Genomic DNA, 288,358 nt, shown 5'->3' with positions numbered 1-288,358 from the left:
GATTATTTTGAGTTGATTGTTTTGCAATTTATTCACATAGTTGTTTTGAGTTTAGGACAAGATCACCAAATTCCTTTTCATTTTTCTTCTCCAAAATGGGAGCCTACTTCCATTCATTTAGCCCCTCTGGAATAACAAGAAAAGTAATAATAATGAATAACATTTCATAGATTTCATAGACATTAGAGGCTGGAAGGGACCTCAAGAGAGCATTGGGTCCAGCCCCCCACCACCATATACAGGAAGTCACATAGTCATAACTGCCTCTCCAAAGTTAGTTGGATTTCCTAAACATTCAATCTTTTCATAAACTGTAACTCTGTACCCACAAATGCTTGTGCATTGAACACTCTAGCTGATGTCACTGTAATGCCTGGATTGGACTTCTGTTTTAATTGTCAGTATTATGTACCCCTTTCTTTAAGTCCTCCCTGACATTTCCCCTGAACAGAACTGAACATATTCACTGGTTTCTGCAATTCAATGGAAGTGAGGAGGACAGGTGGAGCTGGGGGTGGTGAAGGGGAGGCAATAACCAGTCTGAGTTGCTGTTAAAAGGGAGAGCCAGAAATAAATGCTATTATAGTATTGTTTCTTAACAAACACCAAGTGACCTGCCAGCCCAGGATTATTTTCATCACACTGAAGTCACCTGAGAAGACCTGCATGGAGTGAGTCCATAGTGAAGAGCAGGGAAAAAAGCAGGCAGGTGCACCACAATAAAGCAGAGAACCCCGTGGGCCACTTCAGGCACCCACCTACGATCTCAAACACACAGAGAGGGCTGTTATGCCTCTATACCCTTCCCACCTCCCTATTAGATTCGAGGGACACCAAAGAGTTAAATCTCTCTGGAAATTGGCCTACTGCCCGGCCCCGACCAGAGGTGAAAATACCAAGCAAACCCCACACGAATGTAAAGTTTAACAAGTGTATTAAGACAAGAACCAACAAACCCAAACACAACAGTACACAGACGCAGTATACAGAACTATAAACAGTTAAACTAGGGAACAGCTAAAGAACCCGAGGGCAGTCCGTCGCCTGAGGCGGCCGACTATCACCCTCGAGAGCTGACAGGCAGGGCAGGCCTGCTCTGCAGCCTCACACCCCTCAGGATTTCTATGCTGTTCCCCCACATGCAGGTGGGTACTAAGTACCTCAGAAAAGGGGTAGGTGATACTTTACCCTACTGGTGTGATGTGCAGAAGCAGTTGAGTGGCTGGGAAGTGCTCAGGTGCTCGGGACCCTCCTGTCATTGCTCCTGAACACTGTCCCACACACGCTGTTCTCACTCGCTCCACAGTCAATAAACGATGGGTTCCACAAACACAAGGACTCGAATGCTAAATCAGTTGCACACACACACACCCCTGGCAAAAGAGGGAGAGAGCGCGAGACAGAGCAGGTGTCAGCGAGCTCTAACTCCGATGACAATGACCCCCAAAAGGCACGCTGGCCCCTACCCTCGACAGGCTTTATAACATCCGAACTACGCCACCTGTCAATCACATGCAAATCCAATCATTACTCTCTCAGTCAATGCCCATCAAAGTCAATCACAGCCAGGACCATACAAATCAAACTATCCCAACAACCTATAATAACTCATTAAAATAATGGTCCTAATTGCCGCAGCTCCCCTGGTTACCAGACAAACAACTAGGCACTGGTCAGACAACTTAGTGCATGTGCTCAACTTTCAGAAGTGGGTCATGACATCTTTAAGGTTAGGAGTTCAAATGTTCTAGAATACTCCAACCTTGAGTCATCCTACGCAGGCATAACAACGCCAGGACTCCACTGTCTACCACAGGACGTAGGCAGAATTCCTAAGTCCCTAAAATAGCGGACTGTCAGAGCATACAAATCTCTTTGAGGGTTTCAAGGATGTCATATAAAATGATCTGTAACATGATGACCTGAGTCTGACTGATAGTGATTGTACCTAGGCTCTGGAGAAATTTATACTTCTTTTTAGAGAAGGTTGGAGGGGAAAGGGTGGCTTTTCATTTCTACCTGTAATTTGTAAGGGTATATTCAATTTCTAAACTGATCAGTAATACCTGAGTCACTGCCAGCCTTGGAATGAACATGTCTGTACACTCCAGCTACTGCGCAGGTTCCTTGAGCTATGGAAACAGATCACTGCTTAGTGAAAAATGGGCAGTAGTTAGAGAAACAGATATATAGCTATGAGCAGATCATCAAATGGCTTATAATCCATGTACTTTTCTCAGTGAAAAGTCTTTTGCATCCACACCATAAAAACTGTATTTTCTTACCTAGGTACAATGTACAGCAAGGTAGTAAGCCATTTTACTCTGAAGTTAGGCAGAAGGCAGGGCAGGGTGGAACATTATAGATTAACTTGTCCAGAGCTGGATGAGCTTTCATAGGCTACAGTTTATTTCATGAGATGCTATGAATAGATTTGTAGAGAACAGGACTACTATATAGAATGAAATAAGGGCATTTAAATACAAGGAATAGGGAAAGTGGGAGGAAAAGCAGGGACACTGCTGAGACAGGCAAAGGTGAGTTGAAAAGTTCAAAGCAGTTAACCCACTGAGGGACATAGGGGCTATAAAAGCAACTTCAGGTAATGAGATAAGAATGCTGAGACTCTGTTGAGACCATACCTGTTGATGATTTATTGCTCCACAGTTTCACGTTCAAATCAGCTTTTAAAGTTTTGTTAAGAACAGCTACTCTAAGGTCACTGATGGCATGTCCAGGGAGGTTAAAGTATTCTGCAACAACCTTTTGTCTTTCTGGATTTGATATTAGACCTTTGCCCATTCTTTCACAACGTGCAATGTAGATAGCAGAAGGGCTCTGTAAGCAGCTGACTGCATACATGACGTTGGTTAGAGAAGCATGTAATAAATGCTGTATATTATAATAGCTATTGTTTGTCTAGTGATGGTGCAATCTGCATCAATGAAGAGGCATGGCTGCTATCTGGGTCCATTGCAAGGCCTGGTGCCTTGGTGAGAATAGGATTTAGGTAATCTGTTGCTGGCGAGTTATCATTTGAAATTGAGGGGTTGACTGTAAGCCAGAAGAGGCTTGTCTCCCTAGGCTGCCATGAAATAGTCATCATTTTCCAGAAGGGGTTGAGATCATTAATGATGTGTCCAAAGCATTCAAGCTGGAGGCTGTCAGGTACAACAAGAGGGATTCTGTTGTCCTTGTTACAGAGTTGGTATTGTAGAAGGTCAGAGTGGGGTCTGTCTCTGGCTCTTTTGAGTAGCTACAGTTTTGGGGTTTTATTATAGTGTAGAAATCTGTACTCTGGATTAATCCCAGATCAATATGGGGCAGGGATTCCAACACTTACAATATAATGCTGAAACTATAGCGTGCCTAGAAAACTGGACCATCTGCCTAGGTACAATGTGTGAAAGTCAGTTTCTCCTGTAGTAGATTGCTGATCCATATCCAACATGTTACTGGCTGTCAAGGACACAGTCAAAGTTTTATGTGTTCTTGTTGGAAAAACTTTAGGTAGTGATCCAAGGACAATTAATGACAGAATTATACAGAAATGTTATGTTTTTAAATTACTACCTGTAATAGTCTATCCATTTAAGAGGGAGCAGGCAGCCCTGTTGAGAAAGCACAGCTGCAGAGCATTTGGATAGAGAGAGCTATGAAAAGCTCTCAGAAGGGGAAGCAGGAGGAAGCAAATGTTGAGTTTAGGTACTGCCAGAAAGAACCAGGCCCCTATGCTGGGAGCCAGAGTCAAAAGTTCCTCCTCAAGTGCCAGGGATGAATGGGTTTGGCTTTGTTTATTTGTTTGCTTGTGTGTAACTTAAGAAATGCATTGTCTGGTGGATTGGCTGAAGAGCTTCTCAGGATACAAGGCCACCTGCAAAGTCAGCAGGCTAGAATACCCTTTTATACTACCCTACCATACTGTGGTGAAAATGAATAAAGACAATTAAGTAGAATATCAATAACCTTGTTGCGGCCTTTACAAACTATGATTTTTGCATTTCCCAAGAAATGCACATAGCATATAATGTGTGGCTATGCATACAACTTTGTTTGCAATGAGCTGGATAATTGCAACAAGATGCAAAGTAAATTACCTGTGGAATTGTTTTGCACATATAAGTAGGCACCTACTTAATTTGAAGTTTCTCAGCTTTCATGGAAACCAAGAAATCCAGGATTTTCCGTGAAATCAGCAAAAATCAACAACAACAACAACAACAAAAACCTTAGTAAAAATAAAATGGTGGCTTCCCCTGGGAGCCAGCAGTCATTACTGCCAGGAGGGGAAGGTGCCAGCTGCTGGAGTAGCATGGAGAGCAACAGACAAGATGCCTGCCTTCCCCTCATCCCTCTTCCCCTCCCAGGACATCTCCACCAATCAGCACAGAGAGACAGGTCCTCTCTGCCTATCAGTGCCAAGGGGCGGGGCCACCGTGAAATGACCACAAAATAAGAACTTTAGATCATGATCAACCTGTGAAAATTGGTATGTCCCCCACAATTTAGGTAGACCTCTACATATAACAGATGAAAAGCATTTTGGCAGTAACTTCAGATGCTAGCTAACAGATCTGTTTCCATGAGTTTCATGCATTGATACGTGCCTTTCGTTTATTCCACAGTTCATTAGCACATTACTTATACTAAAGAAGTATAATAAATGTTTTATACAACGTTGTTATACCTGTAAAAATTGAAGTCACTTAACATCTTCCACTTACATAATATCGAAATCTTAAAGCAGATAGCTCAGTTTTACTCCATAATTTGCTCAGTGCAGTTAGAAGCCTGGTCATTAATTTTATATCTACAGATGTTGTCTTCAGAATTTTAGCAGGCTGAGAATACCTGGGAAATCATAAAACATTGACTATTGGAAATCTTCATATAGCAAAATTATTCACATGCTTTCTAGCCTGTTTTAGTGTAGCTCACCATTAAAAAGAATTCTGCAGCATGCTTGGAAAATGCAATGCTATCCTCAGACATAATACTGTTAATAAGATTGATTTCGATATACAATTTATACTGTTAACCTATTTCATTCCATCCATAAGTAGCATAATTCCCATGACTAGCTTGTATATCCATATCTTGGAATCAAAATGTTAATGTGACACTCCCCTATTGTTGTCATGAATCAGAAGGAAACTATTCAAATACAACATCATGTTGGCCATTAGGATTTGACTACAAATCATGTTGTGCAAATAACATGCATGACTACTTATTTCAACAAAGACTTTTAATGCATTTGGTCTCTGCAAAACAAACGATGAAATCTGCTTCTTGAGCAAGGATTTCTCCAAATAAACAAAAAAGTTCAACTAAACACTAGTAGCCTCAGTAAAAATTATATGAAAAAGTCTACATCATTATGACTGGTGGCATGATGTACATGAATATCATATATTGTTGTATATGTATTTAGATCATGCCAAAATGAGAATATTATTCCACTGAAGAGCAGAGAAGAAGTACTATTTGATTCTTCTAGATTCTCCAATTTGGATATAGAGTTTTATCTGAATATTTTCCTGATTTCATTCTGTTCCTCCTCATTTATTTCCCATTTATTAAATGTGTTTATAACTATTAATGTTGGATACATCCAGAGTTCACTCATCTGTCCACAGACTGACACCTAGTCAGCCAACAGATGCAGTACAAAAACTTTTAGTTTCCACCTAAATGTTTTCCTAGGGTACTTAATGTGTTTTCCTGATGCAGGTTCTGTTCCCTATAGCTACATGAGCTAGAAAGAAGAAGGACCCAGCCAGCTTGCAGGGCTCCCTATAGTGCGTACCCTAGGGCACGTTTGAAGGATGACACTCAAGAGCACCCTTTGGCACTGCCTTTTGGTGGTTACATAAGTAGAAACAGGGGAGTTTCTAGTATTTCTTATTATATCTCATTTCAGTTGAATAATGGGCTTGTTGGGGGACAGAGGCAGATGAGTGGGATTTGGGAAAAGCTGCTGAGAGAGAGGGAGGCCTGAGCTTGGGGAGGCATTAGGGTTTGGAGAAGAAGGCTCCCCTGAAAGAAAGGGAGGAGACTGAGAATGATTGGGAATGAATGGGAGAGAGTATGAGAAGAAACATGAACTACGCATACCCCAGAGGCTGGGGGGTGGGGCATGGTGACCGCCCACAGGCGATGGCGGTGGTGGTAGCAGTGGGGACATGGCAGCAGCAAGCGGGGAGCTCCCACAGGTGCCACAGTGGTGACGGCGGTGGGGGGGTGGAGAGGTGGTGAGCACCCACCAACAGTCAGCGACCACCCTCAGATGCCGCTGGCTGTGGTGGCAGTGATCAGCGACCACCCACAGATGCCACCGGCAGTGTCAGTGGTGAGCAGGGGGGTGACGAGCAGAGACTGCCTGCAGGCACCACTGGCGGCATCAACAGTGCTTCTCTCAGGGGGTGCACCCCCAATCTCAGCGGGTGTACATGCACCTATGTGCACCCCCTATGCATTGCCAATGATAAGAAAATTCTTTATTTAATGGAGGACATGAAAGGAGTTGAGAAGTGAGGTTGGGCTGGACAAGGAAATGGAGGACACTGTCCTATGTGAGAAGCAAGTGAGTGGGAGTGGGTGGTATAAGTGGCACTTCTAAGTTTTGGGGTATTATTTGGGGAGGAGTTTCTGGTGTTATGTTATTTTAATATTTTTCTATTTTTAAAAGGTATTTTGTCTTCTACTGTAAGCTACCCTGAGCCTTTTGGAGGAGGGCAGCATATCAATCTAATAAGATATATAATAAGTAAACAGCCCTAACCCTAAACAAATGTAATCTGTGTCTACCAGTCAACAGACAGAGATTAGTAAAAAGAACAGTATAAGTAAAATCAAATGAGCATAGACGTTATCAAAGTTGTACTTGGGCTCAAAGCAAATGTTAATGTTACTCAATAATTATCTCATTCAGATAAGAAATTCTGTGAAAAAAAGTCCGCTCTGGGAAATTTGTATATGTCCTTGCCAAGAAAAGAATTGGTGGCTATGACATCAGCACACATTTTTTTAAAACATACTTCTTAGTTTTTCTTAAGCTCTAAAATCTCTGTCATTAAACCACCCCACAATTGATTTTAAAAATATGGTCCCCTTGGCCAGAAATGGCTTCATGGCTCTTCTCTACATCCCTGAGGTAAAATCTTGGCCACACTGGAGGCATCTACATGAGACGCTTTACTGTGAAGTTGACTAATTAATTCCACAGTAAAGCATCACCATCTACACATGTGGCATTATTAGGCCAGATTAAACTAATTAATTCTGCTGTAGCATAGTACCTATTTACTCCACCACAGTGCATATATAGATGGTGACCAAGGCTGACTGGGGCATGAAGGTGCTACAGGGCAGGGGCTACCTGCCAGCTAGCCCCACGCTGCAGCACCCTCTTGCCCCAGCCAGCCCCTCCACAGTACATTGGGCATTTTTACATGTGCTCTGGGAGTGGCGGGGTGCTTTAATTAGATTGGCTCCAAGAGTCACTTTAATTAAAGCACCTGTAGTGTTGAACAAACTTTAATTAAAGCGCCCCCGCCACCATTTTTCAGTGCAGGGACACTGATACACGAGACACTGGAGTTCACTGAAGCATAGTAATTACTACACTCCAGCAGACTCGATGAATTGAGTCTGCTCTGATGCACTGTAATTACAGCATGTCAGAGCAGCCTTGCTGCTCATGTATAGGCACCCATTAAGCCAGCTCCAGTCTGGCAGGCTGACGCAGTGGGCTCCCTGCCAGCCAGGGCTGCACCACCTCACTCAACATGCTGTGGTCCACATGTAAATGGCCCAGAAAAAATAAACTCCATTGTGACGTGCACCAGAGTTCATTCAGCCAGGCTAACTGCATGCGTCGATGTTCCTGCTTACTATTGTCATTGATTTCGGTGGGACTGGGCTTTCCTTCCAAACTTTGTAGACTGGCCCTCACCATGAGCTGAACAATGAAAGCAGAGGCTCATCTCTGCCTATGACAGTGTTTCCTAAACTTTTTTTACCGGGGCACATCTTTTTTCTAGATTAAAATTAGTGGCACACTTCACTCTTACCCCCCCCCCCAAAAAGGTACATGTACATTTTTTTTTCTAAACATATAACATATTCTATTTCCCTGCCAGTGCTGAGATGTACTGTTAAAAAATAACTTCATAGCATTTTCTGCATTTCAAAGCACCCCAGTTGAAAATCACTGAGCTAAGATATAGAGGGGGGCCTTGAGGCTGAAAAGTTGAGAATCACTGATCTAGCTGGTTTCACCTAAGCCTGGCAGAAATACGATCTCACTTGCTGTGCCCTGATCTTTTCACTGTCTGCCCCTTCCTAACATCTGCTCCATACTTCAGGGGGCAAGGGAAGCCCCTGCTGCTGAGGCTGCTCCTGCAGGGTCTTGAATGCCAGTGACCACCTCTATAATCTCTTCTGCCGGCCACAGGAGTGTGGGAGTAGTAGAGCGGATGAGCCAGGCTGCAAAGTGCAGCTCTGTCTGTGCATCCATCCACCCACCTGCCCTGCTTGCAGGACAGCATGCTGCTGAGAGTGTGGTGGAGCTGGCACAGAGGCTGCCTGGAGGTGGGTAAGGCAGGGAGACAGCAGCAGTCCCCAAGGTCCCCAGCTGCCAGTGCTCCTGGAATAGCTTGGGCAAGTGCTCGGTGCTGGATAAGGAAGGACAGCATCTCCATCCTCACATGGGGGGATCCCAGGGAACACTTCCAGTGTTCTTGTGGCATACTAGTATCCCACAACACACCCTTTTGGGAATGACTGGCCTATGAATATAAAAGAGCAGAGTTTAACCCTGCAAATACAACTGGGCACACTACTTGGCACTATGCACAATCAAATCCTACTTTAAACATGAAGAGCAATGACCTTCAGGAGGAGCAGGATGGTATTAGAAAGGAGGATAAGGCCTATAATAAATGCAAAAGGAGACATACTCAGATTAAAGGAATGGCCCTACCTCTACCAGCTTATTTGCTGTCGTCAAATAGTTACAAAAAGCAAATGTAGACAATGATTAGCAGGTTTATTTGAGGTAAATAAAAAACCTAAATTAAGTTGTTAGGTTTTACAGACTCATAAATGTCAAGACTGCTTTGGCTCCCAGGTGTAAAAATGTATTATGTTATTAGTGGTGTGGCACAGTTGAACATTTCCCTTATCAGATATGTACCAGGCTATTTTGTTTCATTTACAAAAATGTTAAAGTGAACAAGACGTAATCTTGGTTGGTTCCATTATTTTGTTAAGAAAATGAAGCAAGCCAATTAGGAAATATAATAAATAGGAATGAAAGTTGTTTGACAAGTAAACAGCCAGTAGAGCAATAATAGAAGTAATTTATTTGATGTCATGCCAACCATCAAATTAGACAATAGATCTTCTATTACTGTAATTCCAGCTCTTAACCTAACCCATAATATATTTCTTCATTTAATTTGTAAAAGGTGCTTTTAGAAAATTATAGCAAACATTTACCCTGCAGGGTGACTAACAGCAGATATATCATAATTATTAATTCTGAATCTAAGCTATTAGAGAGCCTCTCTCATCTTTGCTCTCTACTACCCACTGTTTCAATAATTTAAATGTCTAATTGAGAAAAAAATAAATCCTCTAACCTTAATGGAGGTTACCACAGCACTCATTTGGTGGTGACAAAATACAGGCAGTCCTACAATAAAAGTGGGTAGGGGGTAAACATGAAGTCTCTATGATAGTTGGAGAAGACCTTCTGCAGAGGGCTTTTACAACTGTCCCATCAATTCATTTGAGGTCTCCAATCTAATTATAGTCTACTTCTAACCATGAAGCAAATGCACCACCAACAGGAATGTGAGGTAAGGAGGAGAAGATGAAGTAAAAGTAGAGGAGACATTGGGGATGTAATCAAGCTGCTGCTCTAGAATGTTTTTCTGCTCATATTTCAGAAGCTGCTCCTCTCATGACCAACAGGGAAGAACACTGGAGCCCACTCACCTGTGGCTGGCACAAGTAAACCTCCAGACTAGCATTTGTTTTCTAGTCTGAAGCATATTTTTCTAGTAATGTTCAAGATCAGTGGTGCTCAACCTCCAACTTTCAGGTCAGAACCAGCCCATGAAACCACATCATCCAGCCTTCAGTGCTCTCCATGGGTCAAGAAATCTGGCAGCAGGAGGGTGGTGGCAGTGCTAATTGTCATTCCCCTGCTGCCAGATTTCTGGACCCTGGGGAGCCCCATGAGCTATATGATGTGGCCCTAAGCATTAAATTGTGCCAACATGCAGTGGGGATGATGCATGAGCTCAGTCCATAGTCAGATCAGATACATAGAGTCAGGCTGGTATGCAGCCAGATCCAGTGCACAGCATTAGGCTCGTGCACACCTGGATCCAGTGTCCAGAGCCAGATCCAGCACACCAAATCACAACCAGGAACTAAGCTTGCACACCAACCCCAAGCTGGACCAGGTCCATTGATTAACCCCATACATGGGATCTGGCCCACAGATCCATCCCACAGGGCGGGAAGGTTAAACACCATTGATCAAGATAGTTTAGTGGCTTTACTTGCATTTACATTATTATGTTATGATAGACTAACAAGAACCCTATAATTCTATCGTTGGTTTTAAGGTTCATCACTTAAAGCATTTTTCTAATGCTTTTTCAGGAAACTATTATCCAAAAGCTTTTCAAGGTACAGATAAAGGTCTTTCCAATGCCAGAATGAACAAAGTCTCCATTCCTACAGCTTTCATCTGTTGCGCTCATCCTTATTTGGGATACCCCTTTCATTTATTTGATCATTCCTTACAATTAAGTGAGTTCTTTATCATATTGCCAGAGTGCCTTCAGCTTGTTTATCCTAATCACAACATTGGTCATTTTATTTTAGGATTACTCAACTAGTCTCCAAATGGTTTTTATGCTCTGGATGGAGGATTAGGATATGAAACAGAGTAACAGACAGAATACTGTTAAATCATTCTCCAGGGGATTCTTATCAAAAAGACAGTAAAACTATTGTTTAGGTATTTTCTCCCAGTGTGCTGCTAGCAATTCCAAAACTTAACTATATCCAAATAAATTCAAATTAGAATTCAAAGGAAAATATGAAGTGTCTAAAGCCTATTGAAATCAAATGTCAGTATATTAATGTAAGAACAGGCTCTATTTCCTGCAGTGCTTCAGATGCCAGCTAAATTTATTATTTCGGATCTTCCAAGTCATCATTCTCTATTATGCAGAACAACAAGCTTTCATGAAAAAACAAAAACCCCCCGAAAAAAACAAAAAACCTCTTCTCCAGTGTTTAACCTTTTATTTGAAATAAACATTCCTTGTTCCTTCAGGACAATTTCCAAAGTAGGGAAAGAAAAAATTCTATGCTAACAAATAAAGCACTTTTCAATGACAGACAAGAAGCAGAATCTTAAACTTTTTTAGACTCCCTGTTAGTGTTTATAGGCAAGAGCTGCTTTTCTTTTTCCTCATCCAAGGTAGATTAAAATAAAAATGAAAACTTGGAAGGGAAAAGTTCCTGTTATGGTTTTGTTTGCACTTGTTTAGGTATTAAGATACAAGATTCTGTTCCACTTATCACAGTGTCAAGCCAGAACAATTCCATGAAATTAAATGGAGTCATTCTCAATTTATACAAGGGCAAAAAACCATAAGTTGAGGGCTTCTGCATTCTACATATATAAAGAGCTCAGTTCGTCTGTGTATGTGTCTGTCTGCGTGTCTGTCTGTCTGTCTATCCATAATGCTCTTGGGGGGCATGGCTCCTGATGAGACATGGCTTCAGCCAGTGCGGGGGTGGGGAGGTGGAGTGGAGTCAGACGTGGAGTAGGGAGGGAGATAGCAGCAAAGATAGAGGGGACAGAGCAGGAGAGTGAGTCCAGCACTGCTGGCCTTGCCATCCCCCACCAGCCCTGCTCCTCGGTGGCAGTTGCAGCACGGGGTGATGGCAGTGTGGCGCTGGCCTCACTCCCTCACCCCCCGTCCACACCGTCATAGCAGTGCTCCATCCCTGCTGTCACTCTTAACGGGCAATTCACTAGTGTTGGAATATTAAGCCTCCTGTTTCTACTATTATATTCTACTAAGTTTCTTATATCATTCTGGTCTACATTAGGCAACTTAACTATCATTTGTCATTATGATTCTCTTTTCTGCCTTCTTTCTCCCCAAGCTTAAAATTTATGAGTCTTATTATTTCCCCCTGTAAATTGAAACCTAAATTAGAAGACAACAGGACCATTTTTGCTTCATACAAATTTTTTTCAATTTACAAGGTGAAAGGCATTTCTCAGGTATATGAATGTATGTCTAGTCAAAAATAAAGTTACTGGATTTTCAGCTACTCTGGAATCTAACACTGATGTATTGAGTAAAATTTGCCCTTTTAATTCAGTCAGACTTTTTACGATTTCTGCAACTACTCTGTGACAAGTCAAAGAAGGTTGATATAAACATTGATAAAATAACCAGTGGTCCTGTTCTTGATTACTGAAAAGTGTTTATTACTTTATAACCTTTCAAGTTAAGAAGTTAAAAACTAAAATCAACTAACATGACTATTTCTCAGTTTGTCAAACACAGACCCAATGGAGAGACACAAACTTTATGGTTTTCTTATAAATATGCTCTTGATTTTTACAACCCTGATGGACAGGAAAAGTAACATTTTAAATTACAAGCTATAGTTACGATTACTGTCTAGAAATTACCACAGCAAAGCAATACCCTACTGAGAAACAACTAATAACTGTACATAATAATCATCATCATTGCTGCTCATATCATAGAGTAACAGTCTTATTCAGAAAACAAAATTATAGTTGAGAGTTTTCTGTCAACATACACAGAAAATTTTCCCATGACTAATATCTACTGCAGCAATGAGAACACAAAATTCATATAAATAACTTTTTTATGCTTGCTTCAAAGCATTAAGGAGGTGATTCTAAACCAGGCTGGCGTGGCATCCTAGGGTGCCATAAGATCCTTCTGTGGGTGCTATGGGATGCTGTGCAAAATAAGCAGTGTTAGGTATGAAAATGTCTACACAGGATTCACAAGATAAACCCAGAAATTTCAAATAGGAATCCATAGTGTGAAATTGTTCTGACCTGTTTTGGTCTGCCTGAGTTCTTTGCAATAGAATTGTTCTACTATTTTTCTGTAGTCAAGAAATGAGTGAAAGCACTAGAACCCTGACTAATATATAGGCTTCCTATATATTACACAGATAAAGTTAAGTACTTCAAAGTTGGGGAAAAAACAACTTGCATATTGAGTGACTAGATCCAGCCAATAGGGAAATGCTGAGAACAGAAGTAGATGTTTTACTCCACTTGGGATTAACAGCCTGCAGTCCTCTTCTGAAGATAAGTATCTAAGCTCTTTGGCTGTTTATATACATGCTCCGGGACTGAGCGGGGAGAGGGGGTGCTGCTTTAATTAGAGCAACTCCAAGAGTGCTTTAATTAGAGCAGCTCAGTTAAAGCACCCCTGCTGCCATTTTTCAGTACAGAGACACTGATACACATGACACTGGAGTCTGCTGGGGCACAGTAATCACTATGCTCCAGCAGACTCAATTAATCAAGGCTGCTCCATCATGCTGTAATTGCAGCACATCAGAGCAGCCTCACTGCAAGTATATAGGTGCCCTTCACTTCCAAAACTGCACAGTTGTCACTTTTCTAGGCTTTTAGGCAAACTAAAGTAAGAACAGGATGCACACTGATGGAAATATGACTTGGACTTTGCATTGATTCCTATTCTGTACCCAATCATCATCATTCCCTGACTAGTTACTAGGCCAATCTTGAAGTTGCTTTGTCTGTGGAGACCCAAATTACAAGCCCCCCAAGCAGCCAATTTGTGTGATATCCAATTCTTTCTTAGTCATTTAAGTGGCCATTTTTGGATGTCTGAAGTGCATTGGTGGTATTTGCTTATCCAGAGGTATTTTATTCCTGGACACAGAGCCCTATGCATGTGGACAACTAGGTATTACTATGTAGTCATGCCAAATGAGCCTGCACAGTAGCAGTCCTAGCCTTTATGAATGTTCCTTTTGGATATGTATTGGGCTTAGTTTTATCTGAAAATAGAGTTATCTAGAACATGTAGACTACTGACTTAGCCTTAAGAAGCAAAAAAGAGGTGAGTGGGCTTCTCTCTTTTGCTCCACATAACTCATTGACGAGGGCATTCACTTGGGATGCTGGAGGTCCTGGGTTCTGGGCCACACTCAGGCAGAGGTCTGAAACAAGGTCCTCTAAAATTTTCCAGCACAGCACAGGAAGTTCTCCACCACAGGTCCAGCATTACTCACAGCTTCCTCCAGCACTCCTTTTGACATGGATGGAAGACAGTGTCAGGGGGGAAGAGTCCTTCCTCCCTGGGAGCAAGACCGCAGCCAGAACCCAGGACCCCCCCTCCCATCCAGGCCAGCAGCCACATCACTTAGCTATAAACTAGCTTGCTTGCTGCCTTACTTATGGCTCTGTAAATCTCCAATAGAACTCCCTCTATCCCAGGGAAAATCCTGGAAAAGTTCATCAAAGAATCTACGTGCAACATGCTTGCAGAAGGTAAGATACTGAACGACAGCTAGAATGGCTTTGTCACAGATACGTCTTGTCTTATCAATCTCATCTCCTTCTACAACCAGGTCTCACCACCTGGACATGAGAGACAAGGTAGACATTATATACCTAGACTTCCAAAAGGCTTTTGATCTAGTATCCTATGATATCCTTGTGGGAAAACTAGAAGATTGTGGGCTCAGCTGCTTGATGGTTCAGTGGGTGGAAAATTGGCTACAGGGTAGGACCCAGTGAGTTTTCATGAATGGATTTGTGTCATCCTGGCATGAAGTGGCCAGTGGTGTCCCCTCAGGAGTCCGTGCTTGGACCGGTGCTTTTCAACATCTTTATAAATGATTTGGATGGGGGAGTGAAAAGCTCTTTGGTCAAGTTCACAGGCAACACCAAGTTATGGGGCAGTGTGGCTACACCAGAAGAAGTTGCAGATACAGGCAGACCTGGACAGGCTCAGGAGTTGGGCAGACCAGAACCAGATGAAGTTTAACACTTCCAAGTGTAAGGTGCTCCATCTGGGGGCAAATAACCCTCAACATACATACAGGCTCAGAGATGACAGCCTGACTTGCACCACAGCTAAAAGGGACCTAGAGGTAATGATTGACCATCACATGAACATGAGCCATCAATGTGAGGTGGTGGTCAGCATCTCATGTAAAACTAAGGAAATGATACTCCCACTGTACTCAGCACTGGTGAGACCACTGCATCCAGTTCTGGGTGCCACACTTCAATAAGGACGTGGGAGAGGGTCCAGAAAAGAGCCACCCGTATGATCAGGGACTTGCAAGGTAAGCCATATGAGGAAAGGCTGAGGGACCTGGGCCTCTTTAGCCTAGAGAAGTTTAAGATGGGACTTGATAGCAGCTTACTGCTATATCAGAGGAGTGCATCAGGAGCTCAGTGAACAACTGTTCACTAGGGCACTCCTGGGGAAGACCAGGACTAATGACTACAAACTCCAAGAAGGCTGCTTCAGGTTTAATACCAGGAAAAACTCCTTCACAGTCAGGGTGTCCAGACTGTGGAATAAACTCCCTCCAGAGGTGGTGCAGTCACCTACTCTAGAGGTTTTCAAGAGGAAACTAGACAGTCACTTCGCTGGGGTCATGTAACCACAGTTGTCTTCCTGCCTAGAGCAGTGGGCCTGTACCCAATGATCTGCAAGGTCCTGTCCAACCCCTAACGATCTCTGAATCTATGAATCCCTCTCATGACTGCCCAGGGGGCAAGTTTCAAAAGGAGTTCCAGAGAAGAGGAGAGATAATGTCTAAACTTGTGCTGTGGTGGTTAGAATCCTGTGCTGAGAATTTATTTAGATCCATGTCTCGAAGTAGGGGATACCAAGGATCTCCAGATTTCCAGGTGAGTCACCTAGTCAATCAGTGCTTGGAGGTGAGGGAGAAATGGAAGGTGTCTCTCTCATTCTTTTTCTGCCAATCTGGGCTCATACATAGTTATCCACATGCAAAGGGCTACAGTGCATTGGAGCAGACTCGATTACTGGAGTCTGCTGGAGTGTGGTAATTACCCCCCACTTAAAAATGGCAGTGGGGGCACTTTAAAGCATGTTCAATAAACTTTAGTTAAAGCACCCCCACCATCATTTAAACACAGGGACACTGATACACAAGACACTCCGGGTGCTTTAATTAGAGCAGCTTTTGGAGCCACTCTAATTAAAGAGCTCTCCTCTTCCCCCCACTCCCAGAGCACATGTATAAATACACATTGGCTAGGTACAGACATTCAAAAACTCTAACGCAGAATCAATCTAAGTTACACAGTTTTCTGTAAACAACATAATTTAGATCAGTACAGGTTTCCCTCGCTTTATGAGGGTTCTGTATGTGCAAAATCGCTCTTGTGTGATGACCCTTTTTATACCAAAAATTCATTATATGCGAGGTAAATTCACTCTTACGCAATCAGTGTGTTGGAAGCCTGCTTTTAGCTGCTTTGTGTGGTGCATTGTGGGAGGGATGTGCACCAAAATATAGTCCCCTGTGTGGGTTTGTGCTCTTTGCTCATTGTCTGTGACCCATGTTTCTGTAGTTGCCATCTCCACCAATTTAACATTCACCACCCTGTGCTTGTGTATACTGTCTGCTGTTGGTGAGTACCAAAACTGTCTTGTAAAAGTGGTGGAAATGGGTCTGGGGGTCAGTTCAGCCGAGGTCTTGGAGCATATCTCTATTTGTTGCATTGTGAAGTGGGGTCCTTTACGTGAATTCAAGTTATGTGCCATTTTCCAGGAACATATGTACAACATAAAGTGAAGGAAACCTGTAGTGAACAGAACATGCATTTGTCCTTTGTGAGGGGCAAATCTTAGACCACGTTGTGCCATTTATAAACCAATCTATGGGTGCCAAACTTCTGTTCTGTTATGGGTATAGACCAGTTTCCAATCACTTATACTGGTAAAAGTGTAATGTCTGTACCTAGCCATAAGTACCAAAAATACTCTGAACACTATGGAAAAATGGCACTTAGACAACCAGGAAAGAACAGAATGCCACCCTTGGCTGTTTGTATGTAAGGCAGCCCTGATAAATCTTTACTTGGCATCAGCACAGTATGTTATAATAAAACCATTCATACTTTTGCTTTGTAGCCTTTGTGCCATGTAGAGAAAAATGCTGAGAGCTGAAGGGTTCTGCCTGTTTCAGCACTACCGAAGGAAGCTGTCAGTCTTGAGGGTTGACCAGAGTTGCTGAAATGATGCCAATTGCTTGGTTAGCAACCAGTAATTCTTCAATGCTTTCTCTCAAGAAATAGGAAATTATTTAAAGAGGCCAAGTAATCTACTCCATTACACAGTTCAGACTCTATCAGTTCCAATCTATAAGTAAATCATTTAGGGAAATGCTCTTAGCAATTACATACAATGAAAACATTTAAATCTGTTGTGTCACTCTTACCAGCGGCTCTCCTGGGCTATAAGGATTATGAGAAAAGTTTTGTTTGTGTTGATCAGAGACAGAAGAGTGTATTTATGGGTCTAAATGTAACATTAAACAGGAACGAAACTACATAACTGATAGTTTGTCAACAGATTAGCATAATGCACAAAAGATAACGGCAGAGGCAAGCAACAATTATAAGGCTTTCATTCCACTACAGATCAACTCACAGGTATCTTTCTGAACACACACACCTACTTCTTCGGCACTCCCTCACAGTTTAGGATGATTGTCTTCTATTATCATCTTATCTGTATGTCCAAAGATGACTGAGAGGCCTATCTAGGATTGAAAAACTCTACTGTAGCTTGAACATGTGTTTCCATGCAGGGTGGGTGGCATTGGATTCTTGATTTGATCTGTGACACTGTTACTGCCACTCCTGCTTTTCCATCTCCGGTTGTTGTCCTGACATTACAAAGTACTGAGATCCCTGCAGCAGATTCTTCCTCCATTTGGGGGGTGGTCCTGAGCAATAGTTTCCCATGAGTTGACATCAACGTTGCATTTTTAAGTTGGTCTTAAGGAAATAATCAAAGCATCCCTGAAGCACTTTCTCTGCCCTCCTCTTAAGCGTACACCTTGGCTGATCTAGCAGAATAAAACTTGCTTTGGGAATCTAGAGTCAGACTTCTGTGTGATATAGCCGGCCCAACAAAGTTCATAGATTCATAGATGTTAGGGTCGGAAGGGACCTCAATAGATCATCGAGTCCAACATTGCATAGGCAGGAAAGAGTGCTGGGTTTAGATGACCCCAGCTAGATGCCTATCTAACCTCCTCTTGAAGACCCCCAGGGTAGGGGAGAGCACCACCTCCCTTGGGAGCCCGTTCCAGACCTTGACCACTCTAACTGTGAAGAAGTTCTTCCTAATGTCCAGTCTAAATCTGCTGCTCTGGAAGCTCTGCTAGCTTGTGGCCATTATTTCTTGTAACCCCCAGGGGCGCCTTGGTGAGTAAAGCCTCACCAATTCCCTTCTGTGCCCCCGTGACGAACTTATAGGCAGCCACAAGGTCGCCTCTCAACCTTCTCTTGCGGAGGCTGAAGAGGTCCAGGTGCCCTAGTCTCTCCCCATAGGGCTTGGCCTGCAAGCCCTTAACCATAAGAGTGGCCCTTCTCTGGACCCTCTCCAGGTTATCCACATCCCTCTTGAAGTGCAGCGCCCAAAATTGCACGCAGTATTCCAACTGCAGTCTGCCCAGCGCCCGATAGAGGGGAAGTATCACCTCCTTGGTTCTGTTCGTCATGCATCTGCAGATGCACGATAAAGTGCCATTAGCTTTTCTGATGACTTCGTCACACTGCCAACTCATGTTCATCTTGGAGTCCACTAGGACTCCAAGATCCCTTTCCGCTTCCATGCCTCCAAGCAGGTCATTTCCTAGGCAGTAGGTATGCTGGACATTTTTCCTCCCTAGGTGCAGCACTTTGCATTTCTCCTTGTTGAATTGCATTCTGCTGTTTTCCGCCCATATGTCCAACCTGTCCAGGTCTGCTTGCAGCTGTTCCCTGCCCTCCGGTGTGTCCACCTCTCCCCACAGTTTTGTGTCATCTGCAAACTTGGACAGAGTACACTTCACTCCCTCGTCCAAGTCGCTGATGAAGACATTGAAGAGTATCAGTCCAAGGACCGAGCCCTGTGGAACCCCACTGCCCACACCCTTCCAGGTCGAGACCGACCCATCCACTATGACTCTCTGGGTATGACCCTCTAGCCAATTCGCCACCCACCGGACTGCGTAGTCATCCAAGTCACAGCCTCTTAACTTGTTCACCAGTATGGGGTGAGATACCATATCGAAGGCCTTCCTGAAGTCTAAGTAAACAACGTCAACCCCTACTCCTGCGTCCAGGTGTTTTGTAACCTGGTCATAAAAAGAGACTAGATTAGTCAGGCATGATCTACCTGCTACGAACCTGTGCTGGTTTCCCCTCAGCATAATTTTTCCTGCCGGGCTCTCGCAAATGTGAGCCTTGATAATTTTTTCAAAGACTTTGCCTAGGATGGAGGTGAGACTTACTGGCCTATAGTTGCCTGGATCCTCCTTCCTCCCCTTCTTGAAAATGGGGACCACATTGGCCCTTTTCCAGTCCTCCAGGACCTGGCCCGTGTGCCATGAGCGTTCAAATATTCCCACCAGTGGCTGCGCAATGACGTCAGCCAGTGCCTTCAGTACCCTTGGATGGAGCTCATCCAGGCCTGCCAACTTAAACGCATTCAGTTCCTCCAAGTGCCTCTGCACCATCTCAGGGTCTACGCTTGGTAGTCTGGCGTCCTGCTGCTGCCTCTCTACAATCCCAGTGAGAGCCTTGTCTTGCCCCTCACTTAGGAACACTGAGGCAAAGAACTCATTGAGGAGTTCAGCCTTGTCCCCCCTGTCCGTCACCAGTTGCTTCTGCCCATTTAGTAGAGGTCCTATTCGACCCTGGACCTTCCTTTTACTCCCTATATATCTAAAGAACAATTTTTTGTTATCCTTAACTTGGGATGCCATCCTCAGCTCCATGGTAGCTTTGGTCTGTCTAACTGCCTCCCTACAAGTGCGAGCAGAGGAGGTATACTCCTCTTTAGTAATCTCTCCCCGTTTCCACTTTTTATATGCCCCCTTTTTAGCCCGTAGACTGCTCTGGATTTCTCTGGTCAGCCAAGGAAGCCTCTTGGCCCCTTTCCCCCTTTTTCCCCGCATCGGGGTCATCTTCCTCTGTGCCCGAAGGATCATTTCCTTAAGGCACAGCCACCCTTCCTGGGCTCCCATCTCTTCAAAACTCTCACTCTGCAGTGCGTCCTTGACTAATCGCCTGAGTTCATTAAAATCAGCTTTCCTAAAGTCTAGCACTTTCACCCTACTAGTTACCTTACCCACTCAATGTCTTATGATGAATTCTATTATTTGGTGATCACTGTCCCCCAGGTGACCACCGATCTGTAGGTCCCCTACCATGTCATCCCCTGTTGCCAATACCAGCTCCAGTAAGGCATTCCCCCTAGTGGGACCATGTACCTCCTGCATCAGGTGGAAGTCCTGTACACAGGATAGGAATCCATGTGAATGGTGGGACTTTGCTGTCTGCGTCTCCCAGTTGATGTCAGATGATTATTGCCTCAGTTCTCATGGTGTTTGCTTGCAGAATATCACTAACATTGGTGCATCTGTCTTCCCGCTGAATTCAGAGGATCTTCCTCAGGCAGCATTGATGGTACTTCTCCAACAACTTTAGATGTCTCTTGTATGTTGTTCATGTCTCAGCTCCATACAGCAAGGTGAGGATCACAACTGCTTGATAAGCCAAGAGCTTGGTTTCAGATCTGATGTCATTCATTATGTCTGGACACCTCTTTCTTCAGGTGTCCAAAGGCTGCACTTGCACATTTGAGGTGATGTTGGATTTCTTTGTTGATGTCAGCCTTCTGCAAGACATGGTTTCCAAGGTACAGGAAATACTCAGTGTTCTCCAGAGTCTCACCATGGATCTGGATTATTGGATCTGGGGACTGTCCATTAGGAGCTTGTTGGTGGAGGACCTTAGCCTTCTGAATGTTAAGCATCAGTCCCATTTTCTTCTATTCCTCTTTCTAAAGATGTTGAGGATTGCCTGCAGGTCTGCTTCTGAGTGAGCACACTCTATAGCATCATCAGCATACCGGAGCTCAATGATTGAAGTCGGGGTGGTCTTGGTTTTGGTTCAGTCAGCTGAGGTTGAAAGCTTATCATCCATTTCATAGTTTAGCTCCACTCCGGCTGGAAGCTTGTTGGTGGTCAGATGTAGAATTGCGGCAAGGAATATTGAGAAGAGTGTTGGAGAGATGATACAGCCTTGTTTAACTCCTGTTTTAACCTCAAAGGGATTGTGATAGATTCATTACTAAGAACCACCACTCACATACCATCATTGAGTAGGCAAAGAATTGTGACACATTTTGGTGTGCTTCCATACTTCAGAAGGATCCTCACAATGCTTCTCAGCTGACAAAGTCAAAAGCTTTCATGAGGTCAAAAAAGGCCATGTAGAGAGGCTTATGTTGTTCCCAACATTTCTCCTGAAGCTGGCAAGCTGTGAATATCATGTCAGTTGTGCCTCTTGATGCCCTAAACACACATTGAAATTCTGGGTGGAGCTCTTCTGCAAGTGGAAGGAGACAGTTCAGGTGGGTTTTTGCAGTGATCTTTCCTGTAGTAGATAGCAAGGCAATCCTTCTGTAGTTTCCACAGTTGGACTTGTCTCCTTTCTTGATGAATGTCACAATCATGGCATCCCTGAGGACCTCTGGTATTTCCTCATCATTCCAGATCCTTAAGATAAGGGCATGAAGCTGTGATGTGAATTCCTCTCCCTCCTGTTTGAATATTTCAGTGTGGATTCCATCTACTCCTAATGCCTTGTTCTTCGTCTGCTTCATGACTTTCCTCACCTCATCAAGGGTTGGAGGGATTCCAAGATCATCTCTGACTGGGTGTTGTGGGATGGAGTTGAAAACACTTTTGTCAATAGCAGTTTCGATTGAAAAGGTCTTCAAAATGATCCTTCCAAAAGGTCACTGATGGCTCCCCTTTCCTTGATCAGGTCTCCTCCATCCTCAGGTCTCAAGAGGCTTAGTCCCTGAGTGCTCAGACCATAGATGACTTTGGTCAAGAAACCACACATAACATAAATTAAGTGAAATGAGTTCTTAAGGTATCCAAATCCAACTCATTTGCTCTCAGACTTTTAGACTCAAGGAACCCCTCCATGACTTTTTTCTTAATTTAGCACTACTCTTTGCAAATGTGGATAGAGGGAAGCTCTCTTTTTCCTCACAAAAGGGAGACATGGTCCCTTATCTATGCAGGGTCATGGGTGGCAATTACTGTACCCTTTCTGTGGAGGTGACATTAGTGGTCTGCGTTCTCAGGAAGGTCAGAGCTGCCTTATGGTGGCCCTTCCCATCAGGCTTAACTGCAGTGTGATGCCCCCTCCTTCCACACTGGTTTCCCAGTTTGGCTCTGCATGTGCTTTCTGAAAACAAAGTATACAGGGCAGTTTCAGCTGACTCTGGTGGCAGCAGCCATAGTGGAATTTCAACAGCCTTGAAAGGCTCTCAGAGGACCACAGGACCACAGTGAAGAACCACTGATCAAGCTTAATATATTGTGGGGAGGTGGAAGGGATTCTTAGTACTTGCCAGAAAAATTCAAACTCCTCCTTTTTTCAAACAAATTAGTTCTTAAATGAGGACTGGGGGGGGGGGGTTAAGCTATTTATAAATTATTTTATGACAAGGCATTTCGTAATTCCACTGTGGGAATACCCCAAGCAACGCTTGGGGCCAGATTCTACTGACCTTGCCTCATCCAAATGGTAGTTTTCCATCCATGTAAGTGGCATTTTTTGCACTTACAGTTTGCAAGTGTCAAAAGCTGGGAAGTGCACTGTTTTGTCATTGGAATTTGAGGGACAGAATACTAACATCTTGAGATTTCTTTTTTTTAAGTAATAATGTAGTCAGTACTAATCAGTACTAGTACTGACTTTCTCATGAGTCTAAGACTTGGTAAAAACCACATTTACCTCAACTGTAGGCAAGTTGGGACACTGCTGAATGATTTTGAAAATCTCACCCTAAAAACATTTTTCAGGCAGCAGGCCACACTCCCATCTAACCATGCCCTCAATTTCTAGTAGCCCACCTCCAACCCAGGAGGCTGGATGGAATGGTTCCAGGGACTAGATCTGACCTGCAGGCCATTTGACACTGAGGCATTTGGTGGACAAAGCCAACATAAATTGGTCCAAGGAAACATGTCCACTACTGTATTATTAGGGGAAACATAACATGCTGGAATGAACAAGATTTGCAAGTGCTCAGAGCCATTTAGGAAAGACTTATAGAATTTAAGAATGATTCATAGATTCATAGATTGTAAGGCTGGAAGGGACCTTGGAAGATCATCGGGTCCAGCCCCCTCCACCAAGCAGGAAAGATAACAGGAGGTCAGGTGACCCCAGCAATGTGACTGTCTAGTCTCCTCTTTAAAATAGGGATGATGGAAAATAGGGATGGAAGGGATCTTTTATAAATTGATGCAGTAAGAACTGAAGTAAAGTCTAGTAAATACAGTGTATCCAGGGCTGGATTTTTTCCAGGGAGATGTTATAACTTTTGTCCTGTGCTCTTTTTAAAAGAGGCCTTGTTTTGCTTTTTATTTATAAGCATAATGAACATTTACAAGCCTCTCCTTTTTGGATCACTTGATTTTCCTTATTCCTCTGACTATCACACTTCACTCCTTTATTAAAACAGTAATCCTATGTAATAAAAATCTGTCTTGTACTGTGCCCAAGTCCAAAGTCCAAAAACCAGCCTACCACTTCTGAAAACTTTTAAGCTGCTCCAGTCCAACCATGTAGTATGACATCAACAGAAAGTCTAAGATATTATTATTAGATAATAACTCATGCCAAATTTTGAAGGGCTACTAATCTATTTAGCATGCAAGTTTCTAGTGCTCATCTGAAACAACAATCAATAAATGTCTTATGTGAGTGAATATGATAGTGGAAACCACTTTTGCATTGGATTCTCATTAAGATCCTCCTATGCTAACAGCCAGCTAAGGCCACTAGCAGAAGAATTCCTTTAAGCTTTTTCATTTTTTATTCACTCAGACAGGAAACAAAAACCTTTTCTGTGTTAATTAGTGAAGATCAAGACCTTGATTTTTCATTTTGCCCAAGACCAGCTCAAGAGCAGGAGGGCAGCTGCCATAGGAAGTAGTATATCTGCCTTCAAATGTTTTCTGCCAGTGAGAGTTCCTCGACTCAGGCAAATGACTCTATTGGCTATTTCAGGACAGTGGCACAGTCCTTATTTGGTGCAAAAGTCCTTTGTTAGGTTTGAGAAGGTGGCCTCAATACTTTAAATATTATCAGCATCAATGCCCAGCTAAGCCCCTCCTTTTGCTTTATACCTTACTCTCTTTATTTTGTTCTGTGCCACATGGGAAGCCCTGGTATTTTATTTATACAAAAGGTGCTATTGATAGGATTGGCTGACCCTCAGGAAGGTCAAGTTTAGCTTGATTAAGCATCCAAAAGTTGAAAAGAAATTGGATGAGCATCTGCATGTCTGGATGGTCCAAACTGCTTTCAAGCGTGAAATTCGAATGGAAAACTCCCAGGAATATTCTCTGTCATAAAGTGGGTTTTCTTTCACATTTTTTGGTCTCTGGTTAGGAATTAGAAATAAAAAGCCCTCAGCAGAGTTTTCAGAACTTTAAAATCTGTTTAAAGCCAGAGCTGTGTGTGTAATATTCTTAAGGAAGCACGTGAAATAGGGCCCTCAGGAGATTATCCGGCATAACTCCCTTTTATGGCAGAATCATCCCTACCTAAATGTTTGACTACCCTGCACTCAAAACCTTGAAATGACAGATATTTGAAAACCTTTCTAGGTAACTTGTCCCATTACTTAACTGCCCTATTAGGAAGTTCTTCCTAATATCTAACTTAAATTTCTTTTTTTGCCATTTAAATCCATTACTTTCTGTCCTGTCTGATATGGATGCACAGAGCAATTGATTGTCATCCTTTTTTGCAACACCCCTACTTATACTAATCAAATCTTTCCTCAGTCTTCTCTTCCCTGTCATGTTTACTGGACCTTTAAGCAATTGTGTTGCTTTCCTCTGTATTCTTTGCAACTTATCCACATTGTTCTTGAACTGCAGTACCCCAAACTGGACACAATACTCTATTTAGCAGTGCTGAATGCAGTGAAAGAATCATTGCGACTTGAATTCAATACTCCTGTTATTAGCTAGGTATTGCTAAATCCTACGATATCAGTTGTCGTTGGAACAACGTTATACTGTTGACTCGTATCCATTATAAACCACAGATCCTTTTCTGCAGTACAGGAGCACAGCCATTTTCTATTTGTGCATTTGATTGTTCCTTCCTAAGTGTAGAACTTTGCATTTCTCTTTATTGAATTTCATCTGACATGTGTGTTTCAGATCATTTGTCCATTTATCAAGGCAACTATGAATCCTAAACCTGTCCTTCACAATGTCTGCTACAATACCTAGGGAAATATCACCAGCAAATTTACTAAGAATGTGCTCATTTCCATCTTCCAAGTTATTGATGAAGATAGTAAACCATAGAGGATCCAAGGCAGAACCCAGGAAACTCTACTTGATGCTTCCTCTCAGCTTGACACTGAGCAGTTGATGACTACTCTTTAGATAAGTTTATTCAACCAGCTATACATCCAACTTATTGTGGTTCCATCTAGACCCTAACATACTTACAAGAATGCTGTAGAAGTTGTGTCAAACAGCCTATTTAATGCAAGTTACAGCATATCCAGTGCTATCTTCCTCTTCAAAACCTGTAATCTTTTCAACAAAAGGAATCGAACTGGTTAGGCATGGCTAGCTCTAGATAATCCATGTTGGCTGTTATGTATCACCTTGGCTGCATGTACCTACTCAAATAACCTGGGAGAATTCTCCCACATTTGTACTCTTAGTAAAAAAAAATACCTAAAGTTGCCTAAACAGACATTAAAATACTGAGCCCTTGAAGAGAAGAGAGCTTGCAGTCTTTCAGGGTGGGGTTGCAGGGGAAGGGGGGGACTGCACCATAGTGCATCGCTATAATGACTTAGCATCTCATGTAAACGTGCCCTGTGGCTTCTCTCATAAGAGAACATTTGCAGGTATTCTCCCTCCCAGGAGAGACTGAATGTCTGCACATCGCTCTTGTTATCCACTAAAATCTTAGAAATGGATTGTTTGAAGATATGCTCTAGTATCTTTCCAAATATTAAAGTTAGACTAATTGATCTGGAATTCACTGGGTCCTCCTTGATCCCTTTAAAAGTTGGGCAGTATATTTGCCATTTCCTGTCTTCTGGGACCTTAACTGACTGCCATAAGTTTTCAAAAGCAATAGACAGTGGCTCTGGAATTACCCCTGTCAATTCATAAAGTACTCTAAGATGAATCTCCCCTGGACCTGATAATTTGAAAGCATGCAGCTTACCTAAGTAATCCCTACCATGTTCCTTCCCTATGCTATTACTTTATATTTGCTGCCAGCAGTGATTCTTGACCTTTTATAAAGACTGAAGTAACAAAGGCCTTCTCCACATTGTCCCTTATTAACTTCCCCATCCCCTTTCTTAATCTTCCTCTTACTTCTATAATTGCATCAGAAGTAAAAGGCTTTCTGTTACCTTTTATGGGTGCCTGTACACGACTGTGGAGGCTGCTCTGACATGCTGTAATTACAGTACGTTGGAGCAGACTTGATTAATCAAATCCGCTGGAGTGTGGCAATTAATGTGCTCCAGCTAGCCTCTGCATTTTGTGCATCAGTATCCCTGTTCTTCAAAATGGCGGTGGGGGTGCTTAAACTAAAGCTCATTTTTCAACACAGGGATGCAGGGATACATGAGACACTGTGGCAGTTTAATTAGAGCACTTCTCAGAGCTATTCTAATGAAAGTGCCACCCCCCACTCCCAGAGCATGTGTAAAAGTGCCCTATGTCCCTTATTAGCTGAACCTGAGTTTATGCCTTAACCTTCCTGATTTCATCCTTACGTGTTCATACTCTATAGAAAACCAGACTCTTCCCTTCCAAAATGAGTTCCCTAACAATTAGCCTACAAAGGTTAGACTTGGAAGGTTTTGGTTTTGGTTTTATTTGGTTCAGTTTTTCTTTATTTTTCTGAATAATTTTGTTCATCTTTAGCGACAGGAATGCTATTTTAGTATCTTTTAGACAGATAGGTAGAAGTAACAGACATAACAATTACTAATGCTCTACTAGAGACAGTCAAAGAATCCCTCTGACCTGGAAAAAAAAATATTTTATATCTAAAGGGGATAAGTCTTGCCACATAAAGACGAGGACAATATCATTTTCAGTGACGCACATTATATAGGTCTTTATTCAAGCTGATATTTTTGTACCTGACTTTATGCACATATAGTCGGTCATGTGTTTAAGCAATTATACACTAGATCATAGCCTTAATGCTATACTCAGAAGAACTTGAATTCTGTATGAGTTCACAAAAAAATAAAGTATGAATTTTGTGAAAGATAGATTTTTGTTCTGAGTTATAAGTGAAAATAAGGATGAATCACAAAACAAAGTACAAAGAACATTTTAGAAGGGGCCTAACACTAGACTTTGAACTTATTGCAAATCATTTTGTTTATTTTTTTTAATTGTGTTGTTTATGTCAAAAAGGATTGCCTAACTGATGATATTCTTGTTGCTATAAAACTATCAAATCTTGCAATGAATGTCTTGAGATGTGCATTTGTAGATCATGAGTTGAGTACAGTTTATGGAAAAATATTATTTTCAAGCAATCCAGGCTTTTGACAGATATGACACTTACTTTGTGATGATGCCTGAAATGTGCTCATTTCCTTTGACAAGCTTCTATATTTAAATTTTACAATACTTTTTTATTATTTTAAAATAGTGTTACATAATTTTAATTGAAGACAGCAGCCTGTAATCATTAAAGTGGATATATTTATTCCAGCCATCAATCCCTTATTCATTAATATGCTGCTTTTCAGCCTCCTGCTGGCACCTATTGCTTTTCAGTGTATGGTAAAATATAATTAAGTAATTTATTACCACTGTAAAACTTGTCAAACAGCTATATCAGCACTATAACTTGGTATTGCTTGTGTCTATTTAAAAGTTTTGGATGGGCTATCACATTTTGATAGCAAACATCATGAGATGACTTTTTACTACCAATGTCCTTACACTAAATCACTAATATCAGCCCATATGCAAAAATAATAAATACCAGTGTTTGAGTACTATTGTGCCATTGAAATGATGCATTTTGTCAGTCATCAAATGATGCAAATGCATTACTGTCTTTTCCTATATACATGTACATTGTCTCTCCAAATCACCCCACAAATTGGTATGTGTGTTTTAAGTGGAGAAGCTGTTTTCTTTGCTGGAAAAGAAGTAAGCCTGGAGGTACTGCAAAAGATGGCTACCAAGTTGGTGGGATCCTATGTTAACCCTGTCATAACCATAGTTTTTAGTTGAGCACTGTAGATTGTACCTAAAGCAGCAAGTAAACTGCTGGCAGTATCTTGATGAGGCTTGTGATGTGGGAAAAAACAATTTATTTACATTGACTGATATAAAACACCACTTACAGTAACAAACTAACAGCCTTGCTACTGCCCTTGCAAATATTTGGGGCCTAATCCTGTGTGATATAGGTCTCTTCTACATGTTATACTTAAGATGTGACTAACCAATTAATCACACCTTAAGTGGCCACATGGCCATGTGTTCAAACAATTAATGGTGTGATAAAAAGAAGAAGAAGCTACAAAGTTATTCCACAAAATATGTGAAATAAATTTGTAGCTGCTTCCTATCATGCCATAAATTAAACATGTGTCCAGGGCCCCCTGTGGCTGGAAACCACATCAGCTGATCTGAACCCCCAGCTGTGGTGGCCCACATACACCCCCAAGCCTGGGACTCCCAGCTGCTGTGATCTCCAAGCTTTGGGGCACACCATGCACCCCCGTGCTGAGAGACCACAGTTGCTACAATCTCCCAGTCATGGGGTGCCCCACTCACACCTACAGCTAGAAGATTGCAGTTATGATCTCCTAGCTGTTGGGGTACACGAGGCACCCCACAGCTGGGAGATTCATTCACAGATTCATAGACTGTTAGGGGCTGGAAGGGACCTTGTAGATCATCTGTTCCAGTCCCCCTGCACTAGGCAGGAAAAGACAACTAGTCTCCTTGCCATGGGGCCCCCTTGGGTGCCCCCACAGATGCAAGCGTGGGTCAGCTGATAGGACTCCCAGCCACAGAGCACATGGTGCACGCCATGACTGGAAGCCCTGCCAGCTGACCCAGGCTCCTAGCCAGGGAAGCTTGCTTCTTGCCAGTGCCCGAGGAACCAGGGATTGGGCTCCCCCTGCACCAGCAATAAAGCACAATGGGATGTAATGTGCAAGTCACATAACTGAGCCTCCTGCCATGGATGTGTGACACAGCAGGAGGTGTGATTGTGTGGATCACCCATTAGATCCCATGGTGTTTTTACCTGCACAAGTAGAGGGGCACATAGAGTAAGTCCACCTGGGAAAAGGAAGCATGGCATCCCAGGAAATAGTCTAACAGCAGGGACTTCCTGGTGCCACACTCCCTGGATATTTTATGTTCCCAGAAGCATTTATTCTGTGTCACTCGGTTGACCATGATTCTGGAAAAAACTTTTCTTCTACATTCTGAATTCCATAAAACCATGATACATGTTTTATTTGAGGATGTGTTATGTGCAAGAAAATATGTATTAAAAACATTCTTAGCAAAAGTTAAACTAGTAATCCCACATGACACATTTGGAATATATTACTGGGAACTATTCAGCAACATGCATTAGTTACCATCACCTCTTGCTGTGAGACTTGAGAGCCATAAAAAAAAATGAAAGCTGCTGTATCCCACACTAATAATTAAAATAACTGCTTTCAAACAATTAGCAACACTCATCCACTTGAAAACCAAAGGTTTCAATCATAAGAAATTTAAGTTATTTTGTTACTTTTATTAAATACATCTCAAAGCATATCCACATTCTTGCCCGAAATAAACACAGAACAAGAATAAAACCTGTGGCAGACTAATTAATGAATGCAGTCAAATGCAAAAAGAATATATTATTCTTTAATTTTTAGGCCCACAAAAGTCAATAGCATTTTGTAGTAGATAGGGATCTACATAAAACACACTACTGGGCCTGATCCAATAGATCTGAGATTTTTTTCATTCTCCAGATCATCAGAAATATTGCAATAGAGACTTTTGAGGGGATAGCTAGGCTACTTCTGTGTGCTTAGCCAACATCAATGGTCAAGAGGCAGTCTGAGTGGGAATGACTATCAAGCTCGTACGGTTAAGGCACACAAGAGAGTGATGTCACTGGCTTCACATCAAGGCACTTTGACTATCCACCCAGATGACCAGGGACCCTTTTATATTGGTGTCACTGTGAATCCAAAAAAAAAAAGGCTCCAATTTACACCTCTGGATCTATACCTCACATGATCTTCCACCATGTTCCTTCTTACCTAACATATTCTCTGCCATTTCTCTGACCACATTATTCATTCTTATCAACACCCCACCAAAGAAAATACAGTTTTAATACTGCTGTCTGAAACAAGTCATCACAGGTGATAAATAACCCTTTTAGTGAGCAATTAATTCACTTTGTCTGGTACTTCACCATACATATGTGCATAAGCCATTCTCTTCCACTTGTGTTAAGCAACCTAAAACCTGCTACAGAAAGTGTTAGGAAACAGAAATTGGAAATAGGATGCAGCCATTTTTAAAAGGAATGGGATGTTTTCAGAAACTACAATGATGAAGGCCATAGAAATATTTAGATAAATTCAACTATTTTATTGAACTGTAATACAGCATTGGTGGCTCCATAATCATAGAAGCAAGCCATATTTTGTTGGATGTCAAATAGTGAGCCATTAGAAAAAGAAAAGGATAGGGATCATCCAAATGAACGTGCTGTTTTACTTATAATTATTTACAACAAAATAGTTAAATTAATCTAAATATTTTTATGGCCTTTGTCATTGTAGTTTCTGAAACAGCCCAATTCCTTTAAAAATGGCTACATCCTATCTCAAATTTCTCCTTCCTTACACTCTAGACATAAGCCTAGGCCTTGGAAAGGGGTCAGAACATGCATTTTGGTTTTAGTTTTTGTTTTGTTTTTGTTGGTGGTGCTACTGCTGCTCTTGTTTTGCTTTGTTTTGTTTCTAATAAATAGATAAATGTATGAGAATGAGGTTACCAGTTTGGCAAAAAGGTGCATTTTGCACTTGGTTCTCAATGTAGTTAGATTAGAGGGGCCATGTCTACTTGAGACGCTGACTGTAGTAGCCCATGACTACTGTATAGTAGTGTTGCATGGCAGGAAGCATGATGCGATGCAATGCTACTGTGCAGCAGTCATGAGCTACTGCACAATCAGCATCACGAAAAAGCCATTCCTTGGCACAACTCTGCAGTAACTCCAGTTATTGACTGCGCAGTCAGTGTCTCATGTAGCTGTGACCGGGTTTTCTTTATTTCTTCAAGCAATGAGAGTTATATTAAAAATATCAGTGAGTTAGATGGAATTTCTGTGCATACATACTGCATACACCCTAGGTTCATTTAGTCCATGTTATTCACAGATGTAGGATTCATGGGAATCATGGTCAAGTACTGTGAAGGTTATGTCTCTTGTGGTCATAAGCCTTTCCTTGCCAGTCAACAGTACTGAAGTTCTACTAAGACTTAGCTTGTCACTAAGGGCATTTTTACATGTGATCCTGATGTAGCCCCAGGCATTTTTAATTAGCAAGTAAGTCACACTAATTAAAAGCGCCTGCGTGTCATGTGTATCAGCAGCGCAGCATGCCTCCACGCTGAGAAAATGGCAGCAGTGCCCTTTGAATTAAAGTACATTGAACGTGTTTTAGTTCAAAGTGCACAGCCACCATTTTCTTAGTGCAGAGGTGCACTATGCCACTGATACATGAGATGCGCAAAGTCTCCAGAGCATGTCAATTTACATGCTCCCGCAGATGTGATTAATCGAGACTACTTTGATGCACTGGATTTCTGGCACATCAGAGCAGGCTCCCCACGTGTGTGTAAGTGCCCCAAAAGGCTGGGATCAGAAAGAGATGTGGAACATACCTAAATATGTATACATTACATGCGACCTTTCCAATAAGTGATAGCTCTGTCAGCAAGTAAGTTACTGTAGAAAGAATAAACCAGGTCTGGAATTATTTTATGTTTATGGAATCATCTATCAGCTTCACACATGCAGCTCATTTTTTGTGACTACAATGTTCTCCAAAAACTGTAATAGTTCAGTCAGCATAGACTATGATAAACATCTTTTGTACAACTTTACCTACACTTTTTCAGTGCCTTGGATTTCATAATGTTAGTCTTTCAGTGGTTAATTAAAGTTTCTTGCTTGATAGCTATCAGTACTGAAAGTATCCTGACAACTTATCTAGAGAAATAGCAACACTCTCAAATCTCATCTTTTAAAATTGACTGAGGAATGACAGTTACAAGGAACAAAGTCATATGAATTTTTCAAGCATCTGCTAATATTCAAACATAGCTATTCCTGCTACTTTAATATAATTTCCCCACAGACTATATAGGTCAGTCCTGAGCTGTAACTAATTAGGAAAGATCAAAAGATTTCCAAGAATGCATGAGCACAGTCCCTTTCACTGCAGTCTGCACTGCACCCTGGCACACTAACTGCACAAAAATATGAAGCAAGTAAGAAAGCAGAGCACAGCCCTGACATCAGGCCAGAAGACAATTATGAAAGGGTCTTTTCGGCATGCACTTGCCTCTCTAAAACCAAAAATACATACCACAGAATCAGTGTTGTCAGTATATTGTTTCTATTATGCAAGTTATTACAGGTGGCATTCTCAGAATAAATAACATCCAGAAACAATTTTTTTAATAGGTGGCTAGGGTTTTGTATAACAGATCACACTTGTTGTAATGAGACTCTGTGCATGTGTGGCTCCATACCACACTTCAGATTGTATCTGCTAGCATTATCCAGCATGTAAATGCATGTAGTGGCACATGAAATCGTACAGTATCAGATTTTGAATATCCTTTGAAAAATGTGTAACTGACTTTGGAGAGTTCGTGAAACTACAAAGCATTTATGGAAGTCCTCTTCACAGAGACAGTAAAGTTATACAACACATAATGAAACATTACCTGATTCCAAACAAAGAACTTTAAGTCTAAGGTCTTCATTGCTTACTTAGCTCCGACAATTTGTGGTGGTACCCAACTTACAAGTGTCTGCCTTACCTGTCCCTTACTGAATAGCACTGAAATGAAAAGGCAGCACAGTTGAATGATTTGAGCAGAGGACTGAGACTCAGGCAGCCTAAATTTCAATTGTAGCTCATTTTGTGACCTTAGGCATCATTCTGCACCGTCTTATATGTTTCCCCATCTGTGAAATTGGAAAAAAAAACCCTAACGTCCTCACAGCTTTATTCATGTTTATAAAGTGTTTTGGGAACCTCAGAAGAAAACTGATACAAAAATGAAATGTACTGATGAAGTTACATGCCTAAAATTATTCTCTATCCATTAATTTCTTCTACCTTCTTACCATAAGCTCCATCAACAACGTGAAATGTTTTGCTCTGTCTCTGGTGCACATGTACACACCAAGGAAGTAGGAGTTCTTAGGTCAGCTGCTGTAGTGCCTGCTAAATGCATCTGTGAGGTTGTGAGCCTATCATGGGTGAGCCACTCCCAAATATACCATATTAGATATTTGAATATATTGAATAAATATGAAAAGCAAACAACTTTCAGTCTGCAAATTACTGTCTGGTATCCAAGATTATTCTGTATTTCAGTTAGAAATATCACCTATCGTATATAATAAGAAACTTCCAATAAAAATCAGCAAAACTTTGTTTGGTAGCCACTTCAATAGCTGCAAAATTTTGAAAGTCTGACTTCATAATTAACAGTAAAATAAATCTGAGCTCTTTATTCATTAATCTATTTTTGATTCCACATTTGTCATTACTGTAATCTGACCCAGGTAGTCTTGCTTCCCTTAAATGAGACTAAGCCACTGCACAAATCCCATATGTATTTTATAGCACCGTAGAAAGAATGTCCATTGTTATTACACTTAATCCAAGTACAACAGCATGAGATCTATGAGCAAGTTTATGTAGGGAGAATTGTTTTAAAATCATCCAGTGCACTGTGGTGTTCTTAGAATAAACTATTATTTTAATACAAAATACCATGAAAAGAGAGATTAATTCAACTACTGCAAATTGCAAACATTAAGGTTTTAATGGTACTCACAATATATGGATAACATAGTAAAATGGTTCACATACGATTGTACCACCAATACTGTAAAGCGAAAAACTCCTCTTAAGCACAACATAGAATAAGTCCTTTTAAATATCTTTTAGCTTTCCTTATCTTGAAAAGCATTTTTATCTATAAAACTGACAGAAAGATGGGGGAGAAGTACAAAAATATCTTCTCTGAGTTTTATAGATTGTGTCAATCCACTTCAAAATATTTGCTATAGAAATCCTTGTTTTATGGGATTCAGTGTGTTTTATCTCTTTTATAAAACAGGACTGTAGTTTAAGTCAAATAGAAAAATCATTTTTAGAAATACCTGGAGAAAGACTGAACTTTTTTTCTTAAATGACAGCAAGAAAAAACAAATTCAGCCAAAACGTGGATTAGCGTTTGTCAAACTCTTTGATGCAGATGTCTCACTCTGTAGAACAGACTATTTATGCTTCTTGAGAAATTTGCCTGGGGAAGAATTCACTGATTCAGCAGTGTACTATTTCTTTCCATAGATGGAAGGCACAGTCATGAGGCTCTGAAACATGTACATTTTGTTTTTGAAAGTGCAGACAAATTTCTTCTTAGGTTTCATCACGTTGCCTTTTCCCAGCATGGGTGGTATAACCATCCCAACCCTCCTGTAACATTCAGAGGACAATCTGTTCAAAGCTAAGGGGACATCTAGATATTGGCCCGCTGAGGCAACCACAAGGGCACCTTGCCAGGAAACTGATTCCTGCATTAAATTTGCAGAAAAAAGATTGCTGAAGCCAACCTGACTTCCATATTAAAAATGATACTGACATGTATTCAGTGTCCTGTTCAACAAGCTTTAGTTAAAGTATCCCCACCACCATTTTGAAGCACAGGGACAATGAATACACAACACACCAAGGCTGCTGGAGTGTGCTAGTAACTATGCTCCAGCAGACTCGATTAATAGAGCGCATTTACAGAGCATCGGAGCGTAATTACAGAGCATCAGAGCAGACGTCCCACACATCTATAGGTACCCTAAACTACACCATATGGCTTACAGAATACTATGTGACTTAACAGCCTACAACACCAATTGACTACCCCTGCTTTTTTAAGTTCAACATTTTTTTGAGTCCCATAGTCAAAGGAACAATAATTCATCAACAGAGTTGTCCATTGCATTGCTGAAATCTATTGCAGTTTATTCTATTGCATTCCATGCTGCAGAACTAGCAGAAGCACTCCTCAAGATATAACAATGTGAAAATACTGATCACCTTTAATGGAATGAACTTTTTCTTTCCTATGTGATTTCTGCTTTGCTTCTTAGATAACCGAACCCTCTAGTAACATTTATGTTTGGAACATGCAATGAAAGAATTTCTCAGGCTTGTGAAGACTTAGATTTTTTAGTCACATTAATATTTCTGCTGAAAGAGACTAACATTTAAATGAAGCGATCTAACTGGATTTATAGCATCTGTACATACACAAAATTAAGGGGAAATGATGGAAATTCAACCTACAGAAACTCGAAAGCATCTTAATTACTGAGGCCATGTTATAATTGACACTATCAGGACATAAAGATTACTTAAACTTTCAAACTATCATTTTGCCAGGATAGCAAAATGGCAAGCTATCAGTAAAATGGCGCTATCTGCATCTGACTGACTCCAGCACTACTCCAATGTGCTGTGTACCTGGATAAAAGTAATAATCAGTCAGATCATTTACACCTATTTATCTGTACTCTTCAATGATTCAAACCCCTTATTTGCTGCTACACATTGTTAAAATGCATTAATATGGAATATAAAGTTCATATATAAACATCTGTTCCATACAACTTGAGATTGGCTGCTGCCGGTAGCTGTGGGCAGTTGACACCCCCCACTCCCTGCTGCCACCGTGGCTGCCGGTGGCTGCAAGCATCCCCCATTCGCTGCTTGCCACCACCAACAGCATGCATGGACAGTGGCTGCAGGCAGTCCCCACTCACCACCCACCACTTGCCACCCGCACTCACTGCCAACACCTCTGCGGCTGCCAGTGGGTGGTCCCCACTCAGCCCACCCTGGCTGCCAACATCACTGCGGTAGCCCACAGGCAGTCCCCGCTTGCCATCACCACGCCCCCACTGCCAACACCACCTGCGGGCAGTCGCTGTGCCCTCCCAGCCTCAAGGAGCATGCATCGTTTATGTACACCTCCATTGTCTATCCTATTAGTAAAACTATGCAGTCAACACTGACACAAGCACAAGACATAACATAAGCTGCCACAGTCAAAGCAGGGGAACCACAGTGGCCAATATCCTGCCACTGTAAAGATTGGTAAAATACACTCAGGAGATCCAAGGAAAAAGGTCACCCCTCTCTCCACAATAAGCCCCATAGTCTGTACCAATTTGACCATTCGGTAAAATTGCTTTCCGACCCCAAATATGGCCGTCATTCTGATCCTGATCAACCATGAATTGTAACATCATGTCTGAAATAGATGAATCACATAAATCACAGAATCATAGAAAATGTGGGTTGGACGGGACCTCTGAAGGTCATCTAGTCCAACCCCCTGCTCAAAGCAGGAGCAGCCCCAACTAGATCATCCCTGCCAAGGCTTTATCTAGTCAGGTCTTAAAAACCTCCAAGGATTAAGCTTCTACCACCTCTCTGGGTAACCTGTTCCAGTGCTTTACTACCCTCCTAGTGACAAAATTCTTCTTAATATCTAACCTTAACTTCCCATGCTGCAACTTGAGACCATTGCTCCTTGTCATCTGCCCCCACTGAGAACAGTTCATCTCAGGGGTAGGCAATTATTTTGGCTGTAGGGATGCTTAATGAGTTTTGGTGAGCTGTCAAGGGCCACAAAGGTAGACCCACCCCTTGACAGCTGCCATTTTAGGACCAGAAGTCCTGCCCCTACCCTGCTATCCTTTGCAACCAGAAGTCCCTCCCTTTGCCTCGGAGGTACTCCTTTTGGGCAGAAAGGGTTGCTCTCTTGGTCTCTGTCCCACACCTGCTGAGCCCACACATTGGTCCTGCTGCTGCTCCCACCCCAAATTCCTGTCCTGCACCTGCCTGGCAGGGCTGAAGTCAAGCTCACCCTGGCTCCTGCTGCTGCTCCGGCCCCACCTGTCTGTCCCATTCCTGCCCAGTGGGACTACAGCCAAGCCCACACTGGCTCCTGCTGGAGCTGCTCCCACCCCACTTATCTGTCCTGCTCCTTCCCAGCAGCACTTTGGGAGCAGCTGAGCTCCTTCACTTTCCCCTCTCCCCCATCCGTGCACTCCCCTGCCCAGCCATGCATGACCAGGACCAAAGTGAGCTTCAGGCAGAGCCTGTCCCCTACCCTACTCCCCTCCATGATGTTGCTTCCCCTCCTTACCTGCTGCAGGGACAGGAGGAGATGTTGCTGGAGGCTAGAGGAGCCGAGCAGTTCCCCAGACAGCTGCAGCAGTGGCAGCAGCGGCCGTGCCCAGAAGCTGTGCCCACTGGCCGGGGCTGGAGCCCCCTGGTGGGGGAGGCTGGGAGACAAGATTCCAGCTCTATACAGTCATTTCTGACCACAGAAAAAATGCTGAGTGCCGTTTCCCAATTCTGTTTTGGTTTGACTTTGTTAGAGTCTCTTTATAGTTCTGACCCACTGAACAGCTTTTTTGGTCATTTAGTTAAACGTGCAATGCTATTTATGTGCTTACTTAAGTCTAGCCATATTTAGATCTATTGTGGACATCCTATAAGATGAGTACAGGAAAAGTTTGTTTTGCTTTGATTATATGGTACTTCCAGGTCATATTCAGATCAGTCCAGACATTTTTAGTACTAGTTTTAGTTTCTTCATTGGCCAGAAGAAAACACCATCAGTAATTTTTGACATAATAGAACCCAGGGAGGATAATCCATAATAATTTCATTTATAAAATAGGTATTTACTCCTGGATTAGACTGAAGGAGACAAAAGACTGTATGGGGACAATTTTTCCACTGACAGAGCAGCCTGGAGTCCTGCATTCTTCTGTCCCATTCCATCCCCACCCTCTTTGGTCAAGTCTTGGTCATGAGCAAAGTTTTGCAGCCCTGCCTACCCTGAGTGTTGTGGAGTCCTGTAAATTTTCCTTACCTGATCATTTATTTGATTAGTTTTGTAGTGCACAGCAGCTCAAACTGGCAGTCTGGCAAAGTAAGATGGGAAGACATTCCAAAGCCCTGTCTCACAAGAAGACTCACCAAACCCCACTGCTATACTTTAAGCAAGCCCTGATGCTCCTGGCGAGCTGTCTTCTACCCTGGAAGCAATGTGGTCATGCCTATGCATGGTCTGGCTTGGGAATGGGCTAACTGGGGCACAGACACAGCTTCACCACCTCCAGGTTAGGAAGCAGTCAGTGCAGGGCAACACAGTAGCCTTAAGGGTGCCAATAGCAGGCATGGTAGGTTTACTGTAGGTTTACCATGTTGATATGTCCTAAACATTGTATTCATCTTAAGCTTACATAAAAAGGGTGCTAGTGGCTGTGACAGAAAAGGGAGAAAATGGAAAAATAATTAAGAAATAACCTCACTTCTGACAGAAAACATGTATTCAATAACTGAAATTTAACTCAGGAGTGTCACCTAGTGATCACATATTAAAGGAAGTTTGTTTTTTACTTTCAGGGTGTGGGGGTTAATGTACCTATAGTGTATAGCCAGAACTTCCTTGCTATATTTTTATGTCCCCACCCAACCTCTCAATATCTTGCGTTATATTCTTGGTAGCAACCCTTATCTAAATGTATGTCCCACAGGTGTCATTCCTCTAGCACAATTTACAATAGGAGATTAAGATAAAAATGAGGAAACCAGAACAATTTCATAGCATGTCAGAAACATTTCTCTTTGGTATTGTGGGACTTATAGATTCATAGATGTTAGGGTCAGAAGGGACCTCAATAGATCATCAAGTCCGACCCGCTGCATAAGCAGGAAAGAGTGCTGGGTCTAAATGACCCCAGCTAGATACTCGTCTAACTTCTTGCACAAGCCATTTGAACATGTACTGGTTTATCTTGAGAGTAACCGGGAAACTGGCAAAAAATCAAGAATAGATTCCTAAATCAAAAGGAAACTCCCAGATTATGTTGTTCTTTCATGTTAAGAGTAACCCTCTTTTCTTTAATCTTTGGCCGCTTTAAACTAGCAAAAAAGGTCAGTAGCATGGGGGAACATTTAATAGAAAGTCTGTAAAAAAATCCTATCTTGTGCATGAGGGCAGCACTGCAATAGCTGTGTAATGCAATTTTTCTGCTTGCTTATCTGTGCAAGTCAATTTTGTTGATGCTCGCTTGACAAGATTTTTATCTACTAATACATAAGAACTTAACATGTCAGAAATGGCTAATGGCAACACTATTATTATTTGTTTCAGCTCTTATTGGGGGTAGAGAAGGGAGCTACATAAAGCAGAATCGTCCTTTCTAAATGAGGGTGAGGCATCCTGCTAGAGAAGCTTGCCCTATTATTTTGTCTCCAAGCAGGTCAGGATTGGATATTTCATAACCAATCTAGTCCCCTTGATGTCATTAGCAAAATTCCCATTGGGGCCACTGTAAATGCATGTTGTGATATCCCTTAGGACTACAAATAAACAAGACTTCAGTATAGTAAATACAAAAGGCAATTCTTCATTTTGGGCAAAGAATACACACAGTATCAGCAGCTCCTTGGCTCTGACTTGCAGACTCAGGCATACAGATTGTGCTGAGTTGCCAAACAGTTTCTAAATCACGACTCAGAGTGAGCGGTCATAGAGTGGATGGCTCACTGTGCTACACCCACCAAAATGGGGGGTGAGGAAGGGAAACACTTCTTTTTATTCACTGTGCTAGGCCGAGTATATCTAGGAAATTCACTGTGCAAATAAGCAGTTATTATATTGTAGGGAGTCACCTGGTTTCTCGCTCACTTTTAGTAACTGTTTGGGATTAATTTACTTTAACTTTAGACATCCAAAGCTGAGGAATGTTGGCTGTAGTGCTCTGAAAGTGACAAATGAATAGGCACTGATTAAGGCTACGCAAAGTACAAACAGATCCTGTTCAAGCCTCCCCATACTCCTCTAACAATGCAATGCAATTGTCACTAAAATCCTTGGGCTGTTAAAATTGATCCAATACATCTGTTATTTGTATATAAATTAAACTAATTTCTTTCTGGAACCTTATTATAATTTGAGTAACATCTCCATCAATCTTATCTAGGAATAAATAAGAATATGGAGTATCCAATAACATCAAGTTTATATTAAATATGCTTAATATCAGAACATCCCGTTGAATATGAAGCCCAAACTATAAATGCTATCAAGATTTAGATGCCATAAGGCTAGCTCCCTACTGGCCAGGCAAATGCTGTTTAGCACACAGACAAGCCTCTGTCATTCCTTTTATAGCCTTGGCTACTCTTTGCAGACCTACTGTGTTGTTAAATCCCCTTAGATTATCCTTTCTGAGAATAATTTAACAAAGGGATTGTTTCAGTCAGCTCCCCCACTTGCCTAATGGCATGTCTGCCAGAGCAGATTCTCTGGCTTCATTTTTAACATATTGTGGATATTTCCATCTTCTTCCTTGAATAACTTCAGAGCTAACAAGTTGCTGAACCCTGATAAATTCCAGGATTTGTTTTAAATTCATTGCATTTAATGCCTAGTATTTTTCTAAACCATTTGCGTTCAAAGGTGTATAGACATCTATCTATACTTTTGATAGATTTCCAGATTGTACATCCATATGTTAAACTAGAAATAACATCTGAATCAAAGATTCATAGTGTTCTTTAAATTGTAGATTTTCAGTGACCAATTCTTGCTTAAGCTGGTGAATTCAGCTTACTGCCTTGCCAATTCATGACATGATTTGATTTCCTTCTGGATATCCACATTGGCATATACATTATTGCTGACATATATGAATAGAGTCACCTCTTGTATTTCTTATTCTTCTAACATACTGCTTGAGCTGGGAGTTGAAACTATTTGCATAAGTATTAACCCCACTTAAACATGAAGCCAGAGGCTTTCAAGGGGAAATGGCCATGGAGAGGAGGCCTGCGCGAGTAGGCAGGTATTCTATCCGGCTTCAGATCCAGCTGCTTCAGATGTCAGCGATCCGATCCAGAGCTCCAGATCGGTTTGCCACTTTGATCTGGTTTTCCCTTTTTTTGCTGGAGGCTTTTCCCATTCTCATATTTTGTTGAAGAATTTGGCAGACAAGGTTCTTTGGATAAATCCAGTATCTTTTATTAGACCAACTCAAATAGTTGGAAAAATTCTTCTTTGCAAACTTTCGGATATAATTACCCTTCATGAGGCAGAGGATGACTCTTTTCATAATTTTATTAGTAATTTGGTTATTTTACCAGTAGTTACCAGTAAATCATCTGTTACCAGGTAACATGTCCCTGGTGTCTTTGTCTTCTCCTTCACTTTTCTCAGACTTTCACAGTTCCCACCCCCCATCCTTTACTTCTTTGTGATGTGAAAAGTTGCAGTGCCATGATTTTAATTTCTTTGTACAAGAGAATAGTTTCTTGTGGTATTAGTCTATTTATCACCTTTCAGACTGGTCTGCCCATTGTATTCACTTGTCTTTTCTGTTTTTAACACCTTTTTTAAATCTTTAACAGCTTCTCTGGTTGGTGTAAACTTGACAATAAGAACCTACGTAAGTTGATGACATGTTTTACTTTCAACAGCCCTTTCAGTTTCTTTAGCAATGCTATCCATGCATTTCATCCTGTTTCTTCTCATGCTGCTTTCTCCTTTGTTTTATGAAGATATTTACCTGCTGCTTATTCTGGAGGTGCTTTTGTGGAGTGGATGTTTGCTTTGACCCGCTTCCTTTCTTCACACAGTTCTATGTATCCTTTTGGTTTGCTTCCCTGGAGACAGCTACTTTTATTGCAGAACCCAAAGGAACTTCTTATGGTGATCATACCATTTTGCTATATTACAGGTCCCACCCCACCTACCACCACCCATGGTGTCATGTCTGCCCTCTGGGAATCCACCCCCTCTGGGTTTTCACCATTCCTAAACAAGCAGAGCAAATGCAAAAGGAAAATTGCCTGAGTCACTTCTTGGCTAAATCCAGAACTTTCTGCTCAGGATCTTTGTTTCAGTGATAGTCCCTCTTCAACCCTACCTTTCCTCAGGGAGTCTGTGACTATAACAGTGAGAATGAGTGTTCCCACACAGCCCCAGTTAACCCCATCATGGAAGGGTCGAGATAATACACTTCATTACAGTATTTGTCACATAACAGACAATGTTGATTTTTTTTCCTGTCAGTCTTGCAGCACCTGAGATCTGTTCTTAGTCCAGTTGCTTCTTTCAGCTGAAATTGCTGATGAAATGTGTTGTCTGTTATCTTTCAGCTGCTTTTTTTTTTCTTAATGCTTTTTACGGTTTTATTTTCCTTAAATTTCATTTTTAGTCTTGCTACACAAAAACTGCAGTCTCTTCCAATATGAGTTCCTCTATGTGCTCTGACATCCTACACAGTTGATCTAAATGTCTTCCCAATCAATAAGTGGTAAGCCTGGTTCCTGGAGATGACATTTGGTTAATTACAAGTTATTTTATGTTTGTTGGTTGTAGCTGTGTTGGTCTAAGGACATAGGTGGATAAGGTTCTTTATGTAAACATGATATCTTTTATTAGACCAACTCAAATAGTTTGAAAATTTGTTCTTAGTCCATGATTTTTTGTCTCCAGTAGATTTATGAAGTGAAGTTCATAGGCTCATTCTACAAAAGGTGTTTTGTAAATTCCCTTCGAGAATGAGAACTGAGACATTGGAAAGAGAGTGGTTGTCTTTTGAAAAATGTGCGCCCACAGGTAGTTGTGTTTTTGTCTTTGAGAGATTTTCGGTATGCATTCATCCTGGTACGCATTTGTTGTTTAGTTTCTACTACATATTGTTCATCCAGGCATTTAGTGCACTGGATGAGATATATAACATTTCTGGAGGTGCAGGTGTAAGATTCAGGGATGGTGATGGTTCTGTTGTGGGGTGTAGTCATTGTGAGGGTGGTGGAGATGTGTTGGCAGGTTTTACATTTTTTGTCCTGGCATGATCTGGATCCATTTGGTGTGCTTTGGGCCATAGGAAGTTTGCTTCTGGTGAAGAGGTTGGCAAGGTTCAGTGCTTGTTTAGAGGCTAGGATGGGTGGTTCTGGAAAGATCTTTTTAAGATTTGGGTCTTCTTCTAGTATGCGTTGAAATTCTTTGAGTATTTTCCATATAGGTTCCAAGGACAGATGGTATGTCATAACTTGTTAGTTATGACATACCCTCCTAGCCTTCAAGCAAGCACCACACGTTGCCAACCTCTTCACCAGAAGCAAACTTCCTATGGCCCAATGCACAGCGAATGGATCCAGGCCATGCCGGGATAAAAAATGTAAAACTGGCCAACACATGTCCACCACCCCCACAATGGCTTAATAAACAACTTCCTGTGGGCCCACGCTTCTCACAAGACAACCACTCTCTTTCCAATCTCTCAGTTCTAATTCTCAAGGGGCATTTACAAAACACCTTTCATAGATGAGCCTATGACCTTCATTTCATAAATCTACTGGATACAAAAAATCATGGACTAAGAACAATTTTTCAAACTATTTGAAAAAAAGATCAAAGATGTGGCCTGTGCTGTCAGATCCATAGTAGCTATCACTCATCCTGATGCCAAATTTCCAGCCCAATGAGCAGTCCTGTGAGCCAGATGACACATCTCTGTACTCCAGATCCAGCCTGCAGAGCTGAATGTGAGTAATACCTCTAGTATAACTGGGTGTGTCTCCACATGCTATTACGGTGCATGAATAAACTGTGGAGCTTATTGTTCTGGAGATTATTGCTCCCAGGTGCTTCATTTGAACATGTGCCTGGAGCAATTAACTCTGGAGCAATAAGCTCTGCAGTTTATTCATGCACAGTATATGGAGCTGGGTCAGAGCAGCCCAGCTGGCAGGCTGGCCCCAGAGGCCGGTCTGCCAGCCCAGGACTGCTCCCCACCACAGCTCAGTATGCTGTAGAGGGGCTGGCTGGGGCACAATGGAACTTCAGTACAAGGCTAGCTAGGAGGCAGCCCCCTCACTGAAGCACATTTGTGCCCCAACCAGCCATTCCAGCACCTACACCTGCTGCTGTGGAGTCTTTTATTCCATAGCAGGATAGTACTTGTATCAGTGTATTTACAAATCCTACCTTGCTGTAGAGTAAATTAGTTTATTCCAGCATAATAGAGAAGCACATGTAGATGCTGAGACATTTACTGTGCAGCTAATTACTCAACTGTACAGTAAACAGCTCGTGTAGATACACCCACTGATCTTTAAACTCTTCATTGAAGTTGCTTGTAGCTGTGTGACACTGCATACTCAACTTTTTCATGTGTCATGTTTGAAACCCAATATGGTTGAACCTAATAGTCAATGTTAGGTCCTAATCTGTAAGTAATTTTCCTGCTTTGGAAGTCATAATTAATACCACAGATGTTAACTGTTTTGCCTCCTCTGATATATTAAACTTTATTTCCATATTTAAATTGCTTTTTATTGAATCCTGACCATCAGCATACATTCACTACAAGGATTTCAAGATGATATTTGTCCATGTCTTTCAACACCTGCATGGTTTGTTGTGTTGGTGCAGTCATTGTTCTGTTGTTCTAACAATGTACCTTCACAGTCTGTTTTAACCTTGGTAAAGAATTTTCACCAAACCTTGACATTCCTTCCACAACAAAATCCATTACTTTGACAAGCTGCTTGGAGGAAAGACTACTGGTTTCTATAATTTTTTTTAATAGGGATAGGTTATCATCCTATTGTCTTATCACCATCCTGAAGGACCATGGGCTCCTTTATATCTGCCCTACCTGTAGCTAAAACTCTCACCTACATAGTTTTTAGGAGTATTAGAATGCCTAAGCCTTCCCCCTATGTCAGGGTGCTGTACCAAGGGAAGAGGACATCACAATGGGCATATCTACATATGCTATTAATGCACTTTAAGCTTACTGTGCAGTAAGATAAGATGCAGTAAGCTTTCCTCAGGAGCATGTCTACACATGAACCTGACAGGAGCAAATTTACTCCTGACAGAAGCAGTTCACTTCAGGACTACTCCAGCCTTGTCCTGCCCACCTACAGACGCCAGGCAGAGCTCCAGGTTCCACCAGGTGTAGTCCCAGGCCAGCCATGGACACTGGGGTGAGGCCTGGGCTCCAAGGGGTGGAGAGAGATGTCCTGCCTCTGGGGCAGCTGCCTCTCAGCACGGCACCCCAATCGGCAGGGGCGGGAAAACAGTCACCTGCCTTGGACAGCTGCCTGCCCCTCAGCCCCCGGTCTGATCAGCAGATTGGAATGGGGTCTGGGAAGCAGGCAGCTGCTCAGGGCAGGGGACAGTATCCCAGCCCCTGCTCTCCTCTGCCAATTGAAGCAGGGTCTGTGAGGCAGCGGCCTGGGGGAGGGAACAGTTCACCACCCACTGTTACCTGGGCTGACTGGGAATAATTTGCTCCCAGTCAGCTGTCTACACATGTGGTTCTTCATAGTAGCTACTGTGTGGTAAATCTACCTGTGTCTACAGGTAGTAGCCAACTATGCAGTAGATTAATTTAGTGCCCAGTAAATGCTGTGCATGTGCAGACAGTGATGCTTTATGGAGCAGTAGATTACTTCGCAGTAAAGCATCTCATGTAGAAGCACCCAATATGTTGTAAAAGCAATAGGCAAAATTGGGTTAAATCGATGGCATATATATTACCTTATTCCCTTAGGAAAATGAATAATCAACCTAGTATTGAGAAAAATGTGAAGGTACTATAATTATAAAGGAGATTAAAGGTCATGTTTCCAATTCCCAATCCCAGAGCCAGGCCTGTGAAAAAATGATTTAGATGGCAACAACACATTTTTGGCCAAAGGAAGAGCCCAGTATACTTGTCAGAGTTTAATCCCAGATGATTCTAAATGCAGAGACTAACCCTGCTGGCTGGTTAAAAGGAAATTTGGCTTCCAGATGTAACACTGACTACTAAAGCCAAAACTGCTATAAGGATCCAAATCACTGAGGCCTGATCCCATAGGCATATGGAGTTAAAGCTTTCTGGTGACCCTCTCAGTTAGTGGTCATTCAATAGCATTAGGACACAGATGTACAATAAGGTTTTATTCCCTTGTTTCAACTGCTGGATTGTTGCAATGCTGTGTCTCAAGGACTGGGAAATATATACATCAGCAACAGCCAAGGAAATGTTCCTGGACCAGCTAAACAACATACAATCCTTTCCTGTGGGCTTACAACTCATATGAACTGCTGTAATTATAGGAACAATGCCAGATGGGGAGACCCCCAAGAACAAATTAAATGATGGCAGCTTTCAAGTGGCTGCACCAGCCTTTTACATTTTCCAACATATAAATAACAGGAGAAGCCCAGAGGTGTCACATTGTATCTTCCAGTGGACATGTGTGTTAAGTTTTGATGGGCAGCTTTATTCAATTTTGTTTGATCTCTCCTGTCTGGAAAACAGAACACCTGTGAGACAGATCCTATGCTCAATGCAAAACCCATAAATGAAAGACAAATGTAGCTGGAATTAATGCTCACAAGTTAGAACATGTGTTGAGCTAGTGCTTCCTCTGAGCCTTGCTGCAAACTTCTTTAAGCACCATCTTAGAGCTGTGTGTCTAAGGCTTCTTGCATTTCATTACTAAAAAATTTCTTGGCACTGAATTACAGTTGGCACAGAGAAGCTCAGTTTATTAACTGGCTCGAGGTGTATGGTCTGCCTGTTTACAACTCTCTTGTGTGAAAGCCAATTCTTTTGGCTACAGAGAAGCAGGTTAATGTGCATTGAAGAGTCACAGAAGCATACTGGGTGAAGGTGGGACTCATAATCCCTTGTGCTCCTCTGGTTATCAGTTTGCCTCATAGATATAAATCACTCCTCTGTCGTTTCTACCTATCTCCCACATACTTCACTAGCATGAAGAATGACCACACATCTGACATATGTTAGGATCAAAAATATATTCCATCTGGAATTAAAGATATTAAATTTATGGATTTTCTCTAGAGTTCACTGTAGGGCAAGCTAAGGTCCAAGTTTTTTTTTGGCTTGTTGTTTGGTTGGTTTTATGTTGTTTTGTTATTGCTGCTGCTGCTGGTTTGATTTTTTCTGCACAAATTCTGTTCCTTCGTTTTTGCTTTTACAAAATTAATTGTTAGTTCAAATCTGAGTACCTTCATCTCTAGTCTCTGGTTCAAGCTTATTGACCATCAAGAATATGCCTGTTTGTTTAAGTATGAAAAGCTGAGGCTGTTCTTGTAATAGGTTATGTGCCTATGGGGAAGGAAGTCTAGATCAAAAAAAAACCCATTAAACTTCCAATTCAGCAAGTGAACACATAAATAGTGAAATTACATAACGTTAGGTGCCCAAATAATTTATTCCGTGATGTTCAATTCTCTGCATTTGTCCTTCAGCACAGGCATTGCTGCAGACATACAGGTGAAAGAACAAAGGAGTAAACTGAAAAACAACAAGCCATGCAAAGAGTATATTGACAATTACAAACATAAGGCTAACATTCCTGATGATGTAAGCACCAGCAACTACACGAAAAGCAATGAGGTTTATATGCAAAATGTAAGAATTTAGCCCCAAGTGTAATCATTGGCAAGAATATAATTTTCCATGCAAGTTTCCCTCCAATGGCTTTGCTTTATGTGCTCCTATATTTGCTAGGAGCACTTACATGTCAAGTAAAACCAAACAGGAACGTGAAAATCCTGAAATATTTTCTCTCCGTGGTCTTGTTCATAGAATAATCCATTGTTCTAGAACTGTTTTCAAAAAGAATAACATTTCATTCTAAGTCAAATCAGAGAACAATGTTTAAATGGTATATCTCTGCTAACTAAGCACCTAAGTGAACAGAGCTTTCTCTGTATGATTAGCGAATCAATAATATCATGAACTGCTTTTTTGTAAAAATTCTCTTGTATTAAGACTTTGCTTAAAAATTTGTAATTATCTGGTGAGTTAAAGGTCAGTCTGGGGTTAGATGTGGTAGTGGAAAAAAATATCTGGCTGGCAGGTCCAATGGAATGTGTTGTAATCATTTTGAAAAATGCTGGAAATCTAAAGCTAAGGAATTTTATAGAAATTTAGGACTTACTGGCAGGCTCTGTGACTTCAGACAGCTCAGTGGAAATATCCTCATCCTGGAAAACTCCTCATGAAATTTCTGGATTTTCTTTTTTCATTCTATGGCAATATGCTGACATCTAGTGGACATGATACTCTTGGGGGAAATATTTTCAACATGCCTGAAAATATACTGTTTAAACTTGTTTTTAAGGAAATTTAAAGTTTTTTAACCTAAACATTTTTATATAAAAAAGCAGACTGAAATATTTTCAGTTTGGAGGCAATTTTTTCTGTTTCTGTTTTTTCAGTGAAAAGTTAAACCTCCTGGCTTGGTTTTGTTATGGAAATTTTCCATATGCTATATTTGCAACTTCCATACCACGCTGATTTCTGTTACTTCTTTTCTTGTGTAAACTGCTCTCATTAGTGTGATGCCTTAGCTCACCATAAGTAACCTATGCTCTGGACAGAGACTGCATTATAATACATGATAGGATATTATGGTTTGTCTGTTCTCACACTGATAGATGAACTGTGGTTAGCATCAAGTCAACTTAACTCAGTCACTGAAATTATGTATTTTCCAATGTGGAAAAGTACTTTGTTTCAGATTTCCCATCTGCAATGTGAGGACAGCAGCAAGCTTGTGGAATTACATGCAGTGGTGAATGGATGTGAGACATTATTAGCCATGACATGGGTAGCAGCACCCAGCTTGAAGTAGCCATTGTACACTGGTGGGTTACATAAAGGCAGGAGACACAAATGTCTCCTTTTTCACAGGTTATGGAGCAGTTCCAATGCTGCTCCATAACTACTATTGCAATTGCACCTCCCGCTCCACCCCACCCATTCCCCTTCCAGCGATCTTCATAGGCTATCTAGCCTCATCCTCATCATCCCATCATTCTCATCATCCCTTGGAGGTTTGAAGACCCGGCTAGACAAAGCCTTGGTTGGGATGATATAGCTGGAGATGGTCCTGGTTTGAGCAGGGGGTTAGATTAGATGACCTCCTGGGCTAGCGACAGAAGTTATACATAAACCAGTTTAAGTCATCTGAAACTGGTTTAAACCTGTAACAGAACAGAAGTTCAGTGCACATAAGCTAGTTTCAAAATAGCTGAAACTGGATGTGGCAGTGCACCCTTGGGTGCCTGCCACTTGAAGGGCTGGAGGCAGGCAGCTGCCAGGTGCTTGATTAGGGTGGCTATTTTAGGACCCAGCACATACAGGCTGCATCAGCAGTCCACTGCTAGCAGCTGAGGGAGTAACATCAGCTGGCTGAGCTACTGCTCCTAAAACAACTTAGAGGTAAGGGCAGGAGCTATGGGGATAGCAGGAGGCTGCTGGTCCTGTGCATAACCTAAACCTGCACCCTGCCAGGAAGAGGGGTCTGGTGAGACTGTCTGTGGTGGGACAGCCCCTAAGAAATACCAGACCAGGTACCCCCACAGTGAAAGGCGTGTATAGGGGTGCCTTAACCCTGGCCCCAATCATCTGGTGGGTACTGCCAGGCACACTTATAAGGAAGCACTTGAGCCCAGCAGGGGTGTAGGACCTCGAAGTCTCCAAAGGGGGTAGCTTGTTGTGCGTGCTCATGCAGAGTAGGGTGTAATTGGGGCACCTGAAGGACTGTGCCAGTGGCGTGCAGAGTAGGGCTGTAGAGGGGTGCTTGAAGGGCTGCACCAGGGGGCATACCGAGTAGGGCTGCAGGAGGGGCTTGGAGGGCAGTACATGGGCCAACCCCAAGTGTGTGAGTAAAAACTAGCTTCCCAGTGAGTGGCTTGGGGTAGAAGCAGCCCAGCTTAGGCACAAAGTGATGTCACATAAAATAAATGAACTTGCAGGATCCAAAGTTTCTGCATGGTAATGCCAGATTGTGAGTAGTAAAGCCTCAAAGGGAGCTAGGGCAATAGAGAATGGTCCAGTATTGGGCAGTATGCAAGAGGCCTCTTTGAGAGGGAGGCAGCATGAGTGAGCATGGGTGAATGAGGCCAACAAAGGACTGAGTTTGCTCTGGCCTCAGACTGGGGAGCAATAATAATCTGGATGCCATATGCGAGGCATGGGCCACGGTATAGGGAAGTTATGGAGCTGTGGATAGTGTCCCCTGGCATCGGGGCAAAGAATGGGAAGCCTCCCACTTAATATATTATCATAACATTCAAGTCATGGCAGCCAAGTCAGGGCAGACTGTCCTAGGCAGGTAGATGTGCTAACCTGAGATCTAGCCCCAGAAAGGCCCCCTGCCCCACTGGTTTAAGATAAACCTAGTTGATTGTAGTATTAGACTTAATTGATTTTGACCAAACTGGTTTATGAAACTTCTGTCCCAGACCCCTTCCTGGTTCAAGTTAAATCAGAGTCCCCCAGCATGCTCTGCAGACCTGTGCTGTGCTGTGCTGTCTGCTCTAGCAGAGAAAGGTTGAAGGGGGAAGAGAGGCAGGGACTGCCCCTCCCAGGCAAAACCCAGCTGGGGGCTGGGGCCAGGGATGGGGGTTAAGCTCCCCTTGTCCTGGTTAAACCCCCCTTTTCCCCCAAGTACAGAGCTGCCTTGCTGCTAAACTTACTGAAAGTTACTACTGGCTGTAACTGTGGACTAAAAATCCCAGATACACCTGGAAGCAGGAAGAAAAAGTGATTAGCAACCCTGCAAAGTCCATCTTCTGGCCTGAGCCACTGCAGGCATGTGTCTGCATTTCCTGAATCAAAGGTAAATGTGTGTCCAGTTGTTTCTCAGTTTAATCTTTGAAGTTTAGACTAACCTGCAAAGACTGAATCGATTCAGCCTTGGACTTTTTGACTCTCTGTACTTAGCCCTGAGGTCCCTTCCAACCCTCATTTTATATGATTCTATGATTCTGTTGTGAGGCTCAATCTTTACAGTGTTGCACCCTCAAACAACAATGCATTTGCTTCCAATAGTGCTAAATATTGCTAAGGGAAATCTTCCATTTCCTTTTTACTCTCCCTTCCTACTCTGATCCCTATTTTAAGATACAAGAAAAACATATTTCAAATTATAATTCCTATTGCCCACCTCTTCACAGCTGCATGTTTCCTTCCTAAGCACTGTGTCCCCCTTTGAGACAAAATTTAGTAAATGTATTTACAGCCAGAGTCATCTTTTCCCTTTTCTCTCCCCTCCTGAAGTGCATGCTCCCATCGGTAGATGTGATTAATACATTTGCTTTACAAAGTGCTATTTTCTCCTTTCTGTATACTCTTCTCCCAGCTGCAGTTTCCCACCAGTGATTTCCCTAGTCACTGAAAAGTTTAGATGGAAAAATCCATCCCCTCCCTCTCTTGCTTCTAAGCCAAATGCCACTCTCTGGGCTTATTTTAACTAGACAAGTTGAAAGCTGGACCACCTCAGAGATCTCAGTGATGATGTCAGCAGTCTCTTTCTTTCCCACCTGGCTATAATAATAATAATCTATGAGTGAGGGAGCAAAGCAAGCTGGATATGAGCCTAATGTGCACAATGAGGGATAAACCATCATTTTTCATATGAGACTATAATGGCGTTATGAACTAGTATGCTCACATTTCTTGAAAACAGTTCACAAAATCATAGAAAATTAGGGTTGGAAGGGATCTCAGGAGGTCATCTAGTCTCCTGCTCAAATCAGGCCCATCCCCAACTAGATCATCCCAGCCAAAGCTTTGTGTAACCAGGTCTTAAAAACCTCCAGTTCATTGCAACAACATTTGGAGACAGACATAAATGCTGAATTCCACCAACCTACAAGGGAATCCTAAAAAAAATTTAGGGCAAATCCAGATAAGCGCAGACTTGCTATACGCAACACCACAGATCCATCTGTGACACCGCACACCACACACACTGGACATGCTAGCATTCCCCACTCTGCTAATTTGCAGCATGGAGTGGGGGGGGGGGAGGGAGGTTTGACCCCAGAAGATCCCGGGGTCAAAAAAAAATGCCAAAAAAAAAAACCGAGGCAGTATACATGGCAACAGTGCATGCCAACCAAAACCAGAGTCTGGCCAAAGCCACACTCCAGCTGCTGGCCAGGCTCCCTGCTGTAGGATCACCACAACTGCAGCTCCTGGAGGCCCCCAGGACCCCAGGTAAGGCTAATGGGGCCAGCCCAGTTGCTGGCCCCAGCCTTCCCTTCCCCACTTGAGGCAATGTACCACATGCATGGCACCAGCGTTCCCCAGGGATAAATAGCAGTGGTACACATTGTGCCACTGCTGTTTGTCCTCAGGGAAATGCATGTTCCTGCTAGTGGGTATGCACCCTTAGAGTGCATACAGGTTTCCCTTGCTTTATGCGGTACATGCATTCCTGGAAAACAGCGCATAACTCAAATTCGCATAAAGGGAACTCACTTTATAATGTAACAAATAGAGATAGGTTCCAATACCTTGACTGTAATGACCCCCAGACCCATTTCTGCCACTTTTACAAGACAATTTTGGTACTCACCAACAGCAGACAGTTGGAGATAAGCTAGTAGGATGCTTAAAGCCATAATAGGGATGGCAACTACAGAAACGTGTGTCGCAGACAACAAGCAAGGAGCACAGATCCACACAAGATACTACATTTTAGTACACATCACTCCCACAATGCACCACACAAAGCAGCTGTCTATAGGCTTCCACCACACCAATCACATAAGAGTGAATTTACCTTGAATATAACGAATTTTTGGTATAAAAAGGGTCATCGCATAAGAGAGAATTTGCACATACAGAACCTGCATAAAGCAAGGGCAACCTGTAGTTATAGTATGCAATCAAAGCTTCGCTTACATGGGGATTGTAAGAGCCATGCTAAGGATAGTCATCTTTAAAAAGATTTTTCTTGATGGATTCTGGCCTAGTTTCCATGATATCCACACAGGAATGATCTTTGTCTTACAAATATCACCATATTAACCACATGCAACAGTAGATAAAAAAGGGAAAGTAGGGTTTATAGTGCTTTAGGGCCAGGAAAGAGACTCAAAGAATAATGGTTCTATAACTGGCTCCTCCCAAAGTCATTTTATGTACCTCAATAAAATGGGGATAATAGTAGAAGCACACTTTCTCACAGCTGCCCTGTATTTTGTTCTAAATCATTATGTTGGTACAGTACAAGTTGCCAATGCATTCTCTGGTAACGTAGGCACTCATTTAAATTGTGGCACAAGCCACAATGTGGCACAAGCCATTTGTCAAATTCCATTGATTTCAGTATTAGAGTCACCATTTAAACCAGGTAGTCATGCTGAAACAACACAACTCAGTCATTCACATGTCATTAATCTTATTAATGTATTACTTAATGAGATGTGCTCAGTGTTGTGCAGTACTGTCATGCCTGCATCTGTGCTGTGCAGATTGCTCTCAGAGAGTGCACCTACACGTTCACTTTACTGCGGAGTTGACTAATTAGCTCCAGTAAAGTGTCACCGTCTACACATCCATCTCTATTAGGGCACAATAAATTAACTAACTCCACTGTAGGATAGTACTGTCCAGGACAAGTAGTGGAGTAGTTACATGCACTAAACCACACATGTAGATGGTGACCACAGCTGGCTGGGACATGGGTGTCTTACAGGGTGGGGGCTGTGGCAGCACAATAGGGGGCGCCATTATGCAGAGCCATGCACCTCACTGTACCAGGCCCAAAACCATGCTTCAGGAGTCTCCCTGGAGGAGTCTATGGGAGGCCATCCCCCTTCCTGGAGGACACCTGCGAGCCTGGGGTAATGCTGCCATCACCCAGGCACTGGTCTCTGTTAGGGCTCTGTGAAGCCTGGGTACACAGACCCTGCAAGCCTTGGGGGTGCTTTGCCCACTGGTGATATTTCAGGCTGCTTTTTTCAGCTTGAAGCATCCAAAGATAGCCACGCTCAATGTAGCCGGCCCAGCAAAGGAAACAAAAAGGCCTCTCTGACCCCTCTCCCCACAGGAATTCACAGCTAGTCATGCTATAACCTGATGCCTTTATTGATCAAGGGACTAAGGGAAAACACTTTGAACAAAGCAAAATAAGTTGAGTCTTACAGTTATGGGCACAAGGACCCTTTTAATACGTAACTAAATTACTTAGTCCTAACTTGCTAGCTGTTTTTGGGATGTTTATTTATAGGTTCATCCAGAGATTCTCTGGAGCCTCATGGCTTCTGTGTTCCAAAATGCTACCAGAGGAGAAGAACCCAGGACTCGCCCTCCCTTGGGAATTTATCTAGCCCAGTCCCCTAGGTGACCATGTTGAACCAAATAACAGGCAGGTGAAAAAGAGAGAGAGAGGGGTAGCTGAACTGACCTAAGCAGGGGCAGACAGATATGGATTTCTTCACAGGGGCTGCCTGCTGGCTAGCCCCCACACTGTATCACCCTCGTGCCCCAGCCAGGCCCCCCATGGCACATTGAGCTGGGTTGGAGCAGCTTTAGCTGACAAGCGGTCTGGGGGGTCAGCCTGCCAGCCCAGGACTGCTCTGCACTGGCTGAATGTGCTGCAGTCCCAGCGCATGTGTAAACACTGCACTCAGGAGCAATAAACTCCAGCGCAAACTGCACCTGAGTATATTCAGCTGTATTATCATGTGTAGATATACCCAGAGAGAATCAGATCTACTGGACAGCCCCAGTTCACCACATATCTTATTTCCCATTGTGATTTTCAATGTTATAAACATTTATTTTTTACTAAACTTTGATTTGCTACATCCTTCATTTTAAATAAGTAACATAATTATGATTAGGATTATAGAAAGACCACACATCCCACTTACTCTTCTATTCAGTAGAGCTAAGCAATAAAGGTGCATTTAGATATTATGATAATAGGCAGAAGTATAAAACCCAGAGTACATATTTTGTAACTTAATTCATGAATTAAACCTAAGATTGCGAAACATCTGAATGGCTTTTTCATGGTTTCCTCAATGTTTTAATTCTTTACATTTATTCAGCTATCTAGTGTGATTTCAGGTTGTGCTGCTTAATAGAGGTTGGCTAGATTAATTAGCTAGCAGTGTTTTGGAAACAAATAAATGAACATTTACCCCAACACAAGTTGGTATTTAAAATGTTATTGAAGAGTAAATTTGTGCTTATTAATTGCTGAATTGAATTTTCTTATAGGTTGAATGCACACAGAAACTACTGCGGACTATTTGCTCTTGATTCTTGCTCTTGGGGAATAAACAGGAGGAACTTGTCCTCCTGCTTAACGCAAATAATCACAATGTCATAGGGATAACAGAGACCTTGTGGGACTCCACCCATGAATGGACCATGGGTATAAACGGCTATACCCTGTACAGGAGAGATCAAGTAGACAAAAGTGTCAGGGGCATAGTTCTCTATGTCAAGGAGAGCTACGCATCCCTACTAGCTGATATTGGCAACCAAGGTGGACATCTGGAGACCCTCTGAGTTAAAATCTGTGGGGAGCATGGCACAGGGGACATGATGGTGGGAGTCTACTATAGACCTCCCACCCAAAGTCAAGAGCTTGACTAGGAGTTCACCAGGGAATTGGCTGAAGCCGCATTCTCCAGGTCCATGGTTGTCATGGGAGACTTCAACTACCCAGACATCTTGTAGGAAGAGCGCTCAGCTAAATCCGAGTGGTCACAAAGCTTCCTCTCATGCATGGATGACCTCTATCTAACTCAAGAGGTCTACGGGCCAATGAGAGGTAAAGCGCTGCTCAGCCTGGTACTGGCAACCAGGGACAACCTAATCAGTGACCTAATGATCGGAGGGAAGCTGGGTGACAGTGACCACAAGCTGATCACCTTCACCATCTGTCGTAAAGTTGGCAAGTCAGTCAGCAATACAGAAGTCCTCGACTTCAGGAAAGCTGACTTTGACAAGCTCAGGAGGCTTGTCAGTGAGGCCCTAAGGGACCATGACCCCAGGGGGAGGGGAGTTCAGGAAGAGTGGTTGCTCCTCAAAGGAGCGATCCTCAATGCACAAGCTAATGCTATTCAATCTCGGAGGAAAGGCAGAAAAAGGGCACAGCAGCCCCCTTGGCTCACCAGGGAACTAGCAGACCTCCTGTGGCTAAAAAGAAAGGCCTACAAAGGATGGAGGATGGGATCCACCTCCAAGGAGGAATATTCCGCACTGGTCCAGACCTGCAGGGAGCGAACCAGGAAAGCCAAGGCTGCAACAGAACTCCAAATAGCTACAAGTATCAAGGACAATAAAAAGTCCTTTTTTAGATATGTGGGGAGCTGGAGGAAAAGCAAGGGTGACATTGGACCCCTGCTAAACCAGATGGGACAACTGACAACCGACACCAGGGAAAAAGCCAACCTATTAAATGGGTACTTTGCATCTGTTTTTCATCTGTCCCACGGGATGCCCCTACCCACTATGGGACAGGGAAGCCTGGGTGAGGGAGATTTCCTGCCCTCCATCAATGCTGACCTCAGGAAGGAACACCTTGAGAGGCTGGACACCTTCAAGTCAGCTGGCCCTGACAATCTACACCCCAGGGTACTCCAGTAGCTGAGTAGCATCATAGATCCATGCCAAAGGCTGGTCTTCGAGAACTCCTGGTGCTCTGTTGAAGTGCCTGAAGATTGGAAGAAGGCTTTTTGCCAAGAGGCAAACTGGCCAACTGCAGCCTCGGGTCCACCACAATCTGCTAGCTGGAGAATTGGCTCTGTGGTCGGACCTAGAGGATGGTGGTTGATGGAAGTCGATCGTCATGGTGTCCTGTGACCAGTGGAGTCCCCCAAGGCTCTGTCCTTGGACCTATATTGTTCAACATCTTCATTAATGATGTGGACATTGGAGTCAGAAGTGGACTGGCCAAGTTTGCTGATGATACCAAACTCTGGGGTAAAGCATCCACACCTGAGGACAGGAGTGCGATCCAGGCTGATATTGGCAGACTCAGGAAATGGATGGATGAGAACCTGATGGTGTTTAACACCGAAAAATGCAAGGTTCTCCACCTTGGGAGGAAAAACCTGCAGCATCCTTATAGGCTTGGCAGTGCTACGCTGGTTAGCACTATGGATGAAAGGGACTTAGGGGTCATGATTGACCACAAGATGAATATGAGCCTTCAATGTGATGCTGCAGCTAGTAAAGCAAGCAAAATGCTGGCTTGCATCCATAGATGCTTCTCAAGCAAATCCCAGGACATCATTCTCCCATTGTACTCAGCCTTGGTGAAGCCGCAGCTGGAGTACTGCATCCAGGTTTGGGCCCCACAATTCAAAAAGGATGTGGAGAAGCTTGAGAGAGTCCAGAGAAGAGCCGCGCACATGATCAGAGGTCAGGAAAACAGTCCTTACAACGACAGTATGAGAGCTATGGGACTCTTTAACCTGGAAAAATGCAGGCTCAGGGGTGATCTGATGGCCACCTATAAGTTTATCAGGGGTGACCACCAGTGTCTGGGGGAACATTTGTTCATCAGAGCGCCGCAAAGGATGACAAGGTTGAAGGGTTATAAACTCCTGCAAGAACATTTCAGGCTGGACATAAGGAAGAATTTCTTTACTGTCTAAGCCCCCAAGGTCTGGAATAGCCTGCCATCAGAGGTGGTTCAAGCACCTACATTGAACGCCTTCAAGAGAAATTTGGATGCTTATCTTGCTGGGATCCTATGACCCGAGCTGACTTCCTGCCCCTCAGGCAGAAGCTTGGACTTGATGATCTTCCGAGGTCCCTTCCAGCCCTAATGTCTATGAAATCTATGAAATCTATGATTCCAATACTTGATACATCATTAAATATTTTCAGTGTCTTGTTTTGATGCATTTGTTGCTCAGCTTACTTGAATGACTGAGTACCATGTTCTCAGCACAGCCAGAGGATTTGGCCCTGAGTGCAAAGCTGCTCAACTCAATGCAGCATTAGCAAGAGTTAAGCAAAAGGACCAACAGAGGTCTAGTCTCCATTCATGGCAGTTTTAATACCTTTTTCCACAAGAAGGAAGGCAAAAGAGATTGAGATCTTGCTTCATAAATTATATGGTAATATAGGTAAAAAAAATCATTTTCTTGTTTTTCATTACATTTTTCACTTGTTGGTCATGTTCAAGATAGATAAACATACCAATTACAATTTGTTCTTTTCATTATTATTGTTGTGATTAACAATAAATAAGGCATCATTAAAAATATTAGAAAGCCAAAACTTGCTCAAAAATATTCTTAAACTATACCAGATTTAGCTGTCCTAGATAAGGACAGTGTCTCTTGAAGTGATCTGTATAGACTGGAAAGTTCTCCAGTCTTCTAGGTTATGCACTGAATCAGACATTCCATTAGCACTTGAATTTGTCATCTTTGGAATTTCCCCATAGTCTTCAGAGAGGAAACTTGCATTTGACTGCATTAAAAGACAAATTGGTTTTGTTGTTTGGCTCCAGTCCCTACAACAGTACTCTAATTGTTTCTGCAGGTCTACAGCAACAACATTTTGTCATCATGATAGGCCTAACACCAGCTAGTGAGTAGTGAAATAAAGCTACTCTCTATGATGTTTTCCTCTTTCACAGGGGGAAGCTTGAACAGTTGTGGCCTCATTTGCAAAGAATGCTCGGTGTAGAAGTGACCTATGCAGAGCTACAGACTAGAGCCTTAGGCTGAATGAATACCACCCACTACTTGAGTTGTCTGCTTGTTATTCCTTAGACCTATGTAGAGAAGTATGTAAGAAGTGCCATACTGGGTCATGTTAATAGTCCATATAGCCCAGTATCCTGTCTCTGAAAGTGGCAGAAGTGGATGGTTTGGAAGGACAATATTTGAATAGTGTGTGTGATATAGAATGATCCCAGTCACACCATCCCAGGAACCCAGCACTATGAACATATCATTGAGGTTATTTTTCTCCAGGTATATTACCTTGCACTTGTTGACACTAAAATTCATCTGCCTTTTTTTTGCTCACTCACTCATATTTGGTGAGATCTTTCTGCAGCTCTTGTCCATCAGATTAGGGTTTGATTACCTAGAATAATTTAGTATTATCTGCAAACCTGGAAATGTCATTGTGTATCCTCATTTCCAGATTATTGATGAAAATGCTGGACAAAACAGCCCAGAGATCTGAAGAATCCCACTTTTGACCTCCCTCCATTCTGAAAAGTGACCCCACTTATCCCAGGGGTGGGCCATTATTTTGGCTGGTGGGCTACTTAACAAGTTTTGCTGAGCTGCTGAGGGATGCACAAATAAAATCTTTCAGAAGATGTCATTCTAACAAATTATAGATAAAAAACAAATCATATACTAAAAGTCAAACATCTACTATAACGTATTTTATTTCAAAAAATATTTTTTGTCCTGATTTACGTGATTTTGAGCAGTCTTTAAAAAGACAATTGCATAATAGTTCAGAATAAAGTCTTATTCTTGTATATATTGGAGGGGGTGCACATGCGTGGGGGGAGCTACCCACATGCTAGGTCCCAGGAGCTGTCTGCAGGTGCAGGGGTGGGGAAGGTGGAGGCACCTGCACCAGAGCTTGTCCCAGCAGTCTGGTGCAGGTGCGGTCCACCCCACCATCCAGCCTACAGCTGCCCACACAGCACTCCACATGGGGCTGAGCCCCACCCACTCCCACCTGGGACAGCCTGCACCATCATCTGCCAACAGCCTTGGCCCTGCCCCTGGCCCCAGCCAGTATGCATAGCTTCCTAGCAGGACTGCTCCTGCTGCAGTTGCAGTCTTCCGGTGCTGCTTGGCTCCCCCTCCTCCAGTGGTTTCTCCTCCTCCTCCTGCCCCTGCTCCAGGTGGCAGGGAAACAACAGCAGCCATGAGGATGTATGCCACTCAACAAGGAAGGCAGGCAGAGTGGGTGGATGGCAGCTGGGAGCTGGAGCCCTGCATGCTGGGGCAGGAGATGCCCAGCTGCAGCTTCCCCACTGTTTGGCTGGGCATGTGGTGTCCAGCACATACCCACATGGCTGCCATCACTTCCCCACACTACCTGCTACATGAACCAGTGTAGCAGGGGCAGGAGGAGGAGCTGCTGGAGGTAGGGGGAACTGAGCAGTACCCAAGTGGCTGCAGTCACACCAGGAGCAGCCGTACTGGGAAGCTATGTATATTGGCTGGGGCTGAGGAGGGCTGGGGCAGTCAGCAGGTGCGGTCAGGAGTGCAGCATGGGCTACTCCTGGAGAGAGCAGGCAGAGTTTGGCCCCATGTGGAGTCCTGCAGGGGTAGCAGTGGGATGGATACAATCAACTGGTAGGCACCCACCTGGTCCATGGACCATATTTTGCCCACCCCTGATTTAGCCCTACCCTTTGTTTCCTGTCTTTTAATCAGCTCTCAATCCATAAAAGAACCTTCCTCCAATCCCATGGCAACTCAGTTTTTTTTAAAGCCTTTGATGAGAGACCTTATTGAAAGCTTCATGAAAATCCAAATGTATTATGTCAACTGGATCGCCCTTGGCCATATGCTTGTTAACACCCCCAAAGAAATCCAGCAGATTGGTGAGGCAGGTTTTCCCTTTACAATACCATGCTGATTCTTCCCCAGCAGATCCTATTTGTTCATGTGACTACTAATTTCATTCCTTATAATAGATTCTACCAACTTGCCACAGATGGAAATGAGACTCATTGGTCTGTAGTTCCAGGATCACCTTTAGAGCCCTTTCTGAAGGCAGGTATTATTTTGGCAACCTTCAGGTTCTCTGGTACAAAGACTGTTTGAAATGATAGGCTACATACTATTCCCAACATTTCTGCAATTTCACTTTGAGTTCCTTTAGAATTCTCGGGTGAATGTTATCCAGTCCTGGTGACTTATTAGCATATAACTTATTAGTTTATTAATTAGTCTTGTTCTAACTAGTTTCCTCATTTTTGTGTAATTTCCCTTCCTAAATATCACAGTGGAAATGTGTTTGTTTGTTCATTTGTTTGTTTTTTTGCCTACTCCTTATTGCTAGGAGGTTGCACATGATTATGTTAAGGTCACTATTACAGAGTAGTTCACCTGTCTTTTTGAAGTGGGGCCAGTGTGTTACTCTAGATTAGGTCCAAAATTGCTTCTCCTTTTGTGGGTTCCAAGACAAGTTTTATTACATCTAGAAATGTTATCTCCACATCTCACTGTGATGACTAGGGCTGTGCAAAACTTCGGCAGCCGTTTCATTTCTGACATGTTTTGGCACCCAGAACACTGAATCTGAAATGAAATGGAAGGCTCAGAAACATCTCCAAAACTAAACAAAACCATCTGAAACATTTCAGAAAATTTTGGAGTTTTGGAGCCAGGCTTGCAGGGAAACAGAAACTAAAAATAGGGAGGTGGAAGATAGGGTGAAGGACTGCTCTGATATTGACATCTGTAGCTAGCCAGTGTCTGTGATCTGTCCCCAAGGTACCTTCCAATCCCATTGCTCTGGGGGAGGGACGGCAGCCTGCTGTCATCCCGTGCACACATCCAGGGGCCTGTGCCCCCCGGGAAGAGTCTGGCACAGCCCCGCAGCCCTTCCATGGGGCATGGGCCCCTAGATCTGCATGCGGAATGACAGCATGCTGCCACTTCCAGCTGGGGCCCGTGCCAGCACCCAAGTCTGCTCGGTGCAGCCTGCACCAAGCGCTGGAAAGAAACCAGTGCAGCCGCTGGCCCCAGCCAGCAGCAGCAGTCAGCTGTCATCCCTCATGCAGATCCAGGGGCCCGCACCCCCCGGAAGGAATCTGGCACAGCCCTGCAGCCCTCCCAGGGGCCCCTAGATGTGCACGTAAGATGATAGCATGCTGCTGCTGTTATTAGTTGGGGCCAGCGGCAGCACCAGTCTTCCCAACGCTCAGTGCAGGCTTCACCGAGTGCTGGTCGCAGCCAGCAACGGCAGCCTGCTGGCATCCTGTGAGGAGATCCAGCAGCCTGCACCCCCTGGGAGGACATCTCCACTTCTATGGACATCAGCCCTTGCCAGTGAAAAGAAGTCATCTGCTGATTAAAATACCCAGCAAAGCGATATGTCTTATCTTAAATGCTGTAAAACTCTGGCTTCAGCCACACCTTTAAACCGGTTCCAAAAGTGAAAGGCCTCTGCCAAGAATAGCACCCAATACCTGGTGTTCAGTCCTGAGGACAGACAGCAAAAGAATGTCAGCCAAATGCAACTGCTACAGAAGGGAGAGGCAGAAAGTTTCAGGGTCTGCCAAGACCCACCCTACTGTGGCCTTCACAGACTATGATTATAATCCTGAATCACTTCAGGATTATCTAGGGCTTTGTGAAAGCAAAGCCCAGGAGAGCCTGGAGCAATAGGTCTATATGCCGATTCATCAACCAGACTTGATACTATGGAATTACTTTGCAATGCCTTCGACCAGGCAGTATCATTGTTACCCATTTGTAGAAAGATTTCAGACAGAACTGCCTGAAGTCAGTGATTTCTTATAACTAGCCAGAACAGGCTAATGTTACTTTTGGTAAGTAGGTTTACAATTTGGGTGTCTGGTTTGACTCCCAACTTCCACTGGAAGGTTAGGCAGCAGCTCTAGTCAAGATTTTTCAGCAGACAGATGGGTAGGAAACTGAGGCCATTTCTTTTCTATTTGACCCTTGCAACTGTCTTTTGGGCCTGTGTCTCCTACAGATTAGACTATGCCAATACATACATAGCACTGCACTTTAGATCAGTGCAAACTTCAGCATCCCGATTGTTCAGTGGGGTTTTCTCTATCAGCTTTTTCCATTATGTGGTCTATAATCTGCATGGGTTTTAAGACGTTCGCTTCTATCTGTAAAGCTCAAGTGGGTTGGGACTTGACAGATCTCATACCTTCCCATGGAATACTATTAAAATTGCCAGTGTCTGCACTGAAGCCCCGTTAGTATACGAGAAGAGAGGCAGCTGGCAGTTTTCTTAGGACCCTGGACTTTTGGAACTCATTTTTTCCTAGGTCTGTAACAGCCACACGCCCTTATCTGTCTCCAAAATATACTGCAAGGCTCAACTTCATTCCTTGCCTGAGTGTTGGATAGGGCTGCACCAGAGAACCTTGAGGATCCTATGCTTGTAAATTAATTTCAGTTATATTTCATAGATTTCATAGACGTTAGGGGTGGAAGGGACCTCGAAGACCATCAAGTCCATCCCCCTGCTCCAGGAGCAGAAAGTCAGCTGGGGTCAAAGGATCCCAGCAAGATAAGCATACAAACGTTTCCTGAATGAGTCCAGAGTAGGTACCTGTACCACTTCTGGAGGGAGTCTATTCTAGGTCTTGGGGGCTTGGATAGTAAAGAAATTTTTCCTTATGTCCAGCCTAAAATGGTCTTGGAGAAGTTTATGACTGTTGGTCCTTGTTTTTCCTTGGGGCACTCTGGTGAACAGATGTTCCCCCATATCCTGATGCACACCCCTTACGTACTTATAAGCAGCCACCAGGTCCCCCCTGAGCCTGCACTTTTCCAGGCTGAAGAGTCCCATGGCTCTCAGCTTCTCTTCATAATGCCTATTCTCTTGGCCTCTCATCAGGCACATGACTCTCCTCTGGACTATCTCAAGCTTCTCCACACCCTTCTTGAATTGTGGAGCCCAGACATGGATGCAATACTCCAGCTGTGGCCTCACCAAGGCCGAGTACAGTGGGAAGATGACATCCTGAGATTTACTTGAGAAGCATCTATGGATGCAAGCCAGAGTTTGGTTATCTTTACCAGTGACGACATTGCATTGGTGACTCATGTTTATCCTGTGGTCAATCATGACCCTCAAGTCTCTTTCACCAGAAGTGCTAGCAAGCGTAGCACTGCCAAGCCTATAAGCATGCTGCGGGTTTTTTTTCCCCTGAGGTGGAGTACCCTACATTTATCGGTATTGATCATCATCAGGTTTGTATCCGCCCACTTACTAAGTTTATCCAAGTCAGACTGGATCACTAACCTGTCCTCAGGTGTGGAAGCTATGCCCCAAAGTTTAGTGCCATCGGCAAACTTAGCCAGTGCACTTCTGACACCAATGTCCACATCGTTGATAAAGATGTTAAAAAGAACAGGTCCAAGGTCAGAGCCTTGGGGGACACCACTGGTCATGGAGCACCATGGTGATTCGCTACCATCAACCACTACTCTCTGGGTCTGACCTCAGAGCCAATGACCCTGCCATCAGACTGTGGTGAAGCCAAGGCCACAGTTGGACAATTTTTCCATGAGGAGGCCATGGGACACCAGATCAAAAGCTTTTTTAAAGTCCAGATATATGACATCAATCTCTTCTCCCTTGTCCAGGTGATACGTCAGCTGGTCATAGAAGGAGATGAGATTGGTCAGGCAAGACCTACCCATGACAAACCCGTGCTGGCTGTCTCTAAGGATGTTACCCTCAGCCAGCTTATCCAGAAAGGTCTCCTTGATAATTTTCTCCAGAATCTTACCGGGGATTGAGGTCAAGCTGATTAGCCTGTAATTCCTGGGATCTACTTTCCGCCCTTTCTTGAAGATGGGTACCACATTGGCCTTCTTCCAGTCTTCTGGTACTTCACCTGAGCACCACTAGTTTTCGAATATTTTTGCCAATGGTTGGGCTATGACACCTGCCAGCTCCTTGACTACTCTAGGGTGTAACCTGTCAGGACCAGCTGACTTGAAGGTGTCCAGCCTCTCAAGGTGATCGTTTACTAGATCAACACCGATGCTGGGTACAAATACACCCTCACCCTGGCTGTCCCATGTCTTGCTAGGCAGGGCAGTCCAATTGGACTGATGAAAGACCAACGCAGAGTACCCATTAAGCAGATTGGTCTTTTCCTTGGTGTCAGTTATCAGCTGTCCTGTTTGATTCAGCAGGGGTCCAATGTTACCCTTGCTTACTTTCTGACTCCCTACATATCTGAAAAAGAACTTTTTGTTATCCTTGATATGTGAAGCCAGATGGAGCTTGGTTGCAGCCTTGGCTTTCCTGATCTGCTTCCTGCAGGTACAGACCAGTGCTGAGTACTCCTCCTTGGTGGTAATTCCAGCCTTCCATCCTTTATAAGTCTCTCTTTTGAGGTATAGGAGGTCCTCAAATTCCCTGCTGAGTCAAGGGAGTTGCTGTGCCCTTTTGCTACCCTTCCTCTGAGATGGGATGTCCATCCCTTGTGCTGTCAGGATAGCTCCCTTGAGGAGCAACCACTCCTCTTGGACTCCTCTTCCTGTTGAGTCATAGTCCCTCAGGGCCTCAACAACAAGCCTCCTGAGCTTGTCAAAGTCAGCTTTCCTGAAGTCGAGGACTTCTGTTTTGCTGACTGACTTGCCAGCTTTGCAATGAATAGTAAAGGCAATCAGCTCATGATCACTATCACCCAGCTTTCTATCAATTCTTAGGTCACTAAGTCATCCCCTTTGGCCAGTACCAGGTCCAGCAACGCTTTACCTCTCATTGGCCCATAGACTTCTTGGGTCAGGTAGAGCTCATCCATGCATGTGAAGAATCTTTGCAACCGATCAGATTTGGCTGAGCGCTCTTCCCATGAGATGTCCAGGTAGTTAAAGTCTCCCATGACAACCATGCACTGAGAGCATGCAGCCTCAGCCAGTTCCCTGGCAAATTCCCAGTCCAGCTCTTGTTTCTGGTTAGAAGGTCTGTAATAGACTCCTACCATGATGTCCCCTGTGCCACATTCCCCACGTATTTTAACCCAGAGAGACTCCAGTTGTCCTTTCTGGTTGTCAATGTCAATTTTCAGGGACATGTAGCTGTCCTTCACATAGACAGCTACACTTCCACCCGTTTTATCTCCACAATCACACCTGTACAGGATATAGCCGTCTATACCTGTGGCCCATATGTATGTCCATGCAGCCAGCCACAATGCACCAAAGGGTACTGAGGGAGTTGGCTGATGTGATAACAGAGCTGCTGGCCATTATCTTTGAAAGCTCATGGCAACTGGACCCTGGATCACTGGAAAAGTGCAAATATATTGCATGTCTTTAACAAGGGGAAGAAGGAGGATCCAAGCAGACCGGTCAGCCTCACCACAGTACCTGGAAAAAATCATGCAACAGTCAAGGAATCCATTTCTAAGCAATTGGAGGATAAGAAAGTGATTAGGAACAGTCAGCATGGATTCAGCAAGGGCAAGTCATGCCTGGCCAACCTGATTGCCTTCTGTGACAAAATGACTGGCTCTGTGGCTGTCAGGGAGGCAGTAGATATGATCTATCTTGACTTTAGCAAAGCTTTTGGTGTGGTCTCCCACAATATTCTCAGAAGCAACTTAAGGAAGTACACACTGGATGAATGGACAGCCAGGTTGATAGAAAACTAATTGGAGTGGACTGAATGTCTAATTGGCAGCTGGTATCAAGTGTAGTGTCCTAGGGGTCAGTCCTAGAGCCAGTTTTGTTCCATATCTTCATCAACAATCTGGAAGATGGGATGATATGCACCTTGGCAAGTTTGTAGATGACACCAAATTGGGTGGACTAGTAGATACAGTGGAGGGTAGGGACAAGATTCAGAGGGAGCATCTACACATGTGTTTCAATTCTCATTAGTCTATTTTAATGTGCATTAAAGCATCACACAAAAACTGCTCTTTCACTAATGTGTATTTGTCTAGTACTTCACAGACTTAATGGTACTAGATTTTATGGGCAGTACCTAAAGCACATTAATGAACATATAGATGTACCCAGACAGACCTAAACACATTGGAGGATTGGACCAAAAGAAATCTCATGAAGTTCAATAAAGACAAGTGCAAAGTCCTGCACTTAGGATGTAACAGCCCTATGCATGGGTACAGTCTGCGGACCAACTGGCTAAGCATCAGCTCTGCAGAAAAGGACCTTGGGGTTAAAGTGGACTGAATATGAGCAAACAGTGGTCTTGTTGCCAAGAAGGCTAATGACATAGTGGGCTGCTTCAGTAGGAACGTTGCCAGCAGATCAAGTAAAGTGATTATTTCCCTCTATTCAGCACTGGTGAGGCCACATCTGGAGTACTGTGTCCAGTTTCAGCCCCCAATTTACAGAAAGGATGTGGACAAATTGGAGAGAGTACAGTGGAGGGCAACAAAAATGATTAGGGGGCTGGGGCATGTGGCTTCTGAGGAAAGGCTGAGGGAATTGGGCTTATTTAGTCTGAAAAAGAGAATACTGAGAGGGGATTTAATAGCAGCCTTCAACTACCTGAAGGGAGGTTCCAAAGAGGATGAAGCTACAGTGTTCTCAGTGGTGGCAGATGACGGAACAAGGAGCAAAGGCCTCAAGTGGCAGCAAGGGAAGTGTAGGTTGGCTATTAGGAAAAACTGTCTCACTAGGAGGGTAGTGAAGCACTGGAACAGTTTACCCAGAGAGGTGGTGGAATCTTCATGCTTAGAGGTTTGTAAAATCCAGGTGGACAAAGCCATAGTCTGGATGATATAGTAGGGGGTGGTCCTGCTTTGAGCAGGGGGTTGGACTAGATGACCTCCTGAAATCCCTTCCAACCCTAATTTTCTATGATTCTATGATATGGGGCACTGATAAGTTTGTCTGTTTTAATATATCCTTAAGCCTGTCAGGGATGTCAAAGCATTGCAAGGACTCTCTCTCCTTCTTGCTTCTATAAAATGAAATAAATAGTCTTCTACATTTTTCTTCTATGGTATTGTTAAAAATTACTTCCTCACAGTGGGCCCACTATGTTCTAATAAGTGCAATTCCCATTTGCTCCACTGAAATTACTTGGACGATTGAAAATCAGAAATTTAAAAGCAGTAAAAGTATAACAAACATCCAGGCTGGTATCTCTTGCAGATTTCAAAGGGAAAGGTTTAACCTCAGAATTTGCATATACTTATATAAGAGACTTTTTTGTATATAATTTGTGTATACTTATATAAAAGACCAAACAACAACTGTGCACCAGAATGAATGCACACCGGAAATCTATCAAAGACAGAAATACCCAATTACTTGTGGGGGCACATTTCTTACAAGAAAACCACTCTCTCTCCAATCTCTCAGTCCTGATCCTCAAAGGAAACTTACAAAACACTTCCCAGAGATGAGCCTATGAACTCCACTTCATCAACCTCCTGGATACTAAAAATCATGGACTAAATATAGACATTGGATTTATGACACATTATAACCTGCCTGACATCTGACTCCCCAGGTATCTCTCCGCTTTCATCCCCCTTCTCTCTCTTCCCACCCCCACCCCCCCTGCCTCTCTCTCACCCATTGACTCCTCAATCTACATTTTCACTGACTACCTGCCTTGTATGCATACCAGCCCAGCCTCTGGCTTCTTTACTTTTCATTCCATCCAGGAAGAGCACACACCAACTGCAGAAACTTCCTTAGCCTGACGAAGGGTTTTTGAACCCGAAAGCTTGCTTAATAATTATTTTCCAACTATTTGGGTTGGTCTAATAAAAGATATCAGATTCACCCAAGGAACCTTGTCTGCCTATGTCCTTAAACCAACACAGCTACAACCTACACCCCTATATACTTATAAGAAAGACATGCAAACAGGAAGACATTTTGGCAAAATAAAAAAATTAGAGGGAGGTGTCATTTCATTGAATGCATTGATGGCTTATCTGTCACATTAAATAAACCTCAGTGCTAAGTCTTAAGCCAAAAATTAAATTCATTTTTTAATTATGACTTTGTCAAATAAAGGCACAACAGATAAAATGGTTAAATTTAAAATATCAGAATAATTAAATATAATAGCATAAAGAATTGTACGCAATTTGATAGTCTGAGCTGGATGGTCCTTACTCATTCTTGAAAAACGTCTTATGTTTTTAATTTGTTGAATATCTTTATTAACAATCATATTTATTAAAAACATCTTTAAAAACATAAAACACAACTGCAGTGGAAAAAGCTGCTAGAGTTGTGTCGGAATCTTCCCATCTATGAAAACCACACTGGCCTGGGAGACGGGAAAATAAGTCAAAACGTAAGGTAAGTAAAAAAAATTAAAAGAAATAAAATAGAACATCATAACTCTTGTTCCCAGTCTACTGCAGTGTACTTGAATGCATTGTAGCACAGCTTGAAGTTTAACAAATACAGATTAGCTTGGACTAAGGAAGGAGTTGCACAGTCAATAGCCCTTCAAAGAATATGCCCTTTCTCCCTTTTCCTTCCCCTTTAAATATAACATGTTCCATCTCAAATGTCTTCTTTGATTACAAATTCTGAGATGAAATCCTTACTTAGTATGGCACAATACCGAGATTTAGGGTATATTCACACTATTTCCATGCCACACCACTGCCTTGAAGCACTCTACACATTTTCCTGCTCCAGATTCAATGCATTGTAGCTACCTTAGAGCAGCACTGAGCATGCACTAATTAGCACCCTCAGGACAGGGAGCCAAAGTGTTGTGCTTGCACATACTTAACATTGCTCTAAAGCAGGCTTACCCCCGGAGAGAGAGATAACGGGCTGGCAGTTCGTGAGGCGGGCTCTGGGACGGGGAGGAGGCGACCCAGCCTGCATGGCTCACACAGGCAGCACCGGGGAAAGCTTTAAGCCTCCTGCGGGAGGCAAAGCAGGAGCACCCACACACACCCTGAAAGAAGCCGACATTGAGGAGGCAGGGGAGCTCCCTGCTTACAGTAGGAGAGAGGAGGCATCTGAGATCCCTTGAGGGGGCTGGGATAAGGGAGGCAGCCCTACAGCCCCCTCCTATTCAGAGGAATATTTTCTTTGAAGTAAAAACGACCCCAAGAGGGCAGAAAGAGTGACTGGAACCCAGTAGACAGGCCCTCGGCCACCCTACAGGGCCAGAAACCATCATATCATTAACGCATCATCAACCGGTTGGCGAGTGGACGGGGTGTAGGGGAGGCGGAGCCCCATGGAACATCACATCCGACGATCGTAAGTACCACCGTCCATCAGGAAGGCCCATCTGGGAAAGATCTCCACTGAAGACCCCTCTTATAGTAAGTTTGGCATCAAAGTCCTGGCAGGGAGGTGAGGGGAGGGCCACACCCCGATAAGCCGGGCGGCCAGAAGGGCACAAGCCGCCACATCAGCATATAAATGAACATAGGAAGAAGTTAAAGGAATCCCCTTGCTTATAAAATATGCACATGGACAACCACAATATGCAATTAATCTAAAAAGATCCACAATAATATCCACTCTGGCCCCTTCTGCACTTCACAGCCACACAAATCCCCTTGCTCCCCATGACAAACTCTAGCGTTTTTAGTTTAAAAGAACCAAAGTCTTACACTGCTAGAGGAGGACAGCAGGAGAGACAAGGATGCCACCAATGTCCCAGGACTCTGTAATGGCAGGTAATTTGTTATTAATATATGCCCATAACAGAGTCATTCATGCTATGGGATGGGGAAGAAAACGAGAAGCATCATGATGATTCTTCCCCAAATCCGTAAGAGATGCATCTGCACAGGGAAGTCAGCCCTGAGGTATTTTAGTTGCAGGAGGGGAGAAGAGAAGTATTTTACAAGCTCCCTATAAATGTCATCTCTGCCTGTATGTCATGAATGAAGAAATTACAACATGAAGAAGACCAAAGAAGGGAGAAAGTGCATTCAAATGAACCTAGATAAAATGATAACAGAGGTCAACTGGTAGGTTGTGACTACTGAGTGTTTTTACTTTGCACAATCTTTCACATTCACTGTATCTCAAAATAATTTAAGGAACTAAACAGCTGCTCCAAGGGAAGATATGTTTTCAGATTACACTTTAAAGTAGATGTAGAGAATCCACGTAATGGAACTGAAAGGAGAGAGAGAGAGAGAGAGAGAGAAGAAAAGAACATACAAAATACTGGGACTTGGCCAGAATATTAGTCATTTCTTGTGTCTGCCCTAAAAGGTTAGTGTTATTTTTAAGAACAAATTCCTTTAAGGAAAAGAATAATTTCCTAACAGTCAGGTTTGTTGGACTGTAGCAGACTCTCTCTAGGGAAGTGGAAGCCCCAATGCTTAAGTCATTAAAAGCTAAACAAACCAAAACATTGGGGAATAAAGGAAAGAAGAATGCTGTATTGGCATCATCAGGCTAAAACCAAACATTGGTTGCTACTGAAAAGGATTAGAGATGTTGAAAAGACTGGCAAAGAATAACTACCGGGTAGATAATGGTCTTGAAGGAACATTAAGTGTCCTTCCTATCCTACTTATAAGGAAAGATTATGGAAATGAATATTCTGGAGCAACAGTGCCCAAGTACATACATGCAAAAAGAAACAGGATTAAATCATTCTCATTAAAATAACATTCATTTAACTCTAGCAATCTGACTTTCTGGTGATGAAGAATAAAAGGACTGGAGTGTTGCAACCCACCCTCAGCCCACAGCATATTGCTGCTGGTTTTCATTTCTGAAATTCACAAAACATGATAACCAGTCCCAACCCAGTGCCCCTCATTCCTGACTCGCTGCATCCCACCCCCAGGCCCCAGTCCTCATTTGGAAGATGCATACATAGCCACTAGACCTGATATTTGGTGTACCAGAACCAGCAGATAAACTATGACATTTTTATTGCTAGATGTCCTTTAAAGCAAAGAAAATTCAAAAGGTGTGGTGGGTGGAGTTTCTAGGCAGCAAAGACATTCCATTTGGAGGGTAGTGAAGAAATTCCAGAGGCAGAAGCTATGGCTTCAAATGAAAGAAAGAAAAGAGGGTGTGTGGCTGGAGTAATTTAGAAGCATTCACTTAGAGGTTTAGTTTGCTACCAAAAAGCTAGAAACCAGCTGCATGCTCAGTGGGTGCATCTACATGTACATTAATGTGCTGTTATGGCACATTAAAATTTAGGACCTGTAATAACAGGTACTAACACAATGCATAGTAACCAGCATTACTGTACAGTAGCACCAACATATGCCTTTTTAGTGACACTAATGCACAAGAGACTAATTCTACTGTGCATTAGCATGGCTTTTGCCATGCCGTGCTAATGCACAGTAGAATTGATCTACTGAGCATTTAGCATCTCATGTAGATGCATCCAATATGTATACAGTTGTCTGAAATACAATCCATGTCATTCAGCATGATATTTTCTGCCTTTGTACTACCTAGGTTTGATTACATCATGGCTGCCTTGACAAAAAGCAGAGTTAGTTGCTTTTTATTTAAAGACTAGTATTTTCCCCCTGAGCTTCCGATACATCCCCATCTCCCTGAGGTATGTCTTTTAGTCTATAAATACCTCAGGGCCGTTTTATAGTGTCACAAACAACATTGACTATATTGTCAGCACTTAATGCTTATTGCCATTTGTTAATGATGTAGGAAGAAGAAAGCTACATTTCAAAATGGATGTAATACTCCAGACAAGAAGCTCATTGGCATGTGTCTAGTGCTGCTCTAAAGCAGTTGCATCTATTTTTGGATGTAGCGCACACAGAGCAGGTAGATTGTGATACTGCTCTCTAACAATCCTTCAAAAGTATAGACTTGTTTATAGACTAGGGACAGAAGTTACACACAAACTGGTATAAGTGACTGGAAACTGGTTCAAATCTGTAACACAACAGAAGTTCAACACACACAAACTGCTTTTAAATGGCCAAAACCAGTTTAAGATAAAGCTGGATGGATGTAGTATCAGGCTGAACTGATTTAGTTTAAATCAGTTTATTGGATTTCTGTCCTAGATCCCCTCCAGATTCAAGTTAACTCACAGTTCTCCAACATACCAGGATGCTTTGCACCTCCCCTGCAAACCCCCTACACAGAGTAGGCAAGCTATCCTTGGCCCAAGCTGTCTGCTCCAGCCAAGCAGGGAGCTATACTCTAGCACCACTTGGTTTCTGGCCTGAACCACTGCAGGCATGTGGCTGCATTTCTAGAATCAAAAAAGAATGTCTGTTCACTTGCTTATAGGTTCAATCTACACATCTTAGACTAACCTGCAAAGATTGAATTATTTCAGCCTCAGGATGTTTGACTATCTATACTTAGCCATAGAGACAAGTAAAAGGTCCATGGTGCAACAGAGTGAAATGCCAGCATAGACCATATACAATGCAATCATAAGGTTTCCATTTTGCAAGAGGCATCTCTCCCCTATATTTGGAAGGTGAGACATGACTTTATATGGTACTGAGACAGCAAAGGCCTTAGATTATGTGGTTAACTTAAACTTTATGAGTCATCTGATTAGCATTAATGAAGTGAATGGGTCTACATTCATGCACTTAAAGCTAATTATATGTTTTCAGTTTTTAATTTCTGGAAGAGATCAGGGGCTGGAGACAGACCACAAAGCAGAAATAACTCAATGTTTTGTGCTTGGAATGTAAGAAACCCAGGGTCAAGATGCTGCTTTGCCTGATTAGGACTAGGAACTTAAATACCAGCCTCCCACATTGCAAAACAGTTTATGGGACCGTATGCACACAGAGAAAGAGACAGTTCCTGCCTCTGTGGGGGTCGTAGCAGTCTCAATACACACTGTCTTCTCTTAGAAATAGAAGAGAGGTTGAGAGGAGCTGAAGCCCCCACTAATGGCCTGAATTTCCTAAAGATGCTTTGAAACCTGAACCAATATTGGATCTAACTCAGGCCAGGGAAATCACTTAGTAAAAACAATTACAACTCAGGTGATTCTGGAAAATTTGAATCAAATCTCAAACTGAACTTTATTACAATTTTCAAGTTTCTGCTAGGTAAGTTAGAGATTTTTTGTTGTTCTACAATTCCCACAATGTTTAATTATATTTTCCTTCAGGTTAGAGGAATTTACAACTTTTACAGAATGAAATCATTGCCATAAAGCACTGTTCAATGACACAACAAAAAAAACCTGTAACACTCCCAGGAAGCCACTCTCAGAATAGGACCCTCTTAAAACTTTCGGTTTTGAAAGTTCAGATTTAGCATCAAAAGGGAAAAGGAAAAAAGTATGAATCCTGAAGCTGACAAAAATTTCCTTAGTACACTTGTTGCACTTCATGAATACCATCCCTACCACCACTTGTGCTATACTACCCCAGCATTAGTTGCTTTCAGTCCAGAATAACAGGCATTTTTCCAATCTTGTAACCACTCCACTTGTTGTACCATAGTGCATAATAAGCTTGTGCCTAAGTTTCATAAAGCATGCATATTATGTATGCATAGCAGGCAATTCCATGCACATCCTTTATTTTCCCATTTTATTGTTGTTTACCCACTGCAAGCAAGTGCTCTGTTAAGGTCCAGGTTTTGAAAATGTAATCTATGCAATAATTTTACATAATACATGAAAAACTGAAATGTACATAAAATTCATACTTGCTAGCACCAGATATCAGGGCATACAGTATTCTGAAAAATAAAGCATCAGTATTATGCATATCTTTCTTACCTATAATAGAATGTATGGCATCCTTCATCCAGATCCAAACATTTCCCAGTATAGTTGGCTAACATAAAGATTTTCCCAATTCTAAAACACTTTGTTTCCCAAGCCCCTGTAATAAGGTCAATCTCTTGGAGGTATAAAAGCTTCTGGCAAGAGTACAGGACTCAGCAGCTTGTGTGTCTGAGTTGCAGGAGCTCCTTGGAACTGACTTTGAATGGAGCTGCTTTATCATCCCTCCCCAGGCTGTGAAAAATCAAGTATTAAACCACTGGAGGAATTGTACAACACTGATATTTCCAAATTTCAGGACAGAAACTCGGAAACTTTAATGAAGTTCAGGTTTGATTCAGATGTTCCAATGTTATTAAATCTGGAATCCTCTCTCATTTTGTTCCCTAAATAGTTTTACTGGCCCACATCTCTTTTTGAATTACCTTCTGCATGGCAGACAGAGGCCAAAGTGCATTCTATTTATGAACAGCACACATAGGATTTGCTGAAGAGGACAAGGAGCCAACCATTTGAGGGTGTTTTTAATTTCTTTCATTTCTTTGCTTCGTGTCTTACTTTTCCACTTGGCAGTTCTTTTTGCAGAAGGTGAAACAGCCGTCATCTGAAAAGTGAGAACTCTATGGATGACTTGCGGTTTTATTTAATTAATTTATTAGGAGGCACAACAAATACATCTGCAGGTCTCTAGCATTTTATTAAATTAAAGGTCTATTATTTTCCTTAGAGAAAACTGACTAAGACAAAGAAACTTCACTCATAGGCAACATTCCTTTTAACATATTCTTAATTGTATTTCCAGAATTGCAATATTGTTACACAGACAAGTAATACAACAAAGAATGAAAATAACTTCAGAAATTTCAAACAAACTGCCAGAGTATAATCCAAACAGCATCATTTACAAATTCAGAAAATATTTAAATCCAAGTCTGATTCCCTCTAAGCCTTTTCAAATTGATCCTGAGATCTTCTAAGGAACCCATTTGAGTCAATCTAGCAATCCTTTCATGCTCTTGTTAATACTGAGGGCCAACGAGCGCTCCTGTTACTTTTCACTGCTCCAGCATTGCAAAGCAGCCCTGAAACTGGTTTAAGGAGGCAATTCAAGCAGGTTTATGACAACTTTACTTCTCTACATTGATTCAAAACAATAGATCATACCAAAAAATCTGGACTGGAAATATTACATATATATACTGGAGCTTCTGATAGACACATACTATAAATTAAAACTCCATAAATGAAGTACTTGCCTTATTCTACTTTTCTCACTATTCCCTTATACTCCTGGATACTTGTATCCATCTTATATTGTGCTTAGTTGGTAAGCACTTTAGGTTCAAGACTATTTGGTGTTTGTACAGCCCTTAGCATAATTGGATCTTAATATTTGATGAGAGATCCCAAACAGTATGGTACTAAAAATAACAAAAGAGAGACTAGAACCTTAGATGTGCTGGGTCCCTACAACTGGCATTTGTCCCTCATTCCTCATTTGTCCCAGACTTGTATGTGTGATGGGCTAGGTGGTGGTGATTTGGCCCAGGGGTTTTGAAAGGGTAAAAGATGATTGTAGGACTTGGGATTCCCTTTTGTCACCAAGCAGGCCCCAGAGACTCACCCTTCATGTCCCCTGATTGGCCCCTTGGGTCACCCTGAGGGGGATAAAAGGGACAGCGCAGCTGACTCAGGGGATACCAGCGAGGGACCACAAGGAAGGAGTTTCAAAAATCTGGCAAGAGCTGAGCCAGCGGGGCGGGAGCAGTTGCCCCAGAAGACCCTGAAGGAGTGGGACCTGCAGGCAGCAGTTGGACCCTCAGCAGCATGGCGTGCGGCCGGCAGGAGAGGCTCCCCACTGGGCTCCATGATCCCGTATGAGAGGCTGTGGCCAGCAGGAGAGGCTACCCGGCTCTAGCAAGAAGCTGAGCAGTGACCCGAGAGATTCCCAGCTCTGCTTCCAGCTCCTCCAGCAAGAGGCTGGGAAGCTCGACATGAGGCCGGGGCTCCTAGAAGGTCAAAACCCCTAGCAGCTTCAAGTAGCCCCAGCACCAGTGGCAGTGTGGTAGAGTTTCTGCCTGTGGAAGATCCAAGTTCAGATCCCAGATGGGATGAATTGGGGTGAGTGAAGTGACATGAAGAAGTTCTTGTTGCAGGGGAAGGGGGTCATTGTGTTTTCCCTTCTTCCCCTCTCCAGTTACCTAGGCCCTATATTTCTTGTTGTTTGACATTTTGTATTTTGTGCATTTTATATCTCACCAACTGGTATTGTTTGTTCTGCTGTTTGTGTTTTACGTTTTGTTAAACCTATCTTTTGGCAACTGGATGAATGTGTCTATGATTGTAAGTGCCTAACCTTTATTGAATCCTGCCCCCTCAGGGAGTTGTAGCATCCCCTATGCCCCCTGGTTTATACATGCAATGTTCCCACTACCGTTTTTCTCATTAAAGGTATATGGTTAAGTCCCCATTGGTGATCTGGCTCTGATCTATAGGGGAAGAAGGGTCCCTACACCTCCCACAGCACTTGTGCACCTGCTCTGATCCCTTCAGTTGGAGAGGGGATACATCTGGGAGTACCACCCGGGTTACATGTGTTAATATGCATATTCACAAAAGGTTTGCACAAAGAAAGTGTGAGATCAGGTCCCAAGTGAATGCATGTGAGGCATTGGTTTAATATACAAGACATTTTGGCGTTTTGTGGGAACTTACAAATTACATCACATACAAATGATTCTGGGCATTACCGTTTCATAGGTCCAGCTGCAGGAGAATTGTTTTGTAAAGCCTAAAAATGGGTAATCCACAGCTTTTGGAGATGAACTAAGAAGACTGAGCTGAAGTAGAGATCAATAAAAAAAAAAAAGTGGGAGGGAGTATGAAATACCCAAATGGAAACTTGCTGCTCATTGACTTGCAATGACAGTTAAGCTTCAAACTACTCCCTGTACCTTTGAAAATATCCTCCTTGCCTTCAATACCCTTCAGTGGATTTTACTGAAATACTGGGGCAGTGACTAATGTTCCTCTGCAGTAACAGCTGTAAGCTGCATCTATGCCTGAACTTTAAAAAACAAAAACAAAAACAAAAAAAAAACCCTCTATAGTACAATCCTGTCAGAGGCTTTTCTGCGCCATAGAGGTATCTTTTCATTCATTTCACCTTGTTATCATTTGTCTACAGTCTAATCCAGGAGCAGGCAATTATTTGGGCAGAGAGCCACTTACCCAGTTTTGGCAGGCTGTGGAGGACCGCATGAGTAGCCCCATCCCTTGACAGGTGTCCCACCCCCTGGTCACCATCTTGGGACCAATGTCCCAGGCCCAGCACCAGTGGAACCCAAAGCAGAGCACAGGCTGACAGGGGTCTGTGGAGCCAGGCTGGGCTGCACCAGCAGGGAGAGGGGGAGCTGGCCCGGCTCCATAGAGCCCCTGCTGGCTGGGACCCTGCGCCTCTGCCACCCTGCTCTGGGCCCCACCAGCACTGGCCCCAGGGCACCAGTGCGAGCCCCATGCTCCCACTGGCTCCCTGCCCACTCACACCCAGTGCCCCCAGCACCATGGTACAGGCAGGGGGCAGCGCACAGCCCTGACCTCCTGCTGGCCAGCAGGGAAGAAGCTGGTGCTGAGCATGGGGAAAAGTGGCCCCTCACCCACCCCATGGTCAGCACTCCCTGCTGAAGCCACTCGCAGCCCACGCAGGGCTGTCTGGAGCAGGCACAGGCAGCCCCGTGAGGTCTGTGAGTGGCTGCAGTGTGGGACACTGGCCACATGGTGAGCGAGGGGCCGCTTTTCCCTGCACTCAGCACCAGCTTGTAACCTGGCCCCGCTGCCAGCCTGGCCAGTGGGGCCAGGTTACAAGGTGGTGCTGAGCATGGGGCGGGGGGGGAAAAAGCAGCCCCCCGCCTGCCCCATGCCTGGTGCCCCACGCTGCAGCTGCTTACAGCCCATGTGGAGCTGCCTGTGCCTGCTCCAGACAGCCCCGTGTGGGCTGCGAGCAGCTGCAGCAGGGAGTACTGGCCACAGGGCAAGTGAGGGGACACTCCCCCCCCAGCACTCCTTCCCTGCCCAGGGTCCTCCCTGCCTTTCTCCCCCCCCACTTACCTGCTGTTCTGGCATGGGGCAGCCACATGCTCCCAGGCCAGAAGCTCCGGCAGGGGCTTCCAGCTGGGGGGCAGGGCCAGGAGGGGCCCACTGTTGTTGGAGCCCGCTGGGCTTCCCCTGGGTCCTGTCTTTTTTCCTGTAAAAAAAAAAAAAGAGGAGCAGAGAAATATTAAATTTTGTACATTTTTTAGGGGCCCTGCAGGCCAGATAAAATGGCCTCACAGGCCGAATCCAGCCTGCAGGCCATATTTTGCCCACCCCTGGTCTAATCACTGAAATGCTGATAGATCAGCTGGTAAATTTCAGTTTTGAAATTGCATGGCTGGATGGACTTGGGATCCAGGAAAGAAAGATATCATGAGTCACCATGTAAGTTCTATGTATCTAAGAGAGTTTTTACATCAAAGCTAGGCAGAAAAATACATTACACATCTGCTTGACCATCTCTACTATTCACACATTAGAGCATATCATCTGAAAGTCATAAAAGGGAAATCCATCATCATACTTATAAATAAGTGAAACCTTCTGCCTCCTTTATCTTCTCCACTTAAATTCCCATATGTTAAAGCTCAAACAAAACACAGTCATTCTAACAACGCTAACATAATGGCCAGAAAAAAATCAAGAACAGTTCTCTGTGGCTTAACATTCAAGTTAGATTGTGCTGTTTTCTGGAATAAGAGGGAAGCTAACAATTTTTTTTTAATCCGGTTGCCAGATTATTAAAAGTGCCCTTAATTCTGGCCAATTAATATCAGGAAGTCATGTAATTCTTGTAGGGTTGTTCTATAAATCACATTTTTTTAAAAACTTGGCAACCAAAGTTAGGCTTCTCCATTCATGTTTATGCCAATAAATAGCAGTGGGCTAAATTTGAAACAGCAGGGGCATTACAGTTCTTATTAACTCCAGGATTTTCAGAAGTAGACACCTGGGCTAGAATAGACATTACACATAAACTAGTTTAAGTGATCAGAAACTGGTTTAAACCTGTAACACAACACATGTTCAATGCATATAAAGCAGTCTGAAAATGGCTGAAACCAGTTAGAGATAAACCTGGTTGAATGTAGTATCGCACTTCGTAGATTTGGGTCAAACCGGTTTATGCAATGTCTGTCCCAGACCCCTTCCTGATTTAACTTAAACCAGTGTCCCCCAGCATCCCAGATGCTTTGCAGCCCTGGGTGGGGCTCTCTGTTCCAGAGCAGGGCTGGCCCCACCCCTCTGCTCCCTAGCTGGTGCTCCTGCAGAGACTGCAGGTACAGCAGGGTCTGGATTCCCTGTGCCCCCTGCCATCTCCCACCACTCACTGCTTAAGCAGGGATTCCCCTCCTCCCCTCTCCCAGAGCACAGATCATAGCCAGCATAGGTATGCTAGCTAATGCTGAAAGGTGTCTATATAAGGTGGACAGAACAAAGGCAGACAGGACAGTGTTCACTTAGGGCTTTTTAGAGCTAACCAACAGGTCAGCTGGTAATGTCCCTCTGTTTCTTCCTTGGAAAAAGTTGTTTAAGAAGAGCTTGAACTAATAAGAGAGGCTTTCGTTTTCTTGATGGGGTGCTAAATGCTGTGTTACTCCCCGAGTAACTCCCTGCTGTGTAACTAAATGCTGGGCAACTCCCTGCTGGCTCCCTCACTGGTCAGAAGTAGCAAGTCGGGGGGGACCCCTCCCTAATCAGAGCATCCTGCTGGGGCCTGGCCACACCCCCCTCAACTCAGTGCTTTGTAAGGGAAGGGAAGGGGGGCTCTAGTGCCCCCTGGTTACTAGCCTGAGCTGCTGCAAGCATGTGCCTGCATTTCTTCAGTCCAGAGAGAATGTATGTGCAGTTACAAACCAGTTCACCCTAGCCAAGTTAGACTAACCTGTGAAGATTGAATCAATTCAGGCTCAGGCTTTTTGAAGGTGTCCCTAGCCCTGAAGTTCAATGGGATCTGACTCATTTCTGAAACATCTGCCTAGTTGCCTGAAGACAGGCACCTAACCAAAAGAGATACTCACCCAGGTGCTTAGCATTACACACCTACATTTGAAGAAGTTAATCTTTGTGCCTCCATTAAAAAAAAACAAAAAAACAACTCAGACCTACCAAAGAAATCCTAAGACTGGCCCTATGAATACTGCAGTACTTACAATTTTCAATAATACCTCAGTTACTATTTTCCACTTTTCACATGGCTAAAATAGTTCATATCTGTGGCATCTTTCACAGGCATCTGCTGCCCAGAAGAGTAAAAGAACAGAAAGTAATTAAGCTTTCACACCTCATTAAAGCTAATTTGGAGATGAAGGTAGAATGGTAGCCAAAACGCAGAATCTTCAACAATCTGTGGTTTCATTTCACCAGCATGGGCTTGGAATAATTCAAGTGTACAATGTTTGTACATGCAGCTGCAAACTGTAGAACACAAAATAACAAACTGCTGTGCCAAAAAGTAAGCCCCACAGAATTGTGTATGCATAACTGTCATTTCCAGAGGTGAAACAGTTTTCACTTTATCTTTGTATGTGTATTGGTTATTGGTACACTTAGATCTGCTCATGCCACCCAAAGAATATTCTCAATTGTATACATCATCTATTATTTCCATAGTTTGAAAATGTTGGCTAAAAGGAGTTCAGTATACTTAACCTCCAAAAACTGCTGATTATTTTGACTTCCCATTTAGAATTACAACAAGACATTTCAAGAAACTCAGAGCACTGTGGGAACCTAAAGGTTTTAAGTGGAGGTGTAAGAACAAGAACTACAACCTGGCTCTGTCTCTTTCTTGGTTTTGCTTTATAGAGTTGGTGTACATTCTTGGCGAGTACATAAATTGCTTGCAGTGAACAGTCATTGAATGAGTGGTCACACAATAGGTTCTGGAACATCCAGATGCCATTAGATTCCTGAACCCTTGTCAGCCTGGCTTTCACCCTGGATGTAATATGGAGAGTGCACTTATGGCCTTGGTTAACAATGTTTACTTAGAGATAAGCAAAGGAAACTGTAACCTGCTGACCTTACTAGACCTTTCAGGAGCTTTAGGGCCTTGTTACACAGTAATTTTGAGCAGCTCCTGGATCTCTTACCCCCTCAGCTGTCTGCACATTAACACCTTACAGTGGTTTTAAGCATTTGTTGTGAGGCTTAAAGTTTCGCCACTCCAGGACACAATTATTTCTGATCTGTTACTACCTAGGTCCTGTTCCCTTAAGGTGTGGCCACTCCCCACAGATATACACCCAAATTGAAGTCCTCCAGTATCCCAGGACCTCTCACACCCCCACACATAGAACTGGGATAGAAGCCTGTCCTGGCTCACCAGCCTTGTAGTGGCAACTCACAGCTATAGCTCCTAGTCCTGCCTTTGTTCACTAGACCTCTAGTGGCAAGTCACAGCTGTACAGGTGGGGGATAGTCAGAGAAGGTTTCTAGACTTAGGATATGACTGCTCCAAACTCCAAGCTAGCACAAACACCAATCAACATTTGTTCAGCTCACAGAGTAAGGTGTAACAAGGCCCTTAGTTACAGTTGACTGTGAGATGCTGATAAAGTATTATCCTAACCTGCTGGGTATTCACAGGACTGCTCTTAATTGGTTCTCTTCTTTCCTAGAAGGAAGGTCCCAGTGGATAGGGATGGGCATCTGCTCATCACCCCTTGGGACCTTTTCTGTGAAGTCTCCCAAGGCTCAATTGTTTTGCCCCTCAGGTTTAACAAATATATGAGGCCTCTGGGCAACTTCATGCAGAGATTCCATGTGAAGTGCCATCAGTATGCTGAAGACATGCAGCTCTGTCCCTCTTTTTCATCTGACCTGGGCCCCATAGTCTCAGTCCTTTCCCAGTGCCTGTATGCACTATGAAACTAATTCAACTGATTGTTTTGCCTGTATTCAGCTTCAGAGATGTTGGAAGGTAGCAGATCATTTGATTGGGGAGGTGGAGAATTGGGACATCTATCATTGATGGGGTTCAGTCTCCCTTTGCCACACAGATTTTAGTTGGAGTTACTCCTGTATCCTCTGCACCTAAATCTTCAGGTGGCAGCAGTAACCAGGAGTGCCTTTCACCAACTGCATCTAGTGAGAAGCCTGCAACCCTTTCTTTCTATTGTTTTATAAGTTATTTTGTTCTCTTATTGTAACCTGCCCTGAGCCTTTCTTGGGAAGTGTGGCATACAAATCTAATAAATCAATAAATAAAAATAATTTGGGCCCCTGTAAATTGGTGCAAAAGCCCCCATGGCTCACCAAAAACCATACGGGAATGTCTCCTAGCTAAAAAGGAGGCATACACCCAATGGAAGGGAGGGGCCATCACCAGGGAGAACTATACCTCGATTGCTCCAGGCTGTAGGGGGGCGGTCAGGAAGGCCAAGGCGGAGATGGAAGTAGGACTAGCTACCCAGATCAAGGACAACAAGAAGTCATTTTTTAAATACATAGGGGGTAAAAAGAAGGTAGCAGGTAACATGGGGCCTCTGCAGGACATGCTAGGAAATCTGGTCATCACACCAGACAGCAAAGCAAACCTATTTAACAATTTCTTTGCCTCCATTTTTCTGAGCAGGGATCGGGTCACCCCCCCCCCCAACACCAGGACCCCTGTAGGTCCCAGAGGAGGCACACCCAGACTTAGGGTCACTTGAGGGACTCGACATATTTAAATCTGCAGGTCCTGATGGTCTCTACCCCAGAGTGTTGAGGGAATTAACAAAGGTCATAGCAGGACCCCTGGCACAGCTTTACGAGCACTCATGGTGCTCTGATGTGGTGCCAGAGGACTGGAAAAAGGCCAATGTGGTTCACATTTTCAAAAAAGGGAGGAAGGAGGACCCAGGAAACTATAGGCCAGTCAGTCTTACCTCAGTCCTGGGTAAGCTTTTTGAGAGAGTTATCCTGGCGCATGTCTGTGAGGGGCCAGCAGGGGAGATTATGCTTAGAGGCAACCAAGACAGATTCATTAGAGGCAGGTCCTGTCAGACCAACCTGGTGGCCTTCTATGACCAGGTCACAAAATTCTTAGATGCGGGTGTAGAAGTGGCCGTAGTCTTTCTGGACTTTAGGAAGGCCTTCAACACGGTCTCTCACCCCATTCTCATTAAAAAACTAGGGGACTGTGGCATCAACACCTACACAGTCAAATGGGTCACTAGTTGGCTGGAGGGCTGGACCCAGAGAGTGGTGGTGGATGGGGCATTTTTGACCTGGAGGGATGTGGGCAGTGAGGTTCCGCAGGGCTCAGTCCTTGGGCCCGCACTGTTCAACATCTTCATCAGTGACTTGGACGAGGGGGTAAAAAGCACCCTGTTCAAATTCACAGACAACACTAAGATGTGGCTACAGGGGAGGGCGGATGAGAACAGGATGGGTTTCAACACTGACAAGTGCAAGGTGCTGCACCTGGGGAGGAAGAACCATCAGTATACCTACAGGTTGGGGAACTCCCTTCTTGTCAGTGCAGAGGCAGAAAAGGATCTTGGAGTCATTATTGAAGCCAAAATGAACATGGGCCAACAGTGTGGGGAAGCGGTCTGGAAGGCCAACTGTACCTTGTCATGCATCCACAGATGCATCTCAAGCAGGTCCAAGGAGGTGATCTTCCCCCTCTATGCAACACTGGTCAGGCCACAGTGGGAGTACTGCATCCAGTTCTGGATGCCGCACTTCAGGAGAGATGTGGACAGCATGGAGAGGGTCCAGAGGAGGTCCACCCGCATGATCAGGAGTCAGCAGGGCAGGCCCTACAAGGAGAGGCTACAGGACCTGAACCTGTTCAGCCTCCACAAGAGAAGGCTGAGGGGGGAATCTAGTGACCGTTTACAAACTTGTCAGGGTGGACCAGCAGGCATTGGGAGAGTCCCTGTTCCCCCGAGCACTACCAGGAGTGACAAGAAGTAATGGTCACAAGCTGGCAGAGGGTAGATTTAGGCTAGATAATCAGGAGGTGCTACTTCACTGTCAGGGCAGCTAGGATCTGGAACCAACTTCCAAGAGAAGTGGTGCTGGCTCCTACCCTTGGGGGTCTTTAAGAGGAGGCTGGATGAACACCTTGCCGGGGTCATTTGACCCCAGTACTCTTTCCTGCCACGGCAGGGGGTCGGACTTGATGGTCTGGCTCAGGTCCCTTCTGACCCTACCAACTATGAAACTATGACATTTTAATTGCTCCTGATAATTGCATTAGATCTTCTAACAAATATTTCAGGGGATGTAAAAAATAGATTAACCATTTGATTGCAAAAAACTTCAGCATAGTTTTACTCTTCACTTATTTTCTGTTGCAAATGCTTCTGCTTTGGACAATTTGGCCCATGGATTATTATCTGTCTAGGCACATAATAGCCAAGGTAGAAAAAATAAATGCTCCTTACCTCTGCTACAGAATAAGAAAATACTTTACCAGTTATTGCGGAACTCTACCAGGAGTACAAGACTACCAATGGTGTTGCTCTCAGGGTCATTGGTACACACAAGCCTCTCTACCCTATCAAGGTCCTTGGCATCCCTAGGCCCCATGGAGATGGACAGGTCAAAGGGGAGGTATCAGACAAAAAGCAGTCCAGCACAAAGACCTCAACAGCGCAGCAGGTGGATGCAGAAGGCATACTTCTCAACAGCTGTGAAGGCAGATGAAGGCTGCAGTGAAAGAGTAACCCCAGTTGTCTTAAATCCCCTTACCACTGGACACAAGTTTCTCCTCCGCCAAGATCCATGCTGTTGTTGATGAGCAACAGCTTCCTCACATAAAACAAGTCATGTACAGGCTTCTCCCACTGGTGCAGCATCTACTATAGTAACCAATACCCATAACTTCTACAAAGTCCTGTGGCAATAGATGAGTGGCAATGGGGACAGATAAAATGATCACCAGGAGTCTCTAGCCATGGATCCACATGAAGGTGACAGTTGTACGATGGTCACTTCACCCTTGATATGGGACAGGAAGGTGATCCAACAGCTGCAGTCACAACTGAGAAGTCTTTTCTAGAATCCCTTCTGCTCAAGCCACATGGGGAGGGGACTAGAAGAGATGCCCCAAACATAGGCTGCCCCACTTTACCTTACCCAACTGGATAGCCACTTCCAGGGGGACCACTCTAATTGTAGTTGAAGCACAAAAATGGTCTTTTGCATCTTGGAACATACACACCCTACTAGATTACACAGTGACAGACCTGAATGCTGGTCTATCACTGTTGTCAATAAGGTACCATTCGTTTGAGTGCCCAAGAACAAGAGTCACAAGACTTGCCCAAGAATTCTTGTGATACAACATTGATCTCTCTGCTCTCAGTGAGACTAGATCTGCAGATGAAGGGCAACTGAGGCAGGAGTGCAGGTGGCTATACATTCTTCTGGAAAGGGAAGCTTGCAAAGACAGGTGAATACATAGCATTGGTTTCACCATTAAGAACCAGATTGTCAGCTGAAAGACAATTCCCTGTTGACATTAATGAATGCCTCATGACTCTCTGCCTCCAACTGACCAACAATTTGTCTGCTACAGTCATCATTGCATATGGCCCAACACTCAATGCTGAGGAAGAACAGGGAGAACAGTTTTATGTTGACCTTGATGAAAGCCTGAATACCATTCTGAAAGAGAACAAGATCATCCTCCTTGGAAACTTCAGTGTGAGAGTTGGCTAGGAATTTAACATGTGGAGGGGCACCATTGGGTAGAAAGGAGTGGGCAAGGCCAATTCCAATGGCATCCTTTTACTCAGTAAATGTGCAGAGCATTACCTTGTCATTACAACACTATCTTCAGGCAGTGAAACAGGTACAAAACAACATGGCAACACCCCCGCTCAAAACAATGGCACCTTCTCGACTACATCATCATAAAAGCTCATGAGCTAAAAGACATCCATATCATGCATGTCATGAGAGGACCTGATGACTGCTGGACCAATCATCATTTAGTGAGATCAGTCATGTTCATCAGGATTGCATTGAAACATTTTAAGCAACCCAAATCAGTCTGAAGATAGGCACAACATCAAATGCTTTCTGACCCCTAGACACCACGAAGGCCTCCAAACACTTCTCAATAACAAACTTGCCAATCTTAAGATTGAAAATAATAACACTTGTGTTGAGGAAGATTGGCAAGCTCTAAAAGAGACCATCCATGAGGCTTGCATGGAATCAACTGGCTTTAATCACCCAATGCCATCAGGACTGATTTGATGAAAACAACTCTGAGATCAAAGCCATTAAAATCGATTGGAAGAGAAAAGCCTTCTGTGACTGGCAAAACCAACCATCTAGTCAGAAGCAGGGAACTTTGAGGGCTTCAAGCTGAAGCCCACAGATTTGAGAAATGAAGAACAAATGGTGGAAAGAGAAGGCAAAAGAAATCCAATAATTTGTTTATAATCATGACCTGCAGAGCTTCTTCACTGTATGGATCAAGCTCTTGCAGACTCACCCTACTTAGATCTGAAGATGGAAATACATGCCTCAAAGACAATGAGTCCATCAAAAACTGCTGGAAGGAGTGCTACCAAAAGCTCCTGAACCAAGAATCAACTATGACTGATGAAACCATCCATCCATCCTGCAGTATCCAGTAAGGGAAATACTTGCCAGCCCACCAACCTCTAAAGAAGTCCACCAGGCTATAGACTTGTGTGAATAGGGAACTACTCAATTCAGATTCAGCAGATTCAGATGTCAGAGATCCGAATCATTTTTCCAATTTGATTCAGCCAAATCGCTTCGGAAGATTCAGAGCCAATTTGGAGAGTCAACCATAGAGTATAATGGGGAAATCAATGAAATATCTATAATCTTGTTGTCTTTTGACTGATTTGGATGAAACTTGCAGGCATGGTAGCCTCTTCTGGAAACATAACATGTACCATGTTTCAATGTGATAGATGCAGGTGTTCCTGGGAAACTGCACCTCAAAGTTGTGAAAGCAAAACTAAGAACTGGATGCCTTTAAGTCGGCAGGCCCGGATGAGCTCCATCCGAGGGTACTGAAGGCACTGGCTGACGTCATTGCACAGCCACTGGCAGGAATATTTGAACGCTTGTGGCACATGGGCCAAGTCCCGGAGGACTGGAAAAGGGCCATTGTGGTCCCCATTTTCAAGAAGGGGAGGAAGGAGGACCCGAGCAACTATAGGCCAGTCAGTCTCACCTCCATCCTTGGCAAAGTCTTTGAGAAAATTATCAAGGCTCACATTTGCGAGAGCCCGGCAGGACAAATTATGCTGAGGGGAAACCAGCACGGGTTCGTAGCAGGCAGATCATGCCTGACTAATCTAGTATCTTTTTATGACCAGGTTACGAAACGCCTGGACACGGGAGTAGGGGTGGATGTTGTATACTTAGACTTCAGGAAGGCCTTCGATACAGTATCCCACCCCATACTGGTGAACAAGTTAAGAGGCTGTGACTTGGATGACTACACAGTCCAGTGGGTGGTGAATTGGCTAGAGGGTCGTACCCAGAGAGTTGTGGTGGAATGGTCGGTTTCGACCTGGAAGGGTGTGGGCAGTGGGGTCCCGCAGGGCTCGGTCCTTGGACTGATACTCTTTAATGTCTTCATCAGCGACTTGGACGAGGGAGTGAAGTGTACTCTGTCCAAGTTTGCGGATGACACAAAGCTATGGGGAGAAGTGAATATGCTGGAGGGCAGGGAACAGCTGCAAGCAGACCTGGACAGGTTGGACAAGTGGGTAGAAAACAACAGAATGCAATTCAACAAGGAGAAATGCAAAGTGCTGCACCTAGGGAGGAAAAATGTCCAGCACACCTACTGCCTAGGAAATGACCTGCTGGGTGGCATGGAAGTGGAAAGGGATCTTGGAGTCCTAGTGGACTCCAAGATGAACATGAGTCAGCAGTGTGACGAAGCCATCAGAAAAGCCAATGGCACTTTATCATGCATCAGCAGATACATGACGAATAGATCCAAGGAGGTGATACTTCCCCTCTATCGGGCACTGGTCAGACCGCAGTTGGAATGCTGCGTGCGATTCTGGGCGCCGCACTTCAAGAGGGATACGGATAACCTGGAGAGGGTCCAGAGAAGGGCCACTCATATGGTTAAGGGCCTGCAAACCAAGCCCTACGAGGAGAGACTAGAGAACCTGGACCTTTTCAACCTCCGCAAGAAAAGGTTGAGAGGCAACCTTGTGGCTGCCTATAAATTCATCATGAGGGCACAGAAGGGAATTGGTGAGGTTTTATTCACCAAGGCGCCCCTGGGGGTTACAAGAAATAATGGCCACAAGCTAGCAGAGAGCAGATTTAGACTGGACATTAGGAAGAACTTCTTCACAGTTAGAGTAGCCAAGGTCTGGAACAGGCTCCCAAGGAGGTGGTGCTCTCCCCTACCCTGGGGGTCTTCAAGAGGAGGTTAGATAGGCATCTAGCTGGGGTCATCTAGACCCAATACTCTTTCCTGCCTATGCAGGGGGTCGGACTCGGTGATCTATTGAGGTCCCTTCCAACCCTAATACCTATGAATCTATGACATAGGTGACGCTGTTTCATAGTTGGTATGGTCAGAAGGGACCTGAGCAGATCATCAAGTCCAAGCCCCTGCTGTGGCAGGAAATAGTACTGGGGTCAAATGACCCCAGCAAGGTTTTCATCCAGCCTCCTCTTAAAGACCCCCAGGGTCGGAGCCAGCACCACTTCTCTTGGAAGTTGGTTCCAGATCCTAGCCACCCTGACAGTGAAGTACTGCCTTCTGATGTCTAGCCTAAATCTACCCTCTGCCAGCTTGTGACCATTATTTCTTGTCACTCCTGGTAGTGCTCGGGGGAACAGGGACTCCCCCAATGCCTGCTGGTCCACCCTGACCAGTTTGTAAATGGCCACTAGATTCCCCCCTCAGCCTTCTCTTGTGGAGGCTGAACAGGTTCAGGTCCCGTAGCCTCTCCTCGTAGGGCCTGGCCTGCTGGCTCCTGTTCACGTGGGTGGACCTCTTCTGGACCCTCTCCATGATGTCCACATCTCTCCTGAAGTGCAGCGCCCAGAACTGGATGCAGTACTCCAACTGCAGCCTAACCAGTGTCGCATAGAGGGGGAGGACCACCTCCTTGGACCTGCTTCAGATGCATCTGTGGATGCATGACAAGGTATGGTTGGCCTTCCTGACCGTGTCCCCACACTGTCGGCCCATGTTCATATTGGCCTCAGTAATGACTCCTAGATCCTTCTCTGCCTCTGCACTGCCAAGTTTCAAGGAGATAGGTGAAGTGGTTTCAGGGAAACTCTACCTCAAGCTGCGGACAAGCCAAACTCATGACAGGGGTTATACTGTGTTTGTTAAGGCACAGCAGGGTGAAAGCTGCAGGCTTGCTAGCCCCTCCTGAGGCCATGAAGTCTACCAGCTTTCAAAGAGATAGGTGCAGGGGTTTCTGGGACCCTGCACCTCTAGCTGCAGACAGGCAAAACTCGTGTCCTGGGTGCTTGTGCAACTGTGCCCATCTTGGGGTTATCCTCACTACCTACTGTGCATTGAGCTGGTCCCTGAGTGAATCATGATTGATTGATAACACAGTAGCCAGTGAGGATAATGAGTTAATAAGCAAGGATTAACACCTAGGAAACCACAGACTAAGGAGTGGAAAGAATCAATATAGAGCTGGGAACTGCTTCTGCCCCAAGATAGAGACAGTCATTTGCACAAGCACCCATGTCACGAGGTTTGTCTGTCAGCAGCTAAGGGTGCAGGACCCCAGAACCCCCCTGCACCTATCTTCTTAACAGCTGGCAGGCTTTGAGGCCACAGCAGGGCCTAGCAGCCAAGCCTGCAGTAGTTTCCCCCACCCCTCACCCCCAGTGCCCCAAGACAGACAGTTGCACAAGCACTCATGACACAAGTTTTGCCTGTCAGCAGCTAGAGGTGCAGGGCCCCAGAACCCAGAAGCCCCTGCACCTATGTCCTTGAAACTTGGCACACTCTATGCTCTCAGTAGAGGCTACCATCACTTCAAGTTTCAGCCAAATCAGCCAAAAGACAACAAAGTTATAGATATTTCATTGATTCCCCATTATTCTCTATGGCCAAATCGATTCAGAAAGCCTAAAGCTTAGATTGCATAGATTTTAGGGTCGGAAGGGACCTATTAGATCATTGAGTCCAGCCCCCTCCCCTGGGCAGAAAGGAGTGCTGGGGTCAGATGACCCCAGTCAGGTGTTTGTCCAATCTCCTCTTAAATACCTCCAAGGAAGAGGACAGCACCACCTCCCTTGGAAGCATATTCCGTATTTTGACAACCCTCACTGCAAAGAACTGTTTCCTGATGTCCAGTCTGAATTTGCTCTCCTTCAGTTTGATTCGGTTTGGATTCATAAATTCAGCCTCCAAATCATCTGAATCATCTCTGAATCTGAATCGTGATCCAAAGCTTTGGACAGCCCTACTAGGCAATAAAACAGATGAAGAACAACAACGCTGCTAGCCCTGATGGCATACCAGCTGAGATCTTCAAAGTTGGTGGGGAAACTATGACCAACAAGCTCCACACACTGTTTCTTAAAATCTGGAACAATTAGGACATTTTTCCTGACCTAAGGAATGCCAATCATGTCACCATTTGTAAATAGGGAGGTAAGTCTGACTGTGGAAGCTATCAAGTTTTTGCCCTCCTCTCCATCTCTGGAAAGAGCCTCACTCAAATCCTGCTGAACTAATAGTTCCCTCTTGCCGAGGAAATACTTGGAGTCTCAGTGTGGCTTCAGACCATTGAGAGGCACCATGGAAGTGATTTTTTGTGGCCTGGAAGATCCGGGAAAAATGCCAAGAACACCACCAGGATATGGCCTTTATTGACTTGACCAAAACCTTCAACTCTGTTAACCATGAGGCTCTATGAAAGATCTTATGGAAGTTTGGATGTGCAGGGAAATCTATTACCGTCTAAGACTCCTTCATGACCAGATGCTGCCTCCATCCTAGACAGTGGCTCTACTACAGAGCCCTTTGTCATTCAAACTGGCACCAACAGTGCTGTATGATCATGCTAATTCTGCTTTCCATCTTTTTTGCTGTGATCAAAATGCTTATCTGTAATCACCTGCCACATGGCATTGAGTACAGAATGGACAGAAACCTTTTCAGTCTCCTGTCTCCATGCCAAAACCAAAGGGCATCTATACATGTGTTCCAGGGTGGAAGGAGGGGTCACTTTAGTTAGAGTGGCTCTAAGTGCCACTCTAATTAAAGCGCCCACAGCATCACATGTATTCAGCATCCCGTACTTCAAAATGGAAGCTCTAGTTAAAGCACCCCTGCTGCCATTTTGAAGCATGGGGATGCTGAATACACATTACACAAAGGCTGCTGGAGCATGCCAATTAGCACACTCCAGTAGAATCATGGCAGACCTGATTAACTGTGCTAATTAACATGTGCCAATTAGTACACAAAGCAGAGGTCCGTCACATGTATATATGTCCAAAGTTACTTCAGCCTCAACTGTGGAACTTCAGTATGCCAATGATTGTGCTGTCATTGCACATACTGAGGAGAACCTACAAATAGCCCCTAGCTATTTCTCTCAAGCATACCAGTGCCTGGGACTGACCCTTAAAATTGGAAAAGCAAAAGATGCTTCACAGTTCTTTACTTGACCCATAGGAATGACCATCCTTGTCTGTGAGGAGGCACTAACAAGGAGCCACATAATATGAGCCATGATTTAGCCCTAAGAACACTGTGCCATCTCAAATATGTACTTGTAGTAGCAGCTATCCTTTGATATAACTGTTAGGGTAACGATTGTTGGGGTCTAACAACAACCTCTACATTTACTTGATATACCTAAAGCCACTAGCCCTTGCACTGTACTTTATAGCACATCAGATAATATTGTAGGCATCATCGTCCCTTTAAGCTCTCAAGTAGGTCCATCCTCAAAAGTGCTGAATATATAGCAACTTCCACTGATGTTCTCAATCATTGTAAAAACTAGATCATTTAGAGTTCCTCAAAATAGAGTTAGGGAACTTCATATTAAACTTTTTATTTTTAATCTTAGCCCTAAGTGCTAAGAGGATCACAGACAAGCACTTCTGCTGATGCCTGTAGCCGACTTTCCACTGCTGCAGTGGAATTTTGCTTTTCTGAGTTTCTCTGCATAATGAAATCCGCCTGTCTCCTGTTCATGGAAGCAATTTTTTGCAGGTTGGGTTTCCAGTCTCATGAAAGAGAGTTTCCCCTTTTCTTAGTTTTCCCTCAAAATATCCTTTCTAATCTTCTTAACTTTAGAAGATGTGTGAAGGCCATGTGCAAGCTGCAGCTAGTCCTTTGAAGAAAATCCCTCACAAACAAAAAAGTATTTCATCCTTTGACACCAAAGGACATGAGTGACTGGTGCCTCCGGTATCTGGGGGGGGAGGCACCCACAGAAGCCACCAATGGTGGTGGCCCTGTCAGGGGAGACACCAACCCTACTGACAGCATCAGTGTCGGCCATTGTGGGGGCACCGGCCCCATCACGGGGGCACATGGACCCCCATGCAACCCTTACCAGTTGCCTATGTCAACGGATTAAACAATCTAGCCATTAAGTTATGATGATAGCTATTTTGACCTTTTCAGTTTATATGAATGGAGAGTGGATCCAAGGGAACTATGTCTTCATTTACAAGTAAGTATCTGATTTTACTGCTTATCTCAATAAATGGGATATAAAGGGTTCATCTACATGTGCACATTTACTGTGCAGTAACCAAAATTACTGCACAATACAGGAATGTATCTATTTGTGCATGCCCATACTGTGCAATAAATATGGTGACTTATGCTGACTTGAGCATAAATTTGATACCTGTATGACCCCCAATTAGTTACCACACAGTAATGCACATGTAGACGCCTTATTGCACAGTAACACTACGTGTGGACTGACTTGGGACTAACTTTAGTCCCAAGCCAGTCCAAACAGTGCTAATGCGCTTTAAATGCCTGCAAGTGTAGATGTTAGCCTATTCCTGCTTACTGCACAGTAACTTCTTACTGCACAGTAAATTTAAGCCAGTGTAAATGCACATGTGGAGATGCGCAAAGAGAAGGAATTGCCTGAAGTGGAGAATACACTCTGTGGGGTGACTTCTGTGCTAGCTCTTACCAATAGTGATCCCAATATTGTCACCCTCAAGCACTCAAAATTCAGAAGCCAGGCCTCAAAAGAATTATAATATTGACATAAAATAATGAGAGTTTTAAACTAATAAATTTGAGATTCTCTTTATTTACTCCCTCCTTTTGACCCTTCAGTACAGAGCTGGGGGAAGGAGCCATGTCTTGACTCTCCAAAAAAAATGTGTGATTTGAATTTTTTTCCTGTTCTCTATTTGGATGGAACCAAGACTTTAAGTTGTTCTGCCTGAAAAGAGAGAGAAAAAGCCACCAGAGAAGGGTCCATAGAATCTTACCACTTGTCCACTAGTTGAGTAGTAAGATAGGAAACCCAGGATCTTTAGTTTTCTTGGTCTCTTGGATTCAAGCTGCCAAAATGATTTTGTTCTCCTGTGTTCCTCAGTATTGGCCCTTCTTAACAAAACTGTTTGCAGGTTAACAGTTCTGGCATTGACTCTTAACAACTCTAAAGTGTTTGCTGAAGGACTGTGTACCTAGAGTCATTCTTTTCTCTTCTTGTTTGTTTTTCTTTACAGCAGCCTATTAAGTAGTCCTTGCTCATGAGATAATCATCTGGTAATTATCCATTTCTTGAGTAATCATTAATTCAGCATGGCTTTGTGCAGTGTTATATAAATCTTAGAAATTAATGTCAATCTGAACTCGTGTCAAAACCAATTTTCAATGGAAATTTTTTCAGTTAAATTATTTTATCCAAAACTACTTCCCAAGAAAATAAGGACTCTCTCCATTAGAAAAAAGTATATGCAAGAAAACAAAAAAGTATGTGGTGTAAGCTGAAGACTGAAAAATGTTGGCCAAGGACTGACTGAAACGTATTGATTTGAAAATGTCAGCAGAGAACTTCATTGGAAGCCCTTCAGGGCTTGTCCAATATTAATTTGGCTTCATTGTGCATATCCATTATGAAACAGTCTTTGATTACCTGTTTTTCTGCAGGATTCCAGCCTCATTCAGTTCATAGGATGGGCAGTGCTCCATTTATGATCTGCAATTAAATATTTTTTATTATCCTAATTTTTCAATGTATGGACTAACAGGGGGCCGTCTCGTGGCCAGTCTATATGTTGGTCTGCCCACCTATATAGAGCAGTCTGCCCACCTGACTCACTTGTCACACCTTTAATGTCTTTCTGAAGTAGTTGTTTATAAAGCAGCAGGCTGTCCATTTAATAACCAATGCTAAGGGTGTAATACACAGCTTCATTCTGCCCCTACACCATGTCTCATGCCTCACAGCTGGCAACACTATCTGGGGCTCCAGCCTCACAATGGGCCCCATTACATTCCAGTCTGACCTGTTGGACCCTGACCCAGATCCCTCCTATTCAGGCAGCCTAACCTCTGCCATCATACAGGGCTGCAAACTCCCTAGAGTACTTTCCCTCTCAACAGTGGCCCCCTCTGGGATCTTTGGCTTCGTAGGCCCTGGACTTACCTCTAGGCCAGATGGAACTCCAGGCTCCTGCCTCTGGCCATCCCTTATAGTGGGTGTCCTTGCCCTTTGACTGCTCTGGTCCTGGCCCCAGCATTAACCAGTCAAGGGTTTCCTTGAGTAGCTAGCCCTCTTCCTCTCATACAGGTCTGCCTTCTCAGGTCTCTCCAAAACACAGCTCACTCAATCTCTAAGGCCGGCCTATGCCCAGTCCTTCAGGCCAGCCATGCAGACCCTACTGTACACAGCCTTCTCATTTGCACCTATTGCTTGCTCACCTGCCCTCTCACTGGGCCCACTACTTCACTTTGGCCTTATTTCCCTTGGGTCTCAGGCCTGATGACATGCCTGCCCTGCACCCCTTGCCTGTCCCTTTTACAGGGTAACCCACCAAGTCATGGGGGCCAAGGCTATATGGCACCCCATACTCACCTTTCACTTGGGAGGCACTGGTGAGACATTTCCTGAACCACCCCACTACAGACAGCCACACCACACCACAGCATCCAACCCTACCAGGGTGTAGTTTTAGGTCATTCCTCAGGACCAGGAACCTCCTGTATTCCCATAGTTCCTACCTTTAACCTCCAGGTGTTCTGGAAGCAGCAGCTTCAGTTGGGCAATGTTATCCCGCTGGCTCCCTGCAGAAACTGCCTGCTCAGCTCTGAGGGCCTGGGTTTATACTGAGGCTGCTCAGCCCCATCCTCCAATCCAGGAGCCCTCTTGTGGTCATGTGACCACCTCATTAGGCACCTACCAACTGCTTCACAGCCTGCTTAAGCCTCTTCAAGTGGCAGGCCCCAAAGGTGCCCTGCCAGAAGACCAAGGCCTTATTTACTAGACACTATTATAATCCTGCTCTAAAAAGAAAATTATCAGTTTCATCCTGGGCACTTATCAATGTAGGACACTTATTGTAGTAACTGAGTTCCATGAATATTAACTAATCTTCAAAATACCGCTGTTGGGTATGGGAATGCCATTATCCACACTTAATACATGGGGAGCTAAATAATGCTAACCATGCTGAAAAATCATAGCCACTGCTCCCCCACTGACAAATTTCTGAACCTCTGTGGACCCCAATGGTCCGAATAACATGGTTTTACAGGCTGGATTTTGCTGGTGTGCAGTGTCACACTGCAGCTTGATCCAGCACACAGGATTATCCCAGCATGCTAGATACCACCCATGGACAAGCCTTGCATGTGGGACCTGGCCCACAGACCAGCCCTGTGATGCTCATGCAGCCTATGGGGCCAGATAGGTTGAGTACCACTGCTCTATACTACCATATTACAGGCTTTGCTGAACTTAATGAGATAAGTTAATGGTAGTGCATCAGATGAAATGTTAAATGATCTATTTGCAAAACATTAGAATACCATCCAGGACAAGTAAGAATTTGCTCTTGCTTCCTGGAAATTTGCAACTTCAAAAAGTCCTGTTATTATCTTTATTATTACCATCTTGTATGTGTTCTGTATATTCTGTATTATTTTTTCTCTTCTGTCTCCTCAAATGCCCTGAGATCTTATCCTGGACAAATTTAAAAAACCTTCAAATTATGGTGGAATAGGAAAAAGCAATGGGAATGTAGAATACCATACTAATGACAAAATTTGGCTTGTAGTTGAAAGCCACTAATGAGCACACTTATTGTGTAGCCTATTTATATTGTGAGCAGCCAGCTTCATAGACTGTAGTCTCAGCCCATTTGTAACCAGCATGTTCACAAGAGCATATTTTACCTTGTTTACAAAGGCAAGATAAGGAACTGAACTTTGAAACAGTATATGATATGATTTGGCCCAAGCAGTAGTCTAAGAAATTGGCATCTAATATATGTTTATATAGTTCAGAACAAAGTGTTAATGGAAATTGCATGCACATACTCATTAGAAACGGATGCACCTTTAACGATTCAGAAATTCAGATTACCTCACAGCATTCCCACAGACTGACTTTTTGCTAAGATTTCTAATACTCTCTAGTCAGTTTTTTTCCAGTGACCGCTGTATCATTCTTCAAATTGTGTGAGACTCATTACTCAGTGTTTGGAAATCTGGTAACCATGTAGTCCAGTCATGACCTAAATCATCTTGGGTGCAGACAGAAGTGCAGCTCCTGGGTTGAACCTGTGGCGATTCATAGAAAGCAGCATGAGTTAAAACCCCTCCTCCCGACCCAACAGACATTAGCTGTTGGATCAGGAGGGTGGAGGATCAGCTCCAATTTGAAGCCGATCCAGAGAGAAAGGCTGCATCCCTACAGCCTCTTCCCCTAGCTCCACCCCCACCCCCCCCATCCCCCTTGCAGCTTCACTGCTGTCTCTGGATGGAAGGGATAAGAAAGCAGAGGAAGGAGGTCCATTCTGGGGTTTTCCCAGCCATGCTAGAGGTGGGAAGGTAGATACATTGGAGCCCCTCCCCATCCCTAGAGGTGAGGGGTTTGAATCCACTGCCCCCCTCTCAACTCCAACGTGGCAGAAAAAACCACAAAATGGACCTCCCTCCCTGTCCTCTCCCCTTCCCATCCAAAGACAGCAGCCAAGATGGGCAGCAGCACAGTGCCTGAAGCAGACAGAAATTAATGAAGATGCTCCACTTTTGACTGTCTTCATTTGAACCCTCATATAATGACAGATCATTTGTCATGTGATCAGAGCACTCTGCAGCCATGCTCTTCTGTTTGGGCACAGCCTCTTGGGACTCCTGGGCCTGTTTCTCTCCTCTGTACCAGTTTAACATTGGTAAAATTCTATCAACTTGAGGGGAGTCACGTAACACATTAAGGCAAATAGGAGATCAGTTACGGTTGTATTTCTCAGTACAGCTCTTTCAATACAGCAGCAAAAATAACTTCTCTCTGGACACATCTACATGAGACACTGACTACTCAATAGCCCAAGACTACTTCACAGTAACATCACATGGCAGAAACTGTGACTCAATGCTACTGCCCAGTAGTCTCAGTCTACTACACAGTGTGACAAAAAAGCTGTTCTTTGGTGCTACTGCACAGTAACGTGGGTTACTGTGCAATCATTTAGTACTTATTTACACAAGTATCCTTGTTACACTTGTTTATGCAAGAATTAAATGACTGCATAGTAATGACTGCACAGCCAGCATCTCATGTAGATGTGGCTTAGTCATTTTCCAAATAGCTCAATCTTCCGATATATGATGCAGGCCATCAAAGAGTGTTAATCAAATAGAAGCATAATTAAACACCCAGTAAAATAATATGAATTTAAAATGTATACAATTAAGATTATTAATGTTATTAATGTTTATTAATTATTACATTTTGTGTTGATTTTATCATTACCAAGTACAATGCTTTCAATAATGACAAACACATCAGGTATGCATAGGACCAAGGAAAAGATCAGTCTAAACAAAAGGACCAGTAAAGAGGGACACATGGCTTTTATTCACAGCTTTCATATAGATCTGTAAGTTTATGGGCAAATCACTCAGCTTTTTTGTACCTTAATTTCATCATCTCAAAATGGAGGAAATATTGAATCATAGAAAATTAGAGTTGGAAGGGACCTCAGGAGGTCATCTAGTCTAACTCTCTGCTCAAAGCAGAGCCATCCTTAACTAAATCATCCCAGCCAAAGCTTTGTCTAGCTGGGTCTTAAAAACCTCCAAGGATGCAGATTTCACCATCTCTCTGGGTTAACCTGTTCCAATGTTTTACTACCTTCCTAGTGATAACGTTTTTCCTAATATCTAACCTAAACTTCCTTTGCTGCAACTTGAGCACAGTACTAACTTTTAGAAAGCCCTTCTTCCAACTCTTACCAGGAAAATATATTGCCTACTAGCCAAAGTACCCAGCTTCCCATGGGTTGCAGTAATCAAATTTGAATGTTTTATAAATAAAATATTTTCATTCTATCTTATTTCCCTCTACTAATAAGCTGTGTGTATGTGTTTAGTTTTGTACCCTATTTTACTTGTGTGATACAGCTTGACACTGTGAGCTTTTGGTCATATCAAAAACCTATAAAAGTTGAACATTTAAATGTATTAAACAACTGAATTGTGAGGTAGAATTATTTATTTACTTTGTAAGACTTTAGCTGAGGATTTCACATCACATTTTTCTATCCCAGTTTATGACAGTGTTTGACACTTTTTTATCCATGTAGTGCTTCAGGATAGACAGTGTTGCATGTTTTGCCATCTGGTGCCAAGATGAAAAGGTTTTTTCCATTGCCAACTCTGGAACAACCAACAAAGAGTTGGCCATGAGAAAAGCATGGGCTTCGCAGGTTGAGGCCAACAACTTTGAGTGATTGTCCCTGTGCCTTGTTGATGTTCATGGCAAAACTGAGGTGGATCAGGAACTGGAGCTCTTTAAATTGAATTGGCAGGTCAGAGGGAATGATTGGAATGCATGGAATGAAGATATCCTGTCCTTCTGTATGGCCAGTCATGATGGTGGCTTCAATGACATGTGGCATTAGCTTCTTGACAGCCAATCGTGTTCCATTGCAGAGTGCTGGTGGGTCCAGAATCCTGAGAAGAATGATGGGTGCATCAATCTTGAACTTCAGATTGTGTGAAGGCACACTTGGTGGTTCGAGAGAGTTGAGAAATTCTATTGGATAGCTGATTACCTCATTGGTGTCTTGGATAGTGTCCACTGACTTGTATTTTTTGCACAGTGCCAGGCAATTGAGAAAGAAAGTCTTTGTTTATGGTATCGACCGCATCAATTTTTGGTGCCAGGATGGCTCTTTGGCATAGCCACTTGTGGTCATGAAAGTGATGTGCAACATTTGAAAAAACTGCCTCTTTCAGTTCTTGAAGTGTTGCAACTGTTTTCCCAATGTTGCTCTTTGAGATGGTTCCATCTTGATTCTCAGATACCAAGGCCCCATTTCCCAGTTTGAGCAGGCTTTCAGCAGTCTCCAGCAGAAGCATCACCTGTTAGATGCACTCACATGTTGGTCATGAGGCTGAGTCGCTGAATGTTTTTCCAAGTGTATGAAGCTCTGAGGCAGGCCTGCAGTTCATCAGCTTTGGTTTCATGTGGAATGACTGGCAGTGTCTGTCAAAAATCCCTAGCCAACACCAGAGTCACTCCTCCCCATTGCTGGGTTTGTTTGTCGCAGTTCAAAATGGTAGCCATCATCACCCTGCCAGAAAATTGGTGGATACTGAAGTGCATCATATGATCAGTGTGTCTCAGCAATTCTCTGGAGGGCACAATGTCTTGACTGCCATGTTATTCACCAGCCAGAATAACAGCCACTTCTGATGTTGTGGGTGCATTGAAGCGCTGCTCATGCTCACCAGCTGGAGTTTTGTCTGCATGAATGACAACATTGTAGTCTGGAGTCATCTTGAAACTGTGAACATAGTTGTTTTCTTTGTGGAGCACGTCTTGGAACTGCAACACCACCTGCAGGTTGGTTTGAATGACATTGTTGCAACGCTGTTCAGTCTGTTTATATTGTCACCCATGAAGTAGATCTGCAGGAATTTGGGCTCTTCATTTGGGAGTGGCATCAGACTGCCAATCCGATGATAACCCTGGCCCTGCACTTTAAATGTAGGCATGTAGCCAGATTCTCTGACGCCTTTTGTAGTGCCAAAAGATGTCATTTGGAAGCATGAGTTGTATCTTCTAATGTTGCTTTGGAAATGATGTGCATCTGGAGTGTGTCTGTCAACAATGTATCAAGGGGCTCAGGAGGATCATTCATTTGGGGCAGTTGAACCTTGCCACTGTTGCAGCATATCACTGGAGCTTCTCCTTTCTATCTCATTGCAAGGCGATGGCTGCAAGAAGTCGCCGTTGAGCCAATTGCAACTAATGGATCAAACTATAATCCAAGGTTGGATCGTAGAAGAATGCAGAGCTTTCTTTTTCCCTCCAGGGCTGGTTCCTGGCTGCAGCCATTACTGTTCTGTTTGCAATTTGCTGTGCAGGAGTCTCAGCTGTTCTGGATGAAGCCATTGCTGCTCTGTTTGTTTGTTGTCTTGCAAGTTGCTGCTCTGGAGTCTCAACTGCTCTGGCTGCAGCTTTTGCAAGTTGATTTTTCGCAAATTTGCTTCTTCCTTACAGGGAATGCCTCTCACAACCCCCTAATCAGTCCGTGAGAAGGCCCAGTACGGTTTTCTCCCTGGACCTTCCTTAAGCCCTCACTCCACCTGCAGGTGCTCCCAGGTCCTGTTAACCAGTCCCAACCACAGCCCTCAGGGGAATACTCCTAAATGCGGAGCCTTCTCAGGCTCTACCGGTTGACCTTGGCCAGGAGCTTTGAGCTTTGCTAAAGAATGTTTTGCACGTGCAAATTTATTCTGCTTCCTTGGGCTGACCTGTCACAGGGGGTTATGCAGTATAGATCAAAAAAGTTGGTGAAATTTTTTTGAGCCAAATCAAAAAAATCGCACCTAGGTGCATACCCCCAGGGTCCCCTTAGTATGCATGCAAAGTTTCAGGTCTCTAGGTATCATGGTCTTGGAGCTATGGCACTGACACACACATACACAGGCCCTTTTATTAATATAGATTTTAAGAATATTGGAAAATTTCTCCTAAATTTGGAGAATTTAAAGTTTAAACATATGTACAGTTTTTTATTTTTCCAAGTTTAACTAAAATCCCTTTATAAGCAAAATGGAAGAATCAAATCATCTTAGGCTGGATGTGATCAGCTGACCAAAGGAAATAATAGGACTGGTACAATTCACGCACAGGAACAGGACATGTTAATCATAGCGTCTCTCATCTAAAACCCAGCCAGCACATTCATCTCTCAGTAATGACTTTTACGATGTATTCTAACTCAAACCTGAAATCAAATTATGAAATACGATTTAAAATGTTAAGGTACATCAAGTGTAAGAAGTGTTATACTGAAGCTGAGATTATAATACACGGTGAAATCTATGCCCTAATTACTAGTCCACAGAGCTAGAGTTGGCTGTCATCTTTTTTTCTCCATGTGAAACCACAGATATTTTTCAGTAATTGCTTCCGCATATGCAGATGTTATTATCTATCCTTTCTTCTTTAAACAGAATTATTATGAGCCTTAAAAAAAAAGAAAAAAATAGATGTCTGTCTGCTTGCATAAAGTGGTGCCAAGCAGACCACTTAGATCGATTCTCCCTCTACAACACTGTAAAACAGAAATACCCGCCACCAGCAAAGTTTAGCCCAACCTTTGCCCACCCTCCCCTCACATCAGGATTCTGCCAGGAGAATAAAACCTGCTAATTATACCTTGGGTTAGAGCATCAATGCCAGAGTATTTCAGCACTAGCTCATTACAGGAAGCACTCTCCCTAGTCTGGTGGTCTTAGCAAGGAGCAGCAATTAGAAGACCCAGAAAAAAATGCATAGGCTGGATTATTCAGATGGAGTACTTTGCTCAAAATAGCAATTGAACTGTGATGCCAAGATGTAGTGGTACATGCCACAAAGGTGGCCAGGTAACTTGATAGACTGCATGGACAGTCATAGGTCCCTTGATAGAGTTTTATTTTCATATACATTTACAAAACAAATATAAATCAATAATGATAACTTATGTAGATGTCATAATACACTCATAATTTTCTTTTTCTTTGGCTGCAGGCAATGTAAAGGATTTTAGTGCAGATGGATGTCAGAGCAAAATTTGGCCCATTATATTTAAAGAGGACTGGCAGCTTTTTCATGAAGTTGGTTCCATGTACTTTGTGGAATGTGTCCCCCATCCACTCTTCCTAGCTTCATGGACCATCTCACCTCCAGTTTGCCATCATGCAATGTCTGTAGCTTACAAGGAAAATAGTTTTATCTTTTCTTCTGACATCAGTGCCCCATTTTGAAGCCAGTGCGATACTTTTGGTGAGAGTTATTAGATGTCCAAGGCTTTCCAGTTGTTTTACTAAGGAGAAGTTGGTGTTACTAGGTTTGCATATATTCTTGTTGTACCTTGTTTTTCAGGTACACACACACACACACACCCCCCAGTCCTGCAATAAGACAGTCAAAACAGCACACAGGCAGTAAAAATTTCCCATTGACATATCTGCCAAGCACTAAAGAGCATGCCCCCAATGATAAACTTGGCCTCAAGAACCATCTAATCAGATAGCAGTCTCTCCTGTTGCTCTCACAATTCTCTCACTCCCTAAGTTGTCTCCAGATATAAACCTTGCATAATCAGAAGCAAACAGTAAAACAGCACATCTTTCTGTGATTCCAAATTTGCTCATAGGCTATAAAATATAACTTGAAAGGGTCTATGTAAGAGCACCACCTGGTAATGTGTTATATAGCATTATGAAAATGAAATTATTTATATATTCCAATTTAGCAGTTGGAAGTGAATGGAAGAAGCCAGCACCATGCCACCAGACAACTGTTTAAAGAACACCATTTCTCCAGCCATAAATTCTTTGACATCACTTTTTTCCATGAATGCAAATCTCTGCAAAATTTTAAATGGAAGTAACTCCAAAATATGTCACCAAAGGTGGGGGGAGGGGGAAGACATCTAAGCACCACACCAGGACTTCCTTCCTGTATACAAACATTAATGATGTACCGTAATGGCAAGTTTTCCTTTTTAACTGCATAAGAAGGCTTTAAGCATTTGAAATATTTGTACTTTGCACATTTTTCCAAGTTAAGAATGAAACTTAGGCAATAGGCACCCTTCAGCTCAGCCCTCTCTTCCAGCCAAGCAATATGGTATCATTAACACAGATAGGGCATTAATGAAGGTCAGTTAAACCTCTACTTTGCTACTGAACAATTCTACTTTGCCGCTGACCCCATCCTCAACTGTGGGCTTTGCTGATCACCTGATTGTGTGCCTCAATTGCTCTGATGGCTGGTTTAAATCCCAGAAACCCTTCTTTACACTCATGGCCTCAGACATAAGGTCTTTGGCAGAAAGCTCCCACAACTGCTGTTGCTGCTCTCAAAAGTGAATTCAGTAAACCAAATGATGCACTCAGTGTCAGCAACGACTTCTGATATGTACCTGCTGCTGACTTCCAGCCTTGTTCCCTAGAATAGCCTTTTTTCTGTTCGTTTTGCATAGCACAAGGGAAATAAATGACGTGTTGTGACAGGGCTCAGGACATAACACACATGATGGAGGTGGCCTTTGTGCTCTACAAGGGGCAGGGTAGATGGAGAGAGGGCAAATCTACAGTCACACAGGACTGAAGGGTACACCTGAGTGTGCTTAATGGTAGATAGAGGCATACGCAAAATACAAATGCTGTTCTCACTAAAGCCAATGCGTGGGCTCAGGCCTACAGTTTGAAACAATCTAGTTGGAAAATTGTTTACCATGGTTTCTAAGGAGGGGACCCTCAGTACTATTGCTCATGGTAGAGATTTGAACTAGTTCTGGTAGGAATGTAATTAATTGACAATTATGCAATTTTTACAGGAAACACATAATCAGGCATTCCCCATGAAAATCACCAGCAGGCTCTGGGGGGAAAAAAAGGGGGGCAAAGGCTTTGGAGAGAAGAAAGAGGCTTTGCAAACAAGCAAAGCCTTAATTTGGGGGGGGGGGAGGGGGGGGAGTGATTGTCCTTTCCTGGAGGGCTTTAAGTGGGCAGTGAGGGTGCACATTAGGAGGTGATTACTTGAATTGCAAAGAAAGTGAACATCTGGCAGTTAGTAGAAGCCAGTGTTAATTACATGCTTCCCCGTCTCACTGCTGTCTCCCATGAGGTGGGTTTCCCACCTGCTTCACCTGGCGGAGGGGGGAAAGGGCGACTGTCAGAATCTACCTAGAGACACTGTTAATATGCCTTGTAAATACATTATAAATACATAAATACATGCAGGGTTTACTGTGCTTCTGTGTAAATGTGCTTTGAAAGTGTTTTTTAAAAGCCTCATTCTGGTTTACTTTTAAAATTACAATTTTTGTGCTTTGTGTTTCTTAAATACATTTTTGCTGGTTCTCAGTGTGTGTTCTTGTGTCCCTTTCACAGCTGTAGGCAGGGATTTTTCAAATTTCCCTGGGTTTTTTTAGCCCTGCAATGTTTCCCGCAGTTGGGCCTTTAATTGAGCAATTACACTGAACAGTAGGAGGTAATTACTTTAATTGAAAAGGGAGTTAGCACCAGCTTAGTTGAAGCTGCTGTTAATTACATGCTTCCTGGTCTGAGGCTGTCTGTCTCTCAACAAGGGGTGGGTTTCCCAGCCCACACAGCCAATCAGAGGCATGGGGAGGGTAGCTGTGTTGAAGCCATGAAAAAATCAACCTGGGCCTGTGAAGATGCTAGGAGAAAAGCAGCTAGCCTTGTGAATCGAGTACTTCCTTATGTACTGAATTCCCCAGCAATCCCCTTGCTGAATCATTATGCAAGCAAAGTCATTGCAACTTGAAAGCAATCATGCTTTGTGGTACTGTGATTGGGTTTTCTGTGGATTTTTAGCTACAAAAGTGCAGCGACATTCTAACTTAAAGCATAAGCAAGAGCAGACTAGTGACATGCTGGTAACATAAAATTGCATTTTCATGTAAAGTAATAAAGGTCTTAATGCAAATATGGAAACAGTGGTGTAAAATAATTTTGGGTACATACAGATGCTCAGGGAGGTTAGGAGGAAGTTAAATTACATTAAAAAGAGCCACCTGATCTAACTTAGTTCGCCAGGTGCAGACCTTCTACTTAGATCCCTAGCTAGGTCAATCTAAGTGTGAATTGTTTGGAAGTTCCGGGAAGGTTAGATCGGTCTAAAATGGGCAACCCGATCTAAGTTAAACCTACCTCCAAGGTAAACTAACTTAGATCAGGTTGGCCATTTTTAGACTGATCTAACTGCCCCGAACTTCTGTACAATTGCCAGCATAGTCCCAGGGCTGAGAAAGGCCAGCCACTGGCCCAAGCCCCAGGGCTGTGCTTTTCCCATCTGCCCCCATGGCACCGGGCTATTTTTAGCTCCCTTCTTCCCTGGTTCCTCACCCCACTCCTAGATAGACAGGCTCACCCCAACCCGCTATGTACTGGCCAGCTTCTTCCCCAAGGCCACCAAACCCACCATCCGACAAGCTGCTCCTGGTGCCAGTTTGATCAGCATTTGCCAGTGCCAGAAGCCAAGGTAGTAAGTCCCAGTCATGGGAGGGAAGGAGAGATGGAGAGGGAGATTTGCTGCGAGGGGGTTAGGGCCTAACCAGCCCCTGTTCTAGTGGGGTGGGGAAGAAAAAAATCCATCCCCTCAAGCCTCCACAGATCCCATGAGTCCCCCTAATCCCACCAAACCCTCCTGGACTTCACCAATCCTCCATGGACCCTGCCTGCCCCCCAATCCACCCTGCAGACCCTGCTTAGGCCCCCAATCTCTCCCTTTGGATGCCACCTGCCACCCAGAAACCCTAACAATGCGGCCTGCCTTTCCAATCCCACACCCCACCACAAAACCTGCTAGTCCCCCAGTCAACCTCATCCCCATATGAACCTTACCTGCCTCCAGATCCCCCTGCAGACCCCCATTTCCCCCCTGAGCCTGCTTGCCCTCTCAACCCCCCTAACTCCCTAACTCCCCCCGATAGCTCCCCCATCCCAACTCACTTTCGATCAGGTGGCCATTTTTAACTCAATCTAACCTCCCCAAATATCTGTACCCAGCCTCTTTATAGTTATCACTCAATAGCAGCTAATTTCATTCTACCTATTCTGATATTCAAGTTCCTATATGAGTTATAAGCAAAATTTAATAATAATATATCATATTTATATAATAACACTAATATCAGAGGATCTCTCACACAAAGAAACTCACAACGACCCAGAGGAACACACATCCACCTTCAGCTTCCTCTGTGTAAAATGAAGTTTATTTTCTACCTATGGGGACTTTTAACATCTTTTATTTTCCCTCAGCCTTAAAAACGATGTATGTGCCTGAAAGCTTGCAAAGAAAGAATTTTTTTTGTGATTTCTTAGTTGGTCTAATAAAAGGTATCATCTCTGAACCAAGAGTTCTAGGGTTTTCCATTTCTTTTTGTCTCAGACCAGCACAGCCACCAAACACATCCCTGAAATATTGCAACAGAACATTTGGATTGTTCTTATTGACCCAAAAACTATTTTTCCTGCATTTTGTTTCATGGGAAATTTTGATGGTCTTTATTTTTGTGCTAATTAGAACAAGATATGTTTTGAAAACAAATAATTTGCTGTCAAATAGGATTTCCAGCTCTCACCAAGCTCCAATCCAAATACATTCTCAAGTGAGCTCGCTTATCCACATGGTCCTGATCACTCTGTAGAACTGATATATTATTATTTACCACTTCACCAGTTTTTGTGCCAGCTATAAATTTATTCAAGTATTTTATATGTTCTTCCAGATCTCTGATAAATGTATTCACTAAGAACAAGTGAATACAAGTTTCTCAAAAAGGGGAGGAAGGAGGATCCAGGCAACTATAGGCCAGTCAGTCTCACCTCCATCCTTGGCAATGTCTTTGAAAAGATTATTAAGGCTCATATTTATGAGAGCCCAGCAGGAAAAATTATGCTGAGGGAAAACCAGCACGGGTTCGTAGCGGGTAGATCATGCCTAACTAATCTAGTCTCTTTTTATGACCAGGTTACAAAACACCTGGACGCAGGAGTAGGGGTAGATATCGTTTACTTAGACTTCAGGAAGGCCTTCGATACGGTATCCCACCCCATACTGGTGAACAAGTTAAGAGGCTGTGACTCGGATGATTACACAGATCAGTGTATGGCAAATTGGCTAAGGGGTCATACCCAGAGAGTGGTGGTGGACAGGTCAGTATCCATCTGGAAGGACGTGGGCAGTGGGGTCCCACAGGGCTTGGTCCTTGGACCGATACTCTTCAATGTCTTCATCAGTGACTTGGACAAGGGAGTGACGTATACTCTGTCCAAGTTTGAGGATGACACAAAACTGTGGGGAGAAGTGGACACACCGGAGGGCAGGGAACAACTACAGGCAGACCTGGAAAGGTTGGACAAATGGGCAGAAAACAATAGAATGCAATTTAACAAGGAGAAATGCAAAGTGCCACACCTTTGGAGGAAAAATGTCCAGCACACCTACTGCCTAGGAAATGACCTAGGTAGCACGGAAGCGGAAAGAGATCTTGGAGTCCTAGTGGACTCCAAGATGAACATGAGTCATCAGTGTGACAAAGTCATCAAAAAAGCTAACTGCACTTTATCGTGCATCCACAGATGCATGACAAACAGAACCAAGGAGGTGAAACTTCCCCTCTATCGGGCACTGGTCAGACTACAGTTGGAATGCTGCGTGCAGTTTTGGGCGCCGCACTTTAAGAGGGATGTGGATAACCTGGAGAGGGCCACTCGTATGGTTAAGGGCTTGCAGGCCAAGCCCTATGAGGAGAGACTAGGGCACCTGGACCTCTTCAGCCTCCGCAAGAGAAGGTTGAGAGGCAACCTTGTGGCTGCCTATAAATTCATCATGGGGGCACAGAAGGGAATTGGTGAGGCTTTACTCACCAAGGCGCCCCTGGGGGTTACAAGAAATAATGGCCACAAGCTAGCAGAGAGCAGATTTAGACTGGACATTAGGAAGAACTTCTTCACAGTTAGAGTGGCCAAAATCTGGAATGGGCTCCCAAGGGAGGTGGTGCTCTCCCCTACCCTGGAGGTCTTCAAGAGGAGGTTGGATAGGCATTTGGCTGGGGTCATCTGAACCCAGCACTCTTTCCTGCCTACGCAGGGGGTCGGACTTGATGATCTATTGAGGTCCCTTCCGACCCTAACATCTATGAATCTATAAGTCTCTGCTGAACCCTGTTTTCTTACATGCTTTAGTCAAGTGAATGGTGAAACAATAGTAAAGTATCCTTACTGATATCTGAGGGTTCCTGTACATGAGCTGGGAAGCTGCTCCAATGTGCTGTAATTACAGAGCGTTTTAATTAGAGTGCTCCAACCAGCCTCTGCATCTCGTGTATCAGCATCCCCAGGCTTCAAACTGGTGGCAGGGGTGCTTTAACTAAAGCTCATTTGACATGCTTTACATAAAGCAACCCCACCACCATTTTGAAACGTGGGGACGCTGATACATGAGACACTTCAGATGCTTTAATTAGAGTGGCTCTCACAGCTGCTCTAATTAGACCACCCCTGCCCAACCCCCGGAACACATGTAAAAATGCTCTGAGTTAATACCCATGACATCAATATGGCCAATTCAGATGCCAAACCCATTGCTTCATGCTTTCTGCAAGCTCTAGTGGACATCACTTGTCAGTGACAATCTGGTCATTTTTGAAGCATTTCTCTGCATCAGGAATATACATAATTTACACATAATAATATACATAAAATATACATAATTTGTATATATGAAAATAGAAATTCTGAAGACAGGAAATCTGCTCTACAGACTAGCTCTTCTTTAACACATACTGCTTAGGGAAACAATATTAGACAAGTTATTTAAGACTACTGGAGCAATTGCACTACAATCCAGCTTTATAGGAAACCTGACCAAAATCTGCTACATAGGCTGCATGCCTTTCCAAAATGTCATCCCACAATATTTTAATAAATTGGACTCAACATAGCAGTTTCAAAGTGAAATGATTTAGTATATATTCCTATAGCACTCCTGAATTAGTCTGAATATATCACTTTCAAATAAGCCTACTATTCTCAACAATAGTAAGACAAATTATGGCATAAAAGTTATATATTGATATGGTAGGTATCTTAATCCAGTATTATAGCTGTAGAATATTTCTAAGAGAGAGTATATAAAGCAACATGTGGCTATCAAATACCTTTCTCTGGCATGAGTGCCATGTATGTCCTCTAATATTTGATCTTCTTCAATGAAAAAATGAAACATTTGATCTTCTTCTTCCAGGAAAAAATGAGACCTGACACTTGACAAAGATTTATGTTTTGTAAGTTTCCCACTATGAATATTTAGTGTGACACTTTATAGAATTTACATGATTAAAGTACTTCATAAAATACTCCATCATGGCTCTAAGATCACAATAAATTAAGGCTGTGAGTTACTTTACCCATCTTCCAAAGCAGGCTGTCAAATCCAAAGAAAATAGTACATAGTGCTACAGAGAAACTGCTAGTCACCTAGTGATGAGCAGGGATCCTATTTTTCTCTGATTTTAAAAAAATCTCCAATTTTCAGTAAAAAGTAACCCCAAATCCACAGTTTTTCATGACTAAAATGAAACACTACCATATATACATCTATATATTAGTGGTGTTTCATTTATATCATGGGAAAATGTGGATCTGGGGTTACTTTTTTTTAACTGAAAATTGGGCATTTTTTGAAATCAAAGAAAAACCAGGATCCCTGGTGATGAGTAAAACACATTTCCCAACTCAGAAAGAAAAGATGCAGAAAGAAATGTTTGCTGTGTAAAATGTAAATTAAGTAACCATCTTCTTAATAAGTATCTTCAGTACCAAAAATATAGTCCCTCAAAAACATCAGCATTTGATCTAGTACAGTATAAAGCCCCAACACAAAGACAGCATTTAAGCACATGCTTAATTTTAATAGAATACACAGGGCAGCTGGAAGAGTGTGGGAATGTATATATATCAATGTGATAAAAACATATTTCTCAAACAAAAAGTATACTTTTCCATTTTGGAAGAGGAAAAAAAATTGAATTCCGTTCCATTAGATTTTTCTCAGTTGGAAAGTACATTAATAAAAGAAACCAGAAAAACACTGAGATGGGTTTGAAAACTGAAAGAGTAATTTATTATTGAATTAGAAAAATATAAACAGGGTTAGTCACCCTGAACCTTTCACAGATGCCAGCTTGTTTACACATTCAGAGTGCTGGTTGAAAATATATTAAAAATGGCTGCAGACAATTGGCTGAGTAAAATGGTGCTTTTATGTTGGATCTTGCTGCAGTCACAGGCATGTATTTTAAACCACAACCTTGTCAACAAAAATAAAACAGAAGGGTATGACTAGAAGGCCTAAAACTTAAACACTGAAGTAATTTAGAGTTTCTGGGAAACATTATTTAATGGCACCTTCCCAATATCCATATCTGTGCATCTTATGGTACTCTGTATAGAGTCTGCTTCTCTGTTTCATCCCCTCTTGTTTCTGTAGTTCTGTTCTGACAGATATGAACATGTCTGAACTGTTTTGCTTCTTAAGTCTAAGAGTAAAATCCTTGTCTCTGTTCCAGCAAGGATTCCCCTCGGGGTCGGCACTGTGAAGGATAGCTGTGAGCTGCCTCCTTAGATCCTTCTTGTAAGCTGCTAGGAGGGACATGCCGGACACAGAGATAGGACTTCTAGGGCTGTATCAGGGCCAAGTCCAAGCCCATACATAGGTCAGCCAGGGAGGCTGCTATAACTTAGGTCTCCAAGATTAAGTGATGCCAATGAATATAGACAGCTCCCAAACAATCCAGGAGCTGGAAGGTACACTGGCAGCCAGTTTACTTTTTTCTCATTTATAGGCACAGCACCTATCTCATGAGCTGCTGGGGTTCATGAAGCCTGCTCCATTTAAATTCACATGCTATCTCAATCAGGGGCAGACCCAGAGGGGGTGCACTGGTACACTTGCACCCCTTTGATTCCTGCTCCACCCAAAGTTTAAAGCCAACTGCCTGGCAGTGTCAGCAGCATTTCTAGTCAGACAGTGCTGAGGAAGCCACTTGACTTCATGACCCATTATAATCTCTCTGACCCCTTCTAAACTCTTCATTTGACATGTGTTAATGGCCCTCTTCTTTTTAATGGCCTCGATGTTCCACCAGTCAAGCTAGCCTTTGTTCTGCAATTCTGCTGCCTGTTATTGGTTCCTGGAAACAAAGCTCCTATTTCATAGCCCTGCAGATGGTTTTTAACTCATTCTGATGAAGTTGTGTTTCTATTTGCTTCAATCTTAAACTGAAAAATATACCCTAGGCCCCTGGCATATTAGTAAAGCTTTTTGTTGTTTTATTTAAATGCATGTTGTTTTATATGTGAGGATGCACGTCACCATCTGCACCCACCTTTTCAAAATTCTAGATATGACCATGTGCTCACAACATTTTTGATTACAAGGTGATCAAATGCAGTATTCAAAAAAAGGGAAACACTTCTGAATATAGTCTTTGGCTTTGACTAGAATGGGACCAAATTGAAATCCATAGTTTTAATGGCATAAGGTCATTAGTTGCTTTTGTTTACATACTTTCATCTTCCTTTGCCTGTAAACTGTAACTGGCCAATTAGGCTCTTGTCTCGCACATTGCAGTGGTCATGATGTTACTCTGTTTGTACTAGGATCAAAGCAGCATAATGTAGACAAAGAACAAAATAAAATTGAAGGGCTCTAAATGAAAACAGGAAAGGGATGGTTTGCAGAAAATGCTTTTTAAAATACAAAACATCATCTCCTGTTTTATATTATTAGAAAATGAACATTCTTGGGAATCACCGTCTGCTGAAGTTCCAATTGACCTTAAAGATTACCACTGTTTACTCCCCTGGGCGTTAGTTAGGAGGAGAAAAGAGGCAGAAGGGGAGTGAGATCAAATGGCACATTTGGCATTAGATATATATAGAAAAATACTCTAAAGACAAATGTTCTTTTGAGTTTGGAAAAAATAAATTATTTTTAGAAAACAGAAAACCATGAAACCATATCCCACTCTAAAAGATGTTTTTATTTCTTTCATAAGAAACAAAATTATAGGCATAAGTTATGTGTTAAGAACAAGAACACATAACTAAAAAAACCCACATGGCAATAGGTTTAGCAGAATATTTTAATTACTTTATTATCTTCTCATATTGGGAAAAATATCTTCAACCCTGTGACAGTTACAAATGGAGAGTAAAAGAAGAAATACTATTGAAATATGCAATTTCTTTAATCACTTGCTGCCATCTGGTGGTAGATATGTTTTCTAAGAAGGTCATAGAATGAAGTTACACATTACATTTAGACTACACTAAAGGCACTTAAAACATGAGCATCCATATGTTATAGCTCATTAACTTGTGCTAAGTGCCCTCTAAACATCACAAACCTATGTCACTTTAGGCGAGGGCTAACTCTGCAATTTGCAGTCCTCCAGCATTGCAGGATGCACCGCTCCCAGCCCCACCCCCACCCCCCTCCCTTCCCCTCCACTACTCAGAACAGGGATAGAATCCAGCTGTCCTGGATCATATCCATGCTCTGCTCACCAGCCTCTAGTGGCAAGTCAGAGCTGTGCAGGCAAGAAAGAGTAGCAATTCTAAACATGAAACCACTCACAGCATGCTCTAACTTTAACATCATTTAATGTTCCCCCAGATTTAGTAAGGACAAATATAACGTGTAACTTCACCCTTAGGGATTATAGGTAGAATAACAGTTCTTTTCAAATAGAGCCCTGAATTTTTGCAATACTAGAACTGATCTGATGATACCATTTTATTTCTGACATTTTAGCACTAACAAAGAAGATGTTTTAACTTCCTTCAAAAGAATGTATTGCTTCCAAATATTGTATATTATCAAGTTTAAGGAACAGTAAGGCTATACCAGTCAGCATGGCAGGTGGTGGTTGTTTCTACAGACTGGCAGTCTTAAGTTTTATCAAGGGTTTGTTATTTTTGTATGTAAAAGTCTGGTTTAAGGATGGAGTTGAAGGAGGATATTGAGGTGGTATTGCAAATGCTTGATCCCTCATAGGCATGAAGAACTGAGCATCTTCAACAGGTGCCCCCTAGTACAAGTTCCAGAATATTAGAACTAGGGACCACCACCAACACTTCTTCCACGATTGGAGACAAGATTTTTGGTAAGATGGACCACTGATCTGACCCAGTATGGCATTTATGTTCTTATGTTTTGTTAAGGAGTAGCATGGAAGAAAGAAGAAAAGTATTTGTTTGAAAATTTAAGTGGGCAATGAAGACTAGCCTCATGGGCCAACTGAAGTGGCATCACACTTCCAGCCCCTAACAATTATAAAACTATGAAACTGCTTTCACAGGATCATAGAATCAAAGAAAAGTAGGGCTAGAAGAGACCTCAGAGGTCATCTAGTCCAAACCCCTACCTGAGGCAGGATCATCCCTATCCAGACCATACTGTAACAGGGGCTTGGGCAGAAGCCCCGTTACTAGGATAGCCTCAGAGGCGAGAAATCATGCACACTACACAGGAGAAGGGACTTCGCACACCTAGGGAAGATCAGAGTAATTAAACCCGCCACTGTGTACATAAGCCTGCCTGCTAGGGACTATACTTTGCCCTCAGGCACTGGAAGAGGAGATAATGGATGAGGAGAGAGAGGAAGAGGAGGCAGCACAAGAACCCAAACGGAGCCAGGGACCACTGACGGGAATAGCCACAATCCACCAGTAAGGAGTGGGGGTACCAACTCAAGGCCCATAAATGGCACGGGCAACTTAGGGAGGACCCCGCAGAGCTAAGCAGGAAAAGGAACACTGAGGCAGAGGACCTCGGGGCAGTACATGGAAGGGAGAGCCTTGCAAAGCCATTCGCCCCACCAGGCAACCAGGGCGTGCAGCAGGCATGGAGGGATCACAGCAGAGACACCTCTCCGTCAGAGAGCTGGTTGAGACAGCTGAGACACACCTCCGTCAACGAGGTAATTGGCAGTGAGAAAGCTGTGCAAGCCAAAATTGACTAGAGCAGCTGGGAGACTCACTGGCTTTGGTGTTAATTAGAACGGCCATACCACTCCCTCTGCTAATGAGGCAATTACCAGGGAGGAAACAACAATGTAACACTGATACCAATAAAGTTTCCACCGGGATGTTAACCATCTGGGTGGTCTGTGGTGTGTTCTCACCCTCAGGGATAAACACTGAACATCTTTTCCTTTCAATCAAAGTCATGGCAGGAAGGCTCTGAAGGGAAACTGGGAAGGACACAGCCACCCTCCTACAGAAACTACTAAGTATAGAGAACAAAGGACCAACTTCTCAAACCTTCCAAGACATGCTGGGTTCAAGTGATGATAGAGATTTCCATCCTAAACTTGGGCCCCAGATGGACGTTACATTTATGGCACAATTAATACCATAAATGGCCAAAAATTGCATGTCCTCCTATGCATGTCTGATATACAATAGCAAGATGCATTATGAAGAGGATCCAAAATCAGATCTCATTAAACTGACATCTGTCAAGACCCTTCAAGATAGTTCTGATCCAACATGGGCACTAAGCCAAGTCAAAGGATTGCTGGTGATACCCTTTCCTGTAACAGAGCCCTGTGTTTCAAGAGACTCAGATTATGGTGGGAGTAGCAGTAAATATGGAGGAGACTCTGTGGTTATCCGAGGATTATGCAGCAGCCAAAGGAGAGGGGGATAGCCCTGGGAAGGAATGCCCAGGGGGAACTGGAATGGGACCCTATCCGGCAGGACCCAGTCAAGGGAGGAGTGGAGAAAGCTCCTGAGCCCCGACACATGAACCCCAGGCCTGAGACTCCAGAGGAACAATATGCTACAGGTGCAGGGAGAGAGGGCATGTGTCTTGATTTTGCCCACGAAGGTCCCAAGTAGAGGCTCCAATGGACAGCCCCTGTGATGAAAAGATGGACTGGAGTTTCAGCCAGCACAAGGGGCCAGGGCATCAGAATAAGCTGGTGGTCGAAGTCAAGGTTGGGGATACCATCATCCCCACTGTTATTGACATGGGCTTCTCGCAGCCCACAATATGGACAGACCTGATACCCTTATACCTGGGAAGCCCTGAGAGCTCCGTGAGCATGGTTTGCATCCATGGGGCCTCATATACCTACTGTGGAAGAAATCAAACTTCACGTTGTGGTTGTATTAGAATTGGCAGAGCCATCTAGGTTTATTTAAACCTATACAAGTGATCACAGGGAGAGTTCTCAAAGGAACTCTGACCTCTACAAGTTTACAAGCGTATTTATACTTTAGACAGCGAGAAAAGATGCAGGGTTCAGACAAAGCAACCTCGAGAGAAACAGAAAGATGTTGATCATTTGTTTGTCACACGTAAGCAGTTTACTTATTCAGGAAAGAAAACACTATGTTTTGGGAACAGTTATCAGCTTCTAGTTCGAAGGAGAGGAGGAGGTTAAAATCTGCACACAAAGCTTAATATATCAAGACAAAACAAGGCATGAAGATTTTTTCTTATCATAGAACATTTTGAAACACATAGCATCAGCATCTTTTTCTCTTCGTCTCTCCTCTTAGTCAAGTAAGAGGCCTGGTTAAACTTATTTCCACATTCCCCCCTTTTGGGCCTTTTGGGCCCAACATATTAGATATTTATAGCCATGAGCCTTTTAACTTCTAATTTTTCTTTTTTTTTTTTCACTATTTTAACATACATATCACAAAAGTCGGTCCAATTAAGGGACAAAGCAATTATGGGCACCCCTGTCATTGTACTAGGAGGCAAGTGGGGACATACCCAACATTTAGAAACATTTAAATCCTTTGCATATTGATAAGACAGTTGAAGAAAAGCGTTTTGGTGAGCATGCCAGTGTGGGAGTGATCTTTTTTACCTGTTTTGAAGTCTAGTCTGATTTACAAAGTTTCTTTTAGCTGCTGAGTCTTTAAGTTCATATAAGATGATCCAAAAGGAAAGACTGAGAAGTACCCAAGTCACAACTAACCAACCCCACCTCGGGAACCAGGAACTAGGTAGAGGCCTTTTTCCTTTCCCGAAGGGCATAGTGGTGTCGTTAGGGTACATTTTTTCCGTTCTGTAGTGGCAAATCCTCTTCGCCAGTAGGCGCTTGGCTCACTACTGGTCTTGAGCTCTCCTGTTGGCAGGCACTAGGCTCACTACCAGTCTGTGGAGGCTGATTACAAGGTTGATAGGGAGGAGACTCTAAGTCTAACAGGGCTGATGTTTTCTTAGTGTGTGAAGCATGGATCTACGGTTGGAGACCTTGACACTTTATTGCAGTGTTGGTTGTCAGGAGTACCTGGAATGGGCCTTTCCAGCGGGGTTCCAGCAATGACTTCCGTTGATGGACTTTTACATGAACCCAGTCACTAGGCAGGATGGAATGGCATGGCTCATCTGGTTCTTTGGGGAGAGTTGCCTGTACCTGTGAATGAAAAACCTTAACACACTTCATTAGTGCCATACAGTAGTCTAGAATAGTATCATCAAGTAAATGTATATCGCAAAAGTGGGAGGCAACAGGTGGTGAGGCAGGGAGCCTCATGGGTCTTCCCATCACGATTTCATGTGGGCTAAGTCTGGTCTTTCGATTGACAGTAGATCTCATACTCATAAGGGCTATGGGAAGTGCATCTGGCCATTTCAAGTGAGTTTCAGCACAAATTTTGGCCAGTTTGTTTTTTAAAATGCCATTTTGGCGTTCCACTTGGCCTGAGGCTTGTGCATGGTACAGGCAATGAAAGTTCTGCTGGATTTGCAGGACTTTGCAGACTTCTTTCATTATCTGCCCAGTAAAATGAGTTCCTCTATCAGAGTTTATGGATAAAGGAATACCAAACCTTGGAATAAAGTCTCTGAGCAACTTTTTGCTCACAGTGGTGGTATCAGCTTTTGCACATGGGTAGGCTTCTACCCATCCAGAAAACATACATACAATAACAAGAACATATTCATAAGAGCAACATTTCTGCATTTGAATAAAATCTATTTGTAAATTTACAAACGGCCCCCAAGGTGGGGGATGTGCTGCTTTTTTTGTTTTTACAGGTTTTCTCACATTATGGGCTTGACAAATAGGGCAGGTATAACAGTATTGTTGAGCCACAGATGAAAAAGTTGGAGCAAACCAATTAAGCTTAACAGCTTCTATCATCCCCCCTTTGCTCACGTGTGCTATGCCGTGGTGTATGCGAGCAAGATAGGGAAGAAGGACCGTTGGGGCAACCAGACAGCCATCCGGGGAGCACCACAAATGGTCAGGGTGTAACAAACACCCAGCCAGTCTCCACGTATATTTTTCTGGTTCTGGACCCTGATCTTGGAGGAGGGCAACGTCATGAAGACTTGCCAATGGAGACTGGTTAGTCGAGATAGACAGAAACACAGGTGTAGCCTGGGGAGTGGAAATAGCCACAGCTTTGGCAGTGGAGTCTGCCAGAGCATTCTCATGTGTAACATCATCATAAGGTTTCTGGTGAGCTTGGCATTTAATAATAGCAACAGCAGAAGGTAACTGTAAAGCATTTAACAAGGCATTTACATATGGACTATTACTAATTTTGGCACCTCCTGTTGTGAGGAAGCCTCTTTGCTTCCAAAGCTGACCATAATCGTGTACAATACCAAAGGCATAGCGAGAATCAGTGTAAATATTAACAGAGGTACCAGAGGCTAGGGTGCAAGCCCTGGTAAGGGCCACAAGCTCAGTAACTTGAGCTGAATACACATTGGGCAAGTGATGGCTTTCTATAACATCTTATTGGGAACATACTGCATATCCTGCAACAAGAGAACCTTTTGAGTTTCTTTGACATGATCCATCAACATAAAATACTAGATTTGGGTTTTGCAAGGGGGTGTCCTTTAGATCAGTGTGGGGCATTGTTAGGTGGGCAGTAACAGCAATACAATCGTGGGGTTCACCATCTGAAGGAGTAGGCAACAGGGAGGCAGGGATTAAAACAGGGCATCTAGTTAAAATAATATTTCCAGCAGAAAGAAGCAAATTTTCATACTTAGTCAATATAGCATTTGAAAGGTGTTGAGTTTTAGTTTTTAGTAAAAGGGCTGCTACAGCATGTGGGACAGCAACAGTAAGGGGAGAACCTAATACAAGGGTACAGGACAGCTCAACAGTAATAGCAGCTGCAGCTACAGCACGAAGACATGGAGGAAGTCCGGCTGCAACTGGGTCAAGAACAGAAATATAATAAGCAATGGGACGGTGCTTGTCTCCATGTGCTTGAGTGAGCACAGCAAGTGCAAATCCATCTTTTTCATGACAAAAAAGAATAACGGGTTTAGTATAATCAGGAAGGCCTAGGGCAGGAGCTTGCGACAGAGATTGTTTAATAGAGGCAAAAGCAGCTTCGGCTTCTGAAGTCCAGAGCAAAGGCTTAGGGGTATTAACAAGAGTCAGGTTTTACAGGGGCTTGACTATAGAGGCATAACTAAGTATCCACTGGCGGCAGTAGCCAGCCATGCCTAAGAAAGTACGCATTTGGGACACAGTATTTGGTCTAAGGATTTTAAGAATAGCTTCTATCCTGGAAGAAGAAAGCAGTCATTCTCCAGCAGAAATATCATGACCCAAATAGTGGACATGAGGGAGACAAAGTTGTAGCTTTTCTTTAGATGCCTAATGGCCTTTTAGGGCAAGAGAGGTGAGAAGAGTTAAAGAATCAGCTTTACAGGCTTTAAGGGAGGTAGATGCTAAGAGCAGATCATCAACGTACTGCACAAGCACAGAATTTTCTTTAAATATTATGTCATCTAAACCGTTCTTCAGAATTTGAGGAAAAAGAGAAGGGGATTCAGTATGGCCTTGGAGCAATCAAGTTCAGGTATACTGAAGTCCCCGATAGGTAAATGCGAAGAGAAACCGGCTATCAGGGTGTATAGGGATAGAGAAAAATGCAGAACACAAGTCAACAACAGTAAAATAACAGGCATTAGGAAGAATACAGGACAAGATAGTGGCTGGATTTGGTACAACAGGAAAAGTAGGTAAAACTGCAGAATTTACTGCATGGAGGTCTTGTACAAAGTGATAGGTTTCCAGGTTTCTTTACAGGAAGAATAGGTGTATTACAAGGACTCTTAGTCAGGACAATGATACCTTGCTTCAAAAGAGCTGTTATAACAGGACGTATCCCTTCTTCAGCTTCTGGGCGTAAAGGATATTGAGCAACTTTAGGTAATGGCTTAGCTGGGTTTAATCTAATTTTTACAGAGAAACGGAGGGAGAGCTTTTATGATTTCCTCTTGTAACACAGAAAGATTAGGGGACTCAGGCTCAGGAGGTGAGCTAGCAAGGGTAGCAAGTACAGCCATTTCATTAACGCAGGGAACATCCAAATAAACACCATTAGGAGAATAAATAGTACAGTCGAGTTTACAAAGCAAATCTCTGCCTAATAAATTAACAGGAGAACAAAGGACTGAGGAGAAAAGCATGTTGATCAGAAACAGGGCCGAGAGAAACATGTAAGGGTTGGGAAACAGGTTGAGGAACTATCTGATTTGAAATTCCTACAGCGTTTACAACAGAAGAGGAGAGGGGGGTTGTAGAAAATTCTTCAGCTCGGAGAGTAGAGTGACTTGCGCCGGTGTCTACTAAACATTTTCTAGGAGTACCACTTATTAAACAGGAAACAAAGAGATCCTCTTGATTAAGTGAGAGAAGCCGGGTTCTGATGAAGTTATCATTCCTCAGGCTGGCCTAAGAGGAGGCTTCTTGGTTCGGGATGGAAAATTGAGTGAGGAGGTGGTGGCTGGTTAAATGTCATCCCCGGCTGGCCAGGCCAGTGAGGACATTGAGCCTTCCAGTGTCCTGGTTGGCCACAATAATAACAACTGTCATTATTTTGGGACTGAAATTCTCCTCATCCCATGCCACGACCACATCCCCTGCCTCTGAATTGTCCTCGATAGAAACCTCAGCTTCTACCTCTGCCTAAAGTTTGTATTTGTAAAGACATTAGCTTAGTTTCCGTGGATTCCTTTTTCTTTTCTTGGCAGGCTGTACAGTGATTACCAATGGTGACTAATTCTGTAAGCGTCTTAGTTTGCCAACCTACAGCAATTACACGCAGCTGTTCCTGGACTTTAGAAAGAAGTCCTTGGACAAAAGCAGCAACTGCTTCTGGGGCAGTTTCAGCTGCATCTTCAATGCCAGAATGTCTTTTAATTATAAGTTTTAACCGATCCATGTAGTCTGCTGGGGATTCTCCTTTGTTTTGCTTACAGTTATATATTTTGGCCCAGTCAATTTTCCTGGGGCAGATTTTAAGCACGGCCTCAAGAAGGCGTTCTCAGGCACCTACTAAGCGACCTCCCATTCTGGGGTCTTGACGAGGCCAATTAGCCTGTGAGATGAGGTGGTTACGGACTTCGGAGGGCAGAACACTTCTCATTAATTGGTTTAAATCTGCCCATGTTGGCTTATAACAATTGATTACAGTTTCCAATTCCTCTCTAAATTTCTGGGGTTCTTCCCTAATATTGGGGAATTGCTTAACAAGGTTTAGGAGATCTCCTGGGACTGGTATGGGGGTGGCACACTAAAAACAATCAATTATGTCTTACTTCGGATTCATTCTCAGTCAATTGTGGATAAAGTTGTATTGGTGCTGATAATGTTTTTGATGGAAGATCCCCTTTTGGTGCATTTTTCTGTTTTAATTCTTTTATCTGAGATTTTAGTTTTTCTTGGGAGTCCTTAAGGCTCTGAACTTGAGATTCTTGACGTCTTTTGGAAGCTTCTGCATACTAATCAAAAAATGTGTCCCACTGAGTCTGTGGTGTTTTACTGCCTCTTGACTCAAGGGCTCCGTGGAGATGAAGGATTTTACTTAAATCAAATGTTCCCTCCAGGGGAAACTGCAAGCTAGAATCATCTCTGGTATACCAATTCCATTTGCCTAGAAACTTACAACTCTTATGGCCATAGTGTGTGTACATATAAAATGCTGGAGTCCCTTCTGGCAGAGCCAGTACGTCTTTAGACCCTCCGCTCCCCATGTCTTTAACGTCAATTCATACAGGTCTTTCACACAGGAGAGGCTTATTTAGGATGTCTGGGCTGCTCAGTGCCTTGACCCGTGGTTTTTCACCACCCAGACAAAAGGCTTCTGACCTGACACCGGCTCATACATGAGAGTGGGGGTAGGGAAAATTCATCACACAACCCTGATCTCCTTCAGTCTAAGAGTTTCCACCTTGCACCCTTGCTTTCAAAGAGCACCCAGTCTGGCATCCTCAGGGCGGCTGCACAAGGTTTCCACTCCTAGCTTCAGAAAGACCTCATAGTTCTTTGCAGAACTTAACTCAATTCACACAGGGAAATACATTCACTGACAACAGCAACACAGTTTCTTTACTATTTTCTTTAACCTTAATTCACAGTTCCTACTTACATAGTGGGTCTGACAATTCTGGCAGCAAAAGGGTCAGATAGGGTAAGCCTCAAGCAGCGAACAGAAAGACACACAAGCAGTCTCTCACTGAAAAGCCTCAATAGAGATTTCAAAAGGTCTCTTACCTTAGTTTGGCTAGCCGGGGCATCAGTGAGGAGACGGTCTGTATCTCAACCGATCACTCCAGGAGTCTCTATCCAAGTCACGGCACCAAATTGTGGAAGAAATCAAACTTCACGTTGTGGTTGTATTAGAATTGGCAGAGCCATCTAGGTTTATTTAAACCTATACAAGTGATCACAGGGAGAGTTCTCAAAGGAACTCTGACCTCTAAAGTTTACAAGTATATTTATACTTTAGACAGCGAGAAAGGATGCAGGGTTCAGACAAAGCAACCTCGAGAGAAACAGGAAGATGTTGATCATTTGTTTGTCACACGTAAGCAGTTTACTTATTCAGGAAAGAAAACACTAAGTTTTGGGAACAGTTATCAGCTTCTAGTTCGAAGGACAGGAGGTTAAAATCTGCACACAAAGCTTAATATATCAAGAAAAAACAAGGCATGAAGGTTTTTTCTTATCTTAGAACATTTTGAAACACACAGCATCAGCATCTTTTTCTCTTCTCTTTCTCTCTCTTTGTCTCTTCTCTTAGTCAAGTAAGAGGCCTGGTTAAACTTATTTCCACACTATGAACACTGACGGATGTGGCTTACAATACTGGGGCGCATGGAGGAGATAGTAGTAGGATTGGCCAAGACCCTCTCCTGCCTCATGCTCCTAGGGGTTGATTGGCTCCACCTGGAGGAGGTAGTCACTAAGATCCTAACAAAAAAAGGGGGGAAATGAAAGAAGGACCCAGGAGTGGGTCCTTCTTCAGAACCCCTGAGGAGGAAGAGGTTGAAGACCTCAACATGAAGCAGCTCATCAGAGACGGGTAGTTCTGAGAGGAGCAGAAACAGGAACCACTTTTGTAGAACATCTGGCAATTCCAGTTAGCCAAACATAAGGATGAGGTGAGGGACCCCTGGAAGGCAAGACAGAGCCCTCAGTTTGAGGTAAGGGAGGGCATCCTGTACCAGGTGGAGGATAAGGAAGATGGGGAGGAAAGACAGCAGATCCTGGTCCCCTGAAGGTATTGGGAGTACTTACTATGGGTAGCACATACACTTCCCATGGTGGGGCACCTGAGACAGAATAAGACAGAAGTCTGCCTAAAGCAACAAGTTTTCTGGCCCAGTCTCTATAAGATGGTGGAAAAGTATTGTGCAGAGTGCCCCGAGTGCCAGAAAACTGGGTGGACAAAGTCCACAAAAGTCTCATTAGTGCTCCTGTCCCTAGCGGGGTGGCCTTTTAACAGGACCACCCTAGACATTGCAAGGCCCTTCCCCTGCAGCTTGTTGGGGTATCAATTTGTCCTCGTTATCACTGATTACACCACTCGCTTCCCCGAGGCAGTACTCCTTCAGTTGGTGACAGCCACAACAATAGCTGGGGCCCTCATGGGTTGCACGGGTCAGGATCCCCCGAGAAATTCCCACCAATCAGAGGAAGAATTTCATATCCAAGATCCTGAGGGGGGATATGTAACACCTTAAAGATCAAGCAGCTCCGAACCTCCATCTACCACCCCCAGACAGATGGCCTGGTGGAGCGCTTTAACTGGACCCTGAAGGGGATGATCCAGGCCTGCATACAGGGAGACCAATGGGCATAGGATGCAATGATATCCACCTTGCTCTTCTCCATCAGGGAGATCCTCCAGGCCTCCACAGGGTACCCCCCCATTCAAGCTGATCTACGGCCATCACCCACAGGGACTGCTGGATATAATATGTGAAGGATGGGAAACAGGGCGAGAGGGCACAGTTCAGCCCCAAGCTGTGACTGACTTCCAAGAGAGACTGAAGCAGGCCCAAGGGATAGTACAGAAGAACATGGAACATAGCCAAGAGAGACAGAAGCAACATTATGACACACGGGCCACCAAGAGAGAACTCCAGGTAGGATATTGGATACTCGTGCTGCTGCCCAATAATTCCCACAAGCTGCTATCCTGGTGGCAGGGACCTTTCCAGGTTACTTGGTGCACGGGGCCAGATAACTTACAAAGTCCTCCATACTGAGCCTACCCACAGGAAGCAGATTTACCACATCAATCTGTTACAAAGATGGCACCAACAGGAAGGCTGGATAATGAAGGAGCTAGGTGAAATAGAAGGAGAAGAAATGAGGGTGCTCCAAGAAATGAAGGGGTCCCCTACTAAACCAGAGGTTAACAACCAGCTTAGCCCTAGACAGCAAGAGGACTTAAGGGTCCTGATTCATAGATTCATAGATTCATAGATGTTAGTTGTCTGATAACAGAGTTTGGGGATGTTTTCAAGGAATTACCAGAAGCCCAGGGCATAGAACATCGTATCCAGACCCCACTAGGATGTACTGTATGCAACCACTGGAGGAGGTTAGCTCAACATCTGTGGCCCACAGTCAGGCAGGAAGTCGACCAGATGAGAAGACTAGGAATCATCGAAGAGTTCAGGAGCCCCTGGAGGAGCCCGATGGTAGTGGTTCCAAAGACAGATGGCTTGATACAACTGTGCATTGACTACCATAAGGTGAATGAGATCACGATGTTCAACGCTTTCCCGATGCCACAAGTGGATGACATACTAGAGAAAGTTGGCCAGGCCCGGTACATCTCTACCCTGGACCTGACCAAAGGCTATTGGCAGATCCTGATGGCTGCAGTGGATAAAGAAAAGATGGCCTTTGGTACACCCTGGGGCCTATTCCAATTCAAATGACTGCTGCTTGGATTGTATGGGGCAGCCGCCTCTTTCCAATGGCTGATGGAAAAGTTGCTAGCCCCACATCAGGAGTACGCTGCCGCGTATATCAATGACATCATCATTTTCTCCTGAGATTGGGAAACCCATTGCCAACATCTGCAAAAATCCTAGAAGAGCTCTGACGCGCCGGACTGACAGCAAACCCCAGAAATGTGCACTAGGTAAAAGGGAAATGCAATACCTAGGCTTTATGGTGGGACAAGGTAGTATAAGGCCCGTGGCCAACAAAGTGGTGGCCATCTGACAACACTCCCATGGACACGAAAGCAACTGCGATCATTCCTTGGCTTCGCCAACTACTACCAATGTTGCATCCAGAATTTCTCAGAAAAAGTGGCACCCCTGACAGAACTGACCAAAGGTTGAAGGAACCTGATCCAGTGGAACACCCTCACCCTCCAAGTCTTCAAGCCAGTAAAAGAGCCCCTATGTCAACACCCGGTCCTGTGCACCCAAGACTTTAAGAAAACCTTTCTGCAAACATGCGTCAGGCACAGCCCTGGGGGCAATTCTCTTCCAGGAAGAAGGTGGGGAGGAAAGGCCTATAGCCTCCACCAGCAAAAAATTTGACACCAGCGGAGACACGATTCTCCACGATCAAGCAGGAGTGCCTACCCATTCTACCCCCCACCTACCCATATTGGGTAGGTGGGGGGTAGAACTTTTTTGTTATTACTTAATTGGGTGCGAGTTTCTACTAATTACAGACCATGCACCCCTATGCTGGCTATGGACAGTCAAACTAGATAATGCCAGACTAATGAGGTGGTCCCTTGCCTTACAACCCTTTTATTTTACAGTGAGACATTGGGCAGGAACCAAGAATGGGAATGTCAACTTCCTTTCCCATACGGAAGAAGGATAAGACACCCTTGACAGAGTGACAAGCAGAAGCTGGACAGAGCTGACAAGCTCAAAGATTTTCATTTGAGGGGGTTGTTTGAACTAAGGGGGAAGGTGTGTAACAGGGGCTTGGGCAGAAGCCCCGTTAGTAGGATAGCCTCAGGGACGGGAAACCATGTGGAGCACGCTACACAGGTGAAAGGACTTCGCACATCTAGAGAAGATCAGAGTAATTAAACCTGCCGCCACCTACATAAGCCCAGCTGCTAGGAACCGTACTTCACCCTCAGGCACTGGAGGATGAGGAGATGACGGATGAGGAGAGAGAGGAAGAGGAGGAAGCATGAGACCCCAAAGGGAGCCAGGGACCACTGACAGGAATAGCCACAATCCACCGGTAAGGAGCGGGGTACCAATTCAAGGCCCATAGACGCCACAGACAACTAAGGGAGGATCCAGGGGACCCCGCAGAGCCAAGCGGGAAGCAGAATGCTGAGGCAGAGGACCCCAGAGGACCCCAGGGTCTCTCCCCCTTAGGGAGAGACTTGCACAGCCATTTGCCCCACCAGGCAGCCAGGGTGTGCGGTGGGTACGGAGGGATCACGGCACAGATGCCTCTCCGCCGGAGAGCTGATTGAGACAGCTGAGACGCGCCTCTGTCAATGAGATAACTGACAGTGAGAAAGCTGTGCAAGCTGAAATTGACTAGAGCAGCCGGGAGACTCACCGGCTTTGGTGTTAATTAGAACAGCCATACCACTCCCTCTGCTAATGAGGCAATTACCAGGGAGGAAACAACAATGTAACACTGTTACCAATACAGTTAGCTCTGGGATGTTAACCATCTGGGTGGTCTGTGGTGTGTTTTCACCCTCAGGGATAAACACTGAACATCTTTTCCTTTCAATCAAAGTCATGGCAGGCAGGCGCTGAGGGGGAAGGACACAGCAACCCTCCTACACATACCAAAAATTCTTTAGCTAACCTATTACTAATACTACACAGGCAAGCCCGCCACACAACCACAAAGCATAGGTCCACAAAGCATAGGTAAAACAAGAGGGATAATAGTGGCCAATGTCCTGCTGTTGCAAGGGTTGTTAAAATATGCTTGAGAGATTCAAGGAAAAGGGCCACACTCCCTACTACAGAGAAAGGCAAAAAAAAACCCCCATAGTCTGGTTAATCTGACCCTGGGTTAAAATTCCTTCCTGATCCAAAATGTGGCTAATCAGTCTGACCCTGAATAGGGAGGTAAGATCATCTACCCAGGAACCTCCTCGTTTTAGTCCCAGCAGGAGCACTGGCACATACCCAGGAACCTCCTCGTTTTAGTCCCAGCAGGAGCACTGGCACACCCCAATCAACATACCCAGCTTTGGCTGCAGCCAATACCCAATGATTCTGAGGAAGACAGAAAAAAACCCTGACACTTGAAGCAATAAGAAGCCAGAACTTTTTTTCCCCATCCCCAGGTTGCAACCAGCAAATTCCAGATGAATGAGAAATACCCACTGTAATACCCATAGGTATAGCTACTCCTAGATCAGTGGTTTTCCAATTGTATTCTGTGGAATCCTGAGGCTCTGCAATTGGTCATCAGGGTTACCACAGTGAGACTGTAGGCAGTGCTGGAGCAGGCTCGGGGGCAGTGTTTTCATTGTTAGGCTGTGTTGCCTGGCTCCACATCAGTCTTTAGGGTAGGGATTGGGGTTCGGGTCCCCTTCCTCAGCTTGTCCCCTTCTTTATCCAAATAATCTTTGTTAGCTCTCTGGTTGCAGCCTAACTTTTTTTATGAAGACTAAGGGAAAGTAGCTGCTGAGTACCTCCTCCTTTGCATCTATTTCAAGAGTTCAGTCTGGCTATTTATCAGTGTACCCACAGCTTCCTTGGTCATTCTTTTCTAACCAGCATACTCACAGAATCTTTTGTTAACCTTCTTCACTGGGTGCAGCTAACTTTTTTACCTTTGTCTTCCTGATTTTGTCCCTTTGAGTTCTTGTTATTTCCTGGTAGGCTTCCTTGGTGCATTGCCCATTTTCCATTGTCTGTACGCTTTCCTTTTGCATTTGAGGCACTCTGGAAGCTTCTTGTGTAACCACATGGGTCTCTCAGCATTTTTTTTGTTTTGTTTTTTGTGTTTCCATCATGTCAGAACAGTTTCTTGTGCTTCCAAAACTGTGCCCTTTAGAAGCTTCCAGCCTTTCTGGGCACCTCTAACATTCTGTCTGTCTTCCCAGGGCACCATGCTTATCAACTGCTCAAGTCAGGTGAAATACAGTATCTTAATTCCGCCAACTTCATGCTTTACCAGTGTCAGGATAATAAATATTATTGTATCATAATCAATTCCTCTGTAATTACCCATCACCTTCATGTCCTCCACCAGTTCTTCCCTATTGGTCAGTACAAGATCCAAAATAGATGATTCCCTAATTGTATCTTCAACTTTCTGGAACAGAAAGTTGTCCTCTACACAAGTTAAGATCCTGCTTGACATTTATGTTGGCTTGTATGATTCTTCCAGGCGATATCTGGAAAAATGAAGTTTCCCATCTGTACCATAACTCATAACTTCTGGATAATTTCGTCACCTCATTGAAGAGTGCCTCTTCCTCCTCTTCTTCCAGACTTGGTGGTCTATAATAAAATCCCCACTGTTTATTTTGGTGCTGTATCTGTCATCTTTTCTCTTCCATTCTAATCTTCACAAACACCCCCTCACACAAGTACCAGGTACAATATCTGAAAATATCAAAAACACCCTAGTTTGTCCCATGTAAAGCAGGAGGATTAGGGCATTGTTAGTGTCCTGCAAGTGCACAAACAGGAAGTTGTTACATATGCTCAAGAGATCCAAGAAACAGGGCCATGGCCTCTGCTGCAGAGGGAGGCAAAAATCTCCACAGTCCAAGCCAATCTAAACTGTGAGGTAAATGATCTCAAATGTGGATCTCAAATATGGTAGTTAGTTTCACCCGGAGCAGAGCAAGAAGACTGCTAGCCAAGAACCTCTAGTTTTTTTAAGTCCCAGCAGCAAAATTAAGAAAAAAACTGACATCTGACCCACAATTGAAAAAAAACATTCCTTCCCAATCCCATGAGGCAACCAGTGGGTGCATCTACACGTGCCTCTACAGCACCATTGCAGTCTTCTCCAATTTCCACCTTATCTGGGCTGCAGAGCTCTTCTCATGATCCATTTGCCTATTTGGTTATCTCCTGGACCTCCAACTATTGCTCTTCACAGCACTCTAGGTATCACTACTTCCAGGATCATTCCAATACTTATCCAACTTTTTCTTCAACACCTCCAGTGATGGAGATTCCACAACTTCCCTAGGGACTCTATTCCACAGCTTGTTTTAACAGTGAAGTTTTCCCTGATACCTAATCTAAACCAACTTGGCTGCAATTTCAAGCCATTACTACATGTCCTATCCTCTGCAGCAAGAGAGAACAGTTGTCATTCCTTTTCTTAATGGCATCCCTCAGATACTTGAAAATGCTATCATCTGCCCTTTAATTCACCTTTTCTGTAAACTGATAAAGGTATGTGGTGGGTCAGGGGAAGGAGAAGATTAAGACCCCTCTTTTAGCCATCTGGAGCTTGAGCTGATCTCCAGGAGGAGATGCCAGCAAGAAAGCCAAGATTCTAGGTTGGACTAAATGAGACAGGTCTGGGAAATATTCACATATGGGTGGCTCCTGAATTTGCATTTTCAATCGTCAGATGAAATTACCTTGGGACAAGGTGGAGATGGAAAAGAGATCAGTAACAGTTTCTGTGGGATTTAATGCTAAGTTGGAAAGGAATGAGGAAGATCCTCTGAGGGACACAGTGAAGGATTAATTTAAAGCAAGACAAAAAGAACTAAGAGAGAAATTAGGTCATAGAACCCAGTTTGTAAAGCATGGGAACTTAGGTAAAACCAACTGAATTTGTGAAAGAAATAGCTAAGCATTAGGGGTGTGCAAAGCAGGCCATATTCAATTCGGATTTCCCTCAAATCAGGGACAGTGATTAGATTTGTTGATTCAGATCACTGTCCTGACTCAATTCAGCTGAATCTGAATCTGAAGATTCAATGCTGATTCAGAGAATCAGTGATTAGGCCATAGACACAGCTTTAAATGTTTTTTCTACATACCTCAAGGTAACAGGCACAGCTCATGAATGCTCTGATGCTGGGGCGAATGGAGCATCCTACAGGAGAGTAAGGGGGCCCCCGCACACTTGGTGGCAGACCTAGAAGTGGACCAGAAGTACGTCCAGTCCGCTTCCGGGTCCACCACTGAGTGCATGGGGGACCTCTCCCCACACACACCTCCTTGGCTCAGTGATCAGCTGCAGGAAGACCCTGGGTGTCCCCCCAGACCCAGGAGGCACCAGTCACCAAACTGAGGGGTTGGGAGAGGGTCCCCCGTGTGCTACCTGGTGGACCCAGAAGTGGACTGGAAGTGCTTCTGGTCCACTTCTGGGTCTACTGCCAAGAGCACTGGGGACTCCTCCTTGCTCCCATGGGACGCTCCATCTGCCACAGCATCTCAGCATTCACAAGCCACCTGGTGGTACCTTGAGGTGTGTAGAAAAAACATTTAAAGCTGTGACTATGTCCAAATCATCGAATCTTTCTGAATCTCTCCAAATTGATTCGGAGGGTTCCAATTCGATTTGGAGAGATTGAAGGGTCCCCTGATTTGATTCAGATTCAGAGATCTGACCACCGAATCAGGCCAAATCAAATCAGAGACCAAAGCTTCGCACAGCCCTACTAAGCATATATACAACTAGAAATAGAGTAAAATCAATTACAATCACAATTTAAAATCTTTCTCTTCTTAAATATTGTCACCCATGACTTTCCTACAGAGGTGTAGCAGTACAGCTCTGCACCCAGGCAGCCACACCACAAGGGACAGCACACACTGCTGCTGTGCTTACAGCAGCAGTGTAATTAGCTGGCACTGAGGCAGTGCCTTTTTTTGGATCCCCCCACTACAAAGGGAGTACCCAGGGCAGCAGCCTGGGTGCCCTCCCCTTATTTATGCTGCTGCTTTGTTATGATTAGAAAAACTAAGCAAAAACCTTTTTAAAAAGTTAATAGAAGTCATCTTTAATAGAACTTCAAAGGACCACCACAGTGTTTATCTGAAAAAGAATAAGAAATTGTATCTGTTATACTATCTGAAAAAAGAGGAAAACATTATAAATTTAGCACATCAGAATGCACTGCAGCCTTTGTGGAATAAAAAAGTAGCGTGATTTTTTTATAAAGCTATGATTTGATGAGAAGTAGAAATAAACATTAAGTTTTGAGACTAGGTCAAAATATCTATTGGTATTTACACTGATTATCTAATATCAACATTGATGTACCTAATTCGCCTGAAAGAATAAATATTCAGTATGTATATACTGATATACAGTGGCAAAGTTGTACGGAAAATTATGACACATCTGTTTCTACTATGTTTTTCTTTAGCCGGTAATTTCATACTTCCTTACTTACAGTAGAAACAACATTCACCTCAAATATTAATAAAAACCACAATAAAAACTGATGCATAATACAATATAATATGATCTGAGCATTGTAAATTAAAATGTTGCATAAACCATATGAAATACAGAAGCAAAATGCATGATACAAGTTAAAAAGGAATCCCCATATTCTATTTCTGGCTATATATATGCATGTCTGTACAATACATATACAAATTAATATTCTAAAACATCAATATCAAACACCTACAACTAGAAAATAATAATAATTGTTGAATGCTCTCCTATATTAATTTATCAAACTTTATAACATAAAACAACATTAAAACAATGATATTACAAACTAGCATACAAAAATATCATTAATCTTCTCAAAGAAATTAAGACAAGCTTTGGATCCTAACAATTTTGCATGACAGCTAAATTCTCTTATTTCATGCTCTTACCATCTCATTGTTAAATTACTGGGGACATAATTCCTTAAAAGACATGAAGCCACAAACGTAAGTATAAATGTCACCCTTGTGGAGTGCTGCAGAATTTAGTATAGATTACACTGATAGGCTTTTATTGAAAACACAAATTGATAAAACTGAATGAATAGCAAGCAATACCAATTCCTTTCTTTTTCTTTTGGCTCATCCTATATAAATTCTAAAGCAGAGATATAATTTGCCTTAAGTCTATATTTCAACATATGCATAGAAAACTGCATTTTGGAATCTCGAGGGAGCATAAAAAAGAAACAGTCCTCTGCATAAAGATTTAATATCAATAGAAAACATAAGGACTATTAAAGAATGATTCACCAACACAATGCACAAATTAAAGTATTATGTGGACAGACTTGACCTCACCTCACTGCCTAGAGCTTGAGAAGAAAACAGAAGCAACCCAGGCATCAGTGGCCTTGCTGACTTTAGTCTTTAAGACTAGGTACAAACTTTACATTTAACGTGCTTTAAACACACAGGAAGTGCTTTACAGCCATAACAGAACAGATGTTCACGGCACATAAAACTCTATAAAAATGGCAGATCCTGTCCTAAGGTAACCCTGGATGGATGTGTACTAACCTAAAGTGCTTTCTGTTAGTGTGCTTTATCAAACATCCATGACAGATCCCATTGAGGGCTAACTTACGGCGCAATCACTACCATCCTAGGTGGTGTTTCACAGGGCTGCTGTAGCCTCAAGCAGAGCTCATTTCCTCTAAGCAGCTTGGCTGGCCCTGCCCCCTCGAGTATCACTGACCCAAGTCAGTGATAGCCTCTAATCCCAGGTCCACGTGCAGCCTGGCTGGGGGCGGAGGAGAAAATGGGGGGGTTCTGTCGCTGCAGCTGCCCAGCCTAGTGATGCACCACAGCCCAGCTGGGAGGGTAGGGAGGATACTGTGGGGGAAGGAGTCCAGGGTCTCTCGCTTGGCAGCCACTGCTAAAGCAACCCATCTCTGCCCCCTGACCAGCTGTCATTCATCAGCAGCAGCTGTGGGAGTAAAGGGCAGGAAGGGAGCCCTCTCCACCATGGGGACCTGGCCCAACCCCGCTAAGGACTCCAGCTAGTAAGCTGTGGGGAGTCCTCATGGAGAGAGGGCTCTCCCCCCCACAGCTGCAGCCAGCCATAGCATTGCGAGTTCCCTACACTGCTTTTCACCACACCTGGAATTCTGGTTGGCGGGGGTTGAAAAGGAGCCCCCTTGCTGGGCAGCTCCCCTCAGCTTGCTGGGTGGAGTCTTGGGGGGCTGAGCTGGGCCACCCCCCCCATGGCAGGGAGGTCCTTTCCCCCAGCTGAAGCTAGCACTGGCAGCACAAGTTCCCTGTTCCCCTTTTTGCTGTGCTGGGAACTCTGGGGGGTGAAGGGGATGGAAAAGGAGCCCCATGGGCCTAGCTCTGTCCCCACCAAGACCCAAGCCAGGAAGCTGGGGTGTAGGGCTGCCTAGCAGGGGAGGCTCCTTTTCCACCTCTCCCAGTGACAAAAAGCAAATCAGGGAATTTGTGCTGTCACTTCTGGCTACAACTGGAGGAAGGGAGACCCCCTGTCATAAGCCCCCTTCCCCCAGCAGCTTGCTGCCTGGGGTCAGGGGCAGAGCAGGCCAGGTCTGTGTAGCTGCAGGGCTCCCTTCCACCCCTCCGACCCCCAGCCACTGCTGACATTCCCTAGCTGGCAGTGGGGGTGGGCCTGGGAAGCCTGTAGGAGAGCCCCTTGCCTGCTGACCTTGACCAATGCAGGCAGGCACCAAGCCCCCCTCCACGGAACAGTGCACATGTTCCATTGGAATGTCCTCTAACTTATAGCACTTTAAGTAAAGTGTGATAGTTAAAGCACTTCCTGCCAGAGGTTTTTTGAACACCGTGCTTAGTGAAATTTGTCAGTTCTCATCAAGCTCAGTACTCTTTTTATGTAATCTGTAACTCTGGGGTGTGATTTTTCCTTTTACCTGGTGATTTCTTAAAAAATCTATATTGCACATTCTTAATAAACTTTGTCATACATGTGCGCGCCGGGTCTGACCCCGGGTCGCTTACGTCACTCTGTGGCCAGCAGCCCGGGTAGGCTGAGTCGGAGAGGGCGGGCGCCGAGCTAGAATTAGGCACAGACACGTAACAGTTGATTTTAAGATTATTTTACTTACACCGAGATGGTCGTGGTGTAGGCTGAGAACTTGCTTGAGTTGCGGTTACAACAAAAAACACGAACACACGTGGAGGTCGCAAGGCTCCACGCAGACAGAACACGACAAACTCCGGATGTCCAGGACAAGCGCGCATTAAACTCGTCGTTACGTCCTATAGTAGGCTCCGTTTGAGGACGGGAAGAGGTGGGCGGTGGACCAGGCCACCAAACTCCTCTGAGCAACACACAGGGTTTCTATTACCCTGCCGCGCACACCCAGAGTCCCCACGAGATGGATGCGGAGTCCTCTTTGGCTTGGGCGGAAACTGCTCAAGCCTCTTATACGGCTAGCAGGCCAATCGCTAGCCGCCACGTGTGAATAATTTAGCACTAGCCAATTGCAGGGCACGAATTTGCATACGACGAGCAGGAAACCTTTGCACCGTGCATTTCTGTGCTGCAAAGGAAATGCACCCTGCAAAGATCCCTGCAAAGTGGCGGGAAAACTTCTTTGCACGCGGGTTCTCTGCGCAGCAGAACGCCTCCGTACAACGAAGTTGTATACCCACGGAGATAATTCTTAGTGCCGAAGCACACACACAAAAAAAATCAGACCTTTGGGTCATGACATCCCCCCTTGCTGAAGGCACAATAGAATTATACTTCAAACCTATCATCCGGGTTATTCATAGCTCTGTCAATGGTTCGCGAAACTAAACGAGCAAAAACAAAATCAATCAACAATAAAAGTTCGTCCTCAAGGGATCGAATCAAATAATAGCCGGCACACACACATATACATAAAATCACATTCATAACAAAAAACTGAATGATCATGACTTCGGTGGGCGTCATGGTAGAATCGCGCGTCAGGCCTTCGTTTCTCTCGGTGATGTTGTCCCTCTCGGGGCCTCTCTCCACCACACACTCCGAATCCCAGATCTGTAAAAGAACTCTTTTAAAATGGTTATTCAATACTATCTATAAAATCACACAGGACCGCACGATAATGCAGTCGATTAAACTTATCAGTACTATTAAATACAAATACAAAAACACGATTTTATACTGGACAGCTCTCTTTCTTTTCCGTCTCAGCAACTCGACGAAATCGTCGATGAGTCATCGTCACCTTCTTCTAGATAATGAAAACCTAACTCGTAGGCTAGCTGCCATTGTCCCACGTCTCCTAAAATCCGAAGCTGTCTCTTATTAAGTCCAGAACGCTGCAGGAGGAATCCAAACATGTATCTCTCCTCCTGTGTTCTCTGGCGTAATACTGGACGCTCGGATTCGCGGTGTTTCGTGTTCTGAGCCTCAGTTGGGCGTTGACACTCCCGATCACTGGATAGTCTTGGCTCCATTAGGATGCGCAGTCTTGACAACTGACGAAGGAGACTACTCACAGGATGATCGACCAGTGGGTTCAGCACAATTCGCAGAACCACGATGTTTCTCTGCCCGTAAACTTTAAGGCAACTATCTATACTGTCGAGGGTCACTGGAACGGTTCCAGGGTCTCGCAGATGACGATGAGGCCACGGTCGCATTCGTTGGAGCGGTGTTAATCCCAACGTGCATTCTCTTGGGTTCCAGGCGCAGTATGAAACTCCGATGATCGCCAGTACAAGTTGTTCTGCACCGGTGTGCTCTGGTCGGCCGTCGTGCCATGCGTGGGCCTTCTGTTCAATCACTCCTGCCACAAGCGCTGGAATTGGAATAGGCCAATGGACGCTAAACGCCACCATGTCGATGTCGGTGACATGTCCCCTACTCCATGAAGCTTGTCTCACCAAGAAGCTTGCTTCTTCCTGGTCCAGGAGGTCGGACCCAAGTTCCACGACCAGACGTCCCAACCACACAGCCAGAGTTTCGTCAGATCGGATCCTGGATTCCCTACACAAATTCTGCAGTTCGGCTCTGGAACGAGCGTAGTAGGTGGTAGCTTGAACTGCACTCTGCGGACCGATGACTGGGCTGCTTTGTACTGCAGGCTGATCAATCTCCTCATGATTTGTCGTTGCTGTTGCTGTTTCTGTCGGAGCTGCAGTCATTGTTACAGTGGGAGTCGTTGCTGTCTCAGGCGGGAGGGGCGGATGCACTCCTCCGCTCGACTCCCCCTCCCTTCGGCAAAGGGGTGTGGTCGACGGAACCAACGCTGCGTCGCTGGGCGGAGTTACCGGCCGAACCCTCACGGGCTCTCTCGAAGCTCCATCCCTCACTTCCGGCTCCTCCACGCGGTCTTCCCTCTGCTCGGCGCCATCTTGTTGGGGCTTTTCAAGATCCCCTTTCTCAGCCGCCTCTCCGACCGCTCGAACGGCCATATGCAGCTGGGTCTTTAAACTTAAAGTTTCAGTCATTAAATCAGCCATAGTTTGAAAAGCTGTGTTCATTTTTCCCCCCTTGTCGTACCGTAGGACCACTCTCTCATCTATGGCACGGTCCTCCGTCTCCGGGTCTTCGCGGAGCTCAGACGGACGCTCACGACCCCTCAGTCTAGGCACCACCATACAAGGGGAAAACCAGCCGATTGGCATCGTCTCTCCCATCTCTCAGGCACACCGTGAGCAACAGACACACTCCCGGGTGGGGGTCGGGCTTACTGCGCTCGCCGGGTCGACTTCGGCAAGGGTCACAGCTTCGAGGGGCCTATACAGGACCCGCTCGTCGCCCATGATACACCCGAACGCCACGGGGTGAAGATTTATCTCTTTCCCTTCCAGGGCTCCGACTTCTGGAGTTCCCTCTTCTCCCCTTAACGAAAGGTGTCCACAGACACATCTCCAGCCCGTTCCGCCCGCCTGGTGGTACGCGAGGTGCGCCTCCAGTTCTCCGACGCTTGCTACGCTGCGTCTCCCACTTCTCCAAGGGCAGTTCTCAACTAATTCTAACTCTAGCGAGCCCTCTCCTGAGCTCATCCTCGTCGCCATGTGCGTGGCGAGGATTTCGCCAGATCCCATGATGGGTCGCGGAGATCCCGATCCCATCATGGGTCGCGGAGATCCCGATCCCATCCTCGTCGCCATGTGCGTACCGGGTCTGACCCCGGGTCGCTTACGTCGCTCTGCACGCGGACTGTGGCTAGCAGCCCAGGCAGGCCGAGTCGGAGAGGGAGGGCGCCGAGCTAGAATTAGGCACAGACACGTAACGGTTGATTTTAAGATTATTTTACTTACACCGAGATGGTCGTGGTGTAGGCTGAGAACTTGCTTGAGTTGCGGTTACAACAAAAAATACGAACACACGTGGAGGTTGCAAGGCTCCACGCAGACAGAACACGACAAACTCCGGATGTCCAGGACAAACGCGCATTAAACTCGTCATTACGTCCTATAGTAGGCTCCGTTCGAGGATGGGAAGAGGTGGGCGGTGGATCAGGCCGCCAAACTCCTCTGAGCGACACACAGGGTTCTATTACCCTGCCGCGCACACCCAGAGTCCCCACGAGATGGATGCGGAGTCCTCTTCGGCTTGGGCAGAAACTGCTCTTATACGGCTAGCAGGCCAATTGCTAGCCGCCACGTGTGAATAATTTAGCACTAGCCAATTGCGGGGCACGAATTTGCATACGATGAGCGGGAAACCTTTGCACCGTGCATTTCTGTGCTGCAAAGGAAATGCACCCTGCAAAGATCCCTGCAAAGTGGAGGGAAAACTTCTTTGCACGCGGGTTCTCTGCGCAGCAGAACTCCTCCGTACAACGAAGTTGTATACCCACGGGGATAATTCTTAGTGCCGAAGCACACACAAAAAAAAATCAGACCTTTGGGTCATGACGATACACTGTTTCGAAATCCAGTCTACATAACAAATGTGCTTATGCACATGCTCCAGAACATGTGGACCTGATTAAATCTGACGGAAGTCAATAGAAGGAGTCACATTTATTTCACTGGTTTTGGAAAACACTTTTATAAGGAAAACTTTGAAAACTGCCTAACATGCCATTAGGAGCCTACATCCAATTTTCACAAGTGAAAGGTGCTGTGATTTAGGCTCCTAAGTTACTTTAGAGCCTTTTTGGAATTTTATCTTTTCACCTAATTTCTCTTCGTGGTGTTATGTGTATGCATGGCTGCAAAGCCTGCAGCAGCAGGGAACCTAGCTGGGAACTCTGGCAGAACTTGAATTGGCCCTCCCTGAAAACTCTAGATGTATATACATTGTATAGTATGCACAGCTAATGACAAACATTCCCCCATGATAAACTCTTATGCATACAAGCTTCTATATTATATACATACAGAATATGTATGACTGTTTTGAACAAAAGGGGACTTATTCTGCCTTTGGCTACATACATCTAATTTTCAGTGACTGAATGGATGAAAAACAGCAGCATTTGAATATGTTCAAAATACACAGTACTTTAGCTTTAACTTTAAGCAAAGGGAGATTTCTTCCTAGCTAGATTATATAATAGTGACATTGTGGACTGAGCACCAGTGTTTGTTCAGGAGGGTGGTAGAAGCATGAAAAAGTATTGAAGTTTCAAATAAGCAGCAACAACAGAATCATCTCCCCCAGACAATGCACAATATGACTCAATCTTACAATAAATTTACAATAGTGCTCTTTGAGGACTTGATGCTATTCCAGTTGAAAGGTATGTCCAATCTAGGGGTAAGCAACATTTTTGGGCAGAGTGACAAAAACACTTGCAACTTCAACTTGTAAGTTGTTGGTATGCCAGAAGCAGGTGCTGGAGGAGCCAGAAGGGACCTGATCCTTGTTGTGGCAGCACAGCCCTGGCTCCTTCCCCAAGACTAGTGCCAAGCAAAATGCTTTTGCGTGACATGCTCTCACATACATGCCAGGGGTTGCCTACCCCGATCTAATCTCCTCTACTGACTTTAATGGGACTCCTATCCCAGGAAAAGAGATTTCCTGGACCAATAGAAAAATATTTATACTAAACAATTTTATACAGGTTCTGACATACAATAAGAGAATTAAAACAGCCCACTATCACGCATTATACTCCCTCAACTCAGACTGAACCATGGTAAATATATTTTAGAAAATCTAAACATTTAGAGAACTATCCTGTGAACCTCATATGAAATGAAAGGCATTCACTGATTTAAAAATAATTTGGTTATGTTACTTATAGCAGCAAGGTGGGCTTGTCAAAGCAGTTTGGTTTGAACATTCTATTCCAGGCACCAAGCTATGTTATGCATGTTCATTCTCACTTCGATCTGGTTTAGTGTAGAGACAGATATGATTTTTTTTAATAAGTGTCCTGTTGTACATAAAAATCCCTGTCTACATCCTGACTGTGACACTTTCCATGACATGATGCATCATGACTGATGCTTCTAAGTGTGGCTAACAGCCAAGAAATCTTCAGAAACATGTGTTCATTTGTGAAAAACAAATGAAAGGTAGCACTAATAAAAGATCCACTGCAAAAAGAGTTGGCCTGAATGATCTGATCCTTCATTTCTGGAGGGCATTTGGAAAGTAGCATCAGCAACAAAAAATATGGGGGGGTAGGGTTCCACTACCTGTGGCATGAAAGCAAAAGTTCATCCTCAGTACATTTTACAATGGAAAACAAGCCTCTTTGTCATAATAGCAACCACGTGACAATTTTCCTCTTGATGGCTTTATATACAAAAGAAGCCAAAGTATGCATGCTCTATGTTCCTAAAATTTTGACTAAATTGAAGAAAACTGACATGAAGCCACGATCAGCTGTCACTCCCAGCTACAGAGGTGCATCAGAGACCTTGGCTCTGATACTTCTGCTCAGCTGGAAGCAGCGACAGATCCGGGCTCCCAGCCTTTGGGGTGCAGCTGGAGTCAAGGGCTCCACTGTGCGCCACTGGCTGGGAGCTCTGATTACCTGAGTAAAAGTAAGAGAATAAGACCCAAAAGTTAAAAAATATTCTAAAAATTTGTTTTATATATGTACCCTTAGAACAGGTCTTTAAAATCCCTAGACTATATCTTGACTACAAGGAAACTCTCAGGATTAAACAAAAACCAAGGCAGAAATCCTTGTATTCCTTCACACAGTGTTGCTGTGAATTAATTACCTGTTTAACCAAAAGTATAGATAAGCATATAAGCCATATGTTTAAGTGAAAAAGCAGAGCTTGGATGAAAATATACAATACTCCAAAAAAAAAAATCACACTGACTACCAAATAATTACACACATTCAAAACACAAAACATACAGCTATGTGAATGAAGGCTATGTGGTAGACTTAAAATTTCTGTCTCTGTTAGGTTCTATCACAGCTACAATTGCAGTATATTTTTAACAAATGAAAATCTCAGCATTTTGGTTGCTTTAAAAAAAGAGAGAGACATAATAGCAAATATTAAATAATCTTCTTCAGCAATCCCTCACAGTCAAGGATGATTGCCTTCCATGATTGGCTTATCTGTGGGTCCGAAGATGGCTAACCATGCCGGCCCTGGAATGACAAACTCTGTTGCAACTCAGGCATCTGTTTCCATGTGGGGTAAGTGTAGTATTCAAAAGCACCTTACAGTGTAAAAAGTATGGAAAATTCCTTAAACCTTTCAACAGCTTATTTTTAAACATATCCAGTTCGCAAAAAGTTACTTAATTTGTAATTATAAAAAAATATAAAAGTGTTCTGGACTACTCAGCTACTTATGAGTACACATTACCCCCTAGCTCTCAAAACCACTTTGCAGCCAGCTCCACTTATTGCTCCTATTATTCACTCAGGAACATGGACAATGGAGATTAGTGTTATGTTAAGTGACTTTTGTTTGCAGAAATAGTCCACCACACTTTTGCTTACTAACAGCCTAACTGAGAAGTTGAGGAATAGGTGGTTTTTCAGCACAGCTCTATAAAATAAACATAATTTTCTTTATTTTTAAACATAAAACCATAACAGTAAGCAAATCAAAAAACTAGGCTGAGAAGAAAGAAGGAACAGTTAGAAAATATAAACTTAGCCATAACTGTTTGCTCAATAAATCTTATTCTGCGTTTCTTTAGAAAATAACTTCAAAATGAAACTAACATTTAAAAAGGCACATTAATATTTTCCAATAGAAATATTAAGAACATTTTCTGGCACAGCCAGGAGCTTAAAGTATGGGTCCAATCCTGCTCTTGCTGTACACAGCAGGAGTTTTGTCACTGACATCACTGGAAAAGGATTAGCCCCTTGGAATATAAAACTTTCTTTGGGTAATTTATGCAAACCTCAGAAGTGCAATATAAGTAGTATCCTCTTACACCACCCAGCTTTACAGCAAGTTTACAAGGATTGTGAGCAATATGCAGAAAAGGAAAGTCCCTGAGTGCAGGAGCAATCCTTGAGCACCATCAGTGGATTTTTTTTCACAAAGATTGCAGTCACTTTCACAGAAGACACAAGATGACAACTTCTGCATCACTTCAGAATTATAGCTTCTCACTGCTTTTCTTCCTGTTCAGAAAAGTTAATAAGCATTAGCTTATGATCATAATGAAAATTGTCCAACAAATATTTAGTCTGTATTTTCATACAAGCTTGATATATACTCTACATCTCTTTCTTAAACCAAGTAGGTGTGATGAACTGAACCTCTGAAACATGACATGACTACTATCTGACAAATCCAATCCTCAGAAAGAAAACTATGTTCTTTATATAAATCCATCATCAGAACCTGGACAATGCTTAACAAAAAAACCCCAACACCTTACAAATGTATATGGCAAAAAGAGGAAGATCTTAAACATATTTAACGTCACGGGGAAAGTATCTTTAACTGGATACACTTAAGGTCAAATGCCAACCAGTACAAAGACAAATGTATTTTAGATTTTAAAATTAATCTTTGTCCCATTTTTGTGTTTTCTTTCTATCAGCATAGAAATATACTAACTAACACTTATAAGAATTTGAATTCATAATGATAAAACTAGATCTAGTCAGGCACTTGTTTTTGGTTGAATTTACCTAATTTGTAGAAACGGATATCCCGTAGGAATGTGTTTCCTTCCTGCTTGTCTGTTTATCCTATCTCCCTACACCCCACACAACCTGTCTGCTGAGCTATCTGGGAACCCCGGAGAGCTGTTCACATGATGCATCTGGGGCTTCCAGGCTCCCACTTCCTGAGAAGCTCACCTGGCATGCTGCCTCACAGCCAGGCAGCCTGGGAACTCAGGAAGTAGATTTTGGTTCAGAAACATCAAAGCATTCCCAATGTAAAAACATTCTGGTATCTTCAAAACAAACTCTACTGCAAATTTGTATAAAATATCCTAAATCATTTCATATTATCAAAAAATTCTAAAGGTTTGGATTTTTATTCCAACTTGGAATAAAATATTTTCCAAAAGCATGACATTTCTTGTTGAACTGAAATTCAGTTTCCTAGACATCTATAAATAAAACATTCCTTGACACAACCATGGAACAAGGACTCCCCAGACTCCTCAAAGCCCTGGTATAGAAGCAATGAAGCAAGTTAGTGAAGGATCTGATCAGACTATTCCTAACTTATATACACATACACCTATCTTCTGTAAGCAACTGTGGTGATAGAAAATTTTAGAGCACGTATGTCAAATACTAAGGAATTTCTCTAAAACACATTCCCTTCTTAAGAAAAAATTTGGAAATATTTTTGAATATATATCTTTTTACATAACTGTTGAAAACATACTACTGACACCCTCTCCACTACAGGACTCTTAATTTAAATATGAAACAGGTGAAACAGCTACTTGAAAGATGATCATTAAATAGGAACCACAATAGAGCTCATGCCTCATTTTGGTAATTTTGGAAACATTCTGGGCCAGGTTCTCAGCTGGTATATATTGGCATTAATGAAGTTATGACAATTTACACCTGAGGAACCAACCCACTAAGACAAAAATAATGTAGAGGAGATAATGCCATTTTTCATTATATAACTCTCAAGATGTTTTCAGGTTACTATCCAATAAACTTTCTGTGCCACTGAAAAAGTATTGAGTGACTTCTCAGTGCAATGTGGCTTTTTCTTTATTAAAAATCTTTGTTGCTTACTTTCAGAAATACATTAATTCCCTTTTTTAGCTTGTGAATCACCATGATCTATTAAGAATGAATGACACTTACTTGGTTCATAGTAATCCACTATAATCACTGAGGCACCTTGAGTATTTGCTACTTTGAAGTCTCTCACAGCAGGAATATCCACACAAACCTGTGTTTCATTTAGCTAGGAAAATACAAGAAAAAGCTGTGAGAAATCTAGATATAGTGAGGCCAAGGGCTGGAATGGAAATTAAATGAGCTGCTAGTGTATCACATTAAATACCAGGGTCTGGATTTAGGTAGTTAACCTGATCTCAATGGAAATTTTGACAAATCACAGACCACTTAAAATTATGCATAAATTGGCAGACTATTTATGAAGTGCTCATCCATCAAATGCTTATTAACATAAATAGACTTTACCTATACAAACAACCTAACGGTTGACAAAAGTATGATCACATTTTGTGAGTACTGAATGTTAATACAGACTCCTTAGAGCAGTGGTGAGCAATTATTTTGGCTAGGGGGATGCCTAATGAATTTTGGTGAGCTGCCGAGGGCCGCGTGGGTAGCCCCAACCCTTGACAGGTGTCCTGCTCCCTGTCACCATCTTGGGGAAGTCCCACCCCCTAAACCCAGGAGGGGGGGGCATCTTTCAACCAGAAAAAAGAACAAATTATACACTAAAAGTCAAACACCTACTATAACATATTTTAATTTTATTACAAAAATATTTTTGTCGGGAGTTGTGCTTGTGTCATGTATATAGAAGTGATTGCATAATAGTTTAGAAATAAAGTCTTACTCCTGTAAATTGTGTGTGGGGAAGTGTGTCATTGGGGAGTGGCGGTGTGTGTGGTGGGGGTTGTGAGAGGGTGTGGCTGTGTGTGTGTGTGTAGAGGGGCAAAGGGTACGTTGTGGGATGTATGTATGTGCAGGGGGGTTGTGGAGGCAGGATGAGAGTGTGTGGGGTTTGTGGGGTGAGGGAGGATGGGGGGGATGTAGGGATCCCCCACACACACTCCCCCCTCATGGCGCACAGCCCCCACTGTCGGCAGCAGGTGGGCACTCATGACCTACAGCGGTACATGACTCTGGCCAGAGCTGCATGTGACAGCAAGGAACACAGCCAGGCTGGGTTGCCTCGATCGCATGGAGCTGCCTGTGGTGCATATGCAGCTCCTGGCACTTGCATGCCACTGTGGGGAAGCCCCGCACACTGGGGCTGGCTGCTTTCCCTGCTCTCACAGAAGCAGGGCTCCCTGCCACTTCCAGTGGAGTCCTGGCAGCTGCATGTGGCCGCAGGGAGTGGGGAAGGCAGCCAGCTCCAGTACATGGGGCCTTCCCCCCGATGGTGTGCAAGTGCTGGGAGCTGCATATGCGCTGCGAGGAGCCCCACATGATAAAAGCAGGCCAGCCTGGCTGCACTCCTTGCCACCACATGCAGCTGTGGCTGGAGCCACATGCTGCCGGGCAGCAGCACCTGCATGGGCCACAACCACCCCAGGGCCCCCCCCACCTCCTGCTGTCACCACTGGCAGCAGGCACTGTGCACCATGGGGGGGGGAGTACATGAGGGGACTGTGTGGGGGTTTCCCACCCTCCCTCACACCCACATCCTGCCCACCTGAGTTCCACACACCACTTACCCCGGCTAGGCATGGGCTGCTTGCTCCCATCAGTCGCAGCCCCATGCTCCCTGCCTCTGCCCGTATGCAACTCCCCCCCACCCCAGTCCCTGCCACTTCCCCACCTGCAAGCGCTACAGCAGGGAGATGAGAGGGAGCCACTGGAAGCCAGGGAAGCTGAGCAGGTCCCCTGGCAACTGCAGCAGTGGCAGGAGCAGCCCCGCCCAGAAGCTTTGTGGCTGGGCCAGGGTCCTTTCGCGCATGAGGGTGAGAGTGAGGTGTGTGGGCTGGGCAGGGTATAATTAATTGGTGGATGCCCACAGGCAGGATTAAATTACCTGGTGGGCTTCACCTGGCCTGCAGGCAGTATTTTGCCTACTCCTGCTTTAGAGGATGTAATTACAATTTGCATAAAAGGTACTAACTTGAAATTGAACAGCTACTGTGAATTTAATTTAATATGTGTCATTACAAATGCATTTTCTTGTTTGTCCAACTTACAGAATCTAAGTATAGGCTGACTTTCCCATTGTCCTTTTCTACCTTCTTAATTGGATCATGTAATGAAATGAAATCTGGTAATGCAGAGAAGCCACTAAGCATGCCAACTTCCATGAGGGCCATACCACTTTTGGGAGATGCACTGGACCCCAAATACCTTAAAATTAGACACAAGAAAATGTTAACAGAAAACCAATATCGTTCCATTAAAATAAAATACACTATCTGTTAAAACTCCATATTATTATATAGAAGGAATAATATTTGGGAAATTAATAAAAAACACAGTCATGCCTTTCTAAATTATGTGTACCTGCTGGGTTTCGTGCAGCCATTCTTGACTGGCTCAGGATTCGTTGTTCTTATCCCGCCTCTGATTTCCCTCAGGCACCTTCGCTGATTGCATGTCGCCTCCCCAGAGAGACCCCTGGTACTCGCCCACCACATCTTGTTTTATTCAGGAGTGGGAGGCTCCCACGAAGTTGGGAGTTTCTGGGAAGTATCATCAGCAGATGTTCCTGGGGCTCCACCTCCCCTATAGCCCTTCCATGTGCCAACTAGCTGGATTCAGTCTTGTGTTGGTCAACCTGGACACTTCGGATGCCGAGCCTAGTGGCGAGACCCTGATCTGGGCCTCAAGTATAAAGGCCTGAATGCGGCATTCTGTCTACAAGCCACCTACCTGACAACAGTCCTTTGTTTTTGTACAATTGACACAGGCCTGGGTTATACCCATCAGTCTCATCCCTCACCTGGGACCGTGTGCCTACTGGCCCCTGGGCAGCCTTATCAGCTTTCTGGGTCTCTAAGGACCCCTGGTTCCTCAGCCCCAGGAGTGAAGGGTCCAGCTGTCCTCCAGGCCATGGGGCAATCAAAATGAAGAAGAAAAAAAGAATAGCTTAAAGTGTCAGGGAGTCATGACTCTGACTCCCTACTCATGAGTCCTGTGTATTACAGGAGTTGGTCCCTCGGCGTCCTTCCCGATCCAGGTGCCAATTGCTGCTCTGACTATGAAGCAGAACTCTCTTCAGGACCCCATCCTGGTTCCCACCCTGAAGGTAGTTCTGGTCATGCCGGAGGAAGCACCCATCTGCCTCCTGGCTATTGCTCACCAGCTTTTATCTGAGCCGGCCGGCATTCCCCGGTGATATCATCACCTTGTGCCGGCTCCAGCTGCATAAACAGGCAGCTGGTGAACCACATGGGCGGTTTGCTCAGCTGGGGTCAGCTCCCAGCCATGGCTGCCATGGCTAAGTTTTTCGCCATTACGATTCTACCCTGCATGTTCCCCCAGGACCGTGGGGTTTCCCTGCTGCAATTCTGGCCCCAGAGAAGGGGTTTCCATCCTTTTTCTCTTGGAGCCCTGTTACACATCCCCCACCTTAAGTTGCCTTGGAGTGTGTGTGAGGTATACCTGAGGTTGCTACCTGTGGGAGTCTCATTCTTCTTAGGATCATCATCGGTCCCTGGAGGCTGAGTCTCACTTCCATACCTAGACAGGAAATCTGCCACTGTGCTAGCTTTCCGCGGATGGTGTATTATCTGAAACTTAAAGGGCTGTAGGGCAAGGGCCCATTTCATTGTCCTGGTGTTGCCCGTCTTGGCCCAGCTCAGCCACTGGAAGGGGACATGGTCTGTGACCAGTTTAAACTCCTAACCCATGAGGTAGTAGGGGAAGTGGTCTACGGCTCAGTGAATTGCCAGACATTCTCGCTCTATGGTGGTGAACTATGTCTCTGCCAGAAGGAGTTTACGGCTGGCGTATGCCACCAGTCTTTCAATGCCTGCATTATCTTGGGTTAGTACTGCCCTGATCACTGACTGTAGCATCCACCTGTAAAATAAAAGGTTTATAAAAATCTAGAGCGTGTGTTAATACAAAGTTACAGAGCCTCCTTAAGAAGGTTGAAATTACAAGTCATCTCAGTGGTTCACTTAATCGGTCCCGTCTGTCCTTTAACACTCCCATTAGCAGGGCCACCAATTCTGAAAAGTGGGGTACATGGTGCCGGTAATAGTTGGTTAGTCATAGGAAGGACCAAAGTTGTCTGTAATTATGTGGCATCTGAAACTTCTTGATGGCCTCCACTTTGTCTGCTAAAGGTCTAATGATGCCACATCCAACCAAGAATCCTAGGTATTTCATCTCCTTTTTAGTGAGTGCATATTTTGGGGGGGTTGGCCATCATCCCCGCCTTTCTTAGCTCCATCAGTACAACTTGCAATGCCCACTTATGCTGGTCCCAGGTTCATGTAAAACGGATGATGTCATCGATGTAGGCTGCCGCATATTGAACATGGGGCACCAATAGCCAGTCTATGAAGTACTGGAAGGTGGCAGCTGCTCCATGGAGCCCAAAGGACATCCATACGAACTCATAGAGGCCCCAAGGAGTTCCAAACGTGGTTTTAGCATGATCCTGGTGGGCCACTGATATTTGTCAATACCCCTTTAATAGGTTAAGCATGGTGATGTAATGTGTTTCCAATGTGTTCCACTAGCTCAGCCACATGGGGCATCAGAAAGGCATCAAAGACCACTATTTCCTTTAGCCTCCTATGTTCTATACGTAATCTTACAGTGCCATCAGGTTTTGGGATGGGAACCAAAGGGCTTCGCCACAGACTTCAGGAAGGCCATATTATCCCTTGGTCCAACATACTCCCCAATCTCCCTGCAGACTTCCTTGTGGAGGTGATGGGGCACGCGACGCCATCTCTTCCTCACCATGGCTCCTGTGGGCGTATGGATCATGTGCTGAGCACCCCAGACCCAGCCCAGCTCATCCTAGAAGATGTCTTTAAAGTCCCTCACTAAGGCCATCTCAGCCTTTTGGAGTGGTGACAGCTCTGCACCAACTTGGACAGGGTCTTCCACCCAGACCTTGGGCTCTCCCCAAGCACAACTCTGGGGCTCCAAATCCTCCACCTCACTTTCAGTAAACATGGCCCATATCCTTTGGGTTCCTTTAAGAAGTTTTACATGATAAATCTGTCTTTCCCATCTGTGTCCTGGTTGGTGGACTTCATAATCCATGGGTTGGTTCCACCCTGCAGATTATTTCAAAAGGCCCCTGCCACTGGGTAAGGAGTTTACTAGTGGAGGTTAGTAGCAAGACCAGTACCTTTTGTCCCTCCCTGAACTCCCAAATTTTGGCTCTTTGACACTGCTGCACTTCTTCAAGGTTTTCATGGACTAGATTTCATGCCTTCTGTAAGCATCACCCGAATTTCTGGCGGTAGGTGTCTGTGATCCCCACCTCATCTTTCGGCTGTTCCCACTCATCCCTCAAGGCCTGGAGGGGTCACCGAGGGCTATGGCCCAACACCAGCTCAAAGGGAGAATATTTCAAGGAATGCTGTGATGAATCTTGAACTGCGAACAATAATAGGGGTAGGAGGAGGTCCCACTTGCATGGATCCTTCTGTATACTACAGTGTAACACTCATTTTAGCATGCTGTTTAGGGACTCTACAAGACCATTTGTCTGTGGGTGGTACATGGAAGTTTTTAGCTGTTCTATGCCCAACATCTGGCACACAGCCCATAGCACCCCGGACATGACCTCCCCTGGTCCATTAGGAATCCCCAAGGAGATGCTATCTGTGATATCTTTTTTATTAGTTCTTCAGCCACCTGCAGTGCTGTCACTGTGTGGAGGGGAACAGCCTTTGGGTACCACGTGGCATAGCTGATGAACACCAGGATATATTGGTGTCCTGCAGTGCTCTTCAGGAGCAGGCCTATGACATCCATGGTGATTCTAGAGAAGGGTGCATCCATGACAAGCAATGGCTGCAACAGGGCCCGCACCGGGCAGTCATCCCTCGTTTTCTGGCATGCAGAGCAGGACATGTACATGCAAGAGACTTCCTCTATCAGCCCAGGCCAGAAGAACCATCGGGTCACTCAGGCAATCATCTTATTGCATCCTAAATGCCTGCCCATGGGTGTGGCGTGGGCCAGCTGCCAGACCAGCCGCTGGAATGGGGTGGGGATGACCAACTGAGCCCCTTCCTGCCCGACCTCCCAGCCCACCCTGACCCAGTACAGTAATCAGTATTTTACCTTGTATCGGTGGGTTTCAGATGAGGGCCCCAACCAAGTGTCCTCCTGCATAGCTAATCTCTCATGGATCGGGCAGAGTTCCTCGTCTTCTTGGGTGCTCTGGAACTGCGCTCCACTTACTGCATCACACAGGTCAATCCCTTCCATGTTGTTAAGACTTTTCACCTTCTTCTAACTCCCCTATTCACCCTTCGCTACTCCTGTGGTGCCATTGCCCAGTCTCCACATCCTGTCCCGGTCCAGGATGTCACATATGGGGGTCCAGTTGTGCCCGAGCAGCATCTCACATCCAAGTCGGGGCAGCTATTCTGATCTGATGCTTACCCTGGTGTTCCATAACCTGTAGGTGGACCCAACGACACTCCAACTGCTTGGCTTCACCGACATCGTCATCGAGAAGAACTGACAAGTTGCTCACAAGGGGACTAGATCTCCTCAGGCCAAGGACTGGGTGCACCCGGAGTCCAAAACTGCTTGCATCGGACAGCCTTCCACCCATGCAATGACAAACAGGCAACTCCACACAGCGTTTTCCCCTCTGACTGCATACCTGTAGTCTATCGCTTCCATTGGCTGAGATTCCATCCTGTTGTCCCCAAGGCCCCGAAGTAGAACTTTGGGTCTCTACCGTTCTACTGACCCACCCTGGCAGTCCTTAGAGAAATGGCCCATCTTACAACACCAAAAGTAAACAGTTTCTCTTGGCCTCACCTTGCTGAGAGGCCAACTTTTGTCCCCCTCTCGTGAGCTGCTGCTTCCTGGCCTCGAGGTAGGCCACTCCTGGCCGTATTCCCCTTCTGAGATGGCAAAGGCCTTAGCCAGCCTCAATGCCTCCTTGCAATTCTGTGGCAAGTGCCACCAGACCCAATGCTGGATACAGTCCTCTAAGTCACCCAGGAACTGCTCTAGGAGAATTTGGTCTGCGAGCGCATCCTGATCATACACGGAGGGCCTCACCCACTTGTTCATGATATCTCTAAGGAGCTGTAACAGGATTTGCGGACATCATTCATCACGGCTTTTCTTGGCCCAGAATAGCCGCCTGTAATATTGGGGGGTAATCTCCAGGCTGTATAACATGGCCGTCTTAACTCACTCATAGTTGTGAGCTTTGCCTCGAGGCATGGCCCTGTATGCAGCCTGTGCCTTACCCACGACTAAGGTCCTGAGTTGGCTTGGCCAGTATACCGTGTCCAGCCTGGCCTGTATCACACTGTGCTTGAATGCTTCAATATAAGCCTATGGGTCATCTTCCTGGGTCATTTTAAAAAAGGCAAGGTTATGTTGCAGCCAGTCCTGCTGTAAGGCCACCTGCTGCTGCTGAACATCGAGAATCTGAGTTAGCGCCTGCAGGGTCTGCCCTAACAGATCTGGGTTTGTCATCATTGCCAGATGCATTGCGAAAGAGTCACTTCTGGCCAGGTCCTTTTCAGGGTTCCCGACCAATACACCACTTTGTACCTGCTGGGCTTCATGCAGCCGCTCCCAAGTGGCTCAGGATCAGTTGTTCTTATTCCACCTCTGATTTCCCCTCAGGCACTTTCACTGATTGCACATCACCTCCCCAGAGAGACCCTTGGTACTCGCTCACCATGTCTTCTTGTTTTATTCAGAAGTGGGCGGCTCCCACAAAGTTGCAGCAGTCCATCCCTTAGTGTTCATCCTGGTTGTCACAACCCAAAATTGTGATTTGTTGTTTGTGTGTGCTTTGGCACTGCTAAATTATTATTCCCGCTAAATTGCAGCTTCTTTGCACGGTAGAGTTCTCTGCTGCAGAGGGGAGCTCTGGTGCAACGAAATATTTCCTGCCAGATTTGTAGCTTTCTTTGCATGGTGCATTTCTTTTTGCATTTGAGAAGTGCTCGGTGCAAAGAGTTCCCGCCATTTGTATTCAGATTTGCGCCACATTATTGGCCGATTCTGAGTAAAGACACACGTGGCGGCTAGCTATTGGCTTGCTAGCCGTACAAAAGGCTTGGGTGGTTTCCGCCCAAGTTGGAGAGAGAGGAAAACTGGAGAGAGAGACAGAACTCGCCAGGAGGAGGAGACTTTGTGCTGTGTGAAGATCTCTAAGCGATGTGGACCCTTACGGACCCAACGCGCCTCTCTTAAGAAGGCAACAGAGGTCTAAATAGCCTTTGGCCTCTCCCCGTCACCGAGTGCAATCCTAGACGTATCCCTTTCCTATAAACCCAAGCCGGATCCACGGAGCCTTAACAACTCCGTGGTAGAGGGAACCGAACCAAGCCCGCGGAGCTTTAATAACTCCGGGGAAGATTAGTACCGTACGAACCCACGGAGATTCAGCCACTCCGGAGGGAACCGAACCCACGGAGTCTTAACAACTCCGGGGGAACTGAATCCATGGAGCCTCGACAACTCTGGAGAAAAGAGCTGACTTGTCGTGATCCTCCAACGGGGATTCAAGCGGAGCTGTGCCTGGAAAGCTGTCCAGCCTACACCACTACCATCTTTTGGTGTAAGTAAACAATCTTTTAATCAACCACTACGCGTCCGTAATCAATTCTAGTTCGCGCGGTCTTCTCCGGCCCCGCGTGCCCGGGCTGCTGGCCACAGCCCGCGTGCGCAAAGACGGGCCCCGGCTCGCCCCCGGTCGGCCCGCACACTGGTCTCGGTGCCAATCGCCGCTCTGGCTGTGGAGCAGACCCCTCTTCAGGACCCCGTCCTGGGTCCCATCCTGAAGGTAGCTCTGGTCACACCGACAGGAGCACCCAGCTGCCTCCTGGCTATTGCTCGCCAGTGTTCCTTCTGCCACCAGCTTTTACCTGAGCCAGCCTGCGTTCCCCAGTAACATCATCACCTTGCACTGGCTCCAGCCACTAAAACAGGCAGATGGTGAACCCCACAGGTGGTGTGCTCAGCTAGGGTCAGCCCCTGGCTGGTGTGCCTGCCGTGGATAAGTTTTTCCCCATTACAGGGCTGCCCTGAGTGTTCCCTTGGAACTGTAGGGTTTCCCCACCATGGTTCCAGCCCCAGAGAAGGGGCTTCCACCCTTTTTATCTTGTTACATTATGCTAACTTGAAGATTGAAAAAAACAAACAAACAAATTTCTCTCTCCGTTCCCCCTAACAATGTCAACCACACTAGCAAGGATTGGGCTTACCTCTGTGCAAATCACAATATTGTTACTATTGGTAATATACAGTAATCTTAACCCCAGTGAAGTCAATGGAAACGTTGCTAGTATAATTAGGTGAAAACACTATAATTGGGTGAAAGTCATTCAGAAATCGAAATTATACGTTACTAGAATTCTAAGACTATATCTTGTGATATTTCCTTTCTTGTGTTTTTTTGTTTAAAAGTATAAACTGTGCCCTAAGCGCAGGTTTGTCCCAGCCTAGATGATAACCACCCCCATTGCCTAACCCCTTTGCAAGGAAGTAAGTACTGTAATATATAGTTTTTTAAATTGGATTCTACTCAATTCATGATAGATATGGACAGGTCCCTCAAGTTCAAAAAAGTCTACGAAAAACTGTTATAGACTAGTCATTGTTTTTATATTTCTCAAACAAGGGTCCATCATTCATTTAAGGGGGTCCCTATTAGACTGCTTCCCCAAACTCCAATTTGAAAATTTATAAGTCATCTTATGCATCCCAGTTTAGAAAATGTAATAAATTGAATTCTGCCATTTTTCCTGAAAATGCATATTATAGCCTATTATAGCCTCTTCTGCCAATGTCAGACTCATATGCTGCAACAGAAAGCTTACTCTATAGTGGTTCTAACTTACCATGGTACACAATGGGACTATACTAAATATATTTACAGCTTTCTGTCTTGCATGAAACACTTACAGGTCCTGCAAAAACTGTGTTTCTTTATATCAAATAGATGGCAAAGGCTCTTTCAGTGGCACGGGGTAAGCCACCACTGTTACTCTGGAACAGAACATTTCTCCAGTCTGCATTTTGAATGCCTGACAGTAGTTGAAAGTAAACTATTTCTTTGTAGATTTGGATGGTTTAGAAAAGGGGAAGAGTTGCTTTTCAAAGCAAAGCTATTAAGCCTGGCAGTATGGTTGATTGAATGCAGATATCACTCTGAAAGAAATACAACACAATTGCGGACTGGCTGGCTCATGAAATTAGAAATAAATGAAACCATCTGCTGGCTGATGCACTCAGCCGAAGTAGCTGCTATTGAAAACAAGGAACTGATTTGGACCTGGATATAATTATCTGTGTGTTATAATTACCAATAAGAAGACGGAAATATCCAAGCCGTCTAGAGAATCTAGGTGCCACCAAAAAACACGAATGGGTAACCTAAATCAAGCAAAACGTGTTTACTCCCAGAAGTTACATACTCCAAGCTCCCACAACCCCCTACCAAAAAAAGAAAGACTGTTTCCTTTTTCATAGGACAGGATGACTGTCTAGGAGAATGATTAAAACATGTGAGAATTAGACTGAAGAATTAAAACATGTCTCTTAATTGGGCTGAGGAAACCTTGGGCTGTAATTCTGTGTTCTGAGTCCACTATTTCAGTGGTTTGAGATCTGTGTAGTCTCTTCTAGCCTAAAAAATATTGCAGTGGAAAGCAAATAAGTGCAGACACCAAACAAATGTAGCCAGTAGACTCAGAAGAGAGCACTTCTGGACAGAACCAGTCAAATATGGTCTCCTGTCCTGGAAATGGCAGAAATCCTATCAGAGCAGGGAGGAGTTTTTGTTCGTCCTTCTATACTACTGTTGCAGGTTTTGTAACCCCATATCTCTCCAGATTTAGTCAAACATCACAGGCTTAAATGTCAATAGTATGAAGACAGCACATAGCAACCCAGTTAATTACCATTTATTCAAGACCAGTTAATGGATAAAGAAAAGCTAGTTGAAGCAAGTAAGAATTTTTTCTGGTTCAGAGTCCTGAGGTTAACAATTCTAAACTAACAATGTCTTGCCTTCATTTTTAGATTGGGTTGAATGTCATTTTTCAATCTTTTTGTATGCATTTTTAAGATTCAGGCAGTTATCACATGTGACACATACCGAGTTTGTATAATGCAGAGCAAGCTCTGGTTCTGCTAAGGGCAGAAACCTATTTCACTTTGTGGACAACCAAAGTGTAGGCTGAGACTAAGTTACCCAGCTAAAGTGTAGGAATGATTCTATTACCCACTATTGGAACATAGCTGCCCCTATATTATAGGGATATGGAGGCAGCTGCATATCTCAAAGCATGCTACTTTTCCTCTAATGGTGGCATTTATGTGTCCAGAAGAGGTAACAGAATCACTCGTACATTTTAGTTGGGTTAACTCAGACTAAGGCTCTAGCTGCTCTTTAGTCATCCACAATGAAGTACAATTCTTCCCCATCTGTGCTTCAGCAAAAGGCCATCACCATTCATGTGAGGTTTTGCAATTGATGGACTTTGATGTTAGTGGTTATGTACCTTTCTGAAGTAGCTATGGAAGTCCATCAAACTAAAAGAGGTGACAGTGCCTCTCAGCACCCCAGAGGAGGGGGAAGAGGCAGATTCTTTCCTGGGTGTATCCCTGGCTCTGAATCAAGGGAACTCTTCAGGGGAAAACAAATCCTGACATCCAGTCAAAAGATACTTCCTAAGCTACTGATGTAGATGAGCCAAAAACGTATCCTTTATGTATATCTTAAATTTGTGCTAGAATTTAAAGAGCTCTTGACATTCCAAGGAAAAATCTATCAAAAAGGCATTCTGTTTAAGGGCATGTTGCATCCTTGTCCACTGCCTATCTCACTAGATTTCTTACTAGAATTGTATACATAAACAATACTTTGGCTTTAAAGATCGTGTAAATCCTTCATGGCTTTTCCCCAACTGAAATCATAATCTCCTACATACTGCCATTGCATTTGGCTGTATAACTATCACACAAACACCCCAAACCTGGCTTAAGGCCCATTGTGCTAAGCACTGTACAGTAAGACAGTCCTTGCCCCTAAGAGTTTACAATGTTAATAGACAACAATTAAGCATACTGGGAGAAGGGATTTAGCAGCAAGCAGGATGAACAATGATGGTTTGGCAAAGGTCATGTTTGGAGGGAAATGATTACAATGTCACAGGGCAAAGACTGAAATTTCAAGAGAGGAAATATGAAATAGGAATAGATCAGAACTTAAAAACAAAGATTGTTTTCATCCCAGTAACCTTGGTTGTAAAACATCAAAGGTGGAGAAAATGTAAATAAGTGATATATAAGCACAATGCCCTTTGAATTATCCAGTTTTCTTTAACTATAACAGGATGCATCTAATAAGGAAACTGATAAAATATCTATCTTGAAATGCTTCCCTTAAAGAGCATGTATATTCAATTTCATGCCAAACAGCAAAAGAAGCCAGCAAAGTAATTAAGAAAACAATTTAATTTTGTAACTCAATGACTAAAAATAAACTAATAGGATATGGAGGCTTTATGTCACCTGTTCACTGATGGCCTCAATACAACAACTGTTAATATTTAATGGCTGTTCGGTGGTCTATGAGAAGCAAGTTAAGCAAGCTCAGTTCAGTTCCCGGTATGCACCTAGTCATAGCACAAGAAAAGCTCACAACTAGTACCCTTGGGTACTCAGCAGGCAAGGACTGAATAGACCTGGAGACTCATCATCCCTTTCAACTCTAGAATGGTCCCTCCAGAGCAGAGTTTACCGAGTTATTGGGAGTCACTCGATGGTGCACTCAGCAACAGTGTTAAACTGTTTATTGTCAAGTTGTGCTGAGGGTTTGCAAGCAGATTTCCTTGTCTACTGGTTTCTGTACATGGGTTTTGCTCCCTGAAGAACATAAACACAGACTTTTAAACTGGAGGTGGCCAACCTGTGGCACACATGCCACAAGTGACATGGGCAGCCTTTGTGTGGCACGCAGTAGACCAGGGAGGGGACAGGCAGGACAGTTGCAGATAGAACAGTAAGCAAAAGCAGAGCAATAGATTGGGCAGGGAGTACAAGGCAAGGGACAGAAAGCATAGCAGTAAATTGGGCAGAGTAGGGATTAAAGTGACACTCAGGGAGGGTGCAGGACTAATTTGGGGCATACCTGCCAAAAAGGTTGCCCCCCACCCCTCTTACAAACAAAGAAACCAAGCAAAACAAAATCCTACAATCCTACTATTCTGTCCTGGACACTGGGAAGGAAATCCTTTTTGCTTTGACCCCAACATACACCAAGCAGTTCAATTCACAATTTGCTTTCTCCGCCTTGCAAACTGCTCCCTCAAAGCTTGCTACTCATCTGCTCTCTCTTCTAGGGTTTTAAGCTCCCAGTGGGACACTCTATCATTATCCAAATGCCCCACAATGGAGATTCCTCAACAGGATTGACAAATCCCTCTTAAAGGGACAGACTGCTCTGTTACAGGATTCCTTTCCCTTCTTGAATGCCTCTGATGAAAAATCATGTCTAGGTGTTACTACTGCCTACAAGTTGTACCCTCAAAAAACAAACCAACAACCACCTTGGTAGGACAATTATTAGAGTAGGAACAGATTATTAAGGTAATGTTCTTCCCTATTGCACCAAAGAGAAAGATGCATGCAGTCAGAGATACTGAAATATTATTATATGATGGTATTTAACTTGCACCAAATGTTATAAAAGAATACCTGTCCAATATGCTGACAATACTTAAAATTACGCTAAATAAATATTTTTAAATCTGTAATATATAAAATTACAAAAATATATAGATAAGTGAATAAATGAGAAGTTTAAATGTTATTTAAGCATTCCGAATTAATATTAATGTTTTACAGAGATTGTTTTCCACCACAAGAGATTCTTGATAATTGTTCCAAGTGGATTTTATTAATAAAGCTGACTGGAGGGTGACAATTTCATTTTTCTGGCAATTTTAGAAGTTCTGAAATTCCTTTTCTATTCTGCATTGGAATACATATGAAATCTTTCATATGATATTGTGTTGAAATGCCCATTTTTGGATCAAAATCTGAGAATTTCCATTCAGGAAAGGTAGAAATGATTGAGCATCATGGTCACTCTATAGCCTTAGATACTGGCTTGGGATATGGAAAATGCACGTTCAAGTCCCTTCTCAACGTCATTCAGAGGCTGGGAATAAACTGAACCAAGACTAGTCATATCTAATGCCAGTGATCTAATCTCCCAGTTATACTATGCAAGAGTGTTTTCAGTGAGACTTTTATTGAAATCAATATGGCTCTGCAAAATATTTTAATTTCTGATAAAAAAAAGCATTCTACAATAAAAATTAATTTTGCCAAAAATGTCATTGGCTTTACTTGGTAGTAGTAGTAGTAATAATAATAATACCACCTATGTCATATACAGTAACTTTCATCATTTGATCTCAAAGTGTTTTATTCCCATTTTACAGTCACCTAGCAGGCTAGTTGCATAACCAGGAACTGAATATGGGTATTCTAAGTACCAAGTCACTTCGCTTTGATCAAAAAACTGCTCTCAGATGTAACTTACTGACTGTAGCTAGTAGAGCAACAGCTGTTACAAGTCATACTTCAATCAGATTTCAGTCATATTTCATATGACTGTCTCTATAGAATTCCAACCTTTAGAAAACCACAATGACTAAGGTATTACAACTAAAAATATGACATGACAAATGATATTTATTTCTTGATAATTAATCTCTTCAGTTCTATTAAGATGAAGGTGATTTAACCATTTGCTACTGAGTTTAATAACTGATCCTCTGTATGACATCATTCATTTATTTTACGTAAACTTATTATGGGTCCATATTATGGGTAGCAATACATTCATACAGCTATGTAACACTTAGCACCTCCTAAATATTACAGTGTAATATATGACACTGTACGGATCCAGAGAAGTAGTAGATGAGTTACTTACCTTGTACACACATTTAGGGTCAAATGATTTATATCATTTTTCTCATCATTTACAACAACATCTAAGTCAAAGGCTTCTGGACTTTGGGCAGATCTGCGCCTTCTATGAGTGACTGAATGCTTCATGTTGTAAATAATGTTGAGCTGTGAAATACAAATACAAACACAGATGACCTCTGTGCAGCAAAAATGAATGAGCCAAATAAATTAGCTAGATTTCAAAGTGTTACACAAATTGCCAACTGCCACATTAGTTCAGTTCATGCTACAAAAGCAAGGACAGTAGTACACTGTTTCGTCTCAGGATTCTGTTCCTTATCCCACTCCAGTGACAAAGGCCTGCAAAGTAAGTAAAGGCACATATAGCTACAACATAAAAGGTATGCAGGACCAGCAAGCTGCTTGCCACAGCTTTTATTTCAAACGGTGCCACTTTTCCAATCAGCTGCTTGAAGCAGCTGTAGAAGAGCTAATGTCTTCAGGGAGGTCTGAATAGTCAGAGGATGATCTGCTAATAGAATCATAGAAAGTTAGGGTTGGAAGGGACCTCAGCAGGTCTTCCAGTCCAAACCCTGCTCAAAGCAGGACCATCCCCAACTAGATCATCACATCCAAAGCTTTGTCTAGCCAGGTCTTGAAAACCTCCAAGGATGGAGATTCCACCACCTCTCTGGGTAACCTGTACCAGTGTTTCACTACCCTCCTAGTAAGGAAATTCTTCCTAATATCTAACCTAAACTTCTTTTGCTGCAACTTGACTGTTGCTCCTTGTTCTGTCATCTGCCACTACTGAGAACAGTCTAGCTCCATCCTCTTTCAAACCCTACTTCAAATAGTTGAAGGCTGCTATTAAGACCCCTCTCAGTCTCCTCTTCTGTAAACTAAATAAGCTCAGTTCCCTCAATCTTTCCTTGCAAGTTATGTCCCCCAGCCCCTTCACCATTTTTGCTGCCCTCCGCTGGACTCTCTCCAATTTCTCCACATCCCTTCTGTAGTGGGGGCCCCAAAACTGAACACAGTACTCCAGATGTGGACTCACTAGTGCTAAATAGAAGGGAATAATCACTTCCCTTGACTTACTGGCAACGCACCTACCAATGCAGCCCAGGATGCCATTAGCCTTCTTGGTAACAAAGGCACACTGCTGGCTCATATTCAGCTTATTGTCCACTGTAACCCCCCCCATGTCCTTTTCTGCAGAGCTGCTGCCCAGCAAGTCAACCCCCAAGCCTGTATTGGTGGATGGGATTGTTCCGCCCTAAGTGCAGGACTTTGCACTTGTACTTGTTACACCTCGTGAGATTCTTTTTGGCCCAATCCTGCAATTGTCTAAGTCACTCTGAATCTTGGCCCTACCTAAGGTACTCCACCTGGGAAGGAGGAACCCTCAGCACACCTATAGGTTGGGGAATGTCTTTCTCAGCAGCTTGGAGGCAGAGACGGAACTTAAAGTCATAATTGACTCCAAGATGAACATGAGCCAGCAGTGTAATGAGGCCATCAACAAGGCCAATCACACTTTCTCATGCATTAGCAGGTGCATGACTAACTGAACAAAGGAGGTGATACTCCCTGTCTATGCGGCACTGGTCAGGCCACAGTTGGAGTACTGTGTCCAGTTTTGGGCGCCACACTTCAAGAGGGACGTGGAGAATCTGGAGAGGGTCCAGAGGAGGGCCACTCGCATGATTAGTGGCCTTCGTGATAGACCCTACAGGGGAAGGTTGAGAGATCTGAATCTCTTAAGCCTTCACAAGAGACAGCTGAGGGGAGAGCTTGTGGCTGCCTATAAATTTATTAGCAGAGGTCAACAGGGAATAGGGGAAGTGCTGTTTTCCAAGGCGCCTCAGGGAGTAACTAGGAATAACGGGTGTAAACTAGTTGAGAGTGGATTTAGGTTAGATATTAGGAAGAAATTTTTCACAGTAAGGGTGGCCAGGATCTGGAATGGGCTTCCAAGCGAGGTGGTGCTATCACCTAGCTTGGAGGTCTTCAAGAGGAGGCTAGATAGTCACCTGGCTGGGGTCATCTGACCTCGGTCCTCTTTCCTGCCAGGGCCAGGGGGTCGGACACAATGATCCATTGTGGTCCCTTCCAACTCTACAATCTATGAATCTTCCAGAGTATCTACTGCTCCCCCCAGCATGGTGTCATCTGTAAACTTGCTGAGGGTGTACTCTATGCCATCTTCCAAATTGTTGATGAAGACATTGAACAAAACCGGCCCCAGGACTGACCCCTGGGGTACTCCACTTGATACCACCTGCCAACTAGACATCAAGCCACTGATTGCTCCTCTCTGAGCCTGATACTCCAACCAGTTTTCTATCTACTTTACAGTCCATTCATCAAGCCCATACTTCCTTAGCTTGCCTCAGAAAATGTTGTCGGAGAAATCAATGTACACCACATCCACCCATCTCCCTGCATCCACAGAGCCAGTCACCTCTTCACAGAAGGCAATCAGGTTAGTCAGATATGACTTGCCCCTGGTGAATCCATGCTAACTGTTCCTAATCTCCTTTTTCTCCTCCAAGCGCTTAGAATTCCTTGAAGATCTGCTCCATGATTTTTCCAGGGACTGAGGTGAGGCTGACTGGTCTGTAGATCCCTGGATCCTCCTTTTTCCCTTTCTTAAATGTGGGCACTATGTTTGCCCTTTTCTGGGATCATTTAAACTGATCATTTCACCTGCTCAGGAAAGTATGAATGGGAGCAGCCAAACCAGAGACAGTGGAGTCAGGATTAAGCAATCATGGGCTAGCTATGTTGTGTGAACAGTCTTGACAAAATATTAATTCAACAAAGGAAATTAAATAGCCTGGGTGGCCTAGAGCCCCAAACCAGCCGGCACAAAGCAAACAGAAGATTCAGAGATACAGATACTGTTAGACGTCTTAGACTGATACACTTCTTGTGTGATGTTCACTCCTAATAGCAGTATCTTATTGCTGAAACTTGATACAATGTTATCAGAGCCAGAGACAAGAGAAAGAGTATATAACTGAACAACTCAGTGGAAAGAACACTAACAACAATGAAAAGCTCAACTTGAATATTATCAAAGTGATAAAAACAAATGCAAGATGTCGATAAAGGATGCACCGTTAAGTGCTAATAAATATTTGGCAGACTTACAATTATAACCAACACATATAAAAATGTTTATAGCCTTACATATATAAATAGCTTTTATATAAAAATAACTATTAATTTTTCCCTGATTTACTATTTAGCTACATCTCTCAGAAGTCAAAGAAAAAATTATTCTCATCTTACTAACAGAAATTAATCAGAGTTGTTCATCATTTGGGGAGTCAAGAAGATTATCCAGGAAATTGGACTTATCTGTCATACAGCTATGTAGAACAGTTCCCAGAAGCAACAAGAAAAGTTATTGGCCCAAATTTAAAGGGGCTATAACATGTGGTGCAAGACACATGACAGTAAGTCAGTGCACACAGAGGTACCTTCAAGTTTCTGCGAGTTGACTGTCCTGCTCTCTCTCTAGTTTCTGCTCCCTTGATACGTAAGATACATTGCTTTATTTTCATTTACACATGTGAAACACAACATTCTACATAGCACCTCTGGTTTTACACTCTGTAGTTAAGTATAAAAGGAGTGTAAAAGCAGAGAGGTTAGGGCATCTTGCTGTGGTCCTAGAGATGCAAGTTTAAGCCTAGCTCTGGACTTGTGCTAAAGAATGTCCTCTGTTTATCCAACTGTAACAGGTATCTGGTCATCTAAGCTGGGGAGTCAAAGGCAACTAGACATAATGCTACCATATCACTCTCTTACATGCCATTGACTATGGAAATGGATGTACCTTAACCCCATCAGTCAGGGGAATCACTGACCATGACATAAATGTGTACTCAGCATAGTTGACAAAACAGCAGTGGTTCTGAAACAAAAAAATATCCTGACCCACAGTTAGTCCTGAGGAGATGAAACAAGTTAATGAATGACACCAAGAATAAAGCAAATCCAGTGGTCTGCAAATTAGAGGAGAGTTGAAAGCTTGGTAAAGTGGGAAACAACTCAGCAATTTGTCATAACGGGAACGATATTGTTTTAGCTCTTGCCAGAAAAAGCAAATGAACAAAAATATACCACCACCACAGAACATCTGAAGCAACATAGTGAACAGGCCAATTAGCAAGTGCTTTGTTGGAACAAGTTGCTGCTAAGTCTGACTTAACTTTCCTCTTTTTTCAGAAATCAGGGGAAAATAACATAAGGATAAAAGCTGTTCTTACAACACAAAGAGACTAACTAAAGTTGCCTTCACTGGCCATGTTGGCTCAAGGATGGGAAGAATCAGAATGTTACTATGGTGTGTGGAAATCAGCATTAAATTAGCATTGCAACAAACGTGTTTGGCTGACAGCATTAATTGAAAGGAATATTTTCAGCAGATTTCCTCTCTCCAATTAATGTTTTCCTTCCTTCTAATCACTTATTCTCTGTTCAGTAAATGTGATGGGGAAAAGTACATCCAGGTCAATGCATGCTCAATTTCCATGCAACTACTCTGATTTACACCAACTGAGGATCTAGCCTTTAGATGTGCATTGAATTGGAGCTACATCAATTTATGACTGCTGAGTATCTGGTCCTTTGTCTACCGAACAAAATAGGGCCAGAATGCTAGATATCTTTAAGGCATACCTTCCATCTGCCCATACTATGCCCATCCTTTTCAAGAAGAAAAAAACCCAACCTTTTAAATCAACCCCCCAGGACAAGAGAAGATTTTTCTGGCTAAACAAGGCAAAGTGACAACAATAACTGCTTCTGGAATTCTACAATCCAAAATAAATACCTTTTTATGATAGCCTGGAAGGTTGGGAATTAAAGCACTGGTACTCACAGCATAGCCCACAAAGACAGAAGCTGAAGAAGGTTAGTTAGGAGTTTCACCAAGAATTACAGTTTTTCCTAAGACTCTATCTTATTGAGAAAAGAGGGGGAGGGTGTCCAATGATGGGAAGATCTTTCAGGATAACAACAGGAAATAGCATTCTACATTCTGGTATTTAAATGAACTAAGGTTTAACATACTCCATCTGGTCCTAAAACCTGACCCCAAAAATAGCATATCTGGCTACTGCATTCCCAAAGGGTCTAGGACAAAGAAACACAGCTGAAGAAATGTGATTGCAATGTAATACGTTAATCAGAAAGGATCCAGATCCTGCTTATATCTAGGAGAGAGATATCTAATTTGAATAATATGAGAACTCCTTCTGGAACAGGAAAAATGCCAGGGAAAACAGAAGGAAACAGTTGGTCCCAGCTAAGAAAAGTTTTATTGGATGAAATTATTCCACTGCAAGAAGCACATTATTGGAAATCAAATTTCAGCATCTGTGCCTCTATGCTACGAGGAAATACAGCAAAAGAGTAATTTAGATGAAGCAGACAAATGGGGCATATTATTAGAGACCTTTGTATATTTGAACTACCAGAAACCAAATAGACTAGCCAGTATGGTAGTCTATTAAAACTGCACAACAGTTTACTTGGATTCATGTCTATATTTAAAATGAGCTTTGCTGAACCCTGACAGAAAGGCAGGTTGGAAATAATCATGCAATTTTGTGAAAGATTTTGAGGTTTTGATATCTGGTTACAGACTAAAAGAGCATACCCATTCAAGAACGTCCAACAGTCATGACACTCACCTGATATGTAGAAGACCCAGGTCTGAATAAGAATAACAGGCCCTTGGTCTGAATCAGGCAGAGAAAGGATTTAAACCTTAGTTTCTCATATTCCAGGTGAATGAAAACAATGGAGCTATGAGCTATTCTGGAGTGGGGTTTTGGCCAGGTATTCTATTCTGGATCTGAGTACCTTCCCAAAAGGGGTTTTATTGAAACCAAGAGATTTCCATGAAAGGTTTCACTTTCAACAAACCAACATTTTTCAATACAAAACCAATCCATTGAAAAGTTTCTGATCAATCCTACTGAAGAACTTATCTTAATAACTTTGTACTATTTCTCCATAATAAATAGGCAAGGGTGTCAAATTCATCTGGCCTCAGTAAAACAGACCAGGTGAGTGGGGAGGGACTGGTCCATGGGCCAACTGAAAAACATGGAGCCAGCTTTGTGGACCAGAGTGGCCCCACAAACCCTCCCCAACTCCCACATGCTGGATTCAGCACCTACTCCAGCCAGTCTGGAACTGTGCTGCCCACAGTTCCTGTTCTGCCCAGTCTGGGTTGCAAGCCACACACAATGGCTGCTGAACACAGCTCAGGTCCTGGACCAGCTAGAGTTGTTGCTGCATGCAGCATAGTTCCAGGCCAGCCAAAGCAGGTGTTGAATCTAGTATGCAAGGGACCCACAGACCCTCCAGCCCAAATGCCAAATGCTGAGACTGCACTGTATATAGTGCCTGCTCCAAGACCCATGTTGCGCAGTGTCTGCCCCAAACCAGCTGGAGCAGCCACCACATGCAGCTCACATTCCAGACCAGAGTACATGCTGAATCCAGCATGCAGTGAGGGATTTTAGATTGGACCCCATGCAGGTGCTGCATGTGGCGTGTCACAAGCCATGCACTTGAGGCCAGTCCTTCACATGCCATATGTAGGCCCACTCAAGATCCAGGGCTAGCACCAAGGGTTAAATAACATGGTTCCATGGGCTAGATCCACCGTGGGCTGCATCTTTGCCGTCCCTGAGTTAAGGAGTTTAATTTTATTGCAAAATCATCCCTCCTAAACTCCTTTCATTTGATATGATGGATAAGCAAAGACTGCTCTGATGAGCCATTCATTTCTATTTTGGCCTTCAGTATCAAATCTAAATGTATCCTCTAGCATATTTGAAATTTGCTGTAAACAGAATCAGCATTTATGGAGACACATAAACAAGGCCAGTGATTTATGGTACTTTGCAGCCTGCTGTTGATTGAATAATGTATATTCTTAATAATCAGTTGTCCAAGTTTGTTTCTGAAAATGTTTTATCTAGCTCTATATTTATCATTGTGGGCTAAATAAAATTACTACAAGTTAATAGATAATTTGCTAAATAATTACAGGTGGGTGTATATGCATGTAAAATTAATGTAACACAATAAACTCTGGACCTGTTTGAGCCAGAGTCAACTGCTCCCAGATGTAGCATCTACAAGTGCACCCAGGACAGCAGCACTTTGAGCTGGGGCAGATCAGCCCCAGGCTGGCAAGAGGGAATGGGGGAGCAGCCCCAGGCTCCAGGTGATGGTGTCAGACACCAGAGGAGCTAGCTAGGGCATGAGGGTGCTGAGAGTGCAGAGCCATGTAGCTAGGTGGTAGGCAGCCTCTGCACTTTAGCACCCTTGTACCAAAGCCAGCCCATCACCATCTACATGTGCATTTCATCACATTTACTCTGCTGTACTGTCCCCGACAGCAGTATCCTATGACAGAGTTAATTAATTTACTTATTAATACCACAGCACGTGTAGACTGTGATGCTTTACTACAGAGATAATTAGGCTACTCTAATAAAGTGCATGTGTAGATGCGCCCAGTAAAACACAATTATAAATGGATTGATGTCAGAAACCCTCCAGCAGCCGCGGAGCCCCCCCGCTGACCCCCAGCACAGCCGGGGTAAGCGGGGCCCGTGGAGAGAAGGGGCTAACCCCTTAGTGTGTGTGTGGGAGGCGGCGGCTGAGGGGAGCCGGGCCGGGTCAAGCCCTGCCCAGGCCCCTACTTCGCCCAGCCCCCCAGGGAGCCACGCGACCGGAGCCGCACGAACAGGCTGCACAAACAGGCACGCTTCTCTGCCGGAGCGTGAGTTAGCGCGGAGTTCGCGTGGGAGGGAGTGCGGGAGGGCGCTGGACCCTGCCTGCGCAACCCCCCGGGTAGACAGTCCCAGCCGTAGCCAGCCTACCAGAGGCATGACACGGATGGGCACGCGCCGCACCCCAAGGGTCCCCTCGAGCTCCGCAGCCCCCCCCTCTGCCACCTCAGAGACGGCCACCCAGACGGAGCCCCTGGTTCCGGGCTCCACGCAGACGGAGCCCCTGGCTCTCGGCTGTGGGGGCTGCCTGTCCCTTTTTCAGGCTCTGGGGCCTGGGAGCATGGCGACCTCCCCTTGCGGGGTCTGCTCCCTTTTGGGGTCTCTGGCGCGCCAGCTGGAGGAGCTCCAGGCCACAGTCCACAGACTGCGTGCCATCAGGGACTGCGAGCACGAGATAGACTCCTACTGCCAGGCCCTTCTCTCCCGGGAGGCAGAGGGTAGATCACAGTCTCCCTCCATGCCAAAGGAGGACTCTGGGACCTCCTGCTGTGTCCAGCCAGGGGCATGGACCAAGGTGGTCAAGGGCCCTAAGGCCCGCCGCACCAAGGCCCCTCCCCCACCAGAGCTGAGCAACAGGTACGCACCTCTTGCTGCCCCAGCAGAGCCTGCTGAGTTGCCGGCCCCCACAGGCAACATGGGCCTAACTGCAGCTCCCGCCCCTGCTCTCCCCAAGACAAAACGTAAGGTGTTTGTTGTGGGAGACTCCCTCCTGAGGGGGACGGAGGGGCCAATCTGCCACCCCGACCCCTTAGCCCGGCAAGTCTGCTGCTTCCCAGGGGCCCGCATCCGGGACATTGCGGAGAGGATCCCCAAGCTCCTCAAACACACAGACCACTATCCCGTGCTCCTTATTCATGTGGGCACCAATGACACGGCTCGGAGCACTCCCAGCCAGGTCATGAGGCGCTACAGGGATTTGGGAGCAGGGCTTAAGGGTCTGGGGGCACAGGTGGTGTTCTCGTCGATCCTCCCAGTCTCAGGCTATGGGCTGAGAAGGGACAGGAGGAACTATGTGGTCAACCAAAGACTGCGGCGCTGGTGTCGTCAGGAAGGCTTTGGCTTTCATGACCACAGCCTGCTCTTTGGCGAGAGAGGCAGCGAGCTGCTGCGAAGAGATGGTCTCCACCTCTCTCCCCTAGGGAGGAGGCTCTTCTCAGCCAGACTGGCTGACCTGCTCCACCGGGCTTTAAACTAAGCCCGCTGGGGGACAGGGGGACTACTGCCACTGCTGGCCCGCTGAGCAATCCTTGCAAAGCCAGCGGATCACAGCACTCAAGGGAGCCCACCCCAGCCCCAGCCCTGGTAAAATCTGTGGGCAAGGAAGGAGCCCCCCAGGGGGCACTTGCCTGCCTGTACACTAATGCCAGGAGCTTGGGGAATAAGCAGGAGGAGCTCATCCTCCTGCTCAGTGCAAACAATTACAATGTCATAGGGATAACGGAGACCTGGTGGGACTCCACCCATGACTGGACCACAGGGATAGATGGCTATACCCTGTACAGGAGGGATCGTGTAGAGAAAAGGGGCGGGGGTGTAGCTCTCTATGTTAAGGAAAGCTACGCGTACCTGCAAGCCGATATTGGCAACCAGGGTGGACGGCTGGAGACCCTCTGGGTTAAAATCCATGGGGAACATGGCACAGGGGACACAATGGTGGGAGTCTATTACAGACCTCCCACCCAAAGTCCTGAGCTAGACCAGAAGTTTGCCCAGGAACTGGCTGAGGCAGCTTGCTCCAGGACCGTGGTTGTCATGGGTGACTTCAATTACCCAGACATCTCGTGGGAGGATCGCTCAGCAAAATCTGAGCAGTCGCAGAGCTTCCTCTCGTGTGTGGATGACCTCTACCTGACTCAAGAAGTCTATGGGCCAACGAGAGGCAAAGCGCTGCTCGACCTGGTGCTGGCTACTGGGGATGACCTAGTTGGCGACCTAGTGATCGATGGGAAGCTGGGTGACAGCGACCACGAGCTGATCACCTTCACCATCCGCCGAAAAGCTGGCAAGTCAGTCAGCAACACGGAAGTCCTTGACTTCAGGAAAGCCGACTTTGACAAACTCAGGAGGCTTGTCAGTGAGGCCCTAAGGGACTGTGACCACAGGGAGAGGGGAGTTCAAGAAGAGTGGTTGCTCCTCAAGGGAGCGATCCTCAATGCACAAACTAAGTCTATTCCATCTCGGAGGAAAGGCAGCAAGAGGGCACAGCAGCCCCCCTGGCTCTCCAGGGACCTAGCAGACCTCCTGAGGCTAAAAAGAAAGGCCTACAAAGGATGGAGGATGGGAGTCACCTCCAAGGAGGATTATTCTGCACTGGTCCAGTCCTGTAGGGAGCAGACCAGGAAAGCCCAGGCTGCAACTGAACTCCAGCTAGCTTTGAGCATCAAGGACAATAAAAAGTCCTTTTTCAGATATGTGGGGAGCCGGAGGAAAAGCAGGGGCAACGTTGGACCCCTGCTGAACCAGATGGGGCAACTGACAACTGACGCCCAGGAAAAAGCCAACCTATTAAATAGGTACTTTGCGTTGGTCTTTCATCAGCTCCATGGGACGCCCATGCCCGCTACTGGGCCGGGAAGTCCGGGTGAGGGTGATCCCCTGCCCTCCATTAATGCTGACTTCGTGAAGGAACATCTTGAGAAGCTGGATACCTTCAAGTCAGCCGGCCCTGACAATCTTCACCCCAGGGTACTCAAGGAGCTGGCGAGCATCATAGCCCAGCCTCTAGCGCGGAACTTTGAAAACTCTTGGCGCTCTGGTGTAGTGCCCGAAGACTGGAAGAAGGCCAATGTGGTGCCTATCTTCAAGAAAGGGAGGAAAGTGGATCCAGCTAACTATAGGCCCATCAGCCTGACTTCTATCCCAGGGAAGATCTTAGAAAACTTTATTAAGAAGGCCATCCTTAATGGACTGGCCGACGCCAACATCTTAAGGGATAGCCAGCACAGGTTTGTTGCAGGTAGGTCTTGCTTGACCAATCTCATTTCCTTCTACGACCAGGTGACCTATCACCTGGACAAGGGAGATGAGATTGATGTCATATATCTTGACTTCAAAAAAGCCTTCAATCTGGTGTCCCATGATCGTCTCTTGAAGAAACTGGCCAATTGTCGCCTTGGGTCCTCCACGATCCACTGGCTGGAAAATTGGCTCCGGGGTCAGACCCAGAGGGTAGTAATTGATGGAAGTCACTCATCGTGGTGTCCTGTGACCAGTGGGGTCCCCCAGGGCTCTGTCCTTGGACACATACTGTTCAACATCTTCATTAATGATGTGGACACTGGAGTCAGAAGCGGACTGGCCAAGTTCGCCGATGACACCAAACTTTGGGGCAAAGCATCCACACCAGAAGACAGGCGGATGATACAGGCTGACCTGGACAGGCTCAGCAAGTGGGCGGATGAGAATCTGATGGCGTTCAACGCCGATAAATGCAAGCTTCTCCACCTTGGGAAAAAAAACCCGCAGCATCCTTATAGGCTCGGCAGTGCTATGTTGGCTAGCACTATGCAAGAAAGAGACTTGGGGGTCATCATTGACCACAAGATGAACATGAGCCTGCAATGCGATGCTGCGGCTAGTAAAGCGACCAAAACGCTGGCTTGCATCCATAGATGCTTCTCAAACAAATCCCGGGACGTCATTCTCCCCCGTACTCGGCCTTAGTGAGGCCGCAGCTGGAGTACTGCGTCCAGTTTTGGGCTCCACAATTCAAAAAGGATGTGGAGAAGCTTGAGAGAGTCCAGAGAAGAGCCACGCGCATGATCAGAGGTCAGGGAAGCAGACCCTACGATGACAGGCTGAGAGCCCTGGGGCTCTTTAGCCTGGAAAAGCGCAGGCTCAGGGGTGATCTGATGGCCACCTACAAGTTTATCAGGGGTGACCACCAGTATCTGGGGGAACGTTTGTTCACCAAAGCGCCCCAAGGGATGACGAGGTCGAATGGTCACAAACTACTACAAGATCGTTTCAGGCTGGACATAAGGAAGAATTTCTTTACTGTCTGAGCCCCCAAGGTCTGGAACAGCCTGCCACCGGAGGTTGTTCAAGCGCCTTCATTGAACACCTTCAAGATGAAACTGGATGCTTATCTTGCTGGGATCCTATGACCCCAGCTGACTTCCTGCCCTTTGGGCGGGGGGCTGGACTTGATGATCTTCCGAGGTCCCTTCCAGCCCTAATGTCTATGAAATCTATGAAATGACAGGATGTTTTGAGTGTGATTCCACAGGGCTCTATACTGGGTCCAGTGCCATTTAACATGTTTATTAATGATTTTGGGTACCTCCTGGTGAGGTCTGAAGATGACATGAAACTGGGAAGGACTGCAAACACTTTGGAATACAAGTAGAATTCGGAAGGATCTTGATAGATTAGAAAGTTGGGCTAGAAACAACAGAGTGAAGTTCAGCACAGACAAATGTAAGATGCTACACCCAGGGAAAAATAATTAAAACTACAAATACAGAATAGGAGATGACTGGCTGAGTGGTAGCCAAAGATTTAAGAGTATTAGTGGATCACAGACTAAACCTGAGTCAGGATGACTCATTCATAAACAATAAAAATAAATAGCAAATGCAATTTGGGGTTGAATCAACAGGGGTACTAGGTGTAAGAGAAAGGAAGTGTCCTTACTCAGTGGTGGTTAGGAGTATGTATAAGCATTATACTTCTACGTTGCAGCTGCAGTTCCCCAGGTAGAAACCTGAGGTAGACAAAGATCACAGTTTCTGGAGGACCAAAAATGGCTGGTCTGGTAAAACAAAACAACAAAGGATTCCTCGGTCATACTTTGAGAAGGGTGTGAAGAAGTTAGAGAGAATCCAAAGGCAAGCAGCAAAAACAGTGAAGGATTTGGAAGGCAAGCCGTACGAGGAGCGGTTGAGAAAAAGAAGGCATGTTATGGCTTGGAGCAAAGATGATTAGGGAGACACAATAGCAGTCTACAAATATTTGAAAGGCTGCCATAAAGAAGGAGAACAACTATTGTTCCTTGCTGCAGAGGTTGGGACATGAAGTAATGGCTGTAAATTTCATCATAGTAGATTTATATTAGATATCAGGGGAAATGCCCTTATTGTTATATCAGTACTGCAGTGGAACAGACTGCCAAGAAAGTTGTGAAATCTCCTTCACTGGGGGTTTTCAAGAGGTGGCTGGATAAACTATGAGCAGGGATGCTTTAAAAATAGCTTTTCTGCATTTGTGCAGTGGTGGGCCAAGCTGACTGGGCCCAGACAGTGGTGGTGGACAGGTCTTATTTGACCTGGAGGGATGTGGGCAGTGGGGTTCCACAGGGCTCAGTCCTTGGGCCCGCACTGCTCAACATCTTCATCAGTGACTTGGACGAGGGGGTAAAAAGCACCCTGTTCAAATTTGCAGATGACACTAAGATGTGGGGAGAAGTGGGCATGCTAGAAGGGAGGAATAGGCTGCAATCGGACCTGGACAGGTTACAGGGGTGGGTGGATGAGAACAGGATGGGGTTCAACACTGACAAGTGCAAGGTACTGCACCTGGGGAGGAAGAACCAGCAGCATACCTACAGGCTGGGGAACTCCCTTCTCATCAGCGCAGGGGCAAAACCGGATCTTGGAGTCATTATTGATGCCAAAATAAACATGGGCCGACAGTGTGGGGTCAGGAAGGCCAACCGTACCTTGTCATGCATCCACAGATGCATCTCAAGCAGGTCCAAGGAGGTGATCCTCCCCCTCCACGTGACACTGGTCAGGCTGCAGTTGGAGTACTGCGTTGTTCTGGGCACCACACTTCAGGAGGGATGTGGACAACATGGAGAGGGTCCAGAGGAGGGCCATTCGCATGATCAGGAGTCAGCAGGGCAGGCCCTATGAAGAGAGGCTACGGGACCTGAACCTGTTCAGTCTCCACAAGAGAAGGCTGAGGGGGAATCTAGTGGCCATTTACAAACTGGTCAGGGGGGACCAGCAGGCATTGGGAGAGTCCCTGTTTCCCCGAGCGCTACCAGGAGTGACAAGAAATAATGATCACAAGCTGGCAGAGGGTAGAGTCAGGCTAGATATCAGGAGGCGCGACTTCACTGTCAGGGCAGCTAGGATCTGGAACCAACTTCCAAGAGAAGTGGTGCTGGCTCCTACCCTGGGGGTCTTTAAAAGGAGGCTGGATGAACACGTTGCCGGGGTCGTTTGACCCCAGCATTCTTTCCTGCCACGGCAGGGGGTCGGACTCGATGATCTGCTCAGGTCCCTTCTGACCCTACCAACTAGGAAACTATGACTCTTGATCTCCCTTCCACACATATGATCCTATGATTTTAAAAGATAAACCATTTTTCTTTCTCTTACAGATATATAAGGATACTGAAATTAAAGTCAAACAGCATGTAAGAAACTCAAGTTGGAATCTGATCTAACTTAAATCTAGCAGACCTGCAGGATCAATTAAGCTCAATTTTCCCAAGTGTCACTCAAAAGAATAGGAGCTGTTCCTAGTTTTGTAGTGAAACAGATTATAACGTCAGTTACCATCTACTACTTATACTAGTAGCACACTGTAACTTATATAGATTTCTATATTCTTTCAAATAAAAAAGAATGAGTTTTATCCCTATGTTGCTATGGAAACAATCCCAGCACCAGTACAGCCTGGGGGCTGACTGGCTAATCAGCAGCTCTGCAGTAAAGGACCTGGGGGTTACAGTGGACAATAAGCTGAATATGAGCTAGCAATATGAGCCCTTGTTGCCAAGAAGGCTAACAGCATCCTGGGCTGCATTGGCAGGTGTGTTGCTAGTAGGTCAAGGGAAGTGATTATTCCCCTCTATTCAGCACTAGTGAGGCCACATCTGGAGTAGTGTCCAGTTTTGGGCGGACCCACTACAGAAGGGATGTGGACAAATTATAGAGAGTTCAGCGGAGGGCAGCAAAAAAGGTGAGGGGTTGAGGGACATGACTTATGAGGAAAGACTGAGGGAACTGGTCTTTTTTAGTCTAGTGAAGAGAAGACTGAGGAGGGATTTAATAGCAGCCTTCAACTATGCTTTCCTAGTAGAAACTATGAGCATATAAGCATTCACTCAGTTTCTCCCAGGGGAAACACATCCCTTATGGGAGAAATATCTTCCAGGTGTCAACTTGGAAGAACTCCTTTGAGAAAGAAAATCTCTTGCAAAAGTGACTGTTTATACACTCCCTTTCCACTCTGCACAGGAGGGGAATGAAGCAACAGAGGGAAGCAGCCCCCACTGCTCCCTGCCTCTTCTCCAAATTGAGATCTACCCAGCTTAGAGAAGGGGCTAAGGACTTTGCCCCGCTGCTCCCTTCATTCCACTTTTGGTGACTGGACACAGAATGGAGGAAGATGCTCACTGCTTGCTCCCCAGACATTGATCTGGAGAAGGCATGGGGAGTCTTTCTTTGCCACTCTATCCCCCCAAGGACTGGAAGGAGTGGAGCAACCACTGCTTCCCATGCCCTCCCCAGACCAGGACTGCCCTAGTCTGATGAAAGGGTGGAGGATAGGGAAGTGGAGGGTGGCTTGTGAGCTCCCTCTCCTGGGAAGATTTCGACTGATGGAAATTTCTCAGAAATTTTCACTGTTAGACATGAACACCAGGTCATGGCCTACGCTATTTAAATACTTAGGACTTCACAGGTGAGAAAGGCACTCTAGAAAGCCTAAAAAAGTTCTACACTACAACAAAACAGAACGCAGTGATGGCATAATATACAGTAATTTCTGCCCTATGCAGTCACATTGACCTTGGTGATTGTGCATGGTGCTCGTTTTCAAGCATTTTACCCATACAATTACTAATGTAATTACTTTGTAATTAGTGCATTGCTTTGGGATTCAAACAAGGTGCCACATAGCCTCTTATTGACCTAGTGTCTTAAGTTTCCTATTCAAATATTCTTTTTTCAAAGATGTTTAAAAAGAGAGCTTCAAAACAGTACAAAACATTGCTGCCTACCTGAAAAATGGCAAATCCAGTACCTTCTGCTGACAGTGTCACTACCATTGGTTGCACAGGTGCAATCTAAAAGATAGACAAGATAAATTAAACATGTTCCAAATATATTAACAGGACAGGATTGTTTCAAAGTGTTCCAACAGTACCTCTTTGGTCTGAAGAAGAAACCGGTTTTGAGTATCAACTGAAAATTCTGCCAGAGCTTCCAGATTTGGTCCAGTCACTGTTACACTAATTTCCGTTTTACTGGTAGTAGTAAGAACTGCAAATGAACTCAAGGCTTGCAGGGCAACTACTGTGTCCTGTTAAGAGAAACAAATGCTTCTACAGTAAATATGAAAGCCTACAAACTACACAGCTGCCAATATCTGTTAAATTTTGGCTACACATACAAGCTGTATCACTTTAATTACATTGGTTCTGCAATTTAGTTAAATCAGTATAACTTCTTAGTATGAACACACTAAACCTGATTTATGAGCGTCCCCATAAGGAATCTGAATATATTTAAGAAATACGTTTCTAACCAATTACACTGGTTAAATGTTTATGTGGAAGGAAGACCTTAGATAGTTGGGCTTCTTAACCTTTAATGTATGATTTCTACTGTTCACCTGTCACTTTTGCTGGAATATTACTACAGTCACCTCCCAACATACAATAAGATATAAGTAATATCTATATATGGCTGTATGCTGTGGGCCACAGCTCCACAGTTACCACATCATTCTGTCATAGTCACTGAGACTTCTATATGCCACAAGTATATATACAAAAGCTTCTGTGCATCTCCTCCATTTGTGCATCTCCTCCACCTTCCCTGACATCATAGCTCCATCAGAAAAATTTGTTCCCATCATAGTAAGGAGAGGGAACACATTGAAACAAACACAGTTTTATGGACCCTTTTGGACTTAACGTTATATGGCTGCCTGTAATCACATAGTACCAGAAGTTGGTCTCTTCCAGTGCAATGTTCCTAATATTAGGACTTTCTTTTAACCGTATCTGGACTACAGCTTGAATTTTCTTTTTAGATGTCATGCAAGTCTGTAGATTATGAAGCTGGGCTCACACTCTATACAATCTGTCAGCCAACAGGAAGGACAAGTTAAAAAAAGACAAGCTAAAAAGCCACAATGGGCCTTAAATGTGCACTAGCCAGAAACAAATATAAGTATCAGGCATTCAACAGCAGATTCCGCAGCTGTTCAGTCACAGAAACAAAAACTATAGCAGTGAGAACTGTAGATATGAAGAAAAATACATCAAAAATAATTTCCTAGTGGTCTCATGGTCAGCTTTTTACAAGCCATCCAATCCCTTTTCTACGTTTACTCTCAGAATTGTGTGCCATCACCTGACACACAAAATACAGAATTTCTGTGTACCTGCTCTTGCATATATGCAAATTCTCCTATACTGCAAGTGCATGACTGAAAAGGCAAAATAGCACACCTAAGTTTAGAAGCAGTTTTCAGCTAGGAGGAGGAAGGGGTTTGCTACACGAGTTTCTCGCTGTTTTTTCCTATGATTTTCTCAGTAGCAAGCCTAACCTGGGCCAGTAAGAACACCTTGCTTTTATTAAGCACCTTCCATCTGATGGTCCTAATACTTTATTAGTTCAGCTTTATAACAACACTGTAAGACAGGAAAGTACAAAAAAAGAAAAACCTAAAAAAATACACTACAACAGAGTACCATGACGCTATAATATGCATAATACAGCATAATGTGTAATAATTTAATAAAACAATTTGTATCAATGACAGGACATAAACATGCACAAAAAATGCAGGTTTAAGATCACTTAATTTTCTCATTTTCAGTTCTTTTCAGTATTTTCTCTGTCTAAAATAACTGTATTGCTCCTCTTTTTCTGTTATTATTTTTAATTAATTTTTTAAATGATGGGTTTTTTACATTAAACAGATTAAGATCCCAATCCAGCAAACAATGTTGGCATATGCTTGATTAGGACAATATGTTATAGAATAATACATTTTTAATATTTGTTATAGAAAAATAACGCTATTGTTTGAAAGGTGAAGTGCCTGTTTGGAAAGTCTATCTGAACATAACAGAGCTTCTAGTAACGTTTATCTAACCTGAGTAGATGAATAACCTCCAAGGTGATTTCGTTGCTGGCTTAACCATTTCATTATAGGAATCCCCTCTGATAATCTATCTTGCTGAAAGTGAGACAGCAAAGCATAGGCTGCAAGTTCAATGTCAACAGACCGTGGTTGCCATGAGTCAGAAAGTTCAGGAGCTGGTGTCGTCCAGAATCGAATTTCTCCTGAAAAAAGATCATCACTAATGTGAGCTCCAAAGGCAGAAGTAACATAAGAAAACCTACTGATTTATCTTTACCAAAGGGACGTAGCAAGGCACTTTAGACCATAGATAAAATTAAGCATGTGTTTAAGTGTTTTGCTGGTTAATGATTGTTTTAAGAATGTGTTTAATATGCTCTACTGAGCTGGGGCTGATGTCTGACACAAAAACCACTGGCCTCAATGTAATTGATTTTGATGGACTTTGGATCATGCCTCTTATCCAGTCAGAGAATGACCCAATCCTAAAAACATGTATGAAACAGTTGCAGTGCTTATGTTGAAGCAAATGAGACTCTTGCATTATAAATACTGCATTTGGTCATCAGTATAATCAAAAGCAGACCCTAATAAAAGACAGTATTTTCATTGATGTGGTGAAATAAAATTAATTAGAATCATAGCATCATAGAAAATTAGTCTTTCATTGTCTAACTTTATATTAACTACATAATTGGTCCAATAAAGGATGTCAACCTAAGAAATCCTTGCCTCGCATAAATCTGAACTATCACAACTACAACAAAACTCTTACACTACCATTAACATGGAAGATAGCGAAATCCACCACTGGCAATGGAAAATCTACAACCTAAAGAAAAAAGAAGCCAAATTATACAACAAGAGGACCTGACAACAAATGTCTTGCATTCAAAAGCTTGTTTAGCTTTACCACAATTACATAGTTGATTCAAGAAAAGATATCACTCCAAGAAAGATATCACTCTAAGAAATCTTTGGCTCTTACATGAGAATTAGAGGTACATGCATATCATTCATCAGGATCAAACTTACAGTAACTGAACCCTATCCAATAAAAATGTATTAACAAAGAATACTCAGTTGGATACTGAGCATTTGTAACCAAAAAACTATATTTATTTTTCCCTTCTTCCCCAAAACATGCAGGAAAACGTAGACAACCATTCATGGACAGACTTGCATTTCATTTTAACTCTAAAAGATCATCTTGTGGAATTACAAGTGACAAAGAAAATTTAGTGAATCCTTTTATTTAAAGCCCTTTCCTTCATTTCTTCTTCCTGACACTGATTTGAATTAATCACCCACACCATTTTGCTAAGCTCTTAAGCACTCCTTTGAGATATGCTGTCTGAGCAATTGACCTGCTCTGACCTTGTTTAATCAGATTTGACTGGCATACACAACAGTGTGGGAAAGTGGCAAGCCAATGCTTTGCAATAATATTGTAATATCCACATCAGTTAATATAGCAATTAAGCTTGGAAATCCAACTTCAATACAAACAGTTCACTTAAATATAGTTTTCACTGAGCTTTCCCTTTGGTGTTCTACTATTCTTATATAATAAAGGGCTTAGACTGTCTGTCTGTTTGTCTGTCTGTCCATAATGCTCTTGGAGCACTCTGATTGGTTAGTGAAACAACCAGTTGGAATATGGAGCACTGCCATGACAGTGGGGATGGGGGGATGGAGCTGGGGGGGCGAGGCCAGAGGCGCTGGAGGTGGCGGCAATGCGGGGTGCTGGCAGAGTGGGATGGAAGGGACAGCAAGGCAAGCTTCCCCACCCCCACCCCCACTCCTGGGAGGCAGCAGCAGTGCAGGGTGGTAGGTGATGGCGCTCTGTCCCCACCTGCCCCCCCTTTCATTCTTGATGGGCAATTTGCTAGTATAGGTTCTCAAAAGAACCTATATACTATATAGGTTCTCTGGACTTAGCCAAAAGGTGTTTTCTTTTGTTTTTCTATTTTGAGAAAAATCTATTCAAACTACAGTAATAAAACATCTTACAATACCTTGCTGTTCTGATTTCTGATTTAGTATGTTCAGGGCTTTCTTTGCTTTCATACTGTTTGCCAAAGACAATGCATATGTCACTAGGGTCAGAGTGTAGTTATCAGAAATTCCTTCTTCTAACTTAGCTTCCAGAAAGCTTGTAGCTTCTTTGATCACTACAGCAAACTGAGAATAAAGAATGTATTGAATCAAATTAATTTAAATCTATCATAAATAAATAAAATTTTACAAAAGAAACAACAGGGGCAACAGCAGCATTGACAGTTTATAAGAAAAAAATGATAGAGGCATAGTATAAAGGAACAGTATAAATATATGATAATATTAATATATTGCAATTGTCATATAATAATATTATAAAATAAATGTGTTATGTTTACAATATTTTATATTACCTGGAAATATTACTTTAAATAGTATTAGAATCATATTATAATCATAATGGAATATTGTAATTATAACAGAATATAATAATTGTTATATTATAATTATATTATAATAATATATAATTATTATAATTATTATATTATAATGACATATTTTACCTCAGAATTAAAAAAAATATAGACATTTTCTGTCAAAAATCACACACTTGCATACCAAAAGTAAAGGCTTCAATGCAATCAAGTACTTGAAGTATTTGAATAATTCTAGTGAAGTTAATGGGACTGCTCACCATCCTTAAAGTTATATACATGCTTAAGTGCTTTATTAGGATCTCAGGTCTAAACCTGAAATCTCACACGATGGAATAACCAACTGTGTTAAGTTTTTGGAAGGGCAATCTATTATTAACGATAACATTGAATGATCTCATTTTGTTAATTAGTCCTCAGTTCCTTAAAAACTTCAAAATGATCAAGGATTCTTGTGATAGCTCATGAAATATTTTATTAGCTACATGCAATATTAATTAATTTTAATACCTCATCATTTTCATAGCCTAATAGGGTTGTCACAACATAAGCAGTAAGAGTTACTGGACTGTTACTCCCTCCTTGAAGTCCACTGTGTATCACTTTTCCAGGCTCCGTGAATTCACCATTATGTTTCTGATGTTTGACAATCCAAGCAGCTGTTCTCGTCAGCACATAAGGATCAATATCTATAAATGGGCGAGCTTGAATGAAGCATCTTAATACAAAAGCCGATAACCTTTGGGAAAGGGTTAGACAAATGCAAAACATTAATGATTTGCTATATTTCAACCCATTTACTGTATGTACACGAATGTAAGTCAACCCTGAATTTAAGATGACCCCTCATAATTAGATTCTATACCTGGAAAATACATATTTTTAAATAATTTTCCAGGTACAGAATCTAATTATTGGAGGGTTGTCTTGAATTCATCCCCCTCCCCCTGCCATATGAAGGAAAGCAATACCCCCTCCTACCACTCTCCCCCTTGTCCTCTGTCCCCCACTTCTTTCCCTTACAGCCTTCCTGCCCCCCCCACCAGCATCCCTCACCCCCAGCTCCCCACAGTCTCTGCCCCTCCTCTCCCACTCCCCACAATCTCTGCCCCTTCCCACACAACCACCACTCTCCAGTCTCTGCCTCTTCCCCTTCCCTGCCCTTACAGTCAGACATTGCCCAGGCTCTGTTCCTTCCCAGAGCACAGCAAGTAGAAGTGCAGCCCCTGCCAGCCATACAGTGCTGCTGACTGGCCATTTAGGGGACAGAGTTTTCATGTATTCTGTCCTCAGCCTGAGCCAAGCTGCACCTGATAGTTAAGGGGGGAAGAAGGCAGCAGCAGGGAAGAAGCAAGGGGGTCAGAGGGCAAGCAGAGGGGGTCTGTACTGGGTCTGACTCTGGCCCCAACCTGGGCTCAGGGCCAGAGTCAGAGTCAGAGGAGCTACCCGCCCACCTCTACTTTGCATGTAAATCTAAGACAAGGGACTTTTTTCCCCCAGCTGAACGGGGGGAAACACTTTGTTTTAGATTCGAGTATTATTCAAAATGCAGTTGTGTCCAATGTGTTAGATGATTTCCAGACACAGAATAAAACAAACCCTGTCTTGAAGAGTAAACAGTCTAAAGTTAATCAGCAAGAAAATAAAGTGAACTTTTTTGTCCTTAAAACTATGCTCTTTTTGAATATTTTGTCCATAGAACTGTGCTTTTTAAAACTTTACCATTTCAAAACTACATATGATTTATATGTCAAAACACGGATTTCTTTATTCACATGTTGCTCATAAATTAAATACATCTGTATGCCTTTTGAAAGATCAGAGATTTAGTTTGTCAAGCTTTAGGTTGTCAAGACTACCCATAATGCATGAAGTAACAAAATAATGAATATGATTTTAAGAAGATGCCTTTCCATATAACCACATTATCAAAACAACCCTTTCTGCCGGAACTGTTTATATTTTGAAGGTTCATTCTGACCCCTTCATAGGGTCTAATATTACACTACTTATCTAACAGACCTCAAAGTCTTGGCAGCGTCAGGCTAAGAATCTGATTTTCTCCAGTTCATCAATGCCAGATGTATTCTAAATCCCCGTGTAGTCAATGAAAATTGTGACTGACTTAAGAGGACTTTGGATAAAGCCAATAATTTGAACTCTTCTGTTAAGCTTCAAAAACTACACATAAAAAAGCAAGTACACTAAAGCTGGTTAAATATGGATTAATTAGCTGAGCAGCTTCAAGTGGTCTGTGTGGGTCACTGTTACCCAGTCAGGGCATCTACGCAAGACACTTTAGTCAATCATTTGACTAATTAGCTCCACAGTAAAGTGTCACTGTCTATAAGTGCAGTGCTATAAGGCAGGAGTAAGCTAATTAACTTTGCCATAAGACAGTACTGCCTGACACACGTACTATCCTACAGCGGAATTCTTTACTCTGCTGTAACACGCATGTAGACCGGGGCTGGCTGGGGCACGAGAGTGCTACAGTGTGGGGGCTGCCTGCTGACTGTCCACTGCACTGCAGTGGGGGCTGCCCTGCATTGTAGCACCCTCATGCCCCAGCTAGCCCCTTCACAGATCCCCCAGTTCCCTATCAGCCAGGGCCATGCCACCCAGGCTCAATGTGCTGTGATCCCAAGTGCACATATAAACGTTGCACCCAAAAGCAATAAACTCCAGTGTGAACTGTGTCATAGTTTGTTCAGGCACACTAATTTCACATGTAGATGCATCCAGTGTACATCTAAATGGTAGTTTTCAGCCATTTAATGGGCTTTTTAAGCACTTACACACTGTCTGCAGTTCTATTAATGAGGCAGCATAGATGTACATATATTGCATACATACAGTAGACTACACACTGGGTAGGCAGCCAATGTACATGCATAACTCACAACATTGAAGGTGGACAAAAACCCATGACTGGTGAACATTAGATGATCACAGGTTTCCTTCTTGCTGAGCCTGCACAATACATTTTAGGAGATCCTGAACCATAAAGAAAACTGGGCAAAGTACATAAACTGCAACTGCCATGGGAGGACAGTAGTTTTCCTATGTTTGAGCTCCAATAGTTAAGTGGCTAGGGAACACATCTAGGTTCTAAGGCCCCCTCACCCAGAGTAGACCATCACCTATCTGTCTATCTGGAAAACCATCAGTATAGTACAGAGCTTTTCATTGCATGTGGGTTAAACAGTCTTTGAGGATGCAGAAAACCAGAATAAAACCTCAGATGCAACTTTTATTCCACATAACACCTTAAGATAAGAGGCAAGAAGGATGCTTGAAGGGATATAGTTGGCCCCCTGTGCAAGGACAAAAATGTCACACCCAGAGGCTCTGCTTGGCACATGTGCAATGCAGTGGACAAGTTCTCAGCCTTTGGTGTGAAAAGATGAAAAAGTTGTTCAGAACTATGATGATGAAAACACCATATATGCATTTGGACAGCTGTACGATTGATGAGTTCCCCTGTTGTGCATCTTCAGAACAACATTCAAACCTTCTTATAACCTCATCAAATCATCCTTGTCTGCCTATGTCCTTAGACCAACACAGCTACAACCTATACCCCTTCTTAACTACATAGCATTTGGGAGGGTATCTCCTTCCTGATACAGACCTCATACACTATTCCAAGAAGATACAGGGAGCTCCAAGAATCCCCAAACCCAGGCACTCTGTAAATTAACTCTAGTGTCCCTCACTAACCCTATATAAGGAAAAGTAACAAATGTGCACTACAGTCCTTCTGGGCAGCTATGGGTAATCAAAAAGTTGACATAATTTACAAAAGCTCCCTAAATTATGTTGGTGGCTACTTCAGCCCATAAGCAGGGTGGACTTGAAAGGACATCATGGTGGGTTACAAGCTGGAGTTCTGACTTATTGTGCTATGCTTGTAAAGCCCACAGCACCAAATCCCACCCTTTATGATATATGAAGAAGCCAAATCTACAGTGTATCCATTAGCTTCTCTAGAAAAAATGTTTTAAATGCTTTCTGCCTGGTGAACCATTCTCTTAGATACTAATATTGCCTCTAATTATTTTATTCAGTTTCTTCCCTGGTGAAAACTGACTCAGCACTCATTCTTTTGCAAGGGTAAAAAAGTGTTACTTTAATAATGATTTTTTAAACACCCTTAAAAGTTGACCTACAGATCTAATGAAAACCAGACAGCAAGCTAGTATATCTGGAAATTTTTACCAGTTTAACACAGATTTCAGCCCAGTAAAACATTCAAACAATTTATAAAATTCCAAAGTGACTAGCTTCTTTTATCTGGCAAAACTTACCAAGCGCTCCCAGAGGAGTCACTGTTTCCAAAGGCACTGAAAGAGCCATCATCTCTTTGGTAGAGAAGCTCTCTTTGGTATCCTGAAGGGACAAAAGTAAAAGTCAAGTATTGTATGAATTATTCTGAAGAGGACGCAAACTATAGTGTCCTTTGGAAAACATGAGAAAAAGTTTTCTAATACTGGAGAATGAAGAGCAGCAGAACTTAATGTCAAGTTTCACAGTATTTCTGCCAAATATGCAGAAGCAAATGGGAGAGAGATGTTGCAAAAAGTAGGTTGTAGTAACATGAAGGATCTATCTACCAAGGTTGAGATGCAAGGCTTTAACTCCCTGTCATCAAACGTAGTCTTAATAAAAATCAATGAAGATTTGTGGTGAATTAATAGAAGTATTAAATGCAAGACATATGAAATTATAGTTTTAGTCTCTGCAGTGCTAGTTCAGCTTCACTTGCAGTTCTGTGTCCACTGTATGATACTAATGTTTAAGATGGAAGTAAAGAAACAGGAGAGGGTCCAGATTTTAAGATTAAGCAGTGCAAAACTTTGACAATACATGGCTCACTGGAGGCATCTTAAGACAGCTTTACCTGATTGCCAGCCTAGTTTTATTTTAAATTTGTGATCAAATTTTTGAGAATAACTTAGCTTTTTCTCTCAGAAACTGAAATTCCAAGATAGTCACTTTAAATCCCATGACTAAAAGCAAAATTTAAAAGGCAACTTTCACTGTGCTTTGTTTTAGTTAAATACAATTAAGTTAAAAAAAAGCAACTCTGGCAGCTTTATGGATCTTTTCATTCCCAAGCAGTCAGTGAAGATTATTTTTTAAAGATGCATTTTTACTGCATTCTCATTCAGTTATCTGAAATAAAATCTGTTGTGAATTAAACTGTATGACTTTCTTTTTAAACTGAATTTTTAAGAGACTGTATTACACAACTAAACCAGAGCTAAATGTCAACTTTAAAATATGGCATGATAGTTATTAAAAAAACAACAATTCCAAACCAAAAAAATTAATTGTTGAGTGGGAAACAACTGAAAGCATGAAACAAAAGGCCTGAACATTTGCATTTTAAAGTTGTTGATTTTTCTTTCTTAAAATTAAACTTGTTTCAAAATCTTAACTGCTTTGGCCATAACACAGTCTTAAAGAATGCTGTTCTAATCTAAAATCTAACACGAGTTAAATAAAACAATGCATTTTCTCTAAGTGACATATTTAATATTTCAATTGTGACTCATTTAAGAATAACTTAATGAAAGTGTTTTTTTGGATAACTTCAGAAAATTGTGGCTGCATAACTCAGGCTTCAAAGAGTAACAGATTACTTTCAGAGTAATGGTTAAAATTACAAACATCGTTGTTTTGTTTTGATTTTCTTTTTATTTTGCAGCCATACTGTATGACTGGTTGAAAATATTCCATCTAACCATTTTTGAGCAAAAAAAAGAAAATCTATTATTAAAAGAGTGTTTTCAATGGAAAATGTTGACTCCTTGTTGAAATACTGAACATGGTAAAACCAAAGCATTTCAGAAGAAAAGTAGAAAAAATATTCTATTTGGAAATATTACCATAGTCTCTCATGGCAGTTGCAGTTTATGTATTTTGCCCAGTTTCCTTTATGGTTCAGGATCTCCTAAAATATATTGTGCAGGCTCAGCAAGAAGGAAACCTGTGTCACCAGATATGTAGTCAGGCCCACAGAGCAGAATGGGAGCATGCAGTACATAAAGTTCATAATGCACCTCCAAATTTTCAAATCAGAACTTTTGGTTTTCCTCGGAAATGTTTGTTTTTAATTTTTTTTTACTCAAAAATGATTTTTTTTTCCCTTGAAAATTGTTGCTGAAAATTGTTTAAATGTGTTTCATTTTCAAGCAGACAAGGTTATTTGGGTAAATCTGGTATCTTTTATTAGACAAACTTAAATATTTGAAAAGTTCTTCTTAGCAAGCTTTTGGGCACAAGCACCCTTCATCAGCTGAAGAAGCATCTGTATAAATGTTCATTTCTAGTAATGGAAAATTACTACTTGCAACTGCCCCCTTTCCCCTGCTCCTTGTGCCCTCTCTACACCAGGGTGAGCCTGGTCTGGGGAAAGTGTGGGCTGCTCTGGTCATCTCGTTCCCAGGGGACTTGAAGCAGCAGGGCAAAGCCCACTGGCCCTAGCTCACACCAGAGACCGGTGTGAGAAGCAGGCAGGAGTTCCCTCTGCTCAAGTCCTGGGGCCCAGTGCACTGAACCCCAAGGTAAAGTCCCCAATACTGGGACTCCACACACCTGGGACTCCAGTGTGAGAAGCAGGAAGCAGTTTTACCCCACTCTTCTAGAGAGTACCTCCATAAGCCTTGTTCCTAATGTGGCCACCTTCTCCTTGAAGGCTTTTAAGTCTCAGCTCCCGCTGCTCAGCCAAGTGGCATGGAAGGCAAAGGGAAGCCAGTTGGACTGTGAAACAGGCTCAGGAGGCTTTCTCCAAGCCAAGCTACCAGCCACAGGCTTTTAAATTGCCATCCTTGCTGCCCAGCTGAGCAGTGGGGATGGGTAAGGGGGAGCAAAGGGAAACAGGTGGGGGCAGTGCCACTCCGAGCACAACTCCCCATGCCCAGCAGCCAAGCAGAGCAGTTGAAGCAGGACAGTAATGCCCCTGCCAGCTTCTCAAACTCCAGTGAGAAGCAGGCAGAAAGCAGTTGGCAGCTGCTCCTCCCCTTCCCTCTTAGTCTATGCCTTTTCCAAACTGGGGTGACCTCAGTCTCTGGAAGGAGCAGGATCCTTTCCCCCAGCTCCAATCTTCTTCATCCCCAGGGGGAGTTAAACCCAAGGAAATTGTGCAGACATTCAGTCTCCAAAGAGAAACTCTCCTGGGAGTGATTTGTACCTGCCTATTGCCAGGTTATTTTTCTCCCAGACCAGGCACAAGAAAAAGCTCAAGTATCTGCACATTTGATTTCTAACAGGAGAAAAGCAATTCTCCCAGTAGAAACTGAACATCTATACATGGCCTAACTTGTACCCTTTATAATCCAAGGAGCAGTCAAAAATGCCCAGACCTTCATTTTAATCAAGCAAGAGAATAATCAGTTTCAAGAGTGATAATATAGATCTCCTTTTACAGTATGGCTTTAGTCTGAAAAATATCTAGAAATGGCAATTTCATACTCAGCGCACCTTGCTTTTGGGATGAATTGAGAACCAAAATCACTACAGAAAAATGCCATAAACTGAATAACCTTAAACTGAATGCTAATTCAGATTCCAAATGCACAGCAACAAATAAGATATTTTCTCCTAGTATATTTTTTTTAAGCTAGGACCTTTTCTGTAAGTGTACAGACCTTCTCTCATAAAAGATATAGCCTTTGATTTAATATCCTCCTTTAATTGCCTTGTCTTAGTCAGATATTCCAACACATAAATATTAGGAGCAAAGTTAATCATGTTCTGTTCACCACAGCCATAAGGCATCTTAATCAGAGACTCCAAACCATTGATAGAAGGCCCAAGGATATCACCTAAAAGATAAAATTAAAGTTCAACGCTTATACATGTGCATATATGGTGATATCATTTTTAAAATTAGACTTTTCAATACTATAATATCCAGACACAATCCTCTTCAAATTCCAGTGCCTTTATTCTAATGTTATAATTAAGCCAACATGAATATAAAGGCAGAGTCAACATACAAACCAGCAACTTCACAGTGTTAAATATTGCTAGGAAGATCTCTAATGGACTAATATTCAGAAAGCCTCTTCCAAGGCCTCTGAAAGTCTGTTGAACTAATCCTGTTTGGGAAATGACCAAACTCATTTCTTAAGGGAAGTTGTAAAGGCACATTGCAACTCCAAGCCTTAAATTGGAGGCTATGCAAGCTCAGCACAAATTGAAACATTCAGCTTTATATTTCATAGATTACTGTCTGTGAAAGAGACAAGATTGCTTCCCAAAAGATAATGACAATATAAATAGGATAAAATAATTCTTACCAATAGCAGTGACTTGAACTCTTTCACTGCCACTTACTACACCAGAAGGAAAGTTGAAATGCAGAGTTTTTGATATAGTTTTTGGATTATTCCCAGTCAAATCCAAAAGAACTGCCTGTGAGTAGGACTGTTCAAGGCCCTCAGCCTATCAATATAAACAAAGATAATTATTTTCATCTCCAGTATTTTATTTGTTGTGTTTAGGTTTTTTATCATGCTAATTCATAAAGTGTTATATTCAAAACACCTAAACCATTATGCTTCATACTATTTGCTAACACAGCAAAAAGTAGCATATTTGCTCATCTGAACTGATACATATTTATTTTTTGCTTAAAACCACAGATGTGCCTTTAGTAACTGTTCTATCAAGATGAGGTTCTAATAAGGAAAAATAATATATAGAGCCTGATCAAGTCTAGTGAAGTCAGAATCTTTTCACTGACCTCAGTGGACTCTGGATAAGGTCCATTCAGCACAGTAGTCCAAGACAAAGGTATCACATAATATGCAACACTATGGGTTTATCTATACGGAGAGGATTTAGTTCAAAGCAAGATGAATCTATGCAAATACTTCAAGTGTGTGCATTTTCCATTAAAAAGTCATCAGAAAACACACAAACTCAAAGCAGGGACCAGAACCCAGTTTCCCCCTTTACCATTTAGTGAGGGAATCACGCTCCCTCTTCCCCTCTTAATAATCCAATAGATGTTTCTTTTTGACAGGTTGAACAGATTCAGCTGGAAGGGTTTACCATGTCCACACCCCAGAAAAGCCAGCAGTGGTTAGGATGCTGTCTCAGGATGTGAGAAATCCTTGAATGTAGTGATGAGAATTGAACTAGGGTCTCCTAGACCCACTCTGATATTGTATAAAAGAAGTACACCACCACCATCACCTCACCTTTCTAATGTATGCCAAACTATGTATGGGGGAAGGCCTAGTAAGAGGGTCCTGACTGATCTTAGATGTGAAAAAGGTGCTGAGCTGCAAAGCCCTAGAGCCGAGAGAAGCAGTTCTGGGCTGGTAAGTATAATGGCACCTTAGTTTTCAATATTAACATTCTCCCAGTACTTTGTTTTGAATAGATTCATGCCACTCCCACAATACAGAATTTTTCATGTTAAAGATCTGTTGACCTCAAGCCAAATGTTACAATTACAATTCACTTATTAGAGGTTTTTGTCAAAAAAATTACTGAACAAATTATAAAGTATCAGTATCATCCCACACCTGGTCCTGCAGCTCCCACTTCTACCAATGGAATGTGTCATGTGATCAAGGATTTGTACACCTGAGTTCTATGGGGCTTTTCATTATTATTATTTTTAAAAGCAAATCTAAAGCAATTTAAGGAAAGGTCTCTTTAAAAGAAAGCTTTCTCCTAAAATTCTGAAAAGCTTACAAGAGAAACATCTATTGATTTGTCTTTCTGAAACATTCTGACTTGTTTTTTATAAAGCTTGGAATGAATGAAGTCTTTAAATATTTACCTTCACTAAAACTTTCTGGAGAACAGCATCAGAAGCAGTGGGTGACACTGCTGTCACTTTGATAGGGATCTCCCCCAGCCGTTTTGGTTTGATTGGGAAATTAACAGTTCTTCCATCTTCACTTGGTACCAACACAGACTGTTGGTTTCCTGTAGCGTTTATTTCATTGGATGTTATAAGAATTTCAAAAACATCACTGATATCCAGGGTCACTGTAACCTATGAAAATAAAATAAAATGTGATATTTTAGCAACAGATGTTAATCCTAAAGGCTGTTGTTTTACAAGATGTAGATTTCTGAGCATATATAAAAATATGCCTGGATTTTTCCATGTCTTCACTGAAGAAATAATAAAGACTTTGAGGAGATGTATTCAGAATTGCTTTTGGGAGCCTTGCAGTGTCTGGCAACATTCCTGAATCGAAGTATAAAAATATGGACAAAGAGGAAAGAGAGGGAACATGGAGCAAGTAGAAGGATGAAATAAGTAGAACACAGGAGAATGGAAAGGAAGAAAGATCTTCAGGGAAAAACAGAGTAGAAGCTAAAAATCAGAGGAAAGAGAAGGAAACTGTCAGGAGACAAATAACATAGTTGAGAAAAAATAAGTGAAATATTAGAGCTTATCTCAATATGTGTTCACTAGCCTGAGCTCCATTCATTGAACTTAATGAGAGCACTCAAGTGTTTCAGAGTAACTGCCATACAGTGACTGGAAAGGCTTAGGAACACTATGTATGCCAATTCAGATCCAATTCAATCCCGTATCCTACTTCTCACCAATACCATTGAGAGGAAGCACAAATAAATCAAGGTGCTTTTGACTGATTTGTGCAATGATTTTACCTTAGGAAATGAGATATTTCTGATGACTGCAACAAAAAAAAATATGAGTGATAACCAAGTATATATATATGAACTGACTCTAGGAGAGCTACAAGAAGCAAGATTTGTCTGAGAGAATAATTTAATGAACAAACTCTGTAGTTGAGAGAAATGTTAGACAAGCTCTCAGGCATAAAATACCCTTTCTTGGGTCTAGGAGGGCTCACAATGATCAATACATAGCAGAAAGGTAGGGTAAAATGCCAACAAGAGGGTTTACCTTGGTCTCTTCTTTCAAGTAATTGAAGATATTTATTTCCAAAATAAACTGTTCTCCTCTGGTAACAGAGTAAGGAAGGTTCAAGGAAATGAAAAAAGGCTGAAATGTTTCTAGCTGAAAAATAAAAAAATATATACAACAGTGAATTCTTGCAGTCACCAATTAGCTATTACATTGGCTACAGTTCAAACTCAGACCTTTTCTAAGCAGACTTTGTCACTGGTAACCTTAACTAGACAAGTGCATCATGTACTAAGCTATAGATGGAGCTTGAGTGAAAGAAACTGTTAGCTGACAGCAACCAATACATCCTTCTGAGGACTCTACAGCATGCTCACATGGGAGCTGTGGGGTTCTTGGCAGTACTGACCATCAGACTGCTCTGTAATCTGCATGCTTAAACATGGATTGAAGATCTAACTTTCAAAATGTGGGTTTGATAGTTCTGAGTGTACCTGTCCTTTGGAATTCTATAAAAGAAAGTTGCCAACTGTTTTGAAACCTAAGTAATGTATGATGTTAGAATTTATTTCTTCATGGCTCTACATTTATGCCAAGGAGCATCCTCTCATTGACTTGTACAAAACAGAATAAGGCCTATGGGGAAAAAAAATACTGAAAAATAATGGACCCTCCTAATTTTTGTTTTACTGACTGTATGGATTTTAATTTGAACTTTGTATTTTTAAATATTCCCTGTGCATAAAAACCATGTTTCATTCCATAATTACATTTCTGAACTAAAGAAAAATCTCAACTATAGAAACCCACAGGTAGCAAGCAATTCACTTTTGCCTGTGGAGACAAGCTTTTTGAAGACAATCTTTGCCCTATTGAAATCAATGGCAAATGTCAATTGATTTTACTGCAGTCAGGATTTCCTCCCCTCCCTCTCCCACAATGATTAAACATGCAGTACAGCCATCTGGGAAATAACAGCTAGTGTGAAAATTTAAATGAAAAATACTGAGTTTTGTTTTCATCAAAGCTTTTCTTGTAATCACTTTAAGTTCTCCCCCAATAAAAAACAAAAATGGATTCTTTTTCAATAGCAAAGCCTGACATTTTTCAGCTTAAAATAGAAAATAAATGGGGAGAGAGGAGGATTTGGGGGGAAGGAAATTTCCACTTTCCATAAAAAAAAGTTTTAACAGATAAATTTTACCAGTATTATCTTTAAAGAATAACAACATTCTGTAGGAAAAGTTCCACAGAAATAATATAACTAAGCTAACTCTCATTTGATAAATAATGTTAAAGTACATGGCCCAGATTTATTTTCTCTGTTTCATGGCTTCAAGGATAACCTTGGCATGTGTTCCCCTTGCAAACTACCCAAATGCAAGGATGTGTGCCCAAGTATATAATTTCATATAATCTGAAATCAGTTCCATAGATTTCATAGACATTAGGGCTAGAAGGGACCTCGGAAGATCATCGAGTCCAGCCCCCTGCCCAAAGGGCAGGAAGTCAGCTGAGGTCATAGGCTCCCAGCAAGATAAGCATCCAATTTTCTCTTGAAGGTGTTCAATGTAGGTGCTTGAACCACCTCCGATGGCAGGCTGTTCCAGACCTTGGGGGCTCGGACAGTAAAGAAATTCTTCCTTATGCCCAGCCTAAAATGGTCCTGCAGTAGTTTATAACTGTTCAACCTTGTCATCCCTTGAGGTGCTCTGGTAAACAAACGTTCCCCCACATACTGGTGGTCACCCCTGATAAACTTGTAGGTGGCCATCAGATCACCCCTGAGCCTGAGCTTTTCCAGGCTAAAGAGCCCCATAGCTCTCATTCTATCATCATAAGGTCTGTTTTCCTGACCTCTGATCATGAGCGTGGCTCTTCTCTGGACTCTCTCAAGCTTCTCCACATCCTTTTTGATTATGGGGCCCAAAACTGGACTCAGTACTGCAGCTGCGGCCTCACCAAGGCCAAGTACAAGGGGAGAATGACGTCCCGGGATTTGTTTGAGAAGCATCTATGGATGTAATCCAGCATTTTGGTCGCTTTACTAGCCGCAGCATCGCATTGAAGGCTCATGTTCATCTTGTGGTCAATGATGACCCCCAAGTCTTTTTCTTCCATAGTGCTAGCCAGTGTAGCACTGCCAAGCTTATAAGGATGCTGCAGGTTTTTCCTCCCAAGGTGGAGAACCTTGCATTTTTTAGTGTTAAACACCATCAGGTTCTCATCCACCTACTTGCTGACCCTGTCCAGGGCAGCCTGGATCGCCCTCCTGTCTTCAGGTGTGGATACTTTGCCCCAAAGTTTGGTGTCATCAGCAAACTTGGCCATTAAAATTTCCTGTGTTCTACCTCTGCCAAGTTAAGTGTAGAAAACATCTGAAAGATGCAAGAGTAATGATCCTAATCTCTTAGGCCCCCTCTACACATGCAAGTAAAGGTATAATTGGATGGGGCTGGACACGATGATCCTTCAGGGTCCCTTCCAGCCTGAATGTCTATGAAATCTATGGATCTAATACATGATCCACACAATCACACCACACATGCTTGGCAGGAGGCATGATTTTGAGATCACACATTAGATCCAATCATGCCTTACTGCTGGTGTAGGGGAAGCCTGATCCTGGCTCCCCTTGTACTGGCAAGAAGCAGGCTCCCACAGCTAGGAGCCCTCTTTGCTGAGGGGGCTCCCAGCTGCAGGGGCCATGTGCAGCTAGGACAAGAATTCAGCATCTGACAGGACTTTTGGTCCTGCACCCGACTGGGGTCTCAGTCCCAGGCGCACCACACATGCAGCCAGGACGGAGAGTCCCACACCTGATGACACAGCCAGGACCGAGAGCCCTGTCAGGTGCAGGACTCCCAAGGTCTAGTTGCACATGTGGGCTCAGAGGATTCATGCACCCCTGAGCCTTGGGGATCACAGCAGCTGTGGGCTAGGGGTTTCACACTGGGCATGACACACTTCTGTGGTTGGGAGCCCCATCAGCTGACACATGCAAATTAAACAATGGCCATAAGCTACTGGAGAGAAGGTTTAGACTGGACATTAGAAAGAAGTTCTTCATGGTTAGGGTTGCCAGGATCTGGAATGGGCTTCCAAGGGAAGTGGTGCTTGCCCCATCTTTGGGGGTCTTCAAGAGGAGACTGGACAGGCACCTGGCTAGGATCACATGATCCCAGGTTTGGTGACCCTTTTCTTGCCTGCCAGGGGCAGGGGGTCGGACTAGATGGCCCACTGAGGTCCCTTCCGACCCTGGAATCTATGAATCTAAGAAAGCTCAATAACAACTAGCTATAAAGTTAATACGCATTTTCAAGGTCTAGCTTTATAGCTGGTTGGAGCTTTTTATCATATAATAAGTACTTCGCATGTACAGCTGGTCTTAAGGTAATTTTGCAGTTAATCAGTTAATTGTGCAATACCTGTAATGTGTAGGGGGGGCCTACAGAGCCTCAACTGCAAAATCCAAACTAGGTCCAAAATGTATTGTGGAGCAACTGTCGGGTTAATTTCATAGTTTCATAGATGTAGGGTCTTAAGGGACCTAAATAGATCATCAAGTCTGACCCCTGCCCTGGACAGGAATGTATACTGGACTCATATGACCCCTGGTAGGTTTGAGCTCATATGACCCCAGTAGGTAATTATCAAGCCTCCTCTTAAAGTCCCCCAGGGTAGGAGCCAGCACCACTTCCCTTGGAAGTTGGTTCCAGATCCTAGCCGCCCTGACTGTGAAGTACAGCCTTCTAATGTCCAGCCTGAATCTACTCTCAAACAACTTATGGACATTATTCCTCGTTACTCCGGGAGGTGCTCGGGGGAACAGGGTCTCTCCCATTCCCTGCTGGTACCCCTGGTAAATTTATAGATGGCCACCAGGTCCCCTCTCAGCCTTCTCTTGTGAAGCCTGAACAGGTTCAGGTCCCGTAGCCTCTCCTCGTAGGGTCTGCCCTGCTGTCCCTGGATCATGGCGAGTGGCCCTCCTCTGGACCCTCTCGATGCTGGCCACATCCCTCCTAAAGTGCAGCGCCCAGAACTGGATGCAGTACTCCAACTGTGGCCTGACCAGTGTTGCACAGAGGGGGAGGATCACCTCCTTGGACCTGCTCAGAATGCATCTGTGGATGCACAAGGTGCAGTTAGCCTTCCCGGCCGCGTCCTCACATTGGCGGCCCATGTTCATCTTGGAATCAATAATGACTCCAAGATCCCTTTCTGCCTCTGTGCTGATAAGAGGGGAGTTCCCCAACCTATAGGTATGCTGCTGGTTCTTCCTCCCCAGGTGCAGTACCTTGCACTTCTCAGTATTGAATCCCATCCTATTCTCATTCACCCACCCCTATAACCTGTCCAGGTCCAGTTGTATCCTGTCCCTCCCTTCTAGTGTGCCCACCTCACCCAAATCTTGGTGTTGTCAGCAATTTTGAACAGGGTGCTTTTCACCCCATCATCCAAATCGCTAATAAAGAAATTGAACACTGCGGGCCCAAGGACCGAGCCCTGGGGGACTCCACTGCCCACATCCCTCCAGGTTGAATATGACCCATCCACCACCACTCTCTGGGGGCAGCCCCTCAGCCAATTTGTGATCCATCTGACTGTGTAGGCATCAATGCCACAGTCACCTAGTTTTTTAATGAGAATGGGGTGGGAGTGTCAAAGGCCTTCCCTAAGTCCAGAAAGACTACATCCACCGTGACACCTGCGTCCAATGACTTTGTGACCTGATCGTAGAAGGCAATCAGGTTGGTCTGACAGGACTTGCCCCTAATGAACCCATGCTGGTTGCCCCTGAGCATCATCCCCCCTACCGGTCCTTCACAGATGTACTCCTGGATAATTTTCTCAAAGAGCTTCCTCAGGATTGAAGTAAGACTAACAGGCCTATAGTTGCCTGGGTCCTCCCTTTTTTGAAAGGCACTCAGATCACATTTTCTAGATCAGCAACATTCAGCTATAAGATTAGGATACAGACATAGGTATAGATTCCAAAATCTGTTCTTTCCCAGATTATTAGGATTTGGAGATTTGGATTGGTAAAAATCCATCTCTAAACTATACCATCACAAGCAGTGACATGAAAATGGAAATTATGATATTGACCTGGGGAGGAAGAACCAACAGCATATCTACAGGCTGGGGAACTCCCTTCTCACCAGCACAGAGGCAGAAAAGGATCTTGGAGTCACTATTGATTCCAAGATGAAGATGAGCTGCCAATGTGGGGACGCGGTCAGGAAGTCTAACCACACCTTGTCATGCATCCACAGATGCATCACAAGCAGGTCCAAGAAGGTGATCCTCCCCCTCTATGCAACACTGGTCAGGCCACAGTTGGAGTGCTGCATCCAGTTCTGGGCGCCGCACTTCAGGAGGGATGTGGCCAGCATCAAGAGGGTCCAGAGGAGGGCCACTCACATGATCAGGAGGCAGCAGGGCAGGCCCTACAAGGAAAGGCTACAGGACCTGAACCTGTTCTCCACAAGAGAAGGCTGAGAGGGGAACTGGTGGCCATCTATAAACTTGCCAAGGGGGACCAGCAGGCAATGGGAGAGTCCCTGTTCCCCCGAGCACTACTGGGAGTAACAAGGAATAACGGCCATAAGCTGATTGAGAGTAGATTCAGGCTAGACATCAGGAGGCACTACTTCACAGTTAGGTCGGCTAGGAGCTGGAACCAACTTCCAAGGGAAGTGGTGCTTGCTACTACCCTGGGGGTCTTCAAAAGAAGGCTAGACAATCACCTAGCCAGGGCTCTGTGACCCCAGCATCCTTTCCTGCCCATGGCAGGGGGTCGGACTTGATGATCTGCTCAGGTCCCTTCCAACCCTACCAACTAGGAAACTATGATCCAAAACTCCAAGGGACTGAAACTGGTAATCAAAAAGAAGTGAGCATGTTTGTCATCTTGCAAGAACAGCGACCTCACACTGCCTGGTCTCACATCTTCTCTGATCTATATGTACATCAGTTGCCTTTCTCTGTGCTAGTGATTTAGGGTGGTTGATTGGTGGTAGGGTGTTTGCCTAGTGCCTGGTGTTTGTGTTTCTGTTTTTTTTTCTCTCCTGTTTTCCCTTGTTGTGACATGTGTTTGCTTTCCTCTCCCTGGCTCCAACCCCTTATTTATCTCTGTATTCTTTTCTTTTCTTTTCTTCCCCTTTCTGGAGAGACTAACGGGGCTTGCTTTGGGCAGGGCTGGTTTAAATAAATGAGGGGTGGAGCTAGGCTAGGAAGCCTTATAAAAGGCAGCCCCCAGCAAACTGTGTAAGCAGTGAACAGAGGGCAGCAAAGAGAGAGGGAGTTTGCCTAGGGAGTTCACTGAAGAAGGGAGCCAGAGAGCAGAAGACTCTGTGCATGCGTGCGTGCACGTGTGCAAAGGCCCAGGTTTTGAAGTGTGCTGCACAGAGGTCCTTGTGGTATGTTTTTCCCCCCTTTCTACCCTCTCCCCCTGTTTTTTTTCTCCTTACAGCATAAGTGTCCTCCAGAGAGCAGAGAGGCACAAATGGAGTCTGGGTCAGCTGTTGGGATGTTCCATGTTTGTACTCCACCCAGACTGTCAAGAGCACTTCATCTGCACCAGGTGTAAGCTGGTGTCTGCCCTGGAGAAGAAGATTCAAAAGGTTGGAAGCACAGGTATCCACACTGCAATGCAATGCAATGCAAAGCAATGCATCAGGAAGATTACTTGGATAAGAGTTATGAGGCTGGTACTGGAGAGGTCAAAGGGCAACGAGGAGAAATGCCAGCATATGACTACTTGGAGAAGGAGGGATCCCAGAATTGAAGAGGAATGGACTGAAGTCAGCAACCACTTTTGAGCATTCAGTGGTGGAACTGCTGAGGAAAAGGTGGAGAAGAGGACATCTGCAGGCATGAGGAAGAGGCAGTACCAGCCTAGAGAGCAAGAAGTGCAAGGCCCCAAGGACAGGGGCTCTAAGGCCTTAGACCTAAGAGAAGAGTGGTGATGGTCAGTGACTCCCTTCTGCAGGGGACAGAAGCACCAATTTGCCTTCCAGATTTGAGGGCCTGAGAGGTGTGCTGCCTACCTGGACCCTGAATTCAGGACATCACAGAGAGACTGACAAAATACATTCGTCTTTTAGACCACTACCCCTTCCTGCTTGTCCATATAGGCACCAACAATACTGCCAATACACTAAGCAGATCAGAGGTGACTATGAGGCTCTTGAGAGGAGACTTAAGAGCTTGGAGCACAAGTGGTGTTCTCATCGATCCTTTCCTGTGGAAGGCAAGGATCCAGGCATATCCCGGAAGTGAATGTGTGGCTGAGAGTGGTGCTAACGTGAAGGCTTTGGCTTCTTCAACAATGGGCAGATGTTCTTGGGAGAGCTATAGGGCTGCAACAAGTGGTGAAAAAGGGAAGTGAGTAGTTCAAAATGCCAAATATATCTGATGCAAGTATAAAAATGCAAGGAGTACAGGAATTAACAAAATAAACTGGAAGCTGCAGCCTGTAACAGGAACTGTAATCTGGCATCACAGAGACCTGCTGGGACAGCCCTTACAACTACACTGTCAACACGGAGGGTTACACTCTGTTTCAGAAGGACAGAGTTGGGAGAAAAGTTGATGGTTTTTACTTATATATCAAAAACATATATACTTGTTCCCTGGTTTAGGAAGAACAAAACAGCAAAGCAGAATGTATTTGGGTGAAGATGACAGGTGTAAGATGCAGTACCAATATAGTGGCGGGGATTTATTAAAGACCCCCAAATCAGAAAAAGGAAGTGGATGAAACCCTCTTTAAGTAAGTGACAAATCTATCCAAAATGTATGGGATGATACTGATGGAAGACGTAATTTACTGGACATCTGCTGGAAGAACAATGTAGCCAAACAAACTGTCAAGCTGGTTCCTAACTTGTATGGAGGACAACTTTGATCCAGAAGGTGGAGGATACAATTAGGGGATCAGTTATCTTGGATCTTGTCCTGACAAACAGGAAAGAACTGATGGAGGATGCAAAGATGATGGGTAACTTGGGATGAGCGATCACAATATGATAGAATTCCAGATCCTGAGACAGGGAACGCATAAGGTCAGCAAAATTACAACACCAGATTTCAAAAAATGAGGATTTCATCTGATTCAAAGAGTTAATAGGTATGGTCATGGGAAGACAGACTGGAGGATAAAGGCACCCAGGAGGTCTGGGAGCTTCTAAAGTGCACAGAATTGGAAGCCCAACAAGAAACTGTCTCCACATGATGGAAGCACAAGAAGAATGGCAAGAGACTAATGTGGCTGCACAAGGAGCTTCTAAAATGCCTCAAATGCAAAGGAAAACCAAGAAATAGCAAGAACCTGCAGGGACAAAAACAGGAAAGTAAAGATAAAGAACAAGCTGCACATGGCAAAGGTGTTCAAGGACACTGAGGTTCTATAACTAAGTTGGCCAGAAAAGAAGGACCAAGGAAGCCCTGGGTCCACTGTTACAAGCCTGGGGAAGCTCCTAACAGAAGATGCAAAGAAGGCTGAGCTACTGAATAACTTCTTTACCTGTTTTCACAAAAAAACTAAGCTGCAGCTAGACACCTACGGATTAGCTAGATAAGGAAGAGGGCAAGCAGAAAGTTGAGATAACAAAAGAGATGGTGTAACAGGGAGCCAGAGGGCTCCTGTTAGTTTAAGGGGAAACTGTAGCAGGCTGATCTGGCTGCATGGGGGGCTGGCAGTTTGGAAGCAAACTACATACTAGGGAGCCGGCTGCCAGCAAACAAGCAGAATAGTAGCCACCCAGAAGCAACCCTGGGAGAAGGGATTCTCCTATGAAACAGCTATAGGCAGCCAAACAATGGCCAGCTGTGAGAAGGCAGGCAGCAAGGAAATGCTGCTTCCTAGGCAATGAGCTTCCCAGCAGGGTAAAAAGGCATACCTGTGGCCAGATCCAAGAAGTCACTAGGGCCTAAACCTAGGGCCTGAGTCAGGTCATGAAGTCTGGCCCTGCAGGTGGGAAGGCTGCAGAGGAGTACCTGGCTGACAGATGAACTATCTGGAACTACCAGTAAGATTGAAGGGTTAAACATGAATACAACCCAGATGAGGGGAAGCCTTGCAATACAGCCAGTGAGCTGGGGTTTATGTTTGAACCCAGTCCAGGGATAGTTAAGGTCACAGCCTGTGAGCTTACACTTTTGTTGCAGTTTAGTCCGGTGGTTTCAGCAGGACCACTGGGGAGGTGGAGGTCCCTACCCTGCCCTGAGCAGGGGCAGAGACAGGGCAAGTAGGCTCAGGGCCCAGAGCAGAGTGGAAACAAGGCCAGGAGGTCCAGGGCCATAGGCAGGGCAAAAACAGATCCAACACAGTGCCCCTTTTAAAAAAGGCAAGGAGGACCCAGGGAACTACAGACCAGTTAGCCCCACCTCAAATCCTGGGAAATGACTGGAGCATATCCTAAGGAAGACCATTTGCAAGTAAGAAGAAAAGGCTGGTCACAAGCAGCCAGCATGGCTTCATGCTGGACCTGCTGCTGTTCAATATGTCTATTAACGATTTGGATGCTGGCATAGAAAACTTCTTGAGAAAGTCTGCAGATGACAGAAAACTGGGAAAGATTGTGATGCAAGTGTAATTCAGAAAGATCTTGACAGACTGGGAAGTTAGGCTAGAGCTAACAGGATTAAGTTCAACAAAGACAAATGGAAGGTGCTAAACCTTAGGAAGAATAATCAAAAACACAAATACAAAGTGGGTGACACTTGGCTGGATGGCAGCACTAAAGGATTCAAGAGTCTTGGTAGATCACAGACTCAATATGGGTCTGCAGTGTGATGCAGGCACACAAAAGGCTAATACAGTTTTGGGATGCATCAATAGAAGCAATAGGTCCAAATTGTGGGAGGTGATAATGCCTCTCTACTTGGCACTGGTTAGGCCTTGCCTGGAGTATTGTGTGCAGGTCTGGGCTACACACTTTTATAAAGGACATGGAGAAGTTAAAGGGTCCAGAGGCAGCCAACAAAGATAAGGGGAGAATGCACTTAAATAGGGGACATGATATACTTCTTCAAATACTTAAAGGGCTGCCATAAGGAAAAGGGAAAGCAACTTTTCTGTCTTGCTGAAGAGAGGAAGGAGGACACAGACCAATGGCTTGAAGTTGCAGCAAAGTAAGCTTAGATTGGATATCCAGAAAAAATTCTTCACTGTTAGAACAGTGATGCAGTTGAAGACTGCCTACAGAAGTTATGGACTCTCCATCATTGGAGGTGTTCAAGAAGCCACTGGTCAGGGATGATCTAAGAATAACTGTGCCTATTTTCTACTGTGTGTATTTCCCATGCTTCTGGGCTATGTCTTTTTGCTACACGTGTCAGAGTGTGGGCTACAGGCAAAGCTAGGGATTTTGACTAGGGTATGCCAATTCATGGATTCATAGATGTTTGGGTTGGAAGGGACTTTAGCAGATCATCGAGTTTGACCCCTTGCCCTGGGCAGGGAAGAGCGCTGGGGTCAGACAACGCCAGCCAGGTGCATGTCTAGCTTCCTCTTAAAGACCCCCAAGGTAGGGGAGAGCGCTGCCTCCTTTGGAAGCCCATTCCAGATTCTGGCAACCCTTACTGTAAAGAAGTTCTTCCTGATATCTAACCTAAATCTGCTGTCAGTTTGTGGTAGTTGTTCCTAGTTACTCCAAGGGGTGCCCTGGTAAACAGAGCATCTCCTATTCCTTGCTGTCCCCACCCCCACCGGTGAATTTGCAGGCGGCCACAAGATCGCCTCTCAGCCTTCTCTTACAAAGGCTGAAGAGATCCAAGGCCCTCAATCTCTCTTTGTAGGGCTCTGCCTGCAGACCTCTAACCATATAAGTGGCCCTCCTCCGAACACTCTCAAGGTTGGCCACATCCCTCTTGAAGTGTGGCACCCAAAACTGGATGCAGTACTCCAACTGCAGCCTGACCAGTACCGCATAAAGGGGAAGTATCACCTTCCTGGACCTGTTTGTCATGCACCTGTTAATGCATGATAAAGTGCAGTTAGCTTTATTGATCGCTTCATCACATTGACAACTCATGTCCATCTTGGTGTCAACAAGGACTCCGAGATCCCTTTCCGCTGCTATGCTGCAGAGAAGGTCTTCCCCCAGCCTGTAAGCATGCTGGTAATTCCTTCTCCCTAAGTGCAGCACCTTGCACGTGTCCTTATTGAACTGCATCCTATTTTGTTCTGCCCACTTTTCCAACATGTCCAGATCTGCCTTGATTCATTCCCTACCCTCTAGTGTGTTAACTTTACCCCATAATTTGGTATCACCTACAAATTTGGACAGAGTGCTTTCCATGCCCTCATCCAAGTTACTGATAAAGACATTGAACAGCACCGGTCCAAGGACCAAGCCTTGTGGGACTCCACTGCCCACATCTTTCCAGGTCAATACTGACCCATCCACCACCACTCTCTGGGTGCAACCCCTAAGCCAATTTGCCAATGCTCCTGCTAGTACCAAATCCAGAGGTTCCTAGCTAGAGGGTCTTGCCCTTCTGCTCAGTCAGACTGATCACCATATTTGGGGTCAGGAAAGAATTTTATCCCATGGTCAGATTGATATGGATTGTGGGGATTTTGCCTTCCTCTGTAGTGGGAGTGTCCCTCTACCTAGGATTTCCTAAGACTATACTGACAACCTTTTATTAAAGCAGGACATTGGCTGCCATGGTTCCCATGCTTTACCTGTGGCAGGTTAGGGTGCTATGCCTGTGTTGTGTCAGGATTAATGGTAGTTTTATGTAGAGCTTGGATTATGGATTGCATAGAAAGGTTTGGGTAGGGATGGTCCTGCCTCAAGCAGGGACTGAATTAAATGACTTCTGGAGGTCCCTTCCAGCCCTATGTATTTATGATTCTATGAAATCATTTGGGCCTAAATGCCTGCAGCTTCCTCTAAGTCTATTTTTGGTATCTAAATAAGTGTTTCAAGGATCCATCTTTTAAACACATCCCCCACCATAAAAATGAAGGGCAGGGCAGGGTAACAGCTACATGATTGATCCCTCCTTGAGGCCAATGTGAAGAAAATGTCATTTAACCAGCCCATAAACTTCTTCCTTGTCCAGGCCCCCTCCTTGTAACCTATCTTTTTGTGCATTTTTCCACCCAAGAAAGCTTTTTGGAATGTCCAAGATAGCTATGTTAGGATCTTGACATGGAAAGGATTCTCCATGCCCAGACTACGAGGGCACAATCAGTCCCTTCGTTTGACTAATGCCACAAATTATCAGGGGTGTAGGTTGTAGCCATGCTGATCTAAAGACATAGGCAGACAAGGTTATTTGGGTAAATCTGATATCTTTTATTAGATCAACCTGATATCAGATTTACCCAAATAACCCCATCTACATACATTCTCAGGAAGAAAGATGCCCGGACAACTATCCAGAATGAGGCTGAAGTATCGTCGTTATTTATGGATAAAGGCAAGGGGGGATGTAAGCAACTGCTTTTAAAGAGATTTTCCCATTGATTTCAGTTGGGACTTTATATAGAACTTGATTACCTCGTTAAGGAAAAAATGTCATGTGCAACCAGGTTGTAACTATCAGTGCTAAAGGACAACTCCAAACTAAGGTGTGAGACCAGTGTAAACCAAAACTGTCTTATAATTTATTACCTCCACTGGAGCAGTCAATATTCCAAGACCAAGGTTTTCAGACATTACAAAAGCACTGGCTACCCACAAAGTGATGGTATCAGGTACAGTTACTTCCATTGTGATGTCTTTGCTGGATCTAATAACAGGAAGACCACCAGAATTTTAAAAGCAATAATTAATTTCTCAATTAATAAAAGTATGTAAAATATGTCAGAAATATAGCTCAAACTCATAACAGGAAAGGTTTTTTATCTGTTTTTCATTTCTTGTCTCTTTTAAAAATGTGTTAGGGCACAAATGTAATAATCAAAATGAATTATATATAATTCATTTTAAAATAATGCCTCTTCCATATCCTGTAAAAATATTCTTTCCTTGCTGGCTGTTTTCCCAAACCTCCAGACACTGCTGTCTGGATGATTACAATAAATACAGTGTACTGAAACTCAGACTGTGCTGCCGATTAGGCAACTTATGATGGTTTGGGGGTTAAGACTGTGATTTCTCTTATACCACAATAAATCTGTGGTAGGCCCAGAAAGTTAAAGTCACTCACTGTCGGTGTATCTGTTTCTGCAAAGGGACATTTATATAGATTATAACCCATTCATGCAGGGATACTCTCTTAAAATGCATTTGGATAATGCAAGTCTTGGTGGGCCTTCACAATCTTAGCTGTGGCCTCTAGATGGTACTGCAATATAACTAATAACACATTTTTACCCATAACTCCTCTTTGGCATTCCATGCAAAACACTGTCTAAAATGTAGCAGAAGAAAAGTACAAATATATGCCCAAAGTCCACTTTAATATGTGTAAGTCTAACTCAATTTTCTTCAAAGGTGTTACCTAGTGTTAGAGTCAATCCAAAGCCAAGTCTCTGGAAAATACATCCTTACATATGGATAACTGGAAGGAGGAGGTCTTACTGGAAAATGTGTCTCTGTGTCAGAATCCATGAAGGTTAGTATGTCATCATCTACAAAATTAAAATGAGTGTCCAACACTAGAAAATTCAACATAGCAAAAAACAACCAAATTAGCATTGTTTGGTGGGTTTATAGTTATTTAGAATTTTGCAATATTTTTGGTAACAGTATTACAAAAAACAGCATAAACTAATTCTAGACTACTGCACAGTTATTTTTACTTCAAAAGCAAGTTTAAGATCTCTATGATTTTTTTAGAAATAATCATACTCACCATATGATTACATGGAGGCCAGAGGGTGATAAGTCACTGCCATTTAAAACTGATGCAAGTTGCAAATACCTCCCAACCTAAGGCCCTTAATGGACTCTGAGATGCCACAATATCAGCAGAGAGAAAAAAATTCAAAATAGTCCAAATCATATTTGCAAAAGCACCCAAATCAGTTGGAAGCCTTAGTCCCAATTAAAGCTAATTGATTTAAGCCCCTTTGCAACTTGTATCACATCTTTCTATCAATATGTCTCAAAACACTGTAGGGTTTAATCTTTAAAGCCTTATTCATGAAAGTAGCCAATGTGGATGAAGTCTGTAGGACTTTTTACAAAGATTAGGGCTACTAGTGTGAGCAGGACCACACTCTTAAGATCTAATCTTGAGCCTCAAGTCTGGCATAACTAGCCAGTCAAAGTAAAAGAATCCTTCTGTGCAAGCTGCAAGAGAGATGTAAAGCAGAGGTGGGCAAAATGGTGGATCCAGCCAGCGACTGGACTCCATTTCCCAGCATGCCCTGCCCACATTGCTACAGCCAGTTTCCATGGAAACAACAGCAGGGGCAGCACCATGACAGGGTGGGCCCAGGATTTCCATGGAGACCAGGCCCAGCAGTGCTGGCAGGGCATGTGGCAGGGTGGGGAGCCACTCTGGGGCAGGGGCTGGGATCTTGCGGTGGTCACAGCATAATCTGGAGCCAGAGCAGAGCCATGATCTGCTGCCTGCATGCTCCTGCCCAGGGGGTGCGGGCAGCAAATCGTAGTTCTGCCCTGGCTCCAGACTATGTTGTCACCACCACAAGATCCTGGTCCCACTCCCTGTCCAGCCGTGTGCCCTGCCAGCACTGCTGGAGCCAGTCTCCATGGAAACCCTGGCTCTGCACTGTCAGGGCTCTGCTGCACCTGGGATCTCCATGGAAACTAGCTACAATGACATGGGCAGGGCCTGCTGGGAAATGGAGTCCACCACGGGCCCAATCCAGCCCACAGCCCAGACTTTACCCAGCCCTGATGTAGAGCCACACTGTAGTGATTTCTTCTGTCTCTATAAATTATGCTTATGCACTAACACTTATGCATTAGATAGATGACAGGATGCTTTCTGCACTGAGCTCGCAAAGACAGACCTACCTTCAGTGCATCCTATGTGTAACTAAATCACAGTAATTCAAAGTGGAGACCTGCTCTAACTATAAGAGAAGGGATAAATTTGGAAAATCTATTTTAGAAATTTGTCTTCAAGCTCAAATCAGTCTTTTGGCACCTCCGCCAATAATGACACACTTGCAGTTATTCAGCTACGTACTATAAAGATAAAAATAAATTCTGTAGGCTGAACTCACCTTAAATTCACAGGGTTAAATATAACCCTATAGATTTTTAAGGAGTTATTTTGTGTTTGCCCTGGTGTAACTAACCAGAACTTGCCCTCCTTTGCTTATCTTTAAACCTCCAAATGTTAAGGACTGCAGTGGTTTGGTTATGTCTGTGTATACAACTTACAGAGAAAAGGATCCTCATCTTCAGCAAGGTTTGCATCAGTTAATACCCAGAGGTTGCATTTCTAAATAAAATATGTAAAACGTATTTCAGTCCAGGGCACATGCAGTGCTTGTCTATTTTCTCTTTCTTATATTAAGAAAATGAAAGTCCATTTTAATAAATTTCCAACAGATGCTTAGCCAGAACTGTACGTAACACAACATGTTTTCTAAATAAGAATCTTTTCAGCACGGTTAGATACTGGTTTGGGCACAATTTTTTATCTTTATGGGGAAAAAAACATCACGTACAATCTTCAATATCCATAGCAGATTGCCATGTGTTTCAAATGCTTTTGTTCCAAGATTTGTACATGATTAACATATTCAGTATTGCCCACTAAAATTCTATGACTACTTTAATTTTTAGAGTTTTATAAAATATTTCTTAATTCCCCCCAAGCTGATGCTCTCTTGATAAAGACAATATTAACTACAGAACAACACACTGTCTCAAAATTTATTGGAGGTGTTGATCTTATTTTCTTTCAGCAGACAATCTACAAATAAATAAGAAAAACCCTCAGTCTCTAAATTTAACAGTTTTACCTGAAAGACACTGAAGGGACTTCTAACTGAGGCAAAGTATTGCTTTGTGTTGTACAAATATAATTCATGGAGCACCTAAGAAAACAAAAATGAAATAATCCAAACTATGAATAATCCAAACTGTTTCCAATTCTTTAGATTAAATAATTTGTAGAGTTATACCTTAGGCAAAACCTCTGTTCTCCAGATAAAGAGAAAAGGAAAATCAGAAACCATGTATGAATGTAGCAAGGCAAAAATGTGTTAAAAACAAATGAAATAGGGTAGAATTTTTATGAGAGTCTGACTTTAAAGGTAATTAGGCCACCAAGCTATTTAGACATTTTGGAAAATTTTACCCATCATCAACTGTTTCTTCTACTTATACACCTGGAGATGCTGAAAGTAAAAGGGATATGTGAAGAACTACAATTTATTCCCGTCTTCAAAAAATAACAAACTTTAATGTTATTATTTAATGTATTATTTAATTATTCATTTGAAAGAACCCAAAGTTCAGGAAGAGCTTTTCCATCTTCCTTCTTTTTCTAAAAGAAAAAAAGGGAGCTGAGTGAAAACTGAGCATTTCTTGGATGAAGTTCAAATGCCCTGGAAAAAGATGAAAAGCTGAGCAGAATATTAATCCTCTAGCACAGCTAAGAAATGAAAACCCCATAGTATAGAATAAGCTTAATTACAAATAAGGGGTCTCATCTTACAAATACTGTACACAGAAGCAAAGACATTGACAGATTACTCATGAGTAAGAGATGATCACATATGTTAAGAATGTTCCATTTATTAGTATGTTAAACATGCTACTTATACTCAGAAGCATAACTGGGCAGTTTTGTGCTTAGTGACAGTGGCATACAGAGCAGCAGTCACTGCTATGCTATTAGTGGTGACCGGAAGAGTAGTGGTAGCTGCTATTTTTTTGCCTCCTCCCCTTAAGTCAGTGCCCATAGCTGACACTCCAGTTATCCCCGCTTAGTTACACTACTGTTTATATTACATGAAAAACCTGTTCCATTTCCATAATCTAGTCTTATAGAAACACGGTATACACAAAGCTTTTTCTTCCTCATTTACTTACAACATCTTCTGTAATGTCAGTCTTTTCTCCTAACAACTTTGCACTTTTGTCAACAACTGAAAGTCCAACTACAGATCTGGATTCAGTTGTACTGATTCTCAGGGAGACTTTCTCAGATGGACTGACCTTATCTTTACTCCAAGATACTGTGATCTGAAAAAAAGAAGGAAGAGATTGGTTTAAATTACACAGTATTATCTGGGGTCAGCTAATGACTCTCTCTCAGTAGCTCCTTAGCTTAATTAGTAGTTGAGAAATCTGGGTTTGCAGGAGTGTCTTGGGTCTAAAGGAGGTAAAGACCATCATCTCTCAGAGGCACCCTAGGATGACTGCTACTTTGGCCAATACTAAGAATGGCACTGGGGATATACTGGAATTCTAAGACTCAGAACTAGAAAGATGAGGCGCTCCATTTGGATCTAAACTATCAGCTTCTCAAAATGGGAACAGTAAAAACCTTTCATGATCTCATCCCCCCTCCTCTGTAGAGAAAGGAGTGTGTAACACATACTGGCCTGTGGGTTACACTTCCAGCCTGCAGAATAGGGTCCTAACTGGCCCTTCCACAGCTATCCCGGAACTTCCCTAGTAATAAAGAAGTTTTACCATGTGTATACAGGTGGGAAAGGGCCTGGGGAAGTGGAAAGCACAAGTCAATATACATTCAGGCTATCTTCCTACAACAGAGGAGGGCAAAATGCGGCCCGTGGGCCAGATGCGGCCCACCAAGCCATTCCATCTGGCTTGTGGGACTCCTAAAGAATTTAGAAAATTAATATTTTTCTGCACCTGGCTGCCTGTCACGCGGCCCTCGATGGCTTGCCAAAACTCAGTAAGCGGCCCTCCACCCAAAATAATTGCCTGCACCTGTCCTACATGAAGAGAAGAGTCCCCTCATCTAGGCATTTCCAATGCATCCCATCCTGGCTGTGGTAGATGCCAGTTCAGACCTGCTGTTTTAGATTAATAATTTTCTATTTTCTTCATCATAGAACTGTATTTTATTATAAATTCTTCTTGTAAAATTGAATTTAAAGAAAATAAATCAGGCAGATCAGCCCCCCAAATCTCTATCAGTGCAGCCCTAGAAAAAAGTTATGCCAAATTCAAGCTTAATATCCTACCTTGTTTTCAAAAACAGGTTGAACAGGAATAGCCAGAACATCATTTACCACTTCTCCAGTCTCACTTGTATAGAAAATAACTATACATGCCAAAGGAGCCCAAGAATTTTCTGCTGTTAAAGTGAAGGTTGTTGTAACTTTTTTGCCAAAAGCCACAATTTGTTCCTTAGATACCACCTAAAGTATAAAATAAAACATCCAAGTCATTTCCAGCTACTGTGTTACAATCACAAAGAAATGCAAGTAACCAGAGAATCAGTGAACAATGACCTTCAATAGAAAATATATGAAACTGTTCCCTTTTAGAAAAAGCCTGAAGAGGTGGTTTATATGTCGTGTGAGGTGCGGTATGGAAGAATTATGAATATATTTACATTCATAACTTGTCTACCCTTTTATTCCTGGAAATGTTGTAAACAAGTATAGAAATGGCACAAGAACAATATGATAATAATAATAGCATGGGGACACAAAAACATGATAATATGGAACACGCTTCCTAGATTCTGAAATATATTCCCCTTCTCTCCCAAGCAGGTACATCAAACAGTCCATTAATAAATTAATCAAGTTCTATTTAAAATCTACTTTGGTGCTTGGCCTCAATGATTCAGCTGGAAAGCTGCTCCAGAACCTCATTCCTCTCAACCATCATAAGAAACCTTCTGCTGTTCACTCTAAAATTATTCACAGACAGGTTGTATTTATTTGTTCTTGTACCACATTGTTCTTCAGCTCAAAAAACTCTACTGTTCCCTCTGGTACTTATGCTTCACATGTATTTACAGGCAGAGAAAAAGAAATTGAAATCTAATTGAAAAGGGAAATCATTTTTTTCAGACAGTTTAAAATTTGGAGAGGCTTTATCTGTTACAGCTTTTACAATTTTTTTTCAAATTTTGAAACAACTGCTGAATTCTTTCACCTATTTTTTGATCAGCAATTTTAACACTCATTTAACTCAAGGAAGCTGCCTTTTAAAAGTTAGAGAAGCAAATCTGTTTTTATTAATAATTCAAAATCATTTTTCATTTAAAAGCTAAAAAAAAAATCTCACCACATATACTTCAGCCCGCCAAATCCATCATTTCATAACAAAGACTACACATAATAAAGAACGGACGCGGAAGACGGCATGAGAACTGCATCCGAAAAACCAACTGGCGGCTTCGGCAGTGGTGTCCCGAGGCAGGCTTCGGCTTCCTGGACAACGACCCAGACATTACAACGAGGGACATGCTCAGCTGGGATGGGCTTCACCTGTCCCCCAAAGGTAAGCGTGTGTTTTCTTCTAGGTTGGCGGATCTCCTCCGGCGGGCTTTAAACTAGGCTCGTCGGGGGGAGGGGAATATGAGGGCGGGGGAAGCTGTGGACCACCAAAACATGTGGCACCCACAAGGACAGCCCAGCCTGAAGAAAGAGAGCATTGGGAACCTGAAAGCCATGGGGAGGCCAGCACTACGGCACAGGTAAGAAACGAGAAGGTAAGAAACAATGGGCCCCTTGGGATTCGGAGCGGGGGGGCAGCAAAGGCACCAGTCACAGGGCTCAAGTGCTTATATACTAATGCTAGGAGCGTGGGGAACAAGCAGGATGAACTAGCGCTCCTGCTTGCACTAAACACCTATGACTTAGTGGGGCTAACAGAGACCTGGTGGGATTCATCCCACGACTGGGCAGTACATATTGAGGGCTATAGATTGTACAGAAAGGACAGGGTGGGGAAGAAAGGGGGGAGGGTTGCAGAATCCAAGGATGAGGAAGTAGAAGGATTGTGGGTTAGGCTACATGGGGGCCAAGGAGAAAGGGATTTGGTGGTAGGGGTCTGCTACAGACCCCCACGTCAAGGGGAAGAAAGAGATTCGGGGCTCCTGAGGCAGCTCTCGGAGACCATAAAAGCTAAGGAGGTGGTAGTCATGGGGGACCTAAACTACCCGGACATCTGCTGGGAGTCACAGACAGCAAAGTCCCACCGCTCACGCAGGTTTCTAACCTGTGTACAGGACCTCCACCTGACACAGGAGGTACACGGTCCCACTAGGGGGAATGCCATACTGGATCTGGTATTGGCAATGGGGGATGACATGGTAGGGGACCTCCAGATCGGTAGCCATCTGGGGGACAGTGATCACCTAATAATAGAATTCACCATAAGACGTCGAGTGGGTAAGGAAACTAGTAGGGTGAAAGTGCTAGACTTTAGGAAAGCTGATCTCAATGAACTCAGGCGATTAGTCAAGGACGCACTGCAGAGTAGGAGTTTTGAAGGGATGGGGGCCCAAGAAGGGTGGCTGTGCCTTAAGGAAACGATCCTTCGGGCACAAAGCAAGACGATCCCCGAGCGAGGCAAAAGAGGGAAAGGGGCCAGGAGGCTTCCCTGGCTGACCACAGAAATCCAGGGCAGCCTAAGGGCCAAAAGGGGAGCGCATAAAAAGTGGAAACAGGGAGAGATCACCAAAGATGAATATACCTCCTCTGCTCGTGCTTGTAGGGAGGCAGTTAGACGGGCCAAAGCTACCATGGAGCTGAGGATGGCAACCCAAGTAAAAGACAACAAGAAATTGTTTTTTAGATATATAGGGAGTAAAAGGAAGACCCAGGGAGGAATAGGACCCCTGCTAAATGGGCAGAAACAATTGGTGACGGACAGGGGGGACAAGGCTGAACTCCTCAACAAGTTCTTTGCCTCAGTGTTCCTAAGTGAGGGGCATGACAAGTCTCTCACTGGGGTTGTAGAGAGGCAGCAGCAAGGTGCCAGACTTCCATGCGTAGACCCTGAGATGGTGCAGAGTCACTTGGAAGAACTGGATGCCTTTAAGTCGGCAGGCCCAGATGAGCTCCATCTGAGGGTGCTGAAGGCACTGGCCGACATCATTGCAGAGCCACTGGCGGGAATATTCGAACGCTCGTGGCGCAAGGGCCAAGTCCCGGAGAACTGGAAAAGGGCTAACGTGGTCCCCATTTTCAAAAAGGGGAGGAAGGAGGACCCGGACAACTATAGGCTAGTCAGTCTCACCTCCATCCTTGGCAAAGTCTTTGAAAAAATTATCAAGGCTCACATTTGTGAGAGCCCAGTAGGACAAATTATGCTGAGGGGAAACCAGCACGGGTTCGTGGCAGGCACATCGTGCCTGACCAATCTAGTCTCTTTTTATGACCAGGTTACGAAACGCCTGGACACAGGAAGAGGGGTGGTTGTCGTATACTTAGACTTCAGGAAAGCCTTCGATACGGTATCCCGCCCCATACTGGTGAACAAGTTAAGAGGCTGTGACTTGGATGACTACACAGTCCAGTGGGTGGCGAATTGGCTGGAGGGTCGCACCCAGAGAGTCGTGGTAGACGGGTCGGTTTCGACCTGGAAGAGTGTGGGCAGTGGGGTCCCGCAGGGCTTGGTCCTTGGACTGATACTCTTTAATGTCTTCATCAGTGACTTGGACAAGGGAGTGAAATGTACTCTGTCCAAGTTTGCAGATGACACAAAGCTATGGGGAGATGTGGACACGCCGGAGGGCAGGGAACAGCTGCAGGCAGACCTGGACAGGTTGGACAAGTGGGCAGAAAACAACAGAATGCAGTTCAACAAGGAGAAATGCAAAGTGCTGCACCTAGGGAGGAAAAATGTCCAGCACACCTACAGCCTAGGAAATGACCTGCTGGGTGGCACAGAGGTGGAAAGGGATCTTGGAGTCCTAGTGGACTCCAAGATGAACATGAGTCGGCAGTGTGACAAAGCCATCAAAAAAGCCAATGGCACTTTATCGTGCATCAGCAGATGCATGACGAATAGGTCCAAGGAGGTGATACTTCCCCTCTATCAGGCACTGGTCAGACCTCAGTTGGAGTACTGCGTGCAATTCTGGGCGCCACACTTCAAGAAGGATGCAGATAACCTGGAGAGGGTCCAGAGAAGGGCCACTCGTATGGTTAAGGGCCTGCAGACCAAGCCCTACGAGGAGAGACTAGAGAAACTGGACCTTTTCAGCCTCCGCAAGAGAAGGTTGAGAGGTGACCTTGTGGCTGCCTATAAGTTCATCACGGGGGCACAGAAGGGAATTGGTGAGTATTTATTCACCAAGGCGCCCCCGGGGGTTACAAGAAACAATGGCCACAAGCTAGCAGAGAGCAGATTTAGATTGGACATTAGGAAGAACCACTCTTGCCACTTTGCCTGAGGCTCATTGGTGAGAGCTAATTCTGTTCCCATGGTTCCACTTCATTGACAAATCAGCTAGCCTGATATACTGCTTCCTTTAAAATGATGTCAAAACTGTCTTCAGTGCACGTTCCAGCAGAGCTCTGAGAGGCATTCTTGCTGGGACAGTCAGTGGTAGTTTCTCTGAACAAATGTGCTGTAAGGATTCTTTTCTTTTTACTTATTTCAAGAATTACACATCTCTGAAATACTCAACAACATCGCTTTACTCATCTGAGTTAATTGATCACATGTGAAAAAATAGTAACTTACCATATAATTGAACTCCTTTATTGGCCTGTTGCTTGCAATACTCAGCTCAAAAGGTGTTCCAGCCTAGAGACAGAGCATAATGATATGGATAAGAATGCCCGTGATGAATAATTTACAGAAATGTTTTATTGTCAAGTTCAATCTCATTTGAATAAATATTACCTTTACATCCTGTCTTGGGCTTTTTATCTGGAGGTAAGTCTTGCTGGGGGCATTAAATACATCATGAACAGCTATACTAGTTTCACTATCAAGAAAACTAGCCTGCAAGACAAGATCAAAAAGTCTATAGGTAGAATTATAAAATCTAGTTAAAGCTCATTTATATGCCAGTATTACAACTGTGAGACATAAAAATGTACAAAGAATAAATTCTACACAAATAATTTTCATCATAGTAATGATGACCAGATTATCAAAGCAAAAATAAGTGCATGTAATATAAGGTAGGGATAGATACACAGTGAAGACTGTTGTAGAAAAGTGCATTTGGAACTAGTTTGGCAGATTCAAGAAAAAATTAAGAGGTACCTGTTTCTCTTTCTGCAGCAGCTACACAGAGCTAGAATTATCTCAAAGAAGTTTATTAAGAATGGGAAGCGTCTTTTTTGAAAAACTGTACTGGGAGATTCCTATTTTCCTGGGCCCTTCTTAATGTGGTGGAAAAGTGACAGCATGAGATTGGACTTGCACTGCTTTGGTCTCTGAGGCAGAGAAATGCTGTCATTTTCTTCAGTCACATGCCCTAACCAGGCACTTTGCAAGGGGTCTCCTAGACCTGCACATACCACCATTTTCTCATAAACTGAAAGGACTCAAAGGAAAGGCCCTTAATAAATGACATCTTGTTTTCAGGGATACATAGATACCGTTCACACAGCACTCAGGGGCATCTTTACATATGCTATGGAAGGGAGGGGAGTGCTTTAATTAGAGTAGCTCCCAAGAGTTGCTTTAATTAAAGTGCCCACAGCATCTTATGGATTCAGCGTCCTGTGCTTCAAAATGGTGGCAGGGACACTTTAACTAAAGCTCGTTCAATGAGCTTTAGTTAAAGTGCCCCCGCCGCCATTTTGAAGTGTGGGGACACTGAATACACATGACATGGAGGCTGCTGGAGTGTGCTAATTAGCATACTCCAACAGCCTCAATTAATCAAGTCTGCTCTGATGCACTGTAATTACAACACGTCAGAGCAGCATCCCATGATTCATACATCACTTAAAGGAATAAATTAATGAGGAGTTGAGGGCTGACTAGTTTTCAGGTATTTTTAACACTGTCCATATCAATCATCACAGAAGCAGGATAATGCATGTTTGACAAGCCACATCATTCACATTCGTTTCATTTTGTTGGCTTACTGCGCTAAGATATCAAAAATCAAACAGTACCTTCATTTGTAGACTTCTTGCAGTAGCCAGAATTGGAATTTCAATCTGAACAATTCCCGTATCTGGGACACTGTAACTTAGTGAATGAACTGATTCATTTCCCTGCTGTGCAACTTCATTTTCACTTAGAGAAAACAAAGATCGGTGAGAAACTGAGTCTGACTGTTCTGCAGTGATGGTGACATAATTTTGTCTTTCTTCAGCTGTTAAAGGACTGTTGTCAGAATGCATTACTTTCAGCTAAAAAAAACAAAACAGAAAAAAAGGTCCATCAGGCAGCCCAAAATAAAACTCCGTGACTCAAAGTTCAACAACATATTCATTTTTATGACATTATTATATTTCTGAAACAAATCTCCTCCGACTTCTAATGTATCAATATATTTCTAAACCCTTTGCAACTTCGTAAGTAGGCAAGCTAAATTCCAAACCTGACACTTCACATATTGGCTTTGACTGTTAAATGATGACACAGAACAGGTGTGCTGAGAAACCTGGCCCATTTCAACTCAAGGCACTACCAGTGTTTCAGTGATGATGCCTTGCAACATGTGAAGATTCAGCATATGTCTTAAATCATTTACTTTTTCATGTCATTCCCACTTCACAGCAGAAATATGAGATAGTTCAATGCTGACATCATGTGTAAGATAAGCAAAGCTAATACAATACATTCTGTTTAAGTGAATGACCCTGGCACTAAAAAAACACAAACTATTCTTTACCTATTAACTATAGGAACAGCCTGTACTGAGCTTTCTGCTCCTCATTAAAGCTTGTTACTGTGTTTCTCAGAGTTCCTTATATTTCTAATAACAGCCTTAAAATTGATAGCAGATCTGGAACCTGCCCTGAAGTTGACAGTTTTTATGTAGATAAAGGGCATGCCATTACATTACATAATAGACAAGAGTTCCTATTTATTTCAGCAGTGTATGCACTTATGCACTTAACCATATGCAGATAACCAGGGATCCTGGTTTTCTCTAATAAAAAAATACCCTAGTTTTGGATTAAAAAAATAACCAAAATCCACATTTTACCATGATTAAAATAAAACACTATATATAGTGGTGTTTTATTTTAATCATGGGAAAATGTGGATTTGGAGGGGGGGTTCATTCAAAAATTGGAATTTTATTTTTTTTATCAGAGAAAACCAGGATCCCTACAGATAACCAGCGTTCATTATTATAATGTAAGAAATAAGCAAAAACTGGGACCAGTCAAGATAACAGAAACTTGGTGGGATAATTCAACTGATGAGAATATTGACATAGACCAATATATAGCAGGTTTAGGGTGGTCAGGCAGGGGGAAAAAGGAGGAGGTGTTACTCCGTATATTAAAGATATATATACTTATTCTGAGGTACACAATGAAGTAGGAGTGTCTGGGTTAAGGTAAAAAGGGAAAACTGCAAGGCTGAAGTCATGGCAGTTGTGTATTGTAGACCACAAAACCAGCATACAAATCAGAAGACTTGGTGCTTGTATATTAATTACAGTCATACCAGCTGAAAGATAACATAGCAATATGCATATTGTCTTGCAAGCTGTTGGATTTTCATAGGGACAACTTTTTGTTCCAGATGGTGCACAAACCAACTATGGAAGGAGGATCTTCTCAATTTTCTCCTTACCAGTAGAAAAGAATTGGTACATTGTGAACAAAGCATGTCTAACCAACCTGATTTCCATCTATAACAAGGTGATAGCCCTTGTAGATGGGGCTGAGCAGTGCATCTGATACAGCAGAGTGCATCCAATACAGCTGATTCCATGTCACACAACATTCTTAGAGGCAATATGAGGAAATATGGTGAAACATGATAACAGGCATCCTGGGGGGTTAATCATGCTCAAAGAGTAGTCATCAACAGCTTAATGTCAAATTGAAAGTGGGTATTAAGTAGGGTTCCCCAATGTCTGTCTAGGAACCAATAATTAAATTAAAGAAAAACCAATCAGGGCTCGTGGACAACCTGGATACCTAAACTGGAGACTTTTTAGTTATAACTATTACAGCACACAGATTTGAATCAACCAAAGATAATTTACTTAAAAAAAAATAACTGAAGTGAAAATTAAAAAAAAAAAATGGATTACAAACATTTTAAATCCCCTAACCTAACCTTTTAAGGAGAAGCACAGAAACAACTCTGACATCTTTGTTTTCACATGAATAAACCACAATTAAACGGGAGAACTTACAGTAGCTATAAAGTTCAGAGAAGGTTTTAGAACTTTAGGATAGTCAGAAAATTCAATGATGTAGTCACTCTGCTTTGGAAATACAGTGGTGCTTGAATTTTGGGAGATTCCTGTTGGAAAACCATGCGTAGAAGAAACTATTATTATTTATTAGAAAAAAACATTTTAAACAAGTTCTCTCTGATCCTCTTCATGCTCTAGGTAATCATATTTTTATGGTCATTCCAGCAGCCCAATTCATTTTGTTGTCACCATCCTGTTCACCGAGTGTTAGTATATAGGTATATAAGCATCTTTCCTCTTGGCAGCAGATGCACAACACTGAACAGTGCTTCCATGGATCCGTTCCACATCTTTGCCATGTACCCAAACAGGATGTCAGATGCATGCTCCTTAATTCCTCCAATGACTCAAAGGATATAGTTATGTAAGAGGATAACACCAATACAAATACTTTGCCTTCAACATATGATCCTGCTTCAGTGCTTTTTAAGCTCCGTAATAAACTCTTACATTATAGCTCAATATTTGGATTCTACAGAGAGGCATCATGGCTAGGTACAGACATTCAAAAAGTCTGAGGTGAAATTGATTTAAGTTACGTGGTTTTATGTAATTAGCGTAGTTTAGATCAGGAGCAAACAGAGCAGAACACAGGGCACATCTACACGTCATCTTTTAGAAGTACTAAAACACAACGCAGTTATGGGTGTTTACTGCACTGTGCTCATGGCACATGGTTTAAATTTTGCCGCTACATCATCATAGTGGCTCACTATAACCAGGGAGCATGCCACTTTGGCGACGTAACAGGCAATCATGTGTGGACCCGCGTGATCGCTATGTCACCATAGCATGCCGTACAGCAACACACCACATCCCTACATCGCCATAGGACAATGTGTATGTACGCCCATATGTTTGGCCTTTAGTTGTGGGGGGGGGAAGAGGGGAGGTGAATCTTAGGCCAGGTTCTGCCATTTTTAAACCAGTCTGCGTATGCTGAAATTCTGTTCTGTTACAGGTATAGACCAGTTTCCAATCACTTATACTGGTAAAAATGTAAATGTCTATACCTAGCCCTTATATTAAATAACATACCTGTCAATGATTCAGTAACTATAGCAGTAATCTCTATTGGCCCTCCGTAAATGAAGTCACTTCCATACCACTGATTTTGAGTAGTAGTTAAATTTTGCATCTCCAGGTAGCTAAAAGTAAAGTTCACAGATCCATTTATCTGCAACAAGGAAAATAAGGTCTTAATTTGTTTCTTCATTTCCCCCCCCCCCATTCAAAGCACCTAAAATCAGAACAGTTTTTTATTCATTATCAATTATTTCTGGCTAAAGTGTAAAGTTCAGTACAAAATTATAATTATGGAATATCAACACTAGAGGTTCTTGTTTTTCATAAGCATTCTTTTCAATAACAGTGTTACAATAAAATCTTAGCAATGTTTTATGATGGTGTTATTATGATTAACCATTATATATTCACTGTGGTGATAACGTTTGTTCATGATATTTCACTTAGAAATACAATAGTCTGATGCCTTGCATAAAAAGTTTACAGTTGAAAGATCTGATTCCACAAAAGGCCATAGTTGATCCACCATGTCTTGAAGCCTTAAAAAAATCAAGCCTGAATTTCTTTCTGGAAGGTATGCTCAAGATCAGGCTCAGAGTTGATGCATAAATTACTAGGTGAAATATTCTGGTTTACATTATACAAAAGGTCAGGTAAATCATCACAACAGTCCCTTCTGCCCCAATAGATTTAAAATCTATAAATCTATTACACTAGGAACCCGTCAACCAAAAACTCACCTCTATTGTTTGTGTGATATTTCTCTGGTTTCTCCAATAGAGGACAGCAGAACAGATGACTGTTACAGTTCCTTTCACTGGTTTTCCATAAGTATACCTGGAACATGTCAAGCACACTTAGAGTAAGCGTAATCACCCAATGGGTTTGGAATTCTTAAGGATTCATGACAAAAAAGTAAACCAAAATTTTATCCCCCTTAAATTACATAAACATCTAGAACACATGCTTTGAAAAGAGGTGACTTTTTAAGCTGCAATCGATTTATTCTCAGTAACAGCATGAATTTGTAAATCATGGCAAGGAGGTGAACACAGAATTGGAAAATGCTGTCCTTTCCCCCCCTCAACCACATGGAAGACCTATTATAAAACAATGCTTATCTATGCCAAGTACCTGTATAATGTAAACAGATTAAGTAGATTAAACTACACTGGAAACATGTCTACATGTGCTCTCTCTTGGGAGCAGCCCAATACAGAGCAGTTCCTACCCTGCTCTGGCCTGCTGCAGGCTCCCCAGAGGTGCTAGCCCAGGGGTTGACAGGGACCACAGGGGCTGATCCCAATGTACACTGGGCCAGGATAGCTCTGCCAGCTGCAGTGGCAGCTATCTCGTAGCCCCGTGTACATCAGGAGGAGTCCTACATACAAGCTAGTCAGGCAAACTGAGGTATGCAACATTACTGTAACATGAACACATTTCACTCTAAAATCTGTCATACTTCCACAGATTAGCAACAACAAAGTGGACCTGGGCAAAAAATTTTGCCAAAAATTAAATGTGCTAAAATTCACCTTCAGGAGTGCCTAAACTATTCCCAAATTCTGGTTGAGTTTGGTAAATAGTATGAGAAAAGGGGATATGGAATATTGCATAAAAGTTGGAACATTTTAGGTTGATGCTTTTGAAATAAAACAACTTGACTTTTCCTTTCAAAATAGTATTTGTTTCAAATTAACAAACTTTTATAAAAAATGATGACAAAGGATTGAATCAGGCAAAATTAATGAATTAATTAATTAATGTTCCTCCCTGATCAATAATAGCTTCATTTTTTGAGAAATGCAATATAAAATGTTTAAATTAAGATACAGCTCAATAAGAATATTATTGAATATAAACTGTTCCATGCCATCTTAGGTTAAAAAGTCTGTCATTTTATAAAAGCAAATATTAAATGTCTTTAGTCATGTACCATCAACCACATGAAACACACACTGTGCTCAATAGCTAAACTGGCATTGGGAGGAAACAATGACTTGATATTTTTATGTTCACATTTTGATTTACAATATCTACTTTATGATTTATTAAGACACATACCAATTGTGAGAGAAACATGTATATTTATGATTTACTTACTTTGCAGTGACAGTACCCACTAAATCAGTGCCTTTTGAAGAATATAATGATGTTTTTAGAGTAACTTCAAATTTTGGCAGCACTAAAAAAAATTCAAATGGAAAATTTAAATAATATTAAGAGGAAAGCATTAAATTCAAACTCAGGAGAGAAAGTATCACTGACAAATATTTCTGTATAATACAGAGTACATTTCTATGGCTTCCTAAAGATAAATCTTTTGAACTAAAACTGGTATGAATTAAAGGCTCAGACCTATGATTTAAATGGATTTCCAAGAGGGTACAGAGGTCTGTCTGTGCAGACTGGGACCCAACGTATCACTGCTTTTTTTCCTCAAGTCACACCAAGAGAGAAGAAATCAGTAAACCTAGTGATTCCACATTGCTATCAGTGAATTTAAAAGACCATAGAGGTGATATAGTTTAATTCACTTGTGTTCAGTTCACAAAGGTGATCATTCAGAATTGAATGTTCCCTTGGAGCATACGAGCAGGCATATTTGGAGTTTCTGCCTTTCTCCACAGTGGAAAGTGGGAATCATCCATCCAGATGATCAGGAAACATCCCATACAATCCATGCCCCATAGTAGCTACTGGTTATGAACAAGCAAACCCAAATCCTTCCTGTCTCCTGTAATAATCCTCAATATCACATATTTAAAAATAAACAAAATAAAATTTACAAAATGAGTTTCCTAAATAGCCTTCTATCTTCCAAATCTCATGCTGGCAATGGCCTGCTTCTGTTGCCTCTCATACCCATTTACACAAATACAACTCTATTAACTTCAAGTAGTTTCTCTTAATTTACATAAAATAATCTTTTTTGTGTAACCATAAATTACATAAAAGGGTCTTCTTCACTGAAGTCACTTTAAATCTACAAGGTATTATTATGCACACTTTAAAAAAGATACCCATCACTGTAATAGCTGAGTCTCAATATCCACTCAACATTTAACCTTCCTACTGCCACAAATAAGATTATTTTCTGCATCTAAAAACTCACAGTCAACACTTACCATATTCTACCACAGTAAATCTTTGATGATAAGTTTGACCCTACAAAAAACAAATACAAGAAGGTATGTAAATTGTGGTTAGATTATTTGGTTCAGTACATCTGCTCTGGGCCTAGTCGCACATTCATTCAAGAAAACCGATTCAAGAGTTTGGGCAACCCATTAAGTTATATTTGTTGAAAATGTGTCACTTTAAATACTGAGATAACCAACTACCAATATTGGATTATAATACCTATGAAGACAACTATTATTTACTGAATTCCAGTTTCACCATGGCCAGGTACAAACATTACACTTTTACTGGTATAAGTAAGTAAGTAAGTAAGTAAGTAAGTATAAGTAATCAGAAACCGGTCTATACGCCATAACAGAACATAAATTCGGCACACAAAACCTATACCTACAACAGAACAGAAGTGTGGTGAACACATACTGGCTTTAAAACAGTGAAACACAATCTAAGATTTGTCCCTCACCAAAGGGCAAATGTGTGTTCTGTTCACTACTGATCTAAACTATGCTGGTTACAGAAAATCAAGGAACTTAGATAGATTCCACCTCCACCTTCTGAATGTCTGTACCTAGCCCATGAGTCCATCTATTAAGGATCCAGTGCTCCAAGGTGCTACACACTGTAAATATAAACAGTAAAGAAATTATCCCAGCTTCAAAGAGCTTGTAATATAGGATAAGAATCAGACACAGCATTCCACAACTAGGCTTAAAAATTATTCAAAAATTCAAAAAAAATTTGATTTTTTTAGCCCTGTGTACACTGCACGGCTGCAGGGTTTTTGGTGAAGTTACATCAGTGTTGGCCTTGGCTCTGACTCTTTTGCTGATTGGTTTAAAAGTTGGAGGTAAGAAATAAGCTCTATACAAAGTATAAAATTGATCAAGGCTTCTTCCTCCATTTTTTCCAGTTTTTTAATTTCTTCAGCTACCTCCTTATTTTGTCCAATAAGAAGTAATCTTTTTGCACGTTTAGCCACACAATTGTGATGATTTAGGTCTCCGTAAATCCCTCTAAGCTGTAACCCACTGCCACCCCTAGTTTTCTTTTAGCATTATCACTTTCCAGGACTGCTTCACACTGTGTAACTCACTGTGTTTTGATGGAAAACATACAAGCCAATCCACCTGGGCCATACAATTTAAAATTAAATTCTATTCCATTATTCTCTGCCTATAAAGGACTTGCAGTGTTAGCAAAGAGTGATCTGGCTAAAGATGGCCTTAAGAAATTAGTGCCGACTGGTGCAGGTGGTACTAGCTCACCCAAAATCAGAAAGGTGGGAGCAAGGAACTCTTCAGTGAGCTACAACACAAAAAGGAAGCTTACAGGAAATGGGAAGTTCAACAAACAACTGGGAAGGAGAATAAGAGTATTGCTCAGGCATGCAAGGATGAAATCATGAAGTTCAAACCAGAATTGGAGTTGCAGCTAGCAAGGGTAACAAGTAGAGTTTCTACAAGTATGTCACCAACAAGAGGAAGATCAGAGAAAGTGTGGGTCACTTACAGAATGGGGGAGGCAACCTACTGACAGATGTGGAAAAGACTGAAGTACTCAATGTCTTTTTCACCTCAGTCTTCACAGGCAAGGTCAGCCCCCAGACTACTGTACCTGGCAGTACAGTTTGAGGAGGAGATGAGCAGACAACAGGAGCAATAAAACAGGTTAGGGACTATTTAGAAAAGATGGATGTGCACAAATCTATGGGATTGGACGCAATGAAAACTCATGGTGATTGGGAGAGGTTCTGGATAATTCAAAAAGGGTAAATAACGTGCCCATCTTTAAGAAACGGAAGGAGGAGGATCCAGGAAAATACAAACTGGTCAGCCTCAACTTAATCCCTAGAAAAATCATGGAGCAGGTCTTAAAGGAATCCATTTCTAAGCACTTGGAAAAGAAGGCAGGCATGGATACAACAAGGGCAAGTCATGCCTGACCAACCTGATTGCCTTCTAGGATGAGATGACTGGCTCTGTGGATGTGGGGAGAGCAGTGGACATGATATACCTTGACTTTAGCAAGGCTTTTGATATGGTCTCCCAAACCATTCTTGAAAACAAGCTAAAGAAGTACGGGTTGGATGAATGGACTATAAAGTGAACAGAAAGCTGGCTGGATCATCAGGCTCAAAGGGTAGTAATAAATGGCTCGATGTCTAGTTGGCAGCTGGTGTCAAGTGGAGTGCTGGTGAGATAGAAGTTGGAACCCTGCAGAAATGCCAGAATCTATCTATGAAAGAAAAAATATTATTGTGTTCTTTTGGGTGCACGAGTTGCCATTTAAAATTTACCATATAACAAAGGTCAAAACTGAGCATTGAGAGGGTTCAGAGGAGGGCCACCCGCATGATCAGGGAACAGCAGGGCAGGCCCTACAAGGAGAGGCTAAGGGACCTGAACCTATTCAGCCTCCACAAGAGAAGGCTGAGGGGTGATCTAGTGGTCTGTTACAAACTAGTCAGGGGGGACCAGCAGGTATTGGGGGAATCCCTGTTCCCCTGAGCACTACCAGGAGTGACTAGAAATAACGGTCACAAGCTGGCAGAGGGTAGATTCAGACTAGACATCAGGAGGCACTACTTCACTGTCACGGCGGCTAGGATCTGGAACCAACTTCCAAGCGAAGTGGTGCTGGCTCCTACCCTGGGGGTCTTTAAGATGAGGTTAGACGAACACCTCGCTGGGGTCATTTGACCCCAGTACTTTTTCCTGCCATGGCAGGGGGTCGGACTTGATGATCTGCTCAGGTCCCTTCCGATCCTACCAACTATGAAACTATGAAAATTGAAGTAATATTGCTATTCTGGGTAGCTCAGAAACTGCTGTGCTGACTGCTAGTAAATATTGTCTTAATAGAAGCCTTTCTAAGTCTCTATAGGCACGGAAACAACACTGTGCCTTTTGGTCAAAGAGAAATAATCTTGCATTGCTGCAAAACAATCTTGCATTGCTGAAAGCTGCAGAAGCCTTGCACTGCTGCAAAAGAAACATAAAGGAACTTTTCTGCAGAAATGCTAAAAGCACATAGGTTTCAGTGTTGCTTTATGCTCTATCCTTGTTGTCTATGGGGGGGGAGGGGGGGGGTTCCTGGTTATACTGGCATCTAGTGGGCAACATTTTTAAATTCCTGAACTTATACTGCATCGCAGCTGACTGTAAGCAGACCCTATGTAAACTAAATTAATTCAAAGAAACATTTGGCGATTCTTTTGAATGAATCATATTATTTTGAAGAGTAGCATAAAATAAATATTTTCTTACATAAGCTATTGTATAACAGTTCCAATACTATACTGGACTATGCATTGGAATCTCCTGGCACGGACTTGTAGAACATGCAGCCTCCTATTGATTTCAACAGTATATCACTCAAGTAAAGGGGTGTCAAAGATACAGCACACAGGTCTCATCTAACCCGCAGACTATCATCTGGCCAATGGTGCTGCCTGTTGTTTTTGACTGAACCAGACTGGACTGCAACATGCAACAGCCCCATCACCACACATTGCACACAGTGAACAGGACCAGTCCTGAGTGTGCACTGTATGCGATGTGCAAAGCCAAGTGTGGTCCCAGCTGCACACTGCATGAGACACCTGCATTGGACCAGCCCTGCATGTTGGATCCAGCCCATGAGGCCAGTCTATGGGCCTGATTTAGCCTGTGGACTGGGCCCGCACACCTCATCTGGTCCATGGAGTCCAATATATTTGATACCCCTGCTCTAGTAAATCTTGAAGCAATACCAGTGCCCATCTATAACAATCGAAATGCAGCAAAATAAACTATTAAATATAATGTGAATAAGAAAAAAATAATTTACATAATGTGCATTCTGTGATCTCCCCAAAAGGCACAGTTGTATATACATGACCATCACGGATCCACCCCGAGACAAAGATACTTGTAGGGGTTCACCTTATGGTATACATGAATATTCTCCCAAATTAGATTTTATCTCTAGTTGTAGCTAGTACAAAGCTGTGTTCAGTCATATTGTTCTCCTATATGTATGCATCACAGCAGTGGTGCTCAACTTTTTTGCCTCACGGGCCAGACAGAAGGTGCCCAGTCCCTCCATGGGCCAGATTCAGCCAGTGGGCCTAACCTGGCCCTGATCCAGCCACACGGGGATGAAGTGTGGCCTGGCTCTGACCCAACCACATGGGGGAAGGAGGCATAGCCTAGCCCCAAACTGGCTGTATGAGGAGCAGGTGGAAGGGACACTTGGTCTGGCCCTGATCTGGAAGCACAGGACTTGGGAATTTGGTGGTGGAGGTGGGCTGGCGGTAGTAATTGCCACTGCTCCCCTAGTACCAAATTTCCTGACTTGTGGGGAACTTCATTGGCTGGGAGTTGCCAGGGCTCTATGAACCAGATATGGGGGTTGAGTACTGCTGTGTTATAGTATTTGACAGAAATTTAATTTTGATGTATCTTTATATTACAGCCAAGGATGTGTCAGTAAACCAGTGATTAACTTAAGCAGCCCTCAACTGTTCACACTTAGAAGAGGTAATTGTCATGAATGTGACCCCCGTCTCAAAGTTACCATCAAAGGAAACACCCTAGGAGGTAGTCAAGCACTTCTTCTCAGTAGACACCTCTCTGAGAGAGTGAACATCGATGAGGAGACCCACCACAGGATCCGATGTGCAAGTGCTTCCTTTCGGAAATTGCTTCGGCATGTTTTTATTCCTCAGGATCTCCAGAAAGACACCAAGAGCCAGGTCTACAATGCAGTAGACAACCCCAAACAGAACCCCTGGGGAAATGAGGCATGGCCTAGCTCCATGGGGAAAGGGGGTATGGCTTGGCCCCAGGGGTGAAGGGGGCATGGCCTGTCTCCAAACCAAACCCCTGGGGGAAGGAGTGTGGCCTGGCTGCAACTGGCAGTGTGGGACTTGGGGTCTGGGAATTTGGCAGGGGGGTGGTGATTATTGTAGTACTCACCGCTCCCCTACTGCCAAATTTCTCACCCCATAGGGAGCCCCACGGGCTAGATGTGATGGTTCCATGAGCCAGAGGTTGAGCATCCCTGGTCTATGAAAAGCAAACTAAGCAAAGAATCTGACAGGAGGATGCAGAAGGATCTGAAGGGTCAGAGGCAGGGTCTTCAGTCTAACCTAGTAAATCTGGCTAAGGACTGTAACTTTGGATTTGAGGTCTAGAGTAAGAACAGGTTAACATTCTTCTGTTGTTTTCTTTTGTTTGTTTAGTGTTAGACCTCTGTCTATCTCAACATATAGTTACTGACTCCTTATGCTTGTTCTTGTTTTCTCTAATAAATCTTTCTGTTATCTTTTTATAACCCACTTCATGTCACAAATTCTTATGATCTCACGGTATTTTGACCATTCAGACTTGCCCCATTCCATAGAAAGGGAGATCCATCTTTTCTGAGCGCATGACCAGGCAAGGGTGTGATCCTTCTAGAGGGCAAAATCCCCTTTGCGAAGGGCTGGTGAGGCCCAAGCGAGACAGGTAGGGTTGAGGGATCATAGGTCAAGAAGTTGGCCTCTGGCAGTGCACCTCAAATGGTTCTCAGTAGTCAGCAGCAGAGAGCAGAGAAGGTTTAGAGACAGAAAGACAACCCAAGGTTCAAAAGCACACCACCACCATTTTCTGTGCGCTGATGTGCATTTTACTGCTTATACAACTGCATGTGATGCAGCACAGTGTGTGTCAGCTTGCATATGGAGCAGACTCGATTAATCAAGTCTGCTCCAATATGCCGGATATCCAGTGCGCCCCTGCACAAAAATGTATGTGTATAAATGCTTACAGGGGTTGCCTGTATTTGGAAGAATGGAAGAAACAGAGGGGCACAAGGATATTTTACTAAAACTGATGTTGATGGAATAAATAGAATATTTAACCAAATTATTTTATGAAAAATGCTTAAGTATTTTTCCTAAGCAGTGAGACATATTAGACTGTGCAAACAAGGTGCAAGGGAGGTTGTGAATGTCTCAAGTTTTTTTGGTCTTCTATGTATATGGGGAACAAGACAGGGGCTAAAATATGTCAAAGGCTCTCCAAAAATATTCATTTGTGTCTAATATCCTGCAAAAGACTTCCTGATGGTCTGTAAGAAGACAGCCTACATGCTTAAATGTGCCCCAAGCTATGAAAACCTTTTGGAACTCCTAAACTAAACAGCTCAAAAGGATTCTGTCAGAGCTAGATTTTATGAGTCTGCATTCACAGGGATAAGTAAGATGGTCTAAAACAGTGATTCTCAACATTTTCAAACTCAAAGCACCTCTCCATAACTTCTGTGAATTCAGCAGCATGCCATTTCAAAAACGAATGTATTTAATACAGTGCATAAGAGGGGCTAGGCAGTGGGGACAGACCAGCTGCCAAGCAGGGAAAGCTTAAGCCTGCCCTTATGTGCTTATCTCCTCACACCTCCCTTACACGAGTGGATTAATACACAGGCCTATGGGGCCCGGGCTCAGGGGCCTCTGCCAATCATGGCCCCCCCTGGGGGGCAGGTGCTGGAGCAGGGGCCTGCCATGCTCCCCAGCTTGCAGGGTAAAGTCCTGTTAAGCAATGAAACTCGATCATGTGTTAAACGCGTGACAGCTGGTAGGAGGCAGCGGCTGGGAACTTGTATGACCACTCCGTCGGGACGGCTAGGGTGACGTGGCAATGAGGATCCCTACCGCCCCTGCCACTTGCTGCCCAGCTGGCCTCTCCCTCTCCTGTCCCTGTGCCTGGAAGGTGCCTAGTACTACCCTCCCTCCCTCTCAAGTATCAGGTCACAGGACAGGCAGGTGGCTCAGGATGTACCTGGTGCGCACAGAGCCCCCCTAGCTATGCTGGAGCTAAAGCCATCTGTTCAGTGAAATCACACAGAGCTCCCTCGCAGTTAGCTTGGGTGGGGAACTGGGAATCCAAACGCACTAGAGCCTGCCTGGTGGGTACATGCAGTTCATGGTGGATGCAGACAGTGTGTTGGCAAGGGGGGGAGGGGGGCGCAGACCACACCAGATCCCCTTGTGGGTCAGCATGTCATGCTTTAGCCCTACTGCCAAAGCGTGGTTTGGGGCACAGAGAAGGGGAATCCTGCTATCCCCTGGATGCTTTCTGCAATTCTGGACCCCAAATTTAAAAAGCGACTTGATGCCTACCTGGCTGGGGTCATTTGAGCCCAGTTTTCTTCCTGCCCAGGCAGGGGGTCGGACCTGAAGATCTACAAGGTCCCTTCCGACCCTACTTCTATGATTCTATGAAATAAGGCTGCTGATAGAGAGGGCTCTGCAGCTCTCCCAGGTGATGGCAGCTCATGTGGGGACTTGTGAGCTTTCCAGAGGGTGGTTAGATATAGATCTGTCTGTCTGTCTAGAGAGATACATTATATATAGAGAGAAAGATTGTGTATAGGGAGGGTGTGTGTGTGTATATGTGTGTATCTATATAGATATCTACATAGAGAGAGAGAGATGTGTGTATATATATATATATATATAGAGAGAGAGAGAGAGAGAGAGAGAGAGAGAATTAAGGGAGAGAGACGAGGGAGAGAGAAAGAAATTGTGTGTGGGTGCATGTATGTATATATCAATATATCTATACATTTTGGTTACATAATTATGTGCTGGTAACATTAAAACACAGGTGTAATGGGTAAATAAAAGAGAGAGATTTACAGTTTATGAGTTTAGCACATGTTTAATGTTTCAGGAATGATTAAAAAATATTGAGATGTTTTGTGTAGGCCTACTGCTTTATTTTAATTGCAAGAATCACTAATGGTATTTTCAGACTCAGACTCAAGGCTATAGGTACGGCCTGTATTTTTCTTATAGTAGTTTGCCATAGTGTAGGTACAATGTAAAATGTGTATTTAAAAAAAATTAAACAAGAGTCTGTATGACCACTGAACTAAAACGTCATTCCTTTCATGTTAGTATACATTTATGGCAATCCCATGCATCTGAGTCATTTTCCTAGGGCAATTGTTTTATTCAGTTCTGTGTGTGGAAAAATTGAGAAGTTAATTTCAACATCGCATGTTGTGCTTTATTTATTAATGCACCATGTAAGCATTTAATGGGTCTAGTTATTAATGCTTTTTGCTACATTCATGTTTCTAATGGGGCATGGGACACCTCCAATTTTCTGTTTGCCCAGGGCCCCAGTAAATCTTAATCTACCACTGCTCCCTTATCTCCTCATGTTTTCTGCAGCACCCTTTCTAAGGATCTCAGAGCACCCTTGTTGAGAATTGCTGGTCTGAAGTCCAAGGAGGCTATGTCCCACTGACAGTCAATGGGACTATGAAAAGCATGTTTAGATTTCCCAAGTGCTTTTGAGGAGGGCCACACTTGAACCCACCCTGCCTCCCTTCACTCTTATTCATGCACCAACCCCAAAGTCACTCCAGTAGGTGTGCCCTGTATATCTGCTCTCAGGCAAGTCAAAAACAGAGAGCTGGGGAGCACCTGTTAGAGAACACCCCTGTAGCACCTTCACTATCACATTCTACTTTTTGTGCTCATACCTTCGGGACAGGGCATTTACACAATTCCCATGTTTAATAATTTGTATTATTTTCTTTAGTGTTCTGTTTTACCATCTGTTTTTCCTATTGCTAAGCTATCTGCTGTCACACTAAGCCCTTCAAACATTATGCTGTCTTCAAACTATATTTTTTAAATTCTGATTTAAGGGAATGCTGTGCTTTAAGACTTCTTTGTATCCTAGAAAATGTGTTGAGTTGCTGCAAATTAGATTACCAGAGCACATAATCGGTGAAGAACTGACTTCATCTTTTGTGTTTTCCTACATTCTCCTGGAACTCCCAATTTAGTCTAAGCCTTCTTTTTTCCATTACATTTTTAAATAATTTTTTCCCACTTTTTGGTTTATTTTCTTCCTATTAAAGTGCAACTTATGAACTAAACAAAACATTTAGTGACGCAATACATTTTTATTATGCAAAGCAGTAAGCAAATCAATAATTTATTCATTCTTAATGATTCTCCCACTGATTTGTGTGAACTACTGAACTTCTACTGTAATAAAACTATCCAGCCTTTCTAAATTACAGTTGCAGTCTTTGATTCTGTGACCTTTTGGAAGTATAGTTGGCTACACACCTGGTAGACTTTTCATGTGCTTACCTGCCATTTATAAATCTAAATGTTTTACTTGAAAGCAGGTAGTTTTTGTTCTAATCTTTCATGAGAGCCTTCTTTCACAAACTAATCTTTAGAAAACTCAATTTAAATAGCATTTGAGTCATAACATCAACTGTGAAAATTAAAAAACTCAAAGCTGAGCACAAATACTCACTTTAATTTTGAAGACCCTGAACTTCAGCTGGTTACAAAACCACATATTATCAAAACCTTTCTCTAGCATTGTTGTAGCTCCTTTTTCCACCTGATGTTCTTGGTCCTGTAGAGAACTCTGGACAGACACAGCCCCAATGATTCAAGGCTTCCTGTGCATGAAAGGGGGACTACCTGAAAGAAACCTTACTCCAGGATCAGGGACTGTACTTGTTTTTAATCACCTTACCCTAGAAAACTTAGTTCTTAATCAAAACTATAGACAACATCAAGGTCTAGCAGGAAGAACAAACATTCCACACAGTTCAACAGGATAAATACTCACATTCTCTTGCACTTGAATAGACCAATCTCCAAGTGGGGGGCTTGTTGATAATTGAAAGTTTTTGGAAACCACACCCAAATCACCTTTCTCTGACAACCACTGCTGAATCAAATTCCCTCGAGGGTCCTAAAATAAAGCCCATGTTGTATATGAGTGCTGCAAGAGTATGACTTAGCACGAAAATCAGATGACTATACTTTGCCATATGTTCAGACTTTAAACACTGTTTCCAGCTTACTGCTAGATTCCCAGTACACTCACCCGGATGTATATGCTTAATAAAGCTCTGTAGGGTTTGAGATCAGGATAGACAGTCACAATCCGAAACTTCACTTCTTGCCCTGGTTTATAGAAAGACTTGTCGGTCTGGATGAAGACAGAAATACTCTTGGACTCAAATAACAATTTGGTCCTGTTAGAGAATATGTGACGGCCCTCAGCACGCCCTTCCACCAGTAACACATAATCTCCAGAAGCGCTGTTCAAAGGCAGCTGAAAAGAAAACAGTAATTCAGTGTTACACCCTCATAGGCAGTACCTTGCAAATATGAAACGAGAGCTTGTTTCATAAACATTTGTCTTGTATTCTCAGACATTTTCCTAAACTTGTCAATTAGTTCACAAAGAATTAAATAAGATTTCAGTGCAAACACAGTGCTACACCTTTGAATATGCACAGCTCTATGAAAAATCCTCTTTTCAGATAATGTTGTACCAGATATATCCAGCTAAGATTTTAATCAGAGTCTTTGGAAAGTTTGCAACTATTGGCTCACTGTAGCCAAAAATAATCTCATCAGCTGCACCCTCAAAAACATCTCTGTAGGCTGAGTCAGATATACAGCCAATTGGATTACTTGTTTTTACAGAGGTATAGGTTGTAGCAGTGTTGGCCTAAGGACATAGGCGGCAAAAGGAGGGGCTAAAGGGGTTCAGCCCCCACAAACACCAGGCAGCAGTAGGCATTGCATTAGGGAAGCCTGGCCGCAGGGTCCTGCAGCGGGGGGGTAAGGGTGGGCACGCTGAGCTACCCTGCACACACACAGCCAGGATCGCAGCCAACCCAGCCGCAGACAGGTACATTTCTTTTAATCTGTCTTTCTTATTTCCATGGGTTTGGGGGAGGTCAGATCAAGAACCCCACAGTACAGGAGAGAGTGGGGTAGGGGAAAGGCAAATCATTCACCCCTGCCCCTGACCCACTCCTTACTGTACCATGGGATTGTCCCATGACCTGGCCTGGCCAGTGGCGGGCCATGGGACAATCAGAGCCCAGCGACTCCTACAGAGGTGTGGCGCCAAGGGGGGAAAGTATGTGGCACCCCTATCTTGGCACCGTGAATGGGGCCCCGGCCCAGCCAGGCTGTGGGACAATCAGAGCCTGGCACCTCCTCCAGAGAGGTGGTGCCAGGCAGCCAAGGGGGGAGGGCACATGGCCCCGATCTTGGCATGGGCAAGGGCAGGTCACAACTGCGACCTGGGCTCAGCCTCTGCTCCATGTCTCTGTGCCTCGTTGCCACTGCTTTCAAAGCAGTGGGCGCTGCCGTGTGCCTCGCTGCCCAGCCCGCCAAGCAGTAGGACACATGGCAGCACCCGCTGCTTTCGAAACGGTGGCAGTGAGGTGCAGAGACACTGAGCAGAGGCTGAGCCCAGGCCATACCTGCGGCCTACCCTTGCACGTGCAAAGATCGAGGGGCCACATGCTCCCCCCCCCCCCTTGGCTGCCCAGTGCCGCACCTCTGGAGGAGCCACTGGGCTCTTGTGGGGACAACGCAGGGCAGAGCAAGATGGTCACAGGGGTCCTGGGGGCTCCATCCACTCCAGCCCAGCAGTACAGGTGAGACTGGCCCTGCTCCAGCCACCAGCTCTGGGTCCCCCCAGCCAGTGCACAGCCAGGGCCAGGAGGCAGCCAGAGCCAGGATGGGGAGACAGCCAGGGCCGGGAGGCAGCCGGGGCTGGGGCCAGGGCAGCTGGGAAGCAGCCAAAGCCAGCATGGCCAGCGCTAGTGCAGCTGAAAGGCAGCCGTGACTGGTGCACCCAGAGCCAGGAGGCAGCCACGGCCAGCGCAGCATCCAGGGCTGGTGTGGTCAGGGCCGGGAGGTGGCCAGGGGCAGGGAGGTGAGGCATGGCACGGCACCAGGCAATACCACTCCCCCTTGGCCCTTTCCCCTCCCCCCTCAGACTTTCCCATGTGGGGGCCATGTGTGCGTGCATGCACACATGCACGCTCAGTCCCTCCTCTCCCCCCAAATGTTCTTCCTCTGCCTATGCCTAAGGACATAGGCAGACAAGGTTCTTTGAGTAAATCTGGTATCTTTTATTAAAGCAACTCAAATAGTTGGAAAAAAATCTTCTTTGCAAGCTTTCGGGCACAAACGTCCTTTGTCAGGCTGAGGAAGCACCTGCAGTTGCTCTGTGCTTTTCCTATATAGAATGAATAGTAAAGAAACCGGGGCTGGTATGCATGCAAGACATTCAGTCAGTGACATTCTAAATACTTATATATTTTGCCATTTGATTTTGTGTGTTTGTGCCCAAAAGGATGTTTATGCCTAAAAGCTTGCAAACAATTTTTTCCAACTATTTGAGTTGCTCTAATAAAAGATATCAGATTTACCCCAAAAGCCTTGTTTTTACAGAGGCACCTTCCTTGTTAGCAATCCTTGTTAAATGTCATGGAATGTGGGTGAGGACCTATCATGATACTTTTCTCTGTAATTTTTCCTCCCAAATATAGATCCACAGCTACTAAGCATACTAACCAGTTTGGGTTTTTTTGGACATTTGGGATCCTGGTTTTCTCTGATTAAAATCACAAATTCTCTGATTAAACCCCCAAAATTGATGATTAAAATAAAAGGCCACTAATATAAATATTATCAGTTGAACACAATGTTTTATTGATATATTGATAGCTTTAAAGCAATTTGGAAGCCTACCAGTGTCTCAATCACTATAATAAAAGAAATTCTAAATACCTATACATTTGGCATTTGATTTTGGGTTTTTCATACTGGAAAATCAGACCTCCTGCTCAAACCACTCTGTATATCCCAGGGAATTATGCACAGAAAAATTCAAAATTATGTAAAGAAAAATTCAAAATTATACAAAATTAATATTATTATTTTACAAATTCAACTAAATATAACACTATTTGAACCTTCATTAGAAATATATGCAGGTACTCTGGTTGAGGGGTGGGGGTGGGATGGGTGCATGAGGTGGAATTTGTGAAGGTGTGGGGGTGTGTGGGGCAGGAGCGGGCAATTATTTTGGGCAGAGGGACGCTTACTGAGTTTTGGCAAGCCATCGAGGGCTGCATGACAGACAGCCCAGGGCAGATTAATATTAATTTTCTAAATTTTTTAGGGGCCCCACAGGCCAGATAGACTGGCCTGGAGGGCTGCACCTCGCCCCCGGGCCACATTTTGCCCTCGCCTGGTGTGGAGGGTTTCCAAGCAGATTGTGAAGGGATGCGAGGGGTGTGGGTATGGAAGTATGTGGGGTTTGTGGGTGGGTGTGGGGTTTGACCAGCAGCTCAGCAGCAGGAGGCAGCAGGCCCCCGGGGCACTCATGGCCACAGCAGGCAGAGCCCCCAGCCCTGCCAGTGCCCCCTATTCCTGACCTGCAGCCCCCCACCCCATTCCTGACCTGCAGCCCCCCACCCTCTGCAGCCCTGGCAGTGGAGGGCCCCAGCAAGCACCACTTACCTCAAAGGCTCCAGGAGGGAAAGGGAGCCTGAACCAAGCCCTGGCTGACAGTCTCAGGCCTACCCCTTCCCCCTTTCCCTCCCCGTCGGGACAGGACCTAGGGTTTGCCACCCTATTTGCAAGAAGCTCTTGCAGGCTAGAACTCTGCGAGCCTGCAGAAAGCTCTTTGCAAAAGTGTAAAATCTACAGGTAATTCCATTAAAATGAAAAATCTGCTTTTTTCTCTGTTAAAAGGAAAAATCTGTGGGTGTCTTCCATTTTTTTGTGGGAAACAAAAAACCCAGATCCCTGGTAATAAACCAACCTATTTCCAGAGTAGATTGGCCTGTTCTGCAGCCAGCATACATGATCTTTCAGTATGCATGACTAGAAAGGGTTACAGATGAACCACACTGGATAGATAAAAAGTCTGACTAAAAGTATCTTTTCTGCAATTACCTACTACAGTTTCCTTAAAAGGCATTCCAGTATGCCTTATAAACATATTGTCTAATTTTTCCTGGAATAAACTTCCTGTTATGTAAATAGTACGTTTCCTTAAACATATATATAGCTGGAACACAAAGAAAAATTTTCTCATTTTTTAACTTCGAATGCTTTAATTTTGATACTTTTCAGAGTCCTCAGATTTTTCCAGATTTCAACTAATGATGAATTTTCCTGGAAAGTTTGAAGAAAAGCCATGGTAAAATATGTGCGTGCAGGTTATGCTTTTCTCATTATAAAGAAATAGTGGCAGTTCTTTTTAACAGCACTAGTACTATGTACTTTACCATACAAAATGAGAATTTAAAAGTGAGATTTCTAGGTCTGGGTGGTGCCTTTCAGTGAATACTGGGGTTGATCTGGCTATGTTACAGCAGTTTAATGATCCATACTTAAGTGTACATGCTATATTTCTTATAATACTTCTGAAAGTTAATCTTCAAGTACCAGAGCCTACCTAACAAGCTGGCAAAGCTAAGGGAGTGATATGGCCACTATCACATCACAACTGAGCCTTTGGACCCCCAGCTGATGACAAAGTAGCCATGGTCAGCTGTATCAAACAGCTTTGACAGCTTTCAGCACAAATCTGGAACAGGCCTCAAACTCGTACCTCTGGTTCTATGGTGAACATCTTACCCAAAATAATTACCTTCCACCAGCACATTTTGGGGAGAGACTCAGTAACGTGGAAATCAAAACTCCTTCCCTTTCATAACATTGTATACAGAGCCAGTATAGAAATCCGGTTCAGCAGTGCCAACTGGATATTGAGGCTCTCTGCAGAGTCTCGTGTAGTACATAGGCAAGTTTCAGCCCAAATGAGGTAACAGGAGAGAATTAATGAGCAGGGATACCATGAATCATTCTAGCCCAAATTCTAGATCTTGCAGTTTCATCATTTCTCTAAATATAAAACTCAATTTAAGCCAAAAAGGGAATCTTGTTTAAAAAAGCTTAGGAAGTGGCAGAGCTCTTTAATTGTAAACATGGAGAAAAGCCTCTGAAGTGAACTATAACAGTTTTAACATGGAAGTTAAGAGCAGATCTTGAGTATGGTAACAAGAATTACATCTATTAATTCACCAGGTACAGCACTTCAAAAATATTCTACTGTGTTCAGTAATTAAAACCCTCTCTTGCTTTTAGAAATTGTTTTAAGGTCATACAATGAGCAAATGTAAATTCCAGGGTGAGAAAAGAGTTATATAAAGAGTAAGAGGATAAATATGTATGTCTGTAAACAATATGTAGATGAAAACATCCACACAGAAATCAATGTGTGTTTAGTCTCTTTGGCAAGTTTTCTATTTATAAAAAGTCAAAAATGAAAATAAACCCTGAAGGCATACAGAAAGAAGGAAAACAGGCACACTTTTTCTCCCTCTTCATGTTTCATACAGCAAACATCTGTCATAGGAAAAACATCCTTGTTCAAAATTAGAATTTAACTAAAGTTTTAGAGGTAAGAAACTGAACTAAATTTGTACTGTTTTTTCTTAAACTGGAAGTTTCAGTAGGCCAATTGCCAAGAACATATGATTCACATCTTCTAGCTTCTCATTTTAAATGCACAAGCATCCTAGAAAATATTAACTAAGGACACAGATCCAGTTATAATTTTTCTTCAAAGAATTGTTTAAAGTGAATTAAACTTACATAGGTTTAATTACATGATTTCTAGACTCATGTTGCTGTCATGATATATTTTGTGCTAGGTTGAATTTGTGAATATTATAATGTACTTAATATATAGCATTTCATAAAAATGCAGGCCAAAGGTCCAAGAAGCGTTCAGAGTAACAGATAAAATGAACTAGGAACCTGTTCTACATTATCACCGCATTTCCCTACAATTTCCTCACAATTATTATATCAACAAACTTGCAAGGATTGGTTTGGTACCTGATGAAAAATCCACAAATGCGGTTTGCAGTTCCCAAATATTTTTTCATAGATTGTTGCTATTATTATTCATGGCAGCCCAAATAGGCTGCTTCATCAGAGTTTTGATTTCCTAAAAATGTTTAATTCTTCTACAAAAATCATCACATTTTTTCCTTCCTGTTACTTTCCTGGATGTTCTATTTTCTGATCTCCAAGCCAATCAAACTTGTAAAGTCAGCAACATACATATAGGCATAACTACATTCCAATAAACTATACTGCTATATTTGTGTTTCTCAGACGACAAGGACCATAAGTTTGGTATGTATTTTGCAGAAGGTCAGTGCTAAAATAATGGTAGGCATTCAGTTAAACCCTTTAATCTAATAAACAACTACTCTAAAAAGCATATTTCATAATCAAAAAAAGAGTTAGGCCATTCTTAAACAGCTTTCAGTAGGAGTTCTATTTGTCAGAACCCATTGTTCATATGCCTGTAGTACAGTGGAGAATTCTATACTTTGATACAGAAGGCATAGTCTGTCAATCATTTTGTAAGTAGGTCACGGGTAAAAAATCCCAGAGCCCAGTGACTATATATTAATGACCTAGAAAAAGTTCCCGCCAAATTGCAGCTTCTTTGCACGGTGGAGTTTTCTGCTGCAGAGGAGAACCCCGGGTGCAAAAGAGTTCCCGCCAATTCATAGCTTTTTTGCAGGGTGCATTTCTGAGCTGCAGAGAGGAAATGCACGTTGCAGGCAGTTCCCGCCATTTGTATTTAAATTTGAGTCCCGCAATTGGCCAGTTCTAAATTATTCACACGTGGCAGCCAGTGATTGGCTTGCTAGCCATATAAGAGGTTGAAGCAGTTTCCGCTCAAGTTGGAGAACTCCACACACACCTCGTGGAGAACTCTGAGTACACTGTGGAGCCTAGCAAACTCCGCGTGTGTCTTAGAGAAGAACTTAGCGGCCTGATCAACCACTAAGGACTCCCCGTCACCGACCCAAGGGGGCCTAGCACACCCCCACCCGAGACGCAAGACGACTGCCGGCCCAAACACCCCGACACATTTGCAGACCGACCAAACGAATTCTGTAATTTCTGCCCGACCCCTGTACCTTTTTGCAGCTGTAACCAAAGCAAGCTTCTGACCTGCACTGTATGACCAGTGTAAGTAAAGCAATCTATTTGTTAAATCAATACGCTTGAGTACCTGATTCCACTCCAAGCGTCACAAGTACCTGCCCGCCGACTAGGTCTCCTAAAGCCCCAAACCCCGCACCGTGGCTCTCGGCGGCGACACTATTATGTGAATATTTTCTCTTAATTCAGTCTGCTTTCTTATGCACGCTCTCCATCTAATTTCTACTTTTCCCTAGGCAGAGGATGGAAGCTATGAAGAGCAATTTTCCCTCATTCCCTCCAAAAAAAAATGAATATCATCCTTGTCTTCACTTTCATATTCTTAAAATAAGAAAAAACAAAGAGCAGGTTATGAGAATACGAAGTATACCTGTAAACCACATCAGTTACTGGCATGAGCTCTTGCATCAGCCCTGTAAGTCAGTGTTTCCATTGGAAAACATGACAGCTAAAATCAGTAACATGAAGTAACTGTTCACCTGTATTATGTTACCAGCCAATTATACAGAAAGCTACATGGATGACTACCACAGCTATGCTAATGAAAAAAACATTTTCTAGTTCAAGAATGTGTAAGATATACCTTGCCAGAGAGTGGTAAAAGACTGCATTGACTGAACTCTATAGTAGGGTAACCACCTTTTAAAAATGGGAAGGCAGGACACAACATGAGGCTCTCAAGGGGAGGGCAGCAGAGTGGGGAGCCCCGAGCCCACAGTGGGCAGCCCACATCCATCCCACACACAAATCTGGAGGGACACATGCTCCCACATACTTCCTCCCAGGAGTGCAAGCCCTCCCATGACCCACCACACCCCTTGGATGAGCTGCCCTTGCTCCCCACCCCGGCCCTGGGCCACACGCATTGTCCTGGCTGTGCAGTACCCCAAGCCCCTGCCCCACTCCCTCCCTCACTGTGGGGGCCTCAATCTACCCCTCTCACCTACCTATGCCCCCTATTCCCCCATAGACTTACCTGCAGGAGCTGCTTTCTATGCTGCCTGGCTGTATTTCCAGCTATGTGCATGTTTGTGGGCGCATGTATGCACGTAGCACCCTCTGCATCATAACCCCGGCAATCTCAAGCACACCCTTGCAGGCTGGAATGTTGCCAGCCTGCAAAGGAAAACCCGCTGTTTCCTGTGGCAAACGGAAAACCCAGATCCCTGCACAATACTGTGTATCTGAGACAAAAGCTGTCCTGGAGTCATGCAGCCAGGGACCAGGACTTGAGGTTCCCATTCCAGGACTGTCCTGCCTCATTAGGATGCATGGTCACCCTACTCTATAGGTTCCTCAGTTGTACCTTCTCAAGCATACCAATCTACCAGCTCCTGGAGTTTCATAGATTTCACAGACATTAGGGCTGGAAGGGACCTCATAAGATAATTGGGTCCAGCCCCCTGCCCAAGGGGCAGGAAGTCAGCTAGAGTCAAAGGAACCCAGCAAGATAAGCATGCAAATGTTTCTTAAAAGAGTCCAGAGTAGGTGCTTGCACCACTTCTTGGGGGGGGGGGGGGGAGTCTGTTCTAGGCCTTGGCGGCTCAAAAAGTAAAGAAGTTTTTCCTTATGTCCAGCCTAAAATGGTCTTGCAGGAGATTGTGATGGTTGGACCTTGTCATTCCTTAGGGTGCTCTGGTGAACAGGCATTCCCCCAGGTCCTGATGCATGCCCTTTATACACTTACAGGCTGCCACCAAGTCACCCCTGAGCCTGTGCTTCTCCAGGCTGAAGAGTCCCATAGCTCGCAGCCTCTCTTCATAAGGCCTGTTCTCTTGCCCTCTGATCACAAGCATGGCTCTCCTCTGGATTCTTTCAAGCTTGTCCACATCCTTCCTGAATTGTGGAGCCCAGAACTGGATGCAGTACTCCAGCTGCAACCTCACCAAAGCCAAGTACAGAGGGTGAATGACATCCTGGGTCTTGCTCCAGATGCATCAGTAGATGCAAGCCAGAGCTTTGTTCTCTTTGCCAGCTGAGGTATCACATCGGTGGCTCATGTACATCTTGTGGTCAGTCATGGCCCCAAATCTCTTTTGGCTGTGGTGCTAGGGAGTATAGCATTGCTGAGCCTATAACGTGATGTGGGGTTTTTTTCCGAAGGTGGAGCACCTTGCATTTCTCCATATGAACGCCATCAGATTTTCATCAGCCCAGCTTGCAAGCCTATCAAGGTCAACTTGGATCACTAGCCTATCCTCAAGTGTGGATACTCTTCCCCAAAGTTTGGGGTCATCAGTGAACTTAGCCAGTCCGCTTCTGACACTAGTGTCCAGATCGTTTATAAAGACATTAAAGAGTACAGGTCTGAGTATGGAGCGTTAGGGGACAACACTGGTCACTGAGTGCCATGTTGATTCAGTTCCGTCAGCTACCACTCTCTGGGTCTGCCCTCAGAGCCAGTTCCCCAGCCATTGGACTGTGGTGTAGTTAAGGCCACAGTTGCCCAATTTTTCCATGAGGACATCATGGGCCACCAGGTCAAAGGCTTTTTTAAAGTCCAAATATATTATATCTGCCTCTTCCCTTTTGTACAGGTGATACGTCACCTGGTCCTAGAAAGAAATGAGGTTGGTCAGGGAAGACCTACTTGCAACAAACCCATGCTGGCTGTCTCTCAGAATGTTGCCTTCTATTAGCCTTTCAAGAATGGTTTCTTTGATATTTTTTTCCCAGAACTTCCCAGGGATTGAGGTCAGACTGATTGGCCTGTAGTTCCTCCTCTTCTTGAAGACAGGCACCACATTGGCCCTCTTCCAATGTTCAGGTACTTCACCCAAGCACCACGAGTTCTCAAATATCCTTGCCAGTGGCTGCTCTATGGTGTCTGCCAGTTCCTTTAGCACTCTTGGGTGCAATCTATCCAGACCAGCTGATTTGTGGGGATCCAGCCTCTCAAGATGTTCCCTCATAAGATCCACACCAATGGCAGGCATATATTCAGCCTCACCCTGGTCATCCCGTATCATGTTAGGCAGGGTAGTCCCTCTGGGCTCGTGAAAAACCAATGCACAGTAATCATTAAGCAGAATCGCTTTTTCCTGAGTGTCGGTAGTCAGCTGCCCCATCTGGTTTAGCAGGGGTCCAATGTTGCCCTTGGTTTTCTTTCAACCCCCCACATATCTGAAAAAGGACTTTTTATTGTTCTTTATTCATGTAGCCAGTTGGAGTTCGGTTGCAACCTTGGCTTTCCTAGTTCACTCCCTACAGGTGCGGACCACTGAAGAATACTCCTCCTTAGTGGTATTTCCTGTCTTCCATCCTTTATAAGCCTCTCTTTTCAGACGCAGGAGGTCCATGAGTTGAGCCAAGGTGGTTGTTGAGCCCTTTTACCACCTTTCCTATGGGTTGGGATGAACTTCCCTTGTGCTTCTAGGGTCGCTCCCTTAAGGAGCAACTACTCATCATGAACTCCCCTCCCTGTCAAACCATGGCCTCTCAGGGCCTCAAGAACAAGCTTCCTGAGCTTATGAAAGTCAGCTTTCCTAAAGTCGAGGACTACTGCATTGCTGGCTAACTTCCCAGCTTTGCGACATATAGCAAAAGTGATCATCTCGTGGTCACCCTCTACCAGCTTCCCTTCAATTTTTAGATCACTGATTAGAGCATCCCCTCTGGCCAGTACCAGGTCCAGCAGCGCCTTACCTCTTGTCAGCCCATAAACTTCTTGAAACAGGTGGAGCTCAGCCACGCATGTGAGGAAGCTTTGAGACCGATTGTATTTGGCCAAGTCCTCTTCTATTTCCTGCCCCAGAAAAGTCTCCCCCCACCACCTGCCTCTCAAGCCCCACCCTCCCCCTTTACCTTAGCTCTGGACTGGCAGGCTCCATCCCTGCTGCAGCTGGAGGCATGAAGCATGGCTCCAGTCTAGCAGTGGCATGGAGCCAGCACTGCTATTGCAGCTGAACGGAAAGGGAGAGAGAGAGAAGTGGCATGGAGCGGGAAGACTGGGGGCAGAAGGGGAGGGCGCACAGAGGCAAACAGAGGTAGTGGGGTGGGGGGAGGCAGTAGGCAGCAGCTGTGACTCCAGCTCCAGCCCAGCCACCATAGCAGCTACCTGCCCCACCCCACTGCCTTGTGCTTGACTGTAAGGCAAGGGGCCTTTCCCTCTGCCCCCATGCTAAATGGTAGGGGGAGAACCTCATCTTCTAATGGAGCAAATATAGCACATACCATGCAGAGGATTTAACTTGGGAATACTCTGAGGAGCTCTAAGGGCTGTCCAAATAGCAATTAATGTATTCAGTTCGTTACATCTTTTTCTTTTCCTGAATTATCCATAAAAGGACTGCAATTTGTTTGAAGACTGAATATTTGTGCAGATATTGAACTTTGATGTGAATGCACAACTTTGAACTTTTTTGCTGTAATACTTTAGGTATTCAGTATTTGTCATTCACTTCCAACTACTTTGATCAGACAGATCACTTAAAACCAGAATTCAAAGATACTGAGTATCTGCAGTTTGATAGTTCCTGTGGATTCTCAAAACCTTAGAAAGGCCTTAGAAAACTAGAAAATTAGTTCTTTTGTAGGATAGCATAACTCCTAAAGCAGGCTACCAGCATTGACTCTCGTGATTATAAATTCAAAACTCTCTTTCCATACATTTTATGTAATGCTTGATTAAGTTTGTGTTTAAATCTACATTCTTATTTTAAGTTTGTCTACATTAAACACGCAAATCCTAAAAAGGACTGTACATAAACATTGTTCACATTGTTGATTTAATATCTGGATTTTTTTGCATCACTTGGCTCTACTAAAAAGCATTCACAGTGTGTTGATGTGATAAATCATCCTCTGACAAACTCTTCAGCTTCACAACAGCTGATGTGCTGGCAATAACTGGTGTCCCCAACTCAAACAGAGCCTCCAAAATAGAAAACTAAGCAGTGGCATGTATCTGCATATATCTCCTTGAGGGCTTATAGGCTTGCCTTGTCCTAACACCTTGCCTCAGCTCTGGTCACCTCTCTCACTCCTGATTTCTGTGACTGGCTCCTGATCTCTAGTTTGTTCCTGAGTATGACTTAGGTTTTACACCTATCTTCCCAACTCTAGCCCCTGCATCTAACAGCTCTCAGCTTCCTGATTTTAAATCCTCCCTCTGTCTTGGCTTCTGGTTCTCTGGATTTTCTTCTGGCCCTCCCTTTCCCTGACTCTTAACCTGATTTTCTGACTCCCAGATGTTAACCTCCTGACATGTGACCCAGCTCTAACCACTGGGATGACAGCAAATCCTGGTCCCAGAGTTTATTCACCATTTTTGTCAGCAGCTACCAAATATCAGGTGCTCTGAGACAGTCTTATGCCAGCTGATGTTGGACACTTCCTCCTTAAACTTCTAATTATTTGTTACAAACCTCAAAGCATTTGGACTAGAACAATGCTGGTTTGATGGTCAGCAGCTAGTCTTTAAATTTGAAAATAACTAGCACCATGCACAAAATATGCCATGCCACCAATATAAGCCAATAAAGCACGTAATGAGAGACTACAGTATTTCAACAATAACCTTTTCTGTCAAGTATAATAGGAAAAGGAATACTTACTGCTGGAAGAACAAGTATCCCAAAGGAACCTATATTTAAAAAGGGAAAAGAAAAAGAAAAATTAAATTCTGAACTACCTCTTCAGCAATAACTAGCTAACAATTCACATACAGCCATGCATTGCTGAAGCTTCCTGCCACATTCTTACCAACATGAGTGGCCAGGGGTGGATCCAAGGGGGCGACAAGCATACTAGTACACTTGGACCCACTTTTATTCTTGGTTCAACCAAAGTTTAAACCCAACTACCTTGCAGTGGCAGCATCATTTCAGGTCAGGCAGTGCTAACTGACTTCATGGCTCATTTTAATCTACCTGATCCCTTCTACAACCCTTTATTCCACAGGTGTTAACAATCCTCTCTTCTTTTTAATGGTACTGATGTCCCCTGAAGCTATCCTTTGTTCTGAAATTCTTTCTGTTAGCTGTTCCTGGTAAATGAAACTCCTATTTCACAGCCCTTCAGATTGCTTTTGCTTTCATCTTAAACTTAATAATACAGCCCTAGTTCCCTAGCACATTAGTAAAGCTTCTGGTTTATTTTTTACTAGATAAAACTGTGTGTTATTTTATATGTGATGATGCACCTCACCATCTGCACCTCCCTTTTCAAAATTTTAGATCCACCTCTGTGAGTGGTATTCCAGGCTTGGTTGGAGATGTACCAGAACTTGGAAATTTGTGATAAAGCAGCTTCAGGCACTTATAGTTCCTAGGATTAAACAAAGATGGCATCATGTTCCATCTCTACTCCCTAGCATTACTCTAACACATCAGGAGATCTGATCCCATATTCTTTCTTCCAACTACTTACTCCTTTATTTAAGTCTCGGTGCCCATGAAAGAACAGAACAGGAATTGGTAAAAGCAAGGCACAGTGTGATCAAACACTGTGCAAACTGACTCGTAATAGTTCTGTGAATCCATTTCAGTGACTTTTTTTAATATGAGATTTGAAATGTAATGAAAACAATACTTCCTAAGACTTAAAATAGAGATAATATCCAGTGAAGTCATTTTTTCAGAACAGCTACTTACATCAAAGATAACAAATGCCTTCTTTAGCCTCCAAACCTAACCTCAACAGCAAATTCTTGCAGCAAAGTTATAAAGTCACTCCTTCCTAGTAATAGCTCTCTTTTCCTGTGCATAATATCTGTGCGAATTAATCTGAAGGCTCTTCAAGGAAGGGACTTGCTATTTTCACGCTCTTTGACCAAAACAAACATTTTAAGCAAGGGGCAGGATTCTGTTTCCATTTTTGTGCCTAAATGGCAGTTTGCTAGCTATCTAAGTGGCATTTTTGGTACTTAAACACAGGTTGTAATTCTGCTACTTCTGCACTGTACACATATAAGTGTGTGCACATATGCTGAGCATGTGCAGTCACATACACACTGGTCAGGCACATATGCAGCTAAGTACTTGAGCATAAGTCTGGAAAAAGGAAGAAAGAAGAGGCCCCTTTTACCATTAGTCCCAAGAATTGAGTGGATAGGGCACTTGCCAAGGAATTGGGAGACGCGTACCAAGTCTCATTTCGTGGGTTTGACCCTGTGTTAATACAACGTCCTTGTATACTGTTCTAACCACCATGCAAGAGGTAAAAAATTATCTAGTCCCTTCTCTAGCACTCCTTTTAAAACTATCTCGCTGCCCTTTGCATTGAATAGCCATTGGATAAGATGGATGGAGAGCAGTGCAGAAGAAATTTTTCATCCTATTGAGAACACAGGTTTAGCATCGACTCAGGCAGGGGTAGGCAAAATACAGCCCACGGGCTGGTTCCAGCCTGCCAGGTGATTCCATCCAGCTCGTGGGACCCCTCCAAAAGCTAAAACACAACTATCACCAGCCTTTGGCTGCCCCTCTGAAGGCCAGTGCCTCCGTACAGGAGGTGGCAGTGCCCTCTGCAGCAGCAGCTCTGGGCCTGGTTGCTAAGCAACCAGAGCCCACCCCAGCCTGGCCTGCCCCAGTCCCAGCCCCAAGGTAGGGGATACTGGAGACAAGAAGCTTCTGCCTGGCAGAGGCTCTAGTCTGGCAGCCCTGTGGCTGTTTCCAGCCTCCCTCCCTGCAAGAGTGACAATTCAGGTAAGGGCCCCACTGGGCCGGGGGCCAGGGACTCCCACTGAGGGAAAAGGGGCCAGGGCTGCAGGAACAGCGCGCTATGGGGCTGGCTCAGGCTGGCCCCACACGCTGCTGCCATGTGCAGCTGGAGATTCAGGAGGGAGCACAAGGAGCTGCGTGCTATGGGGCCAGGCTGAGCCGGCCCTGCGCACTGCCACTACATGCGGCTCAGGCAACTTGCACACTCCAGGGACCCACCCACACACCCCCCACCATACCCACACACACTCCCACACACACACTCACACCCTCGTACACACCACCCACCCCCCTCACCCCACCATACTCATAGCCACACCCATACCCTCCCCTACACCCTACAAATATACACACCCATGCATCCCACCCTCCACTATACCCACACCCCACACACGTGCCCTCACTCCCCAACCACACACCCCTCACATATAACCATCTATCCCCCCCAATATACAAGAGTAAGAGCCGTTATGCAATCACCTCTATATACACTATGCAAGCACACTTAAACCAGGAAAAATATATATTTTGAAATAAAATTAAAGTATGTTATCATAGATTATTATTTTTTAGTATATAATTTGGGGCTTTTTCCAGTTCCAAGATGGCACCCCACCCCAAAAGGAGGACTTCCATGGCAAGGGGATAGACTTTCCATAGCAAAGGCCAGGGGTTAGGAGCAGGACTCCTGGTCCCAAAATGGTAACCAGGGGGGCAGGGCACCTGTCAAGGAGTGGAGCTACCCTTGGGCCCCTCAACATCTCACCAAAACTCATTAAGCAGACCTCCAGCTGAAATAATTGCCCACTCCTGCCTTAGAAGGCAGCAGCCATCTTAATGGTAACCGCACCCTTTCTCGCTTTTTCTCTTCTTCCTGGTCCCTTCTCTTGCCTGATGAGGAAGCCAACTTTAAGAGAAATCTGGATGATGCCTTTTTATGATGTGGTGGATAAAGCACTGTGCTACAAAGTCAAGAGATACAGGTTCAAACAGCCTCTGGGGACGGGGGGCTAGAATGCAGGTATTTCCTTCCTGGGTAAGAGCCCTAACCACTCAGCTATTAGGACTAAAACATGTGTGGGTCCTCCCCCTCTGGCATCTAACACCCACTAGTCATGGGTTTATGTCCAGTCTCATTTTCAGGACTTACACACATTTGCTTAATCACATACATGCCTGAACACTGAATAGCCTATTGCACATACTCAGCCTACACACATAGACTTACACGTCCACAGTGTTGGGGTAAAGGATCACAACCTGCATGAGTGCCAAAAATGTCACATACGTGGTTCTAAAGATGCCACAGGGGCCAGGTACAGACATTACACTTTTACCAGTATAAGTGATCAGAAACAGTTCTATACCCATAACAGAACAGAAGTTCAGCACTCAAACTGGTTTAAAAATGGTGGAACCTGATCTAAGATTTGCCCCCCTCACTAAAGGATAAATGTGTGTTCTGTTTGCTACTGATCTAAACTAAACCGCTTACAGAAAACTGTGCCACTTACACCAATTCCACCTTAGGCTTTTTGAATGTCTGTACCTAGCCTTAAGCACACAAATGGAACAGAATTCCACCCCAAGTCTTCAGAAGAGTAACATATGCAGGCCTTCAGCTAAACATCTAATTCCTGCTTCAGACTATTAGCATTCTACTTACTATAGTCATAGCTAGATTATTCAAACATTAATTAAACTGCACATCAAAATCTTCCAGCTAAATTCTTCTGATTCCTTAGCACAAATGTGCCCTTCACTTTTAAATGCAATATTTGCTCAAGTAGCATGAATGCCTGCATTTACTCCATAATTTTGTACACCCCCCCACCCCCACATCATTTTTTCTCAGAAATATACACCTTGTTTGGTTAACCTTTTTAGCTGCGGACAGATGTAATTATATATTATTTTAAAAGGCAGGAGAAGGGGACTTACTACCCAGGAATGAATGTCAGCTGAGTCCATTTAAATGTTTCACAGGTCCATTTATAGCAGCGTTGTAAAGCTAAATCACTGTAACTTTCATTCAGATTAGCATGAATGAATAAATAAAAAAGCATGTTAGTTTAAAGTTACAGCACATTAGTTTCCACTTCAAGCAGAATAAAGTAGACAGATGAAAAAGTTATAGCAGATCTGCTGTAAAGTACTATAATTTTAAAGCCTGTTAAGCATTTGTTTGTCGCAAGCTGAATAGCTCAGATCCTGCAATCCAATTTGCATTCTGTCTATCCTTTGCTCCACTTTCTATCACAGAAAACTTTTTTCTTCTTCTCTTTCCACTAGAAAACTACATTCTGACATCACCCTAGCTTGTTTTTTCCATACAAATAAAGTATGCAGTTCTTATAAACAACATAAAAGAAGTTTCATACTTTGGACTGTATAACATGTATATAATACTGGCAAGAAATATTAGTATTCTCAACTGAACCTGCAACCTAGCCAAACACTTATATTTTCAAAGCAGTGTCAGGGATTCAGACCATTCAAAGTAATGGGGGCTCCTGATTTAGATACCCTGCATCATCAACATCATCATCATCATCAAGATAATCATCAGTAACAACAACTGATTCCAGCATCTCAATAGGTCTAGCAATTTGCTAACTCTACCGCCTCTGTCTTTCTCCTGTAATTTCCTTCTACAGATTCACAGATTCATAGACATTAGGGCTGAAAAGGACCTTGGGAGATCATCGAGTCCAGCCCTCTGCCCCAAAGGCAAAAAGTCAACTCGGGTCAAAGGATCTCAGCGAGGTAAGAATCCAAACGTTCTTAAAGGAGTCCAGAGGAAGTGCTACATGGAGAGCATGTAGCCTCAGCCAGTTCCCTGGTGAATTCCTGGTCAAGCTCCTGTTCCTGGTTAGGGGGTCTGTAGTTGACTCCTACCATTGTGTCCCCTGTGCTATGTTCGCCATGTATTTTAACCCAGAGGGTCTCTAGTCACCTTCCCTTGGCACAAATGTCAGCTTGCAGGGATGTGTAGCTATTCTTGACATAGAGAGCTACACCCTCACCCCTTTTATCTGCACAATCTCTCCTGTACAAGGTATAGCGATCTATACCTGTGACCCAGTCACAGCTGGAGTCTCACCAGGTCTCCATTATTCCTATGAGATCGTAGTTATTCTTGTTTAGTAGGAGGACCAGTTCCTCCTGTTTGTTCCCCAAGCTCCTAGCACAGGTGTACAGACATTTAAGCATCCCATTGGGAGCCCTAGGCTTCCTTACATTCCCAGGAGGACACTGTTCCAGGGCTTGGGTAGGAGTAGATTCCCTTGGGTGCCCTAACCTGTTGGTTTTGTAGTTATTGCCTAACGGGCTTGCTTTGGTGGCTGTCCACCCATCCCCCAGCAGGTTTAGTTTAAAGCCCGATCGAGCAGGTCAGCCACTGTGGCTGAGAAGAGCTTCCTCCCCAGAGAAGTGAGGTGGAGGCCATCTCTTCCCAGCAGACCACTGCCTCTCTCACCAATGAGCAGACTGTGATCATGGAAGCCAAAGCCTTCATGATAACACCAGCACCACAGTCTTTGGTTGACTACCTCGATCCGCCTCCACCTCCTCAGTCCATGACCCGTAACCAAGAAGGATCAAGGAAAAAATTACCTGTGTCCCAACCCCCTAAGCCCCACTCACCAATTAATCGAGTCTGCTCCAAAGCGCTGGATGTCCAGCACATCGCAGCATGAAAAGGTATGTGTATAAATGCCTCTAGTCTCTAACTTACACAAAGCAGCAGGGTGGTATAAACCTAGTACATAGCTTCGCTTCTCCAGGGACATCTCTGTTCTATCACAATCCTTTTACACTTCTGAAGTTCCCTGTAAGATGCCGTCTTTCCAGTTCTTCTCTAATTCTTCCATCAATCATAGTCCCCGAGCCAAATGATTTAAACCTACTGACAGCATTTAACACTGACAAACTGCCGGGGCAAATCCATGGAGGAGCCCAGTGGTGCAGTTGTACCCCCTTCGGTCCCTACTCCACCCAAACTTTAAAACCACCTGCCTGGAAAGGGCGGCAACATTTCTATTCAGGCAGGGCTGAGAGTCAATTGATTTCATGGCTCATCATTATGTCCCCAATTCCTGATAATCTCTCTCCACTCCATAGGTGTTAACAACCCTCTATCCTTTTTAATGGTCTTGATGTTTCACTATTTTATCCTTTCTTCTGCAATTTTGCTGTCTGCTAGCCATTCCTGGTAATGTCTCTCTTCTATTTCACAGCCATGCTCTAACTAAAAACCTTAACTCAGGTGTGGCAATATGAATTTAAATGTAGAAATGACTGACAGTGAAAACACTCAAGATTTTGTATTTATTTTTTTGTTTTATTTGTCTGATCAAGAGATGTACAGTTAACTATAATAACTACAGGGCTAATGACACTATATCTTTTGACTATTTGTTACCTAGTTTATTGTGTTTTTTTCAAATGGCTGCAGCAGCTAGCCACTTAGAACACATTCCAATAATTATATTTGTTTTTGCTTTGATCTTAAACTGATTAATATAGCACTAGCCCCCTACTATATTAGTAAAACTCATAGTTTCTCTTTAACTGGAAAAAATGTGCTGTGTTAAATGTGATGTCCCAAACCATCTGCACCCCCTTTTCAAAATCATAGATCTACCCATGTAGATTTCTCCTCCCAAGAAGGCTGGCCCAATGTTATTATACTATGAAGAGGGCAATGAATTTGTTACCTGTACATTATAGTATTTTTTCCTGAGTTATGGCTGCATAGAACAGGGACAGCGCCTAAAAACTTCAGCTTACTCACCCTCCCTTTTCTGCTCCAACAAAAGCTATAACGCTAGCTGCTGCTAAAAACTGATCTCTATAGATGACTCTACGATTTTGAAAAGAGCTAAAACCAGTCTACAGGCCTGAAATAGGAAAGGAGAGACCAAGAGGAGAGAGAAATAGGGGGAAAGAAACCAAATTTGCCAAAAGAACGGTACATCGAGAACATTAAAGGGAAAGATGGTTATTAACAACTGTGTAGTGAAGAACAATGAGCTGTTAAGTTCACTGATTCCTTCAGCTGCCTGAATACAAATGCCACTGCTGCTGCCTGGTGGAGAAGGAATCAAAGTGGAGTGCTTTAGGACAATTTAGGTACCAGATATAACCTAACTAGGACAAAAAGTTTTGAATGGGATTAATATGCTGACATTAATAAGTGTGTGATATGGAAGTAGCATTAACTGTGTACTATCTAATGACTGGACTAACTATGGATCCATTAATGTATAAAACATGCATAATTATAAAGTCTTGTTGTAGTCACAATACTGCAGGAAACGTATGAGGTAATGATTTATTTATGATTGTTTATGAAGAGAAATGATAGAGTATGGACCCTGAACTTTAGAAAAGCAGACTCTGACTCACTCAGGGAACTGATGGGCAGGATCCCCTCGGAGGCAAATCTGAGTGGGAAAGGAGTCCAGGAGAGCTGACTGTATTTTAAAGAAACCTTCCTGAGAGCACAGGAATGAACCATCCTGATGCATATGAAGACTATCAAGTATGGCAGAAGACCAGCTTGGCTTCGCAGGGAACTCGTCAGTGAGCTAAAACACAAAAAGGAAACTTACAAGAAACTTGGACAAATAACTAAGAAGGTGTATAAGACCATAGCTTAGGCATGCAGGGATGAAATCAGGAAGGCCCACACAATTGGGGTTGCAGCTAGCAAGGGACATGATGGGTAACAAGAAGGGTTTATTCAAGTATGTCACCAACAAGAGGAAAATCAGGGAAATTGTGGGTCCCTTAGTAAATGGGGGAAGCAACCTAATGATAAATGTAGTAGAAAAGGCTGAAGTACTCAATGCCTTTTCACCTCAGTCTTCACAGGCAAGGTCAGCTCCTAGACTACTGCACCAGACAGTACAGTTAAGGGAGTAGGTGAGCAGTCAACAGTGGCAAAAGAACAGGCTAGGAACTAATTAGAATAGCCTGACGTGTACATGTCCATGGCGCCAAGCGGGATGTCCCTTCAGGTGTTGAAGGAGTTGTTCAATGAGATTGCAGAGCCACTGGCCATTATCTTTGAAAGTTCGTGGGAACCAGGAGAAAACCTGGATGACTGGAAAAGGGCAAACATACTGCCCATCTTTAGGAAAGGGATGAAGGAGGATCCAGGGAACTACAGACTAGTCAGCCTCACTTCAGTCCCTGTAAAAATCACGGAGCAGGTCCTCAAGGAATCCATTTCTAAGCACTTGGAGGAAAAGGTGATTAGGAACAGTCAGCATGGATTCACCAAGGGCAAGTCATGCCTGACCAAACTGTTTCCCTTCTAAGATAAGATAACTGGCTCTGTGGATGCAGGGAGACCAATGGATGTGGTATACCTCTATTTTAGCAAGGCTTTTAATATGGTCTTTCACAACATTCTTGCAGGCAAGCTAAGGAAGTACATGTTGGATGAATGGACTGTAAGGCGAATAGAAAAACGGCTGAAGAATTACTAGTCAGAGGGTAGTAGACAATGGCTCGATGTCTAGTTGGCAGCCAGTATCAAATAGAGTGCCCCATGGGTAGGTTCTGGGGCTGATTTTGTTCAATATCTTCATCAGTGACCTGGAGGATGGGATGGAGTGCTCCCTCAGCAAGTTGGCGGATGATATCAAGCTTTAGGGAGTACTGGATACCCTGCAGGGTACACCTAGAATTCAGCAAGACCTTGACAAATTGGAGGACTGAACCAAAATAAATCTTATAAGGTTCAATAAGGACAAGTGCAAAGCCCTGCACTTAGGACAGAACAATCCCATGCACTGATACAGGCTGTGGACAGATTGTCCAAGCAGCAGGTCTGCAGTAAAAGACCTGGGAGTTACAGTGGACATGACATAAGCTAAATATGAGCCAACAGTATTCCCGTGTTATGAAGAAAGCTAATAGCATACTGGGCTGCATTAGTAGGAGCATTGCGAGCAGATCAAGGGACTTGATTCTTCCTCTCTATTCAGCACTGGTGAGGCTACATCTGGAGTACTGTATGCAGTTTTGCCCCCCACCACTACACAAAGGATGTTGACAAGTTGGAGAGAGTCCAATGGTGGGCAACAAAAATGGTTAGGGGGCTGCAGCACATGACTTTTGAGGAGAGGCTGAAGGAACTGAGTTTATTTCGTCTGTAGAAGAGAAGACTGAAGGTGGGGATTTAATAGCAGCCTTTAAGTACCTGAAGGATGGTTCCAAGGAGGATGGAGCTAGACTGTTCTCAAAGGTGGCAGATAACAGAACAAGGAGCAATAGTCTCAAGATGCAGCAAATGAAGTTTAGGTTTGACATTTGGAAAATCTCTCTCACTAAGAGGGTAGTAAACCACTGAAACAGCTTACTTAGAAAGGCGATGGAATCTAAATCCTTGGAGGTTTTTAAGACCCAGCTAGACAAAGCCTTGGCTGGGATGATCTAGCTGAAGCTGGTCCTGCTTTGAGCAGGGGATTGGACCAGATGGGCTCCTGAGGTCCCTTCCAACCCTAATGTTCTATGATCCTATTATTCTAATTTTGTGAGCACAAAGTCCTCAGACCTGAAGAAGTGCACTTTGTACCTAAAACTTTGACTTACATCTCTCCCCAGTATACTGTTGGTCCAATAAAAGCTATCACCAAAAAAATCCTTGTCTCTTGCATAATTTTGGAACACTGGATCTGTGTCCTTGCACCTATCCACTCTGTCAGCTAACCTGAGCTAACTTGGCTGACCACAAAGAAAGTTACTCTGATTACATACAGCTAGTCTGTGTCTTTCTTCTTGAACCATGTTGCAGCTCCCTGGGAGCAACCACATCTAACACAGAGAAAGCAAGATTCGGCATCCATTTGCATTATCAGCAGAACAGTTCATTATTCTCCATAAAGGCAATGGGTTTGAGAACAATAGTTGCAAAGGTGTAATGGTGTAATTTCTCTTGAAGAACTTTTATCGCTAATGATGAATACTCATGAAAACAAAAATACTCGGTCACTCTTATGCATAAATTTTTCCCTACTAAAACATAAGCCCCAGTCTTGAAACCTTTACTCAAACAAATCTGCTATGGACTCCAAAGAAAATTTTCCCAGAAGAGCTTTCAAAACTTTGCCAGAACGATTGACTTCTTTTTATTTGAAAAAAAATTAAATATTTTCTTCCTGGACAAAAAAAAAAAAAAAATCAAATCAATTACTCTATATTTCAAAGCTAATAATTATTAAAAAATAGATAGGAGTAAATACATGCTTTTGAATGAAAATAAATCTTCATGAAATAAAACCAGCATAGTTTAGCCATTTTGGAATAGTCACAGGAAAAATCCCATCTAGCATATATAACCCCTTAATATTAAAACCAGGGTGCAGCCAAATGACTCATACCCACAAACCTCCCTGCACATTCCAAGATGTAAGTCGGCCTCCTTAAATAGAGGATCTTACACATCCGTGGGTACAATCTGGCCTTAAGCAACTCATAAATCTTCTCCATTGTGTTTTTGCTTCACTTAGAATCACAATGTTTTCCTTCCTAATCTCTCTCTATATACATTTCCTTTCAGCTAAAATGTAGCTTATGAAGTTATTCACTAAGAAACTCCACAGACCAGCTGACCTTCTTAGCCACAGAGGCTTCTGGAGTCCCAGGCAACAAGCAAATAATAAATATTTTCCTTCACTCTGGCAACTGAAAATGGCAGCATTTAGCATTCTGAGCTATATCACCAGCAGAGAATCTGAAATCTATCAAGTCTGGTTGCTATACCCAGCAATTCAGAAGCTGCCAATTCAGAACTTCAGGGAGTCCCAAATGTCCGATCTGTTGGGAATCTGAGCTCCACTGATGATTTAATGACTCTTCCATTCCTGATACCAGTCAGACAAAGGTCTATATCTAGTGAACTCTATTAAGAAAAAAAGAACCCTGAAGGAAACCTAAAGGAAACCCTGACTGATAGAATCCTTGATAAAAGGAGCTATGGGATTTCAATGGTGACAGAAGCAGATTTTAGGACAACATATTTAACAATAAAGAAAATATTATCAAATAAACTGCTCTAATTGGCCTGGTTGAATTTTCTGTCTCAGTCCCTGGGTTCTGTGTATGTGAGAGATTCTTCAGGGGTGCACTAGGCAGTGTCACAGAGATACCCGAGCTAGATCTGAGCTAGCTCGCTTGGATAATGGAAGCAGTTGTGCTGTGTTAGCATCATACTCAGCAGAGTAAATAGCTTGTGTGCAGTACTATGTTGCTCATGCAAGTCTTCTGTTTCTGGTACTTGAACCAGTTCAGAATAGCCTAGCTTGAGTATCTCTACATGTCCCTATACTGTCTTACATTGTCCTACTCAACGGAAGATACAAATGCAGCATGGATGGATATATCCAGGCTAACTTTAATCTGGCTAACACAGGTAACAACCACAATGAAGATGTGGCAGTTTAGACTTCCATCTGCTGGGAACCCTGACTCCAGACTGAGGTTACCAGCACACTATCAGATATCCAGGCCACTGTGGCTTCATTGCTATTGTTACCCATGTCAGCTGCGTTTAAGCCTAGTTCAGTTATGTTGACACATGTTACAATCACACATCCCAACTTCAAGCAGATATACCTTCTGAGAGCTGCTGGAAATGTGACACAACACAGGATTCTGCAAGGTACATGGCAACTTTCAATTTAATCCAACATAGCACAAAGACAAATTTAAAAACGTGGCCAGCGCTTCTCCATTACATGCCAGCATACATCCATCATGGCAAGTGGCGCATACATTAGATCAGAGCTGTCTAACTTCTACACCTCCAGGGGCCATCCTACGCAGGATGCACCAAATGAGGCACGAGCTACTGGGCTGTGCGCCACACAGATGCTCTCTCTACCCCCACTGCACTATGTGCCCACATAGGCATCCCCCTCCCCACTGCACAGGCACCCCACCACTGCACCAGGCATGTGCATTTTCCCCCCCGCCCCCCCACTTCAAGGCCTCAATCCCCCTCTTGTGTGCAGCCCTAGACCCACGCTAAGTTCCCCATGCAGCGCACCACATTGCCCTGCCCTGCCCTTGGGAGTGCACACAGGAAGCTGCAGCCAGAGGAGAGAGGCAGAACCCACAGGTGCCAGCTACTGTTGCAGCTGGAGCAACAGGGAGGAGCAGAAGGCTAGATAGGAGCCTAGGGATTGCAACTTAATTCCTGATGGGCCATATGTGGCCAGTAGGGTACCAGTTAAACAGGCCAGCACTAGAGCACTAGGCACCGGATCCAGCCACAGACTAGTTCATGTGTCACCCCAATCTGGGTCCCAATATTTAGTGACAAGGGAGCAGTGGCAGAATTAATAGCCACAGGGCTCCTAGAGCCACCGCTCCCCTGCTGCCAAATTCCCGGACCCACGGGTAGTCCTATGGACCAGCTAACTTGGCTCTGTATGCTGGAACTGGCATGTGGACTGTACTTTGAGCATCACCGGTATATGCCATACAATGGAAGTTTGCTGGAGATGCATGTGATGGCTTTAGTACTGGTTTTAAAGGTTAATGCTCTATGGGCTTGTCTGGTTCTGGCCAGCTCCTTAGCTGGCATAAACTGGCATAGATCCATGGACTTCTACAGAGCTACACTGACTGAAAACATATCCTTTTTGTAACTGTGGAGTATAAGTAGTCCTGTAAGTACTTTCAGTAGCTAAACCTTTAAGTTCTTACTCAGTCAAACCTCTTACAGAAACTAATGAAAGTTTTGTCCAAGTAATCATTGAGAAAAAACTGGGATCCTCTTATTTAAGCAGAAGAGACCCCAAACTCATGAACACTGCTACACAAAACTGTTATATAAAACAGTGGATTCATTCCATCCAGAAAGAGCACACACCAACTGCAGATGCTTCCTCAGCCTGATGAAGGGTTTTTAAACCCGAAAGCTTGCTAAGAAAAATGTTTCCAACTATTTAAGTTGATCTAATAAAAAAAAATCAGATTCATCTAAAGAACCTTGTCTACATAAAACAGTGTGCACTTCTATAGGCAGAAGGCCTGCTATGATATTGCCTTGAAACTTATGCAGTAACTTATACCAGTACAAAATCTGATTATAAATCAGACCCACCCTCATCAGTAAGCAACTCAAGTTCTTCTCTTCCGTGGAATCTCCTGCCCCTCCAAGAGGAGAAGCTCTTCTGGGAACTCAGGAGAGCCACTGGCATGCCTTAGCAGAAGCTGGCATAGAACAGCAGGTTGGACCAAATGAAAACAAAAAGCTCCTGACTATCCCAGTGTGAATAACCTAAAACTTCTGCAGGGCAGAAGTGGGTGGTAAAGGTCTTGTGCATAACAGTAGAAGTAGGAGGAAGCTTTATAAGATCAAGATTGCTGAGTTTCTCTTAGACCTGATACTAATCCCTGGATACAAGAAGTCTCTTTCCAAGCACTTCAACCAGTTTTACAGGTCTTGCAAAACCCAGAGGCAGATGTTACATATTTTTGAGTTTGAACTCTTGGTACTAGAGCTAGTTGGAAATTTCACCAGAATGATTTTCCAACAGAAAACTGATTTGCTTCAAAATCAAAATTCTACATGTTCCAATCTAATCAGCTGAACACTAAACTGCATTTTCCTAGTGTGACATGTAGTCAGTCTCATGGGAGCTCTTTTCTGCATGCCACACTATCTGCCAGGATACAGACCAGGCTTTTTTCTGCTCGAGTGGTCTGAGACTCACACAGCAAAATATGTCATGGAGAAATGCAGTTTGACCAATGAGCTTGGTCCTTTGGAGAAAACAGGAGCATTTAGCACACAGTTCCTGTGAGGTAAGGTATCCCAATTAAAAAATGCTATTTAATGTTGAACTAAATTGAAACAAAGTATTATCATCAAACCAAAGTACTGAAACAAAACATTTTGATTCAGGAATATAAAACTGACTTATTTCAATCAAAATGCAGAAACAAAATGTTTTATCTTTTCTGAATATTAACAAATGTTTATCTGGGAGATATTTTTATGTTTCTATTTTTCATCCTTGTTTGGAATGTCAAGAAATGGTTCAAACATCAAAGTTTCCAACAGGATGGAAATTCTAATTTTTGGTCAATTTCAACTGGCCCCTTATTAATTAACTGGGCATAAATATACCAACTTAGAATCCTCCTGTAACAATTTGCACTCTCCTAAAAAAAAGATATGATGGCCTGAATATATACTCTCCGACATGACACAACAGGCAAGAACTTCAGTCAGTATAAATCAGTGCATCACCCTGAAATCAATAACTATTTTACAGAAATGGAGGACCTAATCTTATATTCATATTCAGTTGGAAGATGTTACTAAACAATTCACCTTTCTCTGCTAACTCAACTTATATGTTCTTTACACCGTGAGGGGAAGGAAAGTTTAGGCTACTTCAGGTTAAAATAATTGAAATTACATAATTTCTTTCTTTTGGCAGCTGCATTTGAACTTTCATGTTAATGAAAGTTTTATAAGAAAGTACAAGCAATGAAAACTCTTTATCCCAAGAAACATGTTTCAAAACAACTTATCTGGTGGGAAACTGAGAAAATTTGTTCTACAAAGTTATTTTTCTATTTACAGAAAACCTATATCAATACCATTCTTAACCACATTGAAAGAATTCTCACTGGCTACTGTGACACAGACATAGCACCTATAAAGATGTTATAGCAAGGGCAAAAATATTTACAAAGAAAAAATGTGTTTGGACAGCAAAAGAAAACCTATACAATTATTTAAATGGTATTAAGCTTATACAAACTTAATTGTATTGATGTGGCTTGTGCCAGTCTAACTCATGCTAAATTAAGGCCTGTCATGATAAGGAAATCTAACACAGAAGCATGGAATACTGATTCCTGATAGATGGCTGGTACACTAATACAAACAGGGATTTAGCCTGTCCATAGTAGAGGTTTTGCTTTGGTTGGCAAATATCCAGTGGCAACTCAGCCCTTAAAAGAACATAAACAAATACTTATTTAAATTTTCTGCTAGAGGGGATAAAAGAAGGCTTACTCTTATACTGTCTTGTTTTATTATTCAAAAGGCACCTAAATGCTATAGTGATGAGGCCACATAATCATTTGAGATTACTGAGGACTCCTAACACAGTTCAACTAAGATTAAACAATTTCCTGACCACAGGAGATAAGAATCTATCAAACATATCCTGCCACATCACAGATGAACCACAGGGGGAACTGAGGACAGAAGTTAGGGATCAGCTACTATACACCTTCATGTTCTCCATATAAATGCTTAATTTACCCTGTCATGTACCTGAGTCAGCACCATCTCTAGATAAACCGTCTTTAACCCCCCAGGGAGGGATGTCTAAACAATTTACAAAGCCAGTGATTGTAAGTCATACAAGCCAGCCATGCAGCCGGTTCTGGATGTTGGGCTATCGGTCTCAAAAAGGCAGCAAGGACACCTATTTACCTTTAGAGAAATAGTCACCAACCTGGGATCCCAGTCGACAGGTAGATCCTGGGGCCTCTTTGGATAGATCCTGGGCTGGGGGGACAGCTGGGCACGCGCAGATGCACGCACCCGCCACCCCCTGCCCCAGCAAGTCAATCTGAAGAGGAGGGAAGGGGCAGGGGCCAGATAGAGGCCTCCGCGGTCAGCAACTGACCATGTGGCCCAGCCAGGAGCAGGGGAAGGTAAGTAGGGCCCCAGCCCAGCCGGGTAGTGGGAGGATTAGAGCCCAGGGGGGCCCCTTCAGGGGTACAGGGGGGCTCCCTCCCCATCTCTGCGGGGGTGGAGGCGGCAGAGGCGGTTGCTGCACCTCGAATCCCGGTGCAGTTGGCCATGTGTGAGCATGGCTCAGCTCAGCAGCAGGGACTCGTGTGGGGGCGGCCCCAGCTCAGCCGGGTCTGGGAAGATCTGGTTGTCCAGGGGCACATGGGGGGCTCCTGTCACTGGGCCACGAGAGCACAGGTTGGGGGGGCATGCGCCCTCAGAGCCTCTGCCAGGCTGCACCCAGTGCCACATCCCCCCTGTCCCTCCCCACGCCCCTGGACAACAGAGTCCCAGACCTGGCCAGGCCAGCACCCGACACCACGTTCATTTGGCCACTGGGCACAGCACAGAAGTAGGATCGGGCTGTGGCTCAGCTCCACGGTCCAGGGGCTCAAGGGGAGGGGTGGCAGGGCAGATCCTGGGGTGCCTTTACTTCCAGAAAGTGATCTTCACCATAAGAAGGTTGGAGACCACTGCTTTAGGGGCTCTTAAGTTTTCTGATGACTACCTGCCCATTGAGGAAACTCCATAACCCCCAATACTACAGGATTTCTAAATAACAGGCTAAACACCAACTTGCTTTCTAAATTCTGATGAGTTATCACTCAACAGAAAGATCTGTTAAAGACATTACATAAGAATACAATTGCACTTTATTTGCATACGCCAATAGCCATAATTTACAAGGATCAAATAGCTCAGTTTCAGCAGCTCATTAAAAATGTCCATGTCTGCAATTACACCAAGATTTAGAAGCAGAAGTAAATGCACAATGCAACTCGTCCACTGTCTATTGCACATTTCCCCATAGGTTAATGCAGAAGTCCAATGATGCAGCTAGCACACACAATGCAACTTCTGGCTGCCACTGCGCCATACAATCTTAACTGCAATTGCATGGTTGCAGCAGCTGCCATTTCTTTCTGCCCCTCACACACCACAGTCGGTGCCTGGAGTGACTGCCCCAGTTGCCCCACCCTAGTTACGCCACTAGGTGGGTACGGAGACAATGAAGCTATTCACAAGGCCACTGGAAAAACCTATGAGTGAATCTGTTTAACACAGACCTCTTTACAAACGGTTGTGTGTCACACACACAAAAATAGGGAACTACGGCTGCTCTGCCCTGTTGGTTGAAAGCACTGTTGCTCCACACTATCGTAGCAACTACCATTCAAATATATCCTCTGAAACCATGAGTGAGTCACTTGGCATAGCAAACAAATATTAGTTGTACAGAAATGAATCAGTGACATGTTTATAACAAAAGAGATTTAGCCTATCAAGTATATTCACTTACTGTGTTGTTGTTTAATAACACAACCATTAGGGTTTTCTACTGTTTCATATATTAATTTAGTCATATTATTAACCATGTAAAACACAGCTCCTAGCAAGAATAATTTTTCCAGTGTTTATATAGATAATCACTGCACTTGTCTGAACTTGTTAATCATATCCACACTCTAACATACTTAGTAGATTTCAGTTTGGAAAATCATTTTTGTAAACCATTAGTTCAGAGTTAACTCTTGTTTCTTTCACTGCAGAGGTGATATCTAATTAATACAAATTAATTTACAACTACACCTAAAAATTATGCATTAATTTCAACTAGCTCCTCCAGTCCATAAAGTTTTTCCATATTTTGCCTTAAACAAAACTTACTGAGTCATATTTAAGCCTAAAAATAATTTTAATATCAATTTATCTGATTTATAACTTGTAATAACAATATATTCTAAGCAAAAGTATTTTAAAGCCTACTTCTGATTTTCCACATATATGCAATTTCACTTATTTCACATAATTGGGTGCAAATAACAGAACTTGTCTACCCTGCCAGGCTCCAGCCTACGTTCCTACTGTAAAGCACCTAGCACTGCTATAGGCCTCCTAATGCTCACGCAGGCATTGTCCTATTGTGCAACTACAGAGCAACTAGCTCTGCAGTGAGTACTCATAGTCGCTGCTTCCCTGAACCAGCTCTCCTGTAGCATCTCCCTCACAGTTTTCCCCCACCTGAGGCTTTCCCTGGGCTGTTTTCTCGCTTAAAGTAATAGAGATCCCAGGGTCTGTTATAGTATCCAATAGAGATCCCAGGGTCTGTTATAGCATCCAACAGATTATTTTTTTTAATTTCTGGAAGCATTTTCTTGGGGCTTTGGTTTTATGAGACCCTATTTGGGTCCATCAAACTCAGTAGCCATGCCTTCTATTAGCATCTTCTGGAATATTTTCCTCCAATTGTATTTGTAGGTAAATTTATGCCAGGCTAAAGGTGGCACTCTAAGGAGAATATTGCTGTGTTGCTTAGATTTAAATCTGTAGTTACATTTAGGATTAAATCTATAGTTATTTCAAAATCACCCAAATTCTGACTGTACTCTTTTTTAAGCGCTGGCACAGTGGCACTTGTTCATTCCCCATGCATCACAAAACTACTGCCCTACTTGAACGGCTCAGATTTGCTTTGACAAGTACTCTGAGGACCTCTCCTTGTAACATCTGGGCTAACTGCCCAGCTTAACGGCTAGATTGTACGGTGATGATGTCTTGCTCTGCCCAGTCTGTGTCTACAACACAGCAGTAAACCAATTTTACACGTGATCAATTACTTCCTGCCATAGGTAAGGAAAATCACTCTGCAACACAGACAACAAAAATAAATCTTAGTCCTTGAAATTTAACTTGCATGTCTCTTGATCTCATCATTTTTCACTTGTTCCCTCATGAAACGTCAATAGCACAACATATGTAGACAGGAAAATAAAATATGACTAATAAGCTAATGCAATGCTTCTATATTCATTCCCATGTAGTCTGGAGGTATTTCCAATAATGGAGTCGCTCAGATCATTTCTAATAACAGGATGTGTATGGTCATAGCTTCTCCAAAGACATTCTTTCTAGGTTCTTCTATTCTGCTGCAGGCAATGCAATCTCTTTTTCTTCCTGTACTTAACTGTTACTTTTGATCCTGCTTATTTGTACAAGGCAACCTATAACCTTAATGTGGATTATCAGGATTCACTTACAAATTGCAGGAGGGGGTAACCTCTTCAAACTGTGCATTGGTGCCAAGATTGCCAAAAACAGTGTACTGTACCAGAGGCAGGCAAAGTCTGACCCACAGGCTGGATTGGGCCTGTGGCAGATCCATTTCCCAGTAACTTCTGCCCATGTCACTGCAGCCGTTTTCATGGAAACACCAGCAGCGGTGGCACCAAAACAGCGCAAGGCCAAGGTTTCCATAGAGACTGGCCTCAGCAGCGCTGGCAGGTCATTCAGCTGGGCAGGGAGCTGCTCCGCACCTAAGATCTTGCAGCTGTGACAGCGTGGTCCAGGCAGGAGTGTGCAGGCAGTAGACTGTGGCTCTTCCTCAGCTCTGGACCTTACTGTCACCATTGCAAGATCCCAGCCCCAGAGCAGCTCCCCGCTCAGCCATGCACCCTGTCAATGCTGCTGGGGCCAATTCCCATGGAAACCCCGACCCCACGTTGCACGGCGCTGCTGCTAGGGCCTCCATGGAAACCAGCCACAGCGAAGCAGGCGGGAGCTGCTGGGAAATGGAGTCCAGCCACCAGCCAGATCCACCATTTTGCCTACCCCTGGACTATATAGCTACTCTGACATGGCAATGACAGGCCACTGGTGGCCAACTTCAGAGCAAATCTTCAGGTCTTGGCAGACCAGTTATTCAGAAGTTCACTCACCTTGGTAATATTTTGAATGGTCATACAAACATTGTCAAGAAGATAATGTACCACTTGAATAAAGCTAACAGAGCTTTTGGCAAGCCAGTGAACTCAACATGGGGGTCAGTGTAGGAGCAAACACACCCGTATCACCTAATTAAAGCACACGAGAGCACATGCTTAACTTTACTGTGCTTCACTGAACAGGAATGTAATTATATATGTATTTCACTTGAAGCATACAGGTAAGTACCTTGCTGAATAAGGGCCTGCATATTAAACTATATTGATGAATATCTGAATTGATGAATATCCTGGTTGTAAGATACCCAACATGATCAATAACTTCAGCTGCCCCACCAATATCTGCCCTGCCAATGGGCTAGATACTACAGGCTGCCAGCCTCTGGGGTATCACTGCACCACAAAAACGGGATGTGTTAGAATGGTATTGTTATATTAATAAATAGACTTAACCCAAGATGTTAATACAATCAAAAGAAGCAATACTTCCATGGTACTAAATCCAACAGTGACATAATTTAACATGAGGATGTTTTGCTGTTAAGAGGGTAGGTAAAGAATTTTAGTCCACTTTACCTCTACTATTCTCAATACAACATTCTCCTGATACATACTGAACCCGTTTTAAGGGCAGGAACTATGTACAGCTTGCTTGCTCCTCACCCTGTGTGCTATCCCTGGTGCAGGAGTGTCAAAGATATAGCCCACAGGCCAGATCTGACTCACGGAGCCCTACCATCCAGCCCACATTGCTGCCCATTGGTCTTGGAGTTGACCCACCCTCTGCACTCAGAGCCCGTACCAGGCCAATCTGGGATGTGAGCTGCACATGGCACCGTCATCAGACTGGGCCAAGACACATACTGTACACAATGCCCACAACAGGTCAGTCTACAGACCCAATCCAGCATGCCGAGCCCAAGGATTTTGATACCCCTGCCCTATGGTTTAGCTCTTTGCCTTTCCATACGCCAAACAGAAAAGAAGAAAAAAAATAAAAACTGACAAAAACAGGAGCAAGGAGACAAGGGCTCAGTTAAACATATTTTAAGTGTTTTGTAAAATTATTTCCCCACTTTTTGCTGTTCATACATCTGTAATTCCTATTGATGTCAGCACCTCATTGGATCAGGTCCTCATTTTAAAAGCTTTTGTTACATGCGAGGTAAATTCACTCTTATGTGATCAGCATACATGCCCGCCCCCGCCCAAGCAGGTAAATCTGTGGGAGGTGGGGAAAGGGCCATGTCCCCACTCACCCCAGCCCCAGCTGCAGCGATCCCAGGAGCAGCCAGCACCAGCTGCCTGCAGCCGCTGGGCTGCACCATGCTCCGCCCGTGTCCCCCCTGCGCCTGGGCTCACCCCAACTCATGGGCTGCACTATGCTCTGGCGCAGGCTGCTGGTGTCGGCTGCTCCCAGGGCTGCTCCAGCATGGGCTGGGGTGAGTGTGGACAAACAGAGCCCCGGGTGGCACAGGGCAAAGCATTCACCCCAGCCCCGGCTGCAGCAGCCCCGAAAGCAGCTGACACCAGCTGCCTGCACTAGGGCATAGCACAGCCCAGGAGCAGAGGTGAGTGGGAACAGGCAGAGCACAGTGTAGGCAGCTGGCACCAGCTGCTGCCAGGGCCACTGCAGCCGGGGCTGGGGTGAGTGCCACTCTGTTCCCTCTGTTTTGTTTCCTTGTGCAGCCCCGGGAGCAGCACCCTCCACCCACCCCTTCCCTAGTCCTAGCCTCCCTCCCTCTCTCCCTCACCCCTTCCCTAGTCCTAGCCTCACTCCCTCACCGCCATGGGAACCTATCCCTATTTGTTACATTGTAAAGTAGGTGCGCTTTATGCAAATTCAATTTATGCACCATTCTTCAGGAATGTATATACAGCATAAATCGAGGGAAACCTCTACCTACTGTCCTCTTTGGCATTACCAAATACAAACAACAGCCTCTAATGCTGCCCATATAAGACATGTTGTCAAAAAAAGCAGCATCATGGGACAAGAGACAGAAGAGTTAGAAAAAGAAAAGATAGGGAAAAAATCAGTTTTTACAATAAATGTGTATTCTATCTTTTATTCAGGAACAAAATGACAGGTTATTTGAAAATAACCTATGTACTCAAGAATGTTCAGCCTCAGAGAAAGACAAATGTAATTGGGCTGATGCAATAATCTAAAATGCAACTGCAGTATTAATCACTTTCTTCATCAATCATCTTTTAGTCAACACATTCCATGTACTTATTAAAGCAGCATGATTATAGGTATAACAGACACTATCATTTGTTTCCCAAGTGAACAATAAATTTCCAAAAGATCTGTCTGAACTACCAACAATGAATAATTTAAGTCTGAAATCAGAAGGTTTCTAAGCGCCAGAGCAGTGAAGTTCAGCAACAATCTTCCAGTAGAAGTGAGGACAAACACACCTAGCTACTTTTAAGATGGATCTTGATTAATCGACATGATATGGTTGCATTTAATGAATAAGAACAGAATATCCTAGTCCTGTATTCCTGTGTTTTTATGTAGACTCTAGGGCTAAAAGGAACCACCTCAGCCGGGGTATCTCAATGATCCAGCTACTTCCAGCTGTCAGAATTGCCTCTATGGGCCTCAGGCTGCTCTAATGTACATAAAAGATAGGACCAATGCACAGTAAATCCTGGAACCCAGGGGCCAGTCTTTGCAGGTACAATTTTTGGCCAGCGTTAAAATAACCCATGAGGCTTTCTCATTTACTTTGTTTTGACAATCGCATGGTGTTCACAGCCAGCTCCTCCCCACACTGACGGCCCCCCACACACACACCTTCTTCTTCCTGCTTGATTATATAAACAATCAGCTGCATCTAGGTGCTTTACGAGCAGGTTTTCATAGATTTCATAGACATTAGGGGCTGGAAGGGACCTCATGAGATCATCGAGTCCAGCCCCCCCCCACCCCCAATACATTTTGTCTTGACCCTGAATCTTTCAATGAACCTCAGAGAGGGCAGAGTTTCTGAGATAGTCTTATGATCTGGCCTAAGCCCTGGGATCCAGAGTACTTTCAGGAACTCAATGGATACCATCACATCACACCACACTATCATTAATATTTGTTATTGTTACTCCCAATGTGCCCAGAATGAGTTATGACACCTATGTACAAACCACTAAATATTCAGCAAACAGTTCCACCTTATGTACTAGTGTTTTTCTCCTTGCATTGACCAAATGTGGTAAAACAAGACCAGTCCACCAGCTAAAAATACAGGTATATTTCAAGAGTGAGGCAGTTGGGACAAGGGTAATAATGTGCACTGAAATCTCTTTTGGCTCACGCTGCCAACTTACCTTTTTCAAAGACAAGCTCCCCACTCAGCAGGGAATCATTTCCTCTGAGCACTTCCCCTCTGACTGTGACTTGTAGTGGGCTGTTTTGCAGCAGAACAACCCCAACAGTTACATTTGCACCAGGCCTGATGTTACAGGGAGCTGTCACCAGAAATGTGGGGCTGGAAAACATAAAAGGCAGAGGAAAACCCTCAAATCTACTCCTCCCAGCCTGATATTTAGTCATACTGTTTTACAAAAGGAAAACAGTGTTGATGGCAAATTCTGTATCTCTGCTTTTCCATCAAGCTTATTGCATAACAGCACATAGCCTCCTCCTTGCACAGGAAGCTTAAACTAGTGCTGTTCTATGATTCCAATCATTTCACCTCTCACTAATAAGTAAGGGAAGCTACACTGAAGGTATTTACTGCAAGGGAGGCGGCAGTGCCAGGGCACAGTTTTACTTGTCCTTTCTCACATCGGTCCATAGAAATCAAGCACAGTTGAAAAATGCACACATTAAGGCTTGGATTCTGTGAATTATGCCAGTCATGCAGACCCCAAAACCTCCGCCACCATCCACTGATGCCAGCAGCCACCCCCAAGGTGAGCAGAGGACAACTCTTGCATAGAGAAACACTCAGGCTGAGAGTCGGGTTGGACATGGACCTGATTTTCCCCCCAGAGTCTAGTGGAAGCAGGAGACCACAAGCCAAACGGCAGCAAAAGCCCCGGGGGGAAGGGAACAGCTGAGCCCACTCCCTGAAGTGGCTCCCAAGCGAGCAGGAAAGGGAAAGCCGCCCTGCCACTGTCCTAACACACTGGGACCCAGGTGCTGAGACCAGAGCAAAACAGAGGGGATTTGTAATCACGCCTGCTCCCTGGTATGGAGGTTCCTGAGCGAGTCCGGCTGCGGGGCACAATACCCTGGTTCCCCTGCCTGTAACTCACTGGCCAGGGGACGGGGCTGGGGGCGACCTGGGGGGAAGGGGTCTCCATCTGTTGCTGCCAGGGGGCTCCTACCCAGCTTGCCCAGGATCCGAAGCCAAGGATGGAGCCCGCTGTCCCGCTCCCATGGAAAGCAGCGGCAGCCCCGCGTAGCCCGCCCCGGCCTCCCCCGCCCCGCGGGTCCCCGCGTACCCGGCTGCGGCGCCTGCGGAGAGCAGGCCCAGGGCGGGCAAGGCGGCGCGGAGCAGCGCGGCCAGGGCCGGGCGCAGCATGCTCCTCGGGCGGCGGCGGCGGCGGGCGATGCTCTCGTCCCGCGCTCGCAGCCCCGCGTCCCCCCCGCGCGCGGCTGGGAGGAGCCGCCCGCACCGCCCCGCGCCCCGCCCGCTCCAGCAGCCGCCGCTCCGAGCCGCTCCGCCCCGGCAGATGCCTGGTCCAGAGGGACAGGCGTGGTCCTTGTCCTGGGCGCCGGGGCGGCAACCACGGGCATCTCCCAGCGCTGCCTGCACCGAGACTGTCACACATACAGACCTAGAAATCAGGTCTGGTCTCTGGCAGGCAGATAGACCTAGCCCGGGATACGCATTTACACCTAGAAATACACACACACACACACACACGTATACACACATGGCTGAGTGTATACACACACCCACATAAATGTGTGTGAATACATACACGTGTATGTATACACATGTGTATGCATGCATGCATACACACTATACACGTGTGTTATGTATATACACACACGTATGTGCACACATGCACACACGGGCACACACTATACATACATGTATACACAAGTAGGCATGTATGCACACACGTATACAACTATGCATATACACACAGATATGCACATATACACACACACGTATTTATCCACACACCCCTATACACACACACACACACATTTATAGATATATCTATTTCTATCTCCAGCCACTGCTGCTCTAAGAGGCTTTGTTCTGCTCCACAATCCCCTTCTCTTCCATCTTCTGACAGAAACCTTCATTCACAGCTTGTACTGGACCCAAGGATGCAGGCAAAAAAAAAAATCCAAAAAAAAACCCCACTGGCACCTAGCATTAAATGTGCCACATACATCAAAGAGACCAGGAGCTTGCAATACATTTTCTAAAACTTGCTGTTTATTCCAAAAGGTTTGAAGGGTGGTGGTTGGCCTCAGCTCTCCAGGTCCAGCTGTCAGCCATGCTGGGTGCAGTATTCAAGCGGAGCCAAGAGTGGAGAAAAGCAGTCATGACAGCCTGCCCCTTCCGCGACTGACCAGAGGTAAACATGAGCCTTGGCAGTATTTAGAGCAGCCTAGTGGCTACTTCTGTTTGCAGTAGGCACATCTACATGTGCTTCTTTTAAGCAGGCTTAACCTAAAATCGCCATTTTTAAGGCACATTTAGGGCACATATCTACATGTACGCACCCGTAACGCAACTTAAAAATGGTGATTTAAGCCTGAATTTGATACCTGCATAAAGCAGGTATCAAATTTAGGCGCGAATAGCTAAATCGCATTAGTCCACGTGTAGATGCGCTAATGTGCATTAACGTGCGTGTCAATGGATGCACAACGTGTTAATGCGCATTAGCAGGTCTGCACATGTGTTAATGCAACTTAGCTATTCATGCCTAAGTTTAATGTGCCTTAACGTGCATTACTGTATCCACATGTAGATGTGAACCTACATCGCCTTAATGTGCCTTAAGCAAAGGCGCATTAAGTTTAGGCACGCACAAATACATGTGTAAACATCCACTGATGGGTAATGTCACCCTGATCTGGTTGGCCTTATTCACTGCTGTAATATAAGTGTTAAATAATAAAGGACTATTAGGTCATCAGAGCCTCTTCGGTGCACAAGAGGGCTCTGACCACAGCCCCTTCCTTGCACATACTTGGGATGAGGCTTCCTAAACCAAGTAGGGCACTACCCCAGTATTTCCATCTGCCTTGTTAAGACAGCTTTATAGCCCCTTTTCATGCCTCCACACTGGAGATGAAGATGTGGTACTGTAGGTAAATGCAGTCGCTTTTATTCATGGGTTTACATTATTACAGGTCTCATTTATTAGTAGCTAGGAATCAATTAAGACATCAATTCATCAGAAGACTTAAGCGCATGACAAATTTTAAGAAATCCCTTTAGGCTAGATTCTCACCAGTTCTCTCTCATTCAGACTTCCAAAGAACAGCCTGACTTTAAAAAGCATTCAACACCCAATAGCTGCCATTGCAACATGCCCAGATTTCTGGGAACACAGGCATTGCACATGCTGAGCTCTTTTGAAAACCTGTCCTTAAAAACATAGTATCTCACAGGAGGCAGCAGCAGCAAGTGCCATGCCTCTTCTGCATGCACACCCATACTTGTAATAACCATGGGAACCAGAACTCCCCCACCTCCTTGGGGTGTGCCCTCAACAGAGATAGGCTTCAAAGTGCACAGGGTAAAAATGACTCAGGGCATAAATAGAGAATAAGCATGTTCATTCTTATTTGGCTTAACCACTAGCCTTCTCATGCTTATTAGGTGGGTGCTCCTGGTAGACTTAACTTCTGCTCTCAGTAAAAGTAATTTGCCATGCAACAGTATCCATTACAGGACTGTGTGTAACTGTCCATACAAATCTTTATCCTGGTTGCTTATTTTTACCTTGCAGTGAGGCTTTGCCTGGATTAGGATTTAAAAAGTATTGTTAGATTGTGCATGTAAATTCAGTCTAGTGCTGCCTAATCAAGTCTCTAAAACTCAAAGAAAGCAAGTTGTATTTTAGGTTGTCCTAAATTAGTCAAATTAAAACCTAAAGGGAAGCCCAGGCTTTAACTCAGCCAGCTTAGTTTTTGCTTAAATTAAAGTTTCTCTGTGTGTCTCTCATGTCCCCAGTGTAAATTAGAGCAGCCTCATCTACTCTGCACAAAACAATCAGATTAAATGGTTTATAGTGTTGTTATTAATCTGTCAAAAGATGTGTACTTCCATAAGCAAAATGTCATGGTTTTACTATAATGTACCTAGGTTCCAAGAGCATAGAAATACCCATCTGGAAGAGCATCAGCCCATAAGTAGGTTTTAAATGCTTGGCTCTTATCAACACCTGAGAGATTAATCATGAATTTAATTTGAATCAGGAAGGAAGTGCATAGCGAGTTACTGAGATCAGCCTCAGAGAAAAAATTGTCTTGAACCAGAACTCTACGCACTATAATTTTGAAAGTAAAGCACACAGGATGAATGGATTTAATAATCCTTGGCTGTTCTGAGCCAATAAAATAGTTATATTAAGGATTCCATTTATGAGATACAACAACATGTTGTTCCATTCAAAGTATTGCCAGCAAGGAAAAAGCAGTAAAAAAAAAAAAAAAAAAAAATCAGTTTTCTATTTGCTTTCATCTTTTAGAGATGGACACAAACTGAGGAGGTAAAGATAGCCATGCTCCAACTGCTGCTTCTGCAGGGGCAGCTGGAGCATTTGGGGCAAGGGCGTAGGCACCGACTCCGTGGGTGCTCTGGGGCTCAAGCACTCACCCGAAAAAAAAATTAGCCGGTGCTCAGCCAGTCCGGTGGCAGCAACAGAAGGGGACTTCTGAGGTGGGGGGCTTACACTGCTCAGACAGCGGGAGAGCTATACATGGCACGGGTTTTGGGAGCCCATATGGCATGCAGTCCCTACAACATGGGACCCCTGCGGTATGTAGCACAGGGCCCATGACTAAGGCAGCATGCAGCCCCCAGCCACTTTAAAGCTGGACAGCCCTGGTCTACTATACAATCCAAAGGTGCGAGTGCAGCTCAGGCAGACATACCTGAATCTAATAATAGTGGAGGCTGCAGAAGCATGATATTTCACTATCTCAGCTGCAGTTTTCCAGCTGCAAAAGCCACCCAAGACCGGGGTAAATTCTTTGGCAAGGTAAATTCTTTGGCAAATAGTGCAAAAAGCCTGTGCTATTCAGTGGTTACTCTATTATTGATGCCCAAATAAACTAGTTTAAAGCTATTTTAGGTCAAATACATGTGATCACATTTCTGGACTATAGCAATTGGATGCCAACCTTTCTGGCAAGTGTGCCACAAGTTAAGTCCCTTGTCTTTCCTGAGTATCACTCCTATCTCCCTCCACTGTCCCACTGGCTGCTCTGCTTTCTGCTCCTTCCCTGTGCTTCCTACCCCATCAGCTGCTCTGCTTTCTGCTCCCTGCCCTGTATGCCGTTCTGCTGCCCGCCCTCTCCCTGATTCGCTGCACTGCACACACAGATGCTGACCATGCCACTTGTGACACTCATCCTACAAGTTGGCCACCTTGGATTACAGCATAGACACACAGTAAGAAGAACGTGCATTTGAAGGAACACGGATTGTGAGCTACACAAGCAGGTAGGCAGTCCCATTGAAGTCAATAGCACTTCTGGCCTTGTTAACATCAAAAATCATAATACCTAGCAATATTGTAATGAGGCAAAAACTAGAATGGAAACAGATACAAAGAGCAGGTTTATTCAAACTGTATAAGACTATGTAACAGGGAGCAACTGAAGCAGATATGTCCCCAGCTAGGTGAAGACAGCTGATTCTGAGCTGGCTGCAGAGGAGTAGGCAGCTAGGGACCCATAGGCTGCAAGTACCTACTGTGTGACTAACTGCCTAGCCCTGGGTAGGCAGCAAGGAAACTACTGCTACTTGGCCAGAGGAACAGCAGCAGGCTGTTCTGGAGACTGAGAGGACACCCCTGCAGCCACCTGACCAGAAGGGGAGGATCCCAGGGGATATGAGCCTGGGCTCTGGGGCAGAGGGAACAGTGTAGTTCTAAAATCTGTGAGGAGAAGAGCTAATGCCATCAAGAAGCAGAAGCCGTAGGCCCGGTCAAATACTCCCAAGGACTAGAAGAGTATGGAGAGGGCTTCTACAGTGGCATGGTGACTCTGAGGAAACTTTGAGTCTTTTAGTTGGGAGTGGTTGCTTGCATTTATGTTGTGTTTAAGTTTGGTACCAAAGGACTGGATGGTGACTGTAGAGAAAGTATGAAGGCCACACCAGATTTTAAGCCCTGCCAGGGGTGGGGTGCAAGACAGGGAGGCAGAGACAAGCCTGAGGCCAAGAGGGCCAGAGCCTAAGACACAAGAGGGCAATGAGAGGCTGAGACTGAAAGGCCAGGCCAGAGCAAGAGGGCCCAGGCTACAAGTCTGCAGCCAGAGTAACCTGTAGGCTAAGGCTAGTAGGGCCAAAGCCTATACAGGAAAGTAAATGGGAACAGTTACACCTGTGAAGCCACACTCATGTCTCACTAGAGCCACAGGTGGTGACCACTGGCCAGGAGTAGTGCCAGCTGGGCACCTGTAGATCTGCCGGGGTTTGAGAGACACCTGTGGAGAGTCATGGAGCGTTGGTTAGTGGGCAGAGGGCGCAGAGACCACAAGAGGTCACTTAGACACTAGTGAGAGCACTCTGGGACTCAGGGACAATCTGAGTTATACCAGTATATCATCAAGGTGTGGCAGAAGAGATCAAAAGGTGAGGTTACATAGAGCAGTGTTTCTCAACCCAGTCAGACCGCAGGAAGCAGCTTGTGTAAGTTGCTAGTCTTGCCTGGAGTGGTAGTGATGGGATAGTGCAGATTCCTCCTTTCAGTATCTTTTCCCAGACAGTGGGGGACATGATGGGAGGGATGAAAGAGGAGCAGGTGCAGGAAGGAGAAGTCTGCTCATCACCACCACTGTCCCCAGCCAAGCCTGGCACTATACACAGCTGATCCCCACAGCCATCCCTCTGCCCATCAGGTCCAATGAGGTAAAAGGACAGTTCTGGGTCTTCCCCACATGCCCAAGTCAGCCAGGGACAGTGGCAGTGGAGGATAGATTCCCCCTTTCTGCCCTATCACCCAGCATCCCCCACTGGCCCAGGGACTGTACCTGTGGCCTGAGGGGCAGTGTGCTACATCCCTCTTTGCTAAATCCTAGATCCACCTTGGCCTGGGTCCAGTGATGTTTAACATGTTTATCGATTATTTGGATGCCATATAAAAAGCTTCCTGGTGAAGTCTGTAGATGACAGAGAACTAGGAAGAACTTTTGTGACACAATGGAGGAGAGAAGTAGAATGCAAAAAGATCTTGATTGTTTGGAGATCTGTGCTAGAGACAACAGAAAGAAGTTTGGTGCATGCAGACAAGTTGCTACATCTAAAGAAGATTAACCAATGCACAAATACAGAATGGGAAATGGTTGGGTGCTAGCATTGTTGAGAAGGACTTAGGGGTACAGGAGAAAAGGGGGTAATCACAGGCTCAACCTAAGTCAGTAACTTGATCTAGTCACAAAGATAAAAACAAACAAATGTACTGTATTGCACATTGTATAAGTCAAGGTTTGAAGCCCAATTTTTAACTCTTAAAATTCAACCTCAACTTATACACTGGATCAATGTCCCCTGCAAGCAGGCTCAGCGCTTGGCTGGCATGGCCCCATCCCCTGCAAGTGGGGCTGCCCAGCCCCATCCCTTACAAATTATGCTGGGCTCGGCACTTGGCTGGTGGGGCTGGGCTCAGCACTTGGCAGTGCCAGTCGCAGCAGCCAGAGCTGGGCTGGGCACTCAGCAGGCATGGCCCCATCACCATAGAGTGCCATACAGCGATGTGTAGACATGCCCAGGAAGTGATAGTATCACTCTACTCAGTGTTGGTTAGGCTTCAGGTAGAACTCTGGGTTCCACATTTTAAAAAGGATATGAAAAAGCTGGAGAAGGTCCAGAGGTGAGCATCAAAAATGATAAAGCAGTTGCAAGGCAAATTGTATAAGTAAAGGTTGAAAGAACTCGGCATGTTTAGCTTGCAGAAAAAGCGATTAAGGTGGATCATTATAGCAGTTCTCAAATAATTGAAAGGCTGCCATAAAGAAGCAGGAGAACAACTGTTCTCCCTCCTTGCAAGACATGAAGCAATGGCTTTAAAATTGGTGCAAAACAGTTGTGGATTATAACTCATAAAAAACTTCTTTAGTGTCAGAACATCAAGGGAGTGACATCCCAGGGAAGTAGGAATGGGACATAAAATTCTTCAGATCCCAATTATGCCAGACTGGGACCTGAGGCTGCTCTCAGCCCAATTCTGTGGACTGGGCAGGAGGCATCTATATCCCAGACCTCTGGACTGATAGTTTTAGCAACGTTCATATATTCATGTCTACGTTATACAGCTAAGCTGAAAAGTAAATTCCCATCATGCTTGTATTTATGCTTAGTTGGTACCAAATTATAACACTATGGAGCATACCATAAGTCCAGCAAATTTACGCAGCGGATGGCGCTGGGAGGGATGGCTATGGGGAATTTTGGGGTAGTTATAGCCCATCCTGTAGCAACCCCTCCCAGTGCCGCGGCCACCCACCACACCCCCATCCAATAGGAGCCCAGCCCCACCCCTGCCCATGCCGGGAAGCCTGCTCTTGCCCCATGCACAATTTGGGGGGGGGGGGCATATGCCTCCCCCGGGGTGTGCACAGCAGCAGGCAGGGGGGGCCTCCTCAGGGCTGATTTCCCTGTGGCCCGCCCACCTGTTTCTGGGCTAACCACCTACCTTCTCACCCACCACGCTTTAATGATAATTAATTATTTCATTGATCTTAATAAAGAGAGAGGCTGCCCATTTCTTGCCCCGATGCCAGGGGGCGCTATCTGCGGATCTGTTCCATAGATTTCATAGACATTAGGGCTGGAAGGGACCTCGGAAGATCATCAAGTCCAGTCCCCTGCCCAAAGGGCAGGAAGTCAGCTGGGGTCATAGGATCCCAGCAAGATAAGCATCCAAATTTACTCTTGAAGGTGTTCAATGTAGGTGCTTGAACCACCTCCAATGGCAGGCTATTCCAGACCTCAGGGGCTCAGACAGTAAAGAAATTCTTCCTCATGTCCAGCCTGAAACGGTCTTGCAGTAGTTTGTAACCATTCGACCTCATCATCCCTTGGGGTGCTCTGGTGAACGAACGTTCCCCCAGAAACTGGTGGTCACCCTTGATAAACTTATAGGTGGCCATCAGATCACCCCTGAGCCTGCGCTTTTCCAGGCTAAAGAGCCCCATAGCTCTCAGTCTGTTGCTGTAAGGTCTGTTTTCCTGACCTCTGATCATGAGCGTGGCTCTTCTCTTGGACTCTCTCAAGCTTCTCCACATCCTTTTTAAATTGTGGGGCCCAAAACTGGATGCAGTACTCCAGCTGCGGCCTCATCAAGGCTGCGTACATGGGGAGAATGACGTCCCGGGATTTGCTTGAGAAACATCCATGGATGCAAGCCAGCGTTTTGGTTGCTTTACTAGCTGCAGCATCGCATTGAAGGCTCACGTTCATCTTGTGGAAAATGATGACCCCCAAGTCTCTTTCTTCTGTAGCGCTAGCCAGCGTAGCACTGCCGAGCCTATAAGGATGCTGCAGGTTTTTCCTCCCAAGGTGGAGAACCTTGCATTTTTCAGTGTTAAACACCATCAGGTTCTTGTCCGCCTATTTGCTGAGCCTGTCCAGGTCAGCCTGGATCACCCTCCTGTCTTCAGGTGTGGATGCTTTACCCCAAAGTTTGGTGTCATCGGCAAACTTGGCCAGTCCACTTCTGACTCCAATGTCCACATCATTAATGAAGATGTTGAACAATATGGGTCCAAGGACAGAGGCTTGGGGGTCCCCACTGGTCACAGGGCACCATGACGATTGACTTCCATCATCAATTACCACCCTCTGGGTCCGACCACAGAGCCAATTTCCCAGCCAGTGGATCGTGGTGGACCCAAGGACACAATTGGCCAGTTTTGCCAAGAGGTGATCATGGGATACCAGGTCAAAGGCTTTTTTGAAGTCAAGATATATGACATCAATCTCTTCTCCCTTGTCCAGGTGATAGGTCTCCTGGTCATAGAAGGAAATGAGATTGGTAAAGCAAGACCTACCCGCAACAAACCCATGCTGGCTATCCCACAGGATGTTGGCGTCGGCCAGTCCATTAAGGATGGTGTCTTTAATGAACTTTTCTATGACCTGCCCCGGGATAGAGTTCAGGCTGATGGGCCTATAGTTTGCCAGATCCACTTTCCTCCCTTTCTTAAAGATAGGCACCACATTGGCCTTCTTCCAGTCTCAGGGCACTTCCGTGTTGCTGACTGACTTGCCAGCTTTACGGCAGATGGTGAAGGTGATCAGCTCATGGTCGCTGTCACCCAGCTGTCACCCAGCTTCCCATCGATCACTAGGTCACCGATTAGGTCATCCCCAGTAGCCAGTACCAGGTCAAGCAGCGCTTTACCTCTTGTTGGCCCGTAGACTTCTTGAGTCAGGTAGAGGTCATCCACGCACAATAGGAAGCTTTGCAACTGCTTGGATTTTGCTGAGTGAGCCTCCCACGAGATGTCTGGGTAATTGTCACCCATGACAACCATGGTCCTGGAGCATGCGGCCTCAGCCAGTTCCCGGGCAAACTCCTGGTCAAGCTCTTGACTTTGGGTGGGAGGTCTGTAGTAGACTCCCAGCGCTGTGTCCCCTGTGTCGTGTTCCCCACGGATTTTATCTCAGAGGGTCTCCAGTCGTCCACCCTGGTCGCCAACATCAGCTTGCAGGGATGTGTAGCTTTCCTTAACATAGAGAGCTACACCCCCACCCCTTTCATCTACTCGATCTCTCCTGTACAAGGTATAGCCGTCTATACCTATGATCCAGTCATGGGTGGAGTCCCACCAGGTCTCCATTATCCCTATGATGCCATAATTATTTGTGTTAGCAGGAGGACAAGTTCCTCCTGCTTATTCCCCAAGCTCCTGGCATTTGTGTACAGGCAGGCAAGTGTCCCCTTGGGGGCTGTTGCCTTGCCCACAGATTGTACCAGGCCTGAGGCAGGGGTGGGCTCCCTTAAGTGCCTTGGCCTGCTGGCTTTGCAAGGGTTGCTCAGCGGGCCAGCAGTGGCGGTAGTCCTCTCGTCCCCCAGCGGGCTTAGTTTAAAGCCTGCTGGAGCAGGTCAGCCAGTCTGGCTGAGAAGAGCCTCCTCCCCAGCGGAGAGAGGTGGAAGCCATCTCTTCCCAGCAGCTCGCTGCCTCTCTTACCAAAAAGCAGGCTGTCGTCATGGAAACCAAAGCCTTCCCGATGACACCAGCGCCACAGTCTTTGGTTAACTACCTGGATCCTCCTCTCCCTCCTCAGCCCGTAACCTGAGACTGGGAGGATCAAAGAGAAAACCACCTGTGCCCCCAGACCCTTTAGCCCCGCTCCCAAATCCCTGTAGCTCCTCATGACCTAGTTGGGAGTGCTCCAAGCCGTGTCATTGGTGCCCACATGAATAAGGAGCATGGGATAGTGGTCTGTGGGCTGGAGGAGCTTAGGGATCTTCTCCACAATGTCTCGGATACAGGCCCCTGGGAAGCAGCAGACTTCCAGGGCTAAGGGGTTGGGGTGGCAGATTACCCCATCAGTCCCCCTCAGGATGGAGTCTTCCACAATAAACACTTTACGTTTTGTTTTGGGGAGAGCGGGGGCAGTAGCTGCAGTTGAGCCTGCGTTGCCTGCAGGAGCTGGCAACTTAGTGGGCTCTGCTGGGACTGCAAGAGGTTCATACCTGTTACCAAGCTCCGGCGGGGCAGGGGCCTTAGTGCGGCGGGCCTTAGGGCCCTTGACCACCTTGGTCCATCCCCTTGACTGGACAGAACGGGAGGCCTGGAGTCCTCCGTGGTCTACCCTCCAGCTCCCGGGGGAGAATGGCCTGGTAGTAGGAGTCTATCTCCTGCTCGCAGTCCCTGATGGCACACAATCTCTGGACTGTGGCCTGGAGCTCCTCCAGCTGGCATGCCAGAGACCCCAAAAGGGAGCAGACACCACAAGGGGAGGTAGCCATGCTTGCAGGCCCCAGAGCCTGAAAAAGGGACAGGCAGCCCCCACAGCCAAGAGTCAGGGGCTCCGTCTGCATGGAGCCCAGAACCATGGGCTCTTTCTGGATGGCTGTCTCCAAGGTGCCAGAGGGGGTGGCCACAGACCCTGAGGGGACCCTTGGAGTGCAGTGAGTGCCCATCCGCAGCATGCCACTGGTAGGCAGGCTGGGTCTGAGTCTGCCTACCCTAGGGGACTTGCAGGCAGGGCCTTGGGGCCTCCCGCGCACCCTCCTGCACGAACGCCACGTTAACTCACGCGCTGGCAGACAAATGCGCCTGTTTGCGCGCCTCCAGTCATGTGGCTCCCTGGGGGGCTGGGCGAAGTAGGGGCCTGGGCAGGGCGAGACCCAGCCCAGCTCCCACTTGGCTGCCTCCTCCCACTCTCTAGAGGTTAACTCCCTCCCACTACAGGCCCCGCTTACCTCCAGTTGTGCTGGGGGGTCAGCAGGGGGCTCTGCGGCTGCTGGGGGGGTCTCTAGGGGGTTTGGGGGCGCAGCGGGCTTTCACCTGCATGTCTCTTGCTGCTCCCGGAGCCTAACTCTGGCTTTTTTGCTGTTGGCAGGCCCTTTTAAACTGCACACATGCAGTGGGCCCACCGTCGGTGAAGCTGCTCTTGGGCTGGGGGGGCTCTGCCCGGGATTTGGGGGACCCTGGCCCACTGAAGAGGGACTGGTAAGTACCCTTCCCCTACCTCTCTCTCTCCCTGGGGGGCTGGGCCAAGTAAGGGCCTGGGCAGGGCAAGACACTGCCCAGATCCCACTCAGTCACCTCCTCCCACTCTTTAGGAGTTAACCCCCTCCCACCAAGGGCCCCGCTTACCTCCGGCTGTGCTGGGGGTCAGTGGAGGGTCTGCGGCTGCTGGGGGGGGTCTCTGGGGGCTTCAGGGGAGTGGGGGCGCAGCAGGCTTTCACCCATGCCTGTTTCACTGCTCCCGGAGCCTCCCCTGCACTGCACCCCAAGCTTCTCAGATGGCATCCAGATGTTCTCAACAGTCACTGGCCCCACGCTGGGCCCCAGACTTCTCCGATCAGGACCCCTCTAAGATTCCTCCATTCCAGTGGTCTAATCCACCTTCAACCTGGGTAGCATAGCTCCCTGAACTGCTTCCCCTTCCGGGTGTGGTCCCCACCCTGGGACCTCTTGCTACTAGCCCTGGCCCACCTCCAGGCCAGTCAGAACCCCAGGCCCTCAGCTCTTGGGCATTCCTCACGGTGGGCCCCTGGCCCTTTGACCCTTCCAGTCCTCGCCCCAGCATTGACCAGTCAGGGGATACCCAGATAGGTGTGAGTCTATGGCCCCACTCTCTCTCTGGGGTTCCACCTTCCAGACCCTATGAAGTGGGGAACCCACCTGGTTGTGGGGGCTAGGGTTTAAGGTGCCCTGAGCTGCCTTTCACAGGGGTGGTAACTGGCATGGCATTTCCTGGGGGCTCCCGCACCACTGAGAGCCCCACCAGGCCACCCACTCCTGGCAGGGTGCAGTTTTAGGTCATGCCCAGGACCAGGAGCCTCCTAACCATCCCCTACAGCTCCCCCCTTACCTCCAGATGATACTAGCAGCCCTGCAGCCAGGCGATGTTGTTGCCTGTCCTCCCAGCAGCAAACTGCCTTGTTTATATGGGCAGCCCTGAATCTAAAATGGCTGCCCTAATCAGACACCTGCCAGCTGCTGCCTTCTGGCCCCTTAAAGTGGCAGGCATAAACAGTGCCCTGCCACACCACCCCTCCTATCCCACCGCGCCCCCTGATGAGCCACTCGGGGGGGGGTCTCATTTACTGCCCCCCACGCCCCTTCTCTCCCCTAGGCCTCTTCCCTGCCACAGACTTACCAGCAGGATGCTACTCTCCAAGCTGCCCAGCTGCATTCCTGTAAATCAGCTATCAGATCGGTATCGGCTGACATGGCTGTTTAATAATCAGCCGTCAATATCAGCCAAGAAAATCTTTATCAGTGCACCCCTACTAACTGAGGTTATTCTGTTCCTCTAAGTTCTCTTATTTAACAAATGGTCAGCAAAAGCACAGGCCTCTCATCCCAGAAGTATAAAACCAATTTATTTAGGAAATTGCCTGTTCAAATTTTAATCTGCACCTAGGGATAACTCTGGGATAAGGGACCTCAGTGCATATTTTATTATTGAGCTGCACTGAATGTATACTTTAAAATATGAAAAATAAAGTTACTCAATATTCTTTGATATGCAAAGGCAACAACTGTATGTGAGCATCAAAATTATGATCACAGGGAAGCTGAGTGATTTCTTTGAGAAGTGAGATTCTAGAAGAAGAGGAAATTAAAGACAGAATACCCATCATTTTTCATGAGGAAGTTTTTAAATTTGATCGCCATATCTACAAGGTATAAAATGCTTACTATGAGAAAGAAAAATTAGGAGAGGTGAAAAATGAACACTAAATTTGCAAATTGTACAAGTCAAATACATTCTAGCCTTCAAGATTTAAAATCTAACCTTCCTTCAGGTTTTGTGTCAAAATTAAGCCACTGACTGTTTGATTTCTGTATTTCAATATAAAGAAAGGAAGTTTCATTATAGTGACTATTACACCATTTTATAACTTTCACCCAAGAGAATTAAACAAATTGGCAATGGAGATTTATGAAACAATAATTTTGATCTTCAATAAATTTGGAGGAAGTTCCAGATGACTGAGGAAAAGTAATAGTATAATAGTATTTAAAAAGGGTGATAGGATGGCAAGAGAAGGCTGGTTAACTTGACATCCATTCCCAACAGTCCCTCTTTTTTACCAGAAATATTAGCCAAATTTGGGATGTTGTGGGCCATTTCCATTACAAAGAGAAAGATGGGGCCAAAATCTCCCCACCCTGAAGCAAAAATATATATACTTATCCCTGGCAGGTATTTGTCTAACCTGGGATTCCACAACCTCTTCTAGTACTTAATTGTCCTTAGAAACAGATTAATGTCTAATGTAAGTTATCTTTGATACAAATTAGTCTACTTACTTATCATCCTTCCCTTTGTGGGCAGCTATTAATTGCTGTCCCATTTATAACAGCTTTTACATATGTAAAGATAGTTATCAAGCCCCCCTGCTCCCCTCCCTCTGCCCCTTTAGTCTGCTCTTTTCTAACCTAAACAAATGTATGTCTTTCAGTCTTTTCTCACCCATCACATTTTCCAAACCTTTGTCATTCTTATCAGACTTTCTTCTCTGCATTCTCTCCAGTTTGCCTGTCTTCCTTAAAGAGAAGTACCCTATACAGAACATAGCACTCCAGTTGAGTGTTATTCATATGGCATGCCTGCTAATATGTCCCAGAATAACATTTGTTTGTTTTGTAAGAGTATTACATTATTGGCTCATATTCAGTTTGCTGTCCAGTATAATCCCCATATTGTTTTCTATAATATTACTGCCTAAATAGCTATTCCCCATTTAATATTTGATTTCTCTTTAGGCTAGCAGTGTACACTTGCCTTTATCAAATTCTGAGCATATTTCCATTGTATCAAGATTATGAGAAATTGACAATAAAGGAAGTATCTTTGGTCCAATTATATTTTCAAAGATTGTCCAAAATCATGTTTCCCTGAACAGAATTAAAAAAAAAAAAAAATGGCATAGGCTATGCTCACAGCTCCAAGCGCCTTTACCAGTCAGTCTTTACCCCAAAGCTGTCCGTTAGCCTTTTTCAGAACACATTCTCAGTATTTGCTATGAAAGTGCTCTTAGCATTTCTGCATCTTCTCTGTTAACTTCTTTGCTCAGGTACCAAAGTTGTAAGGAAATTAGAAGTGGGACCCATGTCCCAGAATAATGTTTTGGTACTTGGACTCTACTGGGGATTCATCTATAAAGGAATGATAATGAATTAGCAAAAAGATTAGTTTCTGTTCTGCTTTAATGTATTGAATATCCTTAATAGTTGTTCATTATGACACTTAACACATTTCTATGCTTGGCTGAATTTTCCATTTTCCTTTCAAAGTCACCTCTAGGTACAATCTTGGCCTTATTGAAATCAGTGGCAAAACTCCCATTAATTTCAGTGAGGACCAGGATTTCACCAAGCATTTTATTTTCTATTTGATACATACTTTTGATTTTTTTGCATCATTTTCTGACATTTATCTGTTGCACTCAGCTGCTAGCTAGCATGGAGTAAAGTAGGGGGGGTGGACAAGATACAGCTCACGGGCTGGATCTGGCCCCTGAAGGGACTTTGGCTAGCTCACCAAATGTCTCTCAGTCCTACCTGGGCTAGGCCACCGTCCAGCCCCTGGGTGCACAGAGGGACTGGGGTGCCTCTCTAGCCAGACTCCATTTCCTGGCAGTGGCAGCTCCTGCTGGCTGCCACCACCTCCGGCCTCAGCCCCATGGAGACTGACTGGGACCCACGTGGGCATGGCCCAAGACCCGAGCTGAGTGCACAGTCCCAGCCCCAGCCCTGGCCCACCCTGCATGGGGGGCAGGGTCCCTGCAGCTCCCTCTCTAGACCCACCCACCCTGGCCACAATGAGTGGCAGTGGCCAGACAGAAGCTGCTGCTCAGGAAAAAAGCAGAACTCGGCAGTGGGCACAGACACCTCCCTCACCACTGCCAGGCCCTTCTCACTGTCACACCCAGAGCTCATGCCAGGGTTGCCCTCCAGCTCCTACCAGCCACCAGAGGTGGCACTGGTGGTGGCGGCAGCAGCATGGACGAACTGCAGGGCAGCCCCAGCACAGACTCCAAGCAGCAGCAATGAGTTATGAGAAGGACCAGAAGGATCACTACTGCTTACCATAGCTGGAGTAGGCAGGTAGGTGGGTCCACAGCGGGTGCTGCAGGGACCCCAAGCCTCCACACAGGGCAGGCCAGGGCTGGGGCCAGGGCTGCGCATTAGTGGCAGCCAGTGCAGGCTCCAGGCAGCTGCAGCAAGAAGGTCCCCACAGCTGCTGCCAGGTCCCACTTTTTCCCCCCAACACCAAGCAGCAGCTTCTGCCTGGCCACCACTGCTGCTACCAAAGCCAGGCAGCAGATCCAGCCCCTCCCCAGGGTAGAAAGGCAGCCCAGAGGCAATGCTAGTGGCAACCTTGCTGAAGCTGCCACATGCAGCCACACCAGCTCCCCGCCTGCCCACAACCCCATCCCACATAGGGAGGTTTTGTGAGCTGTTGCAGGGGGGAGGATGTGACCCAGCCCACAACGGTGCCCCAAAACTTCTTATGTGGCCTACAGCCCCAAATAATTGCCCACCCCTAGAGTGAAGGTGTCTGATCTATGTTACTGTGGTGTTTTACCTGATAGGTGTTATGGTATGCTTTATGAGATAATTATATTTAGTGTACTTTATTAAAAATAATAAAAGTTTACATTTAATTTTATTTTAATTCAATATTTTTCTCTGTTTGCAAAATATAAAACTCTTCCAACAATATTAAAGCATATAAAACCATAGTACTTTTACCTAGGGTGGAAAAATTAAGAGCTTTTACAAAGAGCATCAGGTTCATAAGAAAATCTGACTTCCCCATTATGGTTTATTCATTTTAAAATGTACAATTAAAATAAAACTTGATTATTCATTTTTATTTTTTTATTCTATTATATGAAATTTTATTTACTAAATTGTGAGAGTCTCTTCATTTTATCTTCAGATATATTCTCCCTTCAATGGTGGGTTTTCATTAGTTTAGTTCTGCCCTACCTTCAGGAAAAGTGAAGAAAGGCCTATTTTATTGAACTCTTTAGGATGCATTAATACTTATTCATCATGAAGAATATGAGATTTCCCTGAGGATTAGGTTTCTTCCAACTTCACCTCACAGTCAAAGTATAAATTTAAACTACAAAGTAAAAATGGAACCTCCAAAGCCAGTGTTTCCCCAATGCCATAAAATATATTACCTTCTGTAGTACATGCATTTGTGTGTTATGACTTCACTTTCAATTAAATTTAACAAGTGTCAGAAAGACTTTTTTAGGAATATATTTTCAATGATCCTTTACCAAATTAGTTTATCCAGAAAAATGAATGTGTGCTATAAGACAGTGGGTTATCCTCATAATATAATAGTCAGATTTAGTTTCTCCTTAAAAGTAGATTATTTTGTTTGCAAAACAAAGGAGTTCATAATTCTGGAGATGGAAGCAATGTTGGAACAGAGCCTTTTCTCCCATTTCTTGAGTGTCTTTGTCTTCCTATCATTCTGTCTGCCACATTTCTAAGGCATGTAATAACCTGGTATTCACATATCTTACAAAATTAAGAAGCATCAGAGACCCCATTGAAAAAAAAATATACAGTTTTTTAAACAACGAAAACTGAAAACCAAAATGTTTGGGTTCAAAATTAGTTGCCAAAATCTGAAATATTTTTGGCATTTTAATTTTTAATTGTTCAATAAGAAGTCGAGATTTTCTATTAGGAAAAAAACCCATATATTCAGCAACCAGCTTGGAAATCAGGAGGCTGTGATTTGTTGGGTCTCTGACATACATTACATTTAAAATGCAATTAATAATCAGGCAACATATTCAGGGAGTTACTGGAAGCACAAAAAGGGAAACCAGCCACAAAAATGCTACACAAAGAATGTGTAATGCACAGTCATGGGAATTTACTAGTTAATTAACTAGTTAAAAAGTTAAAGAAATGGCTTTTAACTTTAAGTAGTTAAATTTTTCAGCTGTCAACTTTTAACTTTAACTAGTTAAAAAGGTTAACTTAACTTTTTTTTAAGTATAAGTTTAAAAAAATTGAAATCCAGCTTTCCCAGAGATTTCCCTGACACAGCCACTCTCTAGGACTTACATGCAACGATATTTCTATATTGAAACTCTAGGACTTCTTGTTTGAGAGACAGAGTAGTGTGCCTTCCTATGAGATATGGTCTCTTAAGAACTACAAGTCCCAGAGTTCCTTAGTTTATGCTGGGATTTTCTGTGCATTTGCAGAAGTCAACAAGGCAGCCAGTTGGCTGCAGGAGAGGGAACAAGCATGAGCAAGTAGAGACATTGATCCCAGTAGGAGTGGGAACAAGTAGTGAGGATGAAGCAGATGACGACTTCTTTAATTGTAGTGAAGATCAGAACCAGCAGCCCAGGGCCCAAGAAGTTGAGCATTACTTCTCATCTATGAAAAACTTATCTGAGATGTCACCTACTATGAAAAAACTATTAATCCATTATAACACAAGCATTCCTTCATCTGTCCATGTAGAGTGATTGTTCAGTAGTTGGGGCTTAGTTTTACAAGACAGAAGTGGAAAATTGTCAGATGTAAATTTTGAAATGCAGCTTTTGCTGAAGTTCAATAAGCATGTTTAAACAGTTTCTGCTATTCAATTAAACATTCTTTTTCTCATTTAAACTGATTTTCTCATTTCAGCCTAATTTTGATTTTCAGACACTTTCATTATTTCTAATTCAGATGTATTCCATACCCTTTTGTTACCTTTTGAGCAATAAAAATTGTAACAACAGAGGTTTTCTGTGGAAACAGCTTTCGTTAGTCACCTGGCTATGAATATCTCCTTTCTGTTATTCTGGTATACCTATATCATGCATTAACTTTTACAAAGTACTTCACATGGAGAGGGTGAGAAGGATCTAACATTACATGGGTATTGGTAAATTGTTATTCTGAAAACTGTATGACAAGTATAACATTGTTTTCAGGTAAAGCAGAGTGAGTTCCGAGTAAACTAGTGTGCTTCTGTGGGCGTATGGAAAAGAAACCCACTCATTGCATTTGAAAATGAAAAATGATGCTAACAGGCAATTCACCGTGTTTCACGGATTTCTGACGAAGCAACTTAACTTTTAACTAGTTACTCACTTTTTAACTTACCTTTTAAGTAGTTGAAAAGTGGAAATATTTAACTTTTAACTTAATTTTAAAGATTGCTAACTTTTAACTTGAATAGTTACATTTTTCATAAACTTTTCCAATGACTGGTAATACACAATGTGTAATGCTATTATGGCTGATTTCCATCCCACCTTAAACTGAAAGTGTGGTGGGTTTAGAACTGCACTGGGGTTTCCAACTAGTCTTTGGTGCAGTCCCAGCCAACTATCAGCTGATCACCAGCAGGATCAGGACCACACCAGGACTACAACTGGCCCCAGTGTGGCCCCTGCCAGCTGACAAGCCAATTTTTGACTGGATTGGGACTGCACCAGGGCTGAAGTCCTGGTGCAGTCTCTGCCAGCAAACAATTAGCTGACTGTCAGGTACCCAGCTTTCAACTTGTCGTGCAGGGGGGAGACTAGAATCATGATCACAGGTCCTGACATGCATGTGCAGCATGGCAGGAGGTGCAACTGTTGGGATCAGGGATCAGATCCTACCACAACCTTAAATTAACATCTGTCAGCAGCCTCAAAAAGCAGACAGGTTGCTGTGGAAGGGAAGCATCAGGAATTCTAACTGTGGTCCATTCCATCCCATTCCAAGTGGCCTTCCATCCTGACAAGAACATAACATGGTGAGCCTTGCAGAACCATACATGTCTGTGGTGTCCAAATTTGCTACTATGCGTAAGACAGTGCAACATTTATAAAATTGCACATAAACTATTTATAAAATCGTCTATTTATATTTACTTTCATCAAACAAAAGTAAACAGCAGTTCACCTTAGTTTTCCTAAGCATTCTTACCATGTGCTGTCTACAGAAGAGAAGGCGAGTTAAGGTTAAGACTTACATTTGGGTGGTTTAACCAGCTGCGTAAAGGTGTCACAGTCCAAATGAGGAACTTATGTGATAAATAAACCAAGCCCAGTAGTAGTTTTCATTGTAGGTCTTCAAACAGCAATTAAGTTTTATTTTCAGGAACCTCTGCATGGTATTAATTTAGACTAGCATGCAGGGCCGGCCCACAATTTTTGGGGGCCCCCTGCAAGATGGTTCGGGGGCCCCAAAATTACATCAAAAAATCAAAATTGTGGTTAATTGCAGTATAAACTCACTGAAATAAGATAGTCGGGGCCGGGCAGCATGCTGTTGGGCTGCGCTGCAAGGGGCGTGGGGTGGGGGCAGCACATGCTAGGGACGCCTGGGTTCTCTGCCTGGTGCCGGGACTGCAGTGGGAGTGAAGCTGGGAACTTCTCCCCCTCTCGGCCCCTGCATCAGGCCCTTTAAGCATGATGCAGGCAGCAGGGAGCAAGCAGGGCACAGCCCCTTGGTTCCACAGGATAGGATGGACCGGCCCTGCTAGCATAGATACGTAACCCTGGGCACGACACTACATGCGCCCTCACCTGAATAATGGGATCCTGGGGTACCCGGTAGCCCTGCCCAGCCCCCCTGGGAAGCTGCTGCAGTACCCCCGAGCGGAGAGCCTCCCCTTACAATCAAGCACCCTTGCAGACAGTTCTCAAACTATTTACAAGATGTAATTATTTACAACATAACAAATAAACATTAAATAAGCACATGGATATACCAACTACTAAACCCTCAAGAACTTATTTACACAGTCTCTCACTTGCACACGGTGTACTGGGGATCCCGTGTGCACTGCCCCGGCGGGGTATCTCAGGGAGCGGGATTGTCTGTGTCCCTGCACGTGGTCTGTGGACGCTCCCTGGCGCTGGTGTCCGTCTCTGTGCTCCTGGGGTCTCCAGGCAGCAAGCAGCGACCCCTCTGCAGTTCCTGCAAGACAGCCTTCCCCTGCCTTTGACCACCTTCCCTGGTTCTGCTGGGAGCAGTGTCTGGGCTGCAGGCTGTAGCAACCCTCCTGCCCCACACAGCCTCACAGCCCCGGCAAATGCAGCCCCTCCCTGGGCTTTGCCTGCCCCTGGGGCCCCTCACCCATCAGGGAAACTAGGGCAGACTCTGGCAGTCCCCACCCTGGCTCTGCTGTGCTCACCCAGCCACACCGGCTGCAGTCAGGTCTCTCCAGGCTTGGATTCTCCACACCAGCAGTCCCTGCCTGATCCTGCCGCTGCAGCTGCAGCTTCTCCACTGCTGCTCCTGCAAGCCTCTCAGGGGCTCTCCGAGGGACCACTGCACTGAGACTCTGAATCTGGTCTCCAGCCTGTCCCTCAACCCCTCTCTCTCTTGTTCCCACCACGGGAAAAACTGCTCCCCCTTTTATCCAAGCCTCTCAGCCAATCCCAGCTCAGGGCCCTAACCGGGCTTTTGCTAATGGCTCTCTTTCAAAACTTTGCTGGGGTTACATCACCCCTCCCACTTCCAACAGGGCTGCTTCCAAACAGCTTCACTTGCCCTCAGAGCCTACAGTGTCCCCTCTGGGACAAACGCTGTCTCTCTGCCAGGCAGCCCTCCCCATTCTGTTCAGGTGGGTCCATTTTTTAAAGGCTGCTACAGATAGAACCTGGATCCTGCCTTTCTGACTCCTCTCATAGTAGCAGGATATTCAGGGGATGTTCATATCCCCCAATATATTTTCTGTATCAAATAACTCCAGAGATCTATAATATTTCCTTCAGGTAGGAGTTCTCCCTGTGATGGAAGCTTCCCCTTGTTCATTCCCTTACTCCTCTTCTTTCTTCTTTACCAGTAGTTCCTTTATGTTCTATAAAAGATGGCTAGAATTTGCTACAATGAGATCAAGTGTTTCTGAGGCTCTTTCTGAATTGGATTGTTAGATGACCCAGATCTCTAGAAACTGTAATTATTTTCCTTCCAATTTTATTTCACTATTTTTCAATAGTCTGCTACAATTTTCCAACTGCACTTTACCACAAAGTAGTAATATACTTTACTCTTAAGTAAACAATTTAAACAATGACAAAAATCAATATTTAAATAACTAAACTAATTATTCTAACTTTTGTTCTCTCTCCTCTGGGGACAAAATACTGTAAGAGTAGAAGTAAACTCATTTCCTGTTATGCACTGGTGCATAATACAGTTTGCCTTGATCTGCAGGGACAGATTGCATGATGTAATAACATATGATGTGTCTATTTAATTGTGGATAT

The 288,358-nt window shown here is 43.9% G+C and overlaps 1 protein-coding gene across 3 annotated transcripts; it reads right to left on the bottom strand.

The window, feature by feature from the left end:
* Positions 1-141,405: 141,405 nt before the first annotated feature.
* On the bottom strand, positions 141,406-266,840 carry CD109 (CD109 molecule). 3 transcript variants are annotated; one of them, XM_059731221.1, is made up of 33 exons: positions 266,723-266,840; positions 265,601-265,761; positions 242,660-242,688; positions 230,134-230,364; positions 229,873-229,998; positions 220,222-220,261; positions 219,197-219,278; positions 217,834-217,930; positions 217,106-217,244; positions 216,005-216,114; positions 213,792-214,031; positions 212,560-212,661; positions 212,398-212,460; positions 207,930-208,106; positions 206,806-206,958; positions 205,731-205,805; positions 205,144-205,204; positions 203,288-203,444; positions 202,456-202,573; positions 189,860-189,973; positions 188,753-188,971; positions 187,257-187,401; positions 186,603-186,779; positions 183,258-183,339; positions 179,458-179,686; positions 178,531-178,696; positions 176,525-176,715; positions 174,563-174,718; positions 174,417-174,482; positions 158,653-158,795; positions 145,712-145,868; positions 143,661-143,763; positions 141,406-141,992 (listed from the first exon to the last, which is right to left on the bottom strand). In XM_059731221.1, the coding sequence occupies exons 1-33, from the start codon at positions 266,800-266,802 to the stop codon at positions 141,811-141,813; spliced, it is 4,371 nt and encodes a 1,456-aa protein (XP_059587204.1). In that variant the 5' UTR covers positions 266,803-266,840; the 3' UTR covers positions 141,406-141,810. The 3 variants fall into 3 exon arrangements, with proteins under 3 accessions (XP_059587204.1, XP_059587205.1, XP_019352416.1); XM_059731222.1 differs by having other exon boundaries at positions 203,288-203,417; XM_019496871.2 differs by lacking the exon at positions 266,723-266,840 and adding an exon at positions 266,606-266,673.
* Positions 266,841-288,358: the final 21,518 nt, after the last annotated feature.

The sequence above is a fragment of the Alligator mississippiensis genome, chromosome 1 (assembly GCF_030867095.1).
Source record: "Alligator mississippiensis isolate rAllMis1 chromosome 1, rAllMis1, whole genome shotgun sequence".
NCBI lineage: Eukaryota > Metazoa > Chordata > Crocodylia > Alligatoridae > Alligator > Alligator mississippiensis.
The sequence above is the reverse complement of the archived record's forward strand: the minus strand, read 5'-3'. Positions and strand labels throughout refer to the sequence as shown.

Bases quoted from the DNA above. Each gene is read 5' to 3' on its own strand.
- CD109 (XM_059731221.1), bottom strand. From the start codon at position 266,802: ATGCTGCGCCCGGCCCTGGCCGCGCTGCTCCGCGCCGCCTTGCCCGCC. The intron at 186,780-187,256 runs GTAAGAATTATT...TTTATCTTTTAG, and splicing joins AGTTCAAGTCACTGCTATTG to GTGATATCCTTGGGCCTTCT. The intron at 174,483-174,562 runs GTACTGTTGGAA...TCTATCTTTTAG, and splicing joins TTCTTCTTCAGACCAAAGAG to ATTGCACCTGTGCAACCAAT.